Source organism: Poeciliopsis prolifica, unplaced genomic scaffold (genome assembly GCF_027474105.1).
Source record: "Poeciliopsis prolifica strain line A6 unplaced genomic scaffold, Auburn_PproV2 SCAFFOLD017, whole genome shotgun sequence".
Lineage (NCBI taxonomy): Eukaryota > Metazoa > Chordata > Actinopteri > Cyprinodontiformes > Poeciliidae > Poeciliopsis > Poeciliopsis prolifica.
In genome coordinates, this window is record NW_026562392.1 from 2,900,802 (window position 1) to 3,152,500 (window position 251,699).

General features: G+C 41.5%; 3 protein-coding genes across 4 annotated transcripts in view; 2 read left to right on the forward strand and 1 right to left on the reverse strand.

Moving 5' to 3' along the window:
* The first annotated feature begins 622 nt into the window (after positions 1-622).
* si:dkey-122a22.2 (uncharacterized) lies at positions 623-23,776 on the forward strand. Its single transcript, XM_055041892.1, has 11 exons — positions 623-741; positions 1,965-2,115; positions 2,411-2,482; positions 2,566-2,642; positions 3,138-3,238; positions 6,326-6,442; positions 8,653-8,727; positions 20,529-20,667; positions 22,670-22,752; positions 22,838-22,934; positions 23,002-23,776. The coding sequence occupies exons 1-11, from the start codon at positions 673-675 to the stop codon at positions 23,167-23,169; spliced, it is 1,149 nt and encodes a 382-aa protein (XP_054897867.1). The 5' UTR covers positions 623-672; the 3' UTR covers positions 23,170-23,776.
* On the reverse strand, positions 23,739-181,671 carry zfpm2a (zinc finger protein, FOG family member 2a). Of its 2 annotated transcripts, none has more exons than XM_055041891.1 (8): positions 181,194-181,671; positions 137,086-137,244; positions 127,182-127,283; positions 105,186-105,310; positions 80,618-80,726; positions 29,739-29,945; positions 28,940-29,167; positions 23,739-27,387 (listed from the first exon to the last, which is right to left on the reverse strand). In XM_055041891.1, exons 1-8 carry the CDS (start codon positions 181,231-181,233, stop codon positions 24,845-24,847), a joined length of 3,513 nt encoding a protein of 1,170 aa, XP_054897866.1. In that variant the 5' UTR covers positions 181,234-181,671; the 3' UTR covers positions 23,739-24,844. The 2 variants fall into 2 exon arrangements, with proteins under 2 accessions (XP_054897866.1, XP_054897865.1); XM_055041890.1 differs by having other exon boundaries at positions 80,618-80,729.
* Positions 181,672-248,218: 66,547 nt separating this feature from the next.
* The window catches only part of dpys (dihydropyrimidinase), a 12,050-nt gene continuing 8,569 nt past the window's right edge, over positions 248,219-251,699 (forward strand). The window contains exons 1-4 of the mRNA XM_055042204.1: positions 248,219-248,515; positions 249,331-249,489; positions 249,597-249,776; positions 251,258-251,447. Coding sequence (XP_054898179.1) covers positions 248,264-248,515; positions 249,331-249,489; positions 249,597-249,776; positions 251,258-251,447 — 781 coding nt within the window. The 5' untranslated portion in view covers positions 248,219-248,263. The remainder of the gene's footprint in view (positions 248,516-249,330; positions 249,490-249,596; positions 249,777-251,257; positions 251,448-251,699) is intronic.

Below are 251,699 nucleotides of genomic sequence, written 5' to 3' on the forward strand. Positions count from 1 at the left end.
GCTCTCAGAAGAGCAAACCCGACACATAGTAAACACGCTCTCTGTTTTAGACTAATATAAGCTATTTTGTTGTATGACGACATTGTATTTGCACATTTTATTTGCTTATTTTATCAACTTTCATTTTTTATTTTGGATTAAAAACTCTTTTGAAAAGGAGAGAACAAAACAATAGTGATTAATCCTTTTGCCTTTGATACTAGTGTGCGCGAGACACTGTAGTGGATTTGTGGGATACAATGACTCCTGCAGGCCAGAAAGAGTACTGCTGCTGCTGAATGGTAAAATGGAAGAAAATAAATGTTTTATTCAATGATTGATAATAATAGTAATGATAATAATAATAATAATAATAATAATAATAGATTTATTTATTATTATGAAAATAAATTATTATACTAATTTGTTATTATTATTATTATCCATAATAATAATAGTAACGTATTATTATTATTATTATTATTATTATTATTATTATTATTATTATTATTATTATTATTATTATTATTATTATTATTATTATTATTATTATTATTATGCGAGTGTTGCGAGTAAATGTAACTTGTTCAGCATAAAGATTGTCCCTCGTCGGCCTCCGTAGTTTCTTCAGGAAGTCATTGGGTTTCATTCATTCTTGATGTTGCGCGGACTTTTCCCGAGGTTCGTTTCAAAATGCGTCGGAAACCAGAGCTTCAGCCTCAGCAGGCAGCCAGCAGTGACCCCGTCACCGCGAACAAAAAGGTAACGCGGTGTTTGCGGCCACGCAGCGCGTGACAGTCCAGTCCACTGACTGCTGTTGCTTTCAGGAGCCAAAATGTGAAGTTGACACACTCAAACATTGTTGGAATATATCTACCCGGCGGAGTTTCTTGATATTTTTCTCGTTTATCCGTTTTGAAGGAGTGATAGTCAAAGCGAGTGTTTATTTTTATTTGTTGAGAGAGAGGAGAACAAATGTCAGGTGGTAAACATGACGACGTAGTTGTGCTACACAGACGGATGGAAAAGTGTGAATAAATCCTTTAGCTAACAAAACATTCTATTTCTAGAATCACCAGAGACGAAGTACAGCCTGTTTTATTATTTTTTTTAATAAAATTAAATAGAGATGAGGAACTGGGAAAGGATCTGATGATCCCAACTACAGCTTTATTATAATTACATGATGACTTGCGCATTTAGTATCCTGGTCTGCAACCTTTACTAGTACAACCAGCTACACTCAGTCCATTTAAATCACGCTTCCATGTTTTTTTTTTTTTTTAAAGACAACTTTAAGTCTACTACAGGTCATTTGTTGACATTTTAGAGAACTGTCATTTTGTTCCCATTGTTTAAAATAAAGTAAAACAAGGGTGGATACATTTTCTTCTATGCAATGTTGATATTTGTCGAAATTAAAATATAGCATTTTTTTTCCATTCTTAAGAAAAATTGTTGTAAAACTTCATTCTGTTCCCACAACGAGGTTCAATATTTTCCTGTGTTTGTTCTATGTTTTTTTTATTTTATCACTGTTCAGTGGTCTCTATTTAGACTTCTAACTTGTCCCAAAAAAAATGATACAAAAGGTTTTCAACAAACTGCTCTCTCGGTTAATAAAAATGATAAATTTGTAGCTTTAATGAATTACTCAACACACATTGTGGCTGTGACCTCAGGGCGAGCGCTTTAAATTTGACATGCCAGTCTTTAAGCAGTGTGAAGATGCCCCAACCTTTGACATTACAATGCTAAAATGAAAATATGTTTTTAAGTTTATTGTTTGCACTACTCACCCATTAGGTTAACAGGAAGGCAAGAGAAGTCTTTTGTTTTTGAGGAATCACTAAAAAGGAGCCTTTTCATGACCTTTTTGGCATCGGGACCACTGCAGATAGAGAAAAGTGAATTTTTCTTCTCCAGATTCTTAGAATCACATTTTGTCTTCTCCCCTTTTTCTGTCACACTGTGGTCGGGAACAGAAAGCGCAGCGGCCAGCTGACGCCTCAACCAGGCAGTCCTACAGCTCCATCCTCATCACCTTCGGAAAGTACTTACTGCTGATCGTGATCATTCCTCCGTTCCTCAACTACGCGTCTCTGCAAAGAGAAGGACAGATGCTCCTACCAAAAGGTATACAGAGTGAAAAATGCACCGATTCTGTTTCCGAATTCAGATTGATAGTGCAGGAGATAATAGAATATTTCTGCAGATTTTTTCACATTTCACAAGAACCTAATTTGCATTTAATTAAAAAGCGACTCAAAAATGAAAGATAGCAGCCAATTCTCAAAGTGTCCAACATGGCTCTCAAGGAGTCTCTGCTAGTGTTTCTCCAGCTATGCAGGTTTATTAAATTGCTGAGGAGATGAAGAGTTCAGCAAAGCCTAATAAAGTTTGATTGATTTATTTTGCTTTGTACTTCCAGACGGGCAGTTGGTTGATGTCGGCTTAGGTCAAAAGTTGCATCTTTTGTGCAAAGGACGAGGAAAACCAGCTGGTAATAAATTGTCTCATATATCATTCTCAGTGTTGATTGATTGCTTAGTTCAACTGAACACTAACTAGTCTTGTTTTTATTAGTTATACTGGATGCACCAACAGGAATGTCCTCAGACGTCTGGGTCCATGTGCAGGAGAAACTTTCCTTCCTGACAAAGGTGACAAATCGTTATGTTTGCGATGTATGAAAATACAAAAAAAATAAAAAAAGAAGTAAATTATACACAACACTCAGGAAAAAAAAAAAAGGATTCACAGGGTCGTAGCTAGTGCTGAGCTAAAGCGGTGATTTCTTTGTTCTCATGGCCATGTTGTTTGCTGCTGTCAGGGTCATGCAGATCAGTCCTCGCAGTCGCTCTGTCAGTTCCTTTTTGCTCAGCAACACTCAGCTCTGCAGCGCTCTGGCTGACAGCCTGCCCCATGTTGTTTGTCTGAAACTGTGACCCAAATTAGGTCACTGGCTTGTTGGAAGGAGTATAGTTACACAGAAACAACTAAAGTAGAACAGCAGTGAGACGCAGAGCAGCACTGGCCACTGTGTCAAGATCATTACAGAGCATCTTGGTTGTTAAGGAAACTGACTGTTGGGAGCGTGTTGTACATTAAAACCAAACCAAACTTTCAGGGCTGATCCTGTTTGTTTGTTCCATCAGGTTTGTACATATGACAGGATGGGACTGGGGTTCAGCAAGCGGCTCATGCAGAATGAAACGACCGGGACGGAGAAAGTCTGGGGGGCATCCACAACCGGACGGTGAGTACGTTACGTCCAGTAGCCAATGGTTCTCTAGGTGAAGTCGGAGTGTTCTCAGGAACATTACCATTTGGGTCAGATGGGACATAAATGGTTGTTCCTGTTGGATAAATAAATATTTCATAAAATCAAACTAATTTTAACGTCAAAAAGTCTCCCACACCGACCATTGGGCGAGAGATGAAAAGGTCACACACATGCATTAGTGGTGAATTTTCCCAGGAGAGGCTAGCATAACAACATTACTCCATAATGGCATTGACAACTCATCTAGAAAATCACAAAACAACAACTGAAGGACTGTAGGCAACACTGACATCACTTAAGGTCAGTGTTGATGATCAAGCGACACAGTTGGCATTAGTGGGAGAGGTCCAAAGCTAAAACCACTGGTTACCGAAAAAGAACTCAAAGCTCTGTCTTACATCTTCCAAAGACATCGTAATGATCCCCAAGACTTTAGGAAAAATATTCTGTTAACTGTCGAGGCCAAAGTGGACAAGTTGCAGTAATTTATGGGATCATGAATCCTTAAGCAGAATAAGCGAGACCCCGTCTGAATGGCTCAGAAAAACTGAAGGTTTTGTCAAACTCGGGTTTTAAGATTTGATTGAAATGCTGCAGCTTGGCCTTAAACAAACCTTTTGATGAGGCTGAATTAATATAATTTAGCAAAGAAGAATGGACCAGAAATCCCCTAGTGATCCAAACGAATCAGCTCCAGTTAAAACAAACACTGGATGTTGTTACTGTTAAGAGCTGACACAAGCAGGTAACTAGGGAGCCATTCATTTTTCTGTCTAAGCTCATATTTCAGTTTGTTTGAATGTTTTTCATTAATCTTGTTTATTAATGGGGGAAAAAAGATTTTTTTATTGACTGTTTATTTTTTGAAATTAATGTGGGACAAACACCTTGTCACATCTACATAAATAGATTTTAGATTGATATGTGAAGATGCAAAATAATTTCAAACTGCTTTCAATTTTTATTAATTTAATCCTTCCTCCTTGAAAAAAATCATTTTATGACATTTACTGCAAAAGCACAACATCTTACCAAGTATTTTTATTACAGTTTCTGGTGATCTTGAAATATGAGAAAACCAACTTTTCAGCAAGATACAGAATTGTTGAATATTAATCAAAAGTTCCACTGACAGATATCTTATTATGGAATACACTTCCTTTTTTAGTTTCTAACTTGTTTTGTGAATGTTATGTAGTGTTCAATTTCACTGGTTTGCAGTTGATAAAGTATAAAATATGTAATAATTTCTGCATGTTTTTTTGTTTTTAGAAACTTTTTGTTCAGTTTTTGTGCAAAACTGACTATTTGGAGGCTTCGTGTTGCTCACAGAACAGTTTAAAGTTGGACGTCATTTCATGTCAGCTTCCTTACCAGGAGGTCAACTTCACGTCTGAAAGATCAGAAAAAAACTTTCGGAGGGAATCGCGAGTTTCTTCAAGAGCAGAATAAACTTCAGTCGTAAAGTGGGAGACCTTCAGGAAGATGCACCCGGTTCCAGAGAGTTAATGTGTGGAGCAACAGCTCATGTCGAGTTGACAGAGGAAACTCTGACGCTTTGTTCCTCTGAGGCTCAAACCACGGCATGCCGCCGTTTTCAGTTTATGATCAAATATTAAACGCAGAGGGATTCTGCAGAGATCTTTGTCTTTCAGCTGCCAAAACCAAAGAACGTTTAGCATCGTAGGGTGAATAACTGTGATCAATCAGAGCTCCAAACTGCTGCTTGTTAGAATCCCTGTCAAGCAAAACAATCACATTAATAATTTAATTCCCAGTTCCTCTCGTCATCTCAGAGTGTTTTATTGTATTTACACTTGTTATGTGCTGGAAAGAATTAGAGTGTTGTGCAACAAAGAAGACAAAGCACACAGATTCAGTACGGTGCAAAAGTATTCATATCCACACACTTTCTCACATTGTAACCACAAATAGGACATGAAACAAACAGCATTAGCTTCTCACTGGAAAATCTACAAAATATTTACAGAAATATTAGCTTTCAGAAATTTTTTTTGCAGCAGTGTCTTCCACAGCAGGGCCTCACTAACTTGAGGATGAGGATGGCAATAACATTTCAATAAATTGTTTTAACTTAGATTTTGTAATAATGCTAGAAAAATAGATTAGATTGTTTTTTTTTAAAAGTTATTTAAAATTTATGGTTCAAAAATGTACTGGATTCAATTAGTTTATTTTGTAATTTTTTCCCCTCATCTTCAGTCCAGCTTTCTGAGGCCCTCAGGTGGCCCCACTGCTTTGAAAACCACAAAAGTTTAAATAAATCCTTGTCTGTAAAACCACTGACAAAGTAGAACATTATGAGACGTTCAACATTCTTCCTTTTGTCATTTTTCATGGAGGAGTTTTCATAAAATTAGTGTCATTCTGCTAATATTGCGACTTTATACTGGTAATATTATGACTTTAATATCGTACTATTTAGACTTTATTGTGGTTCCACTATATTCTCCTTTTACTATCTCTGCATTCTTGCAGTTTTGTGACTTTATTCTCGTAATTAAAAATGAATAAATGTTAGCCTGATACTTCGCCATTGAGTCCAAATAAGTAGAAGCTGTAAAACACGGTTATCAAACAAGATGGTGGTTGATGGTTCTTTAGCCCTTTGACACACATGAAACCTTTTCAACCCCAGGCAGCTTATTATAGCAAATTCAGGCTATTTTTATTCCTAGTAATGATGATGTCTTAAACCTACTTTGAAGTAGTAGTCCATCTTTCATTCTGGTAACCATCTTTCATTCTGGTAACCATCTTTCATTCTGAGTTACCAGAATGAAACTCAAGGTTTCATTCTGGTAACCTTGAGTTACCAGAATGAAAATGTACTGGATTCAATTAGTTTATTTTGTAATAAACTAATTGTAATAAACTGGTAAGTTACCAGTCAACAGAATGAAACTGGTAACTCAAGGTTACCAGTTTCATTCTGGTAACCTTGAGTTACCAGAATGAAAGATGGTATAAACCCTCCTGACCCAGTTTGCGGCTTGCCCTGATTTTCCCACACAGACTGATGAGCGTGTTGTATTGCAGGATGGTGGATGACCTGCACCGACTGCTGCAGGCTGCGGGGATAGCCACCCCCTTCGTGCTTGTCGGCTCAGAGCTCGGCGCGCTCAACAGCCGGTTCTACAGCCACATTCACGATGCGTAAGTCTTTCGACATGGAATCAAATGTTTTAGCTGAAGAAGTCAGATGGTTTTCTAGCAAAAAAGTGTATTCTGGGTTTAGTGGTTGGGAAGAGGGCAACTCACAGCCATGGGGAATGTTTCAGTGTGGGTAGAGGAAAGCTTTTGCATCAAACAAGGTTCTCTTTATATAACTCCCAAACAAATGAATTGTATTACATGCATTTAGCTTTCCCCAGTAAATTGTAAACCTTTCGTGTTACGAGAACAATCGGAAAGACTTTCAGTCGTTCTGCAACAAAAGCTGATGATTTCTGGTCACTTCCTAAACGTTTTGCAGTGACACCACTGTTGGGTTTTGCAGCCTTTGGAGCTCCAGTTTTTGTGGAGCTAACTTCAGATTTATTTATTTATTTATTTTTATGCACTGCGATTGAATGCATGCTAAGTCACAGCAAAAGGCCTTTATTGGCTTCAAAGGTAATTCATCACTAAGTTGTCTTTTGTATTTTTGCCCTTGTATAAAACGATAAACAAATGGTGAAGAATGTGTTATTAAAAAAATAAAAGTACTATTTGCTGTCTAATGTTATGTATCTCCTACGCTACTCTTAAACCTCTTCCAGACCAGTGGGGGGAAAAAAAAAAAAAAAAAAGAAAAACAGAAATGTGAGCTTAACGAAAAGTATATTTAATACCTGTTTAAAGGTTGTTATTTTCAAAAGGTACTTTTAATTTGACAAACAAGCCTAATCTAAATGATATAATACAATCACAGTGAAATTTAACCTGTTGATTTGAAAACAACCTTTTTTTGAGTTAGATTTTCTGATTTGCTACAACAGCGTGGTTCACAAAAGACTAACCTGACAAAATAATTCATGTTCACCAACTTTCCATCACCACAAACCAATTGATTGTTTGAGAAGTTCCCCTCTGTTCCTGTGTTCTTAATATAGATCTTCTGCCTTGCTTAAAACACTTTCAGCTTTGAACTCTATTGAGCCTTCCTGGGGTATAACTCTGTACGATCCCATATTGTCTGAACTCTAGTTTTGACTTCTCTGTTTGAGATATCTCCTGCACCATGTCAGAACTTTGTGCATTTCCACCGGTTGATAGCTGTCAGAGATATCACTATCGTAACAATTTTCCTGTCAAGGATGCACTTTCAGAAAAAAACTGTCAGTCAATAGAATTGTGAAGCTGTCAGATGTTCCAGGGCCAAATTGAAACCACTGAATCTGGATGTTGTTGCACTTTCACATATTTATATTTTGCTAGATTTAAGGTGCTTCTTCAAAATTGTAAAATCACTTGTATGTAAAACTTGCTAAAAAAACATTGTTTGTCACAATATATTAAATATTTGCAAAGGGTTGGTAAATTTCTGGAAATCTGTGATGGGAAGTTTGGCTTGTCAGTTTTGTCAAGTGGTGTATTTCTTTCTTTTTTTTTTAAAGCATGTGATGGAGCAATTGGACAGATATACTAAACCATAAGTACAACAACTGATTGTTTCAGTCAAGATTATGATAAATGTTGGGATTCCCCAAATCTCAAATCCTTTTTTGTGGACATCCTTTAATATTTCATATTCTGGGATTATTATTCCCATTGATTCCCTATTAAAAATTTGCAACTGTGCAAACTTTTGAAACTCTGCTTCTGAGGTTGAAAATGTCTAATATTTATCACTGAAGATTCCCCCAAATCCAGTTTGTTTAAAAAGAAAATGATTATTTTTTTTCTAAAACATGTCTGTTTGCTTTACCGACCTGGTCAAATTTAGATTTTGAGCTAAAGATGTTCCAACACCACCTCCTATAATCTGGCATAATTCAGTCAACTCACTGACAACTCTGTGATTAACACGTCAACTTCTCCGGACCAGGATGAAAGATTTAGAGCTTTATTTGGCACAGTGTGTCTGTCGTTCAGAGAGAGAGAGAGAGAGAAAACGCTATGGGGGTTTGTTGATGAAACCTTTCCAAATGAAAATATCACCTCAGAGTACATGGCTGCCATAAAATGACAAATCTGCAGCATCACAGCGGGGACGGCGCCATCTATTTCACACTCATTACAGCGTAAAGTGGTCGAGCCTAGTTAAAGTCTTACCTCATCTGAGTCCACTTGTGTGTGTGTGTGTGTGTGTGCGTGCGTGCGTGTGTGTGTGTGTGCGTGCGTGCGTGCGTGTGTGTGTGTGTGTGTGTCATTGTTGTCCTCAGGCAGGTGTCAGACCTGGTGCTGATAGATCCCATCCCAGAGGATGTTTTTCAAGAGGACCAATGGAAGGAGTACTGGTGAGTTCATTGCAGACTCTTTGTCTGCGAGAGGAGAAAGAGGTCGAGGGGAGGATAGATATTAGGAAGAAGAGAAGGAACTGCGGTGAAAAAGGCGCAGAGTCCAGGGGGTTACGGTTAAAAAGCAAGAGGTTTCAAATTAAAGGCAGCACACAAAAGTCAAGCTATGTTTCACATGTGCATGTGACTGTCATCGCTGGGTGAGGCTCATTAACGTGATTAATTGAAAGCCAAGGAAGCACATTAGCTGGCTGTAGTCTGCTGGCCTGAAACAGACGGATGGGGGGGAGGACAAAGTGTTGTCGGGACCGGGTTACGGAAAGTGTAATAACACCGCTTTAATGTGCGTGGCACGATTCATGTTAAGTGGTAGTCATTGTCGCAGCACATATTCCATTATTCTGTAATTATCATACATGAGAGTGCAGAGGAGGAACTGTTGATTGAAATGCCAGCTACGCAACACTTGGTGCCTTTCTGTTCGGGAACAAGCACAGCCTGTCCTTTGTGGTTGTTAAGCGGTACAACGCCACTCCAGATTTTTGCTCCGAGTGTATAATTTAGTGAACCGTCGAGAGCTTTTCGATTTCACTGACAGCCAAGCATCAATGGGGCGCCCGATAAACACGTTTAAGAAAACGCATTGTTGATGATTTTCTCTGTTGTCAGATGTTCAGCCTGAAAGCCCCTCAGCGGATGGTTATCTCACACAGGCAGGTTCCTGCATTTGAAAATGTTGAAGTGTCTTATCAGGTCAGCGTTGAAGAGCTTGCACATGCTTCGCTCTGTTAGCTCACGGCAAATGGGAAAAGGTTTGTACAGTAGCGTCATGTGTTTGACAATTTCTTTTGGTGATGTGCAGCCCTTTAAATGAATCCTAAACGAGTATTCACTGAGTTCTCTACATTCAATTTAACGTATAGCCTGATGGTTTGGCTCATCCACAAAACAGGACCAGTCCCAACTGAAACAAACCATCAGGACTGACCTTCCCTTCAACCAGGCTTATAAAAGTCAAAGGAATATGGACAGCTAACATCTCAGCAGACCCTACACATCCTGGACACAAACTCTTTTGACTTTGTGTGAAATTTCTTGTTTGTGCACATAATAATGATTCAGAAATTTGATTCTAAACGTAGGTAAACATGCACCTTCCCACTGGAGATATTGTTATTGATCAGGATATTTGATGAATTGGAGAAAAGTCGAGCAATTGCTACAAGAAAAAAGAAAACTCTGAAATTTTGAGGTTATTCTAAGAGATATTCTAGAAAGAACTTGGAAACGTCCTAGTTCCAAAAGTCAAATTTTCAACTTTTGGAACTCAGAAATTTTCATATTTTTTCTAGACAATTTCTGAAAGTAATCAGAAATTTCTTTTTTTTTCTAGCAAACTTTGATTTTTTCAGTCAGAGATTTCCAAGTTAATGTCTGAGATGTTAGAAATTTTCGAGAAAAAACAAAACAAGGAAAGTTGAAAAAAGTTGATCATTTGCCAGAGGAAAACTCTGAAACTTTGAGGTTTTTGGCAAAAATGTACTTCTTTCTTTTTTTCCAATCTACAAATGGCTCTTTGACATTCTTGTGTTTTTAATCTCATTTATTTAGCCAGCCACTCAACAATCTGGTTACACAAAAGCAAAGCAACTAAAAAAATATTCAAATTTTCAGATCCAACTGTGACTTATGAGAAAAAGTCAGTGTCACTTTCTTAAAAAAGGTTACACCCTCTTTTCGACTAAGCCAGGGGTGCTCAAGTCCAGTCCTCGAGAGCTACCGTCCTGCAACTTTTAGTTGCAGCCTTACTCCAGTAGACCAGGCTCAGCTATGAACAGGCCTGGTAACGAGTCATTCATTTGATTCAGGTGTGTTGGAGCAGGGATGCATCTGATAGTTGCAGGATGGTAGCTCTCGAGGGCTGAACTTGAGCACCCCTGGACTAAGGTACCTACAGCTCTTCTTCTGTCCTAATAATCAATTCCAAGTTCTCCTTCTTAAAACCCATCTCTGTGTTTTGCAAGTGTTGATGTCTTGCATTGTGCAATGTCAGCTAGAGTTTCTCACTTACATTTAAAATACGTGAAATCCAACAATAAAAAAAAAACCTGCAGTGAGGAAAGTGGTAAAGGCGTAATAATTGAGTTATGCCCATGAGGATGTTGCACGTCCAAAGACCACTATTAGCTTGTGGCTTATGTAAGCGCGAGTCAAGCCAGATAAGAAATGGATCCCTGAAAATGGCCTAATTTGTACGTGACTCAAAGTGGAGCAGCACCATTTATCAGGGGTATGTGTCCAATTATCCTCTGATTAATAGGCATTCATTTAAACGAGAACACGACTGCAGCTGCAATCCAATTACTCTGTGCAAAAGCAATGTAGAAATGAAATGAAGCAAAGACTTGCATTTAGTTTTTGGGTGGAGAGAAAAAAAACCTCTTCCTATTATCTCCGCTTTATTTCCATTCGGGGAGCAAAATGCGTTTCACAACAACTGTTTCTTTTCCTGCTGAAGGCGTGGAGTTCTCCATCTCAGCGTTTATTAGCTGTCAAAAGTCTGACAGCGTTTGGTACATTGGGTTGGAGGACGGCACCTGAGCTCTGCTCTGGGACAGGAGGATTTTCACATCAAAGACTGGCTCGTTAATGAAGACTCGCTGCTAAAGCCACTCCTGTTACAATCTGCAGAACGAAGCGCCATGTCTCCTGAGAAATGTGTGTGCAGGTATTTTCTGCTGTGCGCCGGTTTTTGTTAAGGGTCCACTTTGTTTTGGGGGTTTGAAGACATCACATCTGGTGTCTCAGCTCCTTTCGTGCGGAGATTATTGGGCCTGATGACGAATCCACGCCAGACATTTCAAACCCACTGACAAATCAGAACGTTTTCTTGCCTTCGTTAGCAATGAATGCAAATTTCTTTCAGGAATTTCTCTTTTTTGTAATTAATCAAACTTTCCATCACTTGTGACATATTTCCCCCTTCTTGGTGAAGAAATGCGTCCCCATATCACGATGCTGCCACCACCTTGTTTCACTGTGAGGACGGTATGTTGAGGACAAATTATTTTTGTCGTACAGAAAGCTACGTTTTGGTTTCATCAGACTGGAAGGACTCAATTTTGTTGCAGCTCATCCAATGGGAGTTTGGCTATTTTTCTGCTTATTTTACTTATAATTAAGTGTTAATACTTAAATGTACTATTGCTACTACTAATATTACATTTCTTTAAATTATTTCTGTGACTTAAAAGAGCTAGATCAGGCTGCCAAATCCCTCCCACTCTGCTTACCTTGCAAGTTTTCCTCTGCAAGCCCAAACAAAACAATAAAATAACACGTGTCTTCATTTTGTATATAACAGAAAGTAAATAACCACATTTAATCCACAGTCTGCGAGTGCAGAGAGTGTAAAACTAATGAGCGCCATGACAACAGTTCTTTGTTCAGAGAGCAGAAGCAGCAGGGAATACTCTTCTCTAATGGACCAGTCCTCACATTTAAATGATTGCTGATTGGCTGTTTTAATGGAACCTCACTGAGTTTAGAGCAGCTCAATTTTCACAAGAGCTCCACTTCAAGGTTTCCTAGTCAGCTCGTTGCTTTCAGTTTCAGCCGTTACGCTTCGATTGATTTGATTTTTTTTTTTTTTGGTTCATTTTGGACAATTTGAATTTCTCTGAAAAGTATTCACCCCCCTTGGATGTTTTTACTCTTTTTTCAGTCACAATCAGTAAAATGTGGCTCTTTTGACAGATGTTTTTTTCAATGTCCAAATGAAAATTGATTTCTGAAAAATAATAAAAATTGAATACAAATATTTAACATAAAATGCATTAATATTATTTTTATTTAAATCTATTGGTGTATAATAGTGTGCTGTACCGATGCAGAGTTGTAGTAATTCAGTAGATATCTGTCTGTGCTTAAAAAACAAAAATCCAATAAAATTCTGTCAATTCAGCACTGTTGTTCTGTATTCAATTGGTAAACTAAGCCTCAGATGTCCGCATCAGTATCAGAAGGGAATAAAGTGGATCGGTGCATCCCTAATTTTGTCTAAAATAAATAAGTGTTCAGTTGCCAAAATGAGTTTACTCATCGTTGAGTGGAGCTGTTTTTGCTCTTCAAAAAGTCAGCTTTCCTGTTGCAAAGCCTTGTGTGGGGAAAAAATGATCTGCTCGGTACTCAGCTGTAAAATTATTTACACCTGATTACGGCATGCAGCACATTCCACTTATACAATAAATTAACAATCAAAATGCTGTGTAAATGCCTGGGTAGTTTTACCACTATGAGCAGAGATAATCCTCAGCTGTACTTTTCTCTCAGACTGTCACTTATTTCTGGCTTATCAGTATCGGGTAATATAAATCTCAGCTATCGGTATCGGAATCAGACATATAAAAATGGATTGCTGCATCCTCTAGTAGAAACTCTGCTTTGGTCAGTTTTGAAAGTACAATCTGAAACAAATGAGTGGAATGGAATGAAATTAAGAACAGCACCCATTGAGATTGATATTAATTCTTATAACTAATATCCCTTCATAATATATTGTTACTTTATCTCTAGACATTAGAATTGAATGATTGAAAGGTTATTTTATTTATATGTATATTTATCTGTGTATTTAGCATCTTTCATTTTTTATAAATTTTTTACTTAATGTTTTTTAGCAGCATTTTATTTTATTTCATACCTGGCATGTTGATTGGGACTAGGAGGTGTTCAGTGTTGGTTTGAATGTATGTTTTGTATGTTTTATATGCAAAAACTCAATACGTTTTTAAACGAGTACATTGTTTAAAAAAAACCTGCTTTGACTTTGTCCATGAGATTGGAAGTGAAGTGATATAGAGACGCGTTAAATTCTCCGTGTGATCATTTGGTAGCTGTCCACACACACAAACACGCCCCCACACACACACACCCACACACACCCACAGGTGTGAATCAGATGTGAATCTTCTGATCAGCTTCCACCTCGTCCCGCCTCCCCGTCGTCCTGAGGCTCCCAGATGAGTCTGGGACCGCAGCTGATTGTAATGAGAAGCAGTGTAAGCATGGCTGTTGCTCTGAATTTTCGCTGATGAAGCGGGCCCGCTCCGGCCTCCGTGTTTACCCTTGTGTAATGTACAGTGCAGTGTTTCCCAACCCTGGTCCTCAAGGTACACTGCCCTGCGTGTTTTAGATCTGACCTTCGTTTAGTTTAGCTGATTTCAATTGACGACTGATTAACAGGCGTTTGGTCAACTGCAATCAGTTAAATCAGGCACATCACAGCAGGGAAACCTCTAAAACATGTAGGACAGTGTCCTTTGAGGACCAGGGTTGGGAAACACAGAGCTATAGCATTGATGCCGAGTGGAAGAGTTCAGAGGAGGGGACAGCGTCTGCTGCGGTGCAAGAGTGACACCTTGTGTTTGCTCTCAGCGTAGCAGTTTGAACTTTTGCAGGCCTGCTCCTGCAAAAAGGAGCCTGATTAGAATCGACTGGATTGTTTCTGAAGTGGCAGCTTTAGGTCTGACTGTGTGAATGTGGCGGAAGCTGAAGTCGTAGTGATTAGGAATCAGAAAGTGTAATAATTGGAACTGTTCTCTGCACTGGGGCAGCTGTGACTCGGATGACAATCAGAAGGTTGTGAGTTTGATTGCATCTTCCCACATTTTCTGCCGATTGGTGTCTGATTGTGAGACATGGAAGTGCAGCCAGGTGGAATTTGACTTATTGGGATCTGGAAAGAGCTAATTAAGTTCAATCCGTTTGGCAATTATTTTTTCACCAGAATAAACGATAAAGTAACTAAAACTGACAAGAACTGCAGGTTGACTACCTAGGTCCCAAATGTAAAAGAATAAACTGCAACAAAGAAGTGGCCGCTTTACGTCACACCACGTTTATGCTACTGTGAAACAGGAAGTCATGGGCTGCTAATTTAAAGGTTCGTCTGCTTAAGTATTAAGATATAACCTAGGAAGCAGCAGTTACATGTATCTAATGGTAATTGTTAGAGATGCCAGTAAGTGGGGCTCTGGTCATTCTGTTAGACACAGTTGCTTAGTAATAAATGCATGCATGTTTTCCAGTGTGAGATTATGCTTCTGCAGAAAAACATGAATTTATTCATGCCTCTTTACACGTTTCTACCAAGGTGCTGTGTATGTAAATAAAGGTGTTAGTTCTTACAGAACGCCATAGCTGCTTGCTTTCATTTCTTCTGCATCATTCCCCAGGATGGAATCAGATGCAGTTTCATAAAAACATAATCCCAACATGACTGTATAATTAAGTTCAGCGTTTTATAAACGTACAAACAACATCTACTTCTGATTTTATTTATGTATTAATGTAACAGTGTGTTTATTCAGTAGAGGAGCAGCAATTTTCCCCGTTTCCCCCCGTCTAGCGTGCGATGCTAAAAATAAATAATGAGGGACCTGGTTGTTGGAGAACAAATCAATGGAGATGAGGCTGGTTCACAAGGTGACAACATGGCTGCTCTGTTTTTCAGCTGCTGAGACAAGAAAATCAACTCTGGACTCATAATGGGTGTTCTAGTCCCGTTTTGAAGGATTAACAATATATCTGTATAGTTTATAACTGGTGTGTTTTTAAAGGACATCCATTTGTCATTTTTTTTCATTCCTTTTTTTTTTTTGCACTTTTCAGGCTTGCTGCTCATGTTTGTGTTCATTTCCATGTCTGAGCTCCTACGATATGTAAAATGTATGAAGGAAACAAAGGAAGAATAAAATCAGCACAAAATACTGTGAAAGATTATCAATCAGTAATTTTATATATATTAGAAAAGCCGCCATCATTGCTCCCACTATATCCATACAAGGGGAAAGTAGTAATAATAAGTCCCCAACTGGAATATGAGCTTATAATGTTAGTTGTCTGGAAAAGAGATTTCTTCCTGGAAAGAGCAGATTTTTGCTTTCTTCAAACTGTGTCACAGAGACAGTTGATTGACAAAGCCATGAGTCATTTTGGAAAAACTTAGCATTAGTGAACAAAAGCAGCTGAAAGTCTCACTTTTCAACACAAAATCCGTTTTGGCCCTGGCGCACCGTCCAAGCTCTACAGGTCTGCTGTATGGTTAATTGTCATGGCAGAAGAAAGGCTTGGAGAAAGCCGTTCATTTTAGATTTTATTTAAATACATAATATTTAGACACAGAGGGATGCTTTGTTCTAAAAGATGTTAAAGAAGAAGTTAGAACAGCACAGTGTCTTATCTGAGAACATTTTTGCACAAAAATGCTTGACTACGTTTATCATTTGTCACAAACAGCTGCGCTAAATATAAACAGCAGTGAATTTAAAAAGACATGCCACTATTTGGGAAATCACGATTAATCAGATTAATTGTGATGAATCAGTTGCTGAAGTGATCGTCAACTAATTTAGTAAACGATCAATTATCAGCTGGAGTACACATTCTTTAAAAATAGACAGTTTGCCTAAAAAACCCCAACATAGAGCAGTAACTAAGCTAAAACTCTACAAAAAATATCTGCAATAAATCCTTTGCTACAAATGATGAACTGTATCCTAGAGGAATGCTGCTTTAGTTTCTTTTCTTATGCAAAAAATAAATGTCATTATTTGTTTACATGCGTCTTTTAATGTATTCCTAAATATTGTTTAATAAAAAAGGCTTAATGTGCAGAATGTTCAATTTCTTTATCCAATTAAATGATTAATCGTCACAATAATTGAAAGAATATTTGATTGCTATTAGATTGAATTAGTTTCAGCCCTAATTCCGCTGGGTGCTTCTGTCTCTAAGTGAGAGATTTCAAATTTCGAGTGTTATATATTTATTGGCTTATTTATTGTTCACCTTTTGGTCTTAGAAGCACTTTGTGCTTTTGATCAACAAGTTTCCTTGTTGATCAAATTTTTCAGCCTCCATTGGTGGAATTTAGTTCAGTGTTAATTGTTGGCGTGTTATTTTTGTTTCTTTTAGTTTTTGTTGCTACTCCCTGTGAAATGAATCGCCGCTTAATTGTCATACTAATCGACGATTAATCGAGACTGAATCTGAATCATTTTATGCTCTTTGAAGCATCTAAACTTTGATCCGAGTCTCACGACATTGTTATGTTTGGTGAACATTAAGAAGGATCACACTGTGTGGGTCCAGTAAGAGGACACAAAAAAAAGTCAACATTTTGATGTAACAGAAGAGCGTGGTGTTTAAATGCTCCACGCTCCCTGTAATAGTCGGCAAACACGTGTGTAATGGTTGGTGTTTTGTGCGTGAGCACGCTCTCAGGTAACAGAGGCCCTGCATATGGAATAAAATGGTAATGAGGAGGAGGAAGAGGAGGAAGAAGGGAGGAAAAAGGGGGTGAGGAGGGCCTTATCGCTGCAGGGCCAAATTCCGACAGTGAATTGCGTAGTTGTAACAAAAGTAACAGAGCGTCCATTCAGCCTGCACTAATCCAGATGGGAAAGTCAAACAGCAGAAAGTCCACGGCACAAACTCATTTCATCACTTTATTAATTTAGATATTGCCTCCTCGCTCCTGTGGGGAGGAGAAAAAAAAAGAAAAGGGAAAAAAAAAAAGGGCCCCTCTGAAATGACCAACATCGGTGAGGCGTTTTGCTCTACATGGTTCCCCCACTTCGTCTCTTCCCGTTATCTGTTTAATTCATCCCACCAATCTTGGCTGTCTTTACCCACTAAATTTCCCTTTGACACGCATGCCTTGCTTCGCATAATCCTCACTCAGGGGCAGAATTAAAAACGGGAAAAAAAAAAAGAGGCAGGAATGGGACAGGTGGCTGGAGAATCCTTGAAATAATGTTTGAATGCCAGACCGGGGAATGATTTGACTAGATTGGAACTGGCTGGCTGATAGGGAGAGACTTTCCTCTGCCCGTTTTTTATCCCCCAACTCCATCTTTTTTACTTTAAAAAAAAAAAAACATATATAATTATTTCTGAAACCAAGTGGTGCGCAGACGGGTGACAGGTGGAAAATGTGCAGAGACTGAGATGTCTCTTCAGAGCCGGGTCGAAGAGTCGGCTCGAAATTGTGGTGCCAGAATGACTTCAGAGGAAAACTGTGGAAAGGAAGATGAAAATGTCAAAACGTCACTCTTCAAAAGTCTGATACACAAAGTTTTCTCTGTCTCACGAAGACGGGGAATTATTACATCCCACTTGTTTAAACCCCCTCCCACCTGTCCCCCCCTGCTGCCTGTCCAAAAAGGACTACTCTTTTTTTTTTTATTCTTTCTCTGAATATGGCAGACATGTTATCTCAGTGAGTAACAGTTGGATATGTTCTCTGCAGTGTGTTTGGGGCCTTATCTGACCAATCACAGGTGACACACTTTGTCAGAGCCATGCCTGATGCATCTAGCTGAGGTTTATGTAGAAATGTGTCGTATCAAGCACAGGTGGAATGGCTTATTTTACACATGAAAGGCGCATGATAGCAGCGGGATAAAGGCCGAATAAAGAAGTGCTGAAAAATGTTGTTGTGGTAAAAACCCAATGACTTTGGAGATTTTGGATCGATGTGGAGTAAAAAGAGCAACCCATCTGTCAAATATAAATACTTTATTGGTCCCAAAGGGAACTTAAATGTCGTATCTAATTTAATTAAAGTTATTGGAGACGGTGATGACTGTGGGCAGGAAAGATCTCCTGTAGCAGTGTGTATTACGACAAATTTGAAGAAACCTCTGACTGAAGACTTTGTTTTTTCCATGGCAGTTTTATACAGGGGATGTTCAGTTGTCCATCTTTTTCTTGCCTTTCTGATATGATATTAATATCGGACCTGATATATGGAAACCCAATAATTCTAGATCAGGTTTCCATAAGGGCAGATCTATCAAGTCTAATTCTATGCTTTGTGCTCCGAGTGATGTCACGTGTTATTATTTATTTTACATTATAGTTGGAATTCCTAATTGCACTTTCTGAACCCTTTGAAAAAAAATGTTTGTTGCAGTTTATTTTTGAACAAGTCGTCAGTCTGATGTTTTGGTTTGTAATCATTTCATGTACAAACTGAGACCTGTGGAGCCTGGGAGGGAAGTCTTTGATTTTTATTTTTTTGTCAGTTTCTCTGAGCATTGATTATTGGTTTTGGATGATATTTGGAAGTCCACTTGTTGGACTACTTAACAAGGAAAACATGGAGTACGCTAAGTTAGTTATATATATTTATATGTAACATATATTTTCTTTTTTTTAAAGCTTGACCTGCTGATCTGTTTTTGTGTTTGTGAGTGTGTGTGTGTGTGTGTGTGTGTGTGTGTGTGTGTGTGTGTGTGTGTGTGTGTGTGTGTGTGTGTGTGTGTGTGTGTGTGTGTGTGTGAAAAGTCACTAAATATAGCAGCAAACTCACTAAATTAGCAGCATTGAGGTGACTATTGTTGATCGCATGGCTGTGTGTGTCAGTCTCTCTCACAGTGACAGGAGTATCACTGATTTTCAAACCTTTGTGGATCATTTGATAAGATCAGTTTCTCATGAAAGTGTAGAGCATTTGCAGACCTACATAAAAGTCTCAAAAGTTTTCTACTGTGGCCCAATAAAGGACATTTCTAAGCTATTTTCTACTCTATTCTGTTCTAATCTATCCTAAACTTGAAGTCTAAAAATGTAAGAGTCAGTAGTTTCTTTTATTTTTCTTGTTTTTGGGCTTTACTAAAATAAAACCAGCCTGCCTGTCCTCATGCCTTCCAGGACTGGAGCCTCTGGATGGAGAAAGAGAGCAGAAAGTGATTCATCAGATGTTTAAACTGAGAGCATCTGAGATCCAGATAAGGCAGAATCAGGACGAGGCTCTTGGGACACGCGGGGTGACGATGCGCTCGGCGCCGGCACGCCGATGTCGGCAGCTGCCACGCGCCACGCTATTGATTGAGTTCCACAGGCTGAGACCAGCCAATTCAGAGCACCACTGAGCCGAAACCGATTGGGCCTCCTGAGTTACAAAATCCTGCAGCTCTTATTCTCTCATCTGCCAAAAAAGGGAGTTTTTTTTTTTTCATTCCCAGGCAAATGTTTCTGTTTTTAAGAACTTTGGGCAATTTGTTCAACTGAAAAGATATAAGAAAGGCAGTGTAGCAAGAATTTGACTTACTGAAGGGATATTTATCATATCGTTGATCATTTATCATTTATCGTGATGAAATTAGTATTATGATGAGAATTCTGATTTATTGTTGAATTCTAATTAATGCCGTTTAAATTCCGAACAAAACAGTTAGGAAGTTTAGTTTGACTACTTTCTCCGCTGTTTGTTTAATTCGCAATTTGAAAATGCGATTAAATCCAATCACTGTTTGCATCAGTGATACAAATCACATTTCTTTATGATTTTCAGGAGCAGTATATGTGTTTGTGGGGCTATGATTGTCACAGTCATAATTATGTAAAATGGAAGTGGTAAATGATTCTTATTTCAACTTCAATTATTATTGCAATAGTACCATACAATAACATGATAAAACTTTGAAGTGATGGGAGTTTATGTTAATGTTGTGATATTTATTTGGTTGATTTATTGGATTATTTAAGTCAATCAGACAATTTTGACACTTTTTCACGTTGAAAATAACAAATGTAAGTCAAATCTACTCTACGCTTTATTATTCGGTGCATTTCTCTCATTAATAAACAGATTTCTTTTGCCTCGACAGATCCCAGAGTGTCCTGAGTCAAACTTTTGCTTCTGATTCAGCTAAATCTCCTCACTGGACAAAATTGATGAACTGAAACCCGTCTCTACATTGTGTGTTTCTGCTGCTTTTCTTCCTCCTCAGGTATGGGAAGCTGCTGCCGTCCCTCCAAGCCCGGCAGTTCTCGGCCGCCACTGGGCTGAGCCGCCTGCTGATCATCCTGGGCGCCATTGAGCCGATGCTGAAAGAAGAAAATGTCTCCGAGGAAGTCATCCAGCGGCAGGTCAGGACAGCCCTTACAGCTGCAAACAACAAAAATTCTCACACTTTTTCATAATTGTTAACGTGAAAGAAACGTCTTCTAGGTGGTTTTTAGGGGCTTTGGTCTCCTGTGCACTGCAAAAGCACAAAATCTCACCAGAGAGTTTGAGTTTCTAGCACAAATATCTTAGTTTTATCATATTTCAAATGTGCTAACTTTCATGTCACTTTTCAGCAAGATATAGGAGCTTGTTTTAAGTCAATAATTCCTTAATATTGATGAAAAAGCAGTAGTTCTATAAGCAGATTATTGATCTTACAAGACATTTTTCCATGTTGCAAGTGAAATCATTTCCCAATGGAGCTAGTATTTTCTTCATCAATATTAAGGAATTGTTTACTTAAAACAAGCTCCTACATTTTGCTGAAAGTAACTCATTGTTCAGTACTCTTTAAACAAGACAAAACTAAGACATGTGCTCGAGAAACTAGACAAACAAATACCTGGTGATATTTTGTGTTTTTGCAGCGCACAGTGCAGAACGTTCCCGTTTCAGCCACAGGGTGGTGCTAATGCGGGAACAATCTCAGCCTCCCCCCTCTCCCCCGACAGCAGAGTGGGCGACTGTTGCAGGAGCATTTCTGTCTCCAAACCGAATCACTGCAGGAAGCCACATGTCTATTTTTTTTTTCTTTCTTTCCTTTTTTTTAAATAAATGAAAAGCGATGCCGGGTTGGTCTGGGACTGACACGGTGCTGCAGGCGCTCCCCGTCTGTCTGCTGCTTAGAAAGCTTTCTCACAGGTCAAACACAGTAATATGAGCTACAAGCTCTTTGCTGAGTGCTGGCATTTGATTTAAAAAAATACAAATAGACAAATAAAAACTTATTAGCCTGATATTTGCCCTTTTGATTCTGCATCTCTGCCATTTTCTGAAGAGAAGGATGTTAGCGGTTCGTTAAGACGCCTGCTGGCAGCCGCCCACCATTTGATGGCAGCAGCGATGGGGGAGGGGGGGGGGATTTCAGCTTTTCAAGTATTACAGTTGTTGCCAAGGAGATAAGGACATCATTGTGCTTGAATCCTCCAAGGACCTTGTCGTCAGGCCCTGGAAGGTTGTGATGTGCACACAGAGCCCAGCAGAGCCAGAGCAGATGTTTGCTACAATGTTAATAACTTCTAAGGCAGCCGGTCCAGTAACATCTGGATGATGAATGGAGGTAAAGGGAAATCGGCTCGGTTCCACGGAGTTCAGCTCGTCTCTGAAGTCTGTCAGTTCTGACCGACCCGGTCCGCAGTCACACCAGGATTTCTGGACAATAAGATCATTAGGAGTTTTTTTTTTTTCCGTTCATGTTCTGATCAGCCCTGAGGTATAAAGAGGTTTTTTTAGATGGAATTCAGAAAATGACAGAATATTGGAATTTGGTCAGAATAACTAATTTTACTGGACGATAAATTGTCCCAGAAGTTATCGCAATAAAAGAGAATATTGTTCTGAGACCATTTTGAAGTAATATTATGGTAATATCAGAGTAGTGCAAGAACAGTACAGAGCTCGAAGTCAAATCATCGTATGGTGTTCTGCTATTCAGCGACAGTTTTACTAGTTAGTTGAATTAAAAATAATGTTTATTATGTTTTGCCACGTGAGGCTGCAGCGACACAACCACACCCAGACGAACTTTCCCCACAAACACACAGAAACCTTATGCACATGTAAACCATTTGAGATCATTAAAAAATGTTTATCAGATGAGATCCTGTGTTTATTCATAGACGGTAGATGTTTGCTCAGTTTAAGGACAGAGGGATGCGCCTTGTTTTTTTTTTTTTTTTTTTTAAATACCTGAAAGTTGTACATTTTGGTGTTCTTTTAAAAGTAAAACTCTGGATCTTGTTGCTGGTTTTAAAGATGAATGCATCGCCTTTTCAAAAACAATCAAATCAGGATGCTCATCTGTTCATTTCTTGGCCTAATTTATTTTGGAGTCATGCTAAATTTTCTCTCACCTCCTGACAGAAGTACCTGCTCAGTAACCCCGCCCACCAGAGCAGCGCTGTGGACGAGCATTACTTCATGAACGAAAGTGTCGCTCAAGTCGGGTAAGACAAACACGTCTGACGTTTGACCTTTTTGGATGTTAAAACCAGAAGACTTATTTGTTATTGTTATTTTTGTGCTTTAAAGGGACATTACAAAGTTTAAGCCACTCTCCAGCCGGATATCAGTGAGCATGCTCACTGGGGATTCCTTTGATGAGCTAATGCCTCAACACCTGAACCAAGTGAGTTCCACTTCCTCCTGCTGTAAACCAACAACGCTCACGCTAAATCACATTCCTCCCGCACCAGATGGTCGCGGGACATCAAAAGAGGTTCCTGAAGGAGTCCTACCCATCGGCCAATCACGTCCACATAAAAGGAGCAGACCGGCGAATGATCTACAAGAAGCCATCTGCCATCAGCCAGCACCTGTGGAAGCTCGTCAGCCAGCGACAGGCCGGTCCGCAGAGCGAGTGACCCGCCAGAGAGGAAGCCGTCGCCGCGGATATGGGGGCCAAGCAACACTTGAATAGGTTTTCGATACTCACTAAAAAGTTCAGCGGGCTTATTTTGCCGCTCTTCACAGCCCTTTGTGGAGATTGTCTACAGGACGAGCTAAAGTTCATTAGAAAGTCAAATTCAGGGCATATTTCTGCTTCACTGGAAGCTTTTTTTTATGAAAAATGAAAATGATGAAGCATTTTCTGTCTTTGATTCATCAAATCTTCCCAACTTATTTCAGGCTCTTTGCAAGATTGGCCAGTGCCCAAAAAAAAAAATTCATACATGAATCTTATGGAGGGAAGAGGCCACACATGCACCAGGTCACCGTCCAACTCAACGTCGTCAATCTTCATTTTCTGTCACATTATGGCCACAAAGCAGCGGTAGCTTCAGTTCCTTTAGCTTCATATATCAAAATTGACATTCACATGCATTAAGCCTGGACTTTGAATATGTTCTTTTTAAATCCGAATCTTTTTAATCAGCTCTCGTAATCCAGATATGCTAAAAAAAAAAAAGAAAAAAAGAGCAAAGACCACTGGTTTATCCTGAGGATTTAAGTTTAATTATGACACCACATCAAAATAAAAATTTCCAACAGATCTGGAATTTAATTCCATCCATATACATGCATAGCAACAACGTTTTAAGAAACATTTTCTCCCATAATCAGGACATTGGAATGATCATTTTACATCAGTATTCCCCACTGACCTCCCACCCGGCTTGTTCATCAGCAATAAACTTAATTCTCGTACAGCGTCTTTTTTTTTTGTTTTTGTTTTTTTTGTCTTTTTAATTTTTTTTTATGGGGTAACAAATAATTATATGCACAGTCCCCATGTCATAATACTGCTTTCAGTAACGTTCCTTCATTTACAAAGTATTGCATTGAGAGCAAAAATTCAAAAAGGGAGACCAAAGTGTATCATCGAACAGAAATACGAGTACTATACAAGAATGTCGTCATCCTCATGAAAACATCCACATCCGAGTTGAACGAAAGAGACAAGGACAAACAGTCACATATGTATGCAAAGCCATGTATGTATGCCAAAATGTGAGATGCAGCGTTGAGCCTGGCACCCTCCTCCAAACGGTGGTTTGTAAGTCACTAGCAGTAATCTGCAGGAGACATTTTGAGCATACGGAAACTGGTACAGCAAATAAGAATACACAAGTGCCTCAGTAGCTATTTTTGAGTCTAAAATGCATCTCGTTTTTGTTTATTGTTTCGTCTGAGCCTACATTACAGTGTAAACAATATGTGTGCTACACAAGAATGACTATACAATAACATTACAAACAACTCTGATATAAATTTCATTTTGAATTTAAATTAAGATCACTACTCCTAATAATACTGATTGTAAAATAAATTAATGAACGTGGCACCAATATTATTCTCGATTCTCGTTTTCTTTTTTTTTTCTTTCTTTTTTTAAACCAATGGGTTTTGCATTTTTAAGTCTTAAAACAATGAAAGAAGAAGCTTCTCTTGATTGTCCACAAGCAGCGTTTTAGCACTGCGTGATGCACTATTCCAGACACAACAGTGTACCAAAAACAGAGGACAAGTCTGGTTTAAAGGTAGGGAGATTGGGGAGCGAAGGGGGATGGAAGAACAAGTCTTGGGTCTCTTTCCAACTTATTTTACATGCTCTGCAGCATGTGATGAACAGTAAAACTTCTTATGGGTAATAAAGTTTGATAGGTTGTTGAACTGGATGTCACACAGGCGGCAGTATTTGCCGCTCCCGGAGCCGTTCACGCCTTTGTTGGCTGCCGGCACCGCCGCCTCCTCGCCGGGGGACTTGGAGGACGGGGACATGTTCTCGTTGGAGTCGGCCTGGTTTTCCACGCCCCACGTGGGCGAGGGATTGGAAGGCTGGCTGTCTGACTGCGGCTGGTTCTCCTGCTGCTGCTGTGGCGCCGTGCCGGACCGGTCCTCCGGCTTGTGCCCCCCGTTGATGATGACCATGCCCCGGTTTTTGGGCAGGAGGGGAAGGGGTTCCTTGCCGGGGTGGGGGCAGCCGTTTGCTGTATGCTGTGGAGCCTGCTCTCTGGTTGTGACCGTCTCTCCTCCTCCGTTGACACTCTGTTCCTGTTCGGTCGCCTCTCCCTGCATCACCGGACCCCCTGCCACGTAATCTGTCGGCTTTATCCCAAAATACGGCGATATTTGCTCGGGACCTTTCACCTTCTTTATTGCTCCTGGATAAAGGCAGTGGGGCAGAAACATATTCTTGTTCTCGTCTTTTGATGGGATGAGCTGAGGCTCAGTGAAAGGCTTAAGTCCCGGCACAGGCGCCAGGTGAGGGGGGAACATGCCTCCATTCTGCACCACCACCTTCCCATTCCCGTTCTTCTCGCATTTGCCAGGGCTCTTATCGTACCCGTCATCTGGGCTGCTATTCCCTTCGCTCTTCACATCTGGGAACAGAGCAGACTCCAAGGCGCTGCTCTCATTGTGCTGCTGCTGCTGTTGTTGTTGAGCCGCGGCAGCAGCAGCCGTGGCAGCAGCTGTCGCAGGGCAAAAGTTCTGTTTGTGTGCCAGGTAGTTCTCCACTTTGTTGAAACTTATCTTGCACACTGCACATTCGTGATAGTCCAAGAGTCTTTTGGGAGAGCTACATGTCTTGTCGGGGACCGGTGAACACTTTTTGCTGAGATCAATGGGTGCGTCCAGCTCCTGCTGCTCCGCAGCGTTGCATTTGGGAGGCAGAATGGGCTTAGTGACAGTCAGAGAGGCCTCCAGGTGTTTGGGTACCATGCCGGGAAAGATGTCGCAGCGGGGGTGAAAGCGGTCGGCCAGACTCTCCACGGCCTCCTGAGATGTGCAAGGGTTCATCGGAGGAATGCTGAGGAAACCCGGCTGCCCCATAGGGATCCTCTGGGGGTCCTGATCCGGGAGACACATCTCGTACATCTTCCTGCGCTTGCGGGTTCTCATGGTCCTCTGCATAGAGGGCACCTTGTTAGCGGACATCCGTTTCATGGGGGGGTCGTGGCGCGTGGCACAGTAGTACTGCTTGTGGACCATATAAGTCTCATGACGGCTGAAGGTGATGTTGCAGGCTTCACAGGTGGTCTTGTTGGGATCATTGTCACTTTCCACCAACCCCGTGCTTGGGCTCTTCCCTTCCAGTTGCTTCCCGTTGAGCCGCTCCTCTGCCCCGGTCGGGGTCGACACCTTTTTCACCTGTCCCGCTAGATCCTTGTCGGGGGCTTTGCCCCCCGCGTTGATAATGTCCAACACGTTGGAGTTCATACATGCAGACTGCATGAGGTGGCTGTCGGCCTCCGTCGAGTGGCAGCCGGCCAGCAGGCTCACAGAACTGTGACCGCTGTTGGGGCTCACCGACTCTGGAACCTTCTCGGAGAGCGCCGAGAAATCCGGCGACTTGGTCATGTGCTGCCAGCGGCTGTTGCAGTAGTGCTTTTTGTGGACCAGGTAGTTGTCCAGGTTGCTGAAAGTGATGTTGCATTCGAAGCAGGTGGCCCCCTTGGGCATCAGTGGACTGTAGATGACAGGCGGGTAGCTGTTCCCGCCGTGACGCAGTCTCCGATGGACCAGCTCTGACATCTTCGCCAGAATCTCCGAAGCCTGTGGGACGACGGAAATGTCCTGGGAAAAGGCAAACTGAGACAAGAAGGGGCCCATGGGAAACGTAGGCATGTTATGTTGCACGGGGGAGGAGGCCAGTCGGGGGCTGGAGGGCTCTGACTTGATCCTGGTGTAAGAAAAACTGGCTTTGCTCCCCGGGTGGGCCTCTCCCTTCTGAGCAGACAGCATGGGCTTCTTCTCAGCCTTGTCAGCCTCTCCGTCTGTGGCCGTCTCCTTGCTGAGGGCCCCTTTGGGACTTCCTATCAGAGCGTCCTTCTTGTTGGCTAGCTCTGCCCGGCCCTGCTGCTGCTGCTGATGCTGGAGGCTGTCCTCCAGACCCCTGGGGGAATGCTCAGTGCCGTCGCCTTCCCTGTGAAGTTTGCTGCCGTGCCCATGTAAGTCCTGATGCTGTAAGAGTTCCCTGTGGCTCTGGAAGCTGATATGGCAGTGATTGCATCTGAAGGCCGCCTGTGACAGGTGAGACATGATGTGATGCTGGAATGTAATAAGAGAATCTGCCGTGTAGTTACAGATTGTGCATTTCAAGCTGGTGCCAGGAGGGAGGCTCTCTTCCATTTTGACACCTGTGAGGGAGATAAAAGAGGAGAATTGCTCAGAATCTCGTCTCCCACTTCTCCTTTAGAGTTAACTGCAGACGCCATCAAACGCTCGCGCCTTATGCCAAGCTTATTCACTAGATTTTTTTTTTTTTTTTACACAGTGATAAACCGTCAGCTGTTTTTCAGGACAGGCGGATATGTATATTCCTTAAAAGAAATGACACTTTTTTCAAATTTGAACACTTGTGTTCAAATTTGCTAAAGCACTTTCATTTCAAATTTAAAATACATACACAAACTGTATATGTTGTTGTGTTTTCTCTTTTGTCTCTCAAAATCCTCAAGTTTTTATTAAAAAAAAATTAAAAAAATGTTTTTAAATTGTTTTTAAAGAGATAAAAGCTGAACCAACCATCCCAGTGTGAAGTTTCTCCTTATAAATCCATTTTTGCGTCGTTATTTGCCTGAAGCATCACAGCAGCTCAGACCCGGGGCCAGACTACACAAACCGCTTACAGGGGCAGGAGCCCAGGGCCTCAATTGTTTCCTTTCTTATTCTTTTTTTTTTCAATGAATACATGCTTTTGCAAATCTGTTACATTTTAAAGTCATAGGCCCAAATTAGTTGAGATATTATTAATATTTTTCTGAACACAAGCAATATTCAAGTATTTCAAAATTATGACGTTATAGTAGATTTTTTGGGAGCAACATGGAGGTATTGAACCTATCATACATGAATTCATACCTACTGATGTATGAATTAATGTACTGTAATTTGCTTCGTCAAAAGGACACCAAAAGCGGCTCCAGCCCGAGGACCCACCACCTTGCAACTCCGGCCCTGTCCAGATCATCACACTGCCACCACCATGTTTGACTGTTGACTGGAATGTTGAGCCAGTTCAACATTGGCAGGTGCAACGAGTCACCTTCTGCACTGCAAAAACACAAAATCTCACCGGGTATTTTTGGTCTAGTTTCTAGAGCAAATATCTTATTATGCTGGAAATAACACAAAACTAACTAATTCATTAATATTGATGAAAAAGTACAAGTTGTAAGTGAAATCATCTGCCAGGGGAACAAGACATTTTTGCCATATTATAAGTTAAAATGTCTTGTTGGACTTATGCCTGTTGTAATAAGCAGTAAATCAGTCAATCACTTGCTAAATTCAAATGAGCTCAATAATTTCCATTTGCGTAATTCATTGTTTTTCTCTTGATCGACAGGTAACAAAAGTCTTCGCTCTGGTTCTTTGGTCTCAACCACCTTTTTTTTATGAAGGACAATTGTATTTACAGAGACTTTATGATCCATTTTAGTTGTTGTTTCTGGTGTTTTATTTGTTTTTGGACATTTAAAACGTCTTCCAGACTGAAAACACTTGGTAAGATTTTGAGTTCTGACGCTCCCACGTTTTTTCACATTTTGTTGCCTACTTCATGCTATCAAACAGGTCACTCTTCTGTAAATTTTGGATTTTCAAAGTTTCAAACTGAACAAATTAAAATGGGGAGAAAGTACTTTCCCCAGATCTGTATGGCTTTGGAGCCGTGCCGTTGCCGCTCACCGCTGTGCGAGGTGCTTAGATGGATCTCCAGGGCCCGGGCTCCAGAGAAGCTCTTGTTGCACTGAGGGAAGGGACAGACGCTGGGGGTCTGGTGGGGTCCGCCGTCACCGTCCTCCACTGCTGTCTCCGTCTCCCGCTGCCGCCCGCTGCAGTAGTACATCAGATGAGCCTGTAGGTTCCTCTCGCTCCGGAACCAGATTCCACACGCCTTGCAGGGGAAAATGTCTTCTAAAGAGAGAAGGGACAAACGAGGAGGACATGATATGAGGACACAAACATTGCTTTCAAGTTTGAGCACGAAGATATAAAAAAAAAAGAAAAAAAGCTTGAACATAAACACTCCTCATCTCCAGTTGTGACTCTCAAAGCCGGCATTAAAAGGCTTTTCCCACCAAATCCTGGGCTGCAGCCTATCGCCGCGCCGCTAGCACGAGGTCGCTCGCCCTTTCTCAAGGGCAAACAAGAACACTGGACCATCTGCTTCCAGCAGCCTCCCTGTCGGGCTGAACCCAGATAGCCCTCTGCTGAGTAAACAAACACACTATTTGCATGAGGCGAGCGTTCCGCAATTAACACGTTCGCTCCGGAGCCTCAGCGCGTGTTCACGCAAACCCCTCAAAAAACTTCAAGGTCGACAGTTCTTATCAGTGACGCAGCGACTCATCTGGGTTAATCGGCGACCCGCCGTAGACGCCGCCATAGACGCCGCCGCTCGTTGACAAAAAAAAAGCTGGTGACCGGGCGGGTGCAGAGTGGACCGGAGAAGGTGGAGGGAGTGGAAAAGCATTCGGGCGCTTACTGTTGACGATGGCGGTGGGCAGGATGGAGGCCATGGCGGCCTGCTGCGGCAGGAGCTGGATGCTGTCCAGCAGCCGGGCCGGGTACATGCCCTCGCTCAGAGACATGTGGTTGACGGCCTGCAGGCGCGAGTCGAAGTCCACGGCGAACGCCACCAGCTCCTCGCCCTCCATCATGTTCTTGGTGGTGGTGCACCACAGCTGACCACCTGGAGGAAACAGACAGGAGGTTTAGTGGGTGAAGATTGTTCAAGAGTCCAACAGCTGTTGGAAGGAAGAACCTCCTTTGTCACACAATGGGACGGTAGAAAAAATACATCAAATAGCATTTCTATGATTTGAAAAAAGATTGAATTTAACAGTACAGCAGATGGGGCAGTTACTTGTTCTCCTGAAAAGTCAGGTTGATGAGAGTTTTCATTTCCTTCTTGTTAGTAATTTATTATTTTCTGTTTCACTTTGGAATGAAAATGGCATCACACGCTTTTCTTTTCACTAGCTTTCTCCTGGATAAGAACTCGTGTGCATGGTGAACAGGAAGGTCAAACAATGGTATCTCATGGTCAGCAGGTTTTCATAACAACTATTAGACGCTGTCTACGTTCCAAGTGGTTGTTTCTGAGGCGTCCCAGGAAACATGGAGTTTGTCGAACTCTACCGGGATTTGAACTATTAACTTGAACTCTTCTTCCTCATAAATAATAGTTACACTAGTAACTGTGTTTTTGCACAGTAAACATGGAGACCTGACTGCAACTGTGATGAATTTACTTCATGTACAAGCTTTCTTTGGGTTCTGCGTTACACTGAATTAACACAATTGTTCCTGTACAAACAAACCGCCACCGCAGGCTTGAGGCTTTTGCAGCCCCAAAAGGGTTTTCTCTGAATTTAGCTGCATCCTTTTCCCATCAACCGACCAGTTCCCTAACTCTGCTAAGGCAGAGCTTTCTCCAAGCATGACGCTGCCACCACCACGTGCAATCATAGGCAAGAATTTTCAACACACAAAAAAGCGAAATTGTGGCAGTGTTCATACAACTGAACTGCAAAAACACAAAATCTCACCAAGTATTTTTGTGTACTTTTTAGTACAAATATGTTTGTACGCCTGGAATTAAAACTAACTTAACATTAACTGATATACCGTTAATGTCTGCGTCAATGATTTATGAATATTGATAAAAAGTACTAGCTTCACAGACAGACTTTTTTCACTTATCACATGGGAAAAATATAGAAGTGAAATAAATGTGCCAGTGGAACTCGTACTTCTTCAACAGTATTAAGCAATTATTGACTTGACGCAAGCTCCTATATCTTGCTGAAAATGAACTTGTAAGTTAGTTTTTGTCTTATTTCAAGTGCAATAAGATATTTGCTCTACAAACTAGACCAAACATCCTTGCTGGGATTTAGCGTTTTTACAGTGTGCCGCCCATATTCAGAGCAACGCCGACCTCAGCTGGGGAGACACTAATGCCCAGAGTTGTTGTCAGCTGCAGCACTGAGACAGGTCCTCCACATTATTAGATTGTTGTGTTTTGGGATTAAGCATTCCACTGAAATCTTCTGAACATATTCATTAAGGAAGAGACAGAGGAGGGTGTGTGCGTGGGTGTGGGGGAGCTTTGAGGGGGCGAAAGGAGAGAATGAAGGTTTTAGCTCTGATAAAAATTTATCTCAGCACATGACAGGCTTTTCAGCCGCACTTCATTTTCCCATTGAAGAGATTAAAGTTTTTAATATGACTATTTACAGAAATCTGGCTGCGGAGATAACAACAAACTATGATATGCTCCCGCTAAATGGCAGAATTAGGACATTGTTTCTGAGGGAGGATGGACAATTAATTAGAGCGCGCTGTTGGCTTTCAAAGATGTGCAAACATACCGATGGAGCGTCAGGCTGAGAGGGGACGCGGCGTGAGGTCTGGCTGCTGTGGAATAAAGAGAGTCCTGAGGAGAGGTGTTAAGGGGGCGGGGGTTGTAGAGGAGCCCCCACACGTCTGCAGCGCCGATAACTCACGTCTGCACATCAGTGAAGATGAACCAGCAGTGGCAACCCCAAAAGGGGGGCAGCTGGGGCTAACAGCCCATTGTGAAATATGTTGGCCACCCCACTGGCCCAACAAGAGAATTATATTCAGGTCATGGAAGGGCATAAATGTAAAACCCAATAAAAAAACAAGTTAATTCATTACATATAAAATAAAAATAAAATAGCAGCAGTACATAGATTTAATTTTTAAAAATATGTTTTTCAATATTTGTTAACATTATCTACAATATAAGACAGATAATCTGTGAAAAAAAATCAAGCTCCTCTGCCTTCTCCCAGTTCTTCTAGTACAAAGTGCAGAAATCCACCACTCAGTCAGAAATAGCCAATGAGAGCCAGGAGGAGGGTCTTAGTGCTGCTAATCACTCTCCTGCTCACCCGTTGTCCCTTGCTTTCTGACAAGCTATAGCTTGTTCACCACAAGAACATAGCAGATGTTTCCTGTCATCATTAGCACATTTAGTACCACATACACGAGGATGATTGACAGCATTAAGACTTGGGTCTGATTGGTTGTTTTTAACCAGGAGCGATGCATTTTTGCAGAGCACTGGTAGGAAGCAGAAGAACTTGATTTTTTTCACAGACAATGTGTCTCATGGAGTTTTAATAGATATGGAAAAAAAAAACATATTTTTTGTAAAAGTTGCATGCTGCAGCTTTAATATAGACATTAGAATAGTCTGCAGTAACCTCTTGATGCAGGAGATGAATCTAAAAATCTAGACGTGTTAACTGAATGACCTATTTGGACCTAGAAGCCTTTCTATTAGTTAGCCCAAAGCAGCTCCTTACACAGTGCCGGACTGGTCATGTTCACTTAAAAAAAAAACACACACACACACACACACACACACACACACACACACACCACACACACACACACAGTGATGGACTTTTGGATAAAACCAAAGCAGTAGGCCTATGTACTTATTGCAAAGATTAATTATCCCCCGACCAGCTTATAATTAGCATTTCCAAATTACATTTGAAACAAAATGACTTCTTTTCATTTTTTTCTTGAAATTATTAAAGGGCCAGTCTGGAGGCCTTGAACGGGTGGAAACAAATCCACATTTCTGTTTCCTGGTTAGAATTCACACAGATCGTGTTAAACCTCCGACGTGAACATTTCCTGTACACGAATTCAAACACAAAGCATCAGATTGAACGTCCCGTCATCCCGACGCAAACATTCCCGGGACTTCCTGCTTGCGACGCCCCGAGAATCAGAGCAGTTCGCGCAGACACGTCAGCGCGGCGACGACGCGCCATGAAAAGCACGCACGCTCTCCGTTTCGATCCCCGTCTGCGCGTGCGCGTCCGCCCAAACGCTGCGCGCGCGAGCCAGCGCCACTTTAAAGAGCAGCGCCGTTAGATAGATGGATATCTGTCGGCCAATCTGCTGCGACGACACGCGCACTTCAGGCCTCCCTCTGCCTCATCGTTTCTTGATTCTGTCACACCGCCTGGAGAGACCCTTTGAATTTTTATCTCCTAATTAAAATAACAAAACTCCTCTTCACTGTCTGCCCGCGTCGCCGTCAAGGTAGATACAAAAAAAGCGCCGCTGACAATGGCGGAGGGGAGGGGGGAATATCGCTGCCATGAAGAAGTTGGGGTTTCTCAAACGCTCTTAGTTTACAAAGAGAATCAGGAACGAGATCCAGACTCTGGGATACCGGCCGGGTTTGTTTGGATCAACCCAGAAGCTGAGATAGCGTCATCACGTGACGTCTGATGAAAAACGTTTGACTGCGTTTTAACAAAACTCCCAACTCCGGAAACGCTTCCCTCCGGCCAAGAAGACTGCTGCACACCCATCTGCTGAGTGTGTGTGTGTGTGTGTGTGTGCGTGTGTGTGTGTGTGTGTGTGTGTGTGTGTGTGTGTGTGTGTGTGTGTGTGTGTGTGTGTGTGTGTGAGAGCAGGCTGGTAGAATGTTTCTGGGCTCAGTGTCCCAGTTTCTCTCGTTGTTTCCTATAGAAACCTGCGAGCAAAACATCAAGGAGGCTGAAGCTGAAATCTGAGCTCTGCTTCACTCTTTGCAAATGAAACAACTACAAATTTCATTACATAATTGCGACATCAGTTTGGAATGTGATGTGGAAGATGCAATTTTCTTAACTCTTTATTTGTTTTTAAATAAAAAATCTGAAAGGTTTAGAGTTGTTGGGTTTTCTTCTAGTTATCTGGTATTTAGCATCAGATTTGCCATCGTCTCTCACCGACCTGCTGAAGAGAAGCCGCCACACATCATGATGCTGCCGCCGACACGCCTCACCCTCACACTGGTGTTTTCTGGGCGATTTTTGAAAATGGGTTTATTTTTTGACTTTTTTTTTTAAACATTGCTCCTGCCCTGCTTCGAACCTTTTCTCCCTCACCTGTCAAACCAATTCAGTTCAACTCTTCATTAATATCAGAGGGAGACATGATGATGAAACTTATATTACACAGTTGTTGTTCAAAGCTGTCGGCTGCGGACAGGAAAGAATCTCCTGTAGCAGTCAGTGTTCCAGCAAATCTGATGAGGGCCTCTGAATGAAAGCACACTGCAAAAGCACAAAACTGTACCACATATATTTCTAGTTTCTAGTTCAAATATGTTGGAACATTTGAAATAAGACAAACGTACAATGTTCTCTAAAAATCCTCTTTGACCTTCACAGAATGACTGGCTTTAAACTGAGATTAAAGTTAGCACACTGAGTAGCTGCATTTCCACTGACCGTATAATTGTGCAACTGAACATTTTAAAAGTAAATTTGCTTAGTGGTACTACAGCAATATCAAAGTAAGAAAAACAACTAGTTTTTGATGAAAAGATTTTGCACTAGGATCCGCTGGATATTTTTTTTTCTTTTAATTTATTTGGCAAAACTGCAATGTTCACATAAGTCGCAAAAACAACAACCAGATGTTGCCACAAACCACAAAGAAGAAGACGACAGGAAGTAGAAGGAAGATGATATTGTGTTTTTTTTTTTGTTTGTTTGTTTTTTTGTTTTACATCAGCAGTATACAGACAAAGTTTGGCAACACATTTGCAACTGGATCAAATAAACTTCTGAAGGCAATTTGTTGCGCTGAACTTTTATTCAAGGGCGTCAGGCACGTCACAAACGTCCAACTTTGATTTTCGAATCATTTTAAATTCCACCTCGCCACATAGAAGCGCCGCCGCAACACAAAGCAGCTCGTGGCTCAACGTGGAACTTCGATGAAATGTGAATACTTTTGCAAGGCGTTGCGTCAAGGAGCAGAGCGCTGAAATCCGCCTGAGCGGAGGCGTCGACCGGGCAACGGACAAAAACAAACGTTCCCCGAAAGGAGCTCTTTTGGGAAGATTTGTCACGGCTGTTTGCCTTTTCGTGACAGGTGATTCAAATCTGAGGAATCCAGGTGGGCCGCCAGAGGTCTGGGGCGTGGAGGGGGTCAAGAGTTAGAGCAAACAACCAAACGCATTAAGTTGAGCAACTGGGGAAAAGGCTGAAGGAAAGCGCTCCTGTTTTGCCTGCTAACTGTCTGCAGTGTGAGCTGCCTTTGTGCAGTGGCCAATGCAGTTGGAAAGAAGGCTATTGTCTAAATCCTCCTGCAGAGCACCTGATAAAAGAATAAAGAACTATGACATATTCTAAAAACAATGGAGGAATTAAGGGGGAGACAATAGGCCAGCTGCCTCATTAAAACAATCAAAAACGGCATCCTGTATGTAGTCCAGATAATTAAAAAGCGTCGCTTCCGACTGCCTCTCAACACACCACATCCACCGGCTCGCCGAGGCCCCGATACTGCCGGCTCCGCTGGCTAAATGCCCTCGTCCCTCTCTTCCTCTTTGATTAATGGTTTATTTGAACATGCGGCTGAAGATGAACATATGAAGGAATTCACTAAGCAAAATTATAATGCACACCCTTCTCTGCCCCCACGGCCCCCCCAGCGTAAGCACTCGTGAGCTAATCAAACGTCTCAGGATGAATCGGAGGGACCAGGGGCCGCGTGTGTCTCCTCCCCTTCGCCTAAAGCCCCGAGAGATTTCAAAGAGCAGGCATCACAGGGCACTCTTTTTTTTTTTTAATTTTCTCACATCAAATGACTTTATAAGAAAATGGATGTGTACAGTATCTGTGTTTGTATGGAGAAGGCAGGGAGAATGGAGTATGAGATACTTAAGCAAATTTTTATTTATTTATATATTTTTTTGTGCTTCCTGCAAACCCTCTACCAACACCATATCTTAATGAAGCTGCAAACAAATCTTTCAATGCCTCGTGCAAGAAAAAAAAAAAAAAAAAAAAGCTGAGAGACAACAAAGCAGCAGAAATAACAGAAGGGCCCGGATAATTAAACTGGCCTGAAGACAGGTATTCAAATGTTGGTGTGTAAACAGCACAACTCTTTAATAGTTTAGCTGTAAAATGCGTAGTTAAGCACATCAGCACTTGCCTCTCCCATCTGTCCAAACACATTACTGTGGCTGAGGCCATTATGGCTCTGGAGTACAGTCTCCCTGCACTGCAGCCACATATTATAGGAAGGGTTGAACGGGGCTTCTGGGAGCACTAAAAAGGGGCCCTGTTGGCATTATCTCATTGCATCATGGTCTATAAAAGAATGAATTCTGGAGGGTATTAAATATTAGTCATCAAAATTATAAAAAAAAAAAAAAAAAAAAAACGTAATAAATAAATTAATTAATCAAGCATTTAGTGAACTAGTGTAATTGTAGGAACACAAACATTTTGAGTAAATTTTAGTTTGGTGTTCAGCGGGGAACAGAGAGGCTGTTATGTTTATGTGGGCTGCATTACGAATGACTGCATTAGCTTTGTAAAGGCTAAGAATTGTCAGAAGAATTGTGGTTGAGAGAGTTCGCTAGCTTAGCAAGACAGCTAAAGCTAAAGCTTCAGCTTGTTTTAGCCGTTTAGCTGTCATTGTACGCCCCAGAAATGAAGGTGAGTTCATGAAGCCTTACACCCTGTTTCGATGTTGGAGACTCTTATTTTGAAGGAAGGAAGCAAACTGTGTGTCAGAACATCTGCCCTCCCCATTGGACGGTTCGATTCCCAAACGAGACGTTTCTGCTGCATATCTTCACTTGTTCCCTCTCTGCCCATTTCCTGTCTAGAAAGGCCACATGTACCAAAAAATAGAAGATAAAAAGAAAGGAAGTTGTTTTGTTGGTTGTGTGACAAAGTTTCAAAACCCACAAGTTGGATCAAGAGTTCTTACACAAGAGTACTGGAGCATTTAGAGTTTTCAGATTGTTTGTTTGGCCACTATTTTTACTTGCAGACGAGATAAAAACGTTTTTCAGCACAGTGAGAAAACAGCGACTGCTAACAATGCTAACGTCAGCGTCGGTAGGACTTTCAAGGCAGAGCTACGCTAAACAGAAAACAGATTAAAGATCAAAATACCCAAAATATGGAGACTTATCAAACCTGAGCCTGATTATTATGCACTCAACAGAGAAGCTTTAAAACACAGCTCTGGATTTGTGAAACACAACACGGGATGTTTTCAAAGCTATCTTTTCGTAGCATTGGAAGCACCATTCCACTGAAATAAAATCACAGTATATAAACTGGAAACAGACCAGGCAACCCAGATAATTATCACTGAGGCCCACTTTGGTCAAGCTGTTTTGGCCAGAGCAATCTCGGAGATTAGATTTTCAATCTCCGGTTTCCTGATGTTTCATGGTTAAATCAAGGTCCAATAAAACACACAAACAGATCCTATTGAACTAATGGTACTTGGTTATAACATACCTAATTTACCTGAGCTGTCAAACATTCAGAATTTGTACACAGCAATTAAAATCAACCCCTAAACCGTACTGCCACATCAGTTTTAGTGGCTCAATTTTACCATCACCACCTGAGGGAAAGGTGTGTGTTGGGTTTTCTCGTACAAAAGTGCTTCTGGCATTTTATTTTCCACTTTAAAACAGCGAAAGTTTTTAATATGCGATTCCAGATTCGGAGTGGAACTCAAATCTCCTTTGTGAAGTCGATTATTAATGCGGACCCTTCTCTCTATCTTTTTTTTTTTCCTCTTTTTTTTTTTTTTTTTTTCAGCGGCTACTTACATTTCTCATCTCCGTCTATTGGCTCTGCACTAACTGCTGGTCTTAATTGTGAAGTGAGGCCAGTGGTGCCTGAAGCCACAGAGAGGGTTGTAATTAAAGACCTCTACTCCTCTTGTCTTCAAATCAGCTCCAGCTCCTCCTGGTCAAATGGGAACAAGCCGCTCGCACCTCCGAATATCAAGTAGCTGCGCGGCAGAAACAGTCGCCTCCCTGTTCTTAAACAAAGCTGCAGCGCAGGAGGAATTCGCAAGCGTGACACAACCGTGGCTTCCCAACCGTGGTGGAAAATAATAAATAAATAAATAAATCAAGTCGCCGAACGAGGCTGGATAATGTCTGTATCTGCACCTGACAGCGGACCGGACAAACACTGAACAAATCCTGCTCATGGACACCAGTAAATATTTGGATTGTTTCTGGATCAGCAGAGATGAACACATTAGCATGACTCACAGCTCCACCAGTTCACACTGAGGAACCACTGCAAGCATCACATATAAGGTCAAATAAGCCAGGTATTATTAGTAGTATTTTTATTATTATTATTGCTATTATTAGTGATGGCACAGTAAACTAGATTTAGCTGACTCTTATCGATACAGCTCTGACAGATTGTGTCATTGTGTCCTCTCTGCCACTAGGAGGCACTCTTCTCATGCTGTAGCTGCAGGCCGGCTGGCTGACCTGCTGCCATGATGCAGAGACGCCTCAGACATAGCAGGCCAGCACAGACGCCTGTCTGCACATACATCTTCCGGAGCACGGTTCTGATTCTTTTAGTCTTGCGAGAAGCAGATTTTGGATCGAAAAGGAAAATTTTGTAATTTTAAAAATAAACCGCGCCTCCCCCATAAGAGCTTGGATGTTTAATTATGTTTTTTTCTCCCCACTTTTTTGAGACAGAATCTCACAAATATGGCAGGCTGTACTGTATTTCAGGGCAACAGAAATCATTCATCTTGCATTAAGCGACTTCTCCTCCCAGCATCCCAAATATCTCTCTTTTCACACTAAAGTGTCCAGACTAATTTTAGTATCAAGTGTTTTTTTGGGGGGGGTTGCAGATGCAATCAATTACCCAGAGATCGCGGCCTTGAGCGAATGGCACGTGGGTCAGAATGCACAAATTAAAGAGTCGTCCCAGGGGAGCCTGGCGCACTGCTCGCCGCTCTCTCTCTCGCTCTCTCTCTCTCTCTCTTTCTATACTGTATACATTCACAGCAGCTGCACAGAACAATGTCACCCAGCCTCTCAATTAGGAGCCGTTTGAGGACATTAGAACAAACAGTTTTGACCCAAACGGCACAGAGATGTGACTGAGTAAGCGTTTTTTTTTATTTCACACAAGGATAAAATGAAATGTTTTTGCTTTGAAACGGAAAGACGTTTCTCCGGCTGAGGGATGTTTGCCTGGTAATGCTGTTGTAATCATTTTATAAGAGGTGGTGAGGAGGAAGTGGGGGGGCAGAAAATGGGGAAACAAATGTGAATTAGCAGCTATTTCTGCTCTGGAACGCATCAAAATCGGAGTATTTCAATTAGAAATGTATTCGTTCAATATCTCTTTTAATAGGATGTTTTCAGTTCTGTAAAAACGTCCATTTTTCCCGCCCACCCCAAGAGAAATATGATGGTTTTCAGCATTTTCTAGTAAGTTTAGGCAGCGTTCAAAACACACAACACCGACATTCCTTCAGTGCACCAAAGCGCTGTCCCTCGTTAGACGTCGGCCTCTCCCCGTCCCGCAGCAAGGCGGAGTGGACTATTAAAGCGCAGCCCTGACTGGCTGCTCTCCGCTCGGCTTTTATTCTTTATTTGGACAGGTTTGTCCCACTGAGATCTCTATTAGCTCTCCCTCTCTGCGGGTAAGTGCTTGCCTGTGTCCTGGTTGTGGCCAGTCGACATGTGTTTACTGCGGCCCCCGCTGCGGCGGCAGGCTGGTCGGGGTGTGTGGGGGGTTGGGGGTCCGTCCTGACCAAGCCCTGCTAATGGGACCAGAAGACCCCTCGTGACAGGACTGCCTAGCTAACTCTCCCTCCCTCTCACCCCCCCTGCACCCCTGACACTTCTCCAGCTGTGGCCTCGTGGCCCGTGTCCCCCTCCCCACCCTCTTCCCATCATGCCTCTGTGGGAGCAGGTGAACGGCGTGGAGCCAATGGCGGCAAGCTTGTTTTTTGTTTTTTTTTCCTGGGAGAGAGGCGCTCCACCGCCGCTCGCCTCAGTGGTTCCTCCAACATGGCTCCGGCCCTACGCCACATGGGCTGGCTGGCCGGTCTGCATGTGTGTGGGTGTATGAGAGAGAGAGCGCATGTGTGTGTGTGTGTGTGTGTATGTGCGTGTGTGTGTGTATTTGAGGAAGAGGTTTGGGGTGGGGGGTGGATAGTGAATGCCAGCCCTAATGCAAATGCTTGCCTTTTAAAACATGGAAGGCTCTTTCCTCCTCTTCTTTGGAAAAAGTCTATTTTGGCCTTCTGGTGCTGGCACTTATTTCCTCTCCTCTCCAGAACGACGGAGAGCCAGAGAGATGCACCTGTCGTCCATTTTGGAATGCGGCGTTTATCGATTTGCTGAAGTCGTGTGTTCAAGTTCTGAATGCTCACCAAATTTCCACCGTAACATGTGGGTTCCTTCCTCCCAACTTGTTTGCGTGGATGCTGATTGAGTATTCACAGCACACGCACTGCAGTCGGTGGTACCCCACCTCGGCGTGCCCTCTGTCTCTGCACCCCTGTTACTCTACATATTGCTTAAAGTACGTGCTAATTAAATTTTCAGTGGCTTTGCGAGGGGAAATAAATAATCTGCGGCTAAAAGGCCTAATTGCGTTTGTCACATCGTGCCTCGGCGGCTGGTGCATCAGGGAGCGCAGCCGCTGCCCTCGCTCATTGCCATTCTGTCGTCCTGGCAAGCCCCCCACGCTGCCCCAGGTATCGCCACGCGGCCATCTGGAGCCGACATCTGTCTCTCTATTGATCACAAGGGTTTAGCACTTGATCAAACAGACTGCGACAGGAAATTGCTCTTTTCCCCACAGAAAAGGCCAATCGGCCTGCGTGAGGGTAATAGAGTGGAACTGAGACGCGGCGCCGGGGAGAGCGGGAGCCGGGCAGCCGGGGCGGGCAAAGGCTGCATGGACGTCTCTAACCCTCTCTGCTGACGCACCAGCAGGAAGTCTTCAACAACGTCTTCTGAAATCAGGTTTTACAATCCTGCACACGCAAAGGACAATGGTCCAACCCTCAACAGGGCTGGGAATTGATCTTATCACGGTAAATTTCATGTGATTTTAAGAATCCTCATTTATAGTTGTCTCCATAAATTCCAATTGATGACACTTCCAATTGATGACACTTAAAATTAACTTGTAAAACTGTCTGTATTGTCAGGCTTGTTCGTTTTACTATTTTCCCAAATTTGAAAATATGACTGAAAGCAGTTATTGTGTTTGGCTGAGTGATACAAATACTGATGTCCCACAGAAGTGTATTAAAAAATGTTTCTCATTATCTTGTCTGTGTGGTTATTTTTGCTGTGTCATGCAATCACCTAAAAAAATAAGTCATAATAAATAGCTCTTATGACCGCTATCACAATAGTGCTGCAAAATATCATGACAAAACTTTAAGTCCATATCGTCCACTCCTGAGAGAGGGATAATTATTGTATCGTTTGCGATAAATCATGTTAAGTATTTTAATTTATTGTTGACATAATACATTGCAGTTGATGAAATTTAAATCCCCCAAAGCTATTTGTGTTGTCAAAATTCTTAAGTTTTACTCAATGAAAGTGTCAATAAATAAATTTGAGAATGTGATTGAAAGCAGTTACTGCAAGCAGGTAGAGATATAAATCGTATTTCTTTACGTAACTGTGTCTGGAAGCGTATTAAAAATGTTTTTCAAGAGTAGTAAACGTCACAGTCATAGTCACTTAGAAACGTCATCATAAATAGTTCTCATCACTTTTATTGTTGTCACAATAACAATAAAATATCACAATATGCCACAAAATATCACGATAAAACTTTACGTCAGCATCGCCTCGAAAGCACCTACACTCCAATGAAAAAGTTTCTATTTTTCTCACCGTTGTAGAATTAATTATAAAAAGCCATTCAGGTAACTGTTTAAGTTCAACGTTTTAAAAAAAAAAAAAATCCAAATGAATGAGTGTGAATACGCCAGATGGTGAGAAATTAATGTCCATCCAAATAGAGAGAGCAAGAAGAAAAAAATAAAAATCTTTTTTAAAATAATTAACACTAAGCCTGTCAGTTTTCATAATAATTAAACTGTACAACCTGGTGGAAACTCCTAACAGTATGAAAGTCTTCTGATATTACGAGTGGCTGAATATGTAAGCGAGGTTTCATCGGTGGAGGAAATCCCTGACAAGCCTCGGAGTTGCTCGCTGTATCCCCAGTGGAGTTCGACACACTATTACAGCCCGAGGTGAGCAGCTCCTGAATGTGTGTCACAGCGCGTTAGCCGAGGCTGTGGTCCACTTTAAAAAAAAAAAAACACACACACACACCTCCCTTCGCCCCCCTTTTCCCTGCTCAGGCATGCTTTCGAGGCACTCGGTGCAACAACATGTTTAGCAAGTATGGACAATTTGATACTGAAGGTGACATTTATTCCCCATTGTGGCAAAACATTTAATTGTTCCTGCAGAGAGCAAGATATGTTTCCCCTTGCCTACAGTGCTGGGATCGTCCTTTTGGAAATATGATGCAAATTTGGGATGAAGCAACTAATTCTTTCCTTGGCCCACCCCTCCACCCCCCATTTCAATCCTCCGCCAGCCTCCATCTTCCCCCAGACACAAGGATTCTGATTAATCGTGTGACCGCCCCTCGTTTTCTTTTTTTTTTTTTTTTGCATTTTGCCACAATCTCATGGCGCCACGGTGAGATGTGTGAGGTGTTTCGCCACTTTTGGCAAGCTGAAAAGATGTAGCCCAAGGAAGAACAAGTCGAAAGTATGAACGGATGGGTGGCGGGGTCGGGGAGGGGGGGGGGGGGGGGGGAAGGTGGTGGGTGGTGGGGGCAAAGGGAAGAAAAAAAAAAAAATATGACCAGGGGACGTGATAAAAAATTATCAGCCAGTGTGTTTTCCTGTTTGGTTTTAATCTACATTTAATTAAATTCTTATCTGCTGTGTGCTTATGGCTGCATTTGAATGGCGAGGCTGCATTCATTATGAATGGTAAAATTGAACTCAGTACATTGTGTGTGGCCCAATAAAGAAACAAGACTCTTATTGGGAGTGCGTGCGCGAGCTCTCCGACAGACATGCGGAAAAAAATAAGTCAATTAAGATCGCTCTTTAAATTACCGCTGTATCAAAACAAGGGGCGGGAGCACCGCCATAATAGAATCCTGACAGGAAGAGAGAGAGAGAGAGAGAGAGAGAGAGAGAGAAAGACAGAGAGAGAGAGAGCACAGCTCACTGTTTTTAATATACGTCCCAATTGATACAGCCAATTGTATTAGCTTGTTTATAGAATGGCTGGCCCACACTAGATTTACTGCTCTGTCAGGATAGTTCATAACCGACATAGGTGTAAAAAAAAAAAAAAAGTTCTAGGAATCTAGAGGTCAAATGAAAAATGGCGCCAGCAGCATAATAAGAGCTCCTCATAAAGATTCTGCTTGTTATCTGAATATTAGAGGCCGGCAGCAAAGGTCAGCAGATACCGAAGAGTTTAAACCCCAGAACAGATTCAGCTTCCAAAATTCTAATTCTATTGACAAAAAAAAAAAAAAAAAAGACAGAGAAAGAGAGAGACAGAAAGAGAGAGAGAGAGAGAGAGATAGCTTATAACAAGCAGGCAGCACTTCATAAGCTAAGAACAACATCCCATCGGCAGCACCCAGAAAGCTCCCAAAAACACGCTGAGCTGATGCTACAAAGTTGGGAACCCGCGAAAATCCCTAAATCTTCCTCTTTTTTTTTTTTTTTTTTTGCTTATTCCAAGCGAGTGTGTGGTGGGAACGGAAAGCTCCCCCCCCGTGCTGCCTGCTCGTGTTTACAGAGCCGTCCCCGTCTCTAGGCCCCGCTCATCCACGGCGCTGACACGCGGTGTCGACATGATTAGGGGGGTCTGCCTTTGCATAAGGGGTGGTGGGGAGAGGAGGATCGGCAGATGAATGACTGGTGCATCGGAGAGAAAGAGAGAGAGGGAGAGAGAGGGGGGATCATGCAGATAATCGCGCCTTCCACTGCCGCGCTGCGAGCTCTTAGATCCCCGTCTTTAAAATAATGTTCGGAGTCAAGTCTCTCCAAAGCTTTTTCTTTCCCCCCCTTCTTCTCCCACAACACCCTTCTTTTTTTCTTTTTCCGTAGGTTATCTTCCTGCGTTTTTGTGTTTGCTGTTTAAATCTTAACAGGACACAAGCAGCGAGGGAGAGCAAATATGTCTGGAGTCGGAGGAAGCCGAGTGGAAATGTTATTGCGAGGGGGGTTAAGATTAGCTGTGGCAGTGGGTGAGGGGTGGGGGGTAGAGAGGAGGTGAATCCCCCCCCAACAACCAACTCTCTATTTGAGAACAGCTCGAGTAAAACTTGGAATGTTTGAATTTAACCTTGAGAGTCCGGATTCCGCCGGAAAAAATAAATCTGACCTCTTGTAAAAGAAAAAAAAAAAGAAGGGCAGCACCATTCTGAAAGCATTCACTCAAACAACGAGACCAAACGCCAAAATCTTCTTAAGTACATTGAAATACAGAGTACAGTCTGAATACAGTACAGCATAAATTCCAGTACCATAAATACTGCTATCACCTCCACAGAGCTGCCATAAAGTATGGCTGCTGTGTCTGGGACTATAAACCTCTGGCATTACACATCGGGAATAAACACACATGCACAATTTACTGCACTAGATCCCCCCCCCCCCCGGTTTGTTTATCTTTTAAATAAGCACACTTTATCACCCTCCCGCATGAGCAAATTGCATGCAATGTGTGTTGTTTTAACATGAGATACGCTGTCCGGAAGATTCATTTCTCCCGACCCAAATTCAATTGTCTCGGCAACATCCCCGCCGCCATAGGCATCGGGCCCCATCACCTGTTTGTTATCGGCCCCGGCCCCGTCCTGTTTGTGGAGCTCTTGGCACCGGCTCCCCGCCTAACAGCGGGGGCCTCTGAACTTCTCACGGTTTGACGGCAGGAAAATGACGCTAACAGCTAATTAACATCATAAAGAGCGTTTTTAAGCAGACGAACGACACCCGCGACCTTCATTTGCACGCGCTAAACGTGAAATTACCTCTGTTTTCACTTTTGCAGATAGCACTTGCAATGGTTTTTTTTGTTTGCTTGTTTGCTCAGCAGTTCCGGCTTCGGATTTAGCTCTTCCGCCGTGTGCAAAAGAAGAAGAAGAAAAATGGAGGCCAAAAATAATTACAGTCACAGCACAGCAGCCAGAATTACTGCAATGCCGCATTCCTTTTTCTAATTTCTATTTGAATACACAATTTTTTTTTCCAGCCTGCCACGACATGGACCTCCAGTTACTGGTCCGGATAACAAAGTGCCGCCTGTCAGTCTGAGACACTTTACTGGCTGGCTGAACTAAGCTGGTTTAGACTGACAAGTCTTCAGCTGTAGCAAGCCTGCCGTTAGCTGGCATTTCCTCTGAGTCCCTTCCCCTTCTCTGCCACTTCCAAAACTCCGCCATTGGCGTCGTACAGGCAACTCTATCCTCTCCCTCCGCCTTTAAAAAGAAGGGAGCAGATACCATCCTGGTGAAGTTAGCCGGTAATGCACTCGCACCTCATTACAGGCCCACATTACGGACTACAGCAGTAATACGGCTTTAATCTTCTCCAAATCGTTCTAAATGTCAAGCCGGGGCCAGGGACTTCCCACTCTGCTGCACCAATGGCTTAGCCCGCTGCTATCCCCCCCATTTTTTTTTTTTTTTTTAGCGTATTAGCCATAGCCAGAGTATTACACTCACTGCCAGATCCCCTGAAACTTTCAACTCTTTTGTTCCAACATTCAATGCAACATTAACATACCCTTTGAAATTGTGTCTTCCACCCCCCCACCCCTTACGCCCCCCCCCCCCCAAAAAAAATCCCAAACAGCGAAATATGAAAACAGTTAATACCTCCACCCCTTCTCATTTTATTTTTTTTTCCCTCCGCGTCTCCTAATGAGACGCAACATCCCCGTCTCTCCACTGAAGAATCCAGACTTTCCATGTGATCGAGGCTGCGGCTGTTTATTAATAATGAATTTGGGATGTTTTTTTTGTTTTTGTTTTTTTTTTTTTTTTCTCCCTGCGTGCCGAACGTTATCAGCGCGCGCGCACAATCCCGACCAATAGTTTTGCCCTGATGGGGTAGCTGGGTTCCTCATTAGCAGAACATATTTAATCCAGAAGTTTCTTATCAAATGTCACACCTGCATCTCCAAATGGCATTTTCACATTCATTCGCCTGTATTTGGAAGATGAGGCTCCAAGGTGCTTTGCAGAGATTAAGAAGGAGAGAGAGTGCAAGCTTATTTTATCATTTAGCGGGTCTGGAAGGAATCCAAGGAGTTTTTGTCTTGTTGTTGTAATTAGAAAGCCTTTTAAGTGATAACGCCTGCATAGGAATATGAATATGTAGCGATCAGGCCAGTAGTGAGACCCCCCCCTCCACCTCCCTCACAAACCCATCCACCCTCCTCATCTTTCTTTCTGTCTCTCTTCCCTTCTCTCTTACTTGGCTCTTTTTTTAATTGTTGAATGCTGAGTTTTTGTTCTAAGTACAGCAAGGATTAACTCGGAGGCTTCAGAAGTTTTAATGAAATACTTGAAAGTACACACTTTTTTCTTGTTTCTCACTGTGACAGTGTTTCCTTTTTCCTGTCTGAGAGCAGGAATTATTTTTTTATTTTTATACCTGAGGAAAAATGAAAAAACGAATATGGGACTTAAAAAAACGGTCAGAATACAAACTCTATTCCAAAATTAAATAGATGTGTTAATAGCATATATTAAACAGGGATGAGCTAAAGCCATATGAATTTCTCAAGTGAAGTTCCGTTAAAAGGTCATAAGTTGGTAATGCCCCACCTGCAGCAGATCGCTATTGGTATGAACCCAGATTAGTTGTTCCTGGAGGCTAAAGCTAACCACTAAAGCCGATCAAAGCCGACTTTCACCACCTTAAAGCAATTTCGGTGTCGAAAAACATCATAGCAGTTGATGCAAACTCTACTTTATGACCCTCTTAAACAGACATGATGTCACTGGGCAGCTAGTCAGAGAGAAGCCAATGTTTATTTACAGAGGACATGGAGCTAAGAGCGGGCGCACCACCAATAATCTTCCAGGCAGAAACGTTAACTGAGAACATGCAAAGCATTTCTAGTCAGAGTAACTGACAGGGAAGTAAGGTAGTGTAAAAGTCAATAGCATATGGTTAGCTTAGACTGCTATATTGTTTTTCTTTTTCTCAATCAACATAAGTTACATTTTGTGATAATGTCATAAAGGTTCCTTAAAGAGTGTTAGCATAAACACTTTTTGAGACGCCAACTGTTATAAGATATTAAACGTTTGGCATAAATTGCTCTTGGATTACCTATTGACTAATCTCAAGTTAGCTAGATTAGTTAGCTAAGTGAACATATGAAGTGGGTATCTCTGATTTCTGACTAGCTGAACCCAGAGGCTAAAGGTAACAGCTAGGTTGTGAAGGGGCAACACTCAGGTGACTTTTACTGCACTAAAATATCTTGTAGGAAATTTAACAACTGTTGACCCAGTAAATGGAGGCTGTGCACCACCAATAATCTACTTGTGTTAAACTTGTACAAAGAATAGAAGATTCTCTGAAGTGTAGCTGCCTCAAGATAGAAATCAATAAAATAGTACCAACTTAAAAGACTAACACTTTACTGTTTACACCACGTTATTTTATAGTAGACAGTGATACAGATTTTAATTTCACACAACTTTACTTCTCCAACAGCCAGTTACTCTTTATGGAAATGCTTGACACTCACATTGGTGGCTCATTCCTCTAATCTCAACTTTCAGAACCACTAATAGTCAAATACGTAAAAACATTCACAAAAAGCTAGTGTAGCAACAGTTTAAAGGTTCATGAAACAGTGCTAGCATAAGATGTTAAGGCATTCCTGAGAAATAAGTTGTAGATGTTAAACTATTGGCTTTCGCATCTGGGTCAAGCTAATCTGGATTCCTACAAAATGATGATGCCAAGTTAATTTATTGACCGGGTTGCCGACTCTTACACAGGAAAGTCTCACTCCAAACTGAGAAGGTACCTACCCTCATAGTAAACAATGTTTCTACTCTTGTTTTTGTTGTGGTTGGTCTCTAAACATAATGGCAATATTTCGGTATTACTTTCTTGGTAACAAAGCCAGAGCTGTTTTGCTCATAAAGTACTGTACTGTAGTCATATAAAGCTTAATAACCACTAGTTTGTGACTTATTTTCAATTTATCCAAGTTGACTCTTTACAAATACATGATCTAATCTGTCTACCTCACCTGGCTAGCCATAGCCTGAATGCTAATGTCCCCAGACGACTGCATATGAACAATTTTCCTGGACCGATCACCGCCATTAACACGTTTAGTGGTGCATACACAAAGTTGATTGACAGTGCTAAGACCCTCCTCCTGATTAACTGTTTCTGACAGCCAATTGGTGCCACCTTTGGTCAAAAATGAAGCATTTCTGCAGGTGACAGTAGGACCACAAGGAGGAGGTGGAAGAGTTTGATCTTTTCACAGAATATCTGTCTCATACTGTCAAGACATGGTGATAGATAGATATGCAACCCCCCACCCCATTTTTGTAAAAGTTACATACTGCAGCTTTAATAAGATGTTATCTGTTTATTAAACTCTTTCCACAGAGCTTCCATTCAAAAACTAAGAACACAGAAAAAAATAGCCAAAATATTTTTTTAATAGAATTTCTTGCTTGTAAGAAGAGGGGAAAAGAGAACATTAGACATTTATTATTTCCTGATCCAATGCTTCTCTCTCTCAGTAGAAAAATGAGGAGGTGGGTGGGTGAGGGTCTCTCAGTAGTGGCATTTAGTACATGTGTTTACCCAGAGAAGCTGCTGCTAACCATCAGCACAGAGATAAGTGCAAAACTGAGGCGTATTGATCCAGTAATAGTGGCTCACGCTTTGACTCTGACACCGTAACCCCGCAGACATAATGTCATAGCCTCTTATCCTTTCCTCTTAACACAACCTGCCTATCTCCCACTGGCTGTCACCTCTAGTAATACGCTTCTCAAAAGCTCCACTAAATCACCAAAATCATTGCACTTTCAGACATTATTTATTTCCCCTCCGCTTAAAAGTGAAGCATGATTTACAGGTTGGTAAAAGGTTGAACCACTTGTTTTTTTTCCCCTTCCGTTTCTTCGTCTTTCTCTCTCTCTTTCTCGCCCCGTCCGTTCCGCTCCTCCTTCTCGTGACCCACTGGACCCGCCAGTGCTTTCCCCCCGTCGAGATAATTCTATTTCCGCCATTGTGAGCTGCTACTTTTTGCAATTACAGTTAGGTCTGTGTAATTGTGTTGGCTTACAGCGCATGACAAATACAGTGGAGCTGGAAGCCTGCGCGCTGATCCCAGATGTATGCCGCTTTAGACATTTTCATTAATTGAAAGCGTCACCGTGTAACAGTGCAGTATTACACTCTGGCAGGTATGAATGAAGTCTAATACAGCTTAATTACTCTGCAGCTAAATATGTTTTGTAGGGATTCCTTATTATCTGTAACCAATCATAAGTTTGAGGCAGTGGAGGGTGAGAGGAATAATTAGCGGAGGGGGGCGCGGGGGCTTACTGGGATTCAAGACTCTTACGGAAAAAAACACCCGAATGAGCATCATTCTCACATTACGGAAGCCTGTAAACAAACGCTTTGCCCAAACTTTTATATATATATTTTTTGTTGTTGTTTTTGATCGATGTGTCTCAGAAGAGCGGCTTGGCCATCGTCAGAGGATGCCAGACGTCGACAATTATATGCAAATCGTGTTTATCATCTCGCAGGCAGCACAGATCCTGCCTTGTTTTAGGCCCTGCTGCAGCCCACAGCAACTCCCAGGCAAGGTTTATGCACCAGGGTTTCTAATTAGCTCTCAGAGGGCCCCGTTCAGAGCGCCACTCTCCACAATAGCCGCTAGGAAGTTTGAACGCTAACTTGGAGGGCTCCATATGTTGCCCAGGAGGCCTGAGAGACACACTGATCCTGTGTTCACATTAGGAGACGTCGTGTTCGCTCCTCAGAGAGGCTTTTCATTTCTTTTGTGGATGGAAGAGGGAGTTGTTGCCAAACCGATGAATGGGGCTCATCTCTTGTTCTGCTCTGTGTCTTTGGGCCGCCTTTGGTCAAAAATAAAGAATTCGATATATGAAGCCAGAGCCATGTAAGAAACCAACACAGTGGAGCAGGAAAAGTGGCATCTGAGAGTTTCATGGTAGAGACAATGCCTTCTTTGTGAGCAGAGCACCTACGGTTTGGGGAAATGTGCAGAGATGACAGCGGTTTACTTTCATGGTCGTAGACAAAAGTCAAGGAATACCTCAAGTTTCTGTGAAGATTAATTAAACAAAGCAGACAATATTTTGGAGAACATCTGCAATACGGTTTAAAGGGGCAGCATAATGTGTTTTCCAGGTCCATAGTGGCATCTTACAGCACAATCAAATAACTACGACACTTTCAGTTGCTGTAGAAATATGTATACGTCAAACATGACTTCAAGGAAATTTGACTTGGCAATTTAGCGCATTTAAATTGAGCTCCTGTCTCTTTAAGAAGCTCCTGGTCTTTCTGAAACTGCTTTCAGGAAGTCATCACAACTACCATTAAATCCTTAGCAACGTTTTTACCAGCCTTTTACTGAGCTCAGCAGATGCGCAGTTCCACCAGGTGTTTGCTAATTGCTGTTGGCTAGTCTGAAGGAGCTATGCGTGGGAGTCATGGTAAATGATTTTGATATGTATATTGCTGTTTTATCAGATCTAGTGGAAGGTCATGTCGTTGAAGTTGATCTGATAAATCTTTCCGTCTTTGCTGCCAAATGACAGATTGAACAATGATCTGATGTCGTATCAAGTAACGTTGCTTTAAACGCCATTTACAATGTTATTTCTGACCTATGTTGTGTTCTGTCCTCTTTGTGAAGCTGTTCATTCACTATCTGTAACAAACCTCTGATTCTATCACACATCAGCTCGATTTAGGCTAGGCTACACGCTGGGTGACGTCTGAAGGCAATTAGTTGCAGTGATTTTTATTAAGGAATTTCACAGTAAAGGAAATTTTTCCAGTTTTTATTTTGAAAAAAGTATTTCCCTTCCCCTTTACAACGATGCACTGCTTTGTCTATAAAAATGTAGCAATGTGTGGTTGCAACAAGATGAAACGTGTCGTGTCCAAAGGGTTCTGATGCCCCGGCAAAGCACTGTAAATGTATTAATCAAGATTAGTTTCCTGGAAACTGGTTTGGTAATTTTCCATCCAGGTTAGAACATTATTGCAGCTTTATGATTTCGGACAAAAAACATGACCTTTTCTCAAAACTTAACATGTTCTAAATTTATGACTTCAGTTACTTTGTGCTGAACGGTTAAAATGGTTGGGATTCAGTAAAGTCCTTGGCGTCCGTTTCCTGCTCTATCAGTTTCTTCTTCATAGGCTCTCAAGGCCCTTAGCCAGTCTTCAACTCCAGCTGATCTGCAAGCTTCCATTTCAAGGTTTGATCTCACATTTCATTCAAAAGCTCATTTAGAGCAAAGAAAACCACGGTTCAGCCTCCTTCACCCTCTCTTTTCTGAATTGCCATCTCAGTTTTTCCTCGCTTTGCTCTCAATCAGCGTTCCTTCTGCTTTTGACCCCGACGGCACAAAAAAAAAAAATAAAAAAAAAGAGAAAGGAAAAAGATGTGCCTCATTAACTGAGGCATCACGCTGGCTTTTTCAACTTATTGTCTTGCGCACCTTATCCACCGCTTCATCTTAAACTTGGAATAAATTAGGACGATAACGATCGCGCGCGTGCCATTAGTCGCAAATGAAGTGCTTAATGCAGAAAAGGGGGGAAGATAAGGCCGAGATCTGATGCCGAGTCATAAACGGGAGGGTGAGTTGGGGGTATGGGGAAGCAAAAAGATAGACTGCACAAATTGAGCCTCGACACACAATTAGATGTTTTTTCTTCTTCTTCTTTTTTTCTCCAACTTTCTGATCAAAGCCTCAAGGGAGAACGGTGAGAGGAAGGACACTTCTGTGTGGCAAACGTCATTCCTTTGAACAAACACTTCGGGAGACGCTGATGCTGCCTTCACCTCCGAAACGTGTTTGCTTTTAATTCATACATTCCATAATGTGACATTTAAAATTTTCCTCTATTGAGGCTCGATTTCAATTCCTCCATTGACAGGGACAGCCTAACGAGCTAAATGATGGTCTTGAACAAATGGAGAATGGAAGGGGATGGGTTGATAATAAAACATGCTGTTTGTTCAACTTGAGTCTTCTGCTGGCTTTTGTCTTTTGTTCTTCTTGGCTTGTATCCTATGTTTAGTCATGGCCTTACAGCTTAATACTTCTAATATGTGATAGTTTGTGTAATTTGTGCCAACACAGAATCTTCACAGAACACCGTTTTCAGTTCAACTTGAAAAGGAGTATGAGGAAGATAACCTAATTTACTGCAGAGGACAATTATGATGGAAAAAAGGAAGGCGAGTGACACATCATAGGCCGAGGTAGCACCGCAACTCTCTGAAGAAGACAAACTGATAGATTGAAGGTCTCTTGAATCCAGGCTGTCGCTGGGGGTAGGGGAGCTCTTGTAATTTGCAGAGCCGAATCCATGGAGCGGGCATAAGGGAATAAGTTGGAAGGCGAAGAAGACAGAGAACAAACCTGGCAGGCACGTTGAGGCCATGCCAGTCCTGCCTGCGCCACGCGGTGTGGCAGGCGGGCAGTGCCAGGAAATGTGGCAAGAGGAGGAAAGATCAAACAACAAGGGCTGCAGATCTCCACCAATCTGCTCTGTATTAATGTCAGAGCCAAGGAGCAGCTGAACCAGACGTGATCCACAATGTGTGACAGCGATGTATGTGTGCGAGAGCAAACTGGACCCGGTTCATAATGGCCTGGCGGAAGGAGGCACCGCTCAAAACGGACACTGGGTGCGAAACAATTCTTCCCCACAACTTGTCCTCAGAAATCTGAGCAAATCCTCGAGCTCAGATGGCGTTTGTCAAGCTCTTTGTTGTATATTTTTTAATCACAATCCAGCGAATGATGGAAGCTTTAATACGTAAGTATGTTATTTTGGATGTGCTTCTCGGCGAGAGACAAACAGTAGCTGTTGATGGAGTGCTGGGAGCCCGGTGCCTGAACGGACACGCCTCTCGGCGGCGCTGGGCGACGCAACCGGGCCCCTGCGTCCCGCTCCAAAAAACTTGTTCCGTATAGCCGCAATAAAGCAAGCAGACGGCAAATGAGCTCTGCGCTGCCATCACTCCCTCCCAGACAGATGGCAAAATTAGACAATATGCTTTCCAAAATTACTCTGAAATCACACGGCTGCGTGTCTTGTCTGCTCGATTGTCTGTCCGGCCACTTCTCCCACCTATCTGCCCGGTCCCACATGGCGTGGCGCGGCACCCGTCCCCCGCTTGGGTGTGGTGCCTGGGCACGGGGCAAGGCAGCGCCGGTCCGCCATGATGAGGGAAACCCGAGCCAGCCTCATTGCTGTTGATTGATATCGGAGCTGTGCAGTGGGATGTAGGGCCAACAGGAGCATCGGTTGGACTAGACAGAGGAGGGGGTCGTTGTATAAGGGGAGGGGGCTCGTTCTATGACAATGCATGATGAACAGCCTGCTATTTGGAGTGCCTGTGCAGGAGCCAGTTTGTAGCAATGAGTCCTTAGGGAGATGTGGGAGGAGAACAAATGTTTGAGGAGCAGACTCTGCAACTGCTGAAAATCCCAGAGTCCTGTGTCGTTTTGGGAGTGACACGGAGCCTCTTGTGACAATATTAGCCTCCGTAGCTCCTTGTCTTTTTGAATAGATTTTCGAACTGGCATCTGATAGCGGTATCTTCAATTTGTACTGGGAGTCTCCGCTCCTGGGACGGCTGGGTTTAGGTTAATCTCGGCGGAGATCCTATCTGAGGATGCAGTTTGGGATGGAAAATTCACAGGGTTGGCAGCTTGACTGTTTTGTCAGATACATAATTAGCATTGTAAAAGGAAGTAAAAAAAAGAAAAGCTTAACAGTGCTTTGTATTGTATATTTACTATTGCTTCTTGAAGTTTTCAGTATTTTCTCACACAAACTTCAATGTATTGGGATGAAAAACGATATTTAGTTTTCAAACCATTTTGGTGGTAAAAAAAAAACTTAAGTGAATTGAATCAATACAGTGAAATACAGAAAGGACTTGACTTAAATGTCTCCATTAGAACCCACAGGATGAAGAATGACTGATCTTTAATTGTTCATTAAACAGAACATGCTTGATGTAAACCACTCCATTGTAGCTCTGGCTGTGTGTTGCTGCCTGACCCGATGGAAGGTGAAACTCCACTCATTCAAGTCCTCTACAGCTTTTCTTCCAGGATTCCTGTTGGCTCTGAACAACTTTTCCTACATCTGCTCAGGAGCATAATGCTGCCTCCGCTTTGTTTCACTGTTCAGGGTGATGCACAGTGCTAGTTTTCACAAACCAATGTAATATGATTACTGATAAGGTGACTTCCAGAAAATATACTGAAGTTTGTTTTTGTTTTATCATTCTGAAAACTACGCACATTGGCTTACAATTTACAGTTCTGCGCTACTGTGTATGATTTTTGGTTGTGATGTGACAAAGCAGTGTGTTGTGGAATATTCAATAATGCAAAACTTAGAAACTTAAAAAAATTAATCACATGCAAAGAGAAAAAAAATCACAACATCTGAATATATAATACAACCAATAAACACAGAAAAAGCTACAGAAGCTCTGCTGTACCAATTAAAGTGTGGGATAAGAGTGGAAAAAAGGCCTCTCAATTGCTACATAAGCATAAAAACGGCCATTACGGCGGCATTTGGCAGTACGGTTGGACTCTGCGCCGGGCCATGAAAACGGCAGCCAGTCAGAGTGAGTAAACATCAGAAAGTTGTAAACCGCTTGAAAGAGTTTGGACTTTCTGAAGAGTCTAATGGTTTTTGTATATTCAGTCGAATGATCACAACCAGTCGCTCGCCCAGCTTTGATTGGTCTCCCTGCTCTGTCGCCGGGGGAGAAACCTCGGCCTCCCCTCGGCGATGGGCTGTGTCTCAGACTTTGTGCCCCGGTTCAAGCAATTATACCCGGCTACATGTTTTCAGATGGTGGAGGGGAAGGAGGTGGGCCGACGTGTGAAGAAGTCATTTTGGCGATGCATTGCTCAGTTCCGGTCATGCTCTGTACCGACGCAAATTAAAACCTCCCCCGGTATGGCCTATGTAAATATGCTGCCTGCTGCGCTGCGCTTTAATGAGCCATGATATGAAAGACATCTTAGACCAGTGGAAAATAACCGGCCACTTAAGGGTGGGGTGCATCTGACAGGTGACAGGTGGAGAGGGTGTGGGGGGTGGATGTTTGAGACAGTGTTGGGTGGGTGCTGATGGTGGAGGGCACTGGTAGTTGGTCTTGCGAAATGATGGGTGCAAGCGAGCTCTAGCAAATAATCTGGAGCTGGAAGCCAAGGGGGAGAGTAACCAGCTTTCTAGCCTCAGGCGTTTCGAAGAAATTTGGGCGGCAGTGCTGAAGTGGATGTGTGTGTAGTGCAGGGGGAAGGGGTGAGGAGAGGGGAAGGTGTTTTTGACGGGCTTGCTAGGGTACCTGATGTATGCTCATTTTTGGGGGGGTGGAGGTTGGATGTTGTTAGGGTGAGAGGTGAAGACAGACATTTACCGTGTCTCTCGCCTGGAGACGCAGCTCATTGTCACCAACTTTGAAAAAAAAAAAGTACATCATTTTCCTCCACACACACACACACACCTACACACACTCAGAGGGACACACTCAGTCCTCTAATAACCTGTCTTTAGAAACGAAAAAAAAAAACTTACAAGGATTACCTATCTGCAAATCTGCTTTGTATGCAGAATGGGATGGTGGAATGGAAATGAGAGTTCAAGATGGCGCCTGCCGAAAAAGAATGGGCGGTGGGGGGACACATCTGCACAAACTGATTAATCCAAAAAGATTCAGAGGAATCTCAAGTTGTTTACAATATCACAGAGTCCATAATCAAGATTCACCCCCACCGACCGGCTCGGAGTCAACGCCCAGTTCAATGAGGGCTGATGGGTTGTATAATTTCATGACAGATGCACGCATTCACAAGGGAGTGATGTGTCATTTTAACACAGAGGCAAAAAAGCCCCCCCATACTTCCACTAGAAAGGGAATAAACTACTGATTATTAACGCTATGAAAATATTGAGTGCACGAGAATTACAGTTGCGAACCCACAACGTTGTTATTTAGAAACATGGAAGTAAATATGCATCTCTAATTTGGTAAAATCCCTGTGTATGCACAGCACTAATTAGGATCATGTTGACTGTAAAGATTACAGGCTCAGTTGTTCTAACAGGTGATGCACTGAGAAGACACACCAGAGAAAAAACACTGTGGTCTTGCCGCCCTCTGCCCCCCTTATATTGGGAGGAGACCAATTTCATGTGAGGCAATGCATTTTAAATGTGAAAATGGACTAAACAGATATGTAGATTTGGAGCAGGGAGAAAAAAAAAAGAAAAATAAAAAGAAAATGTGTGTCGTGGGTTGGTGGTTTGAACCTCACCAAGCAATGCTAAATCCACTCTTTAAAGGAACGCAGCAAGCTACAAAGGTCGGAGCCGGTTGATAGGCTGGTGAGATCCATTGTTGTGGGGCCATCTGACAGTCGAACCCACGAGGAAGGCGGGAGGGGGGGAAACAGAGGAACGGGCCAGTGGGGTGCCTTATGAATTTAGAGTAAGTTGAGATTCGACATTTGGGCAGAAGAAAAAACACACACACACACACACACACTCTGTCAAGAAATGCAAACGAGAGCCGTAGAGAAGAGAGGAAGTGAGGCAACCGGCCCATCTTTGTAATCTGTCACGGGGGTTTGCTTGGACAACGTGTGGCTCCACTTTTAAAGTACTCAAAAACTGATTCACGTGACTGCTGAAAATCAACTTGTTACATGGTGATCATGCTCCTATCTGCAGGGCCGGAGATAGGCCAGGGGCTAACCAGGGCCATCACCAGGGGAGGGCCCCAAAAAACAATTCATTCGTTTTGTTTTGTAAATGGATGGAGATTAGGATATAAAAAAAATAAATAAAAACATCGAAAACAAACGTTTGAGGCCATAGCAATATTTTGGTGTTTGTTTGCATTTCTGATAACCCATTTTCATCTTCGGCTATATTTTATTTGTTGCTTTACGTTGGCACCGGCAATTCTGGCTGAGTAAACGACAGCACAATTGTATAATTGAGGTGTTTCTATTAAATAAAATGCACTTCAGATCACATGTGACAACGTTTGTTCACGTGATAAGTTCTGAAAAAAAAAAAACATTCTGCGTCATCATCCTCCAAATATGTTGTTTGCTCCTCTGTCTTTTCTGCCTGTAGTGACATCCGGTGGTTGATCAAGTGACTCGTGTGACGAGGAAAAAAAAGTGTTTCATTGCAAAGTAAACCAATAAATATTGATATGGTTTTATCAAAAGAGTTTTTTGTTTTTGTTTTTTTTTTCCGAAATTGGCGACATTTAGTTTTGAAATGTCAAATTGCTTAGCCGTACAGTCAACGGAGACACAGATGGTGAGAGTGGGTCTTGTTTATAGTGGTGTGGAAGGAAAGAAGACGACGTGCAGCAAACAGTCAAAGGTCGAGGACTAAACCAGCTTCTCACATGGTGCAGCGCCTCCACTACCAGAATGACACAGCTACTGTAACATTTTGGATAATTTTTTTGAAAAGAGGGAAAAAAAAAACAAAGCGTCCTCAAAAATTCTCAAAGTTCACACTATGAAATGAATAAACTCTGTGGCTCCTGTCTTGCCCCCTTCTTCCCTTCCTCAGGTTGAGCTCTGGCTTTACAAGGAGCCGTCCCTCGCCCCGGCCATTTTCTGTGACCTTGTGGGTCTTAATAATACTGTAAAACTGATTCAGCTGCAATAAAAAGGCATTATCAGCATTCTAATTATAATTAATACAAGCAGCAGCGGCAGGAACATTATTTATGATAGGGTAGGAGGGAGCGGGTTGGGGAGGGGTCATGGCAAACAAACGCAATAATAATCTGCTCCTATATTTATTGATATGTTGATGAATGGCTCTCTTTCACACAAAACACCAACGGAATGTCTCAGCAGCCGATCAAACAAGTGCTGTTGATTATTTCACCGCTGGTTTCCTTTTACCCCCCCTACCCCTGGACCCCACTCCCCTCTGCCTCACCTTACCTCCAGCCTCTCCTCTTCAGGCTTTCATTAGCCCTTTGTTTGCATCACCTTAAGTCCCTGACTCCAAACCTCATTACAGAGAGCGGGGTCACGGTGTGGGAGACGGCTAACCTCCGGGAGGTGAATCACTGTCAGAAATGTCCGACAGCAAGAGCGCACCGACGTCTGGCCGCGGCGCACAGAGATACCCGGCAGAAAGCTCAGAGCAAGCGCAGACATTTCAAAACTCGCTGAGCGCTAGGCGTTCCAGCAGAAGACAGAAATGTCACAGTTTGGCTCATTTATGCCAGAGCTGCGCTTCTCAAACTGTGGTACAAGTGCCGCTGACGGGACATGGCCTGCATCTGTCGGCACAGTGTTTTCCAAAGATGGGGCCACTGGTGCGGGATTCAGAAGGTTGGAGGGACGGTAAGAAGAAAGAAAGCAAAATAAAATAAAAGGGAATACATTTTTTAATCACAATTTTGTATCATAATGCTGAATCCATTTTCCAATTACTATGAAAAAATGTAAGTTGGAGTAACTTCTTGAAATGTTATTTGTCATGCTAATTTTTCTGATTGGCTGCCAGTCAAATATATTAAGCTGCTTTGCTCCTCAAGCTAGCACAGATAGCAAGCATGAAATGGAAACATTTCAGACAAGAAAAAGATAAAAGAAGCAGCCCATCGAAAATCAGGAGGGACAAATGGAACAATGACTGAATATTGAATAAAAGTCAGAAAAACTTTGTAAAAATAGGTGGTCTTTACATATTTTGCAGTGTTGTTTGAAAAGGTGCTTCCTCCCCAGAAGCTAAAGCTGTTTGGAAAAGTTTATGAACACCTGCTTTAGTGAATACAAGGAACATTTGCTGTGGCATGGAGTTTATTAGCCAAACGAATAGCTAATCCACAAACTAGTGGTGTCTGCTGGTTGTTGTATTCATCGACATTGGCAAAATTAAGCTAGTAGCAAAGCAGAGGTGGTTCATCTGTGACAGATTTTGAGGTTGATCCCATTCTAACTTCGAAGGACATTTCTGTTTATTTTTCCAATATTTTTTATGCTTGGGTAGAAATTCAAAAAGTGGTACTTAGTGTGACAAATACAGAAGTTTGGAAATCCAATATTTTTCCAGTAGTTGAATGCAGCATACCTCAGTGCTAACAACACTTTGTGTGGACGTTGTTACTGGCATGAACACACTGAATGATCAGTTGTTATTATTAAGATGAAGGCAGAGGAAATAAAAAATGATTCAGCCGTTTCATTTCTGCTGAGAGAGAGCAAGACCTTTAGTAAAGAACAGGAAGGCTGAACAGAGTGCAGCGACGGAGCTCCGTTTTATCCTTTGAGTTTTCAATCTTAGTGATGGAACGTTTGCTTTGGAAATGTTCTTTAATCAGAATCAGTGAAAAATACTCGTTAGATCGGCCCGCTAAATTCTAATCAATCATAGAAAGTCTGACAAATGGAGGTAGACCCATAAATAAAGCCAATCTTATTTATGTTAAATAACGTTAAGCTCATGGCTAACGCTAAGCATTTACTTTCTATTTGATTTGATTGCCTATTGGCTTTTGTCTGGTCTTCTGAAAACATTTATGCTACAAAAATGTTTTCAACGGTGAAAGAAGCCTTTCACTCAAGGTTAAAGGGCCTCCATTTTCTCAACAGATTCTATTCAAGTTACAGGAGATAGGCGGCCGACTTACAGTTAGCGAATAGCTCTTCATTAATCTGTTTCTGACTATTTTCCATCTGGTGAATATCTTGTCCTTCTGATTACAAAGAGCCCCTATGCTTTACAGTCTAAAGCGATAAAAACAAAAAGAAAGCAACCTTTACATCTAAATCATTCCTTCTAATCGGTGTCCATGTAGCTTATGCCGTTTCAACTGTTTAATTATTGCCGTCCATCCTTCCTAATTTTCCAGAGCATCTGAAACAAAACAAAAAAAAAGAAAAAAAAAGTCCTTATTTGTGTCTGTCTTTCTTATTAATTCTTCTCACAAATCCTTGATTATTTTCCAATCCTTTCCTCTGATATCTCTGGCTCTGTTTGTCTGTTGCGCTCACTCCTCCACCGAGCCGGCTGCCTTCCTTCTCAATCGCCTGTTTTGTTTCCCATTTTAATGAACAGTTGGATTCTTTTATTTCTCTACAAGTGCTGGATTTGCCTTATCAACCCCCCCTCAGCCCCCTCCCCGCGTCCCTTTGAGGGTTGCCAATTGGTTTTATCCACGGATGTATCATTTCTTAGGCTTCGTCTTTTTTTTTTTTTTTCCCCCCCACAAAGAGAAAGAACCACTCCGTCAACAAGCCTCTCCGGAGCCAGAGATTAAAAACCTCAACATCACCTACCTTCCAGCGCTACTCCCAACTGGTTTGTGTAAAACTCAATTAAACGCGTCCCCACTGAATTTCACATTACAGTACATTAAAAGGAAAATTCTTGAAGCGTGATGACAAAAGCTCAGACCCGGCTTCAGAGCCGCTATTTAGGAGCTTTCCTTAAACGTTCTGGTCTTTGGGGGTTTTAGCCTCATGGTTAGTGCAAACGCAAAAAAAAAAAAAAAAGACAAAGAGGAAAGAAAAAAAAAGGGACTCCTTTTGACTCAGGAGAATAAAAACAAACAAACAAACTTTATGATTTATTTATTTACAGACACGTTTAAAGTCCCAGCGTCTCCGCTTGATGCGGCGCACAGAAGCGAGGTCTCGGTCTATCAATTAGCTTCCGACTGAAGGTGAAAGGCAGCCTTTTGATGCTCCAAGATAAATACTTTCACAAGAACCCCGGGACACAATGGCGCTTGTCTTCTGGGCGACAATAGCCATCTTTGTAAAATAACGATGTTAATCTTGCTCGGTGAGCTTTCTGATCTCAATTTCAGAGCCTTTGTGAGTCAATTACACATTATTCCACCGGCGCAGTGCAATCTTTCGGGGTGAGGGAAGAAGAAGAAGAAGAAGAAAAAAAGAAGTGCAGTCGAGCGTTACACTGTTGTGCAGAAACATCGGGTCGATTTGTGTGGTGATGTCATCGAAGGGGCGATAATGCTCAGAAAAGGATTACGGCCAAACAAACAACAACAAAAAAAAGATTCTCACATTAAACTCAGAATTATGACTTTTTTTTCTAAGAATTTTAATGCTTTTCTCAGAGTTCTGTTGTTTTTCTAAAAATCTGAATTTTTCTCAAAATTCAGATTTTTTAAACTTTTTCCTCAGAATTCTGACTCTTTTCTTGCAATTCTGAATTTTGTTTCAGAATTTGTACTTTGTTCCTCAGAAATTTTGTCAAAACCCAAATAAATGGCTAAACATTCTTAGGTATATATGTCAATTGTGTCACAAGCATATGAGTCTGAGTCAGAATTTCTGCGAAGGTCATAATTTTGAAATTAAAGTCAGAATTCTGGAATCAAAGTCAAATTTAAAAGAAAAAAGTCAGAATTTCAGTTTTTCTCTCGGTGGCCTTAATCCTCTGCTGTAGCTGACGTGCTTTCAGCCTCACGATTGCAAACCTGCGATCTGAAAGGCAAGAAGAGGGCAGTTCTAAGAATGTCTCTTTGCGAGGAGCATCTTGCCTTTTGTAGTTTGTGCGAGAGAGCAAGTGCGGCGCACAACAGGAAGGAGGGAAGGGAAGCTTGGCTCTGCTTCAGCCGGGTCAGCTTTACAAGAGGGGGATCTGGAGACGGGCTCTTCTTCTCTTCCCTTCCACTCTTCATCATCTTCTCCACACGCACAAGACTTTAAGAGCAGCTTTGAACCCTCTTACTGTTCCCCCTCCATCCACCACTCAAAAGGTGTTCTCTTGCTGAGATCAGTGGATGAGGTGCAGCCTGTGTTTGGGGCCAAACATGGCCGTCCTCTGACATGGAGGGGCCAAGGGGGGGGGACTCCGACTCCGACCGGGCGACGGACCAAGATCGCTCCCTCTCGTCTCCTCTGCTTCCTGCTTCCCCCCGCCCCCGCCAACAACGCGACACGTGTCACCGCCACAGATCTGCACGGGTCGATACGAGCGGTTCAAGGTTTCAAGGTCAGGGCTCATCCGTGCGGCAGTGATGACGACGTGGCGGGAAAAGAAAGACAGAGAAGAAGAACACAAATCTGGTCGATTCCATTCTCACTCTCGTTTCTTCTTCTGGGAGATGTTTAAAAAGTTTTTCTTTTTTTTTTTTTGTCCTTTTTGTGAAACGCTGAGCATATTTCATGGTGCTGTAATGTGAAATCTCCATTAGCCAAATATGGGAGCAGCAGTAATGGCAGTGGATGTGTCAATTTTCTTGTTCTAGAAAAGAAATGTTTTTCAGTGATTTGAAGTCCATGTAATATTCATATTTTCTATTTCAGGGCACAATAGTCAGTGAGGAACTAAAGAGATTATCCATAGCCAGAGTCCAACTCTATTTCTATTAGACTTTAATAAATCAACTCTAAATCATCATATAAGACCACTTTTAAAACCAAATGTGTCTGACGGAATAAACAAATGAGACAACAGAGCGATACGAGTGCGCTTCCCCACTTTTAAGGAGTTCAACCGAAAACAGTAACGATTTTCAGAGTTAAGGTGAGCTCAATGCCAGCAAAGGTCAAACGGGGTCGTTTGTGTGAGTCTCTGGCTCTCACGCCGTCCCGCGAGCTTTAAATCTGTGAGGACGGCGAGCAGAAAATCTGTTTACAGCCGAGCCCGTTCGCTTTGCCGTGCTGGACGAAGCCGCTGAATAATTCATGGCGACCGCCACAGGCGTGTGCAGTGGGAAAGGGGTGGGGAGTGTCGGAGAGTATTGCAACAAAGATGGCACCTCTCTATTATGGATGTTGTGTCTTGAATCCCCTACAGAGCTCACATGATATAAGTGAATTAAAAAAAAAAAAAAGGAGTCAGAGACGGCATATTGAAAAGCTGGTGATATTCTTCGGAGTCTCTAAAACGTGCTAATTGACTCAAAAAAGCAGGCTACAGGAGAACAACCGCGCGGCTTATTGTCTTCAAATATTTATCTCCAACACCTCATTACTTTTTTTTTTTTTTTTGGTGCCGTTACAAGAAATAAGTGGAATAAATTTACTTTACTACAGCTTGTGTTCAAAAGGCATGACCTCTCCCAAATAGAACAAGGCAAAGGGGGAGAGGAGGAGATGAGTGGGGGGGGGCGTCATTACGCCGAATTGGTCCACCAGAGATGTTTTTGTTGTCGCTTCGCTTCTGCTGACAACTCGTCTCATCTGGATGTCGCCGAGTGAGGCGACGTGACGCGCGTTTTGCACTTCAAAACCGCCGAGCCTTTCATTCGGAGGGGCGTCGTCGTCACTGACAACGTTTTATTGACAAGCGGAGCCTTGGAGAATGGGCAGAGTCGTCTAATTAGAGGATTCCTCCGCTGCCGTGTTTCCACAATTGAAGACCCACGCCAAAAAAACAAACAAAACAACAACAAAAAAACCTCCAGAAAACAAAAGAACAGCAGTTCAACAATGTAAATATCAATGGTGTGTACCGGTGTTTGGACCAAACTATTAGTTGCCACAGTCAGTTGGAGAATGTTTAAGTCACACACGTATCCTGAAGAGGGTGTGAACAGTTTTTTTTTGTTGCTTGGCATTGTGGCACATCATCAAGCAAGAAGATGAAGGTAAGATGGACTCAGCACTGATTGATTTTTGTGTGGATCTTTTTGTAAAGCATATATATACATTTGAAGAAAATGCGTCATGGGAAGCTGAAATACCTCAATGCTACTTGACATGCGTTTGAAAAGCAGCCAATCCCGGATCATCACTGACTTTCCCTTACTGCTGATTGGCTGTACAACCGTAAGATTGGAAACAAGAAAGACTGCAGATGTTACCTTCTGTTGTTGTGGCAAGATGTTTTCTGATATGGGTTTTAATGCATTTCAAGCAATATTTGGTGTTTGAGTTATTAAAATAGGTAACTCCAAGCATTTTTACAGAGGATCTGAAGTATTCAGAAGAGGCTCTGGTCCCTAATCCATTGTCCTACCTAAAAGCACCCCACACCAAAGCAATGCAGGAATGGCTTAAAGGATAATAACGTTTTTGGACAGTTTCAGGACGTCCCTGCTTGTCTTTAATCAGCCGTGTGAAAGAGTTTCTGGTTTCTGGTTATTCAACACTGGAGAGTCGGCAGTGGGCATATGGGATGCAAAAAAAATCACAGTTTGAATCTTTTCGGCGTAGCATTTGTTAGTTGCTGTGTTTAATAAACCAACATGACACAAACACTCACACATGCAGGAGAAATGCCACCTGGCACTTTAAAAGTACCAGCTGGCATTCGAATACTGTCGCACCAGGTAAGTGATGGACTCTTAACATTATATTTAATTATGATTTTCACACTGGGGAAAATCATTCAGGTCTGTGTTGGCTTTTAGTTTGCCTGTGGTTAAAGTGCACACGGCCAGATGAACAGAAGCAAATGTTTTGTCGTTTGTATTTTGCCAAAAAGATACTTTGCTGTTAATCGTGGACGTAAAAACACAAGACACTTTTTAGGAATCCTTTCTGGTCTTATACTTTGAGGGGAATGATTTGTTGTTCTGCTCCTATTGAACTCGAAGCCCTGCTGAATCAATGTTGATGACAGAAAGGAAGTCGTTCTTGAGTTTCCCATTAGCTTTGACAGACTGGGTGACACTTAGCTAAATAAATATATATATAAAAAAACCACCTGGTTTTGAATAGTTTCGATACACATTAGAAAACTGAAGGAGACATGATGAGAACCATTTGCAAACACTGACAACCAGTGACTTTCTGTTAGCTGCTAAACCGGCTAATTTTAGCTTCTGCTTTGAATTTATGTGGAAACTAAAGGTTTTGTTTTACATGTTTTCTGCAATTTTAACCGCATCGGTGTCTCTGATTGAACAAAATTGGTTAATTCTACACTTTCAAATGGAGTTCTTCATTTGTGAAATATTTATTGTAATTGAGAGTTGAAAAGTTTAGTATTTGAATAATTTTTCTGGCATTAACCCACACATGAAAACATGAAAACTGCAATGTATAGACTAGTTTAGCCCAGAATCTTCTACACTGATTAGAGGTTTTATTAAAACAATGTGTGATTTATAAGATATCCACAGTTTTTGCTACATATCGAAACACAAAGATCAAAATAACTGGTTACTGATCAGACCTGATAAATACATGAACATTTTCTGCTGTCGTTCTGATTCAGACAGAACAAGCCTTATACATAAGTGGTCTTAAAGTGCATCTTTAATCTTCTCAGTCTAACCTAAACGCTGAACCCGTCAATAAAATGAGAATTCTTATACGACTACATGAAAACCCATCAGCTGTTCAGAAAATGAGTTCCAAAAATACATTTTTCACTGACATATGTGACCATAGGATGCATGCATTACACCTATACATGAGAACGCTTCCTGAGTGGAGTCTGAGCCTCGTTTCGCTACACAAGCCAATCCTAAAGAGAGGACTGGGGACGGTGATGGATGCGGCGGCTGTGCAGCTGTTGAAAGGAGTCGGTGGGCAGGCGGGCTTAATTCTTGACATGAAATATTACCAGCGGCACTCGACAGAGCAGACCTGCTTGGATGGCGAGAGAGATAGCATCCATCCCCTCAGTAAGAGAAACAAACAAACAAACAAAAGCTCCAGGACCCCCTGACCCCACGGAGGAAGTACAACTGATAAGTTCGCAGCATTTCCTCCCTCCTCTCCTTCTCCCGCTCACTTCTCTTTGAACAGCATTTCTCTGCCTTTGGCCCCGGTTTCACCTTGCTCCGCCTGTGCCCTTCTATTAGAGGTGGTAACGGTTGCCAACTTCCCTCAGGCCTTCTTTTTAATATTTGTCACTCATGAAAGGGAAAAGGGAAAAATGGGAGGGGTGGATGAGAAATCTTACTTTTGCCAGCTAAGGGCTTCTATCTCCAAAACAGAAGAAAATCCAGTCCAAAACACTTGCTGTGCACATTAGGAAGCAACGGGTTTAAGCCTTGTCCGCCACGATCAAACCAGGATTTATGAAGCGTCGTAACTCCCGACAACATCCAGCGGCTTATTAATTTTATATATTTCTGTCCGTTCCCTGATATTTGCAGCCTTGACAGTCACTCAAGATAAGCCAAAAGCGTTGTGACAGGATGGAGTGTGTGTGTATTTTTCACCGTTCTGCCCGCTTTTCACCCGCCCCCCTGCAGCTGCGCGTCTGCCGGTGGAACCTTGAAGGCGGCCGCGCCGTGATTTGTCTCTGGTTTTTGTCTTCGCTCGCAACCTTCCCATTTGTAAGGGCCCCCTTAAATCAGCCTTGCACTCTGCTGAGGCATGAGAACGGTACAGCTATACGGAGGCAGGGAGGGGAGGATTTCATGTGTGTGTGTGTGTGTGTGTGTTTGTGTGTGTGTGTGTTAATGTACATCTCACTGTATGTTCGCACACAGACCCAACTAGGAAAGGAGGCGTAGGAGGAGGAGGGCGATTGGCTCCACCAGAGGATCGCACATGTTTAAATTTAAATCAAAATGCTCACTAATCAGCGTTTACAGGCCGTCTGTATGAAAGGGCCCGCTCTCCGATATGAGGGGGGCAACATGCTGATAGGCCTTCATTTGACTATATAGACTGGATCGGGGGGTTCAGTTTAATGTGGCCCACAGGAGAAGCGAGCATGAGGAAAATTGCAGCGATCACATAAGTTTGCGTCAATAAAGAGGCAAAAACCCCACAAACAGAAACGGGACATGAAAGAGGAGGAGCGTTCACTTCCTGAACAAACCGTGGAATGACACCTGGTTTCAAGATCAGCCCTAACTTTTTGTAAAAAAGAAATCTGCAACAAATAGATGAATTGATTTGTTTTGTATTTCTCCATGTGACCTTTGAACTGTGGCCTTTCTGTCTTTGCTCTCCCTTCATCCCGGCAGGGCCTGGCAGATGGCTATCCTCCTGTTAAAAGGGAGTTTCATGTCTCCACTGTTGCCAAATTCCTGCTTAAAGGAAAATCACTGGGTTTCTTTCTTCAGCTCTCAAAGGTCTTAAGCATACCAGGTGAAGTTCCCCAAGAGCGGTGGCTGCAAACGTCTTAAGCTCATTTTCTATTAAAGAAAAACTGAATAGAAAGCGATAGGTTTTAAAGGTGGGTCCTGATCAGTAATATTGTCATTTCTTTTAGTAGGAATATGTCATCATGTCACAGTGAAATTGTGGAAAATGGAAGGAAACTACAAAGCGATGGAAAAATAACAGCTAGCTGATTTTAGCTAAAAGCAGTAAGCTACAGGTAAGATTTAGAATCAAACATGTTGGTAGAGCCACATTGTAGTGTTGGCCACATTTCATCATTTTTTTTTTTCTAAGTTAAATTTGGCCTGTAAGTCTGAGCCATATGTATGAGACATATACCAGATGTATGAAAGTAAGGAACTTGGATATATTAGCAAATATACTACTTTCACACCTTTGAGCTTGTTGTGTTTTTTAGCGTAACAAAATCCATGCAACTCCTCACAGCTCCGATAAGAGGCTTCAAGCTCTATCAAGTGGTTTCTAAACAGCTGAAGTCCTTTTGGATTATGCAATCTGAATGCATCGTTTACGGGGGCACGAAATTCATTAATCAAAAATGACGAGCGTTTTTACATGCATCAGGGTTTTATGCACAATAGAAGCAGAGACATGCAAATAGTTGGAAACTTTCCCTAAAAAAACGCAAGAGAAGAAGTCGTACTTCTGTTTAAGTTGAACATAGAAACAAACCACAGCACTGTTTCCATTTTTGATTTCTGTGTGGCCAGGTTCGAAAACTGGTTGAGACATTACTGCACTCTGTCGTTAAGCTACGGGCTAAATAACATAAAAAAATGTCCTTTAAAATTTGACCAATTTTCTGATTGAACTGTTTACATTACACATTTTTATTTCGATCGGCTGTTTATTCCAATTACTTGTGTCCACATAGACTGCCGAGAACTGGAGAAGCATTGGAATGCACCATAATCATTGCCATCGCACAAACAACTGCCTGTCAAAAATGTACTCCAAAATGTATGTTGAAAAATGTTGCTGCACATTGAGGAAATAGATTTCAGTCCATATTTATGAAACAAAACTTGTGACCTTAAAACTCATCGATTGTTCATGAACTCATCAAACGGTACGTAGGACGATTCGAAAATCTCAAATCGTTCTACGTACTGTTGCTTGATGTATTTAGTCATCAAATACAACCCAGTTCCCAGTTTTGATGCGTTTATTGAACAAGGAAACATTATTTAGATCACAGATAGTCAAGAAAAACGTTTCCCATTGATTCACAGACTGTGAAGATTTCTTGACTCTTCTGTAAACTCACCGTGATACGCCATCAGTCTACAACAAGTAAGGTAATTAATGCTTCAAAACATGCCATTCCTTTAGTTTTGAAGTGTAAAATTCCTGATTCGGTCAATCCAAACATAAGAACTAAACTTCTACAGTCCACTTTAAGTCTCCAAAAAGCCTCTGTTACTTCATAACCCCTTACCATCCTTCTCCCACTGCTCTTCAAACCCGCCCACTCTCTGGCTTGACCCTGACCGAGCTAACTAGCCACAGTGGCTATCACACCCAGCAGTGTCTGACTAAGACCCTAGCATGTGCCGGGCAGCTGCCGTCCGACTGACTGAAGCCTGCGGCTCTAAGGAGGCAAGCAGGATGTAATCTCCAGAAGCTGTTGATACAGGGAAACACACAGGGCTTGGGTCAAAAGGATTAAAATGGTGGAGGTGTTGATTCTGTGAAGGAGAGGGGATGGAAAATAGTGGCGGGAGCAGCGGGCATGCCACCCCACAACAGCGAGGAGTGGGGAGATTACAGGGGAAAATGGTGCAAAAGGGAGAGGGGGAGCGATGACTCCGAACAGCATTGGAACACAGCATTAGTGGCCGCTATTCAACGGTATGCAGGCTTAGCAAGATCAGGGCAGCTGAGGGGGGAGGGGGGTGGCGGCCATGTTGACGCTGGGGTTCGCGAACAGCAGGTGACAGGTGTGAGGAAGATGGGGATGTGAACAGGAATAAGAAAGCTGAGTTGAAACCCGTACAGCAGCGCCGGAAGTCTTTGTCTTGTCACTGCGACTGTCTAAATACCGCCGGTGCCGGAAAGAGAAATTTAAACAAAAGCAGTCCGACTCTTGCCGGGTGATACCGCACAAGGAGGCTTTAACTGAAGCCCTTCATGCCTATGCAAACCACACATTGCTTTGGATAGAGTCCTATCAACAAAACATGTCAATCACCTCTCTGTGGGGGAAGAAAAGGGGGCAAGATATGAGAGAAACCTATCTCGCGTCGACTCAAATACTGTACTCAGCCCTCATTTCACAGTGTGTGGGAGAGCAGGGTTCAAAAAAAAAAAAAAAATCTAACATCAAGGTTTTTTTTTTTTTCGATCCAGCTTTCCAACAGCTCAGATTTCAGTTACATTTCACATTGAATAGACTTGTGTTTCCAGCAGTCTAGCCCTCTTCCAGTGTGCTGGCTAGTGGAGCGATGACAGATTGGTTTCCACTCACTGCACAGGGGAGCACAATGGAGTGGCTTTGACAGAGTTAAGAGAAACAGTGCATCAGTACCCCCTCCCCTCCTCCACCTCCACAGCTCTCTCTCTTCCTCCTCATGCACACGCTACGTCTTTCCTCCACGCTCTCTCTCTCTCTTGCTCATCCTCTTTTCTCCCTCTCTCTCTTCCCTGGGGCTTTAGAGGATGGATGGCCCTGTCTGACCTGGACGACACCGATGTCTGCTCCGCCACGCTACTGTACCTACAGCACGGCTGTCTGCTCGTCTCTTCCTCTCGCACGCGCTCGCCGAGAACAGGAGGCACCCGTCTCTGTCAAGCGCCAGCGACAGGCGGAGGTCAGCAGAGCTCAGGCGGTAAAGCCTCCGGGTTCACCTCATAAGCAGAAAATTTCACGGTCAAGGCTTTAGGCGCGGCGTTGTTAAATATGTAAAGAAAAAAAAACAGGAAGAAAGAAAGGAAGAAGAAGAAAAACAGGGTGCTACAGTAAACAAAACCGACAGCGACCCAGCGCCTGTCAGAGCTTCGGCCACGTCCAGCTACTCTTCGACTCACATCTACATTCGACTTCCCTCTACATGAGGCGCCCACGGTGCGGCGTGTGAGTGATGATGCGTAGTGCGGCGGGTCGCGTAGGGCGCTGAAGATGGAATGCATCGGACTTGCATGTGGGAAAACCAGTGTTCGTGTCAACGGGGGGTGGGGGGGAGTTCAGTGACTGTTTTGAATGTTTTTGCTACTTGATAGCCACTGTCAGTCCCGGCACGCAGTTGTTCCAACACCTCCGGTCCAAATGGCGGAGGTCATCCTCGGGAGATTTTCATCTTGCTCAGAGAGGTCACATGTAGATCTGCGTGGCTACAGATGCTACGCTATCTTCGAAAGTCTTGTGATAGAAAGCAATCTGGGCTCCCACTTACCCAGCTCAGCGGAATGTTGCGATTCTGAACGAATAGAGTCGACTGATGGAGCTTAAATGCTGTAAGGGTCAGGAATACAAACCAGAAACTGAGAGAGTTTCAGCAAAAGTTGGTAAAAGAAGTTGGTTGCTTAAAGTGATGCACAGAAGCAGATCAATGGAGAATTGAGGGAAAGGAAAAAAGTGTGACCTGTTTAAAGAGGTGTGGACTCCAGTGCTTCAAAACAGCCTGGGCAAATACAGATAGAGGTTAAACTGACAGGCTTCTGTGAATGACGTCCACTTCAGATAATCAAACGCAACGCAATGTGCGAAATGGTACAAATTGAATTTGAAAGAATGTGACATAATGTCCGGCTATGAGGAATGTCCATCTGGTATGATACCAGTTTTCACCTGATGCATTATAAGACATGAGACAGAGAAAAAAGTCTTAGAAGTCAATTCACTAAAAAGTGGACAGACAGAAAGGTAGATAGAAAGGAAGAAAGGTAGATAGATGGATGGATATAAAAAGACAGAAAAAGACGGCAATAGACAGATAGAAAAATATATAGGCAGATAATTATAGCTGATGAACATTAATATTAAAATAGAACTTTTTCCTATTTTAGCTCCCAAGATTCATCCAGAAGTTTACTTTCCCACACATTCTCTTCCTGCAGAACCGCAGCTGAGCTATTTACGGTTCATCGTTGCCTCGAGGTCCACAGTAGTTAAGATCCCTGGACCAGATCACAAGATAAAGCGAGCGGCCGATACGCCGCGCGTGTTAGAGGTGGCTTTTTGCTTGTGCTGCTCTGTCTCGTGCAATAAGAAAGGGAAGAGGCGCGATGTGGCCCCCGATACCTCGGCCGCTGCGCTGTTTTTCACACAGCTGGGTACACAATCAATAAAATGGATTAGCTGCGAAGGCTTGTATGAAAGGTTATCGCCGAAGCTCTCCTCTATGAACACGGTGGCGACCCCCACAAAACAATTTAGTAACATCTCCAGCTATTTCTTCAAAGGAACATCTGATTAGGTTTACTTTATTTTTTTTTGTCACAGCTAAAAATTGATTTTCAGGCGTGTACATTATCAAAAGAAGAAGAAGAAAAAAACAACAAGAAAAAAACAGCTTCTTTTACATGTAGTGCTATGTAACTTGAGTAGATTTTTATTTCCGTCTGTATTCTCAACGCTAGCTGATCACATTTACAGCTAAAGTATTAGTATTACTAAAGCGATTTTTTGTGCGCTTCCCTTCTCCGTCTTTTCGTAGGACGTTGAAGCGTCACTTTCGGGTGTTCGCCCTCCCTCCAAACCCTTCGCCACAGTTCTGTCTCGGCCCTCACAGAGACTTTAACCATGTGGCTTTCCATCACGCTGACTGACGCTTTAAAAAACCCTCCACCTCAGCGATTCTCTCTATCTCTGTCCCTCCATCTCTCTCGTCCTCTGAGGGATGAAAACAGCCCCCCTCTACCCTTCTTTAAAAGACAACGAGAAGAAAAAAAGACATGGATGTGCAGAAAGGCCTCCTCTCTCTCTACTTTTGTCCCTGATTATTCCAATGGATCTTTTTTCTCTGTGTGCCTGTACGCATTTTGAGGGAGAGTGGGGGTCGACTCTGACCAATGGCGTCCAATGGCCGGAGCTTTATCCCAACGCACACTGACAATGCTTTTCACACCTACTTAAGCGCGGCAGAGACCAAGAGCTGCGGGCGGTTGGGGGGGGCTGGATGGTGCCCAGGCCCCAAAAAGCAGGCTGAGGGCCCTCTTTTAGGAGATACACAGGGAAGTCGGACTCTTTAATTACCGATCCCAGATCCCAGAGTAGATTAAAAAAGGGAAAGTCACAAGGGGCTTATTTTCATATCCGCTGAACTTTTTTCAATGAATATAAAACGGTCATTGATTATGCCGTTAAGGGAACGGACGTTAAGCAGGGAAATATAAAGTACATATAATCACATTAACTTGCAGTGATTAATGTAATGGAATGTGATCTTTTTTTTTTTTTTCTCCAGCAGTACTGAAAGCTTGCTGAGGAGACATGCACCAAATATTAAGAGGAAGCTTCTTAAAACCCACTTAGCCGGCTCTGTGAGGGAAAGACGTCCTGTAAAACCTGTGCAGACACATCGCCTCGCACAAGTCTTATTAGTTCATTAATAAGTTAAAAAGAATTGCTGGGTTTTTTTTGTTTGTTTGTTTTATTATTGATTAGATATTCATTGGCTGACTAGCAGACATTGGTGGCCACGCTTTCATGTCAAATCAAGAAGAAAGCCGCTGGTCAGCGTCGAGGGAAGAAACGCTCCCACTTCACTCCGGCTCCTTTCTTCTTGGCGTGGTGCTTAAAGCGAGCGCCGTGAAGTCCAGGTACTTCACTCAGATGATTATAATGCCACGAGGGTGCAATGCATCACTCTTATTAGCCACACTGGAGCACAATGGTATCATAATTAATGGTCGCTGCAGGATTGAACGCTGCCCTGACATGGAAAAGTGGGTCTACTTAAGCTCTACAAGGCATTTAAATATGCAGAGTGAATGGCACAACCCAAACCCTCCTGCTTCTGAGGACGGACAACGCTCATTAGCTCTGCACCCTCAGTGGCACACGCCACCGCAGGACCGACTGGATCGCTAACACGCTGCTAGGGCGTATTGCGTATCGGGCCGAGACGGTGAACAAAACACGGTAAACAGATATATGTGCAAACAAGAGTGTTGTCCCTCATCAGTGTCCATCATGCGGTTAACATGTGCCCCCCTGGATCCCCCTTTTGTGGTTTTTATCTGGGAGTTGGGGGCTTAGCGCAAAATGAATGCATATAGGGATATATGTGTCAGCAAACAATATGAAGCATTTCTGTGATGTTTGCTGTGTGAGCGTTTGCAGTGAATGTGGGAGGACACGACGCACACAGAAGGCTGACGGAGGGGAAGCGTCTGGGGTCTGTGTGTATGTAGCGAAGTGAGAAAGTGGTGTCCATTTACAGTCAACTTCTGTTTTCTTTCTTTCCCCCAGTTTTTCTTCTCATGTTGTTTTAAAAATGGCAGGACGACACAACTTTAGTAAATGCAGTGCGTTTCTGATTTCCCTCAATAAGGAAAAAAGCGACCAAACCAACCTGACCCAGTGTGAAACCATGACTGCCACCATAGAGGCACCGATTCAATATTAATATCTATATTGGTTCCAATGTTGAAAAAAAATTGTAGATCAGGAATCGGTGACAATGTGTCTGATCCATAAAGGCGGATCTATTCAGTCTAATTCTATGCTTTGTGCACTGAGCGACATAATGAAACCATGTGAAAGAAGAGGGTCAGTGGGGCCTAGATAGTGACAACACAACGTCGTGGAGTCTTTAAAAGAAATCAGTTTGACATGGCGTCAAAGTTGTATGAAGGAAATAAATACAATATTGGTGAATATTGGTTAACAGCAGTATTAAAATCAGATATCGATGTCAAATTTACAAATTGGTGGATTCCTACCATAATGAAGGCTGAAATATCTCAAAAAGCAACACTTAATGCCGTGATGTAAAGAAATTCAAACACAAAATAAAATATCGAACCTCTCTAAGTCTGGAAAGGGACATTTTGAGGCTTTGGATTTCTTGCGAGCTGTAGCCAGGCTGACAGAAGCGAGGCTGTAAATTTTGCGCCATTGGTCCTTCTGACCAACACCAGCAGCCAAGATAGGTAATGTGTCTTTCTATTTTGCATAACAAAATAGAAATAAATAAAATTTATTTCATGATCTGCAACATTTAAATGTGTCAAAAAAGAATAAAAAAAAACTCTGAGGGAGCAAATATCCTTTATGCTTATGACATTCAAAAAACAGACTTCTTTAGCGTTTCTCCTCATTTCAGGAAACTGTTTAAACTTCTTCTAAACTCCTGCTTTAGAAACCTCAGCTAAAAGACATTTCTCAGGCATTGAGTGCCAAAAAGCCTAAATCAGCAGCACCTCCCCCCTCACCCCCCTCACATCCCCTGCACCCCACAATCCCCGACTCACTCCAGCCTGACCGTACCAAGTTATCGCGTGGCTCACTGCAATCAATTATTGTTGCAGTGGAATCATTAATAATTTCCAAATGAAAATGATTCTGTTGATCTCTGTTGTCTTTTAATTAAACATAATTAGTCGGCTGCTTGGAGCTGTGGCGGAGGGGGGCTGACTGGTGTGCGGGGGGGGGAACTCCTTTAGGGTACAATTTTGTTTTAATACACTGATAATGAAATTTTGACATTGTGTCGGTTGTTTAGTTATTATTCCGTCACACTATTTCGCTATGTTCCCAGATAACAGATAATAACCTCGCGTACCTCCTCCTATTCTCCGCAGTCGTTCCGACAGAGCCGGGGTTCAACAGAACAATTAAATGCTGAACTGTAAGAGTCCCCCCGCCTCATCCTCTCACCGTTTGATGCAGTACGCATGTTGCATGGGAGCAGAGCAGAAAAGGATGAGAAAATATAGACATTTTCACAGCAGATGTGGCAGGGCTGGTTATTAACACCCAAAAAATGTCAGATGGATCCCACTAGTTCAACGAACGTCTGAGAGGGTCTGCGCAGCTAAAGGAGGGAACATTAGGGAACATTTGGAGAACACAATATTACACAGAGACAGAGTTAGCCAATTCTGCTCTGTCTGGATTTATGTGAAACGTTCGTCACATTGGTGAGTTTCAGCAGCAACAATAGGCCGAGTTGCTCTGGAGACGCATTGGACATGATGTGTCCAAATGCGGTCTGGTTTAAGAGGCTTACAGCTGAAAAGTTTGGGTGACCTCTGAATAACGCCGCAGTCAACAAGCATGTAGATTCACTGGATTCAGACGGCAGGTAACAACAGGCACAATGAAGGCTCAGTGAGTTGAGAAATGTTTTATTTTAGTACTAAATACTGCTGTCTGTGTGAACATAACCCTTGGTAAAAACTGTATTATCCACATATAGAGAGAAAAATGTTAAATAAAACTGTATAATATTAAGTAAAGCAGAAAAGCAAAAAAAATATATATATCCTTGCTAAAATAATCTAACAAGTTTTCAAATGTTATTTTTCAGCATTTTCTTTTTATATGTGTCTTCATTTTCATGCATACACTTCAGATAAAATGTGGAACTAAATTTAGTAATTTCCAAGTAAGCATGTTTATTGTATAGATTTTTTGTTGTTTTGCTCTTCATGGAATAAGAGAAGTATAACAACAAATGATTAGTGATATAAGACTTGTCAATTTAGCCCAAATTTAGTTGAGCTAAGTTCACGGGCAACTTGCTGCCGACAGTCTGGTTGCCCACCATAACTGGACTGCAGCTGGCCATGGCTTAACTCCGGTCTTGTTCATAGTTACATTTTAAAATAAAACCAGCTTTGTTGAAACAAAATCATGGTTTTGCTTAAGTAGGCTGAAAAACCCTCAAGTCATACAGATTCGCGGCATCTGAACTGCTAACGTACTCAACTAGCAGGAGTTAGATGATAAGAAAGAAAGAAATCAAAATGTGTCTGGATTTGTTTTCTCTGTTAAGTCTTCCCTCCTCTCCAGCTGCAGTGTTTATCATCCCTGTTGTTTATCTGTACAGAAAAATTCCCCAGCCGTTTCTCTCTGTCTTGCTGTCTGTCATCCTCTCTCTCTCTCTCTGTCTCTCTCTCTCTCCGTGGTCTCCGGTGTTACTGTAACATATAATTACTCTGCAGACTTGCCGCCTGTTCCTATAACTTCTGAGGTTCAAAGTGACTGTCGGAGTGTGGAGGAGAGAGCATTGTGGGAGTTCCAGGTGGATTTCTCGATAATGAGTTAGCGCAGTGGCGGAGTTGAGAGTTTTAGTAATGGCTGGCTGCTAAGGCTCTTCCTGGGAGTTTAATGTAAAACAAACAGGGCCATGCTGACAGCCTGGGAAAACCAGATATTGCTCCTTTCCTTATTTCCACTGCAGGGCTCTTGCTGCCCCTTGCTGGAAGAAAAGGAACAGTAAGAGTACAAATACCTAAAAAAATAAATAAATAAATCCCTATTTAGGGCATTCTTTAAATTGTTTTAATGCTTGCCTTTGCCTGTTCATCTGAAAGAAGCTTTTTCAGACTGTTGAAACTGCACAAAGCGGGACTTTCTGGTTGAAAATGCATGGAAACAGCTGCCGATTAGCTAACTTCAAGATAGATTGGGTTTGAAAGTGAAAACAATTTGGATTTCTAAATGTTTTGTGTGTCCACCAATTACACATTTTGTAGTTGGTGGTCTATTTATAGCTTTAAATCAGGGCTAGAGATTGATTTATTATAGACAATGTTGATGTATAAAAACACGCTAAAGCTCTGCACAATACAACAAGTTCTTGGAACAGAGACCGAGGAGAAATACGGAAATCCTAGGACAGAGCGGCCGCCACAAGGGCAGAGCCACTCCAACCAGTCGCCACTCTTTATTTAGATATTCTCTCCCCAAAGATTCACACGGGCAAACATCCAAAGTGAAGTGCTACTATCTTTGCAGGCAGCCTTAAAGAAAACCGCGGCCAGTGAAACGTGAGCCAGAACACATTCTGTAAGCAAACTGTGCATTGAGATATTCTCTGTTTTCCATAAATAACGCATCTCAGGGAGCAATGAAGCAGCCCACAGAGGGGAAACGGCACCAGAGTGAAGATATTAACAACCCGGGTATAAAGTTGGTTCCTGTCAGACTTCTGGGAAGGCGTTTTTTCCTCCTTGCTTCCTCAAGTCGAGGAGGGAGGGGAATTGGGTCTTTCACTCGATATGAAAAACCCAATTCCAGCTCAACTTCAAAACCGAAGTAAGAAATTCAAAGATTTGAGAGTTTCGGCACTCACTTTTCAATGTCACCTCCGGAGGGGCCGCGCAAGACATATAGATTGAAATATGTAAAAGAAGCCGATGGAGAAGAATGAGCGGCGTAAATTGAGCCATAGTCTGGATGCAAGAGTCAAATGCCTGGCCGGCATCAAACGCTTCAACACTTTCAGAACTTACTCCAAGACCTTGTAGGGGAGAAAGAAGACGGCCACGAGCAAAAAGGTGGACCAATCTTTGGGAGGAAAAAAAATAAATAAATGAAACGACGTCAAGTCAATTGATCTAACTCTTATTGGCAAAAATTACTACAAAGCTCCGTGAGTCAAGGAAAGAGTTACTTACAACTCTGAGAATATTTGATCTCAGATGGTATAAAAATGAATTTACAGCCTATTTTCTATTCACTATGATGTCGTAAACTTAAAAAAAGGTGCGCAGCATGGTTTAAGTACATACATTTACATTGACGATAAATAGCTGTCCGGAACATACTCCAAGACTACAAAAGCTTTCCAACCCCTATTCTGAGATTTAAATTAATTTTTCACGTTCAACGTTTTCTCCATGATCATTTAGCATTGTGAGTTGGCAAGCATGCTCTGATTCTCGCGGAGGATTTAGGGTAATGAACTTGTGCGGTACAACACAGAACGACTCTCTCCAGGGCTCGTCTGGAGATCTTATTGTGTTTAATTTAATAAGGTCAAGCTAAAAGTGACAAACAAAGGAACTGCCAGCAACACCCCACCGAGGTGATAATGCTCGCCGGCGTTGCAAGCGATCTTATCTCTGGAATACATGTACGAAGGCTGACAATTGTGAATTTGCTGCTGTTGGGGGAGAAGATGAAAAAAAAAGGGAAAAATCTTGTTATCGCCCTCTTTTTTTTTGTTTCATACAGTCAGCCTCTGTGCACCAAGATTAGAAGATTTTTAAAAGAAGTGCGTAATCTTCTTTAACAGCTTATCAAAACTTTAATGATTTGGTGATAAAGAGCACAAAGTTAAGTAGCCGGTTAAGAGGATAACTCCCCAGTGCAGTCTAGTGATTAGTAGATGAGAATTGGGAGACCGAAAATCCGGGTTGCAAATCCCACTCCTGCCACTTATTCACTTTGAGGGAGAAGAAGCTCCGTTTCAGCTTTGGGGGCATTGTCACGGGGTAATCATTTTTGAAAAGTGATAAATGGAGCTCCCTATTCTCCCTCGACCCCTTTGGGATCCGTTGCTCAACTTTATTTACGTATTTATTGTGCTGTGTTTCCCGTCACGACTCACTTTTATTATATCTGCTGAAGCCTCCTGCTTTCATGAGAAGTGAGGTTTAGAGGCTTCTATTATTTTTTTCCAGAAGACATCAGCACAATACGTTCAATGATAAGATTGAGTAAAAGTAACATGGTTTCACTTTATTACAGTATTAAAGCTGCAGTGTGTAATTTTTCAGAAACAAGTTTTTTTATTTTTTATTTTTTTACATATTTTCTACGACTGTCACAATGTTGTGACAGTATTGCATGACACACAATCTGTGAAAATGATCTAGCTCAACATTCCCAGCCAGAAACAACCAAACTGTCAATCAAGCTCATATACACGTTTCACATAGCCTCACTCTCTGCTAAGCTACAGCTAGCTCCCCACAAGAGGGCCCGCAGTTATCAAGTTAGCATGTCCACAGCTGACTGCAGATAAACAGCTTTCCTGTAATTATGAGTTCTTTCTCTACTATTAGCACCTTTAGCAGCACAAGCTCTAAGACCCTCCACCGGGCTATGATTGGTTGTTCCTGGAAACACAGAGTCAAAAAATTTTTATACCTTCACAATATGAAAATATGTAAAAAGTAATAATAATAATAATAATAATAATGATAATGATAATAATAAACATTGTTTATAAAAGCTACATACTGCAGCTTTAAGGGAAGAAGTTTACACTAGAAATGTCTGATGTGACAGATTTTTAAAAATATCTTGTAGTTTGCTAACTCTTGTATTTAAAGCAAAGCATTTAATCGGCGCCATCTAGCTAATGTTTTGCTTTGTTGGTTTTTATTTTTTATTTGCTACTCTTAAAAAAAAAAACTCAATTGGTCAGATATGAGAGAAACATGGAGGCTGGCTGCCTGAAGGTGCCCAGCAACAGGTAGGGGAGGGGTAGCACTGCATTACTCCATTCTTCATGGAGTTGTCACTTTCTCTTCCTTATAATTAGAGGGACTTTAAACCAGTATGATGGATCGTTTTGAAGCGGCATTGTTAAAACGAACCCACAGACCGGGAACCTTCTCCATCCTAATCTCTGCTGCACAGTTGTAAAGAGTTACATTTAAATGCTTTTGCATTTCATACATCCTATTTTTGTAAAAGAAATAGGTAAATTAAAATCAAAGATAGTTGCATTTCCTCAACACACTGATATAAGTCCTTCACTAGTATTGTCTTTTTAAGTCTCTGATTTATCTTAGATATACAGCTATACTGTGGGAGCAACTGAACCCTTCTCCTCTTAAGCTTTCCTCACTATCTACTCCATGATAGCGATTCACTTAGCGTAACCAAGGGGGAAAAAAAATAGGGGCATTAATTACTTTGTGAGATCTTAAAGACCATTAACTTTGTATGTCAAGTGATGTTTCTCAGTTCCTAATCAGAGTTTCAGTGATATTATAAATGACCTTTTGGATGAGGAAAGCAGATATGGCGGTAAAAGCGGCATGGCACGTGTGTTCTTGTGCTGATGCAATTATGTGTGAATGTTTGCGACTTTGAGGAGCGAGGAGAGAGAGGAAGGGAGGAGGGAAGAGGAGAGGGAGCAGAGGGGGAGTTTAGGATTGTGGCGTGGCGAGGTGAGGGGAGATAACGGGACGCCGGAGCTTGCTCGCTTACCTTTGCTGTACACCACACAGTTGTTTTTGTTGTCTTCTGCTCCCTGCCAAGTCACATCCAGAAGCCACCTGGGGCCGGCGCTCAGCACCACCGGGACCGTGCTCTTCGTCTTCTGGTCAAGGACAGATAACAGACACTAATCATTTGCTTATTTTGGTGATTAAACAAACATTAACAAGCACCGAGTTACGCTTTTGGCTTGCCTGAATGGCCATAAAGAGACAATTTCAGGAGCTAAAACAGCATGCAACTTCAGTCCAGTGAGGAGAATGTAAAAGTCACGGATGTTTATGTGCATGTCTGTATGTGTGAAAGGTGTGTCCCATTGGCAACATAAACCACAAATACACATAGGCGTGTGTGTGTGTGTGTGTGTGTGTGTGTGTGTGTGTGTGTGTGTGTGTGTGTGTGTGTGTGTGTGCCTCCAGACAAAAGCTGCAGAATGGGTCGGAATGATGACAAATCGCTGCAAAAGGAAGAGCAAAAAGGAGAAAGTGAACTTGGTGATCCAGCATCAGATGGTCCAGATTAGGATGAATACACCAGGTGTCCAGTAATCACAAAAAAAAAAGAAAAGAAAAAAAGAAAAAAACAGAAGAAAAATAAATAGGATGGTGACTTTCAGAGAGAAGGAAGTGAGTGTTTTGCGGTGAACTTTGGGCACATTGTGCTGCGCTATCACCAGGATCTCACTATTTCCTGAAACAAGCGCTGGAAGAATTTAAAGAATCAGTATCCATTTCAAAGGGCGATTGAGGTTAGGGTTTTTATAATATGCCGGAAAATTATTCTGAATGTGTAAGGTCGTTTTTCTTCTTGGTCAGAGGTCAAACGTAGACTTTTATTCTTCTAAAAGGAGAGCAAAGAGAAAAAAAAGAAATCAAACGGCGATAGAGATAGAGAACAAGGTCCACTGTAATACAGTCCCATGGTGCAGTGTCACCAGATCCTTTCTCTGTTCTGGCTCCCAACGCCTTGCATATATATTTGTGCCTTTTGAACTGCAGCATGTTGACACATTGTAATGAGAAAAATCTCTGTGTTTTATTGGTGTCAAAGTGACAGGAAAACAGAGTAGTGCAGAATTAAAGTGACACAAATCAAGACATGTTTCGACCATTTTTTTGTTCCAAATCAGCTCAAGCTCACGCATATTGGATGAAGAGAGTCTGGCAACATCTTGTTCACAAATGGATCCGGATCTGGACTTTGACAAGGCCGTTCTAAGCACCGATCTAAAGCAGATGAGTTTAACATGTCCTGTTCCAACACATCTGAATCAAACGTAGGGCCTCAGATATCCTTCATCTGTCGCTGAACCCAAACCCACATGACGTTTCTCTGTTTATTTCATTTGCAAAGCGGGTTGAATTGACAGCGACTTCGAAAGTGACTTAAAAAAAAGTCACTTTTAATTACAAAATTATTGTGCAAAGACGTAAAACAAACCCTGAGCATCATTTTCATCAGACTGAAAACAACAGAATATATTCAGTCAGAGGCTTCTTCAGAACCGGTGTAATGCAGACTGCTGCAGGAGATTCTTCCTGCTTTGAAAAAATTTGGATTATATGAGTCACAACTTTTAATTTCCATTTGGGATTAACAAAGTGAAGCTGAATTGAATTGATAACTATGTCCCAGGGGTATGAATACTTTAGCAAGGCACTGTAATTCACTACATCATCAGTATTCTGAGGCCACTACTTTCTGACCAGGCTACTTTCCCATCCCTCTGTTTATTAAGACGCTACAGAAATAGTTTAGCTGAGAAAAAAATAGGTTGGACACTTTGCAAGCTTGACACTTTGTTTCTTTCTCTTTTTTCCATCTGAGCGAGCCAGGGACAGGACACTGTCCATCTGACTAATGCAAGGGAAAAAAAAAAAACAGCCCTCTGCGGAGCTTTTCACTTACTTCTCCCCCGCAAAAGGCAACAACCTTCAAGGATAAATGCAAATGTCACTTGAGCATGTTAAAGGTCTGAATTGGCACAGATATGCACAAGAGATGAGCGCAGGGCCCCCACCACCCTCCTTCCTCCTCCTACTCCTCCACCCACCCGTGTCTCTTTCTATGAACTCTGTTGAGTCGGAGGCTGGAGGACAGATTTCTTTTTTTCTTTCCCTCTATTTGAAGAGCATCATTTACAAAAAAATAAATAAATAAAAAAAATAAAAAAGCAAAATAGCGCTTCTGGAGCTGATAGCAATCTGATCTGTGGGCAAAATTAAAAAGAACATATATATATATATATATATATATAGATCAGTGCGTTGGCAAGACACAGAGCCAAATTGATCAAACACAGACAGTAAATTGTGTCTGTTGATATTCTTAATACTTCTGGCATCTTCTCTCATCTGGCAGCAGATGAGAGAGAGAGAAAGAAGAGAGAGAGTGTGTGTGTGTGTGTGTGTGTGTGTGTGTGTGTGTGGTGTGTGTGTGTGTGTGTGTTGGGTGGAGGACATCTGTAATTTAAGTCATCCACAATTTCACATTTCAAATTAGCCTCACAATAAAGTCTTCTATCTCTGTAACCTGAAAATCTCACACCCCTGTCAAAGGAGCAGAGCAGACCGGCCGATTGTTGCCAGGACGACTATCTGAAATGGGAATCAGATTAACCCTTTCTCAGATCTCCAGGCTGGAGCCATCTCTTATTCAGGCAGTGAGAGGGGCCCCTTCTGCCATCTCTGCACGCCTCCGGGAATTCATAATATTCCAGCTGCTTGCACCAGCTATTACATTCATGGGAGATCTTCACACTTGTTATTGAGAGAAATTCTCCTTTTCTAAAACTTTTTTTTTTTTAATTCTCCAATTTAGGTATCAGTTTCTCTTATTTCCTTTGGCTACATTTTGTTGGAAATTTATCAGCAACAACCACCAACGCCCACCTCCCCTTTCTCCACCTCCACACCAAATGCAGATTTACATAAAAATCAATAGCTAAAGTATTTTGAAAAGGGCGATGCATGCACACACACGCGCGCACGCGCACACACACACACACACACACACACACACACACACACACACACACACACACACACACACACACACACAGCCATGCAGGTGCCGCCAAAACAAAAGAGACGAAGACATGCAAGATATTTGGGATTATGACGACATTGCGTCGGAGCGTCTGCGAATGCAAATGGAAACATTCGGGTGACTGAGGTGAGTTGGCCAAAGTGGCTCAAAACAGGAGAAACACAGATTGACAGCCAAAAAATTGCAATTTGCCCAGAGCGAGGGTAACACACGACGAACTGGCTTTGTGGGAACCGACTCCTCGTCTAGATGGGAGTCACACAAAAGAGGTGATGTGGCAAGTGGATGCCTCTTTTTTTTAAGTCCAAAACAGTGTTGTGAGGGGGAAAATATACTAACATTTGCTGACTAACTGAACAATTTACGTGCAAACATACAAGTGCTTTGTATGTTCAAAAGCTGCTAAATACAACCCAACATTATCATTGCAGTAATGATACGGTTATCTATATTTAATTATTAAACTGGTGGTATTAGGTATGAGTTCTTATGAAAATACTTTACATATCAAAAATAGCTAAAAAGAAACAGACTTTTCAACATGGCTTGTCTGACGCTTTGAAATTGGGTCACTGTTTCTTTAAGAACCTCCGACTATTTCCGACACGACTCCAACAGCATGTCATCAAAGCAATGCTTGTCCATGATTTGGTTTACAGTCGTTTTTTGTGGCTCTGCAGACCTGTTCCAACAGGTGCTTGCTAATTGCTTCCGGAGCTAGTCTGGAGGAGCTGCGTGGGGTGAGGCGGGAACTTGGATGGGAACTGCAGTTCCAATGCGGAACTTTGGGTAAATAGGAGCTGCATTGTATGAGCAAGCATTTAGGCATCCCTAAACATGCGTAAGTGAACCAAAGCACAATTTTTGATGACATCATAACATGATATAAAACTAAAAATAGTCAAATTTTAATTATGCCACTGTTTTAATTGTTCAATTTTAATACACAAACTGTAGCACACATGCTTAATTTTGTCGCTTACAAATGCTTATTCTGCTCTTTCTAAAGTAGCAGGAGTACAACAAGCTGGTTAACAGGTTCGGTTAACCATTTGATTAAGGTTACATAAAAAAAACATAATGTGTCTTTGTTATCAAACAATCCCACATTAACTAACGGTGGTTAATTTGAGTACATTACACACAGTAGACATAAATGTAGGTGCTTAATAGACACTTTAGCTAAATTTGGCCTAACCGGGCATACCTCCGTCCACCAGATGGCACCACCTTATGGGGCGAATATACAACATTAATCTACAACAGATTGGATAAAATCAAAACTAATTTAACTGCAGGTTTAAACACTGAGCTAACAAGAGTGGAAAATTGTACTTTTTTTATTCTTAGCATGACTGATTCATACTAAATTGAGTAAATGTTGCACTTATCATTCAGTATCAGTTTAACAAACTAACAGTTATCGCTGTGGGAGCCTCTGGGCTTCCCTCTCTGTGCACTCTGTTCTGGTTTATCCACCTTCCACCTTCACTCCAGTGGTTTCAATACTCTTCTTGTATTTTTTTTTCTCCCCACTGAGCTCCGTTACCGTCCACCCACCACCCCCCCTGTGTAAGAGATACAGTGACCCAAACAGTGTAGTCAGCGAGGAAGTGATTACAAACTGATGCTCCAAATTCGCTGTAAAATGAAAATCAATATTTCCACAAGTTGCTGCAACATAAAAGATAACCTTCATTGATTTTTCAAGACTTAGGTGCCTCTGTGATAACATCTAATATAAATTTTCAGCCACACGGATTTGGATCAGAGCGGAGCCGGGGCTGAACGATAAGTTTCCGCGCACATCTCTCAGACCTGGATTTTTTCTCTTTCTTTCCTTTTTATTTTCCCTTCCTCTTTTCCTTCTTCCAAGCCAGGACTGTGCTATTTATAATTGGCCCTGTGTGAGCAAAAAGCTTCTATCAGGAATCTGTTCTAATTTTTATTACTGAGGAGCTAAAGCCTGTTCCAGATAATTTGGAAATTTCAGGGGGAATTGTGATAGAGCTGATGGCACATCCAGTCTGACTCCAGAAAGGAGCTAACCTGTAATAGCCTCTGTGGCTGCGCTGATTAAATGTTGCCATAGATGAAAGACCTGCCATCACTGCAATAAATTAACCAATCACACAAATCCCAAGTCGCTACTAATCCCTCCTTGATACCATGATCCTCTGATCAGCTGAAGGAGGTGAAGAAGAAAGTGGCTTGTGACACTCAGCCTTCTCCTCCTCGCTCCCGGTTTCCCCGTGTAAACAACGAGCTAATGATATCACGGCTGACCATTTCACCACCACCGGCTACTCTTAAACCGCTTCACGGTCAGGGCAGGTGAAATCGATACGGACCTCGGTTGGGAATGATTATTTTCCTCATCACAAGCCCTCTCTCCCCTGATCCCCCTTTTCGCTCCCTTCCAACAAGGTCACCGCCTGGCACTGTATCCGTCTTGATCCCACAGCTGCAGGATTTAGACAACTGAGAGATCAAAACCACTCAGTCTGAATACATCAAGACATTCCCTGAATTCTTAGGGCTCCCACCTGGTGTGAACACAGCACTGTTCTAATAAAAAACAAGACCGGCTTAAATGAATTTAAACATGTCGTGAAATGTGTCCTGTGTTGACGTGGGAAATGCTAAGACTCGGAAAGAGGAGGGCAATATGATTCAATTTGACAGCGAAGCACTAAAATGTGTTATGTTGGGGAAAAAAATTGAGATCATAGCATCATCCATAAGGACACATTCTGTGTATTGTGGCTCTCTGCTCTTGATCAGACTCATCGGATTTATTTAGATACTTTTCCTTCAGAAGGTTGACTCAACAGCTCAAGATTTCTGCAGGTTTCACCAAATCACATTTAAGGCTTTTTAAGACCATTCCGAATTAAATTTAGGACATCTGTTGTGAGAAAAACGTACAAAAAAGCTACATATATTACAAAGTAGTGCTAAGATGTTTTTTTTAGCACGTAACATTGTACGGGTTGCCAACAAAAGTGGGCCGACCCACTTTCCAATGATAGATCAACTGCCTCAAATCAAAGACCATCATGAAGATGTTTGCACACGACTAAAACATTTGCTTGACCAAAAAGTCCTGCGAGAAAAATAAACTTCATAGAAAATATGAGACTGAATAGTCCTGCTGTGACAAAACTTAAGACTTGTGATTAACTTATTTAATAACAACTGACATTTCTTAGGTGAACTTGAGACATTTCAAGGTCCGAATTTTACAAATTTAAGACTGATACCCTGTTACTGGTTGCAAACATTACAGCGGAAAGAGTCAAACTCAGCGACTTATCAAGGTTTAGTAAGCCAAGACTTAATAAATGAATCAAAGATAAGAACACCCACTGTTGTCTGACAATAGACACATTGAACGAAACCATGAACTTTTATTTTCAGCTTGAAGAAAAACTCTTGGATTTAAAGCTAGCGCCTCATTTCAAGAACAGGCAGTAAATTGTCTATTTCACGTGTTGCAGTAAAAGAAAATAGCAAAAAGAAATATAGATGGATCTAACAGGTCAGAGTTGAACAGAAAAAAAAAACTGGTATCAGCCAGGGAAAGCCTGGTCAGAGGCTAACTCAATGCTAATACTAAAAACCCTTGAAAACATGGGACTGTTCTCAGGTGCGGGAGCCTTATGTCTCGCTTTTAAACATAAAAATGACTTTTGGAATTGCACAAGTGAGGTTTATTAAAGATAACTGGTTTTCCCTGTGACACAGGATCTCAGCCATTAAAGGCCTAGTGGCTAATGCTAAGTAAGCTAGCTGGATACGTACAGTCTTCAAAATGGTTTACTTTGTCGGTTTGACTTGTTCCCCCCCTGCTGACAGGCGTGTCGACACGTCATCAGTACGGAAAAAAAGCTATTGGCTGTTATTAAGTCCCCAAACGTTCTAAGCGACATCAACACCAAATTGAAAATTGGTCACAGTGTGTGTAGATGAAAATGCAGTAAAACCAGCATCCGTTGCAACACGTGCTGTTTTTACAGAAGAGTAAGAATGACAACGTCCTCACACATGGCTGCAAGATTTATCCCCCGTTGTTGATTTGAAAAAGTGTCATTTGATCTGAGAACTTCTTAAATCCAGAAGCAACCAAACATTGATTTTACATTGAGACACTCACCTTCCATCAGACCTTCACAATAAGAGCTTTAGGGAAACAAAGTGCTCTCTAAACAGAAAATGTTTCACGCCTAAGTTGTGCTGTTTACAATAACCTCTCTGCTCAGAAAAAGTAACACTTCAGACAATAAATATCTGCCGATATCTGTTATGAAATTATGAGAACCGCTTCTTACTGAAACTAATAACACTATTCTTAATAACATTTTGCTGCAGTTAAACTGATGACCTGAGACGAATTTGCGCTCGATGATCTTGACACAAAATGTTCGTGGTGTATATTACCTGCTCGGTGAATTACACTTTAGGTATGACGGTGCATTTAATTAATATGAACGGCTGTAAAAGACGTCAAAGGATGGCAATATTTTGCAAAAATGAAAAATGATGTATGTGATTTCACAGTGAAACCGAATAACGACGTTATTGTTGCCATGTTGCCTGTTTTAGAGATGAACAAGAACGCACACAAGCACCACTACACACACACACACACACACACACACACACACACACACACACACACACACACACACACACACAGAGCGATGTATGAGCAATGTCTAGTTTCTATGTTTTCTGTTTCTAACATGGGAGAGAGGATAAAGGATTTGCACCTGTTCTACCAGTCAGTTTACAGCAGACAGCACACTCACACCTTGATAACGTCCGTTGCAATTAGTTGTTCAGTGCGATGAAACAAATTGCATGTGGTCAACTGGAAATTTCATTAAGGGAGATTTTCCTCTAGCCCTTGTTATCGCTCTGCGTATTAATATTTTCTTTAGCCTCAAGGATGGATGAATTGCAGAGGTCCTTTTTTTTACTTAAATAAAAAAAAAGAAAGCTGGTCTGTGCTCTCCCACAATCCAAGTTGTGTGTAAATCCTAACTAGGTTTCTGAAATAACAGCATCCTAACTACAGTGGCAAAATGCCCGCCTCTGTTTTTCTCAAGTCTTCCTTTGAGTCACTTCCTCCTCTTTTCTTTTTGTTTTTTTTAAACGACAGTGGATACATCTGCCGAAATGAAAAGATAGCTACGCTCTGCCTTCGTCCCGTTTTTCTCCACTCCCCCTCTCCTCCCCCGCTTCCTCTCTCTAAGGCTAGAGCATCTGCTATTGGGGAGACTAAATAACAGAAATATGCAGGAATCGCACACTAATTCCCTTCAGAGATAGATCTTGGCTGGTGCCCTGTCATAAATCAGAGAATTTTCGATATGAAATGAGGCAAGCTGCTCTAATCATTTCTGCATTTCAAATTGGATCACTGGCTCAATCGCTTGGCTTTTTAAACTGCTTGCCTAAGAGCAAATGTGAGGTGGGAGATAATTCAGCTGAAATCTCTGCCTGCTCTGTGCGGCAGTTAGTTTACTGCTTGAGTGAAAGAGAATGTGTTTTTTCACCCCACTCCCCCCTCGCCACCCCTTTTCTTGCCCTCTTCCTCCATCTCTCTCTCTTTCTTTCTTCCCTCGGCCCCATCTTTCCCTTTTCAACTTTGTTAAATTGACTTTTCATTTTAAAATCGATTAAACTGAGAGAGAGTCACCGCTGTTCCCAGAATCTTTAAAGGGACACCCATCACATGTGCCTTTATTTGGCTGCTGCTATCATGGTGCCGCTATGAGCGGTAAATATTTTCTCATTTAAATCACCTTTTATCCTGCTGACTGGACTGTAAGCATCAAAGTTCATGTGCTGCATTCGCTATTGCTTATTTGCTCCATTGAAATGCACACAGTGCTTGTATTTGTGGCGACTACGGGTGGCGTGGCGCGTTTCCTGTATGTTGGGCCGGGTTTTTTATTTATTTATTTTTTTCCTTGCAGCGTATTGAAGCGGACTAATGACAGGCCGTTTGGGTTGTTGATTAAGACGCAGTGCTTAATTGTAAATAGCACAGCCCAACATTATGTTGTCTTGAATCAGGCGCCAACTGAACTGGAGACGTAACTTTAAACCCTAACAGCTGATTTAAAAGGTAATGAACCGCCTTCTTTCTTCACTCTCCTACATTTACTTTCTATTAAGTTGCACTATAGAAGTAATTATACAGAGTATAAAAACTCTATGAAAAATGAATATAAATTATGCATTAGTGAACTGCAAAACATCTGCTATGGAGGGAAAAGACAAAAAAAAAAGATGTAATCACCTGGTTGCATCATGTTGCACATTCTTCTTAGGAACACAGCAACCATCAATTACAGAGAAATTTGTTTAATCTGAATTATGGTCAAGTTGCCCTTGAAGGGCTTTATTTTCAATTTGTTCTTTCGCACACTCTAGCTGAAGCTGGTATTCACAGAGAAATTAGTAAAGGACAAACATCTTATTGTACAAATGTATCAGTCAGGAGAGAGGCTCGGAAAAAGATCCATTCTGGAAGTGAAGAGAGTCGTCAATAATTGGTCAAAATAAGAGAAGATAGCATCAAAAGGTTTCTCCATAACTGACAAAAAAAAACCAAGGCAGAAGCTGACCTGGGAGGATGCACTGCAAAAACACAAAATCTTACAAAGTGCTTTTCGTCCAGCTTTTAGTGTTGATGAAATAAGACAAACCTAAATTACAAAAAACAAATAAATGAATAATTCCTTTAATATGTATAAGTGAAATAATCTTCCAGTCGACCCAGAATCTGTCAAAATGAACTCTATGCCGAAAATATGTACTTTTGGAGAAACAATGGCTGACTCTTGAACTAAATAAAACCCGCTGAAGAGGTATGAGGAAAAGGAAATGGTGTCACAATCTCATAGATTTATAGAACTTAGCAAGGCAGAGCAGAAAAATGGGACCAGATCCAGATGCTTCTGAAGCCTGAAAACTGAAACTGAATGAAAAAGTTCCTTAATAAAGTTTCACAGTCTTTTGTAATATTTACCTCCAAACAGATTTGTTTTCTGTTGAATTGTGCAGAATATACATCGGACTAAACGGTGGAAACCTTTTGCCCCTCCTCTTCCTCTCTTCTGCCGCAAAAATCTGGCCTATAGCGGAGGTGTGCAAACTTTTTATGTTCACTGAATTTCATTTCCACCTTCCTAAGGCATTCAGTTCCAATATACCCACCTTCCTTTGTGAAAGCAAACTCTACAACCAAAGGCGTGTGTATTGCTGTAACTATCTGAAAGCGCCTATGTCCTGACGACTATTTGAAGTTGTAAACAAGTGAAAGCCATATTTGTAATGCATGTGCTCCAGGACTTAATCGTGTCTTGGAGGTAGAGCACACACACACACACACACACACACACACACACACACACACACACACACAGGAAGAGTGTGTTTGGCTTCGGTCAGGGGGACCAAACACAGCCCTGTCGCTTCACTACTCACTATTTGAATTACTCCAAATTTCCCATTTCAATTCCTTTTGGGAAGAACTTGTTTGATCTTCAGCGCACGAGTCGAGTCTGACTCCTGAGCGGCAGGAAGCTGCGTGTGGAGAACATAATAGAGAACCCCAAGTTGGTAATGTTCACCTGCATGGATATTACCATGGCCCCTGGGGGTCAAGGTGGCAGGTGGCATATTCTCTGGACAGATCGTGCCTCCCCCCCCCCTTTTTTTTTTCTTCTTTTTTTTCTTTCCTACTGCTTGGAATAAACACGCAGGCTTTGGGATTTCTTCAAAGAGGAAGAAATGGAAACTCAGGAGCCAATCAGTCAATGGGGTCACAACAAATCCCTGCTCTCATAACCACGCATGGAAGACTAGGATCAGTCAGAGGCAGTAAATAAAGACAAACAATAAAGTAGAAGGCATGATGCTTGAATAAAGCCTCCGACTTAAGATAAACCTTGGTGCCCCCCTTTAGGTATTGGATTTTAATATTCTTTTGAACTCCCTGCTCTTCACTTGCGGAGTTAGAAATTTCAGGATGCTTCAGAAAGGCATCTAGTGTGTGTGATTTTTATATCATGGAAGACTCACCCCCAGTTTATACATTTCGATGTGACAAAGAGTTCAGAATGGCACCGAGTTCAAAGTGCAACAGATTGACTGCAGATTAAGACAAAAGAGAGGAAATGTGAAAAGTTGGAACTGCGTTCTGAACCGGCGAGTAGCTGTTTGATATCTGCACCACCTAGACACCTTCTACAGTTTGATCCCTGCCTGCACTTCAGAGAAATGGGGTCTTATTAAATCCGCTGCATGAAAAAAGCCTCGCAATATTTACACCGAGTTAAGTAAATAAGATAAAGATGGTGAACTTGGCCCTCGCCGAATGAATTAGACTTGAACTTTCTTATCAGAGGCTCAGCACACGCACTGCTAAAAGATGGGTTTCTTGAGCTGGAAACGGTCTTTGTTACCCAATTAGTCTGCAGACAAACCCGTGGTGTAATATTCCTCCTTCGACAGCCTCGCACAAATCCATCTAATGAGGTGCTGTTGGACCACCAAGGAGAGGAAACAGACACTCTCCAGACCTTCATCTGGCTTTAGCAACGATCAGATTTCTTATCTGTGTCGTGGACCTCCTCTATTTGTTTTTTTGTTTTTGTCAGAAGACTGGATTTCTTCTGCTTGGTTGTTCATCCGTCTAGAGACATTTGGACTGGACCTTTGTCTTTGGTTGACCCCGAGCCAACCAGGCTGGAAAAAATCAAGGGCGTTAAGGCAGGGATAGGGGACAGGGAGGACTTATCAAGGTCTACCAGCAGGGGTTTACATCCCTGTAGGGTGCCCATCCTTTTTGGAAGAGGGAGCTAAGCCTCTGCTATTTTCCACTTTCCTCTTGGCCAGTGTGACCAGAAGGAGAAGGCCGAGTAAACCTCTTTAATTTCTAATAGTGACCTGCAGACACCGGCTGGATGTAAAGAAAAGAAAAAAAAAGACATCGAGTGCGATCCGTTTCCCACAAACAGCTACGTTAGAAGGTTGTTTTGTCAAGGTCTGCCGTCCTCGTCTTCCTTCAAACGCTTTTTTCAGTGTTCACTGTTGCGCTGGCACACACCAGGCGGCCATCAGGGACTTGCAAATGAAAACAAGGAGAATTATGTCCAGCTCTTTTCAAGAAACTTGTTTCAACATAGTATCCCAAATTACAGCCATGACAGTGACAGATGGCAAAGCAGCTGGCACCACTCAACTTTGTTTCTCTTTTCCTTTCTTTTAGCTCCTTCCCTCTTATTCCCTCCTCTTGCACCTTTGCTGCACTGGAGGGCCTGTTGTGTGCTGAAGTGGTGGATGATCGTTCATTTGGGAAGACATATTGCGTGGTTGTAAAACAAGGCGATATGCGTGAAGCCGGGGACTTCTCGGCTTCGCTATTGTGGCCTTAAAGGCATTCTGCAAAGACTGAGACGGAGCTCTGCTTACTCGCTGGCTGCGTTAAAGCTCAGCAGATCACAGTTAAAGAAGCATCTCAACCAAATCTTCCACAAAACAGTTGTCTGAATTCATAAAACTCCTGCAATAAACATGTGAGTCTAATGCCAACCCAAACAGATCTGTTGTTCTTGAGTGCTCATGTTTATATCGAGCTGTTGTTGGGTGGTTTAAACTTCAAGAAGCTTCAAGAAGCTTAGTTTAGACAGTAAATCCCTGAACTTGAGCTTTTACTTAACCCTGATGGACTAGAAACCATCGAGTCGGAAAGATCCAGTCTCTGACTGAGTCCACTAGTGCATTCATGGAAAAAAACACATGTACTTAAAATTTTTCTTTTTTTAATTCCATTTGTTTTTAAAGATTTGAGTAGAACCACATTGTCCCTCCCCCACCTGCTGCTACACGCTAATGCCCAGCAGGCTTAAAATAAGGCACTACACCTTTTCCTTCTCTTGCAGGAGGCATAAATTTGGCTGTTTGGGAACCACAGAAGCACCTACATTTCTTCTAAAAGTAACATTTAATCATATATATTTTTTTTTCTGCAACATTTTGCATAGTTGTAACTTTTCTGCTTGGAGTAATTACATCATATTCTGTATTTTTGTTCTGCAATTTCACATTATTACCATGATATTTTTTATCTGAAGTTATCAATCTCCTACAGTGTCATGTCTGATTTAATACTAAAAAAATAAATGTTTTTTGTTTTTGTTTTTTTTTTGTCCCCCCAACACATCATAGCTGTACAATAAGGAGAAAGGTCCAGATTCTGTGTAACATGGAAAATAACAAGGTGGAAGTGGAATGAATCTGCATATTCTATACCTAAAATTAATTACAGCTTAGACCATAAATACATCTATATTCAGTAAATGAGAATATGTGGTCTGATGAGGGCCATTTTTCAGATTAAGAGCAGTTTTATTTAATGCAACAACCTTGAAGCACGTCTTAAAAAGACTCCTCATTAAGCCCATATTTTCTGTTTAATTATTATTTTTCTTTTTTCATTTGTTTGATGTAACATCCTAATCTTAAGTGTCTGTGAGCTGGAAATCATCACATTAACAGAAATAAAGTTGTGAAAACATATCTGATTAATCTCTATAATGTGTTTCCAGTGAATTGAGTTATTAATAAAAAATAAACTTTTCGACAATATTCTAATTTAACAAATAGGATTGCATGTTATACATATACTAGGCAACAAAATGCCAACATTTTAGTTTCTTAAATCATAAGTGACTATGCATAACTAGCATTGTAACATCTACGGTGCAGCATGAGTTTGAACACTTCCAAGGGAAATATTGTTTTATTAGTAATAAAGTAGACTAAGACATATTTCAGAAAGGACGTTTGCCAAACCATCATCTTTTACATCAAGAAAAAATGATCACGTTAATTATTGGATTTTTTTAATAACTCTGAAAGATGTAATTTACTGCAAAAAATTATAATACAAGTCAAATCGTATCATCACTGCCAGCATTATCCAAACATCTTAGTTATCTTAGAGATACTAGTGAGTCATACTTCAACGAATTATGGGATTTCTGCTAACCACATTATGATTGGTTCAACTGTAGGAGCTCAATGATCCTTACATCAGCAGTCTAATAATTCCTATGACAACCACAGTAGACTTCAGCCATCATTTATGTGCTGAATCCGATGTTATCAAGCTTGATGACATCGGATTTAAATCTAAAAAAAAAGCGACAAACTATAAAGTGAAAAGACAAACGGTCGCCTCCTTTGTGTTTGTGACGTGATAAAAGTCACCGCACGCTGAGCTTCTTCAGGAAACCATGCAGCCATTACTGTACAGTGAGCACAAAGCAAATCAGTGGGTCCTGTTCTGCTTATCAGGGCACCTGCCATATCAGTTTGGGCAGTTGTGTTGTGATGTAAGGACAGCAAAATGTCAGGTTCACTTGTAGATCAAGTCAACCATGTTTTATCTGTCGAACAGTGAGGCTCAGCTGCAGCCGGAACAGGCTGGCTGACTGACTGTTTCACGGCTAATGTGCGGAGCAGTGGGCGGCTGCGACTTCCAGCTATGAACACAGAAACTATTAAAGGTGTGGGACTGGGGGGGAAAAAAAATGTCAAAAACGGCAACATTTTTTTTGGTGTTTTTTTTTTCTTCTCCCTTTTATAACTGACTCACACACTATTATTCATATTATTTATTCAAAACCCCAAAACATAAAGTCTGCTTCAGCAGAACGCACTTTGATATTCCCCTCTTTCTTTCACGCGGAGTCACGAAAGCCATCGACAGACCCAATCGATAAAAATCTCAGGGACACCACAGAGTGTGGGAACGCGGGCCAGATAATTACCATTTTACCCATCTGAAGAGACCCCGGCTCTGATATTGGTTTAAGCCCAAGAAATAATTGATGCATGCAATCACAAATTGGTTCTCCGCCTAAAATTTGGGCCCATTATTTCATTAGTCGGAGCCGCGTTCGGCTTGCCAAAATTATTTGTGTGTCCAACACAGAAAATTTAAATCCTGTTAGTTGTGATAATGTCGCGCGTTTTCAAACCATATCCAAGACGGTGTGACTTTCATGAGCAAAAGCAAAGGCCACATTTAAATGCAAATACAAAAGGAAATGCGTACACCTCAGCCTCTTTTTATATTTGAAGTTTATTTGTATGTTTGTTTGTATTTTCTGTATATTTGATGAATATATGTGAGTGTGTGTGCATAATTTAGCAGCTATGCTACAGAGAGGTCCTATCCTGGGGTGCCTTCTTGCATATGTAATTGGATGTTACTGTAAATAATTGCCTGGGCATGTGCCAGTGTGATGATGGTTTATGATTTGGGTGTGTGAGAGTGTGTGTGCAGTCTTTCTGTATGTTTGTCTGTCTATGTATGTACTCTGTGTGTGTGTGTGTGTGTGAGAGAGCACATCTGCCCCATCCGTACTCCACTCTCAAGTCCCACTGATTCTCCTTTCCAGCCATGTTGAATCCTCTTTTCCTTATCAGGCGAGCCCAGGCCTGCATCAGGCTCTCCTTGCTATGACAGAGGCTACAACAATAGGCCTGCGATACCGCTGCTTAGCGCTGCGTTTCGGAGGGGAAACCTGCCACGGGCGCAGATTAACTACAACACACACACGCGCCCGCGCGCACGCACACATACACAAAATAGATTGCAGCCTCCAAAACAAAACATTTTTCAGAATGCCTCCTCTTGATTAATGAAGCAATGACAAGAAGAAAAATATAATTTCTGAAACAGAAAAATCTGCCACCACTTGTTAAAGTTTAGGGGTAGCTAACAATAAACATAGCGGAGGGAGAGGGTGTGCACAAGGGGGCTGAGATAAATAGCGTGAGTGATGGGGCTGAATAATTTCTGAAGCGTTTTCCGGGCCCATATTCCTAGGATTGTACAGAATTACACAATAATCAAACCTCCGTTGGTTTGACAGCGCGCGCCTCTGTCTCTCTGTCCCAGGTGAAAATCGGGACAGTATCTTGACATTTTTGCTCTTCTGTAGTCTAAGAGCCGAAGCTCTCTGTTCGCAGCCAAGAGCATCAGACGCCGCTCCTTCCCTCCCACTCGCCACCGCTTTCACGAGCGTCTGAGACCGAAAACACGTGTAAAGATGTGAAAACACAGCTTGCGTGTGCGTGTGCGTGCATGTGCGCGGAAATTTTACCAGGCACAACTGGTTCTGATTCACATTGCAGCAGCATACCTGATCCTGCTTCAGTGTGAGACTGAAGCACAAAATGATGGCTCGTTTTTCTTCAGGTGCAGCAAATTCCTATGTGAAATAAATAGTTCAACAAATGTTTTGAGATCACATTAAAATTCACCCTACAAAATTTTGCTTGTGATACAACGTGTGAATCTAGGATACTACTGTCAAAATCTGTGAAGGGTTCATTCAGTGTGGGCCAAAACCAAACGTTCCAACAAGATATGGCGTAAAACTAGAAGAAAACAAAAATCCCTCAAATTCATTTTAGTAACATCAATGAACCTGCAAAGGGTTCATTGATTTCCCAGTTGCCTTTTCGTTAAAAATGTGAAGAAAACTTTATCTATATCTTCCGCTAATCTTGAAAACCCACAATATCACAATTGCGGCGTTTCCATTAAATATAAAAAAAGCTATTAAAATCACATGTGAATAGGTTTTTTCACAATGAGTCATAAGAAAACATAATCCTCTAACTACTTCCTGTTGTCTTCTTATTATTATTTTGTGCCAGTGGAAACATTTGGTTTGCTGATCAGCAGCGTTTGGGGGCGGGGAGAAAAATCTGACTTTCACTTCAATGTGGAAGTCATTGAAGTGAGTGTATGATGGTAGGGGTGTAACGATTGAAGCTTTCTGTCCGATCACCTTTAATAAGCCTGACCAGCTCATTTTAGACAGAGAGGTCGATAAATGTAGCAACAAAATGAAGAGGATCAGTGGATAAGATCATGTTGACATGTCAGTATCTCCCAAAATTAAGGAAATTGAGGCAGATTTATCAGTGGACCCCTAAAATAAAAGCACTTTCCACAACTAATGGAATCCATGCTGTACCTTGGTACCTGTTTTTTTTTTTTTACCCAAACCTAATCATCACCAACACATTAAAAGCTATTGGATTTAGTGGCTGTTCTATATTTATGCTTAAATCTCTAGATTACGATCATAACAATACATACATGACACAGTCACAACGCGTTGTATCGTTTTGCAAGATAAGAAATGAACGATGCTTTTCTATTGGAAATAGCATAAATTAGATGACATTATCTCAACTCCTTCATTATCTTCGTTACATCCATTTAACCTGCTCATTTTCAGATTGTTGCCCTTTTCTTCAAGGCTCTTGTACGATTAAATCTGTCATAACAGTAAGCCGAGCTAATTTAATAATATTAAGACAGAAGACAAGATAGGAAAAAAAAAAACCCACAACACCCTGATAGATCCTATCTTGAATTAAGCAAGCTTTATGCATTTCAATTACTGTGTAATTTGTACTAAAAGGCCCTCAAAACACATAACAACCAGATCGCTATTGAATCCAGACTCATTACAGTTGCACCTTGACTAAGCCCCCCGGTAATTAGCGTTGGTGAGGCATTGTATGAGAGGCAGCAACACCCTCATCAACACACATTTACAACACCGCTCTAAATCTGCTACTCATTAATAGCTTGCCTCCCAATCAATTATTAACACCTACAATGGGGGCCAGGCTCGCCGGGGCCAGGCCTGTTACTCCAGGCTAACCGCGGGGCCGGGCCCTTCCTCCTCCCGGTTCCGTCCAGCGTAGGTAATTACCGCTTTTAAAGACACCTGCTACTCAATAGCTTCGACCCAGACTGCTAATTTGGCCCCCGCCGATTGCAGACATTTATGTCGGCGTGTCACTATTAATTTGCGTTAATTTGGAGGGAGCGCGTCGGAGCCGGGCGGAGAGGCGCTCTGTCGGCGGCGGCGGCGGCCCTGGCTGAACGTGCTCGTCGCTCACCTGCGCCGGGGCTCGGCTTGTAATTGGAGTCTAATGGTCTGATTGATCAGTGAGTGAAGTGAGGGATGAGACGGCGCACTGGCAGCTCCATCAGTCAGCCGGAGAGGAGAGAGCGGAGGAGGAGGAAGAGGAACAGAGCAGGAAAGCTGCTAATAACAGCAGTATTTCACTTATGTGTGTTTTTTTAATTGTTTTTTTTTTGACTGCTGCTTGTTTGTGCTCAAACCTTCTCGACTTCCAAGAGCATTCCAACTCAAGCTTTTGACTCCATCTTTGATTTGTACCTGATCTGCTCTTAGTTTAGGCTAAGCTAAATTAAGCTAAGCTAACCATCCAAGGGCATTGCCCCATTGGAGCAATATTACGTAAAGTCAACTTTTTTGCGCATTATGATGTTATTCTCTCAACAAAAACATAACTGGAGTGTTAATTAGATTCTTTCATCCATGTTTGAAAAATCCTTTGCTCTCCATGGCAACCATTTAGCTGTGTAAAAACATCTGGGTGGACTGAGATCCGCCTTTGAGCTCCAGTTAATAAGCTTCCGAACTTTTACTCCTCTATGACTCCGTCATTCAGCTCCTTCAAACTAGCCAGCAGCAATTAGCAAACAAATGGATTAACTGAGCGTCTCCATTTTGATTTTCAGTTTTATCCAGAAAAGAAAGTACTTTTTGTATCTATTCAAGTCCATGTATGAATCAAAAATCCATGTCTGCAGAGCTTTACAAAACATCAGTTCAAATTGGACCCAAAATAACGATTCGGTGCTGCTCTATTGTGGATTTCTTTATCAAAACAAACATAAACCAGCTGTCCGTTTGCCTTCAGTCCTCAAGTTATACAAGAATTGATGAAGAGCTGCGCAGAAGAAGCCAGGCGTGCGCTGACAGTGCGATATGTTTGTGTTAACAGGTCTGCAGCAGCAATAACTCGAGCCCCGCTCCCTCACGCCAAGCCGAGCCCCCTGGGGTCTGCAGACCTGCCACGGCAACCCATCAGCTGTGAAATCTGCTTTCCTCTTTGATAAACGGTGGAGATGTGACCCTATCTCTGTCCTGCAGATGCCCAGATTTCCTGTCATGCTCTTTCCATTCTGTTTTTTTTCTTTGCTTTTTCTCTTTCCGGCGCTCTCTATCTCTTTTTTCCTCCAAGCTTCACACCTCTCTTTCAAGGCCTGCCTGGACAACCATATGAAACGCTCCACTCGCGTGCACCCCCCCCCCTCCCCCCCGCTTTCTTAGCATCATCCATCACTCCGCTCTGCCACCGATGCCCGTCGTCCACCTGGAGCCAAACCCCCAACGGGCCCACAGCGGACGCCAAACACCCCCAAATCCTCCCCCCCCCACACACACACACCTTCCCTCTGGGATGTGAAACACCTCCGCAGCACACAGCTCCCCAGACGCCAGCACTAACCCAGCACTAACCCAGCACATTCTCCTCCTGAATGCCTCCTCTGCTGTTCGCTTTACTGCAAATGCTGCTGAAATTCACAGTAATTTCATTATTTACCGTTAGCCACTTTCACAAGTCACCTCGCTTTAGTGTGTCCCGCATAGTGTCACGGCCCAGCTAAAATGCAATGAGCTCGACTTAAGAAAACATTTTCTCGAACTGAAATAACAACAACAACAAAAAAAACTGTAATTAAAGGGGAAAACTGGAACGAACTGGAACTGTGGCGTGCATTTCTGAAGTTAGCTAAAACATACTGGATTCATCGATAGAATATCCTTCACATTTGTGTGCATGAATCTATTTATTAGCCTTTTGAACTGATGTCAACACATTATGGCACTTCAATCTCCTCCTGGTGGCGCCAACGCTAGTCCGCAAAATGGCGGCGGCGAACATTGTTCAATGATAATTTAATATATTGTTTGAAAATTGTATCTTCTGTTTACGATTCATCACTCAGTCTGTGTACACAGAATCACAATACGATGCTTTGACCTTTTTCTTTTAATTAATCACCTAAAGGAATGAGAAAACTAAACCGCCTAATAAGAACATATAAAAACTGGCAAACACTAAAAACTACTCATAACTAACCGAATTAGACAAAAAGTCACAACAAAGTGAAACTAAATAATATTTAACTAATAATTTTTTTAAAAGCCAGCAAACATACTCTAAAAGCCAATCATAATTAACTGAATTAGAAATACAACTGAAAATGCAACTAATAAAAAACGTAAATCTATGGTAACCCCGGTCACGTCGGGGAATGGCTCGACAAAAACAACTCGACCTCTAAAAGAGTCCCGCCTTAAACGGCGGGTCTCTTGCACAGAGGAATAAAATATGTTTGATTCTAGAGAGAGGGCATATCAATATCTCACCGGCGGGTCGTGTGTTTGAGGTGTCGCTCCTGCCACCTACCTGACTGCCTCTGGGTAATTCATTCACCTTTACGGGTTTCAAATAGAAAGAAAAGAAAAAAAAAATCTAAGCGAGTAAAAAGGAGATTTAATAGTGAGCGGAGGTCACACTTCATAAGAATGACTGAGCGTGCCTCCTTGGTGAGGTAAAGGCCCGTGAAGCAATGAGGCTTTATTTCTAGCTCAAACCGCTTTCTGCCACCTCCTGACCCCGCTCTGCAGCGCCGATCGCCCTCACATGCATCAAATCTAGCCGGGCTTTCTCCATCCTCCTCCTCCAGCTCTTCCTCTTCCAGCTCTTCCTCTTCCTCCTTATGGTCGCATTCGTTAGCTCAACTTTTCCATCCTCCACGTGCGGCGTCCAGGTTTCTTCCCGTCTCCAGGATTCGAACGCCTTCCTCGCCTCCCACCGAAATAACTGAGATGATAAACGCTGCGATATATTAAAAGACGTTCCGGAAAGTATGCCGCGCCTATAACGAGAAAACAACTTTGCAAACAAAATAGAAAATGAAACTACCCTACTGTAAACATGAGGAATCCCTTGTGAAGTTTCTGACATATGCAGAAGCTCAAGAAACAAAGTAAAAAGTTACAGTGAACCCTAAGAAGGAAGGTCGCTTATACAAAAGACGCCAGCCGTGCTGACCTAGCCTTTAATAAGAGATGGTGAGAAGCTGCTAACAGCCTCTACCCCGTTTGAGAGATGAAACTTATGAGTGGAGGAGGGCGAGCAGCAAAGCATTGAAGACAGCCCCCGCGAGAATAGACACGCAGGAGATCCTCAAAGGCAGAGTCTCTTCCTCGGCTTTTTAATTGCGAGGGAGGTTAGGCATATTCTGTAACCCCTCCACAGCCTATTACAGGTGACGACCAGCACCTGCTCACTCCGTTTAAAAAAAATAAAAAATGAGGAAAAAGAAAAGTTGGGGAGGATGTGGGAAACAGTGATGGATTCTCCAGAGGGTAGTTAGTTTCAAATGTACAAGCTTTCCGCCAAGAGCGATAATAGTTTGCAAGCGTGGCGTTCAGCAGGCGGGCAGTTGAGTTTGTTTGTGTCTTTGGAAAATGTCCGCCGACTGAAACTGAGGAAGGTGAAAACCGCTAATGTGGTGAGTTTGAGGGGCTTCCAGACAACTGAAGTTTTGTTTGGGCACACAGGGGGATCAGGGGAGGATATAAACCAGAAAATGTCATTGCAAACATTTAGCCAACATTGCAAAGCCTATCCCAGAGATGAAATGAATAGATTTTCTAACACCTAAAGACACAATGAGTGTCTTTATGAGAGACCGAGTCTCTCATAAAAAAAGAGAGGGAATTTTAGCCAGGACTCTTTAAAGTTTGGATTTTAATGGACTGAATTTGAAGATGTTCAACTACAAAGTCCCAAGAGGGTTTTTTGTTGTTGTTGTTGTAGTTGTTTTAAAAGAAACAAAAAAAAAAAAAAAAAAAAAAAACAAGCTAAATGAACTGAAGCCACAGCAAAAAGTGACGGGGCAACAGAAGCATCACGTCACGTAGCGAAAGCAGGTAAATCCCACAGCATCACTAAAGTATGTGTGAATATTAAGTTTCCTCCGGTGTGTTATTAAGCCTGGCGGGTTTCCAGGCTTAACTTGCTCAGCTGAAGTTCAACAAAACAAACAAAAAATACATTTTCATTACATTTTTTTGTTTTTGCCTTCTTTTTTATTAAACTTTATTGCTGTTGCTTATTTACAAAATCGCTTAGTTATAATTTCAAATTTTTTGTCAACCTTTAACATTTTTTAACACAAAAAGACAGTGGGCTGAGCTAGCACCCCTATCACTGGACTTAGAACATTTTCTGGGGGAAAACCCTTAAATTGTTTATAGAAACAATAAAAAACACTTAAAATTTGGAACTGTATGTTATTTTCTTTCCACTTTAAAATCACTTTGTTGTGTGTTCACTGGTGTTCCCAATGAGAACCAGTGAATTTTGTGGATTTAATGTGACAAAATCTGAAAAAGTTGAAGAGGCGTGAATATTTGTAGACCGTAGATGGAGTGTATCAGTTGGGAAAGCAACTTGAGGTGCTGCTCTGTCAAATCGCTTTTCCACTCAAGGATAACCGGCTTTACTCTGAGAGAAGCCACATTTCATGGCTATAATACGACCAGAGTTATTTAAAGCCACTGATGACTTCAAAACCACGAGGGGAGCTTAAAAACAGCGAAAACTCCAAAAATGATTTAATAAAAGTTCTGCATTCAAGGAATCTTGGGAAGAAGAAGAAAAAAAATGAAAGGAACGGGCTCTGAGTCTGAAACCCGGGTGGACTTTTCCTTATGTGTTTTAACACGATGAATTGCGAGGCTTGCTGATGACTTTAATGGGAATTTCTTAATTAATCCAAATGTAGAATGAAGGATGAAACCCCCATGAAGGGCTCGTCACTCCAGCAGAGCAGCAGGTCAGCGCCAGCCTCAGCTGGGATCTTTGAAACGAGAGATATGAAGCTTCTGTGTGCAGGAGACTGTTAGAAAATAATGAATAGCTACTTCATTCAGCTGAAGCATGGCTCCGGCTTTAAATCGGCCAATTAAAATGTTTTGACGGGACATGTTCAAATTTAATCGTAAAAACTAATTCAAAACCTTATGTTTGATCCTAAAGGCGGCAACTCTGCAGGTCAGAATGTCATGGGTGATGGTGAGAATTTGCTCTTTGGATGTGTGCTTGTTATCGTTCATCTTCCGGGCGGTTATAAGTTGCTAAAAATATGTGAAATTTTACTTTAACGGAATGTAAAAGGACTAGGGATACCAAACCAAGACCTGTAGCAATATCCATTTGCTAACACAGCGTCACATCTGATGCTTTGTTAAGCCATTTAAAGTGCTTGGAAATTGTGAAGTTCAGGGACTAACTCCAGATGCAAATAGTGTTAGGGGTTTTGCAGGTTAGTCTCAATGCTGCTTTGGTTACCGTAACTGCTAAAGATTGTATAATCTGCCACTAACACTCAACCAACAGCATGCATAACTTTGTCCAGAGATGTTTCGGACTTTACATGCCTAGCAACAGTGCTTAAAGGGACAGTAATATGTATTTTCTAGGTATTTAGGGCCATTTCATAGCACAATCAAGTAGCTATGCCATCTTCAGTTGTTACAAAAATGCCTTGTATATCAAATATGACTATAAATACATTAGACTTTGTAACTTAATGCCTTGAAATTTGGCATCTGTCTCTTTTAAAACTCCTGCTTTTTCTGGAATTCCCCCTTGAAGAAGTCGTTGTAACATCAGTCCTCTATTAACCTCTTTTTACCAGCATTTCTTGCATACTGAGCTCAGCTGATGAACAATTTTAACCAGGTGTTTGCTAATTGCTCCTGGCTAGTCTGAAGGAGCTGAATGGGGGAGTCACATGGAGGGGGACACACCTTGTGAGATGGAAGTTCAGGCTGAGAAACGGCAGCCATGTCCACCCTAGTGGTTTTGCACGGCTCAGCAGCTGCCATGGGAGATTAAAGGATTTCTCAAACATGCATGAATGAATCAAATCAACACTCCAGGGATGTTTATGGTGAGGAAACAGTATTACAACGTGATGTAAAGATCAAAGAAATTTATTTTACATAATACGACCCCTTCAATAAACTAAAACAGCTCTGCAGTGGACAATGTTTACATTGTCAACCGTTGAGGGCGACGCTAATGTTATCCTGTTTGCTTTTGATATGCCTCTTTGATAGCTCTTTTCAGTGAGGTCCCGTTTAGTCGTTTTCAGAAAATAAAGTTACTGAAAGGTGTTTTCGATGAAATGACTCCTTTTTAGGCAGGATGTGGTGAACTCTGAACAATCTGCTTGCTTTTCTCTCTGCCTTGTCAGCATTCATGCTGAAAATTTTTAAATCACACATCTACACTCATACTCTGTTAAAACTGCTACTCCTCCAAACTTTACCAAATAGTTTCTAAGCCATGACAGAGTTTAGTGAACAAATCAACTCCTGCTCGATTACTTGAAGCCGATTCTCATCTAAAATGACAATTTTACCGCATTTTGATGTGAAACCCACCTTTCTTTCATCATTTTCTTTCTTGTGTTACATATTTAGTACACAGGACATACCAGTGCAGTGGAGTCAGTGCTCATCTCAATCTTTCCTTCAAACGGTCCCCATGTTGTCCCCACAGGAAGCTGCTGCCGGCTGTGGATCCGACGCTCGCCATCTTTGAGAAACGCGTCCAGCTCTCCTAGAAGCACGACAGCATAAACATTTTTTTAAAAATTATTCTTGTCAGAATTCTGCTTTTCAAATCACAATCACGTTCATCCTCAATCTGCTAAACTGACACATGGACTATTCTTATAGTATCAAATCCCGATATATATATATATGTATATATATAAAAAAACTGTGAAGGTTAAAGCCAGGCATTCTCAGCGTGGATTAGCAAATCAAGCGAGCATCCATCTGATGGTATTCCTCAGACGCAGGGAGCCCTAACCTTACTTGAAAGGTGTCTTGTGTGGAGATAATCTCTGTGAGACAGTGCAGGCTCGCTGGCTGCTGAGGGGAGCTGGTGGCAGGCCTATTTCTGTTGTTCCAGGAAAGCAAGATCCCTTGTTAGCGCTCCGCGAAGCCGCAGTTAATTAACAGTGAGACCGGATAGCACTGTTAGTACTACCGGTGCTCACCTCCCCGACGCCCCTGGCTATCTTATCACTTAGATTCAGTGTACTTTTTTTTTTCCAGGATGGTGATTAATCAAATAGTTATGATAAACCTCGTGGCGGGCCGTGACGTGGTTCGCAGAGGAGGATGTTTCCAGCGTGTGCTGCAGAGAGAAACTATGCAGCACTTTAGGAGTTCAAACCGGTTGCTCTGGCAACGCCGTAAAGCCGGGGGAAATCTGACCAAACGTACTGTTAGTAGTACTTGACAGTGTTCATGTGAGATTATTTGTGAAACCTGGTGGTAAGACAGAAGTTGAGTAGTTTTAACCTAACACTGGGTCTTGGTTGATATGTTTTGTGTTTTATTTTGAAACTGAAAAAAAACAACGGATTACATAGGTATGGGAAATGGATGGATGAATCAGTCAGTTCAACCAATCATTCCTCTGTTTGGTTAAATTTTCGCCTTCCTATATGATTCAGTTCGATTCTCATCTCCCTTCACTGCTTCGTCTGGGATTTCTTCCATTGAAGTAAATTTCTCAGGCAGAATTTCAACAGGACCAATCAGCAAACAGAAGAAGTTGTGGATGATGACGTCAATTTTCTGCATTGTTTTCCAATTGTAGCCTGTCTTTAGTTTTAGCATCGGCAGTGGAGGAAGTGAGCGAAGGCGTTCAGCCTGTTGGCCACGCCTCCAAATATTGAATTAACAGGGATGGCCGTTTCATTCAGCTTGCCACTTCTCTCTTTGTAGTGGAGGATGGTTGTTTACAGTTGCTTCATAACATCAAACTGCTGCATTACATATGTCACGGCCAAAAGTTAGCAACCCGATTCCAACCCTATTAAATCATCCATATTTGACCTCGACTGGTCAAATATGGTTGACCAACGCTGGGTGGTTTTCTTCCCCCACCCAGCATTTTTCAGAGTGTGTCTTAACAAACCAGACATGCATTGTTAACAGCGTTTGTTAACACGTGAGGCCACCAGGTTCGACTCGCGCTGAATGAGTCGCAGCGGTCGGTGAACTTTGTGACGCGTCCGCTTCATAGCGACCTATTCAGCGTCGGCCTACTCTGTAAATATCAGCCGTGTATCTCGTTGGCGCGCTATTGTTGCCAGTCTGTTGTGTTGGTATGGAAATGCGTTCCTATGCGCTGCTTTGCATGTACAGCCGCGATCCAGGCCGTGTCTAAAGACGCAGGCGGCTACAAACGACCCGATCGCATTCCTCATCAATGGCGGTCAATTCTAACAATAACAAGGTAAATGTCACGTATTATGAAAAATAATAAATAAATTAAAATTAAAAAGATGCTCCTTTCTGAACAGTCTGTGGATGGATGCAGATGCAAAGTTAATGAAGCATCAGCACATGAACTCTAGTTATTTATGCTTCGGAGAGATTACGTGGTTTCAGAATCTGCCTTAAAGTTAGATATTCTCGACAGCTTTATCTCATCCTTCCCCTCCCTTTGTATCCGCTGTACCCCCCCCACCCCACCCCGTGTCCCCCTCTGCTCCCCCCGCTCCTGCTGTTGCACGCTGCCTTCCTGGTGCTGCAGTGGAAGGTGGGTAAGCTCATTACACAGAAATAATTAAACACTGGTGCACAGCTGGCCGTCATCACTGAGAGCAACAGCCACCGCTTGATGCATTCTGTTTGTCCTCAGATAAGACCCACGGCCTTTAACCGCTTGGATGCAAGTTCCTGTTTAGCCCCGCTTGACACACACACACACACACATACACACACGCACAAGCCTTCCGCAGCCAACAACTCTGGCTCTTTCTCCTTCTTTTTACATCCAGGGTGGGGCTTTTTGTGACCAAACAAAAACAAACAACTCATAGAAGGTAAGGTGTAGGTGCAGAAAGAAGAGGATAATAAAGAAGGTATGATATAATTTGCGGTCCGCCATGTTTAGGTGCCAGTTGTGTGCATCTCACAACAAATGTTGCCTGAGGACCTTGGCTCGCAGATGGCTTGTCACATCTGTTGCAAATACAAGTGGAGGGTCTCCACAAAATAGCAGCCATGGCAAAAAAAAGCGCTTTCCTCCACTCTTCATAACATCGATCAGCTCGTTTTTATGAACTCCCCTACATACTGGACGTCTGGACTTGTGTTTTCATCTCTCTTCCAACTCTTTTTCAGAAAAGCCAACAACAAAAAATATGAGCTTGTTTAAAGCAAATAATTCCTTCATACTGATACTGGTACCAGGTCCTCTAGTATTTCAATTGTAGATGGTACTTTTTCATTAATATTCCTCTATTACTGACTTAAAACAAGCTCCTACATGTCACTGAAAGGTTACTTGTTAGTATTATCTTATTTCAAGTGTATACTTTAAGATTTTGTTGTTTTTGCAGCGTACAGCAGGCAGAACCAACCAAAAGCTGGCGATGGCCTGATAGGACACTGAGCTCACCACCCGATGCCTAAATACCACACTCTTGGCAGGACAGTACATGAGCTCATCATGTGGCTCAAGAGCTCCGCCTCTCCCTCATCTGAATCTCCACCCAAACTTCTTTACCACATTCACCCCCTACTCCTACTGCCTCCACGCCCCCCACCCTTCGATAAGATCATCATCTGTCGCTAGACTCCAGGGTCTGTCCCTGCACCCCACAGATACTTGGCAGACCAATGAATGTCCCTTTGTGGAGGGAGATCCTCCTCAGATAGCACCCAAGATGCTCCATGCTGGCATCTGTTTGTTTTTTTTTTTGTTTCTTCTGTAAGTGTGTCCTGTCTTTCTTTTCTGCTGCGGTGAGAAACACGGCGCTCCCCTCTCCTTCCGGTGTCGTACGACTGAGAGCTAATGAGTTCCTCGGCGGCGGGACGCCAGCCCGCTATGATCTAAAGAATAAGTGGGTGTGAGCCATTGACAGGCAGAGAGGTGAACTGCCACTTCCTACCTTTGAATGATGCCATTAGATATAATGAAGGGATTTTTAACAATCCTTCAGCTTGTAATCTTCCTCTTTTCATTTGGAGTCATTTATAACGAAGCATTTTTATTTCACTAAGTGCTCGCTGCATTCGCCTTTCACCCAACCTCAGAGACTAGAAGGGTTTGCGACAGTTGTGTCATTAAAGCCAAAAACAGTTTTTTTTTTTTGCTTTTTTTGCTTTTCATCCTTATGGCACAGTTAAAGGGGCGGTATTATGTTTTCCAGGCACATAGTGCCATTTCATAGCACAATCAAGTTGCCTTCAGTTGGTATGAAATGCTACAAAAACATAAAATGTTTGACTTTGTAGCTTAACACCTTGAAATTGGGTCTCTGTCTCTTTAAAAAACCGTGGTCTTTCTGAAACTCCCCGTTCAGGAAGTCATCACGTCACACCTCTATTATTTCATTTTTCATGTTGCTTTTCCATTTCACTCACTCAATAATAAATGTGAATGCATTATGTAACAACTAAAATAAATGAATGAAAAGGAGCAGAAAGAAGTGTAAACTTATACTATCTGATCCCATTCAATGAAACAAACACTGCCCCTTTAAAGACTGAAAAGTGTGGTGTGCATTTACTTTTAGCCTCCATGAGAAAATATTTTGCACATATACAAATGTTTTGAGTTTTTTTCTTGCCCTTTTTAGCAAAACAACTCAAACTCAATCAAACTGCTGTGTCTGTGAAGGTCAGTTTTCTAGTCTTTCCCACAGATCCTGGAAACTGGACTTTGACTGGGCCGTCTTATGGAATGAGCACCGCTCCACTGTAGCTCTGGCAGTGTATTTAGGGCCTTTGGTGACCTCTAGCCGGTTTCCTTCAGGTTGTTTTTAGCGCCATCTGCCAATCCATTCCTGCTGAAGAAAAGCATCCCTGCAGCATGTTACTGCCTCCGCAACATGTAGCATAATTTTTGAATGTAATAAACTGCAAATGTAAAATGCTAATGCTTCAACTCACATAAATGGAAGTAAAAAGAGAAAGCTATGAGGATTGTTGAAAATGCCTTCCTTTATATCTAATTCTATCCCAGATGACAAATTTAACGATGTTACTTTTGAGCAGCCATATATTAGACTGCATGTCATTGTTTCCTTTCAGTGCACATTAAGTACAGATATCTTTTTTTTTTTTTTTTAATTTGCAGACTGAAGTGGACGTGTTAATGGAGACCGATGACAAATTTCCTCTACAGCAGGCTCAAAGCAAACAGATCAGACCGAGGTGTGTTTAATGTCAATTTAACTTCCTTAACTAGTTAAAAGACGCCACTTGAACCAAAAGGAGCTGCCAGTGGCAGAAAAGAAGCAGCCTGATTAGCAGCCTTTGGTTGATTTCACCTCTTCCCCCGGTTATCGGCAGCGTATTAACAGTAAGGACGGATGCTGCAGGAAAACAAAGAATGAGTGAGAGCAAGTGGAGAGAGGCACGTCGCGCTCCGGCTTCACACACACACACACACACACACACACACACACACACACACACACACACACACACACACACACACACACACACACACACACACACACACACACACCACACCACACCGTCCTCCTTGATATCAAGCAGCGCCTTTGAATCAAAGCAAATAAATTACTGCTGTTCAAAGTTCAATAACCTGTGTGCGGCAATCCGCAGATGTCCCGCCGAATCCCAGTCATCTCCGCCGATAGGCTACGTTATGGAGCTGGCAAATGGGCTATAAATTAATATACCATGAGAGGGGAGCCGTATTGGAACGAAATGGAACGTGCTCTATCGGTTCAACAAAAGGTTTCACATCTTTAAAGCAGATATGTGATATGGAATTTCACAGCTGAAGGAGAAATGTCACCGAGCTTTGATAAGAGAGCGATGAACTTTCTTCCCCTTGTGCCCAAACTACTATTATCAGGTCTCGGTGAGCAAAATGCATCATTTATAACCCGCAGCCCGCACTATTATCTTTGAGAAGGACATTTGTTTTAATACATTGAGGGACCCACCTCACCTCCACCCTCTTCCCCAAACCTAAAAAATCTCCTACTTCACCCCTTTCCACCTGCCTCTAGTTCCAACACACTGACTTAGAGGTAGCTGCATTTTGAACCGGAAATCAACCCAATGGGTGTAGCATCTTGAAAGGGGGTTAGAGAGTTAATGTGGGGATCGAATATAAGTATCATAATTCATTCTTGTTATTTTGTTTCCTTTTGTTTTGTCTCATCTCTGTTTGGCATAGGGATTGATGATTCAAACTAAGGATGCACCGATGGCAGTTTTCTGACCGACCGTTTTGCCAATATTTATAAAGTCCGGCCGATTACGATTTTTGCCGATAACTATATTGTTGTCTGAAATGTTGCTAAATATAACAAGAAGGTTGCTGAGCTGGCAACAGTGGGCTGAACTAATGTTGACTGCAAACATGACCTGGTGGGTGAGTCTGTCAGTCACACCTCAAAGCAGAGCAACAGAGGACAGTGATTGATTTTTAGGCCTTTGCTGAGGTTGATGAGATGGATGGATAAGATCTGCTTCACATGGAAGTGTTGGCCATTCAAAATGAAGGAAATCAAAACAAATCCTTCTATGACTCTTGCTTCAAACTGATGGCTTGAATTGTTTGGGGTTTTTTTTAACCACAACTTGTGTCTGTTGAGCCTGATAAATCAAACTATAAGTGAACATTTATAAATAAAATAAAATAAAAAAAAGCCAACGGTATTATTGTATTTCAGTCGCGAGTCTCCACCTGCAGGCTAAGCAGGAGGTCAGGGCAGCTGTGCTTTACATAGAAGGTGATTATATTCTCGCCAACATGAAACATCATAGGTAGTGACCTTGGTCAGTAAATGACCTTGGAGGTATTTCTCAGTAAATTTCTGGTTGGTAAATTTAGTAAATCATCTTCTGTTCATTGCACTTCAAGTCGGTTGCACCACAGATTTGGGCCAACACTCTTCTCTAATATTAATTCAACAACAGATTGAGAAAAATAGTAAAACTTTTATTTTAAATCCACAGAAAAAAAAAAAATAATAATCAGCACACCTTGGACATGAAGGATACAGTAAACTGTTTACCGTTTGTTTTCTGCTTATAATAATTTGCTCTTGTATTTGTAAATACATATTACTGCCAGGTTGATAAACTAAAGATCGGGGTGCTGTTCTAGATCAGTCGGAAAGGTTCTCATCCTGCATTTGGGAAGATGTGGGTTCAATTCCCACATAGGTTCAGTCCAGTAATCATTTGCTAATAACTATCTAAATAGATTTCACAGTAATCAGGTGAAGATACAAGAATATTTTATATATAATTAAATATAGGGATGCACCGATAGTAGTACTGATCGCACATCTATAATTAAATTTTTTTTTTTAAATGACGACAAATTGATTTGATATTGAATTATAAACTTTCACTGAATGATCTTTTCGTAGCCTTGACCTTTAAAAGAAATGGAACTAACCAGGAAAATATCAAACGAGGACGTTTTACAGAACTGCTGCTGCGAATCTCCACACGGTCCTGCAGTACAACATCAACAGAACCACTATAGCTGGGCGTCATTGAACACCTGAGATATACCAGCTGTCAGACACTCGGTCTCATCAAAAAGCCTGGAGAAGTTAGCAGCAGGACGGCTGACAACAATCTCTGAGGCATCCATCTTTGAGCCAGGCACTGCAGTTCCTGCTGAAGGCATGTAAGAGGAGACAGCAAAACTTAAAGAATGACTGTCCTCACACACAGATATCGCAGACAACATCTAGAGGACACAAAGCGCTCCCGCGGCAATCTGATCTGTTTAAATGCCTTTCTTTCAAATTTCAAAACCATCAAAGGGACATTACTCTACCCGAGCGTGACAGGATGAGTGAGGGATGGTCTGTGTGTGTGCGTATGCATGTGGGGCTGCAGACTGCTTGGGTGACAACAGGATGAAAAAACTAAGAAGGGAAGTTGCTGTTTGAGTCTTGATGTGAAGTCATTTGTTTATATTTCTTTCAAAAAATATGGATGACACCAAAAACGGTCTGATCATCGGTGTCAAGGTTACAGTCTGTTAAAGCTACAACTGTCAACATACAGACTGGAGGCTCTGCTCATTACTATCTAATGCTGACTGGTTATACTATGTTACGTTTAAGCAAAATTGGTAAAGATTTTGAGCTAAATCTCAATAATTACCTGGAAAAACACTAAATATATATATATATATATATATATATATATATATATATATATATATATATATATATATATATATATATATAAATATATATATATATATTTAGATTTCTACTTTAGTCTACATACAGAAGTAAAAACGCCGTTTTCAGTGATGCCACGTTCCTTTTATTGGACTGAAGTGACATTCTAATTCATCAAGTGGAACATCATCAAAATGAACAGAAATCAATTAGTGACAAAGTTCCTTTTCAAAAACACCTTAATTTATCGAATGAGATATGAATGATTTGAGTCAGTCTGGTTTTCATAACTAGGTAATCTCAAACTGATCTTTAACATTGGTTTGAACTTGAGAAATACAAGTTTATTTATTACCAAAGAAGAAAGTGACCAGTCAACAGTGCCTTCTTGCTTGTTCAACATTCTGCAGTTAATTCAGAAAGTGACTTTTTTTTTTAAAGCATCTGCTCTCGCTTCTTTTCCCAAGTCAATTACCAGGCTGTAACTTCCCCTGAGTAACAGGGAATTCTGTTTATTTCTTTCCTGGGTGACCTACTTGTCTTTTGTGAGTAGGTTTTAGCGCGAGCAGTTTGACAGTCACCAGATAAGATGGATTAAGCTCCTTTTCATCCAGTTTTGATGCGAGCAGCGTAAAAAAGCGGGTTAAATCATTGAGTTTCAGGAGTATTTTTAAAATGCTCTGAGATGGCGCGATACCGGAGCTAAACCCAAGGCTCCGAGGCGCGGCGAGGCCAAGGTCGCGGGTTTCAGGCCCGCAACCTCCACCCCGGAAGGAGTGAAACAAAACCCGGCGAGGGGTTTGGGAGCGGCACAGCCTCTTTGCCTCGCGTGGGAGACGGAGGGCGTCTCCGGGGGAGCGTGTGTGTCGCCCGCGAAGGCGTGTGTGTGTGTGTGTGTGTGTTGAACACTGTAAAGTCTAATTCTGCAATTAAACGAGACCTAAAAATACAACCGCAAATAATCTGCTGATGTCAGGCAGAAAACAGAGGCAGGAAATACAAAATTAAACAACCCAGTTTACTGAGCAATAAAATAAAAAATAAAAAACCCAACCAAAAACTATATTGAGGATATAATTTAACAACTCCCCTCCCCATTCCTCCTCCCATAGTCCAACTGTTCTTGACAGCCGTACAGTCATGTGATGCGGGGCGGCCAATCCCCAGAGTGCTTTGGGGTTTTTTTGTGTGTGATGAAGCCACTTGAGCAAAAAGAAAAAGGTGAAGGGGGCGTCCAAAACGAGACATGGAGCGGCTGAGACGTACGCCGGCCGGCTAGCGTTAGCTTATCATGGCATCTGAACCCCCCACCCCACACACACACACACACACACACACACACACACACACACACACACACACACACACACACACACACACCTCCCCAGCGCTGAGAGGTCCTGGGTCCGGAACGGTTTCTGAGGTGGGGGGGTTCATATTTAGACACGTTTTTCTGTGGACGTCTATTCCCCCACCGCTCCTCATGTCGGTGACAGGGGAGAGTAATCCTATACACAGCCTGCTATTGTGAAATGAGAAACTAGCCTCCTTCACAGCCAGAGACCAGATGCACCTCTCTCTCTCTCTCTCTCTCTCTCTCTCTCTCTGTCCTAATCTGTAAACGACTTAAAGGAGCCTTATCTCCGGGCTCTTCTGCTTCATTTCATGCTTGATTTACTTTAATTTGTCTGATAGGGCACAAGGATTTGGAAATGGCCCATCTTTCGGTGGAAAATGTTCTGATTTTTCTCCGGCATTGTTATGTGAAGGTTTTTGACTTTTCTCTCCCCCCTTTCTCACTCCTCCGCCTCTTTTCTCCATCTCCATCTCTCTTCCTCTTTCTCTCCCCATCATATTTCCGTTTTTCTTCTTCTTCTTTTGAGGGATGGTGCTGGTGGAGGTGGGGGATCTTGCTCCGGTGCAACAGTCTGTTTGAGTGCATTTAGATTTGAGCTAGCGCAGCACAAACAAGTTCTCTATGAGGTGTGATTTTCTGATGGCAGACGGCGACACTGGACTCGTGTTTGCCTTTCAGCTCCACACTGGGAGCAGAGCAGCCGAGTGCTTCAAACCACAAAGATCTTATGTTTAAGTTAAGAGGCGACTGGCCCTCCAGTTTAGCAAGTGGGTGAGCGGCTGGCGCTGATAAAGTTGCTCCACAATGAGGGACGGGGGACAAGCGGCACGTCTGGAGATGCCTTGAATTCTCCTTTTTTATCCCGCCCCATTCCTCTGCAGGCACTTGCTCAGCCTGACTGGCTTCTCCCGTCACCAAGACATTTTCCCTACTTCTATTTAGCGACTGAATGACAGCAGAGCTTTGATTAGAAAGAAGTCCGTATCTTCCCAGATCCCCAGTAATCTCCGTCCCCTGCCAGCAATGAGCAAGGCACACAGGGGAAAACGTCAGAGGAAAAACGTCAAACCGGTTCTGGATGTCTTCAGGCTCCTGCGTATTTCATCCTCAGTGCAGAAATCGGCTCTTGTTGGATTCGTTTTCATTACAAATGTGCACAAAGCTTTGTCAATATTCCACTAATGTCGAAAGAAGACAATTTCGCATAAAGAAGTGTTTCCTTTAAATAAGAAATGCAAATAATATCACGCATGCATAATCTTGTTCATGCAAAAAGTCAATAACACGCAGCGCCATCATCCTCCTACCACTTCTTCCTTGTCTTTCCTGCCAGTAGTAACATCCGGCTGTTGATCACAAGACTCAAAAAAAGTGTTTAATTGCAGTTTTAGGAAATGTGCCAATTTAGATACAGTCAAAAAAATGACATCATCCTAGGGCAAAAAACTTTTAATGGGAAAACGAGTTGTTTTTCTAAATTAGTGCAAACTGATATCCGTGGTTCCAATTTGCGCACTTTTAAGGCCGAAGGAAATGCACTGACTTCTGAAGATGCATGATGAAAATTGTATCATTTTGTTCACAGAGAGCAATCCAACTTCCACAGAGCTGTTTGCGAAGTGTTGCGCGATTGGTCAGATGTTTGTTGCTGTGTTTTATACAGATATGTGATTGAACACCACTGTGGATATTTCTCTTCAACATCGCTTCCATTAATCGTTTTTCGAATCCACAGGAGACATTAGTACTAAAATATTTATCCAGCGCAGTAAGTTTATACAGTTCTTCACTACTACTATAAAAGTCAGACTGTCAAAAAGCAAAATAGACAGCTACTAATTGGACAAACTTAGTGCTAGTTTCTTGCAAAGTAATATGAAAATCTTCATGTTATATGGTTGAATGATGCTGAGGAATATAATCCCTCTACATCTCCAGCTTTCCAGCATGCATGCACATGGTCAGGTGATGTGGTGGGGATCATAATTAGCCATGTGTTTCCTTCAAACTTTCATCTCATTGGCTGAAACCTACAACAAAAGGGGGTGAATATTCGATGAAGCCTGGTATGTTAATCGGCTGTGAGTTTCTCCTGCCTGCCCCCAAAAAGCTCAGATTCACTCTGTAAGCAAGCTGAGTTCAAATACAAGGTTCAGTTTGCTTGGAATGGCTTCTTCATGACTTCAACAAGTATATTTTGCCCACAAAAAAAACAAACAAAACCGAAACCATTGAAAGTCACCACTTTCTTAGAAATGGGTGTTTTCATTTTTTTTTCTCTGTCTCTGCTCCAGTGACTTGTTTCTAATTTTTCTGTGACGCATCAACAAGGAGAACAAAGTTGATTAAACAATACTCGATGGACTCGTCCTTTATGTAAATCAAATAATGTTGGATTTTTTAATACCCTTTTCCTGACTGATACGTTTGTCCTATGAAGTCATTTTAATTTTTTTTATAGTCCGGCTTGTTATGTTGGCTTTAGCCAATGACTAAATGCCCAAATATTGATTTTTTTCCCTTCATTTCTGTTGTTTTCAGTTGAATTGTACAAGAAGAATGATGGAAACCAGGGTGTGTACACTTTGAGAGCCACTACATATTTAAAGTTATGGAAGTCATAACAAACACCTAAACGGTTCACCTGTAGCAGACCCAGTCAGAGACAATTTTCATTCAAATGTGACAGGAAAAATTGTCAGAGAGGAAAAAAAGCTCAATAACAAAAATATTTAGCAGTTGCACTATTTTCTGTAAAACATCCCAAATTCCACACATGTGACAAGATGTGCATAAATACCAGGTTACCTATACAGCCAAGCACAAACACACTGAGCGAAGGAACAGGGAGACCATTGAAATTCATCTCACAGCCTGAATTTACTTAACTGCGGGTGTGTGCGCGGCGATAAACGGAGTGATGATCCGGCAACACGTCTTTATCCATGCTTTGCTTTAATTAACGGTGGCTTGTTTGTTGAAAAGATGATTAATATGCCAATGAAAATTGCATAATTGAATACCACAACATTCGCACGATCAGTGGGGAAACATGCCATTTTTGATTAACTTTCCAGAATCATGATTGTTGCTATTATTGGGGGGGACTTTAATTCCCCTGACGAACAGGCCCTGCCCACACGCCCACCTCCAAAGAGGCAGCAGGGTTGGCGTGACAATAGTCAATAGAAGGCTGTCAACCAATCACTGTGAAGGCAGTACTCTGGTACAATGCTGTAATACCAAGAAGGTATTTTTCAATCAAAAGAAACCCCCCTTACTCTAATGAATAATTTTTTTTTTAAATTTTTATTCAGAGGTCACAGTTAGGAAATAAAATTTCCTTTTATGCAGTGCAATCTCAATATAAAACTTTTTCTTTGAAGGCCCCAGATGAATCCGCACAGAAACGAGGACAACACGCAAACTCCAAGCAGAAAGAGCCCAAGCTGGGATCCGAACCCAGAACCCTCTGCTGCAAGGCAGCAATGCTCTCTGTGCAGTATCAAAACAGAAAGACTAAGAACAGAATTTATTACAGATGCAGGCAAGGAGGAGGTCATGACCTCCCCAAAGGGTCACAAGATTGGATAATTAAATGTAGTTAAATAATGAAATAAATAAATGTACCAAAATAAAAAGTCCATTAAATTACTAAGTATGACTTTTAAATGATGAAATGTAACATAATTTAAATAAAGAGTGAAATATATATTTCATAAGGAGTTATCAAGGTAACTAATTGTCACTCGCTGGTCTTATTTCTTTAAGAAAATTACAGGCCAAAATGTTTGGGAACTGCTGCTTCGTTTGATAGTCTACACCCAAAACTCTTTGCTATGGAGGAAAATGAACAATGCAACAGCACCCTTAACGTGCCGCTGCAGTGGCAGCATCACTCTGTTGGGATGCTAGGAAAGCAGGTAGAGATGCTGTGAAGCATTGTGGAAAATATTGAGAAAACCAGGAATAAAACCTGTTAGAGGCTCCAAAAAACAAGTCAGACCTTCACCAAAATGATTTCGATGAAGGCACAATCAGGCTAAAAAGGACCATTCAAAGTACAGACCTGAACCCAGTTAAGACTCTATTGAAAGATTGAAAAATGGCTTATTACCCATTCTGTCCGAGTTTGAGTTTTCAGAGTCATTAATAGTTTCAGAATAGTGTTGAGGATTTGGGAGTATTGAGTTGGGACCAACTGGAAACTTGCTGACAGTAAAACTCAACACATACATAAGAATTTATGCACAATTTGAGGGCTTGGATTGAAAAAAAAGGGAACTTTAATCATTTTACCCAAATTCACTCAACTAGAATTTTTATTGAACACACGGAGGCAAGAAATGAAAGCGTTCCACATGCGAGTTTCAACAGAGCAATCCCAGAGTTTACCCAGCGCAATATCCTCCAGCGCCGATTGCATGGGGAGTCTCCATGCTAATGCTAAACACACACATCACATATTCACCCAATTACAACGATACCTCTTCAAAAAAAAAAAAAAAAACCTGAGCAGCCACAGCGCCTCGGAGGGCAACCGCTGCAGAACAAACATGTTCTAAAGAAAGATGCAACGGGTGTCACGTCCCCCCCAAGGCGGAACCATCACCACCAGCTGCGCTTTAACACGGCCGTGCTTAGCAGCGGCTATATTCCCCCCATCCCCCCCTTCTTCTTTCTGCGTGAATCATCTGAAAATCATAATTACAGTCAAAAGACTCCATTGTGAATGGACAGAAATGCGGACAAAATGGCTGGAAGTCAATGATCTTATTACGGCGTTCTCGGCTTCCGCGCATCATCCCACAGATGCGTGAAGAAAAAGGAGAAGAAAGAGGAAAAAACTGGAGCAGAATATAGTGACATCTTCCTCAGATGATAAGAACGGTGATTGCATTTTGCCCTATTTTAGATTATATAACTAACAACCATAAAGTTCCCTCATAAAGCCTCTTATACAGCGGATCAGTGGCTAAATTTGCATCGAGGCGAAGCGGGACAGGAGTACAGTGATTTGTCTAATCTCTTTGTTGCATATTTCATCATTCATCACTGTGTGTGCGGTTCGGGGAGGGCGGGGGTGTTTTCCCCACACCCAGGTGACGCGGGCGACGCGAGGCCTTCGTCGGCAATCTCTTAAGAAACAAAGCGTATTTAGAGAGGCGGCAAAGTCGGTGTTTACATTCAGGCACTTTGATTGCAATTTAATTTTACATCACCCAGAGCCCAGAACTCGCCGAGGAGCCGGCTGATGGACTTTCATCATCTGTATCAGCAATCGCAGTGTCAGTCATGTTTTGTGAGACTTGTCAGAAGACTTTGAATAAACCTCTGGAGGAGTGAGATAAAAACCTTCCCTTTTCTGTGGAGGAATTGCAATGATGCACGTCCAAATTTCTTGATTACATGACGAAGGGGAGACAGTGTGTGTCTATGTGTGTGTGTGTGTGTGTGGGGTGGGGGGTCGTGAAGTGCTGAGCGGGGTTGGGGGGTGATAAATTAAAAAATAAATCAAACCTTGAACGAAAAGCCTGCGCCGAAAGTTTTTGGTTTGCTGATATAACAGTCAAGTGTGTCTATAAGTCTACTTAAAACGCTTAGGTATCAGCAGAGACAGCTGCGACACCCTCTTCTTATGATTCTGTCGAGACAGTACACTATCAAACCTTTCATAGCGCTCCCAAGCTACATTTCCGGTGACAAAAGCTTTGCGAAAAGCCTCCTGAAGGATTCATCTATATCCTAATATTTCCAATCCAATTTAAGTGGAGCAGCCGGAGTGGTCTGAGCACGAGTTTACCAATCTTTGCTTTCCAAGACTCTGCGTGCTGAAGGCTTGAGGGGTTCAATCAATGGTGCTTTGATCTCGGCTGGAACCATAATTATTTAACATTGTTACAAGGATTTCTCTAATCCATCCTACCATTAAATCCCTTTTACACCCTCATCTTCTGCAGCCTAATCTGCATCTGGGTGCGCCGTTTGTCTCTCTGCTTCGTTTCGGCTCGCCCCTCCCTCCTTGACGACACTCTGACTTTATAATGGACTCGGGTGACGAGTTGGAAAATTTCTCGTTCCCCGAGAGCAACTTGACTGTTGAAATGTGTTCGCGGTAAAGTCTCGCCGCAAAAGTGTCTGGAGTTAGTCACGCTGAGAACCAGCAAAGGATGGAAGTCCAGATTCAGACCAAGATCCAGGCTGAAGAGCAACGTGAATCTGAACCACTGCTCATCCTTGGAGCAAGGTGTGTAAAGACTCTCCAAAATACCAGGCATTGACAATGACAGAATTTAGACAAAATATTGATCAATGTTCCAGTTATTGGGAATCACAGGCAACTGTAATCAGGTGGGGTTTTAGCTTTGATTTAAAGGACCTCAGTGTTTCGACTGCTTTGCAGCTTTTTGGGAAGTTTGTTCCAGATGAGTGCGGCACGAAAACTGAATGCTGCTCCTGTATGTTTGGTTCTTGTTCTGAGGTTGCAGAACTAGAACCAGAACCAGAAGACCTGAGTCAGAAAGTCCTTCAAAAATAAGTAACAGTGTGTCCAAGTGGACATGTTTGAGCATTTCTAAACCCAGATAATCTGTGTTGGAGCGTCAAAGATGCCTTAAAAAAAACAAACAAAGCAATTTAGATATAAATATATTTTTATTTCAAAAAGGATTCTTTTTTATATATATATTTCAAATGAAAAAAAATTAAATGGAGAATTTAAAACCTCCTAATAAATGAAGGTTATTTTTGGCCCACTATTTTTACTTGATTTTTTTTAACTACTTTTAGCTACAAAGAATAAAGGAATTAGAAAAATCCCAAACTGACTTTCAGATGTTTTAGGTTTAGACAATTCACTGAAAGCAGACATTTTTCCAGGAGCATCATGAGTATTTTGTCTCTGGGTATCTGAGAGTTTTACCTCTGTTGGGATGCTACAGTGTCTGGTTACACTTTAGCTCCAGTTTATTTTCTTCATTATCGCACGTAGAGGAGGACATGAAAAGCAATGAAGTCAAAATCACTAATAAAATGAGATTACTCATTAAACTTTATTGTCAAAATTAATTAAGCTTGCCATCAGTTTGCTCATCTCTAGATGTTCCTTTGACCTTTCCTCTGATTTGTACTTTGAACACAAAGTTTCAGAACTCCTCCTCTAATCCTCTTGATGAACCCTGGGTTAGAAATTATGGGTCACAAAGAAAACATTTTAGAATAACACTCTTTGATTTCCAGTTTTTTTTTCTTTAGTTTTACATTAAGTTATTGAAAATCACAATAACTGCTCATTTGTGTCCAGAACGTTTGATCCCATCTGTTTGTATTGATGATCATTTTGACCTCTCAACATAAAGGGCTCCTCTGTCCTGTTGCAAATATTTGCCTGTCTGTGTTTCGGCTCGATATAAATAGCAACACGGGTGACCGCAAACATTTGTCGAGGCACCTGCCACAATATCACGGCCATCTGGTCCTTGGTTTTCTCCTAGCATGACATATGTGCATTAAACCTGAAACGGCCATTGTTTTATTTCTCTCTCTCTTTTTTTCATGTTTTTGTTCTTTGGAGTGTGGCAGAAGATGGATTGGCCACAAATCCCCCTTCTGGGTTGGCTGGATTCAAAAAAACGAGACTTTTTTTTTTAATATGTGAGTGAAGCTGTGCTTTCAGCATGTGCATGTTTGATGTCTTGAAAGGGAAAGAAGGGAGGGGGGGTAAAATAAATGTCTTGGATGTTTTGTTTTTTTTTCTTTTTAATTTTTATTGATGTTTAAATATTTCAGTGTGTGTGTGAGTGTGTGTGATCTTTGGGTGAATCAGAATGCCACTCCTTCGGATGACCCCTGCCTCACCCTGGCAGGCGCCCAGCTGGCTGCAGAGACCCGGCCATCAGTCCACCGATAGAAGAGATTTGAGTAAAAAGGTAATCATATTTCTTCTGTTGTCACTCTGGCCACACTTATTTCCTCCATCTGCCCCTCCTTCTGTGATGGGTCACTCATTTGTGATTCAAATGTAAAAAAAACAAACAAAAAAAAGTACTTATTACGATAATGAAACAACACCATTTTCTTCTAAAGCTCTCCCTCTGCTGTGATAGCGAGTTTTTCAACCTGTAAGCTGTTTTGCATCCTTCCTGGTACAAAAGCTGTACTGTCAACCAAATATGTTGTTTTCTTAAAAGAGGGAAGAAACTGCTGGTTAAAATCAAAGCATCTAAAAGGACGTGATCCTGACTTAATGTCAGGTCAGATCAGGTCAGTTTCTTCGTTGGACGTCGGAGTCCAAACCATCGGTGTCTCTTCCTGCATCCTCTCTGCCTTGTAAATGCCCGAGCCTTTCAAACTCCACGGCCTCAGCTTGGCACTGCGAGCTTTTAATGAAAATGTGCCTCCAGTAACCCGGACAGCATCAACAGGGTTGTATTTTCTTCTGACTTTAGAGTTATTTTCCTCGGCCAAAGAGCAGGTTTTACTTCAGGTTGGGTAATGCTCTGCGGGTCTTGATGTTTCCATGTGGGTTGGCTGCGCCGGCTACCGTCACACAGAAGGTCTTGACGCCCTTTGATGAAATGAAATGCGACCGCAGTCAGATTTGTGTTTGAACGGTTTACGATCCAAAAGTGGCCCGAAGAAGAAGAACATAGATGTCTCACGGCTGTGTACACAAGTAATAATGGATCATTTTATGATATGAAATAATTGAAAAGTTCATTCAGCAATGGGAGCTCAATGCATATATATACAAATGGCTAACTTAGAACCAGTCATCCATATTTGGGTATTACAAAATACTCAGATAAAACTCACATATGCTCCAAAGTAAATATAATAATTGCTCTCAGACAGGCCTCAGGACCTGGTCAGTGCAAAACCAAAAACCAAAAAACTTCTTAGCATTCTGCACAAAACTTCAATGGTGAAATTCATGAAAACCTCCTGGATCCCAAACAAACCCTGGGAGTTTCTTAATTTTCAGAAGAGGGTGTGGTTTACACGAGAAACCATTTAGATAAGACAGAGAACAAGTTCATTAGCACAGTTAGCTAACTAACGCACACCATCCACAATTAGCCTCGAGGAGAGCAAGTGGGAGAAACCGAGTCAGATCCCTATCGGCGCCCGTCTCTGAAAGCGAGCACAATGGCTCGGCGCCCTATCTGGGGAATCAGCGTCTGATTGGGAAACATCCGTGACGAGGAGCGAACACAAGACAGAAGATCAGTGTGGAGACTCGCTTAAGGACATACTTGTAGAGAAAATGAGAGGGAAAGAGAGAAAGCCAGAGAGAGAGAGAGAGAGGGAACTCGCTGGGTGTTCCACATCAGAGACCCGGCTCTCTGAACAACACAGAGAGGAGCCGGCTATCAGATTAATAGTGACTCATTCAGCTTGCTCCTCCACCGTTCCACACAGAAAAGACAATCAGAGAACGCGAGGCAATCGTGGACAGCACTTGACATGACTTACTAAAGTAGAGATGAAATGCAGCGAACACACACACACACACACACACACACAAAGAGCGTTCAATTACAGGATGTAGATCGTAAAAGGCTTTTGTTGTTACTCAGCAAAAGGGAAAACGGGCATGGAGGTGCTTCAATAGAGTCACCAAAGCAGGTGGGCTTGTTCCGAGTCAGCCCACCTCATTAAAAGGCTCCGTGCGCTTTTAATGTGGCGGACATTAACACGGCCCATTCAGATGCACGCACGCGCACTGTGATTAAAAATTATCTGTTGGTGATCCTAATCACAGCTGCTTAAACTTAAGCCAAAGAATAACAAAGAACTTCTGAATGCCGAAACTATCGGAACATTTACAAAGAGATTAAAGGGGAGACAGTCTCCAACTAAATAAATTTGCTTTTAATCACTTTGAACAGGAAGTCATGTCATTTCAAATGTCCCTATCTGATTGTCTGATTCTCCTCCCTTTATTCAAATTAAAACATGCCCATCTGACTTTTCCTGGCACAATGGGAAAAATTAAAAAGGGAAATGACCTTTCGTGGCAGCAGTGATGAGCGAGTGAATGGCATTATCATGCGCCAAGATTAATTTCGGCCCACTTTACGCCGGCCCATTGAGAAAACGCAGCGGGGGCGCGGATGCCTCGGTGTACGTCGCTCATTAATCGGCCGGTACATAATACAAATGTCAAGCAAACAAGTGGGAGATGTTGAACCGATAACCTAGCCACAAAAGTATTCACATTTTGTTGCGTTACGCGAACGCCGGTGCATTTAATCTTATGCGACAGACCAACAAAAAGTAGTGCATTTTGGTATAACAGGAGGAAAATGAGTCATGATTTTCCTGAACTGAAATAGCTGAAACATCAACTATAAGAGATGGACTTAAAGTTTGATCACAGCGTTTTGTCGCAGTACGACAGTACATGCTTTTGATCAGATTTTCAACGTTATTGATATTTACTGATGCTCTCATTGAACAAAAAAGTGTAGAAAACTGTCAAATTCCGACAATATGGACAGTTTTTGGACTTTTTTTTTAAACATCATAAATGGAAATTTTTGTGAAAACAACAAATTAAAACTCTTATCACAATAAGTAATTTATCACAAAAAATGACAAATAATATGACAAATACCCAACCCTACAATTAGTTAGCTCTGCTTGCAGTTAGAAACAAACCCTGAGGGAAACACGGCAGCATGGAAGGAGGTACCCTTTTCAAATGAGACCAAAATCAAACTAAACATCCTCCTTTCAGCATCCAATGAGACGCCGCATATCAGCCTGAACATACCCTCCATGTAGTGAAATACGGTGGTGGCTGCATCATGCTGTCAGGGTGTCTTTCCTTAGCGTGAACGGGGAATCTCTTTGGATTTGCGGCTGGGACATATCTGAATAGCAAAGGCAGTTCAGGAGTAGCGTTGACTCAGAGGGGCTAAAGACACACACCTTTATAAAAACAATGCAGCGTTTCCCTCCTGGTTCACAATTGTGAGCGATTTTGAGTCGGTCTAGCTTGTTGGTAAGTCGATCTTATCTTCCTCAGTCCTCTGTCCTATTTCGCTCTGCTGAGAGAGGTTTGACCAATCGACTGCAAGGTCATGTCTGAACGTTTCCAGCTGACAAAAGACATCCTATTGTTGCAACTCAGAGGTTTTCTTGCTATATTTAGCACACAAAGAAAAAAAGAACCCCAAAACCCCAGTATCAGCCGATACTGATATTGTATCGGCTGATACTGGGGTTTTGGGTCAGTATCAGCCGATACTGATATTGTATCGGCTGATACAGTATAAATACTGTATTAGCCAGTATCCTAAGGATCTTTAAAAATCCTCAAGATATTTGAAGATCCATAATCAGCAATGAGTCCGAACACTGACATCGGTGCGCCCCTAGAACGAATGAGCCATGCAGCCACTTCTAATTGTTTTTCTTCACAGATTAGGACAGAACATAGGATGTTTTTGACAACTTGGATCCAGACATGTTATGCTTCTGTGAAACATGAAATATGCATCAACTCTCATATCGCTACCTCCAGAGTTTAACTTCCTTCACTAAAAAAAGAGACTTTTTCCATGAAATCCCAACTTTCCTCTCTCTCTCTCTCTCTCTCTCTCTCTCTCTCTCTCTCTCTCTCTCTCTCTCTCTCTCTCTCACTGCCAGCTGCCTGTCCAGCCTCGTGGCTCTGAGCCCCTAATTCTCATTCTAATGGCTAAGTGAACGAGGAAGCATAATTACAGCCAGTCATACATCCAGTCATGCTACATCCATCCTTCTCTTTCACAGCAGTATTTTTAAGCTCAGCGTTTTCTCGCCCCAAAAGCACTTTTTTTTTTTTTTTTTTCCTTTTTTCCCTCTTCCTGCCGCTTGTGATGCCTTCTTTTTGTCACGGCCCCCATAGTTCTGAGCTGACCCCCTCAGCCCTGTCTCCTGACTGATCACAGTGATGGTTTATTACTGTCGTCCCAGCGCTCTTATCTTTAGCCAGCAATGCTCATTTCCTTCCCCAGATTTAAATGCAAATGTGAAATTTAATGATAAATGCATTATCTGATAGGTGCGATAACACTGATTCACTGTCAGTATAAAATACACACCCCAGGGGGCTTTGAGCTAGCGAGCGAAACTTGCCCAAATCCACTCTTTTCTTTTTTTTTTTTTTTAACAGCTCTCGCTTTTTCATCTCCCTCTTTCTCTCACTCTCTCTCTCATTTTTTTTTTTTTTTTTACAAACTCATGTACCTGGAATAAATTCTGGAGGTCATTTTATGCAGTAAAAGGAGTCATATTTTGTCTGTTCAGCAGTGTGTGTGCAGGCTTTGGCTGGACAGCGATTGCCGTGCAGCAATCCAGCTCCCTCTATTAACAGTCTCACCCGCAAACATTTTGGAGAGAGTGCATCTAGGTTGGATGAAATGACTCTTTTAAGTTGAGCAATGTGTTTAAACCACCTAATATAACTGAATAGTGTTGACTTCCAACTTATCTCATTATTATTAATTTTAGCAGTAGTTGGTTTAAAGAGTTCTTTTGATATTAAAACATGAAATTATTTCACATCAAAGCGTTTGTCAATAAATCTTTTTTAAGAATGTCTGATTGTTATCTTGGCTATAAATCTAGCAGAGCCACAGTCGGATCATCACAAGAATAAACTGCGATAAACGTCATCAAACAAGCTACTTCATGACAACAGCTGCACTGTACTGCAAAGCAGCAGAAAATCATTTCATTCAGCGATATTTTAAACATTATCAGCCAACAATCGCTCTAACATGAGTGGTAACAACGTGGATTTGCGGCATTACCGATTAAGAGTTTATTGTTACTCTGTGAGGGAATGTGAGATTTTTGTTTAACCAACATATTTTCATATTAAACCACGCAGGAAAATAAAGTGACAGAGCTGCTGTTCTTACTTGGACCATCCCATTCTTCAGGCCCTGCAGCAGCGCTCCTGCTCTTCTCGCCTTGGTCCTCCATCTCCACGTCTCCTGCTTCTCGGTTGCCGTCCTCTTCTCCTGCAAACGGTTAAAAAAAAAGTACATAAGTCCCACAAAGCACACGAGAGTGAACGTCTCCACCAATTTAATGTTCAGAGACCTAATTTAATTAAGTGCTTGCATTATGGACTGCTCTGCCCTTCCAGAGGGCACACTCTTATGGACTTTGGATCGTGTCCCGGCAAGAATCACTTGATTTTATAACTCTTTCCTGCAACATTCGGGCCATTGTGTGTTTGTCGCATATGTAGAGCTTTGTACATGTGCGCTTGCGATGAGCTCACCGGGTCCAGCTGTGTACTTCTGTGCGAAAGGCCTTCCCATGAGGACTTGCGGGAACAGGAGGAAGCGCCATGGAACAGGAAGGAAAGCAATGTGTGGGAGAGAGGTGGCTATTTATTACCCTTTGATCTATTGTGGAGCGAGCTAGAATGTGTGTTATAGGATGTAGGGGGCTGATTTACAGTCTCGGGGCTCACACACACACACACACACGAACACGCACACACGCCCTGCTAAAGGATATTTGGGTATCTCTCTGCAGGATGTAAGTACCTAAAAGGCCGAGTTAAACACAGTCTGCGGCGGTAGTGCTGAACGGGAGGGCTTGTTGAGCGCTCACTGATACACTTACTGTAAAAATAAAATCTATTTTTGCATGTCTACAGTAAGCACTGTTTGCGCTCAAAGTTTATGGGAACATAAATCAGCGCTTAGAAGGTGCCTCCAGTGCAGCGCTCTGAATAAATCCAATGTGGCCGACACAGCGGCTGCACAGTGTGTCTCCAAACTGCGGAACCTGCTCGGGGCGTGCGGCGGCGCCTGATGGCCTGTAGTGGAACATCTCCCTTCACTTTTGTCACCAGATCTATTCCGCTCCTTTGATGTCTTAAACCCAATAATGAACGGCCAAGGACAGGCAGGCCAGGATTAAAACGATGGATTACTTTATGCATTCTCCACAAAAAAAGGATGCGGACAGTGCCATTTATTGGAACCCTTGATAAAGATGTCGAAAGCCTTGAAATACAGTAATCTATTCGCAGTAGTGTAACGTCCACTTAGTTTTGTCCGATATGTTTTTCATAAGATGGAAACGTACAGAGGAATCAATCTTTGAACATTGGTTTTTGGACGATCACAGCAGAACGTCTACAGTCCTGGTTAGGAAGAATGTTTACTGAATGTCTGGTGAACTATTTCTGTGTTGATTTGACATTACGATTGGAATTATTATCCTCAAGAAGGTTGTGGTGTTGTCTGGTAAACCTAAGGTCACTGGATTTACATTCACAGCCCTTTAGCTGTCAGGAGAACACCGACCCATCGACTTGCATGCAAGATGCAAGTGCTTTTGGGTAACAGTGAAGGGTTAAATCCTCCTTGTAATTTGGAGTTTGGACCTCATAATGCCATGAATACTCACAAAGTATTCAGACAAAACAAAGCTGCGGTGTTTCACAGCCTCTATTGTTTTTGACAGTGGGCATAAAGTGTTTTCCACACGTCAATCCTATTTTACACCAAACCCTCCACAGCTGGTTGTCAAAAAAGATCAATATGAATCTCATCTGAGCAGAAAACACAGCTTCAGTTAAAGTCTCAGCAAACTGAAAGGAAATTCAACATGTTTTCATTTATCATGGTTGAACAGAAAAAGCTTTCTCCTTCTGTGCCTCCCTAAAAAGTGACTAGTGACCTGAGACACCAGAGGCTGAGAGAAACAAGCCCCTTGTCATGTGGTCATTTTTATACCATAGGGAACAGAATGTAATTTATCACTAATTATAAGCTCATAGGAAGCTGATCAAATTACAAAGAACAAATTAAGAAAATATCTCAGCTCCATGTAGCAGCAGACTGCTGTCTACATGCAGTTAGGATTAAGAAAGATTGTGGATATTAGCTTCTGCAGTAGAACTACCATGATTTCTACTGTACATATTAAGCACATTAAGTTATGTTTAATGTTTGGATTATTAAAATCTGCAGTTCTAGGTATTTTCGGTTTTCATGAGCGGTTTTAGTCCCGAAACCCTGCGGATACACATTGCTACTGTATTTTGAAGGTATTTTTTCAGGAGGACCAATCATTGTGCAAATGGTGATTTTGGTTAAGACAATTATTTTCACGTGTGGGAATTTCTTTCCAGTGAAGAATAGTACTGAAATATATAACTGCCAATATGTCACTTCAATAAAACATAAATCTGTTTGAATGCTGTTTACACATCTTCACCAGTGGTGTCCATAAACATGGCCAGATTGATGAAGACATATACTCTTTTCAACCTGAGAACCGGCTCAATATGCTGCAACCGTTGCTGTATAAAACGCTTATCGCTGGTTGTTTACTTAATGTTTGCGATTTCCAGCTTTGTGCTGTCACACTTCCTGTGCCACAGCCCACAGGACACTGTCCATCCTCAGTTTGGTTCATCTCCAGATCAAGCACTCACACTGTGCTTGTTTAGCTTTTTTCTTTCTTTCTTTTTTTTTTTTTCCCTGACATGGCTCACTTCAAAGAGGGCAGCAAATGTTGCCAAAAGGATGTCAGCTTTCTGCCTCGCACTAAAATAGGAGATGCACGGGCAAAAAAAAAAAAGAAAAAAAAAAAAAGAAAGAAAAAGTGATACTGAAGAGAAGTCTTCAGAAATGTCCTACTTACAGTCCATGAGGTCATTATGACCCAGTTTTGCTTATACAAGTGTTTGCCTGGGCTGGCAATTCTCCCTCCGCTCCTCCTTCCTCCCAGTGCATTAACGAGGAGCCCACTCAACTCAATTCCCCCACTATTTATTGTTGGGCCCGGAGAACCTCTTTAGCATACCAGGCTCGTATTATGATGAGCATAACAAAGGCGTGTATCAACAGTTCCTTCCAATGGAGCGGAGTTTGTGGGGAAAAAAAAAAAAAAAAGGAGCTGGCGAGATAACATTAAAGGCACTACCTTGATCTCAGGCGAACATGCTAAGCCCTGTAACGAAACGTATTGGAAGTGTTTAATTACAGCCCGGGAAATGAAGCTACAAGATGATTCCTTAATTAAGCAGTGATTAAGGATTTTCTGCCTTCTATCTAATGCAGTTTGCAGTGCATTTTAAACACAATCGCCCCGGCAACCTCACAGGGAACAATGTCACGAGGCTTTGATGAAGTTTTCCGGGCACAAGTGTCTGTAGGAGGGGAAAAAAAGCAGAGAGGTGGAAGAAACGCTGCTGCAGCATTCCACTGTTTCGCAGCTGCAGTTTAACATTTTTAAAGATCCATCTGATATGAGCCGACTGATTGAGGTGCTCCGTTTCATTTCTGCTCTAAGTAATCGAGACTCAGCCTTGTTTCATAATTCGAAATGAAACCCTCTGCGGTGTTATCAAAGGAGACAGATTGTCAATGATCTTCCTGGACATTATCGACTGTAATTTACGTCCGGCTCGAGCCCCCTTTCACAATTCGGATCCAATGGTCGCATTTAAGGATGAGTGGAGGAAGACTAAGGAGGGCAGGAGGGACAGGGGGAGGGGCTGCAGGGAGGAGGCGAGGCGAGTTAGAGCGGCCCGCTGCGTTCTGGGTTGGCGGGCATGGAAGAGGAGCCAGTGAGCTGTTAAAATCAGCCCTATCGCTGCTCCATCAAAGGACGGCTCTCCAGCCAAATCACAGCCGCACGTAGCGGGCCACGCATTCGGGTCAATAAGCTTATAGGCGATTTACACAAACAATTCCTCGAGCAAGGTAGCAACAAAGTCATATTGGCTTTTCCTCTCCCTTTTAGCTTTGTCTCTGCTCAGAAAAGCCCTTGAAAAATGTCAATCTGTCGTGTGTGACTTTAAGGAGCTCAGAGCTCTCTAATCCCGACCACAGATTTACATTGACGGCCGCAGCGTCAGTGTATCACAATAAATTATTTTGGAAGCTCATGTCGTAGTGCGAGTTGTTGCTTCTTAGAGAAAGATGTCATATTGCGGCAGGTTTGTAGAAAACTGAAGAGATTCCCGAAACTATTCAAGAGGCTAACGGTTAATCAGATGAGGTCTCTGATGTTTAGCATCTGCTATTGCTGCCACACATTTAGAATGTGAAAGTGGCTAATATAAGACTTTGATTAGCTTCTAAGAGTTTTGATCTCATCAATTCAGCGGCACAAATACTGCTTTAAAACATATTTATGAATATATTTGTGTTTTAATCTCAGTTAATGACATTTGGAACAGAACTGTATTCTTGGCTTGTTTTGCTATTAACAGTTAGCTCCACAACAATTAGCTCCCAGCTCATTTCCCAGATGCAAGCCGCATCTTTTGGGACAAATCGAACAAAGCACAAGCCCGTCAAACGTGGATCAACCTTTGGATTTTTGTACAGGCACTCTGACACAGCCTCCATCAATGCATTGTTATTCAGGCTGCAATATTTGGCTGAGAAAACAGCAACACGCATTGGACAAATTTTCCAACGGGTTGGATGTTATTTCACCCAATAGGAACACAGGAAACTGCAAGTAGTGCCAAGAACCAAGAAACGCGTTTCTACTGTTCACATGACAAACGTTATGCTAGGCTGACTTCCACAAACTGAGAAAACCAACTTTGACTTTTGTAACTTTCAGGATGAAGGGATGATGGCTTGCTGTGGTTGGAAAGAGCATGACGGACATTGAACGGATTGGGTTTATATTATACATACATGATTTCCAATTTTCAGTCATTCATGCTGCTTTCAGTTGATCGCTTCATGCTGAGCGCCCCACGGCGCTCAGCAGGTTCATATGTGACAAACCTTTAGCTGTGTTCCTTGTTCAACACACCCGAGTTAAGCAATGAGGTCATTAGTAGGACTCTGGACAACTTGACAGAGGAGGGAATTCGTCCTACTGATTCAGGTGTGTTGGACCAGGAACACATCTAATAGTTTCAGAACCTGAATACCTTCGGGTTCCCATGAATATAAGCAGTTTTAGAGTTGTTTGAAATATCTATAATCAACTGATACTAGCTAACATTTCGACATATGTCATTTTTCTATCAATTAGATGGGATTATCTCACTCTATCAATGAAATCGGGGACGATTTATACATTTTCAGAGATGGGAGATCGGCCGGATCTTGATTTTGAAGCCGATCATATCCACCAATCTCATAGCCACATTTCAAAATCTGAATTTGTTGGTCAGGCTTTTTAAAGCTAGGTAATTAATAAAACTGCAACATGACATTTGATTGGAGGACAGCTGTTCCCCCCTCCTTCCACCTCTGATACGGGATGCTGCCATGTTGATGCAGATAATGCCCCAACAGATGAAGTCAAGTCAATTCCAGTCAGCAGCCTTTTTTCACTAAAGTCAAGTATAGCTGTAAGACTTCTCTGCTATCTGACAAAAAAGCAGGAAAAAAAAAAGTGGGGGTTTTGAATTGCATGCAATTTGTGGCGGGCGCAGCACTCCAATGGAGGGAGGCTATTAGAGAAATGCTTCGGCACTGTCTCTTTAAATGCCAATAAATTCCCATCATTACAGAATCTGGCAGTTTTCCTCCCCGTCTGCAGCCCGGGCCTTTATCTCGTTCTGCCTCAGTCTTTGAGCATGTAGATCTGGCCCAGTTAGATTGTCATACTTAACAAACATTAATGATTAATTTCCTCCACTGAGTCAAATGGGGCTAAAGGGATGACTCGATTCATCTTATCGCGCCGCAAATTAGCATTTCCCCATATTCTCCAGCATCAACTGTGCATTAAAAATTCCACATTTACCATTCCGGGCACTGGCAGCTGTGAAAGGCGATCTTTCCTCCTGTGTTGCTGGAGATTCTGATTACTTCTGCGTTACACAAAGACTAATTAATTCTGGGACTCTCTCCCTGCCCCGCTCCATGCCTCCGACTGAAGCGAGCGAATTTCCTCACAGAGAGGATATTGAGGGGTCAAGGTGGGTTTTTCATCCGCTGCGCCAGAAGTCTTGCAGCCCTTGCTTTCACCTACCACTTCTGCTCTGATAAAACGTTTCCACCCCATTGGAATTCCTGTCGTTTGTGGAGGACGGCGCACGGGAGCGCAAGCGTCCACGTTTAGTTGTTTTTAATATATCCTGACACACAGGGAGCGACAATAAAAAATCAGGCAGTCTGAGGGGAAAAAAATAAAAAAATCATGGAATATGACTTCCCAAAAAGGTTTTGTTTTTTTCTTTCCTTGCACAGAGGAAATGAGACAGATGAAGTGACATGTAAATTTACTGTCACAGCCGAGATGGGAAGTCATTTGTCATCAGACAAGACTTGGACCGCTCAAAGGGAACAGCTTGTGGCAACATCCTGTGCTGAACTCCACGTATAGCCAGCAATAAAACAGGGGGCAAACCAGCAAGGTGAAATTTCACAGTTTCAGTAAAAGAAGAAAAGAAGAAGAAAAAAAAATATGCCACTGAAAAGGAATCTTTTTCACAATTCCAGAGCCTGGCGCTTTCAGCAGGGAATAAATCTTAGCTGTGAAGTTGTGTGTGTGTGTGTGTGCGTGTGTGTGTGTGTGTGTGTGTGTGTGTGTGTGTGTGTGTGTGTGTGTGTGTGTGTGTGTGTGTGTGTGCGTGTGTGTTGATCTGCACGCGTTTTCACAAACAGAAAAAGCTCCCATAAATGTGAAATTGAGGGGAACTTGTTTCGGGTAAGATTCTTGTTTAATCACCTGAGAGAAGAAAGGTTATTTCTTTATATGTTAGTCCATTTGTCTTCGCGACTTTGAGAGGCGGACAGGCTTTCTTTAAAATGCCATGTACGTTCAAACTCGTTTGCTCTCCACGGGGTGCTGATCCGTTTTCCCCCCAGTTGTTTTGAGCAGAGTGTTTTAAAGCACAGACACCTTTAGAGGCGACAAAGACTTTCACTGCAAAAACTTCTCCAGGTTGGACTTCAATAAACGCGAGTTTGTGTCGCAATTAACGCAATCAATTGCCTTGGTTTTTTCACTTTGATACATTCGACGATATCCGAGGTTCAGCATCGGCCGATACCAATCCGATGCAGAAAAACAGTGCCAAATTGACTTAAACTGTTTCTTTTTTTGAAAACAAAGGCAAAAATGTATTGAGTTGCAAACTTCTTTGATAACTCTGCACCAGTGCAGCACATTGAAATACAACAACAGTTTCACAAGCTTAGTCAAACATGTAAAAAAAAACAACGCAACTTTAAGCAACGTTCAGAAAACGGAGACAATAGTTCGACTACCTGGTTTACGTGTAAAAAACATAAACTGCAACGAACCTTCTTTGAAATAGTTCAGAAAATTCAATTACGAATTCTAAATATGATGTAAAATCAGTAATAAGACATTACGTCTCTCAGGGCACAAAGCATTGAAATTAACTGAACGGTGCCTGATCCGTCACCCTGGATGTTTTTTTCAATATCGTTTCCGATACAGATATTCATATCAATGAGTGCATCTCTATTCAGAAGGCAATCAGATACATTGATGTTTGTGTTTGTAACGTGAGAAAACGTGAAAAATTAATGCTCAAGAAGCGTGGATGCTTTTGCAAGCCAGTGTACAACGGTTAAAAGGGAAAAACAAAGCTCTCATATGTAGATGTATTGGAGCCTAAGCAACCGGTGATGAGGTGAAGAGATTCACAGAAAACCAGGATGCAACTTCTGGAAGTGACTTTGGGAAGAAATGAGCGCTGATATGTGAGTCGCCCCCAAAATCTCATGAGAGCCCATGGCACAATGAAGGACTCAACCATGAAGAGACTTCAAGGTTCCCCGGCCTCAGACCAAAAACGGGACGTCAAGGTGCTCCGCACACTTATCTGGGGGAGTCCTCTTTTTCTGCCAGGGTAAGGCAAAATGGCTGAGTCTTTGGTGGCATTCAACTTCCTGACCTTTGCGCCTTTAAGCGGCTTTGCTTCTTCACCGCTCTCTGATCAAAGTTAATAAGTGCTTCATATGTTAATGAAAATTGGTACTCCTCTTTGTGTTCCTACAGCTTTTTAATACCTATTATGGACTGAAACTTTTAATGGAGGTTTTAGGTCCCCCTGACAAGCCCATTTCAGAGAGTGACTACACAGATACAAGGCTAAGCTAAGACCAGAGAGCCGCTGCTCAGTGGAGGAACCTCACACGGGAGACCTTATTCTCGGGGAAGCAGCCGGAGATAAAGGCCATGGGATGAGTGGCTGCCTTAAAACCCACGTTCAAGTCCGCTCAGGGCTAATTACAGCACGCCATCGCATTTGAGAGGGTTTAGTTAATCAAGGGCTCTCTCCCTCTCTCTCTCTCTCTTCTCTTTTTCCTTCCTATAGTCGAGGAATAACACACTTAAACCATTTAATGCCGCCAGGATTGCATCCTGTTTAATTCGCAGCAATTTCACATAAGTGGGGTAAATTTAAGCCACTATGACATTAGTTTTATACAGATCTAATTGAGGAAGGGATCATAAGGGAGGGAGGGCGTGGCTACACCTGAAGATAGCGCCGAGTTTGGCACGCGGAGAACCGAGCAGTGGATAGTACATCGCTTAGGTCTTAGGAGGCAATGGGGGGACTTAGCTACTGTAAGCTCAGATAGGGAAGTAATACAAAAAAAATCTGACTGCTAAGGCTTGTGTGTGACAAGAAACAGATTACCAATGCCCACGGAAAGAAGTATTTGACATTTGGGATTGCTGTGTAGTGTTAAGTTTTTTTTTTTTTTTTAAATTAAAAATGTAAAAATACGGAAAGAAGATTTGGGTCCTAGTTTCTGGAGGTTTTATCCAAAACAAAGGGAGCATCAAGCGGCTCCTTCAAGGTTCTTTGAAGATTTCTGGAACTTTTCGAGTTTTTTTTCGTCCCCTCAGCCGCTGTAGCCGCCATTGTATACGGCACCCATCTATTTCATGGCTATTGGGTATGTTAGGGGCTCAGTGTGTTGTACTTTGAAGTTTAAGGAAGGGCACAATACGAGAAACACAAAGAAACGGGGCGAAACAACCGAGACGTCGCCGGTAATTGCAATTTCTAAACAATTGCAACTTTTTCGCCCTCCCCCGAGAACAAAAGAAAAACGGTATTGATACGATTGCTGGGGCGAAGCCTACCCGAAACATGAAAGATTTGTTTTGTCCCGACTAATGTAATCCCACGAGGCACATCAGTTTAGAAGTGTGGAAGGAATAGCTCTAAACAAAATGTTTCCTTTGAAAAACGAACGAAGGGGCAGACATTCAAAGCGCCGGTTCTTCATTAAAAAGTCAAATTTGAGGGTTTCGTGCGCCAACGAGAGCGGGGGTGGCAGGGGCCCACCTGGGGCCAGCAAGTGCCACACAACCCGAGGGTACGAAGAGGACGGTTCGGCTGGGATACGGGGCGGGAAGGTAGCGGGGGGAGCCTGTCATCTTCACACTGTAACCTGAAGCAGACTGCAAATTAGCTCCTGTGATGGCAAGGTGTGACTGAAATGAAACAAACACACAAAGAGGCAATCTAATTGAATTGCAGTTCAAAGAGGACCGGAGCGCGCTTGGCGACGTCGCTGCTCTTTAAAGTGCTGGACCTCGGAGCAGCGGCAGGTGCTGGCGAGCGTGCGCAAGGCCTCTCGTTGGCCCGCCGCTTGCCACAGCCGAGCCCCACGGCGCTATCATTGTCAAAACGAATTTTTCAAACTCATTTTTAAAAAGGGGCGGAGCCATCTTCCTCTCAGATCAAACTCTCGGAATCACATATCAGGATTCAAGGAATGACTCAAACGCCTCCGAGCTGCGCCAGGAATATTTGAGTAAGTTTTAAATGAACTTTTAGGGTTTTTGCAGTCAGCGTTATGCTTAACATCCACCCCCTCTCACCTTTGTTGCAGAAGTACTCCATATCTTCGCAGTTCATGTTCTCGCTCTCAAACTCGGCCGTGAAGTTCTCCTCCACCGAGAACTCGTCTTTGGCCAGGAGCTCGTTCTCCTCCGAGACGCACTCCTCCTCTTCTTCCTCGAGGCCATCTTCCAGAGGACCTGAGGGAACGCACACACGCGCGCGCACACACACACGCAAGCACACGCAAACACACACACATCAGGGGGGAGATGTTCAGCAGTTTCATCACATCCTTCAGGCTTTCAAGAATAAATAAAGAACTTCTGCTTCTCTGTGTTGCTCTTCTTGCAATCCGACCCATTCACACGCAACTCCTAACAGTCTACGCTCTCCATCTACGTTCAGGCGTTTAGTTCAGGTGCAGACAATAAAAATAAAAAAAATATGTGGTGCTTTTTCTTTCTTTTTTTTTTGTTTTTTTTGCTGCAATATTTCACAAAGTCTTTCCACTATGGCTGCAGCTGAAGCCCTTTGTGACAGCGTGAGAGAAGCGAGTTGACACGCAGCCAAGGTGAGCCTGATGTTAATCCTTTTACCTGCAAAACAAAACCTCAGACAGATGGAGAAAAAAGATCCTTTCTAGACTTTTCATACAGGCATCAGCATGGGAGGGAGAAAGAAAATACTTTTATTAATTTGTTAGCCTTATCACAGGGTACAATGTTGATTTTCCATTTACATTCCATGCCTCCGGGTAATACACCAGTGCAATCTTAAAGGAGACACTTTTCCGTGTGATTAATTTTTTCTTTCCCCCCCCTCTCTCTCTCTCTGTGCAATATTATTTCTTTAAATCTAAATGATTTCAGAGTTTTGCTCGTAGCTGTACATCTCTTTTTGGTATTTGCATATTACAATTTTTGGCTTCAATCAATTGCTGTTGATGGAATTACTGTACTGCTACCTGAATTGTATTAGTTCTTAGAGGGAAAGAAAAAAAAAACATCTCACCCAGCTTCTGAATGTTATTAAGATAATGGTGCATCTTGCACACATTCCTGTGTGTCTTGAAAACATGTCCGCGGTGTGTTTTTCTTTTCTTTTCTTTTTTCCTCTGGGAATTACCATAAGAAAGAGAAATGATGAAACATGGTGAGTTTTAGTTTGTTTCTAAAAGAAAGACAGAATTAGCTCTTTATTATATTTATAAAGGAGAAGCCGTATCAGAAATGGAGATTTTAGTGGTAGTAGAGCAGTTTTTATATACCTGAAGAAAAGTCATTTCAACACAGTTTCTACACATTTTATATATATAAAAAAATCTCCATACTTTTCCAGACCTCAGTTTCGAGAGTTCTCTTTCCTGCCACAAATTGTAAGATATCAACTTCCTGTGAATCTTTACGTTACATGCAGGTTTCATGTTTGAGCTAACTAAACTAAATGAATGATAAATGAATGAATGAATGAATGAATGAATGAATGAATGAATGAATGAATGAATGAATGAATGAATGAAGGGAGGGAGGAAGGAAAAAGGAGGGGAGGGAGAGAGAAGTAAAGGAAGGAATGAATGAATAAATTAATGAAGGAACTGAGAAAAAAGACAACAAATGCAAGAAAGGGAGGAAATAAACAAGGAAGGAAGAAATAAATATTGAAGAAATGAAGTAAGGAAGGAAGAACAATGGGTAAGACAAATACAAGTAAAGGAAGAAGCAGTGAGGAAAGAAGGGAAGAAGAGGAATGACACAAGGAAGAAAGGAAAGAAAGAAGAAATGAAGGAAGTAAAATTGGAAAGAGTCACAGGGAAGGGAGAAAGGAAGGACAGAAAAGGGTAAGAAGGAAAGATGCAACAAAGAAGTGAATGTGGAAGTAAACAATAGTAGAAAGAAAAGGAAACAATGACAGAAAGAAAGGCAGGGCACTAGACTGAAATGGAGACAAAAGGAAGAAAATAAGTAAAAAAGGACGTGGAACTGATATAAATACACAAGGACACAAAGGAGGAAGGAAGGACACAGTGAAGCAAAGGGAGGAAGGAAACCACTTTTAGACAATGGTTCAAGGGATTTGGTCTAGAAATGAAATTTTACTATAATAGACTTTTTTTTTTCCATACTTAAATCTAAATAAAATCTCAAACCTAATTCCAGAGTTTCTAGAAAGCTTTTTTTTTATTTGCTAAACTTCTAGCAAATAAAAGAAGCAGCAGTAAAGTCATCCAGTGATGCATTTCATGTCCCACTTGTCACCCGAGTCCTGTGTCTTCATCACTCCAACAGGGCGTACTCATCTCCTCTACAAGCCTCTCGGTGTTTGTTCTTGTTACAGGAGGGCGGCTGGACCCTTCAGCTTTAATAAAGCAATAATTTCAGCTAAGAAAATCACGGGGCCGGCGGGCCTCTTCCCGTTTCCCTTTCTTCCCTCATAAAAAAAAAAAAAGAGTGGGGACCCCCCCTGATGTCCACAAACCGCTTGCTCTTTTCATTAGTCTTATAAATTACTCCTTTGTAGAATCCGGCGTCGGCAGGAGCCCCGGACATGAAAAAGAATTAGCGGCCGGCTCTCTAATAGACGCTGCGGAGGGCCGAGTGGCGCTTTTTTAAATGAGGATACAGTTTTATGATCTTATCTGATGCCTTCTGCTGATTCGCAGAGGAGTGAAGTGAGGCGTGAAGTGACTCGATGAGTCCACCATCGCTGAGGATGATACCGGGAGATAAATATCACGGTATCAAGGCGAGGTGGGGGGTGGGGGGCTCGTATGACTGCCGTTAAAAGCTTCTGCTGAGGCAAATGAAGACAGCAGGACAGAAAGCAAAGGAATGGGGGAGGGGGGGATGGCAAATACATTTCTATACTGCGCGGTCTGTACACATTCCATTACACAGCTGAATGAGAACCGTGTGTACAACTAAATGATTCTTCCTCTGTTGCTCGCAAAAAATACAGCAGCGCCGGAAAATAGACCTACAGTGTTGCGAGATAATAAGAGTAAAGGGAGATTACAGATAAACTTCATGGTCAATAAGACACAGAGATTAGGTAGATAAGATGAGATAGAATTGAGGTTTAATAGACTCAGAATAAGGGCATCTCACTTCCCCACTCTGGCAGATAGTAACTAAATGGAGCATTTTCAGACTGATAGAGATACTGGTGGGCCTTCCTGAATATGGAGAGGAATGAAATATTCCAGACATTATAAAGGGGGAGAGGGTGGGGTAAAAGGGTGGGGGTACTTCTCGAGAGCCACGTAGATTGAGAAAAAGTTTGCCCCCGCATTCTCACATGTTTAGCTTATTATACAGTATTCATTGCATGGAGAGACCTGAAATTATTTCAGAGACAGCAATGATAAGAATAATGACTTTCTAAACGACCAGCACCACACTCCTAACTCATTTTCTGATAGTGGCGTCCCTGCTATATTTAGTTGTGTACTGTTTAAAATCCTGTCACATTCTCCGTGTGACCCGCGCTCGTCGGTGCATTTCTATAGGGGGGCTTGGGGGGGCTCAAGGGTTGGTGGGGACGTGTGGTCGATGACGAACTGGGCCAGAGGAATGCGCTTGCTGCCTCAGCCTCTCTTATCGAGCCTCCTCCGGAGTTCAGATGGCCAACGACACCGCGGAGAGGACGCCTGCATCTCGCTGCACCGCCCAAAACAACAGACTGTGGGTTTGCTTGTCGCTTGTGATGTAAACTGAGACAAGAAATATATATAATGGCCATTCATTATTTGGAAAAAAAAAAAAAAAAAAAAAAAAAAAGAAAGTTCAGCTCGGTACAACTGATTCCTTTTAATAGCTTTTCAAAAGTTTTTTTTTTATATTAGAGTAACCGGATTAAAGTATGGGTAATCGTAAGTAGCTTGTTTCTTTTTGTTTGTTTGTTTTTTGTTGTTTTTTTTTTACATGGTCTGCAACATGTTGGGCATTATGGCTCGGCCATAAATCAATTTTATTGATTGATTTTCTTAAAATGTTCTAAATTTTGGAAGATTTCATTTGTGGAAAATCTGGAATATCTTTGTTCAGCAGTGTTCCTCCCATCCTATCCAAGAACTACCAACTTGTTTCTTTATTGTTTTCCAACTTTGTATTCAGGTCAATTCACAGAAGAAGTGACTGAAAGACACAAGAGAGAGAGATGGTGGGATGAGTGGCTTCTTGTAGTTCTGTTTGTCTTTTTATTTTTCTTTAAAATAGAATGGACTGTCTAGTATACTAATTGAAGATTTTTGTTCATTATGAAGTTGAAAAGCACCTTGTTGCTGAAATGTGCTGTATACATAAACTTGACTTAATGATAGAACGTTCTTAAAAAAATATATGAAGGTTGTACTGCAACTTTTACATCCGTCTCTGGTTCAACACACCACAGTCAAACCTTGAGGTCATTGGTGGGTCTCTGGTGAACTTGACTCATATTGAGAAGGTAACTCAGACGTTTTATTCATGTTGTTGGACCAGGGGAACATCATCTGTGAAGCCTGGATTTGAGGAACCCCGAAGTTCACACTAAGTCACATATTCTTATGTCCTTTTGTAAATATTGCTGGCTAACGACGACTGACAGGCCGAGCAAAGAAATGCTTCATTACAATAGTATTAAAGGATCCCTTCATAATTTTTATTCCAAATAAAAAAAGAGACTCGGCTGCTTGGTAGAAGAGAGAGACAGCGACAAAATGCTAGCAATTTAGCTAATGCTGTGAGAACATTGGTCACTGGCTAACTGTTAGCTTCAAGTGACACTCACTGTTAGCTTCAAATGGTGCTAAAATCTAGTTTTAACTTTCATTCACTCTGGGTGATCTTACAGGCATGTGAAACTTTTATTCTATTAGGACACTTCAGAAAAAGACTTTGTTGCTGCAGGATGCAACTTTAATAAATATTTTATATTTATATATGTTGAAACTACATATGTCATGACATTATACTATGGCAGAGGTCAGCTCAGTAGAAAAAAAGTAAAAAATAAAAATCTAGCTCCTTGTTGCAGTGCTCCCAGTGCTGACTAGAAACAACCAATCAGCACTAGAAGGGGGATCTTAGTGTCGTCAATCACAATACAGTTTCACCCCTTCAGAAGATCCTGATGTGAATGCAAAGGCCAGTTAGCGTGGCCACCAGCGGAAAAATGGTTTTCATGGAAGGATAAGTTGTTTCTCCACCAATGGCACATTTAGCAACGCATGCACAAGGATCACTAAGCGCTAAAACCCTCCTCTTGGCTCGGATTGGTTGTTTTTGACCGGGAGCCGTAGATTTATTCAGACTGCAATAGCATCACAGGGAGGAAGTTGAGGAGCTCAATGTTTTCACAGATTATCCATCTCATATTACTGTCATGACATGGTGACACTGAACAAATATGTAAAAAAAAAAGTTTTAATTTTTTTTTCTAAAAGTTACATACTGCAGCTTTGAGGTCTTTCTGGCATTGTGAGCCGTCTTAGAACGAGACATGGTGAAAGTAGCACTCTATTGGAAAATAAAGAACAAGAAAGTGGAAATGGCAAAATTACAACTAAAATCTCGTCTAATCGTTCTCATTTTGGGCATGGATGTTATAGAGCAACTGTTCAGGTGTCCCAGCAGCCGTTCCTCCATCAGCCACAGGGAGAAATCACTCAAACGCTCCTGCAGCAGGAGCAGCCTGTGCTAATAGAGATGTCTCTAAACCCAATGCTGGCTTGATCACAGAGGCTCTTTTGTTCGTGCCATGGCCTCTGTCTGATAGGGATCGGCCATGCGGAGTGGAGCTCCAGAGAGGGATATGGTAATGCCCCCGCTGGGCCTATAAAATGGGGTGATACTCTGAGACTATATGATGGACAGAGGATTAAAGAGTCACAGAGAGGAAGAGGAGCAGAGAGGAAGAGGAGCACGGCACAGGTGGAGTAATAAGCATATCTGTAAGGTAAACACTCTGCACTATAGTCTGTGACTTAGTGGATAAAAACAGATAATGGGGACAAAAAAACGTGTCAACCTTTCACCCACAGCTCTCTCTCTCGCTTTGTCTCTCTCTCTCTCACACACACACACACACACACACACACACACACACACACACACACACATGCACAAAAAGGAAGAGCTCTAAAGAAATATGTGGGTTTGTGCAAAACTGTAGATGCGGCTGCTAATTTCATGGAATGCTTTTCCCAACCGTCCGCAATGTGGGGAGAGCTTGTGGCCGGGCTGTGATAGCGATACCGCGCATTATCAGCAGGCTCCACAGTGTGACGTGAGGATCAGAAACCCAGCCTCCTGTATAGCTCCCTAATTAGAGGTGAGGTAATTGAATCTGACAGAACAAAGCAGCAGATCTCTATAAGCATGAAAATCTTTTTTTTCTTTTTTTTTTGCACCCACCTATACAGTTTTATGTTTGTTTTTTTTTTTTTTTTTTTTTTCCATCCAAAAATGAAATCCATTGAAAATGTGTCCAAGCTGGCCCGGGGGGGATAAAACGTGAGCACCTGAGACTAAACGCCAATGCATAATGCAGAACCTGAAAATCCAGCAAAGGGCCACACAGCAGCTCAACCTCTCTGCCAACTCTGGCCTTTTTCCATGCCAACGCTGATGCCGGCCTTTTTCTGTGTTTCCGGGTGAAACTTTTGCAAAGGAGGACAGCAGGTTTTCGACTTGAAGGATGAGTTAAATAAATATGATTTTAAAAAAAAAGACCTAATGACCTTTGGGAAGCAGAGGGCTCCCTTGGCCTTAGAGGCGACTTACAGGGTTCACGCTTCTAATTTAATCCTTGATCGCCGTAATGAAAGAGATACCATTTATGCAACTGTTAATAGCCTAATATGCTACAGGAAACCTCAAAGGAATATTCCATTTCAAACATTTTCCTGAACAAAATGAAGGAAAATGTCCCCCACCCCGAGTTCCACAGTCTGTGATCAAGCTAAATGTGGAGCAAATGGCGTAACACAAGTCAAAAGTAAATTAACCACTTGTATATTGTCTGTGAATGGTTGCTTTTGTGTGTGTATGCGTGTGTGTGTGTGTGTGTTCTGGGAGGAGCGCAGAGCAGCTTCAGTGGAGACTGATGCGTTCTGCGAGCCGCCGTCTGTTGAGCAAGAATAAGCAATGGTATTGTTTAACTTGATTTTCCGGTTGCTAAGCAATGTAATTCTCGTGATTAGAAATGGCTGCCTTCCTAAATTCAGGCACTTACAATCAGCAGTCAACAAACTGCTTGAAAACTCAGCGGCGACACTCATCTGGAAAGTGTGGCGAAAAGAGACAGAGAGAGAGACAGAGAGAGAGAGAGAGAAGGAGGGAGGCATTATAAATATATTCCTGCTCATTAAATAGACAGTGTTCTGCGGGGCTACAGATGACACGGCATCGAAACGTAACGTTAGGAGTTTCCATGTGCAGCAGGACTAAAACACACCCACTGGCTCCTCATGAAAGCTTGGTTTGTTCAACCCACGTGCAGAAGAAAAAAAATACATAAAAATGTACTTCTTCTTGACATTAATTTATTTCGCTCACATTTCACAAACGGAGCTCAACTGAGTTCTGGTCGAGTGTATTATTCCAATCAGACGCCGCGTTGGATCCCAGCGTGTTTCCCAGAGTTGCTAAGTTTCTGTGTTGTCGCGCCCAGTTGTCGCTTCTGTCTGGGCCGCTGAAGGAGAATACCATGCTCTCACTTCTTTATCCAATGAATTTGAATTGGAATAGCATGAAAACATGCTGGCATTTGACTACGCCATTAAAATGCTGGAGGCTCCTCTGAGCGTGCCCGAGGGCTTCAGCAGACGCCAGCCACTTTCTCTGTGGAGTTCGCCAGGTCCTTGCTTCACTCTGCTGACTTTCCCTCTCCCCGGCCCGGAGTTTGCAGGAGGAGACTCGGACCTCCGAGTGCAGGACTCATATGATGACGGGTCCAATGAAGTCGCAAGATGTGCTACAATTAATAAGGGCTTCACTGACACCTCTATTGTACCCAGCAGTCAGTTTGAAACTGAATTGTGGATAGAACTACTTTAAATTAGCAATATTTTAGTATTCTACTTTATAAATTCAAAAGTTGCTAAATTTTACTGACATAAAATACTTTGTATGGGTAGCACACAATGATACATGAACATATAAATAAACCTGAGCCGATATGAACCACCATCTGTTGCCTTCTGTTTCTGGTCGTTTTACTCTTCCAAACAAGTTGAAACGGCTGTGATGTATAGATAATATCGGTATAAAATTGGTTATCAGCCAGAGCGATATGTGCCAATATTGGCACATATCAGTGAATCCCTAGTAGCATAAGCATAAGCACCCAGGTATTTCATTCGTTGTTGGTCATTTCAGGGCTTATGCAGGTGTTTGCAAGTTCAAAAAGACTTTTCAAAAACTATCATTGATTATTATCGACAAATTTTAGCCGCATATTGACATTCCAACATTTCAGTCTAAACCATGTTAAATTTTTTATGGTAAAAATATGGTAGCTAAAAACAATGTTTTGATTTGGCCAGTTTTTGGTACGACCTTTTTTTTTGCCAGTATTTGAGGAAATCTGAGTCTTTCTTGGATCTCCCTTCTGACCAGGACGTTCAGAACGAAACACCAACGTTTTAAGACCCCACACATGTTAAAACCAGAAGCGTGCAGAATGCACATTTAAATCTAGCCGAAGTCACGTCTTGCCTGACGTTGTGCAATTGTTTGTCATCATAAAAATGCAGCAATGTAACAAAACCTCAGTTGATAAGGACCTAACATTATAATGTTGCCAATAGTTGTATTAGAAAAAAATCAATCTTTGAACCTGTGACTGAGAAAATGTCTTTTAGTTTTGACATTAAGTCGCAAGCACAAACCAGTAGCTTTTATAACGTGAAAGGAAAAATCAGCTGAACAACGTAATTGTCAGAATGATTTAAGAATTCATCTCATTTAACTGAGCCAGTGGATTTTAACAAACTAATGTGCCGAAGCATCTTAAAAATACTGATTAATATCAGCCCAAGTTAGATATACAAACACACTATTTGTATATCTAATTCAATGTAACTGAATTAGACATATCAGATTCAACTGGATCTGAATTGGATTCAGATCCAATTGGACTGCTCAGTCTCTATATTTCAGGATATTACTAAGATTGTTCTTGCCTTGCAAAGAGGCTACAGATTAGACTTGTGAACCTGCACTACGTCACTAAATGAACCGTTTGTTTTATGCGTGTAGACACAATAATGGACTTAAAATGCAGTCGGATCAAACAAAGTCTTGTTCCTCGCCGCTTCTCTTCTCACGGAGATATTTATGAGTCGGCCGGTTACTTGTAAGGAAATGTGAGTTAACCATGTGACAGTGACAGCGGAAACAAAGCAGGTAAAATATGTGTGCTCTTAATTACTGGTTTATAAGCGAGCTTTTCACGACAACGTTCACTTTTAATGAAGCCATTGAGTGAGGCTCCTCCAGGGAGCTATCATGGTTAAGTGGGGGCATCCATCTTCAGCCACTGGCTCGTTTGCAGATGAGTGGAGGCTCTGTCTGCAGCACGCTCACCTCATATTGGCTCACTTTATCTCCACTAAGTAAAGTCTGTTTGGAAGGTGCTAACAGTGGACAGGAAGGACTTTTCTCCCGCAGCTCTGATGAGGCAGAGGGGACTTTTCATTCTGTTGAGCCACAGGGCTCGACAGACTGTACTGTGACTTAAACACTTATTAGGACGCAGCTGTTTAACCTAAAAAGAGAGAAGAAGAAAGAAGGAAAAAGAAAAACGTGGATAATTCATCATGTTCAGTGGCCGGTGAGCCTGCAGGGGTCGGGGGGCTCAAATGGCAATATCAGAAAAAACAGTGCCTCTGCAACAATTAGCTTTTAGTCCAGAATCAATCCAAAGAAATTAAAGTGCTTTCTTAGTAACAAGGAAGTTGATTACTGTATCAAAAAATGTCGATAAAAACACCATTTCTCCATCAAGGAATTTCTATGAAACGGATATATCTAAGATGTCAATTTCATCCCAGTATTATAAAGGATACGCGGGTTCGGGACGGGGGGGTTCTTTTTGCAATAAATTCTTCATTAATTCAATTCTAATTTGCCTCTGGTTCCTATTTCTGCTATTGATAGTTCTACTTCTTAATACCCCCGGATAAGAGGGAGAAAATCGCTGCAATAACTCAGTGGAGAGACTGCGAGCAGCAGATAGGATCTAAATATTACCAATGCCAAAAGAAGTGTGAAGTCTGATGAACATTTCAAAAGAACAATTCTTTATGGATCAGCTAAATCTTTTTTTTTTTCCCCACTTTTTAATTAAAAGTAAAGAAAATAGAAGTTAATTATCCTGTAAAGATTAGCTGCTGGGCATCTTTCTGTAAATTAGTTCTAATTAAAAGGAAATTGTCAAATGACATTCAAAGCACTGTCCTTTAAAACACAGACCGAGAAGGATCTTTTTTTCTCTCTCTCTCTCCCTCTTCCCTCCGTCATCTGCCTTCTTCATGATTCTTGACGTGGCCGTGCGAAAGCCTCACGCCGGACCATTAGGATTCTGCCAGCGCTTCAGAGAAAACCAGGCCCCCTAACACACACGGACACACACTGCCTGGTCCCTGGATAGCCGGGCCTCGAATACATGCTGAAATGCTGCTGCATCAATGGACAGCTCGTGGCTGCCGGAGATAAATACTCCCCTGCTGACAAATGATTGTTGCGATTAGCATGAAATCCCACCTATTGCTGCACTGTGCATGGAAGCTTGTCGGCTGCGTCGGTGTGCCTGATGAAACAACGGATGAAGGATGATGACGTTTTAAAGGTTTTCCTGCATCTGTTGGCAGCTGGGCCCTATTTCTCATCTCTGGAAACTTTTGCTGCTGTAGGTGACAAAAGTAGTTGACACGCAGCAATCCACGCCTCTGCCGGCCCGTGCCAATTTTAAATCTTTGACGTCTCGCCTCCCAATTCCCATGTTGGAAAACTCCCATTTTCCTTTCAAGAGCTATGAAATCTCTTTGTTTCTGTTTGGATTTATTTTTTTTTTGATGGTCTCATCCTGGAATGAGACGGAAAATGAAGGAATTCCAAGATTACACCGCCATGGAAAGCATTTGTACCAAACCTGATTCTAACTTTGATCAAAGTGCAATGAAGATGCCGCTTGGTGGAGCATTTATGGCAAGAAATAAATGGGATCATTCTATTTTTAAATATTTTATGAACAAGAAAAAGGATGTGATTTCCATTTATTTGACTATTTTGCCCAATTTATACTTTTACCAGCTCTCCAACCGACCTTCTCCAATACAAAGTGGACCCGTCAGCCATGGGGCATCCGTCAAACTTGTTTCAGTCTGCCAGGAAAATATACCATACTTCCTTTGACACCTAATGCTTTAAAGTAACTGCAACATGCTGAGACTCCAGAGTGACAAATAATAGTTATGCAACAACAATAAACAATAGAAAAGGTTTGCTCAGTTATTTTGGTTTGACCAGGAGTTCATCAGAACCAAATAAATAGAAAGCTGCAGCAAAACAACATTTTTGCGAAATAATATACAATATAGACCTGATATTTTGTGGTATTATCTCCACAATTCATGAAAATACTGAATTACAACAAAAAATAAATAAACTGATCCACAATGGTTTAGGCACCTGGCTACAAAATGATTTGTTTATAGGTATGAAATGCAATCAAAGAGTCAAACTGCTGAAATGTGGGTATTAATCAACAAATGGGCAAAATGACCCAAAGCCCAAGAAACTCAGACATAATATTTAAGCCCTGGGTGCATCTAGATATGAATGAAATATAGCTAGAAATTACAATATGTTAAAGCATGTTATTATGAACATCAATGGAATTAGAGTTGACCTTTTTATACCCAATAATTGTCGTTAAAAAAAAAAAGAAGAAATAAAGAATCCATTGCCTTGAAGACCTTGTGAGTTTTGGGCATAAAACTGATGAAATGACCAAACACTCAAACACAAAAGATCAATTTACATTATTATAACACAAAAACATATAACAAATTACTTTAACAAAATTTTTAACTAAACTTTCTTATAGTTGTAATATTTTTTTGTTATATTATCACAGTCATCACCATGTTGATTCTTCTCTGCCTACAAAATAAAATAAAATAACAAACCAGCTGATCTGTGCTTAACTAAACCTCTCAAATCACAACTACACAAACAAATGATGAATCAGTTTCCTGGTGTGTGTGTGTGCGTGTGAGCGTGTGTGTGTGTGTGTGTGTGTGCATGTGTGTGTGTTTCAACTGATTTCATGTCCATTTCATCACTAGCTGTGTGCTGCTGCTCCATCCACTCGCATTGTGCCAGACCAGATTCCAGCAGAAACAGTCTGACAGCAGCAGAGCTGGTACAGCAGAAACAACGCAGCGCTGAAGCCCCTCCATCTGCTGTGGCTAATGATGATGATGCTCTCCCTGGCCCCGAGCGCAACTGTGAGAGGGAGATTTACACCCATAATACCCCTGGGGTGTGTGGGTGTGGTGTGTGGGGGTGGGGGCTCTGGAGCTAGCAGAAACACCGTCACTCTATCACTTTCTATATGATATCTGGCAAAGCAGGTAACAATGGCCGGGCAACAATGTCTTTTTTGTGTTACTGACAAGTGTCTTATTTGGTTGACACAACCCGCCTGTGCATGCGAGGGGTGGCACCGAGCACACATAGGGAACGGATGACAGCTACACCATTGAGACGTCGCATTTTAGCAAAAATCACAGCACATTACGTTAAAAAAAAGCAGCGTGTGCGCGTGTGTGTGTGCATGTGTGTGTGTATGCGTCTGAGTGATAGGAGGTAGGCAAGGACTGACTCTGATACACTAATTGGAATGGTGGCAGAAATGGAAAACAGGCATCATATTGAGCTTTTTTTTTCTTCTAGTTACTCCATAGCAAACACAGAGTCTGTAATTGCCCCCGCAGTTTAGGAGCCTTAAACTCGCTGTATAGCTGTACGAGGGGAGCAGCTCTGACATCTATCTTCTAAAACAAGCGAGTTAAGAAGCAAGAGGCACAAAGAATGGTGTGTGTGAGAGAGAGAGAGAAAGAGAGAGAGTGTGTGGCAGGGCGGGAGATGTAGAGAGCTCCTCGGGGATTGAGTGTTCATGCACAGTAAATGGAAGTGGCACAGCTCTGACCTTTGAGCCTCGGCGTACGAGTAAAGTGAAGGCGCTGTCAAAATATTGCTTCAGAAATGACAATCCACCTCGCCGGTCCCAAGCCTTGACACGGGAGGCAAGTGGAGAGCCGTAACCCGCTGATCCCGACATTACAAATGAGGGGATTATCATGACAACAAACCGCAGCTCGACACGCCTCATACCCTAAAGATATTCTGGCACTGCCCCCTCATTATCGGTGCCGTCCGCCCGACCCTCTGCAGATAGCCGACAACGTCACCGGAAATCGAGAGGAACGGGAGCCGTCGTGTGTCAAGATCTCCCAAATAAAATTTCAAATCAGGCTTTTTTTTTGTACTGGAAGTTCCTCCACATAACAACATTCCTGTCATCATGTTACATTTGGCATTTATCGTATCTTTAATTGTGATACGTCTCTTATCATGATAAGAACATTTATTGTTGTCACAATAAATCCCAATTATTTATGTTTAACACCCCCCAAATGACTGCGTTATTGGAATAACGCACTGTGGATTCAATTAAAAGCAATATGAGTTTCTGTGTCCAGTTTAAAGATACAAATCACACTTCTTTATGTGACCCATGTCACAAAGAAAGGTATTATAAATGATTCTGTTTTTCAAGAAATAATTATTTGTGTTTGTGGGACTATAAATGCTGTGACACACAGTCTTCCAGTTACCTAAAATAGTAGTAATAAAACATTTTTATTGTCACTGTTTATGATTAACAAAACAGTACCGCAAATTCTCATGATAAAACTTTAGGTCTGTAGTGCTTACCCTTAGATATCAGTAACAGTGATGATAAGAACTATTAATTACTTATTTGTTGGGTAACTTTACAACTGTGACTGCATGACAGCAATTATATTGTCACTTCTGTCGTTATCTCAGGGTTTATGATCTGGACTCAAAGTTATATCACAATAACTTGTAGTATTATTGTGATAATGATAAAAGTCACGATAAGAACTTTTTATGACTGTTTTTTTTTTAGGTAACTGTGACTGTGTGTGTCACACCCTTTATGACCCCACAAACTCAAATTCTGCTCTCCAAGAATATTCCTACCCTGCACTACCCGTCTCTAGAACTTGGATTTGTATCACTAAGCTGCACACAGTAACTAATTTCAAATTTATTGGTATTTGTTGATGCTTTCACTGAACAAACAGTTGAGAAAATAGTAAAACGATCAATCCTGGCAAAAACTACAGTTTTTTTTTTTGGGAGGGGGTTAAAACACCATTAATTGAAATCCATCTAAAGTCTTATCACGGTAAGAAATTTATCACAATAAATGATAAAACGACACGATAAACGCCCGCCTCCACAGTTACCGCAATGCTGCTCCAAAATATCGTGACAAAACCTCCAGCCCTGCTTGCACAATTGCTGAACTTTGGGGATTTGGCAGCGGAGGAGCTCATTCGCAACTTCATTTTCACCCGTGTAATGATCCAAGTCCACAGAGAGCAGCTCCCTTGTAAAAGAATACCAAAATATCACAAATAATTACTGGCGTTCTGAGAGCAAACTCGGGAACAAAGACAGGCAGCCGTAATTATATCCTGCCGTGTATGGCATGTCAATGGGCCACCTTCGTTTCGACGACGGGGCAATCCCCAGGGCAGTCAAAATGATGTCCAAATTATTTTTTTTGTGTGTTGGGGTCTAAGGGGGGCTCTGTTGCAGAGTGGCCCAATTATCATATTTACAGGTAGCCGCACTATGACAACACTGATGTTTACACCTGTCTCCGTGAGACGGCGAGGTTTACACTCTGTAATTTAGCAAATGTACAGTATGCATATGAGCTCGTTTGGCAGGGATTTAAATTAGGTCAAAAACGGAATACATCAATAGCAACCCATATGTGCATCTTTCTGTTTCTTTTTCCTCCCCTCCCCATGTCTTCTTTGCTCAGAAAGCTTGGCGATGAAGCAGCTTGACGACTGCACGAGTGTGATATGTGCAAATCACATTTGCAGATGAGCTTGAAACTCCCTTTTAATATTCAGATATCAGACATCCTCCGCGCCGAGAAAGCCCGCTAAGACGCGATTCCGGCAGAGAGAGAGAGGGAAAGGCAAGATCCGCGTCATTAAGGGAGTCGTTAGAGGCTCGGTTTAGATTTTTACATATTTCACTCCCCGAAAAAAATGTACAACCAAGTAAAAACATCACCAGCTATCTGAGATAACAATGCAATTTTTTTTTTTTTTGTCAGAAGATTCTGTCAAAATCCAAAAGTCGCTCAGGTCTTTCTTTTCTTCTCCCCCTACTCCACTATTCTCTGGCTTAACATTCCCTGATTATTGGTGCTTTGATTTCTTTTGGTTTTTCTTCCCCCTCCTGAGGAGAAGTCGCATGCAGGCTCGGTGGAGTCAGAGATGGTGAAAGGTGCGTCTGCCACGAGAAACGGGGAACACGTGTCCCCGGAGTCTGACGTGTCCCCGGAGTCTGCCAAGAGCTCATCAAACACACTGGACTGGTGGATGGACGCCGGCCCGGCTGGCATTCAGAAAGCGCCTGAAGAGGCATAGGATCCGTCGCCGACTCGGGTTTGCTTCTTTCAGTAGGAACCACAAAGAACAACCCAACCCTGTTCGCTGACTGTGTCCCACCTCACTATGACGACAAGGTGGCATTATTTCCCCCCTTCCTGCGCATGCTAGGTACACAGACATTGTTAACTTTGATTTAAGGGCTCAACTTAATTTCTCTGAATGCAGCCCCAGCGGTTCACCCCCCCAGCCTTCCACCCCACCTCTTTCGTTTCTTAGCTCTGCACCAAAATTTGTCCCTGTGCCATTTTAATTACAGCCAAGGCAATCTTTATGGTGGTATTCCGTGAGAACACCAATCTGCAAAAAAGGTGATAAGTAAAACCGCCACCCAGCTTTTGGTATCAGTAATAAACAGACACTTAATTGAATAATTTGACCTAAGAGGCTGATCCTGAGAAATAGCATGCTGGAAAAAAAATTATATATATATTATTTTGAACCTTGAAGACTGTTGGGTGTTTTGCATGACGCCTGCAGTGGGGGAACTACACAGTGGGTTTGGCTGGTTGCCCGCCAACTCACCAATGTGGGCCATGGTGAGTCTTTACGGAGCAGATAAGTGAGCCTTTGGTATCCTGGAAGCCTTCGGATGTGTGTGTGTGTGTGTGAGTGTTGGGAAAGGGAGTTGACACATGTATGTGTGAGTGTGTGTGCGTGGGTGCGTATGTCCGTCCGATGCGGGCGTGAAGTGTGCTCGCTCGAGAGTCCGTCTCCGGCTAGATGTGTGTCTCTCTAAAGACACACACATGGCGGCGTTCCGCAGAGTCTCAGAGACAATGACTTGAGGCACCTTCCCCGTTTCAGGATTGCTGTTGGGGAGTGTGTGTTGTGTGTGTGTAGGGGGTGGGGGGTGATGGCTCAGATTCAACACTGCAGCAGGTTTGCACGGAGCTCCCCGATAAAACGAGAAAACAAAAACGCAAAAGCCTCCACTCTCTCTTCCCTCTCTCTCTCTCCCTCCATCATTCTCCCTCTCCCTCCACAGTTCAGCACGGATTTGACTGCTAGCATAATTTTGCAGAGGAGACTATTTGCAGATGCAGCGGAGTTATCAATCCGAACAGACACACAATCCGGGTCCAATGTCACTTCTCCTCATTATGTTAATGGTTAATACATGCAAATGAAAACATTCCGGCAATTTGATTTCTTTGAAGATAGTTTGCATATTGTCTTAGCCATAATGATGGTACACTTTCTCCCACAGCTTGGATTTATGCAAGGCTAGTTAGTTCATTTTTATCAGCTCTGAGTTCATTTCTAGGGCTACTGGAATGTGATTTCCCCTTCCCCTCACTATTTAGCTAATTAGGATTCAGGTACCATAAGCAGATTTTTCACGCTATTGGTGTTTTTCTTAATTAAGAAACAAATGAATTCTCCCCAGCAAAATAGATGGAACAACGGGATAGGGTGCCAGGGGCCAGATGCGGTGCTTCTTAATTAGAAGTCACTCCATTGTCTGAGGTTTTTTAATGAAGCCCCAATCTAAATGGATATCAAAAAAGCTTCTAGAGAAGAAGAAGAAAAAACACTCACACATGCACACACCGGCCATTTAAAATAATAAGGAAATAAAGATAATGAAAGACAAAAGATATGTACCGGCAGCCCCAGCTCACACCTCTGGTTTAGTGCGTTCGGCACTCTCGTCGACTCTGGGTGAGCCCTATTAAAACGGTTCAATCCCTGGTCGGAACCCACCCCTCCCCGCCCCGCGGCCATGTCTGCCGTTCTGCCAAGCCAACAGTGGAATGCACTCCTTTCAACATCTCATCAAAGATGGAAGTTTCTTTGCCCCCGAACCTCTCGGTGGATTATCGACCATTTCTGAAAACTTCCTCCAGCTGTCAGCTTCCTGACTTGCAGAATGTGCGCTCATCACATCGAGGGTTAAAAAGGGAACTGGTCTGCAACTGGTGTGGACGGGATGAATAATAAAAGAGTCAAAGTTTTTGTTTTGGAAAGCCGTCTCGGCCGGTTTGCCGCTGTAGCAACTAAAGATGATAACATCGGGTTCCGCGTTCAACAGAAGTAAAAAAAAAAAACTTTAAAAAAAATTGCAACATTGCCCACATGTGCTGCCAACCTCATCAGTTCTTCTTCAGACAGCATGGCTTAGGAGCTCCCGGAGGATGGGCCCATGCCCACTGATACGGGGCCCAGCAACCGCCTTGTCCAGGGCCAAGCATCCCTACACCCAGAGGCTGTGCCATCAATGCCATGACTTGTGCCAGACTGGATCGCACCCAGCAATCCATTTCAAAGGTTTTTTTTTTATTTTTATGGATCAGGTATGCAGTGTGATTTTCCTTTCCCTTTGTAATACACCGTGTCAAAGGCGAGCTAGGCTGACTTTAAAGACACGCTTTTTTGCCTTTCATTTGAAGAGAAGACATAATTGATTTCTGACTTAGCAAATGTCAAGTGAGAGAAGATTAAATAAAAGGCCAAAACCCGAAGAATCAATTGGCATTGTGGGAACGTTGATCGGCACGGTGTTTTGTTGATTGTGTTAGTAGCAGTTTCTGAACCTATGTCTGCATTGCTAGGCATTTGCTGATATTACATGTTCACAGTACTGCAAACTTGAAGGGACAGTATCATGTGGTATTTTACAGCACAATCAGGAAACTATGTCACCTTCAGTTATAAAAATATAGCAAATGTCACTTAAAGGAAATTTTGACTTCATAATTACATAGCAGGAGTTTACTTATTTATTTACTATAATAAGTTTTTCTTCTTTTCATAACACAAGTATGTAGGTAGAATTGGAAGCTAGATTGCAGTATGCAAATATGCAGTATTCAGAAACATGCTTCCCATAATTTACTCATTGTTACCAACTTAGTAACACTGTTATGTCTTTAAACTATTCAGACCTCCACATGAAAGTCTGTAGAAAAATGCACTTTGCTGCGACATAAGCTACAAAAAGTTACTAATATTCATGTTTTACTGGTTTTGCTTGCAGGCCTCCAATTGAACTGGGGGGTTAAAACCAAACCAAAACTTTTTAACTATAAAGAGTCCATCTTTATAGTCAGAATCACCAGGAAATCCTAGAAAAGGGGGTTGAAATTACTAAAAAGAAAGAAAGTTTGGTACAGCCAGAAGCTACATTTCTTACTATGAGTTGGCAACAGGAAACTTATCACCACTAAATGTTTTTTCATTTAGTTAAAAAAAACAAAAAACTAAAAAACATTAACTTAATACGAGTAGTGGGGTTGATATCACAACAGGAGATTTTTCCAAACATTAAATTAGCTTTTTTCTGTCAATGTACAGCAACAGGTGGGGAGGGGGTATAGTTACTATATGTTCCACAGAGCTGGAGAAAACTCAGACTGGCTCTTTTTCAGGCATCCAATTAAAAATAACATTCATTTTGAAACCTTTGTATGCCATATAACCAGTAAGCACCTCATGATTATATATCCAAACCTGCCTTTAAAAAGTCATATTTAGATAAAGTCAGATGCCACTTCATCCATTATTGAGTCAGTTCATTCGTACACTATCTGCTGTCTCCGGGTTCATGGAGTCGGAACCCATTTTTAAAAACAACAATTTTACTTCCCCCATTTTTAAACACTCCTATTTATCCAGAAAATTACCATAATCCCCCCGGATGTTCACTCGTGTGCTCTCGTGTCATTTAGAGCACTGCTTGTTTATTTATATCTGTGAATGAGATTAGGGGGGAAGATTACTTAGTGCAGACATATGAATAGCGATCAAAAGACTGCAGGATAGGGTAAGTCTTTCTGTGATTGCTCAGCTTTTTTTCCCCTTTTCTCTCTTTTTTTTTTTTTCCCTCCAAATCTACTGCTTGGTGTATTAGAACAATGCGAGTGGCTGTGCTCCATACAGTGGGACAACAATAATACAAAATCCTCAGGGACTGAACCGCATGTAAACACTCCAGATCAGCACACTGGCACAAAGTGTCCTCTAATGCAGCAAAAATTAGCTTTGATCCTGACGGTGGGATGGAGGGGGGTTAAAGGAAAGTGGTAAACGGCTCAGGGAAGTGACATCACTTGTTGGACAAACATGCAGTTTAAAACGCAGTAGGTTCTGCTGTCTGTGCAAAGCAAAGTCTTGAGTAAACAAGCCCCCATTACAATAATTACTATTCGAAGCAAAAAAAAAAAAAAAAATTGGACACAAAAGTGACACTCCAGATGATTTATGAGCATCTTCAAAACCTTTTTTTTTTCCGTGTCCATCTATGTGGCGCAGGGTGGAAGGAGGCGCCGGTCCAGTCAATTATCAGTGGGAGGACAGAGAAACGTGTCACTCGTGTACACAATGACACACAAACAAAAAATAAAAAATAAAAAAAAGACAGGTGGACACAGCAAAAATACTAGCAGCTGAAGTCTAAGAAATAAAAGAAAAGTCAAAAAATGCAAATGAGCCCGCATACAGATGCAACTACAGGCATCGACTCGCAGTTTTGACAAAGCAAAACTTTGCGAGGAGGCTTTATTTGAAGCGGCGAACGAAAAGGAGGGGACGGATCTCGGAACCAGTTGGCTAATTATTTATCCTGCTGGTTTTATGGCTCTCATTAATTTCCCTCCCCTCTCTCTTTACCTTCCATTGAAACTCTGAAGTCAACGTGCATCTGGCGCTGATAACGCCGGGGTCTCAGCCTGCTTCGCAGCCTCCTTTCCAACCCACCCACACACAAACACACGCGCTCACACACCTCCACGAGGGAAAAAGGAGCAGCTCTGGCGCACTCCCTCTTGAATAATGCCATTAAAAATAGCAGCCAAAGCAGCAAAACATGCACTCGTGCTGGATGGTATTTTGGGAGAAGGTATAACGTCACCTCCTTAAATCATGCGGCATTACACTGAAAGGGGTGGCGGTCCAGAGAGGTGCAGCAATTTCTGCATCATTAAATTAATTTAGTATACATTATAAGTAAATACGCACCAATGAGAGTTTGGTGCTCAGTTCAAATTTTTGACCTGTCAATGCAGATGCCAGGTACAATTTCTCTGTGATTAACAATGTTCAAATGTTTTTGTCAAGCCTTCCAGCTTTGAGCAGCCAATGACGATTTACACTGGGAGCAGAGATGATGTCACACTGTATGTGTGAGAAAGTGACTGTAAAAACAAAAAGGGTTTCCCTGTTTCAGCAGGAACACAACAGAACCAACTTCAATAGCATTGCCAGCTACAAACAGTTGTACAAATCGCAAACTCTAACCATGACTGAGATTTGTCATTTTCTGCCAAAAGTTTCAAAAGTGGCCTGGTCCGGGACAGACGCAGTTCTGTCTGTCTGTCTGAGATCAACTTTGCTGCCTTCCTGTTAGCTGCTTGAGCCAACGCAGATTTAAGTTGCCAGGCTGACAAAACGGCCCCAAAGCGGGAACAAATTACTTCTGGGTGGTTTGTTATTCCTTCAAAAGTTGGTTCTAAAACGACCCTTTAAAAGTGCAAAATAGGGAAGTAACAAAATACCCAACATATCCTGAAGCCTAGCTCTCCATTTTACAAAAACTTGATTTCCTTGAGTTTTACATCATGTTATAACGTCATTTCCTTATCCAACACACACCTGAAAGTTGCTTTAAATAATTCATTGGGGGTGCCTAAGCGTCTGCTCATACAACAAGGTGTCCATGAATCCAAAGCTTTAGTCCACAGCCGAGCTCCCATCCCACTGAGCGTCCCTGCCCTACAATTCCTCCACTCAGCTCCTTCAGACTAGCGGCAGCAGCAATTAACACCTAGTGGAAATTCACGCCTGCTGAGCTCGTAAGAGCACCTGTGAACATCATGGAGGAGCATTGTTCTGATGATGTGCTCAGGGTTATGGTGGGGCGATGTCAGAGGTTCTTAAAGAAAACAGAGGCCAATTTCAAGGTGAAATTATAGCTATAACACAATTTATATCCACAATTTGTGTTCTTGCCTAATAGTTCAAGAACACAGCTAAGATGCAAAATCAAATTTCTTCTATGTTTTTTTTTTAATGTATTCATTTAATCAATTCAATCATGTGATAAATTAGTTTGATAATTTCCATTTGCATGATTATTTGATTCTCTCTTACGTGTCTCTATTTACCAAAATCTGGTGATAAAAGTCTTCAGTCTGGTAGATTGGTCTCAACTAACAATTTTTTGAGGAGAAAATGTTCAGTGTCCATTGTATTTGTTGTTTCCGCTGCTTTGCTGATTCATGTTGGATATTTATAATGTCTTCCAGTTCCAGAGTTAGATGTTTATTACAAATTTAAGTTAATTGAACTTTGTGAGAATCTACTTGCGTTATTATGCCACTACCATTATGTTACTTGAAAATCATCTCAGAACAACAATATTATTGCTTATTGCGATAACTTCAGTGACAATTTACCGTTCAGTAAAATGCAGCATTTTCATAACAGCTGAAGCTGACAGTTACTTATGTGGCTGGAAAACGTAACACCGCCCCTTTAAACATCATCTCACATGTATTTGACTCATGATATTGGAAAAAAAAAAAGCTGTGTCTTCCTCCACTGGTAATTACGTCAACACTGAAGAGTGTTGTTAGCATGACCAGGTAGTGTACATCGATGGTTTGCTCCTTCATCAGAAAAAAAGAAATGTTTTTCTTATTGTCCTTATAAGTCAGCCAAATTGATGTTTCAGTCCACCTCTAATTAGAAAAGATAAAAGATTTAAAAAAAAACTTGTACCTTTCCCTCCCTTTTCTTTGTCTTTGACAAACGCTCTGCCTAATCTCCCTCTCTGTCACCTTCTGTCACTTGCTTTTCAGGGAAGGGTGCCTAAGATTGGCCAAGCCTTACTTCTCTGGTGAGATCGCACCCCAGCAGGTCTGAACCGGGGCCCGCCACTCCCTAACGTACCCCGCCTAGCTTCTCTCACTCTCCAACACTCCCTGTTCCCCTCCACCCAGAGCCGTCCATCACCCATCACCCTGTCACAACAAATGAACCAAAACCCCTCGTACAGAAAAGGCCTGACTGAACCAAGCAGCTAATTTGAGCCATTTCTTTCTTAGAGGGTGAACCGATAGAGGCTGCGAAACGAGTCACATTTTCAAAAAGAGACACGGAGTGGGCGAGGATTGCTGAAAAGCAAATATTGCCGACTTGTGCTGACTTCAAACAGCAGTCATATGCCAGAGACTACCTGAGCGGTAGAGAGGGGCGACACCGGAGAAAGGGCTAAAAGAAGTCTCGGTGCTTCCTTTCATGCCCATCTGTACAGGAAACCGAGAGCATTTTATTTCTCCTCTGGCATGCAGAGAAAAGTAAACACACTCATGGTTCATGGAAACTGGAAATTTCAGAGCGTAATCAGGGCTTCTGTGTTTCAGAATTAGATGTAAAAACCTCCGCCGAACCTTTTGCCATCCCATATGTCTGAAAAACACGCTTCAAACATATAAAAATGCCTTTCTGAGTCAGGTCCTGCTTACGGTTAACTCTGTTTGAAGGTTTCACACCCGAACCGTTTTGCGCAGAAACACACGTCCGGGTCAGCTTGACTCACACGCCGGCACAAACTTAAAACGGAAGAGAAAACTTAACCCGGTTAGGTTCTGTCTGACTCTCCACAATGCCCCGGTAACGCTTTGTGGCAGTCGCGTCGGACTATCAGTGCTCAGGGGTCGCGGGCCTGGCCGGTCAAGATAAAAGAAACCCTGATGAAATGAAGCATGTGGGAGCAAAAGAGGGGCTGCTCTGCACTGATGGAAGTCACTCTGAAAGGTGAGACTGTTAGCGGTGCGGTACTGACCCGAGCGACCCGACTCACCGCTGGAGCTCCAGCAACTCTGCAACAATCCTGTCTGGGAAGAAGGGAGGTGGCACAGATACGAATCACTTCCCACTAAAGCTGCGGTTAAAAGTCCGACAATAGCCATTGTGGATTCTGCACACTTTTATTGACGTCTGTTCTTGATACATTGGCGCAATTTTGATCTCAACATGAAACAAAACGAATGGATTATTTATAGGGACTCTTTCAACATTAGCCAAATGCTAATGCATTAGCTTGCCTCGAGAAGTAAGAGAAGCTTTGGAAGCATCAGAATTTGTTTCTCCTCAGTGGAACTGAGCGTAACTCTCAACTGTTTTTTATTTTATGAAAGACCTTATTAAGTCAGATATTTTAAACACATAAGAATGTTACAGATAACACACCAGAGTGGATTAGGGCCCAGTCACAGTTCAGTACTTTTTGACTTTTCAATGGAACATAACTCTGGACAATTGGGGAAAATTTTGCCAATTCATTGATTTTTTTTTTTTTTTTTTTTTTTTTTTGGGATCTATTTAAGTTATTAAAGAGAAAGTTTAAGCTTTGGAAGCTGAAATACTCAGTTTAAGAATAGTTCAGCTTTCTGGCGTGACCTGAGGTCATTTGTGGTCCCTGGAATGATTTTCTAACCAAACAGAAGTCAGGCACAACACAAAACATTCATTTTTAATAACCAGATTTTGAATTGTCCTTAAGTTCATAGTAAATCTGACTACATTTATCCAAAGACTTTTACTCTAAAGAGAATTTAATGCACCCAAATCTGCATTTAATTAATTTAAATAATCTGAACAAATGCAGCTGCTGTTTTCATAGAGAGAGTCACCCAGTTCCCTTTCTTGTGCTGAAAATAGAGAAAAAGTTTTTGTTTTTCTTTTTCCTTTTTTCCAAAATAAGTCCCAAAGAATTAGCAAACTGAATCCTCTTCTTTTAATGAGGCAGATGTGCAAAACAGCTTTTCAGGTTTTGGTCTAAAGATTGATTTTCTACAAACAAATTGCGTTGTCGGGCCGGTAAAGAAAATTGGCAATGTTTTGTGGAGTTAGCTCTTGAGAAACCTACTTTTAACTTGATGATTTTGACCCATTTTGACCCATGTGACAAAAAGTTTGGACTCCCCTGGCTACTTGACATGTTTTATGTGGGGGTGGTTTATGGCATTTGCAAATGACTGGTGAATGACTTCATAGCTAAAGTATGTCTCTAATCAAAGGCTTCAATATTCAATATTTATTATCAAATAGTAAAATAGACTACTTTCGTGCTGTGCATCTATGCACACCAGTTTCCATCTGGATTTATATGTAGTTTAAAGTCTGTTTTTGGCTTTCAACTGGGTTTCCTCCAGGATTTTCCTTTAGCTTCTACGAGCCAGCCATTAACTCTGACCCTGTCACTGCCCAGAATGATTCCGCCGCCACCGTGCTTCACTGCACAGATGGTGTTTCCAGGTGTAAAACTTCACACTGTGTGATCTATGAGTCAGTTAAGTAGAACTGACTCATAGACTCTTAACGCTATGACTCTTAACGCTACAAAGTCACAATTTTGACCTGTCCAGTGTTTCCTGTGCTCTTTGTGATTCTGTTCACTCGGTAATCTTGTCCAACAAACATCTGAGAACTTCATTCAACAGCTCTGTTTATGCTGGGATTAAATTAGTCACTTCTTATTATTTAAGCAACTTCTGAAGGAAATTGGTTCCACTGGATTTAATGTGGAGAGATCGAAGCAGCGAGGGATGAATATAAATGTACACCAGTGTTTCCAGACTTTAATTAAAATAGGGAAACCCTCCACTTTACCACTTTGTCACTCTTAGGCCTGAGATGACAACAAATTTCCCTGGATGATAAATTTTTACAAAAGTTATTGATATGAACAAAAGTCTTGCATGAGGCGATTTTCAAGTGATCTAATAGTAATGGCATAATAGTGCAAGAACACATTCCCAAAGATAAATGAACGTTAAATTTTAACAAACATTAAACACTGGGAGTGTAACACATTTTAAATATCCAAAATAAATTAACAAAATAATAGAAATAAAATTCATTATAAAAGTCTCCAAACAAAATTGTCCTTCAAAAAAATGGGCTAGTTGAGCCTGAATGACTGAACTGATTAGTTCAGTCATTCAGTTTTTGGTAGAAAGAGAGAGATACATGAAGATAAAGCATGAAATTGGAAATTATTGAGCTATCTATTATGCAATTAATTGATTAATTGCTTATTACGACAGGCCTAGTCACTCTGTCACATTTTAATACATAAAATGGTTATAAAACACGCCGAAGTTTGTGGTTGCAGTTTTCTATGCTGCTGTATCTTCCCTTTCCCCGAGTCGTGACCCATTTAAATATTCCCACATCTTACGATAAAGTTGGAAGCTGACAACAATGAGGACGGAATTCCATAATCCTCAGCACCTGATTGAGCCGCTGACACAAATCGTTATTTACTACTTGCGCACGGTAGTGGTGCGCCGCGTCGCTATCACTGAGCTGGTCAATATACATCACCATGGCCTCCTCCACGGGATTACGCCTCTTATCTGAAATGATATTGAATAAAGCACACCTGCTGAAAACACAGAGTGGAGTGTTCTTGCTTGGCTTACGCTTTGAGAAAAAAAAATTATATATATATAAATATATAACTCTTTATTGGAATTAAGATCCAAGTCAAGATTAGCCCCAGAAACAGCAGTTAGATTCCTGTTCCAGCGCCACGTCTTACACTTTATTCTCCGCTGCCTGAGGACCAGACCACAGTGTGCTGTTACCTACGAGCCACAGGGGTGTAATAGAATGCCTTTATGAAATATATAGCAACACCCCAATACCTTCTGCAGATCATAGCATGAAGGTAGGACATTCAGTGAGTTTCTGTGTGTGCGCGTTCACAAGGCAAAGAAACAGAAATAAGGTCCCGGGGGCTGACTTATGAAGGCGTTCTGAAACGACCTGAAATGAGATGTTCTCTGATGTTCCATCCCAAAGTATTTGCACCCTTACACATTTCTTTTGTTGCTGTTTTTTTTTGTTGGTCACACTTTAATGTTATTGATAATCCAACAAGTTGTAGCATCCTGACTCTGTCCTGTGCAAAAATACTTCAATAAGATACTTTTAGCAAGTAGTAGTGAAGCTATAACCCAAAAATGGCTGCGCATTGACAAGTAGTGGGCATGAAATTGAGAGTTTGACAAGGAAAGTCTAAACTTAAGAGTTTTTTGGGGGGGTTTCAGCTATCCAGAGACAGAACTGCTAGCGTGCTTTGGAAGATTCTTCTTTTGCATGAAATAGTTTGTGAATGGTAAACTGAAAACCAGACATTCTCATTCCAGGTTTCATAAAGCAATCAAGTAAAATACATTGCTCGATTGCTTTATGCGTTCTTGGTCCTTTTGTGACCTCCTGGATGAATCTTTGTTGTTTTCTTGAATTAATTTCAAGAACAAATGTCCTGAGAAGCTTCACCACTGTTCCACGTTTTCTCCAAGTGAAGTGTTTAAGAAAACATGGTCAGCTGAGGACCTAAAACCTGAGAGATTCTTGAATTTCTTTGGATCAGGATGCAACTGAGCTTTAAGCCTTCTTCTACTGAGCTTTTAGTCTTTTTCTACTGAGCTTTTAGTCTTCTTCATCAAGTGATTTTTGTTCCCGTTCTACAGTTTAGCTAAAGCAAAAACAGAAGGAATCTGTTTGGTGGCATTATGTCTTTATCCGTGTCATTTATCCATTTTCCTTTCAGTCGTAGTGTTTTACTTCTCCCTGACATCAGTTCCCATCCCACGCACCCCAGCCATCACATCCGCGCCCCGCCACTGAGCTGTTTTTCTTTTGAATCGAGTAAAGCCTTTTGGTGAGAGTGGTTAGTGCACTTGGGCTGAGGATCTGATGAGAAGTGTGGGGTCTGTCACATACACATGCTCTAAGTACGTTCTAATTAGTTGATGTATGCAGGACCTCGTCCACGTTGGAGGGGAATCAAAAAGCAATCAACGCCCCATCCCTGATGAGCTCAGAGAGACGCACAGATCCACATTGTCTGCGGAAAGATGATGCGTGGCTGGACCTCAAACCCCTGGCTTTCCAAAACCACCATAATGCCGCGCAATCACCAGACATTATGCACGGATCTGAACCCCCAAAGCCACAGGCTAGAAGGAGAAAAAAAAAGAAAGAAAGAAAGAAAGAAAGAAGAGGGAATGTTGAGTTCATAATTCAAAAGCCTGATTACCACGGACGCTCTTTTGAAAAGCTGTTGCGGAGAGCCAGAAGTGGGAGAATTGGCCTGTGAGTGCCACAAAATATGCTTTTAAATGCAGAGGGGAGGCATGTTTAAAAAACTGTCATGATTAAGAGCAATAGAGGGGAGATGGTAGAGAAATCAGCCGAGTTAAGATGACAACTAGTTGCCATGGAAAATGGGAGTGAGTAGCGGGTGTAAAATGAAGAGTTGATTCTTCTCAGTGGAGGGAAATCGAATGGAAATACAGAACCAGCCAAAGCACAACTCAACGTTATCAGCATGAAAATGGTGGAAAAAACCCCGAATATCCTAAACATATGATCTAGAATTTTGTCACCCATTCATAATCTAATTTGACCAGAGGCCATGAAGCCGATTCGTTTCAGTAAAGACCATAGGTGTTTCGGCTGCAGGCTCCGGCGGAGACAGGCATGTGTGTCGCACAAAGACGGTCGGTTCGCTTCGTACCGAAAGGGAGTCTGTATCACCATCTTATCTTCAAAGGACTGGGCAGGGGCTCAGGGGGAGCTGTGCCACCGCCTCGCCTCCGCACAGACACACACACACACACACACAGGGGGGATTTGGACCTGCAAGCAGGAACCAGAGATCTCTCGGCCGGCACCCAGGCCTGGACCCTCCTCCAACTCGCCCGCGGAGAATAGGCAGGGTTCCTGCACACGCGGCACGACATCAGTGAGCTGATCCCCCACCATCACCGCCGCCGCCACCACCACCCTCCTCCGCCTCATCATCTCTCTCCTTCCTTTCCTCCTCCTCCCCTGCAAAGCCCCTCTGCCGACTGCCTGCCCATTTGCTTGCTGGCCTCAGCTTGACGGAGGGGATGGGATCTGAACTCAACTTAGACACAGAGTTTCCACATTTCACAGATGGCTGGGAGAGGCTTTGCATGAGGTGAGGAGACAGAGAGATGGAAAGGAAAAGGGAGAGAGATAGAGAAAGAGAGAGAGAAAGGCAGCCTGATCGGCGGCGCCGAAGCAGGGCCGATTTCACACCGCGGTTGAGAGCGCTAAAGCGGGCCGCCGTTAATCCACTCACTGAAGGGAAGGCCTGGAGCTATTCCGCCGCCCAACCGCCATCTCTCTCCCACAAAGCCATAAACGGTGCATTATACAACTGGGCTTCAGAGACACTGCTGATAGGCTGATAGGTAGCAGACAAAGACCAAAAGCGTCCACAGGAGCGAAGCCACATGCAAGGGACCAAGGGGCCTTAGCGCAGAAGCAGAACGGTGACACATTTATTCAGCCAAGATCTCCCAAACGCTGTACCTGGTGAGGTGAGGATGGTAAAAGGGGGCTATATCTGTCCCTCAGACGGAGTTAGTTCAGCCTTTTAGATTAACGCCTCAAGTCACAGATGGACACGTGCTAAAACTCCTCCTTCGTCTGCTCTCCAACAAAATGGCTCCGCTCGTCCCCCTCCCAACTCGTATCTATGGAGTTACCAAAAGTCTCCGAGATGAGTCTTTTGAACTTACAGAAAAAGGCAATCATTGTGAATGAAAGGAGACAGAAAATATATAAACATGGGGGAATTTAAATAAATTGCCACAAAGAAAATCACGTTGAGGGCAGCGAATTATGTAACGATAAGGACCGCCACAAGCCTAAGCCACAAAATGAGATGTTTTACATGAAACGAACAGCGGCCGAGATTAGGGGCAGCCGTCCTGTTTAGACATGAAGCCAATTGGGTTGATATCACATGTGGAGAAAATGTGAAAGATAAGTGGGAACTATGAGAATTGTTATAATCCAGCTGTAACAAAAAGCTCAAGTACATTGGCTTTTTTTCCCCCCAGAAGTGCAGCGCGATAAACATCTCTGATGAAAGAAGTTCATTACTTGTGCTCTGTGTAATGTAACATGCCGTATTATGAGTGTACGCCAACCTACAGTGAAGCGGCCTGTGATGAAGTCCCGGGCATTTTAATGGACATCATTAGGTGAAAATATATAAGAGATAATTACAGTAATTACAAATCCCTTTTATTCGCCCCGAGTCTTTGACAAGGAGGTTGTCATATCAACCACTTCAAACAAACAAAGAGTTGTTGTCTCTTCCCCTAAATGATGTCCGGTTCTATTTGGATGGGAATTGTCTCCGGATTATCCTTTTTTTTTATTGTTTGGTTAGAGGCTGTGAATGGAGGCTGCATTTCTTCTTTTTTTTTTCTTGTGAAAACTTGATTAAAACAAGCGATCCACAGTAGTTTGAATTTCACTTGCATTTGCATTTCCACTTCATTACAAGTAAGACCTTGATCTTTAAAGCAGCTCCCAGACAAAGCTAATGGACATGTCTGTTATGAACAGGCTCTCTTAGGAAAACCTATTTAACATCAGACATCAGTGAGGACACCTTGTTGTTTATTCTATAATGTTTTTTTTGTATCCAGCTCAATTCCATAAAATCTTTTGATATCAAAACAGAGTGACATGTCTCATTAAAGTTCTGTCTGTCCAGTTTGTGACTTTGTCTCTTTTCAAGCTGACAGTGCAGTAAATGTGCTTGAGACTCTTATTTTGAAGTAAACAAGGAAAGAGCTCCTAAGTTGGTCTGCTGTTATATTTCCAACATATGCTAATATTTCATCCATAAAAAAAATATATGCAGGTACAAAAACACTGAAGAAGCTTCGAGTTCTTTTACATAATTTATGTGGCACCATTTTGTGTTCTTGGTAGAAAACAAATACTTTCAGAGTTCAACAGAGAAGATATAGCAGTATAAAGACGAGCAGCTAACCATTCGCCATCAGTAATAAACTGAAAGAATAATTCACAGTCATTTTTATAACACGAAAGGATGTATCAGGCTAGTTCTCAAAGACCAATATAGATATATAGAGAGGATTTAGAAATTTTGTTGGAAAGCTATGGGTATTATATTTTTTAGACTTTTAATTGAGATTCCAGGGAAAATGCTAGACGTGCATAAAGTAGTAAAATGTCACTAAAATAGGTGCTGCAAAGCAGAAAAAAAAGTTGTTTGGAAATGGCTAAACGTATGAACCACAGCCACTTATGAATAGTTCCATATATACTTGAGACCCTTTCTAAAAAGGCATATAGCAAAATGTTTTAATAGTTAAAACAAAGAATATACTTTTACATGAAATAATACTAACAATGGAAACCATCTCAGCAGAGGTGGTTTCCATTGGCTCTTCCTTAACGGTAGAGCCAATCAGTGCCAAGGAAAAGGTTACAAAAGCTGATTTTTTTTTGTTGAGTATTTTAGCTCCAAGATAAATGAGTGGAAAGGCAAAATTGACACAACATTCCACAGAAAAATCTGCTATTAGGTAAATCCGAGATCACTGAACTTTCAATAAGAGGGGAACCACTGTAAACGTATCAGGTGTTTATTCCATATTATGGATTTAGTTGATTTTCAAATCATTAAATTGGGTCACGGGGAGATAGTGCCAGCGGTCATTGTGCCATAGAAAGTGTACATCATGGACAAGTTGCCAGTCCTTCACAGGGCAACACATAAATGTGCATGTTTGGACAACCAAACATGCACATACACAAACTAAGAAAAATTTGGAGAGCAGTTAACCTGACAGTCTTGTTTTAGGACTGTGGGTAGAAGTCAGAGTGCCCGAGAGAACCCACATATGCACAAGAAAACATGCTGCTATTTGAGCCCCGGACCTTCTTGCTGCAAGGCAGCAGTGCTAGCCATTGAGCTATGTATGATTATTTTCCCTGAATTTAGTTCCACAGCCAAAATGTTGAAAGGTTATCAACATAAAACTCATGAAACTTTTATTTTGTTGTGAAATCACAAGAATACCACAATTTTGTCTTGTGAGCTGGACGTATCATCACTACTCCTACCCCTAAAGCCCTGTGTTACTGAATATAAACACTGGTTAAAGGAACAAAATGGCAAGCAGTGGAAATATTACAGCTTGTTCTGCTCAAGGAGAGGGAAAATAAGCATCTTTCAAGAGTTTACTTTGGTTTAATTTTACCCTGGCAACACTGTTATTTAGCCAGAGAGGGTCAACTCCAGAGCAGCACCAATAACAGCTGAAATCTAGCATGGAACATCTTTCTCAAGACACCACGAGCGAGCCGCAAAAGACTTGGGTGTTTATTTACAATATGCCTCCAATCACTCTTTGTCACAGTTCCACGTTCCCCCAAACCGCACTCGCTAGAGATTCCACTTTTGCCCCTCTTTGCTACACAAACTCGTAATGTGGCAACGTCTTATCAGATCCTGCTTACAATAACAGATTCCCTTTGAGTCGATGCTGTTGTTTAACTTACTCGGTCCCGAGGGGGAAAAACACGGCTCAAACAAGTCGGCAGACATGTGCCAGTCCACAGCAGCTGATGATGTCAACGGGTCCCTGCGAGCACCCGGTTCTTCCAGCACTTTCAATCATTGCCTTGTGAGATTACCCCTATAGGATATTACAGTACAAACTATGACCATGTGTCCCGCCGCCACAAAGCTTAGCAACATATTAGAGTTTGTCAAAGCAAGCTATTGCGCGGGAGAGATAGATACGGAGAGGAGGAGGGAAGCCATTGACCTTTGTGTCCTTCATATTTGCCTAGCTCCCCCTCAACCCCAATCTTAAGAGCAAAATCATCCGATCCCAAACTAACTGTCAGCTGGCTTGTGATGGTGGCAAATCCAGCAGACATCAATCAATCAGATTTTCTCTTCGTCTATCACAGGAGTTTTTTTTCACCCCGCACCCCCCCTCCCCCGTCCGTTTTTGCCCGGGCTTATCATCTGACCCAGTTGTTATCCTGTTTCTGAGGCTTAAAAAGAACTTGATTATGGTCAAACATAAGATTCACAGACACATCCTAATACTCAACCAGAAAGGAAAATATGAATATTATATATATATATATTATATATATATATATATATATATATATATATATATATATATATATATATATATATATATATATAGGGACGGAGAGAGAGAGAGAGAGAGAGTGAGAGAGAGAGAGAGATTATGTGTGTTTTAGAAAAAATATGAGCAGCAGATGTAATGACTCCCCCACCCCCTTTTTTTCTTTTAAACGAGCCTCTTAATTCTACACTCATGCTAGAAATAAGGAGTTTGAGGCGGTTATCTTTGCTTTTCAGGGATGCACGATTGCATGAACCTCAGATAAAAATCCAATCTGATATCATAAGACAAAAAGGCATTTTAGTTGGCTACAGCACTTGCTCAGTGTCAACAGTTTTTAGTAATTACCAGATAAGCATTCTCTGAAATACAAACACACACACACACGCCGACTCCCACAGACAAAGAAAATGGGCTGAATGTGAAATAATAGCGGCTGCATTTCTCTCCTGGTGTTTACTGTGTCACTTCACAAAGCCCGCTTTAAGACAATAAAAAGAAGAAGACGTGCTCCGCACGACACATCCCGGCCTTTTGTGGCTCGCCCAGTGGTGCGCTCACTCAACCTAAATCTAATCAGCGATTTGTGCAATTTGCAATACATATAATCAATCCTCATCAACCTGTTTCCACTTGAGCATCGTCTCGGTTTGTATACATGTGCGTCGCCGTTCGCGCTCTCGCTAATCACACGCAGGCAGATGCGGCCTCTGATCGCATCACGGGGGTAAGCTGTGCTGTCAACAGCTTTGCCGGCTTTGCACTGGTGCAAATCTAAACACAGCCTCTTTAAAGCATTAGCGTGTTTCCCGAGTTGCTTTATAATTTCCCCAACGCATTTGACAGAAATTGTTTATCTGTGTACAAAGCTCTGTCATTAGTGATTTTCCGGCGAACCTTTAAGACGGTGTGCGTTTTGTGGCGTTTGTCTGGCAGGAAAATGCTGATGAACAAATCGAAGTGAAAGGCTTGTTGCTTAATCCTCGGGCTGCCAACTATCCCTGAACCGCAACGCCGGGCGCGTCTCAACCCCGCCGCAAAAGTTCCGCGTCTCGCCGCGCCCCCAGAGATACAGCCTCGGTAATTCCTGCCAAGCCGGAGATTTCGACTGAACAGCTATTAGGCCATCACTCTCTGGAAGTGCCAAGCTACTCTCCAGCTCGGAAAGCCCCCGTCCTAACCCCGGCCTTTTATTTATTTTTTTATTTCTCCAGAAAATATGATCAAATTCACCTTTCTTGTTGAGTCAAACATCAGCCGATATTTATATTGCACAATGCCGAGAACGCAACGTGACAACGCCTGCTGCAAGCTGTGAGTCATCTTTCCCCAATGCGGTCCTTCTCATCCAAGATTCAGTCAAAACCCTAATATCAGCTTTGACAGATTCCATGAAAATGTTTTGATCATCTGTAGCTAATTCGATTGAAAGAAACAAAAAACGGGTCTGAATAGACACACACACAAGTTATTTATAACCCTGTAGAGGGAGACTGACACATTTCTACCCCTGGACTTTATTCGGGCGAACATGAAGGCGAGTTTCCTGTTGCTGGGCGCCGAGCTGCTTCTCTTCTGGGCCGCCGAGGATGTCAAAGCGCCACGCGGATGCGGTGAACTCAATATCCATATCCATGATACATCAGAACCTTGGCGTGGCACAAAAATAACTGCAATACCTCAGGAGCCACCTCAGAAATCCCCCTTAATTGAGCAATATCTTCATTCCTGATCCGTGCGCATCACCAAGGTGAAAAGGGACTGTGCAAGTTAAATGAAAGAAGAATTCATGATGTGTGGCGGCCTCTCTCTCTCTCACCCTGGCTATTTCCCCTCTTGGCAGAGGCCAAATAGAGAATGTTAAATGAGGCAATTGTGTCCCGGAGGCAAAAAAAGAAGAGGAAAGAAAAAAAAATGCACACACATAGGCAGTACCCGTGCTCTCTGCTCCAGCCCGGAGGAACATTCGGTAGTACGGCGAGGTAGATCCCAACCACTGCACCTGGGTAGTTCACACCAGGCCTACTTTCCCATGAGAGCTGGACACTCTGCTCTGTAATTTATAGGGCCTGGCTGGAGGAAATTTATAATCAACTTTCTGTGTCTCCTGCACACAAAAAAAAGGAGGTCAGCACAGGACTTACTTGCATTTCCAATAGGCAAAAAAAGCGACGAAAAACGAACTTCCAAACCCGCATGGAAGATAGCAAAGGATTCTTACTCTATTGTTGCAACTTTTGCAAATTTTCTCTTTTGGCATTTTTAAACACTTCTATGTGTTTAAAAAAAGAGAAGGAAACAAGTCAGCTGAGATTCTAACAACCACCTGCTAATTTGCAGGATGTATTGAAGATGAAACTTGAGTGAAGTCTGTTGACCTTCAAATCAAACCAAATTTGTGTCAAACATGTGTGCAGCCAAAAAAGTTCATGTATCTTTTTAAAGATATCAATAAACATTTCCAGAGGTCAGCGAAGGTCAATCAGCCCAGTGAACAAGCACATGCAGGATGAAGCTGGACGATAAAATGTCCCAGAAGAAATGATAAATCATGCACACGAAAATTATTGAATTTGTTTTAATTTATCATGTGATTAAATGATTTATTGCTTCCAGTGACAGCAATTTAGAACCACCAGTTTCATTTCATCTTTCTGAATCGAATGAGGTGGCAGGTGATGACCTGGAAAAAACCTTTTTTTTTTCCATCTCAAAAAGGTAAAAGCAAAACATTTTGCAGCACAAACGTTGCTCAAAAATGTGACACTCAGGTCTTCCACAATGCTTGCGTTGCACTTTTGTTATGTTACACCCTTGCACCCTGACCCCATTAAGAGTTTTTGTTTTGTTACTATTCATTTGCAAAATGACTGAAGTTACATTGTGTTTTGATATTCTCATACATAAAATAAATAAAATAAAGCATCAAAACTGGCAGAACCCCATGTCACACAAATCAATTACTGAAAGTGTCCGGATGTTTCTAAGCACGATTCCATCATCGGAGCGAACATGCAGAGAGGCCTGTAGAAATGCCAGGATGTGCAGAGCGCTGCGTTAACAGGAAACTGACGCCCCCCCTCCTCCTCCAGCAGTCCCACTCTGTGGGCTATACAGACGTACTCAACGGTGACACCTCTGATAATCAGAGCTTTGTCTGGGTCTTAAAAGGACGTACTTGAACAACAGCGAGACCAGAGGCCCTCTTTGCTGTGATGGCCTTCAGACATCAATATTTAAATCTCACATCTCAGTTGCGATTAAAACGCCGCCTTCTTTTCTCTTTTTTGTTGTTGTTTTTGCCCCCATCCCTTTCCCTACTAACACAACAAGCTGGGGTTGAGAGAGGCAGAAAAAAAAAGCTTAAATCAATGATCTTTGAGTCCAAACTAGATTCCTGAGCAGTTTGCCACTCTCAGCGGCGAGATAAGATAAACTCTCTTTGACCTGAGAGATGAAGTTGCCATGACGATCAGGGGAGTCCACTTTCTCTATTGATATTTTGCTGATGTAACAACAAATGGAACTAGATCCCGCGCCTGATAATGCTGATTAATTAATACCAATATTGATCGGAACGAGGAGGAGACAAGGCTATTAACTTAAAGCGGACTGAAAGTCAATTGTTTCCCGGGGCTCGGTGGGCATCGGCGATCTGAAATCTGAACAAACACAAGGAGGAACGCGCTCCACGAACAAACTGTGGCAAAATTGAAAAGGCAGATCTATGTGAGATTTGATAACATTGGATGAATATGCTACGAGATAGGAAGCGAGACGGAAATGCTTCCAGAAAAAGGAGCCGCGTTTGCGGGCCAGCTGATCGGCGGTGTGCAGCAACAGGTTGGGAGGGGCACACCCTGCATTTCTACACTCTCTCTGGGATGCTAGCAAAATGGGACTTTAAGACTGCTTAAAAAGTGAATTTGATCATATTGCATAAACATGCCGTGATTTTAGGTGCCTTCATAGACACACATTGTCAGTTTTGATATATCTCTTTGGATGGTTGATTGATTTTTAATTGCTTATGACAAAGTCAACTGACTATGTAGAGAAAGGGAAGATGTTTTCTTTTCACTACTTTTTATATTCAAAACTTTGCTTATGTCAACATGTGGCATGTTCATATCAAACTGTAAATTAATAAAGCAAACTAATAAATGCATAAGTAAAACACAAGGATATGATATAAGGTGGAAAAAAATGGAGTGGCATTCATTAGCCAGCTGATTGGTGGTGTGCAGCAACAGGTTGGGAGGGGCACACCCTGCCTTTCTGCACTCTCTTCAGGAGGCCATTAAAAGCTGACTTTAAACCATCAGAATATGTTTTTTCTTTTCAACTCCATATAAGTAACAAGCCTAATCCCGGCTGCACTGAAAGGCCTTTCCGGGGCTTCAGTTTTGTCTCGGACACGTTTCAAAAATTTACATTTTTATCCAGAGCGGTGACAGATCCAGCCCCACGAATGAAATGAAAACACAATGGCAGCGGCTTGAACCAGCGGTTATTGGAATAATAGCAGAGGAATTCAGGAAAAAGGAAGATAAAGAGGAAGCCTGGGAGAGGAAGTGACCTCCACCTTTGTGGCAACCCCTGCCCACGTCTCCCGCCGCTGCCCAGGGCACCGCAGGCTGAGGGGACGGGGATCGGGGAGGGAGGCAGCGCATCGGCCCCCAGCTCATCGAAGGCACCGCCGTCTCAAACAGAAAGGAAGCAGCAGCTGCCGCGCAATCCTCCCCCTATAGCTTTGGAGTCTGGAATAGAGGAACCAATCACAGACAGGGAGGCACAAAGACCATATACAAAACAAAAATAAAATACTGCTCTGTTTTAGACACAAAATAAAGACGCAAAAAAAAAAAAAACACACACACAATGAAAGGAGATGACATTCATCTGTATTGTTGTTTTGTGTCAAAAGTGAGGAGGCAATTGGGGATCCTTCAGCTAAGACGAGGCAACGGCACAAGCTGTTATTGGCAAGGAACAGATGTTTGAGGGAAAGTTGGCATTCAACGACCATTCTTCTGCTGACAGAAATCGACGACAGAAACACGAGAGACGCGCCGTGATTGTCACCCAAATGAAAGGAGGACCCTTAAATATACAGGGAAGCTGGCACGCGAAGGTTTTCTTTTTTTTTCCATCTTTTTTTTTTTTTTTTGATTCCTACACCCCCGAAACATCTGACTGCTTTGGGCTGCCAGCGTTCGGCGGGCCAAGGGTGAAACGCGGCGCGTACGCAGCTTCTCGGCATACGAAGCAAAGCTGAGCTAAGTTGGAGGAAAAAGGGAAAAAAAAAAAAGCGGATGAGAAGTCAAAGCGAGAAAAAACACACACGTAAAGCACATCAAGCTAACAGCTCCGACGGCTCTGCTAAAACCCGTAAGCACATGCTCGTCGCGCACGCACCAATGTATACTCGAGCACACACAACACACACACACACTCACATTCAGATACAGGATGTTGGCAGTCAATTCTGTAAACACTCCCCTTATCCCTTACTAGTGTAATCTGCCTCTGATAAATGCCCCTCCAAGATAGAAATGTCACCTGATATGATAAACAGTATGCTGACGTTACATAAAGTGGCCGTATGCTAAGGAGTTGGAGAGATTAACTGTGGAGCAGAGATGGAAAAAATGGTTGGTGTGATAAAAAGCAGACATTAAGCTGGAGCCGAGCGCCCTGCTCAGCTGTGGTTCAGGTTCACAATGACTGGATGAAGGAAGAAAAGACATCTGTTGTCTTTTTTTTTTTTTTTTTTCAAGGATACACACATGAAGTGTTGGCTGAAAGGTCAACACGTACAAAGGAAGTTAGCAGTAGTTGGAAAACAGAACATGAAATTGAGTGTTGCTTTTTCTCCTGAGAGCTTTTCCTGGACATGACATGAGCCAGATATCTGATCATCTATTTAATTTGCCTCTGCAAAAATTTTCACAATTTGCCTGACTGAAATTCTGATTTTTTTTTTTTTGTTGTTGTCCTTTTTCTTTTCTATCAAATTCTGGAAATTTGAGACTCAGAAACAAGCACAGTAGCCTTCACTGTCTGCATATTCTACAGCTGATTAAATAAAACAATGTGTTTTAAAGGGCTATTTTACAGCTTTTTTTAACCGGCATCTGATCTCAGATCAGCACCTCTTCAACATCTGCAGAGCCGTTCCAAACAAGTAGAATATTACTGAAAAGTTTACTTCAACAAGTGACGCACATTATATATGTAAATTAGACAAACTCACCAAAAGGCCAGAAGTTTAGGAATATGTGAAACTTAAACAATAACTTTGATGTTATTATTGACTATACGCAGGCCTGTCACTATAACAGATTTTGCTGGGCGTATGTCTCAAAAAATTATTGCGATAAACAATAATATTGTTTGAAGACCTTTATGCACTGATTTATTACGTAATAATACATGCAGTTTCCTGCCAAAGATAGATATACTTTACTTTCAAAAGAACATTTAACACTGGGACTGATACACAAAATAAATAAAACAACCAAAACCAAAAATAAAATAGATTCTCATTCTCCATTAACAATAAATGTACATGAATAAAAACTAAACATAAAGCCAAAGTGGAAATAAATACTGCATTCAACCAAAAGAGTTGAATGCAGTATATTGCCCTTCAGTAATTAGATTTAAATAGAGAAGAATCCGACTGCCTGATGCAATAGTTCAAACTACAGGATTTTTTTCCCCCGAACGACAATCTGAGAACGTTATTCGTTCTCAGATTGTCACTTGTGTGTTACAGTAGATCGTTGTGGCCGCTCTGATCTAAATCAAGGATTTGCCCAGACTTAATGCAGCCTGTTGAATGTGACCAGTAGCCAATCAGAAAGCGCGGATTCCCCTCCTGCTTTCTGAGGGGAAACATGGAGGAAATCCCGAACAGCTGACACGGTGCTACCCGAAGTCCAGCAGACATCGGAAACAACATGAATGTTTATTCAACAGTTCGTGCAAATAAAATATAAATAACGAGGGGAGGAGGTGGAGCGAAATTTCTACCAGAAAACCCGGCAACTTTTCAGCTGTTCTTCATTAACGTGACATAAATAGGTTATATTGATTTCATTCAGTCAGGACTGACACTAGCCACATGCATTGCAGGTAGATTGTAGTAAGAAATAGATTAATGCCTGGCTTCAAAATTAGTGAACTGGACTTAATATTTTGTGTCCATTGTTGGACACAACATGGTTCGATCAAACCGTTATAACTAGGCTTTCTGTCGGCTAATGTGTCTCAGGATTTGATAATGAGTCGACAATCTGCGACATAAGATTGTGCAGCGCGCGCTGGGCATTACACTAAGGAAATAAGGAAGGGAGGGTCAGTGGAGAGCACCGGAGTTGAGCCTTTTTTCATTCAGTGTCATCAACAGTAAGAAATGACACGATATAGCCGATAATTAAAATGAGGTCGATAGTTTTAACTTATCATACGATTAATTGACTTATCGTTTATCGACAGGCCTAACTATACGGACCCTTTGTTTATTTTATATCCAATTATTACCAAAATATCTCATATCTCACAGTTCTACTAATCAGCTGGTTGAACGAAAGCAAGCACATTTCTCCCTCAATTAGAAAACAGAAAAAATGTGAAACAAAACATAAAGCCATTGTGTGAAAACTTAAGGAGTGCCATGCATCATTTATTAAGATGTTCTCTTCAGTTTTTGGGGGGTTTTTTCATAAATTTTTGACAGCTAGCAGCGGTCTGTCAACTAAGTAGCTCACTGCAGATTCAGCCTGAGCACATAGCCTGACTAACCAGTCAGCTAATATCAGCTGGTATTTAAAATTTATTAAAGAGGGAGCAGAAAACTACTACTGAGTTTAGCACATTTCACCCCAACATTTTCCTTTATGTATGAAAAAATTAAAAATGGTGACTGGCAATTTTTCAAACATAAGAACCATTTTGAATCAGGATGACACGTTCTTGTTGTACACAGCGGTGTGTACAGCTGTAAGACTTGACATTTTGACAATATGACCGAATGGTGAGCTGTGGGAACCTGTGCACCCGGCCGCCCAGGCCCAGTACAAACTTACAGTAATCACCACAGTCTGGTGTTTGATTTTCCACAATGGCGGGTAAAAGAGCCGCAGGATGCAACATGAATTCTCAGATGGTCTATAAAGCGGAGACAACAGTAAACGGGGGAGAGCACTAAGTCAGTTTAATAAGCACATTTGACATCGGATGTCGGCGCCCAGCCTCCGAGGGGGGTGCTTCAATGTGTCGCCATAAACACTGGCCAAGGCTCGCTCCCCCTACATCATCTATATACCACCCGCTGCCCCACACACCCCTCTTTACACGACGCAAAACTTTGGGGGGCAATTTTACAGAAAAATTACTCCGAGGGGTCCCGGTTTCAATTCGGCCCGCCCGTATCTTTCTTTCCTATTAAGCATCAAAATGTTCCTTCTCTCACTGCGAGTGGAGGTATGGCCTCCACCAGAAGCCGAGGCGAGGCGGGCGGGGGCGGCTGAGGGGAGGAGCGAGGGGAGTGAAGAGGGGATGGAGGGGAGCTTGGTGGAATTCGCCCATCATATTACATCAGCTAATCGCACTCTGCTGAGCATCAGCGATATTTTCATCATTCCTGTCAATTTCTCCTGAATCCCTCCAGCCCTCACATTTGAAATGACGAACAATCTGGGCAATTTATTGGCATATTGGCACAGGGTGATAAGGCTAAAAACAACAGCAGCCAGCAGCTGGCCCAGGGAGATGAGTTGATAACATTGATATGTGCTCCCACACAAAAACACCTCCACCGCTATCTCCTCTTTCTATCAAACTCTTATTACAATAAAAGTGAATGGGTTCTTTCTTTCTGCGAGAAACCCCCCCGCCCCAAAAAAAACAAACAACAAGGATGGCACCCAGAAAGGGGGGGATTTATATTTATAAATAAATATATATAAAAATCAGATGAAGCATTTCAGAAGGGGGAAAAGAAAGAAAAAAAACAAGGAGGAAAATACATAATTTATCACTGTATTATCGGGATATCCAGGCAGCCTAATCAAGGAGCACTGAGTGACTATTTTTTGCCTTATCATCCAAAGTGGTGGAAACGGAGAAGGAATTATCAGCCAGCTGCAGATTGCTGGGCTGGAATTTTAATGGTAATAATCGGGTTTCTGATGGTATATCTCCTCTGCTTATCTTTCCCATTATCTGGCCTTATCTCCTCAGTCATCGGAGCAAATTAATGGCGCTCTTTCAGCATCGCCTTTTTATCGCCGCTCAGAGAGCACCCAAGGGGAAAGAATAAGCAAAATATTAAAATACTGCATAAATCACAATTTTAGATAACGGTCCAATGTATGCAGGATGGTGGGAGGAAAAAGAGAAGGGTGGAGGTGATGTGGGGGGGGGGCTGCGCCCAACAACCTTTTTGTCCTTTAGAATGACTGTCTGTGCCTGACTTTCTGTGTATTGCCTCCTCTGCCTTTATTTTCTTTTCTCTGTGCTTTTTTTAAATTTTTTTATTTTGTCCTCCGGAGTTCCCGGAGCGGGAACGAGGATCTAGGCTCCTGGTGACCTTTCTTCTTCCAAGTGCTGCTCGGTTATCCAACCACACACCACCAGGCGACATACAAAAACAAGATCTTACATGCGACATGCTAATGCAGGCCGGGTCAAAGTGACGAAAGCAAAACTCCAGAGTTGGGTTCGCTTTCGCGACCACGACGACGACGCATCTGGAGGCACCGACGGGATTGGTCTAAACACCAGAGGGCCCGCTGTCACGTCACACATTGTTTTGGCTTTAAGGTGAATGCTGACGGAAACATGAACACTGAGCAGAAATCCTGAATCAAGTCTTTTTTTTGTTTTTTTTTCCTCTCCAGTTAGTTTTTGAAGTGTACTGGGCATGAAGCTATTTAAAAGGCCTAGGAGAAAAAGTAAAAAAAAAAAAAAAAAAAAGAAGAAAAAAGCTTAATTTTTCTAAAATATATATATATGTCAAACAATTGCAACAATAGATTGAACTAAAAGAAAGATAATTTAAACAAACTGTCTTTAATTTTCTAGAATCTCTAAAATTCTAGAAAATTTTACAAATGAAATTAAAACAAGCTGCACGAAATTGTCATTGGTCACCAAAATAAGTAAAGAAAACCACTCTTGTGCACCAACAGGCACATTAATTTATTTATGCAAACACACACACACACACACAAACACACTTACATACGTGCCACGAAACATTTCGCTCAATAAAACGTTTTAAGCTCAACAGATCATCAAAACGCTCTTCCACATCACAAACGCAACAAACAATCCGCCCTTTCTAACCTCCTTCAGAACCAACATACAGCTGTCACACCGAACACACACACACACACAGCACATGCACACGCCCACACACACACTTGAGATGACAGCTAAAACAGTTGCGTTTACGACACCATGTATTTCTGCCTCATCTGCAGGCGGCAGAAAATCATCCTGATTCTCTTAAGTTGTTTCAAAGCTATAAATTAAAAAAAAATTAAAAGAAAGAAAAGAAAAGAAACTAACCTGAACATGACCATGCAGGTCATAACCCTATGCTCTAATTCCTTTCAAACTGCATGGAAAAAATTACAAATAGAAGATGCATCCATTTTTAAAACAATTTCAGGAAAGTGTGTGATCTACAACTGGGTGCAACAATTGTGTACAGTGTATTTTAAATACATTTAAAATCAACTACAAACGCCACATGTACTTGAGCTGCACACACACACACACACACCCACACACACACCTGACAGGCGGTGTGTGCATCAGAAGGGGGGGAAGAAGGTGAAAAACACCACGGCGTGCAGCTTCTGTGTAAGAGTGTGTGTTGCAAACACACACTTGATGTCGACGTGGGAAAACGATGACTTTTTCAAGTTAGTCTCACTGTTTCAGGCCTACAGTTTCAATTGCTTTATTACAGGACTGAAAGTGGCGCACTTCAGAATTAACGCAACTATAAATTAAGTAAATAAGTCCGCTTTTCTTTTCTTTTTTTAATGTTTTTTTTAACCCCCTCTGCAACTTTGCAGGAAGTTCTCAGTCAAACAATCAGATTCAGCTGTGGTCGTTTAAAAAAATATTAATTATTATTATTATTAATAATAATAATAGTGGTAAAAGACAACAATCGCAGCGCGGAGGTCGAGCGACAGGAAGCCCCTCGATAGGCGAGCGGAACACGGCGGCGGTCCGGGCGCGCGCTCCTGGCGTCAGAATCAATTTTTAATTTTTTAAATTTTTTTATTTATTTTTTCTTGGTTGTTGCCCCGCCGTTCGGCTAAAAACATCCCGTTTAATAAAGAGGCAAAGAGAGGAAACTTACGTTTGATCTGCCGCGGGTTGCTCTGCTTCCTTCGGGACATGCCTGCTGCGGCTGCTCACTGAATCCAGGTGTAGGACTGACAGACCGATAGGTTTTGCTTCATCCAAGCGGTCGGTTCTTTGGAGGGGTCGGTGGTAGTGAGGGGCTGTTTTTGTTTTTTTTAAGGAGGGGGGGGGTTGTTGTTTGTTGTTGTCTGCTGGAAACTATAAAGGCAGAAGAAGAAGTAGAAGAAGGAGAAGGAGAAGGGGGACCCGGCACTTTTTTTTTTTTCAAAACGCGCAAGTCTATCGTTCCGTCTGTCTTTTCCTTTATCTTTCTCGTCTCTCTGGCTCCGGCTCTGACTTTCTCTCCCTCGCGCACACACAGTAACACGCAAACACGCACGCGCGTCCTCTCTCTCCCTCTCTCGCTCGCTCTAACACACAAACGCGCGTCCACACGCCCTCCCTCCCTCCTTCCCTTCCCTACTCCTGCACTCTTCCTCTTTTTCTCCTCCTCCTCCTCCCCCCCTCCACCTCTCTCTCTCTCTCTCCTGCGCTTCGCCGCGATCCGCACGGACTGACTGGGGAGGTGAAAACGTTTCGCGCTTTTGTTTGAAGATAAGGTTTGTTCCTCCCCGGGCACCGTAGCCGCGCGGCGTCGTGAACTTCATGTGATCCTCAATCACTTTCGCTCCCCTCTTATTAATTAGTGGGCGCCTCCGCTAATTAGTCCCTTTATTTATTTGTTTTTTGTTTTTTTTTTCTTTCCTGTTTTTTTTCTCTTTTTTTGGTGGAAATACTTTTATTTTTTCATAACTTTGATACCGAGATAAAAAAAACAAAACAATTTTTTTTACTTTATTGTAATGCTGAACAAAGCAGGCGTTTTATTTCAGGTCGACCCTTTTTACTGCAGCACTATAGTTAAAACAGGGCTCCGTTTACATCGCTGACCAGTTCTCACACACACACACCCACACCCACACACACACACACACACAGGAGGACAGCAGCAATAATGGCAATTGCTGCTGCAGACAGCCAAACAAGTGCTTTGACTATTTCTCTGAACTTTGACCCCATATCACTCTGAAGATGCACTGTCAATTGTTTACAAAATTTTGAGTGATTCCGGTAGCTTCTGAATTTAGCTCTACTAAATCCAGAGTAGAGCTAAATCTACTCTGGATCAGTCAGAACCGATGTTTTACTGATGTCAAACATCATCAACAACTAAACTAAATATAGTATAACTTAAAATACATAACTGCTGTAATTCATTCAGATCCATTTATGGAACAGGATGCAGAAAGCAGTGTCTGCAACCCGACGAAAACAGATGATACTGCACAGAACTGAGAACACAGCAAACACAGTGAAATCCAAAGCAATACACTGTACACTTTTCACACTGAACTGTTGCAAAGACAACAAACTGTGTTTACAGTGTGGGGTTCACTTTGGCTGCAAAATATTCAGAACGTCTGCAGGACATTTTATTTCATTTCATCTCCTTGTTTTGCAAAAGTGGGAGTTTGTTTCCTATTCTAACCTTATATGATAAACAATGAAAACATTCACCTTTTTCTTTTATTATAGTTGGGAGTGTAATTCAGAAGAGAAATGAGAGTACAAAGACATTATGACTGCTACACTGTAAAAAAAAAATGAAAGAAGAATTTTGGAGGCTTATGCATATTAGTCATTGAGATTTTACAAAAGTGAAATGAGAAACGCTGACTAAAAGGCTCATTTTAAGAACACGAACTTTTAGTTTTTGGTACCAAATGTTATGCAAACATTGAGCCTGGAATTTCAGTGAAGGTGTTGACTCATCATTCATCTAGTGAAGAATCCAGCAGAGCCACAAGGCCGACATCCTCACATGGGCTGTTTTATGAAGTCATATGACGTAGCTCAGAATTTCATATGACTTGTGATTGAGAAAGGTTTCCAGTTTGGAGGAAGGGTCCAGAACAAAAACAACCTTTTACATTTTTTGCACGTAAAAATGACAAACCAGATGACCTCATGAAAGAAACTGTCACGGTTCTGTTGCCAAGGAGAACGCAGCAGATTACATTTATGGATCCTCTGTGTCCATAAATTCACTGTAACACTAATGAGACTGGATCATTAATAATTAGCTTCATTTGCCATTGATGGACGTGAGCCTGTGGCGTTTTAAACGCATATTTAAAAAGATGACTCTGGATATTTGCTGTATCCTGTTTAGAAAGTATTAGTTTTGTTTTTCTCAATGACTAACATGCATGATTCCAGATGTTTCCTGTTATGTTTAGTGCTGAAGTGAAAACACACCAAATCTAATTTATTAGAATTTATTTGATTTGAAAAAAAAATAAAGAAAAAAAGAGTTAGAATGGGACTCAGTTTTGTCAGTGAGAAAGTGTCATTGATCGATTTAAATCATGATCAATTAGCTAAATTCTGTCCATCGGCGCGTTTTGCTTGCAAACTAAATGGCGATTTTCAGCTGGAGGAACGGGTTGCTTTGCTGCATTTGGTTTTATTTGACAAACCATCAGTCAAAACTGAGTGCTTTTAATTAGTCTCTACTGTGCAAGATGAAAACATTTAAAATATTTGGTTAAATGGGGGAAAGAAAAAAGAAAAAAAAAGTGACTGAGAAAAGAAGAGTCTTTGAATGGTTCAGATTTTGACGGCCATGTTCTGAATAGCTGCCCAAACTGGAAATCACTCTCTTCAATTAGCCAGTTGGACTGCCAAGGAAGACAAGCAAGTGGCCTGTGAAATTATCTCGTAACCCAATTCCACAACTTTGGGATGGAGTCTGAAACTGCGGAATAATTTATGTGGCACAAGGGGTCAGCGCCGGTTCACCTTGACATGTCGGGGTGGGCTGGCTTTTCCTGCTGCTCTCCGCTGAAGTTCGAAGCATATACATTTCTTTTTTGCTCACCTCTTTTTTTTCCTGCCTTTTCCTTCTCCTCCCTCGTCTGCAGCTTTTGGTCCTGCTCCAATCACGCTGATGTCGTGGCACCGAGTCAGAAACAAAGAATTGTTGCAGTCGCCAATCTCGGCAGTCGCAAATTCAAAGTCAGACTGGTGGAAATGTTGTGACATTTACACGTGTTTCCACCTTAAATAACACGCGTGCACGAGAAAAAACTCAAGTAGGAATTCAGTGAAACCTAAGTAGGACTCAGTAAAAACAGCCATGTTAACCAGACATAAATAGCCCATCTTGGGGTATATTAAGGCGCCCTGCGCCAAAATCAATAATGATTTGTGGTGAGAGCGACAACACAGTGAGGGAGTGGAGTCAAATTGCCAGCTCCAGATTAATTTAACGCCACTCCTAAATCCTCTGAGACCGGAGCGTGCTTCTCCTGTGCTGTTCCTGAGCCCTGGTGGCTCGTTTGAAGCCGACTTTTGATTGGCAGCTACAAATCTGCAAGAGGAACAGAAATTTCTCTCTCTCTCTCCCTCTTTTTTTTCTTTTCTTTTTTTTTTTTCTTCACTGCTCAGACCAGATGGTTGTGATAATTAACATGATACTGATTCCATCGCAGGGGAAATCACTGACACAAGGTTGGTCACATTAATAGGTTGAGGTATACTGTATGCCGCGAGATGCGGCGCAGCGCTCTCATATAATCTGATTCTGGGGGGGGGGAGGTGTACCGAGGGGGCTAAAGGTTGATTTAATGTGCTAAATCACTTGATTAGAAGTGCCAAGTCACATTTGGAGTGGCGGCATTCAGTTGTGTTCATTCTTAAAAACAATGTTTTGGGCTGTTTTGATGCTCCAGTCAATGTTGAATGTCATCCTGTCTCCTGCTTGCATCTGACTGGAACTTAATGACCGATCATTAAAAATGTACCAACACTCAGGAAAAAAAAAAAGTTTTATGGATGTATCCAGTTATTATTATCATGACTTTTTTTTTTTTAGAGCGAGCACAGAGACAGGAGATGCTATGACTTCATAAAAAAATGTGTTACAGATGCAAACGGTTCTGCAATGCAGAAAAAAAAAAAAAGACTGTGGAAATACTGATCATTGATATATTTAGTCTGCGGTGCGTTAGGGATTGCTTTTTGTCACACAAAACAGCAGCTGAAAGGTGGGTCAATGTTAATAATACTATAATAATACACAATACATATAATAATATGCATAATGTAATAACACCGAGCAATGTAGAATCAATTGAACTAAAAAATAACATAACAGTACACATGAAAAAATGAATATATAGTTCCTTACTATATAAATAAATCTATATATTATCTTTTTATAAATCTAAAAACGCTAACATGTGTACACCTATATATATATATATATATATAATATATATATATATATATATATATATACAGAGATATATATATATATATATATATCTGTATATAATATATATATATATATATATATATATATATATCTGTATATATATATATACAGATATATATATATATATATATATATATATATATATATATATATATATATCTGTATATATATATACATATATATATATATATATATATATATATATATATATATATATATATATATATATATATATATATATATATAAAATGATTCATTTGCTGAAATGTACTGGATTGCCGTTTTCTTATTTTTTAGATGTAGATATTTTGAGGTTCCTGTTTCCTGGAATGCGCAGAGATTAGGAGATAAATAATAACATAATAATATGCAAGTTAAGTTCAATAAAGCACAGAATTCAAAGGTTTTTTTTTATATGTTTGAATGTAAATTTAGAAAAACAAAACTACCCCCAGTGGATTCTTTCTATCCAAATTCATTTCCATCCACTTCCCTAAACAGCATTCCCTTACAACACGTGATCACAGCATGGCATCAGTTCCACCTAAGATGACCTTTGCCAAAAAAAACAAAAAAAAACAAAGACACACACACACACACACCCCTTCCCTGCACTGGGCTACATTTAGCCTGTATGTTTCTCCTGTAGCAGCAGCTGCAGACTTCCTCTTTATTACGTTTGGGTTGAGCTGCTGCGCTGACTGAGTAATATCACAGAAGTGGGCTTCTGCTGTGACAAATTACAAGGTTGATTTCTTTTACGGGATCACAACATGTCCGGTGGCTCTTGGAAGTGACACAGCCACGGTGCGGACAGCGGCTGCCTCCTTAAAGAGCCGCCTCAGCAGCAGCAGCAGCCCGACTGGGACAGCGGCGGTGGAAGTCCGCCTGCTGCCATGTCACCCTCTGGCTGTTGGGGATTGGTTTGTGAGGAAGTAAAGTGGGAGTGTGTGTGCGTATGCGTGTGTGTGTGTGGAGTGTAAGAGGGTGGGAGTGCATGGGGAAGGTGGCAGGAGGGAGAACGGCTCGGGGTGGCACCTACCCTATAAAACTATTTTTTTTTTCTGAATTTATAATGGGGTGTTATAAAAGATAGCATTTATAATTTGAGAAAATCAGATTTGCTAAAAAAAAAAAAAAAAGAAAAAGAAAAAAGGCAGAACTAAACAAATGTATGTCTGTTTATGGAACAAGCCTGTCTAAAGAAACCAAAGACAGTACAAGAAATTTGAAGAAAGCCATAAAATATCAGGAGTGCACCAATTGCAGCCTTTTGGCCGATCTCTAGAAAGCCTGACCTGCCGATTAAATATTTTTTATTTATTTCGTGAGTTATTTCGACTACTAACCTCTCATCTGGCAGAGCAAAAAAAAAAGTCGATGGTTTTTTGACCTACCAGCTGAACACCGATCTCTCAAAATTAAGGACATTTTCTAGTAAGATATATTATTCTATCAAGTATATTAATTCAGTGGAGTGCTATATTATTACGCAGATAACATGTTCTGTCTTCATTATCTTCATATATATGCACTGTCTATCATGTATCTTATGAATGGTTGATTGATGTTTAGTTGTTTGCTGTTCAGTGATGTGACTTTTGAGAGAGGGGGGTAGATGCAGAAGACTTTTTTAAAACCTCAAGCTCCACATTTTCACTCAAAACTTTTGCGTATGTCAACACGTGACGTGTTCGTTTCAAACTGCAAACAAATGAAAAAAAAAATACAAGCAGAAGATATCTAGTCACAGACTCCCACCATTGTTCTTTTAAAGGACAATCATTTGAAGGATGTGACAAAGCGTTTCGTTTTCTTAAAACTGGTGACCTCTGACAACGAGAATGAAAAAATACGAGTTTTTAGCATGCGGCTGAAGAAAGTTGCTACCTCTTCAGCAACTCTCCCCACCCCCCACCCTAAACCTCTAGCCAACCAGGCATCGTCTCCAGCAGCAGTGAGCAAACAGATGTCTGAGAAAGTGCCCACTCCGCTGGCCGAGCTGCCAGCACCACCCGCAGCCCCGGAGGCCTCGGCGCCAGCCTTGTGTGTGTGTGTGTGTGTGTGTGTGTGTGTGCCACTTTCCTTCTTCCATTTACCAGGGAGCTAAACAAGACAACTATACATAAAAAACACAGCTATCAATAAAAGCCACACAAACCCACAAGCATCTTAAGATTCCACCAAAAAAAAAAAAAAACCCAAAAAAACAACAAAGTCCAAGGGGAGGTGATAAAGATGCTAAAACGAGGGGCGGGATGAACAAACTACGCCCCTCCCAATGGGAGTGAGCAAATCTGTAAATAAAAACTCTTTTTTGAGAGAGAGAGAGAGAGAGGAGGAAGAGGAAGGAGGAAGCACAGGGGCAGATCACTCTTACAGCTAATCTCAGCTTTTTGTATTTTTTTCCCCGTGTGGTCAAAAGAGAAGACTGTGACGCGTCCAGAGGATGAACCGGCGAGCTCTCTGTGGATTAAAATCACAAATATGCCTCGGAGTTTCAAGGAGGCTCATTTTTGAGGAATGAACCTCCTTGAAACGAGGCTGAAGAAACGAAGGATGTGGAATAAACTAACAAACGAATGAATGAACGAATGGTTTTGTTTGACTCCATTGAACAAAGTATAATAAGAGAATAAACAAAGTTAAATACGAGCAAAATAAATTTCAAAGCAAAGCAAACAAAAGAAGAAGAGTAGTAAGGTATTTTAAAACAGTCAAAAAAGTGGGTAGAAATACAAACTTATTTTTAATCCCGCCCTTTTTGCACCTGCAAGAGGGGCAGGTGCATAAATTACTCTTCAGTTTTCTTGGTTTAGTTATGGTCTTATTATTTTCTATATCCATAACTAGTGAAGTGCATTCTGAACTGTCCCCAATTCCTTGACGTGAACTCCAACATGTTTTAATTTGAAGGTTATAGTCATTGCTCATTCTTTTTTTTTTTTTTTACCAGACCCAAGTTTTTCATCTTCTCCTTCTGCCAGACCAAACAATTAAAACTCTTCTGTGTTTCCTGTGCAACTAAACATTAATAACAGAATAACCACGTAGAATGCGATTCGACTTTCGGCCGAGTTCCAAACACACTTCCCGTTCCGATCATGTCCTCGATTCGATGTGTTGCGAAGCAAAGTGTCCAAATAGCCTTTAAACTGCTCTGCACACACAAACACTCTCAGTGTTTTGACATCTTGTGATTTTATGAGGTCAAGTAAATTATTTTTGATGCATGTATTGGTTCCCCCCCCCCCGGCCCCACCCTCTCCTATGAGCACTGTATGAGCACGAGTGACTGAGGAGCCACATCTGAATGCGGTATTATAATACAGTCTGTTGATGTATTTTATAAGTGTGTCTGCTGGTTTATTACATATGCAGAGGCATCAGTGCACAGCAAAATGGAAAAACGCTTCAATATATTCACAGAAAGGCAGGCCGTGGACAGCTCAGAAAAAAATAAAAAAATCTACATCTGCCAGGCTCCGTGCAAGCAGCAGAGCCATCCTTAATGGTGAAACCATCGATGAGAGCAGATAAAAATATTAAATATTCAGGCATTCCTTTCAGGCAGTATCAAAAGCGTCCAGATGTGGGGAGCCGAAGTTGTTATCACGAAGCCAACGACAGGCATTGAAAGAAAATTCCTCTGAATTTTCAACCATATAAAAGTATTTTATGGCATGCAAATAAATGGTAATTTCTCACTATGAAGAGAGGGGGGGGGGGAAAGAACGAAAAAAAAAAACATGCCAATAAGCCCCTATCATTTGGGGACTAAAACTCCACAAACAGGAGACACTTTCAATTTGCTTTGCCTGTCTCCCCGCGTTAGATGCCTGCGATTGCCGCGAAATTAATCCATTTAACAATCTGTGGCTTAAATTTGAGGATTTCCAGGGTTTTTTTTTTTTTCCTCTCTCTCTCGTTTTTGGGAATATCAATAAGTTCCAATTGAAGAGAGGATTCTTTTGCAATTCAGGCATGTGCCCGCGATAACGGCAGAGTTGGCATGAAGAGAGGCAAAGATGGATTAATTATGCAGAGAACATGGAAATTCTGCTTATCATCGCTTCGCAAAGGAGCCCAGCTCACATAATCAGAAAAACGAGGATGAAAAAAAAAAAAGGAAAACTGAAAAAAAAAAAATAATAACAATGCAGTGGTACCTTCCAGCCCCATCGTCTTACAAGTTAGATTTTTTTTTTCCCCTGTAATTAAAAAGCAACATACAATTATATTCATATCTCACACGCAGGCTGTGAGTGGGTGTACAGTACATTAAATAATTGCGCCGGTGATGTGAGAGCGAAAATAAAGAAATGTGGACGGAAAAATAAGTTTGTTTATTTTTTTCCCCCTTCATGGTCTTCCGCTCCCCTGGGTTCGAATTAAACCACTTAGGAGAACTCAAATCTGTGGAGAGTGAGAAAAAAAAACAAAAACAAAGGCTAAACGGAGCAGACACCGGATTCCACGTATTTACACGCGACGTGCTCTCGGTGCATTATGGGAACATAAACGGCGGTTCTGGCAAATCTGGCCTGTGAAAGCGAGACGCAGGAAGGCATTTGCTGCGTTTGTTTTCCCTCGCTTCATGTTGCCTTCGGATTTCACCATTTATTTTGTGCGTTTCCCGAAAAATGTGGAGGAGCTGCGCGCGCCGTCCCTGCCAGCTTTGTGACGAGCAGCTAATATGTTCGGGGGCTTAGGCTTGCATTTCTCTTATTCCTTAAAGGGAAGCAGATTAAACCGTTAATGTTGCACGGCGGCTGCGAACAGACAAGCGGGTTTAAAGCCTCCCTTCTTCCTGGGCGCGCTCTGTTTGCGGGTCGGAGGTTAATGCTGGATCTTCTGCTGCGGATGAATCATCTTCATTATCGCCGTCATCATTTACAGGCTGGTGATATGAGGACGCCGCGTTCGGGGGCGGGGAGGGGGAGCGGGATGATGCAGTAACAGTTCTTGTTGTGTTTAAGGTCTGTTTAATGGAGAGGTGCTTGGTATTTGTGTTGCCGTCTTTGAATCTTCAGCGAAAGATTGTGTAAAATTGACTTTTGTTTGAGCTTTACTTCAAGTTATGATGTCACAAACATACAGTGTTGCTTGAGAAATCCTTTAATCTCCCACGGCAACCATTCAGATGAACATAAATGTCCTGGTGGACCCGTTGTAGCCCTGACTCAGCTCCTTCAGACTAGCCAGCAGCAATTAGCAAACATCTGGTGGACCTGTGCATCAGCTGAGCTCATTATCAAAGCTGCTTTTCAGTGAAACTCTGGTAGAAACGTTGCTAAAGGGTTAACAGAGGAGTCATGTTGTGAAGACTTCCTGAAGGCAGAGTCTCAGAAAGAGCAGGAGCTTCTTAAAGAGACAGGCACGATTTCAAGGCGTTTAGTTATGAAGTCAAATTCCTTTCAAGTCATATTTGACATCTGCAGCATTTTGAACGTGCTATAAAATGACACCATGTGCCAGGAAGATACATAACATTACCCCTTTAAAACTGAGTATGAAAGAAATGGTGCACATGGGTTACTTGCCCATTTATTCTGTCCATCTTACATGTTCATCTAACATACTGCACAATTTACTAAATGCAGTATAATAGAAACGTTGCACATTCTAAACATGCATAAATAAACACAAGACTCATCATTTCGTCTACTAATAACGTTGCCATTGCTGACCCACGTTTTGTCAGTGAAATTCAACAGCTTTTCATGAATCCTGCAAGTTGGCCAGGTTTCCACTGGCCTTCACCTTCCAGGGCTAACGCTGTCAAGGCCCAAATGAAAGAAGCAACCTTGATGCTTATGAGTTCAGACCGACTTCTAGGCTCGTTTGAACGGTCGTTACATCCTAGAAAAATACCAGCCTCCATTTAGATCGGCTCATAATACAGAAAGTGAATGATCTCAGATGTAATATTAATCAGAATAAAGTGTTGGCATCACAAGACCTTAGTACCGACTTTGACCTGCTCCCCAGGCTGAGGCCGGCTCAAATGTCTGGAATTTCTTGACTTTGAACTGTTCAGCGTATATGTAAATTCAATTAAACTCTTAATAAATGTGACGAAAAAAACGTTTATTAAAATGTTATTTAATGACGTGTGTTCCACAAGACTCTGTTTTAGGCCCCACACTTTTTAATCCTCTATGGTGCTGTTACATATATTTTGTCTGAGACCATCTAAAAATGTCTTCATTCAGTCTGGCTTATAGGAATTTTGATTTTATTGATTTCATTAGTTTAAACAAATATGTTAAAATAATAAGTGACAAGCTTTACTTATAACCCAAGTGTTTTACAAAATGACACAAAAAAACGCAATAAAATGAAATCAGTGCGTGTTAAGAATACAACCACGATAAAAAAAGCTAAAACGAATATATGAATATACTAGAAGTCCTTTTTAAAAAGGATAAGAGGCCTTCCATTACTAATTTCTGTTATTTTATATCGTCTATGTAGGTAACGTCTAGACAAGAACTGTGATATTTTTCATCTTCTTCTAACATCGTGTTCCTGCATTTAAAAAACTTTTTTTTTTAAAGATATAGATCTCTTCTCTAATCTACAGTTGAATTTCCAAAGTCATCCCAAAATTGACTGAATAATGTAATTAACTATTTCTCAATATTGTTATCAAAACTTTGTTGGTCAAAGTGTTGAAACGCATTTAAATTTTACATTTATTTGGCACCAAAGAGTGAAACGTGGTGGCGGCAGCATCATACTCTTTCAAAAAGGTCAAAGTATTGTATTGTGATTACGTGTGCATTGATTGGATAATGAATACCCCACAAAATACACAATTTAATGAAACATATTCAATTAATGTGGAACAAGCAAATAACTGGTGTTTTCTCCCAACTTTTGCTGTCACTATTTTGCAGAAGAGCAGAAAATTTTCCCACAGGTGACAACAAGTGGAACAGACTCATCAAACACAAGTACTCTCAGTATATGTGTAATGTCAATGTGTTCACCACAGAATAGAACTAAAGTATAATGGAAAAACTCAAAACTATGAGAACCCTGAATTGGACTGAATGAAACAAAAAATATAGTAATAAAAAGCCAGATTCTGACGATTCTGTATTTCTTCCATGTAACTCTAAAACTCCACCTGTTTTCAGGAAACCTACGCCGTCACCTTACCTCGCCTCACTCACCCTTGAGCGGATCTCAACAAGCAAATTCCTTATAACTTCTCTTAGCGCCCTCACGGCCCCCCTTTTCCTCTCTCTCCTTAAATCCGAGATAGCTTTCCAGTTCGCTCGCAGATTACGGCCTCCTTTCAGGCAGCGCGTACCTGTTGCTCCAGCCTTGATTTTGCTTTTTGATCAGGCGGGGGCTTCCTGACAATAGAGGGGAAGAAGAAGAAGGCGAAGGAGAGCGGCAAAGGCAAGAGAAAAGATCCTTATCGAATGCTCTCCGCCGGACAATGAATCCCCCCCACAACCATTCAAATGTATCTGCCGAATGCTTGAGTGATTCATTACAGCAGATTCTGGAGTGTGACAATGGACCTCAGAAATGAGTGATGGTATCTTTCCGCTGATTTCATTTCCCTGATCCTCCTTATCCTCCTGGCCTGTGTACCTCTATTAATTAGAAAGTAGGGATTTCCACTCATCAAGTGATGGGTTTCATGCTCCGCTCCGTCACAAATCTCCTGCCCACGCTATCTGCCGGCGCCCGACCGAAGGCCCGCTCTGGAACTGAATGTACCACACCGCGGCTTCAATCTCCAGAAGCAAGCCAAGGTGGCTTTGGCGAGTCATAAATATTTATAAACCGATTAAGAGGGAATAATAAAGTAATAAGACAGTGACGGAGTTACCCTTGAACAGCACCGTGAATGACTTCCTGTAACAGGTAAGCGTGATCAAATGCACTGGAGCTAAAGTGTTTCCGCCTCTTGAACTTTGTCACCTTTCGTCGTTTTCACTCCCCATCAGCTCGAGTGTGTTTTAGTTTGGTTGTTTTATTGGATAAAATGACAAAAAGCATAGATGTGGAATGGAAGCAAAAGGATAAATGGTTTTCAGACTCCCCATCACCCCCACTGAAAACCAAACAATTGTGGCGTTTTATTTGTTTTCGATCCCTCTGATTGTTATAACCCTGAATTAAATCCGGTTCAACCAACTAGACCTGAGGAGAAGCATCGACAGGCGCGTAGAGAAGACATTTAAAACTACTTTTAGAATAAACACACATACTGTACATATGTATATAAAGCTCTGCAAAAGAAAAAAAATTGAGAGGCCACTGCACTGAACCGTTTTGAAAACCTGGTTATTCCACCAAATATTAATTTCGGAACTCTTCCCGAGTTACAACATTAGTACTGCTTATAACATTAATACTAAATATAAACTTGTTTTCTCTGCATTGTTTGACATCTGAAAACTGGTCACTTTAAATGGTCTTTTAATTTTTTCCAGGGTTGTATACATAGTTAAAAACAAAATAAAAAGACACATACTCAACTGTCTGTAGTTAAATCAGACCAAATTTCTCTTTCTTTCCGACGTTCTTTCTTCTTGCTGGCTTAGAATTGCCATCTTGTGCAATTGTGCTCAATAAAATCTCACTTGCAGGAAAGTTTGGACTTTCTCCCCTTGAGTGGGAGTCTCTCCATTAAAATGTCCCGAGGGAGAAGTTGTGAACGATGACGCCGATTTCCTGCGCCGCTTTAGTGTAGCTGCAGTTTTAGCGAAGGCAGTGGAGGACGTGAACGAAGCCGTTCAGTCCGTGTCGGTCGGTCATGCTTCCAGGTATCCAATTCAAATTAGCAGCTGCCTCGTGCGGACCGGCATTTCTCTCTTCACGGTGGAGAATTGCTGTTTACAGCGTTGGAAATTTCCGGTAAGCTTCATAGGTCAAACTGCTCCGTTACATACGGCGCAGAAAAACCGTTGGCGATTGGATGAAATGTAATTGGATGAAATGTAAAGTCTTGACAAAGTTCACGCCTCCAGGAAGCAGTTGTTTCTCAACAGGTGAGATCTCAGAATGAACAAAGCACAGCTCAGTACAAAGCGGCTGGTTTTTAGCAGGCTATTTGCTAAACACCAGTAAAAATGGCAAGAACAAGTTTTTTAGAGCTTTAAATTAAATTTTCTTCAAACGTGGAAGTTTACTTTGATTTGGTCAGTGTCAGGAATAATTGCCTATGACATGGGTCAAACCTTTTGAACTTCCTAACACAAGGATCTCAAAATAGTTTGTTGCCAAATGTATAGAAACTTATAAATTTGAAAAAAGTTACGCTATAACTAACATTAAAAATAAAGTTTGATTTAACTTAAGATTATGAGAAAAAACGTTGCTTTTTTTGGGTGTATGTAAATATGTGGCTTAAATAGTTATTTTGAAAATCACCTTGTAACAGGCACTGAACAAACTTTTCATTAAAACTTTGAACTTCTGTGCTTTGATAAATATAAACAAAATGAGCAAAAAGCTACTTTATTACACAAATGAGCAATAATTATTTTTGCTTAGGACAAAGTAAAGGTAACACTGAGAATCTCTAAAAAGAACCACTTTTGGATGCTTTATCCAGAACCAAATAAAACTGAAATTACATTTGCAATGTTAGTCAAAATTACAGGTTGTAATAAGCCGTATAAGTTTAAGTGGAAAAAATAATATACAAAAAAAAGAAAAAAAGGAGCTAAAATAAAGACATTTTCTTGTGCCTCAGAGAGGAGCCGGAGGGCCTAAACCCTCCCAGCTTCGCTAATTAGTTTCAAATTTGAAATTAATCTCAAATAAATTTGAATGTGTATTAAATCTTATTACTAAGCAACTGCTGAATGGAACAATGTAACAACCATTACATCTTTTTTTATTAAGTCATCCTCTCAACTAAAAATATCCCTTAAAAAAAGAAGTGAAAAGCAGGACATGACATTTAAAAGTCTCTGCACTCTAAAGGAACATATATGTTCGTTCTGTGCCGCCACGCTCTGAAGCGGGTCACGCCAGGTCTGCTGAAGTTTTTGGAGACAGTTCGACTCGCAAAAAGTGCCGTTAAATATTAACGATTTCCAGCCCGGCTGGAATGGCCAATTTTCCTGTTGTCTCCATGACTGGAAGGGTGCTGGAGGGCAAAGGCCTGCAATTAACTCTTATACGTGTGTGGCCGTTCTAGACAGCATCAACTCTTGTTAGCAGCGTGACTGCAAAAGAAACGGAGTACGAACCCCTAGACTAATTATCTTTCTGCTCTCCTTTAAATAATAAGACATTAAAGTTGATTAGCCCTTCTAATTAGGTTATGCTTTTGATACCAATTCTGTTTTTAGCTTCTGGCTTTTACGACAATCTCTTTTTCTTTTTTTTCTCTTTTCTCCCCCACACACTTTCTTGAGCTGTGTAACGGCGAAGACATCATCTGGGAAAACTTCTCCATTCAGTCAGTTAAATGTCAGTTTTCTTGTCAAATATATATAACATTTATATATATATATATATATATATATATATATATATATATATATATATATATTTTTTTTTTTTTTTTTTTTTTTTAAAGTTAATGCACAAAATCCTGGTATGTTTCTTTGGAAGATCAGGAGGACTCCCAACACGGATCGAGTTCGCGGCGAAATGAAAAACCACAAGAGCGCCACTTAACCCGAGACACTGCTTTTCAAATGACAGTCGAATCTGATACGCCGAGCCCCTCTCCCACCTTCACATCAGCACACAAGGACATGACTGGGCAGAAAAAGGAGAGTGCTCATCTGTAAGATTAGGTTTGGCAACTCTACTCCTCTCCTCTGGATGTCAGATCAGCAGAGTAAATTATATTGAGATCCTCTCAGAGATGACAGATGAAATCTGTCTCTTTGGGCCTGACGTGGAGCTGCAGGTGATACATGATATGCGATAAGGCGGTGGTGATGTCACGGCCGCAGGTGGCTCCCCCCTTTATCCTCCCCGCACCCCACCCCTCGCTCTTCTTCCTCATGCCTCCTCCTCCTCTTCATGATCCCTTCTCCTTCTGTGTAAAATGGCAGCACTGTGAGTGGCTCACAGAGAACTTTTATCTCTCCCCATCTGTGTGGTCTCAGGCGCGATGATCTTGGACTCCAGCCATCTCAACCTTCATGCCATTTAAGAAAAAACACAGAGATGGAGTGGAGAGGAGGGGGGAGACGGGGGACAGGATGGGCAGAACAGGGAGGGAGGGGTGAGGAACGCTCCCCGATTTGGCTTTTGAGCTTCAGTGAAGAAGCAGCTGTTCTGTCTTATGTTATGTTGCATGTGGGGTACACAGCATAGAGAAAATCTACTTAAAAAAAAGTCTTATATATATATGAATATGACAGAAATTATATATATATATATATATATATATATATATATATATATATATATATATATATATACACATTTCAGATTTTGAAGCTTGTGCACCTTGCATCAATAGCTGTTTCCCTTAACCCTAAAATTGTGCAAATTGGAATTATGAAAACTAATTCACTTAACGGGAGGAAAGAAACCTCAAGATTTTTGCAAAAAAGTTTATGCGCCAGTTACATCACAATAGATGTATTTTGCAAATCTGCAATGGAAGCACTTTACTCGCGCAGCAAGAGTGACGTGATCAACGGGCGCATGTCGCGACTGCGACAGGAAGTGACAAGAGGATGATGGTTTGCCTTTTTTTGTGGACAATGTGCAGCATTGCACAGTTCATGAAATGTTGTGAGCCAGTCGAATGTGTTGAATCCATGACTCCTGTAAAATTGCAGACTTCAGTTTCCCCAAAACGCAGCGTACGTATCAGCAGGGGCGCCGCCAGGAATCTCAGGCCCCGTGACAAAAAAAATCAATTTGGGCCCCCACCCAAGCAGCTGCTGTTACAATATTTTTAATATTTATTGATCATGAATTTTACATGCATACTGTAAAATTCATATGCAAGTAGGTTGCTTAATTTTTTTCTATTTGTTTTAGATTACTGACCTGTTGCTCATCTATATGCATCTATATGCAAAATATAGATGAATCAATCCAGACTTCCCAAAAAATGCTATGTTGTTGCATTTTATTCAAGCTGCAGCATGTAACTTTTATAAAAAAAATATTTTCTCCATGTTTGCTAAAGCTGGCACCATGTCGTGACAGTTTGTTGCAAGACAGATAATCTGTGAAAAGATCAAATTCCTCCACCTCGTCCCTGAACTACTATTGTTAGCTAAAGTAATGCAACGTTCTGACCAAAACAATCAATTAAAACAAAAAGCAAAACCTGGAGGTTTTTGTTGCCTTTTCTTTCTTCAAAATGCTAATTCACAATCCAATTTAGGAATCTCTTACAACCCAAACAGACTAATATGTGGACATGTATTTTTCCCCAGAGTTTCCCTTGTAGTGAAACTGAGTTGAGAAACAGTATGTTAAAAAAAAAGGTTGGCTGCACGTTTAACTGTAACTGCTCCTGTAGCCCAAAGCCTCAGGGTACGAGTTCTCATGAATCACCGCTTTAGAGAGCCAGGCCTTTTAAAACTACTGAAACAAGGATAATGAAATGTACATGTAAGTTTGAAGCCTGAACCCCTGTGTGTGTTTCCTTCCCTTCTAGTGAAGGAAGATATGAAGCACAAAAGGACCAATCAAAAAATTTTATGTGTGTGGAGAAAAAAAAAAAAAAAAGGAAAGAAGAAAAGTTAAGTTAGTTAATGGCTTCACCCGGAGCTGCAGCAGAGGGTCCGCTGTTTTCTTGCCAAGTCTTCCTGAATAAACAGGTATGCCTGTTGTTTTTTGATAGGGACATCTTCACACTGCAGACACTGAGTGGAGCTTCAAGGGCTTATCACTTTCAAATGAGGAAAAGTAAATATATGTTGCTTGTCAATAATTAGGAATGCTTCATCTTTTGTTTCTATGCAGCAACTATGTATGTTGTTGTCAGTGTGCCATTTTGGACTCGGCTGCACTTCAGAGATACAGAGGCTGAGCATGTTGTCATCCCCGGCATTGTGATACCGCAGCTGGGCCCGGTCCGTTTTCTGTCACGGCATAAACACCGGCTAGCCCGGTGTTAGCTCCACTGGATGCGAGCACCTTTCAGTGGAAACTGTAGCATCAAAGATTGTTGAAAGGGGTTTGCTGCCTGGTGTGTGGAATGGAGTTGAATTAATTTCTACTATTGTTTAAGCAAAAACAGAACAGGAGGGCAGCGCCGAGAGGTTCGGCTAAGTCGCTCTGAACTGCAGATAGTTCCTATTAATTAAGCTGGATTCCAAGTTGTTTAATCAGTTTCAGAGAGCCAAACGGTGACAATCACCCCGCCTGCCAGCGTGCGGATGGGCGTGGCGCGCACGCGCGGTCGAAAGCAGACGAGAACCCGAAAGCCGGGCTTTTCCCCCCCACCCGTCTGTTTGCAATGCTACCAGTGGCGCTGCAGTGTAAGGTCTCGCTAATTAACCTCCACGTTGATAATGTGCTTAATTACTTCATATTGTGATTTGCTTCCTTCATGGAGGTTATTCTCCCTTTCAGATTGGGAGAAATAATCTTACATGCCTCAGAGGTGTTGAGCAGAGAATGCGGCGCCCCTGTGAAATGCCGGCGCGCGCACGCTGGCATCTGTGGATAGACTTTGTGATTATCACCACATTGACATCAATAGAAAGTGTTTGACACCTGGCCAAGAGAGAGGGCAGCATCAGGCGGCAAGAACTTTGATTAAATGAGAAGAGAGAATAAAAGCAGGCAAGTGTAGAGTAGAAGGAAGGGGGAGGAGGGGCGCGTCATGTAATTTTGTCTGATCACCACACTGGCCTTGTGTCCTATCAGGCAGAAGACCTCTCATCACCTTTGAATTTCTCTGGGCTCACGAAGAGAACAGGCATGGGTTTGATAAAAAGGAAAAAAAAGAAAAGTATGGCAACACAAAATGGGGTGAAATGAGACTCTGATCCTCTCTGCCTTTTGAAATCTGGTGCAGTCACTGTGCAACACTTTACTTACGAGTAAAACCTCAGGAGCTTTCGGTCTGGTTTCAGAACGACTCAAAACAGCAGGCGAGTTGAGGAAGTGCACAATAAAGACAATGCTCAACATGAAAATATGTTTGTGGCATGAACAACTCTTACTAGAATAATAAACAATCCTTTAAAAAAAAAGGTTCTCAGTAAAAATATAAATATTTACAAAGTTTTGTTTGCACATCTGAAAAGTATTTAGTAAGTAGAACTCAAAAACCTTTTTATAATGAGGACTTGGACCTCTTTTCCTGCTTGGCCACACCCAGCAAAGTGGAGCTACCATGTTTAATTTGCAACTTCAAAATAATGTGTGAAACTACGGAGCCCCTCTGGCAACATGGGAGAAAAGAATATCTCTTGGAAATGATTTATTTATCCCACGGGAATGACTTAACAATAACCAGTCATGGCCAGAAGTTTCCTTTGTAAGTAGCTTCCACAAATTAAACAACAAATTCCTACGAGTTGTTAATGCGTGGCCGCCGTTTCTAATTTCTTTTTCCTTGTCAGACGGTTTCTTTAAACTACCATTCATATCGAACAAAGTTCAGGGACATACTGAGAATAAAACCCAGAAAAAGCAAGTCATTCATGCTAAGCAGTTAATTGACGCCAGCTAGTTCATTTGTTTAGCTTCTGTCCCGTTAGGTAATTTGTTGAATTTTTTTATTGATAGTTGTAATATTGATGGAATCCAATTTTAAGTGGTTTTTGACGACAAATGTTTTACTTTGATGAAACAAAATAGTGGATGAATGTCGGTCATTTAAGACAAAATGTTCTCAGAATGACACTTTTTTGTTCAAGTTTAATGATTTTATAACAAATTATTTCACATGAATCTTTTTTCTTTCAATTCGCGATTCAAATATTTTAAAATTTGATCTCTGTTTTATATGTATGATCCTCAGAGACAAATTCTTATTTAGATTTATTAGGTTGATTCATTAAATGTTTAAAGACAAAAAGAACTGCCCTTTCACTTTTTATGATACATACCAAAAAGTATGTATCATATCAAAACCTTCTCATATTATATCTTTGTTCAGAAAGATATAATGTACCCTAGTTCGCTACCTCCTCGGGTACAGAAAACCACTCATAAAATAAATTTTAACAATTTTGCTGGGCAACTCTAGAGATGGGATACTGCCAGATGTTTCTCACTATGGATGTATTCAGACCTGCCGCTTTTGGTCTGATTTAAACGAACCAGAGTTCACTTGTTGAGGTGGTCTCAGTCAAAAAAACATCTTGAAGACTAACATTAAGGCTACCAAAATGAGGACTAAAAAGAAGAACACTTTACCTTGTTTTCTAAACAAGTAACATTTGTGTTAAAGTAATGCTATCAAACAAAGTATTTTCTATCCCCATTTTGTCATTGCAGGATCATGGAAGGACACGAGCCTATCTCTAATGGTCAAGAGGAGAAACCAAACAAATTTAGTGCAAATAACCATGAGGAACAAACTCACAACCTGGAGCTATTCAGACTTACAGGCTTACCGAAGAGGAAACCAGAAAACAGAAAAAAGCAAAAGCCTGGAGATTAATTAGCTTGTTGTAGCCCAACAAGCTAGCACCTCGTTGGGCTACAACGCTAACAAAAATAACACCATCCATCCAAAAACAACAATCTAAAGGCATCTAATTTTTGTTTTTATGCTCAATATATAACACAGGACAAAATACTGCATGATTATGTTGACTTAATGGTTAAAGTATGATTGTTGATCATGAACATCACTGGCTTGTGTTAACTAGCTTGTAAATGGCTAACGCTGCTTTCAATGATCAAAGTTTTTATGTAGTCAACTAAAGTGATTACCTCACCCTTCTGACATTAAAGCTGAAGTATATGATGTATTTCATATTACTGTCATGACATGGTAACCGTTTTAGCACGTATGTAAAAAACTAAATCAAGAAAAGCTGCGTACCGCAGATTTGACATCATAACTTCTGTGTGAGAGGTTCAGTGAGGTCCGATCAGGTCTTTTGTGTCGTTCTGAAAGTCTGCGAAGAACCAGAAGACTCCTTGTCTCTTCACTAACTCCACACCGTGGGTCGCAGGTTGTTTTTTTTGTTCACCCGATGTTTGGTTAAAACTTCCCAACTTCTGTTAAAACAGCAGCTAAGAAATAACCCACCTGCCTTTTTCCCTGCACTCATAAAAAACAACAAGATATTAGAAATTATAAGACTGAAACTGAAGTAAATCAGCTAAATACACCTTCACTGGGTAATGACATGGGATTGCTGAGATAACAGCACACACCTGCATCTCTCTTCGTGAGACACACACACACACGCACTCTCCTCCTCCCTATCTGTTTGTTTTGTTTTGGGCCGTGAGGATAACACCTGCCTCTTCCCAGTTAATGGTCTTTTTAATTCCTGGCTCAAACCCATTTAAAGGTAAACCCTTTCACAATTTGCTTAATTTCTGATGTCATTTCCACCCTATAATTACTATTCTCTGCCTCATATTTATCAGGCAGCGTACCTGCAATGAAAATATAAGACCTTGACACCACTTTTGCGAAATCAAAATAGTATTTAATTTGATGTCTTTGGCCGTCAAACAACATTGTTCGAGGGACGTAATTAGGACAAATTTATCTCCTTCTCTCCTTTTTTTTTTCTTGTATTTTGGGGATATTGCCAAGACATGTGGGACCTTTATGATAAGAAAGGAGGAAGAAAGCGTTTGAACGCTGCTGCCCAGTATCTCATAGTTATTGTGAACGGCTTTCTGTAAAATTAATGGCTTATGGGGGAGATGGCTGGGTGGTAAAACAGGATGCAGATGTGGTTTGCGGGGGCATCCAGGTAAAGGAAGCAGTCGTTTCCTAAAAGCAGAGCGGGCCGACGCGGACACACAGGCGCGCCGGAGAGGTAAGAATCCGAATAGGAATTTGGTGTGTTCCCAGCTGTCCTCCTGTGTTATTTTTGGCATTTTGATTCTCCCCGCCCGCCCCCTTCTTTTATTTTTTTAACACTTTAATCAATGAGAGCAAAGCTGGCGTGATCCCACATTGAAAAAAACAACAAAACACAAAAACAGGTGATCCAACTTTTTAAAAAATGAGTTTGATTGAATTAAGTTTGCCAAACTTAATGCATTTACTTGAATAAACTTCATTTGACTTCATTTAAGCTAATCCATCAATTAGCTTACATTGATGGATCTTTTTTTTTTTTTTTCGTCCAAAGCTCAGAAATGAAAACGGCAACATGAGACGTTCCCTAAAATTACCCTGCAACACCCACGCTGCAACTATTACCCATAAATACAAAAATGGATGTTGGATCTATAAAGTATTAATGCATTCCCCCCCGCTCCTTCTCCCCATGGTGCACTTGTACACTTTACTACCACTTCAACAGTCCTGCACTGATCTACATGCACATGAGGAGGAATATGTGTGAGACAACTGCTCCCAGCAGAGTGAAAAATTACTCTCGGGAAACAAACAGATTTTTGTGAGGTTGTTCTGCTTCTGTGTACAGCCAGATTTTCTGTACACAACCTGCTATATGTTATGTTGTCAAGACTGATTTTTTTTTCTCTCTCTCTCTTTTATTTTTTTTTTCTCCTCTGCTGCGAGGGAAAATTAATTGCGAAAGAGGGCTGAGAATTTGTTTTCATATTGGCTCGGTGAAGAACGGGTGCCAGAACGGAGGAGGACAGCTGTGGGGGAAGGCTGGCCGACCCGCTGCCTTCTGCCGCTCCCATGCCTTGCTGCACAGAGTCTGTGACAAAACAAGCCTCCAGGAATACTGGGCAAACACCATGAGCCCCTCACTGGGATCCACACTATTTCCTGACTGCACCACAGCCAAAACGCATCACTCTCCCAATACTGTCTCTTCCTTCCTTTTATCCAAATTACACACTCGCTTCCATGTTGAGTCGGAAGAATATATCGTCACCTTCCTCTTTTTTTATTTTTATTTTGCCAAAAGTGATTTTTTTCTTCATTAGCCTAAGACACCTTTTGAGAAGAAAGGTGTTTTTTTTGTTTGTTTGTTTGTTTTGGCAAAATCACTTTTGTCAAAAAAAAGGTTATTTTAGGAATGTGACCATATGAAAAATTTCTGACGAGAGTTAGGAAATTTGAACACATTGGTGGGGGGTGAGAGGGAACCGCAAACAAACACGATTTTTTGTTTGTTTTTGACACGCTTTAACAACTTACAACAAGAAATAAGGTCAAGCACGCCGCAAGTGATTCCACCTCGTCTCAATCAGCCGGGCTGTGGAAGCTCAGCACAGCAGAGATGAGTCAGATAGCAGGGGCTCAGGTAGGAACCGTTTTCACACCCGCCACAATTACAGCAGCCGTCATTACATTGCTCACTCGTTCTCAAATACAGAAAGAACGAGGGAGCCCACACCCGCCTCCCTCGTTTTCTCCCCCATACCTTCCCACCCAAAAAAAGAAAAAAAAATTATGCGCAGGCTAGGAGGAGAAAGTGGCTCACTTCTGTTTGCTAAATTAATCGCTTCCTAAATGGCTCCAGGCCAGGCAAAGTTAACATTTGCAGTTTCAAAGGTTTTCAGCGCTTGCAATGAGCCATGAAATTACTGCATGCCGTCGAAAATGGCAGCTGATGAAAAGCCCAAGGAGCAGGTCCCACAGGCAGAGACAGCTTGGAAGTGAAATCTTAAACACAAAGTCTCATTTCTGATTTGGATCGCGGTGAAATTCCGAACCCCAAACCCAGAGAAAGGAAGAGCCCCGCTGTCCCAAAAAAAAAGGAAAAGAAATGAATACAAGTCGGGCTTGTGACAAGATGTGTGACGAGCAGCTGTTTGGCCCGGTTTGGCCGGCTCGCCCGGGGAGTCCTGGGAGGCGAAGTGAGAGCAGAGGTTGGGGTTCAGCAGGATGATGATGTCGAGGTGCTTCGGTGCAGCCAAAACCGACTGACCCCGATTAGGTTTGATTTAATCACCGGGGTCGCGGCGAAAGTCTGCAGACATCAATAAAACTAAAGAGGCTGTGGAGGAACGAATTAGCTCAAGCCAACGTGAGCTAATATTGTGAAGTCAGAACAAGTCCAGCAATGGAATGCTGCTCTCCATCCCGAAAACGGGTTAAATTACTTCTGAGTGCAGCTTCTGTTCTGCATTTTGCATCCTGAAAGCTTTGCTCGCATTCCAAAGAGAAATAATATTCCAGCGGGATCATTTTAACACACCATCCTAAGGGAGGAATTAAAAATAGTATTTATTTTTTTTATTCCAAAAATGAGATTTCGGTTCCACAGCATCGCTCATCAGAATAAAACAATTAATTCTGCCAATTTCTTGATGTGTATTTTCCACATCCCTCTGAAGTTTGGTAGAAACACACACTTTAGCACCCGCTGTGCCTGGAGTCTCCAGAGTTTCACTTGCCAGGGGTAAAAGAGGTGGAAAAAAAAAATCTACCCCATACATCAATCTGAAATCACAGAGCCTAGCAGACACTTTGGATTGGAAAAAAAAAAATTGACCTATTTTTCAATGTTGGAGTGACCAACCAATTTGGAAACCAATGTGAGGTTTTTTTTAAGCCAGCATGTGTGACATGAAATTTGATGCTCAGGTTGTTCGTATTTGGGCTGGAAGGTGGTCATTTGATGGTATGTGTGCTTTACAGTCTGCTGAACTACTGCCTTTCATTTTGCCTTGTTAGAGTTTAAGAAAGACCTCATTTGCAAAATCATGCACCTGTATATTTATCTTGTTGTGTATGAATTGATGTAAAGATCATGAATGTAGAGATTTGAAATTCTGGGTTAATATTGATGACAAATGTTAAAACTGCTGTCATGGCTGACAACTGATACTTACCAACATCATGTATTTCCCTACACTTCTGACACAGCGGAACAACAAGATGGAAATAAACGTTGATTGTCAATATTAGCTCAGTTTTACTTATTGTACCCATATCAACATTTCAAAAAGTGATCAACGTTGTTTGATACAAATGTTGATGCCTGTGTATCTTGCTCCCCTAACAGAGATGCTTATTTCAAGGATCCCACTTTAAGAAATGGAAAAGCCGTTTTTGACAAAGTTTTTGTAAAGACCAAAAAGTAGAATTTGTACCAAAACATATTACTTAATGTGCTGTATTGCAGAAAGTTTAAATAATCTACAAGGAGTGAATCTGATCATAACCTCAGGTAGTTTGTCTCGATGAACGCTCCTCACTGAAGGCACTTATTTCAAATAACTGAAGACACTAAAAGTTATCAAAATTCATAGCTGCATTTCATAAATTGCATGTGACATTTATTTCTCATTGTCTGGTTTAGAAGGTATTTGGTGTTTTCTCATAATGCTGTGTGAGAAATTCTGCCTCAGCTTGCCATATGAAATGTTTGCCGTCCTGCTCCTCCTTGCTTCCTCCCCTGACTCTTCCTGGGTATTTTTCCACCGCGTTTCATTTGACATCAATATTTCTCCACAAGTAAATGAAATTACTGCCTTCAGCCCTTATTGTGCACCTTGTATAAGTTTCTCCTGACATATTCCAACCACGAAGAACAGTTTTTCTTATCTCATGTGCCTATTCTGGTTTTTACTTCTGTTCGCTAGTTAAAACTGCAATCCTACTTTTCTGAACGTGTCATATTGTTATGAGGTGTATCCTAGCAAGAGACAAAGTTTTGAAGCGTAAGAATATCATTTACAGTGGTTACAATTAAAAGAGAGGTTGTACTGTTTCCTGTTTGTGTCATGTGACCTGCTTTCCCCACACATGAACCGCTGGTTTCCAGTGTTGAGAGTTTTTCGTCTGAAACAGAAGTCATTACATTCTGCAGTGTTTAAAACTGCAGAATGAAATATACACCTTTCCTGAAGGTCTTCTCACAACCCATCAAATAGAAGTGGAGTAAAAATATGTAAAGTAACTCCAAATTATTATTGGACCATGTGCCTGATCTCAGAGACAGACAGGACAAACACACTCACACCTCGGGGGAATTGAGAGAGTCATGTTTTTGAGGAAGCCAGAGTACCCAGAGAAAACCCACTATGTACAGGGAGAACATGCAAAGTCCACACAGAAAGACCCCAGGCTGGGAATCAAACCCCAGACCTTCTTGCTGCAAGGCAAGACAAAAGTTCTACCAACTGCACCACTGTGCAGCCCGTCCATCAAGAGCTTTGAGCATGAGAAGCTCAGATCCAAAGGCACAATGCAACTTGACACGTCATTGGCTGGCATTTACAAGGCAGCCAACCCATATGTAGATATATTTGCTATTTGCACTATTAGAATAAGCAGTGATGAGCGTTTTTAGAGTATTTACAGATTTCAGGTACCTGCGGGCGGCTGAAAGATCAAGAACCTTGGAAGTTGTCTTGGAACCAAGACAACTTCTTGGTTTGAGTCCATTCAGGTACAAGAATCAGATTGAGATTGAGAAATCACAGACTGTAATATAAGAACTCAATTTGGAGAAAAAAAAATTAGCTGTTGTTGATTACGAAGACATGTATGAATATATGCATGGTAATTATTTTAATAATGTATCTGGCTGCAAACAACCCAATCTACATTTCTATAAAATAAATAAATAAATCCTCATCAGGACATCGGCACATTTACTAAGTAAATATGTTAAAGCACCACTAGAAAACCTTAAATACTTCCATGTAAGCTCAAGTAAGAGGAGCGAGAGAAGTCGGGTTGAGGGTGTTTATGAACGAGACTTAATTAATTAAAGAATGCTTTACATTATAATGCTGAATTATAATGTGTGGCTACAGCCTCATTAATATGTGGCCCCTTGGGGATTTTACTGCCATTGTTTCACCAGCAACCTGCTGGCTGCAGGTCCTGTGGCTATTTCATGGTGTTTGAGATTGATGGTTGACAAAGCAATTAATCACAGTGTGGACAAATCATCCCTTTTGTGGAAGGGGAGAAGGGGGAGTGGTTTGAATTTTTAACTGATGATGAGGTGAAACTGGATTTTATTTACTAGAAAGGGGGTCAAAAGAAAGACTTAATGTCAGTTCTGCAAGCTTCTGAGAGATCTGGGTTTTTATTATGCATTAGAATGTGCAGGTAATTCCTAAAATAATGTTTACAGCTTTTCATTTGGTCCAAATAATGTTTCCAAGTTTTATCATTTTGTTCTGAGATAAAACAGGTTAGATTTAAATTTCTGAAGCTGTTCAGGCAAGAATCTCCGACCAAAAATATTTCTTCTGTGTAGTATTTAGTTGCTCTTTACCAGATGACATAGCGCCACATAAAGCTACTGAGCTCCACATCCTGAAGCTATGTTTTCAGGCTCTTATTTTGAAGCACAAAGGAAGTAGCTCTTGAAGTGCTTTGTTCTTTTGATTGAGATAGCTGGCATGTTGATGACCAGCTAACCATTAGCTAATTACAAGACTTAAAACAGCAATAGCTTTGAGTTTTAAATTAAGCTAAATGTACTTGTTCAACGTCTTAATGGCAATGTTTATAGCAGCCCGTAACAGAAACATAGCATGCCCCAACCACCTTTAAACTATTTTTATGTTGCGGTATTTTTTTGGCATTTAACAGAAAAAGGAAGCCATGACAAAGTGACAGAGAAGTACAACTGAGCTAAGCTGTTGTGTTCTCTGAGAGAATATGACAACCAGCTAACCGTTAGCTGCTAACACCGAACTTAGCATTCTTCACTTCTTGTGTTTGAACTGCATTTGATATGTTTCAGTTCAAAACTTGTATTTACCAAACCTGAACAATTTCATAGGGATTCCTTTCCCAAAATCTTTACTGTTTTTATGAAAACACCCTGAAAGCTTTTCTGCAAGGTTATTAAGGGACACGAATACAGATTTTAGGAATGTTTTCAGTGTTTGTGGTACACAGGCTCAGACTTCCCAGAAATAAAGCTTAAAATTCCTTTGAGTATTGAAGCACAGGATTTTGCATTTACTTAACGGAAATACTGTAAATGCTAAATCGTGGATGCTTTTCACATTAGCGTAATATTGACAGTTTGAAACTATGCCCCTTATTAAAGTCAATCTCTGTACTAAAACATTTGAAACTTGTTGAAGCTAAAGTCACTTTAAAAAACAAATAAAAAAACTCTTATTTAGTTGGTTTATTATTATTTAATGCCAAGGTGACGTATTTTACATCGTGGCAAAGACGGGATACCATAGAACGCAAAACTTTCAGATGCAGTTGCTGAACACACGCAGTGTGTTTCTACGTTTGCGAATGCTCGAAAATGAAATCCCAGCTTCTCCGTTCCACGGACAGCCCTTCCACCAGAGCAGAGATCCTGCGGCGAGAACATCACAGCATGCGCAAACATGTTAACACGAACCCAACAATGCCACATTGACTGGCCAAAAGGCCTACAACTCCCCGCGCCGCTCGGAAGGCGTTGTTTAAAGCCCGTCCCTGAACCCGGTCGCTCTGAAGCCGCCATTTTCTCTCCTTTCACTCCTAATTACCATAGCCTCTCAAGAAAGTCCTCTGTTGCTCCATCTGTCCCCCCCTCAGCCGCTGACAGAGACGCTCTAATCACCTCGCGTCGCGAGGCTCACATGGGAGACGGCTACACCAGCCACAATGCCGCCTCAGATATAGAGCCGCTTACTGGATGCCAATACCTCACAGGGGGTAAGCTACAAACACTGGCCACAGCCTTGTATGGGATATGTTCAGTGATGTGCACTGAAACGGAGCCATTTTATGTCACGGGATCTTCCACACAGCCCCGACAAGAGCGATGCCAAACGGGGGGTTTTGTATGAAGTATATGCAACATATGCCGAGTATGCCGACAGTCCATCAGTACCTCGCATCAAAATGACACTCATGGGAGCGTGGTGGGGGTGAAACTGTGTTTTTGGAGGGGACGTGGCGTTGTGTGTGCATTATGGAGCGCTTACGTATGCATGCATAACATATCACAGCGGGAGGGCTTGGAACAGAAAGCGTGCCTCCGCATTAGAGTAGATCAGTAATATAGATCGAGTTGAACGGGGAAAAGAGAGAGCGAGGGGCGGCTTGTAATTGGAAGCTAACTTTATTTCAAGCCCTGTGTGTGTTCGACAGCCATGCCTGCCCACATCCATGCATTATTTAATCTTATTCTGTATGCCCTGCAGCTTGGTATCTCGCCCTCCGTGTATTTGATTCTGTTATATTCACCCAGGTTGACATCCTCTGACTTCTCATTTTTGCTGTACCCACCCCCTCCTCTCCCCATCCTCTTCCTGATGACTTTCATGTGTTCTTTTTGTCCGGCACTGCAAGTTTCCTCCAGAAGTTTCTCCTGAAGCAAAAAAGGAAAAAAAAAAAAAAAAAGAAGAAGAAGAAAAAAAATGGAGGAAACTTTCTGCCAGAAAAAAGCCTTCTCATCTTGGCAGAGGAGAAGCTGAGTGAACTTTCAGATGATGACAGCCATCGTGAAAGGGCAGATAAGCCCGTGTGGCGCTGCCTCTGATTGTATGTTCATCTCATTCTGATCCGGCCGCGATTCTAAGCCCCTGTCTTCCCAGTCCTCACTCTCCCAACAGTTGATCTTCTGCATGTCATTGAAATCGTCTTATAGCTGATCCAGGAGACAGGGGGAAAGAGGGTGTTTGTCACCCGACTTCAGTTTTGGCAAGGAAGTTCTGCTCTGATACTTCTTCTTTTCTTGTTAATGCGACTGCCGGCCAGTTGGCCGTACTTTTTTGTTTTTTAGAATGTGAGTTTTTTTGTTCCTTTGTGACGAGTCTTGCATCGACGAAACATGATTTTACTGATGAGAAAGGCACGTTGTGGGATATTTTCAATTGGGCATGTTGCAGTACTGTCCCCATTTTATCAGTGCGAACCATTGAAACATTACATTGGCATTTACCAAGATGTGGATAATCTCAAATTTGTTGGTAAATTCAGGATTAAACTGGCTGAAGATAATCCAAGCTTCTGGAACTTGATTGAAGTTTGCTGGAAACTCTTATGTAAAAACTATGTATGTCTTAAGGTTTATTATTATTATTATTATTATTATTGTACATCCAAATTCCATTGCAAACTTGAACGTGAAGAAGCCAAATCCAATTGTAATATGCCATAACTAGAAAGAAGCTACTCTCTCGTTAATCTCTATGCTTAGAGTTTAGAGGCATTATTGAATGACTTCATTATGAAGTTCAGTGAGGAAAGAGACTGACACAAAAGACAGCGGCAGGTCTAATGCAGAGCTCATCAAAAGTTGAGTTTATGATATGAATATGAATATATCTCGCTTTACTGTTTACATCTGTTGCAGCCATTTTTGATGAGGCACAAGCTGTTTCACATGCGTTTCAATTGCATTTCTCATTCACTGAAAATTTGTCTGTTTTTTTTTTCAACATTTGAAGGATATCAAAAAACCTTTGCGCACGTTTGTAATGGAAACCTCCACGTTGAAATCAGGTCTATCGCTCTGTAGTAGCTGTACTATCCCTTTAAGTATGTAAATGTATGAAAATATGAACAGCTGCTTCCTCCAGCAGCAGAAAGTAGGCGCCGGGATGAAATCTTAATTAATAAGTTGGCGCTCTGCGAACGCGGTGAGCAGCCGCCGAGATGGGATGAGTAAAACAAACTGATGAGATCTAACAAAGGAGGCGTCCGAGGACTGAATTATCTCGACGTGAATTGGAGCAAACACGACTCTCAGAGTCGACCCGGAGCTCCCCGAGTTGGTGAAAAGTGATACGGTGTAAAGAAAGCTGAAAGCTTTTTCCACTTCAGAGGGCACTGCTCCTCCACCATGGTTATCAAAGCTTAATATTTGATTTTAGCTGACCATTTTCCATTAAAAACATGATAGCCACTGTGAGAGTGACAGACTCGGGCAGAGGGAGCACGAGCTCACACGTTACCCCCCCCCTGCACCCCACAACCCTCCTCATGCACACAGGGAGGTACGTAGCCTGCTCAGCAGAGTGTGCAGGCCGAACTGTTTCCTTCACTTAACTTGACATTTCCTGCTGCACTGTCTGAGGCTGGTCCTGTGTGTGTCACATCCGTAACCCCGACAGTATGCACTGCTGAATGCTGGGCTTCCTAAATGAGATCCCAATGGGAAAACAGAGTGGGGTGGGGGGGGGTTGAGGGGGTGGGTGGGTGGGTGGGTGTAGGGGGCGGAAGGGGAGAGGGGCATTATCTTAACCACTAATGAACAATTGTATAATTTCTATCAAAAGCAGTCATAAGGCCCGCGCTTTCTACTGCCATATCTCCTCTAAATACTGTCACGATAAAGTGACTGTTAAAAGAAGAGCGAGGAGGACGGCGGCGGCGGCGGCGGTGGGGGGAGGAGGGGCTTCGGAGCTGTCAAGAGGGGCCAGTGTGGTCAGGAGGAGTGCTGGAAAGGAAAGTCTGCCTGCCTTTATCTGCCATTTCCTGCTCCCTTCCTGACTATATTAATAATCTGTAAGAGCAGAGAATCACGCACGGCCAAGAGAGATAAAACACGAGCGACAAAATATCAACTTCCTGCTACAAAACTCAAAGCCATTATTAGAATATCAGGCTCAGGCAGTAATTAATTTCAACTTTAATTACTTCCACTGTTCCTGCAGATTAGATCACAGGTTTGAGATGGGTTATTAAAACAACTAGGGAAATCTGCGCTATTAAAAAAAAATGTTAATTTCTTCAACCCCATCTCTTAACCTGCTTGTTGAGTGATGCAATTACATTTTTTTTTTTTTTTTTGTGGTGCAGACAAGTGTTGATATCATGTAGATGAAGGAGACACCCGATCACTTTGGGTGGGATTGGGAAGGCAGCCGGAATACCGAGCTGTAAACAATAGATGAAGTTACGGGGAACTCATTGTTTTGACCTGGACAGAGAATGAAAACCCGGGTTTCATTTTGTAGACATAAACCTCGTGAACCTGACTGTTCACATTCATCTTGGTGCAAAAATATTTATGCTTGCGTTCTGCAGATGTAGCTTTATGAAAGGAAGTTTCATGTTCATTTCTGTAAGCTGCCATTAAAGTACTAAACTAATAAAAATAAAGCAGCTCTATATATTTTTGGAATGAAGTGGTAATTTTGAAAAAGCAGTAACAATGAACAGGTAGTGATGGAGAAAGAGGGATTAACTCAAGTGGACCCGCGATGGTGTTGATGATGTTTCCAGGGTTGAGGTGCAAAATGATGGTTTTAGTGTAGATCACAGATGAGTACAAAGTCCAGGCAGCACAGGTGAGCAACGAGACACTGGTAGCACTAGGAAGGCAGAGACACATGATACTTTAGACTAGGACTCTACAGTCAAACGAAGACATTGAATACATAGAGGGCAATCAAATCAAGGGGAAGATGCAACAACACAGGAACTAAATAAACACACAGAAAACCAAATCCTCACGATACGTGGATAAAAAGTTAGAAGTAGATATAAGACAGGTGTTGTATATCCTAGAAGCTTGTTCTGTTGGGTCAACTATAAATCGGTTCAGGAACATTGAATCTCATCCAACTAATGAAAACCAGCCAGTATTTATACTGCTGTGATCATGACGCACTGATTCTGCTGCCGATGGAATAGCCACCATCAGCAACTATACAGTGGAAATAGGGAATAAAGGGCACAGCAAATGATTTATTTAAAATTAATCATCTAGGTGTTTTTGTTGTTGTTGTTGCTTTTATTAGCCTAATTAGTTTATTTCCATCATAAACAAACATTTACTCCCTTCCCTGCACATCACACAGGCCGTGCCTGGCTTCTCGAATCAGGCCTTCATGACAGCAGTTTTTAGAGAATGTGCAGCCGCCGCTAATCTTCAGAGCCTCGGCCTCAAAATAAACAGAGTGACAGAAAGGAGGGATGTCTGAGATGAGTCTGCAGCAACGAAACCGGATACCAAAAGGAGAGGACAGTATGTAATGAAGAGAGAGCAGAGGGTGGTGGTGAGTTGGGGTGGAGGGGACGGGGGGGTGTTTAAAATAAGTTCAAGAGCAAAGATAAAGCCCAAGGATGATGGTATCTGCAGGATTGAAGAAAGCCTTTCAGTACCAGAATGGTCCCAATCACTTAATCAGCCTGACTCCACCCAGCGGCGTCCTTGTCTTCCATCATATGCTATTTCCCCAGCGCCAAACAGTCAATTTCACTCCGTGTGTGTGGGCGACATCTGAGTAAAAGGGTTACAGAGAGCACTGATGGCTCTGTCATAGTGGAGGCTGGCCTTGCATTACCAAAGCATAGCACTTCTGACTGTCCGCCTGCCGCGTCTCGCTGAAAAGATGACCGATGTGAAACGGGAGACAGTGCGCTTCGAGACGAAACCTTCTCTCTGCGGAGACGGAGAAAAAGACGCGCACTCGTCTGTTAATTCACAGTTAAGAGTTTGAAGCATCGGTTCAGCTCACAAAAGCACGGCCAGTAGAGAGCGCTGCTCCGGCGTTTGTCTCATCGTGAGCACGGATTTTATCTACCTTCTTGGACATGACACTTTTAAACTATTTCTTTGCTCAGGCTTGACTTTATTTGTTTTCTCAAGTTCCAAAATAGTCACTCATACAATCGTATCCCATAAACAAGAATATGCACTCCAGTTAAGCAAGGTTGCTCATTTTATGAAAAAGGCATTAACCGTCAAGCACACGTTTCTGTTTTAAAAAGTCTTTATTTTGTTCTGATGTGATATTCTATTTTTAAATATGTTGTTTTCATGAGCTGTAAGCAGAAAATTGTCACAATTAAGGAAATAAACGCTTGAAAATATCAGTCTGTGTTTCTTCTATAACTTATTAAAATAAATCTGCACATTTTTAAATGATAAAGAACAATCTTGTGTATCTCTTGTATTGACAAGACAAGTAATATAGCAAGACTTTATTTTGTAGGCACTAGCAAGCTTCTGGAATAATTTTGTCCACATTTTTTATCAAAAATAAAACTCATTTTAATTCTTTCACTTCCTAGTTTGCTGTCAAGCATAATCTATAAACTTCCAATAGGAAAGTTTCAAGTCTAACCCTGAAAACCGGAATTCCTTTAAAAATAATGAAAAGATTTGACAAAATTTTTTGTGTTTTTGTTGTCAAATTATTTGAGATTATTCATTTGAATTCGGCAAATTTTAAATAATCTTCCACTTTGAATGCTGACGCGTTTCAACCCATATATTTTCTGCAGAAACATTCCGACAATTGTACAGGAACGCTTCGGAGTCATAAATCTGCTGAGTCTGACCCCGATCCAAGGTTTCATACAACATCAACGGAACGACCACGCAACGGCGTAATATACGATCCTGACCTTATTGAGGTGTCGGGCGTACAGTAACTAATGCAGAGAAAGCCGCCGCATTTATTCTCAATTCTGTGTCAAAGGCGACCCCATAACTTCCCTGCTATTTATTGTTATTCAACTGTTGTACCATGTGGTATCATCTTTCTAACAAGCTTATTTAAAAAAAAATAAAAATTGAAGCACAGCTCAAATTGTTTGGTCCCAGCTGGTGTCAGATGCTAAGCTGGTAGTCAGTTCAACTCGGTCTGCCGCAGCTTTTTATGTGGCCCTCTCAGTTCTAGACTAAACACTAAATGTGCTTAAATATTATTTCATCAATCAACTCAATGCAGCTTTTCTGTTTTCTGCCAAATTATGTCTGCCAGTCTCTCTAGTTTCTTGTAAATTGTCATGAAAATTCATGCAAAAAATAATAAACAAATCCTCTCACTTTTTTGCGTCAATTGGAGTTGATTGCAGATTTTTCTCCAAACCAAACAGCTACCTCAGCCTGAGTTAATGTCAAATTGTAGACCATGAGCTTTACAGACGGTAATAAAAAGTCGCCTTCACCCACATGAATGAGCGCAAATATCGCAATTATTTCCAAATTAGAAACACTTTGATTTTTATTGCAAAACATAAAAACTAAACCACTGATGATGACCAAAATGCTGAAGGTCACATATGAGAAGGAAAGAACAACGTGGGCAGATATGGCAACGACATCGCCATTGCGATATATACTTCACAACAGCTCTCGAATACAAACTAAAAAAAAAACGTTGAAAACTCCTGTAGTTTTTCATACTGCACTGTATATCGCAGAGTGAGGAAAACAAACTACTTTTCTCACGTCATGCAGCCGCAAATCCAGATAGTTCTTGATAAAAAATGAACATTTTGAGGAAAAGAGCAGCTGCTGGTCGTATGAATGTGTCGTTTTTGGTTTTTTTTTCTCCTGATAGGCCTTGTGGAATGTCTTCCCTCCTCTGTCTAAACAAAGCCTGAGATAAGCTTTAAGGAGAATCCTTTAGGTGATCCAGCTGCTCCCAGATGCAGGCGGCGTCGCGCCATAACGAAGGCTGGACCAGAACCGTTTCCTCTGTTATTATTGCTTCTGACATTTCCGTGCAGAAGTAGCAGAAATTTTAATTTTTTTTGTTTATTTTGACTATCTTTTTTTTTTTTTTCTTTGTCACATTCCTTCCTCGAAGCACATTTTAATGATTGGTCCGTCTTTGAATTTTCCCAATTATTCCTCTCACTGCCTTTCCCATTCTTCCTCACTGTTGGCAGGAAAACGAACCGTTAGCTGCACACAAAACCTCACCTGCCCAATTACATTAAAAATAAACATAAATAAATAAATAAAAAGAGAGAGACAGAGAGAGAAGCCAATCGTGCACTGACATGATTACATTACATCAAAAGAATATTTAGCTTTTTGTGTGATCAAGGTGTAAATAACGGGAAAAAAGTGGGGGAGGATTTTTGAAAGGACAACATTTTCCGTTTTTAAGGAAAATTACATTAAGCAGTTACACAGCTCTGTACTGTATGTGGCTGTGAAATATTCCAGTGGGAGGGAGCGAGGCAGCGCGGGTGAGACAGGGAGGAAATAATTAGCAGAGAGAAACGATTGCGCTAATGAGAGGAGAATTTGACTAGGATACTTTACTTGACCCCCAGTGTTCCCCGGCTGTCCAAAGGAGGGGAGAGGGAAAAAAAAAAAGGCTGATTTATAATTATACTCTGCAATTCGCCGTGAAATTGTTATTGTGGGATACCATTTTGAAAATGTTATCAAACAATTACTTTAAGTTTTTTTTTTTTTTTTCTCCTTCCTTCCCCCACCGGAAACTGTTGCACATGTCTCACTTAAAAAATGAAAAATAAAAATGAGATGGCGTTTCGGAGCCTCCCGCCTGTCATCCGCTGCTGTTCATGCAGATGAGCTTTTTTCTTTATTTATTTTTTCTTCTTCTCCTCCTCCTCCTCTTCTCTCGCTCTTCTTCTCCTTCTCCCCCAGAGCCTCTGTTCCGAAGGGATGCTGTGGCAAATAAAATAATACTCTGATAAAACTGAAATATTTTATGACAGAAATGATAATCATTGCAAGCATACGTGCCACTGATACGGGGCCCCGTTTCGGTTGGGGGAGGAGAGGAAATAATCCTTTTTGTGGGCTTTAAAAAAAAAGAAGAAGAAAAAAAAAAGAATCTCAGCTGAATCACATCAGAAGAAGGGAGAGAAAGAAGAAAAAAGAAAAAAAAACTCAAAAGACAGTTCCAAGATGAGCCAACTCCAGGAGAAAATGACCTCCTCGTTTTGGTGATAAAGTTCTAGCCAAAATATGATATCAGCCTGCGACGTGACTCATTAGAAATGTGTGTACGGCGTGGAGGCAGCCCTCCCTATCTGCCAGTGCCTGGCTTGCCGGCTGATAAGAGGCAAATGCAAATGTCCTGATAAGAACTGAATGCAAATATTTATGATATGATATTCCCTGGGAATCATGTGTGGATAAAACAAAGTGTATTATTTCCCCCGTAATTCTTTCAGGTTTTCCAAATTGTCTCTCCCTTTTTTTTTTTTTTCACTTTCAGAATTTGCATTTCTTCAAATTGATTGGGTCTGCGTATTATGTTAAGCTATTTGTTTGCTGAGGACGGTAATTAGTTACTGTAATTACAGCGATGACAGTTGCTAAATTGTTTTTAAGCATTACAGTGTGTCTGTGCCAGAAGATTGCAGTACTTATTTTTAGGATTTAAGCATTTGCTGGAAACCCTCCCACTCGAAGGCCAAAATGGGAATTTTTCTTTTGAACTACAAAGCAGCCATTTTCAGAGCAAAGACTTTTTTCTCTCTCTCTCTTTTTTTTTTTTTTTTTTTTTTGAAAATGTTGGCTAATTTGCACTAATTGCTGGTTGGACTGCGTTGCACGGTTTCTTCTCCGATCAGGGGAACTTGTCACTGATAGCATGTCTTGAGGGATCAAAATGCGCTCGAATAGTGGAAATACATGTGTTTGTTAGCTTTTGTAGCCTCGTTTCAAGTCGGACTTTTAATGTTCTCAGTCACCCAAGAAACAAATTGCCGTTGAAGGCGCATTTGTAATTACGGTTCCCAGTGTAGCCTATACTGGCTTTCAAGTTTAGTAAACATTAATTAGCGCAGACACAGACAGTTGGGTGCTTCAGAGGGCGTTTTCATGTGCGACACGGGCGGCGAATGTTGAAATCACGTGGATCTGGACTAAAAATGCTACGACACAAAAAAGAAAGAAAGAAAGAAAGAAAACAGCAGGAAAAGAACAAGTGCTGCAAAGCAAGGGAACAATTATTACCTATCTAAGTTAAAAAAAAAAAAAAACTATCTGCTAAAGAATACCTCAGAGGTCAAATACTCCTTTGGTGCGATAACAGATTAATCTACAGGGCTGCACATTCAGATTATTTCCTATAAGAGTTCAACATGTCCCCCTAACACAATAATTTCAAATCAGTGTGGAGTATTATAATATATATATATATATATATATATATATTATATAATATATATATATATATATATATATATATATATATATATATAGACAACCATCCAACTCCGATTTGGCACAGTCGACATGAATTAAATACTGACTGAAATTGAAAAAAATGCCTTTTTATAAGCACATTGAATTATTATTATTAGAGTCAAATTCTTAACAGTTAGGCCTGTCGCAATAAATCAATTATTCCCAAATAAATTGAAAACAAATCCAACAGTTTCTATTTGAATAATGTTTTTGTCTTGTTTCTCTTTCTTCTAAAAATTACGGGTCACTTTCTAGTCTGGTACCTTGGTCTCAAGTAGCCACTTTTCTGAAGCAGAATTTTGCTTCACGATGCACTTTATTTTTTATGTTCATTTATTTGGGGTATTTTGAAAGGTCTTCTGGTTTTTCGTGTCAAACGTTCAATAAAACTTAAAGTTCATTGATTGTCAACTGGTAGTGGATTATTATGCCACTGCCACTCTATCAGTTGACAGTGGTTTCAAAACAATATTATCGCTTATCATAATAACTTCAGGGTAAATTTATCGTTCAGCAAAATCTGTTATCGTGTCAGGCCTATTTGTTTCAACCATAACCTTAATTACAATTGACCAACTTCATTGTGTAACCAAAGAGGCCAGAAGAAATTGTCTTTCTACCAGTAGTTCATCTAAATTAGTGCGAATGTTTTATTGTGAAACTCTAGATCCAATTACTTTCACTTTTAAGGTTTGATTAAAAATTAAATGGCACCAAGGTGCTTTATTCTATTAGACATTTGTGTTTTAGCATGAAGTTTCATCAACCTTACTGATCCAGGTTAAGAATTTCAATAAAAGAACAACACAAACCTGTCATTATTGTAGCTGGTAATACAAAATGCTGGCTGTGAAACACATAGGAGGATGTTGTTACTGCGTGTTACATTCGTACACCAACTAACTTCCTGCCTGCCACTCCAGATGACATCCAGAACTGAGCGATAACCACCAGACACCGCTACTGGAGTGACGCCACAAAAGTTGTTTGACATAAAAGTGTCTTGTAGCTGCTGCAAACTGTGGCAATCAGAGAGCGAGATAAGATAAAACATTCCAGCATGTTGCAGCCACCATTGCTAGTTTGGATTGAGGAGACAAAAGACTATCACGATAAAAACGAGCTGGTTTTTAAAACGGTTTGTGTTTCAGCCACTGACCTTTTGACCTCACACTCTTCAGAAAGTGGTCCACCCCGGCATGACGGATGTCAAAACAACCCAAGTGGGATCCAGTGGCTTGTCAAAAAACAGACAGTTGGAAGACTAATATCCCTATTTTTTTAGTTGATTTCACTGTAAAAATGGTCATAGGTTGCTTAGCGGACAGCTTCACGAACAGACAAGTATCCAAACCAAACTTGTCATTTTAACATAAACCTTTTGATGCGGAAAGTTGACAGCCATGGATAGCACTGATGGTAAGGACCGTCCGTAATCAGTATATGCAGCGAACACCTTTTACAAGGTAAGAAGATATGTATATATATACACTATGTATGAGTACGCTTAGTAAGACGCAATCAAATATTGTGTAAGGGAGAAGGTAAGCGTCAAATCATTCGTCAACACAGAGAGAATGCTCCACCACCATGTAGCTAGCATAACATGTATGAAAAAAATGGCTAATGTCGTGACTTTTATACATTTTTAATTTTATGACAGTGGTATAACAGACAAGATGAGATAGAGGAAGTACGGGTCACTTTCTAAGCTAGTTACTTCCAGCTAGTGATTTTTTAAGCTAGCTATTTCCAGCTAGCCATTTTCTAAGCTACCTTTTGCCAGCTAATGATTTTCTAAGCTAGCTACTTCCAATAGAATTTACAAAAGTAAGTAAGCAACCACTAGGTGTGCTACATCAGTTTCTTTATGTAATGCTTCCATCTCTCATTTCCAATGTCCGTCATTATGAATGGTCAGTATTTTAAACTTTGCTCACGGATCTCATGAGTGACTTATAAAGAGTGTGCATGTAAAGTAAAGTGAATATTGGGTGAACCATTCCGTTTTGCTTTATTATTACACGATGTTGGTCATTATTTCACTGATATCAGTGACGCAACAGTTCATTTGTTTGTGTGTCAGAAGTGTCCTGAACATTAAAATGAGAGAAAAATCCTTTAAAATTCCACTGTTTTTAAAATAAAGAAAACCTGCTTCCACCTCTCTGGGACCAAATGGGCAACAAGCCCAGTTTATTTCTCCAGCACCACGGTGTGAGTGCATAATTGGATTTACTATTAACATAATCGGACATCGTGAATGTTGCCTGGGATATTCCCTCGTGAGCTGCACTGCTCCTCTAAACCGTACAGAAGATCCCCTGAGCTGCTCTTTGTCTCTCATTTGAACTAAACTGTTGTAGTCGGCCGCAATCATGGGTGGAAAGGGAGGGAGAAACATTTTTTCTGAGAAGTGCATCAATGAGGAATTTCAACAATAGGAAGTTTGAAAGTCAGACTTTTTTCAGCCATGTTTAAAAACAGAAGAAAATGGCATTTTCTTCTGTTTTTGAAGAGTGATGCTCTTGTGATTTTTCATCCGTGACACTTAGTGGACCGCAAGGCCCTAAAGTGTTCAGAGATTCAGTGACAGTGATTTTTAATGAGACCAAGGATGGAAACCGTTTATTATAAGCTGCGTCTCCATTGCAAATATGCGCAAATCTTTGTTGATATTCTGTTAAACTACAAAAAAAAAAACAACACAATTTTGCAATTGCTGTGTTTCCATTAAATAATAAATAAAATTAAAATTGTATGTGAATGATGTTGAAGTCTCTAAAAATCATGGCAGTGACAGATATAAGCAGTTACATGACATATATATTAAAAAGTCATGCATCTTATTCAGACGTTGGAGCAACAAGCCCCTTATACTTGGGAGCGGCGTTTTGGGGAAATTGCACTGACAAGTTATGAATTCAACACAATGGAATAACACAGCATTTTATAAACTGTGCTCACATTTTTATTTTATTTTACCGCACAGCATGTCCCGAACTGCGCTCACTTTGTACAAAAAATGCCCAAAACCAGACCATCATCTTCCCACCACTTCCTGTCGTCTTCTTCGTCATTTTTGCAGGTCGTAACATTCCGGATGTTGATCACATTACTCATGTGACGCCAAGAAAGCATTTCCGTCGCACTAATTTTGAGTTGGCCGACAAACCACATCATACTAGCACAAAAACCTTGTTTTTGTCTTTTTTTTGCTCGCAATTTGCGCTACTTTACGGTCAATGGAAACGCAGATAATGATGCAGCTTTGCTCAGTAAAGCAACGCCACATCATTGTGAGCAAACACGGCTGTGACGGTAAAATAGCTCAATCTTGGAAGAAATGTGGCCTTTGCGTGCTGAATTCGTATGTTCTGTTTGTGTTCCATAAACACCCTGCCTGAACCCATGCCTGCACACACACACACACACACAGAGAGAGAGAGAGAGAGCATCCATATTAGATGCACCCCCTAGTTACTTCTTAATTAACACCTACTGCAGCCATAATGAATCGTTTTCCCCCCTTCCTCAAATCCCTTTGAAATTACGCAGGATTAAGGAAAGTTGGTAGCTAAATTGGTGTGTGCATCTGTAATTTAATTGCATCTGAGGCTATTAATTAATAAGGTTCCTCCTTTAATAGTTAATGTATAATTGCTATTAATTAACTACCAGTTCCTGATAAAGTGTCACCAAAATCAAACAAAAACAATTAGTTTTTTTTTTTTTTTTTTTGAGGTAAGTGTCTTTTAAAAGCCTCATTATTAGCACTAGAGGTAATATACTGTAGTTAAAATGATAAAGACGGCAGTGTAGATTTTAATTTGGATGAGGGGCGAGAGGAAAAACACAGCTGACATCCATAAGGGAATTACCATGCGGTAATTATGGGATAAGCTCATTGTAACATGATAAATAATGCTGTGAATCTGTCCCCTCCAGTTAGCTTGATTCGTCTCTATATTAGGCTGGACTTTAATTCCGACAGTTTTGTGCTGCGGCGAGTGAAAATAGTTGCCCCACAATTCCGCGATTAACACCGTGTGGGAACACTCTGCTGCCGACCGAGGCCTTCGTTGCAAATATCCGCTTTTGGCGCAGATTAGTTTCATGATGTTTATCGACAGAAAATAGTCCCGTGGAGTCTTTTTGTTTGGGTCTTTTTGTTGTAGGTGCCAATCAGCGGGTGAAAAACAAGTAATAAGACAAAAGAGTTATGGCGCTTTGCTAAAATATCCACACCTCTTGGTTATTTCTACACAAAGAGTCCATTCTGAAACATGAATGCTTTGGTCTGGACTTTCTATCGAAGATGAAAGATGAACCTCTGCTCTAGTCCCCAAGACTTTCAGTGGTTGCTGTCCAGAGGTAGAGTACCCTAAAAAAGTACCCAAGAGTAGAATTATGTTTATTTTTTACTCCAGAAGAAACAAAATGAAAGTAGTTAACCAAAAAAGTTACCCGAGTACTCACTGTAACATCTGAGTCATTACTTCATTGGAAATGTTGGTGACAGATTGAAGAAATGAAAACGATCAAAGTTCCAGATCATTAGGAAGCGAACACAAGCTTTTACTGCTTCAGAGAAAGGAAGATGTCATTGATTTAAGTGTTTTTCCTTCCCAACATGCCTGGTCTCACTTTCACTCTTCTCACAGAATAAACAGTCGGTTTGCTTTGTATCGAATTTCCAGAAGAAATATTCATAATCCCCATCTACTGGTAACTTTAATAATCTCTCGTTTTCTATAGTGTGTTTTGTTGATGGGAATCAACTCCCATGTATGAAAACTGCAAAAACATTTTTGTCGAACGAGACATCAGCTACGGAAACCCCCCCCAAAAAAACACAATCCTAAAATACAACACAGTATTGGAAGTCATTTTCACCTAAGTTCACTCTGGCAAGACGCTCCAAACCAGCCGCTGAACAATTACAGCTTATTAGCTTCATGTCAGTCAGACCTTTTGGTGGCGATACGTCTTCATTTCTTTCCTCTCCGTGTTCACCCGCCTGCTCAGCTCTGCCTTCCCCAGACAGGCAGCGATGTGCTGCGAGTCCACAGGGACCTGTGGAATATTTCATTCCGCCAGTGAGGCACCCGGTGGGAATACGGGTTGAGACTGTGCGAGTATGTATCTCATTAGTTCAGTTATGTAATTTGGAGCACTGATAATCCCCCCAACACCGCTAAGTTGCGCACCTCAGAAACAAGAGTCGGAGTTGTCAACATGCAGCCAAGTACAGCCTAAGCTGCTAATTGCTGGTTGTAGTAATGTGACTGGTGATATAAGCTACAGCCCTCCATGGTATTAGCACTGAGCACTTCAGCACAAATTGTGAAAGGCACATATTAATAGCTATCCGATCAGGTATTTATGGCAATAAAATCAATGATGGCTTAACGTGTGCAATTCATCTGTTTATTCCTAATACAACAGAAAATGCATGCAGGGTTACTGGTTTTAGAAAAAAATTAGCAATTTTGTCTCACAAGAAAGTTGTGTTGCGTTTAAGTGTGTATTCACAACAGCCCTGCTTAGTTAACTTTAATCAACCTACAGGCCTGTTTGCCTAGAAAGCCTGGTTTGTTTGTGGAGGTGTGAATGTGCAATCTAACTCTGATGCGGTTCTAAAAAGCAAACTGGGTCTCAGTTTGATTAAAGTGAAATCGAGTGTGGTTCGAATACATGTGTGGATGCAAGCAGACCAGAGAATGCTCTAAAAGCAGGAAACAGACCATGGTGCAGGACATTCTGGGTAAATACAACCCAAACAAATGTACTACAAGGAGAAATGACATGTGGTCTGTCCCCAAAGATAGAAAAATAAATCCTACAACCTCTAAAATCTGACATCATTCCATTTTTGCTTCCATTTTGTGAAGAAGGGAGTTGTGTTCTGTCGTCTTCGGATGTTACGTCGTTTCCTTGGTGCAGTTCTATTGTCTCTTATGCCAGGATTAAGTAAGTAGTATCATCTAACAATCCAAATTGGAAACTGTTACTCCTTTCTTCAAGACTGGATCATTGTAACACATTACTCACCGTCCAAGCAAAGCATCATCGGGCCATCTGGAGGTCGCTCAGTCCACCAAAAATTGCGTTCACTTCATCCATCTCTACTGCCTACTTGTTACTTGTAGGGATTTAAGTCATGAAGGCAGCAGCATGTATGACTGGGAAAACTTAATTCAGTGTGTGATCTTCTGTTATTAAAAATTACAGACTTCCTCATTAGTCAAAGAAAAATAAATAAATCACCGTCCAAATATTTCTGCTCCATGGTGCTCACTTTCATTATTAGTTTCTTTACCACAGCATTTTCTTTTTCACAGCTTCTCAGCAAAATGAATAGAAAACTGTTTGACTTCTCTTCCTGGCACACACAAAGAAGACAGTGAAGAGGTACAAGTGAACACAGTGAACCACGGTAATATACGAGAAATCCTGTTTTTTCTTCCACTTGTTAACAACCGAGCTCATTAAATACATTTAAAACTTGCACGAGTAAGAGGCCAGTCAGAGTTCCTCGTCACACCACCTGTTCAACAAAGCTGAAACGTGTCTCAAGGCAATATTTCTTTTCCAACAGCTACCTTCCACTGCCAGAATAAATTACTCATCCTACAGCACTCTTCTTCAGGTAATATGAATTGCAGAGATAAATTCTACAAATCTTTGGCTTGTTTTACAGCCTCACTAGATGTGCTGTTCGACCTGGGGATTGCTGCGTGCCTCTGCTTTTGCCATCAAGAATCTGGATAAAGTTGTAAGGATTATTACCATAAAAGCGATGACAGATAATCTATCCCGTTAACAGACTGACGACGGTGGTGGTTAATAAAACATCTGAGTCGTGCTTTGGTCGAAATTCCACCGGGATTAAGTACAGCAGGGCCTTCTCCTCAACCTGCTGCCATCAGTCTTGTTCAGACAGACAGATTTGGGAGATGGAACTACAAGTCGCAAAGTATTGCTGAAAACATCCAGCAAGTTTTTAAAAATGTATCTACTTTGACAGATTCATTTAATTTTTGTTTGACATACATTTCACTCACCAAAAATGTTTTCTCCAGTGCCATCGCGTATCATCACCTTCCTAAAACAATGGACCAAGATTTATTTATTTTTTTTCCAAAGGTGATTTTGGCAAAAATAATAATAATAATAATAAAAACATCCATCTCTTTCTTCCCGAAAGATGCCTTACGGAAAAATATAACACTTGGGAAAAAAACTCAGGTAATTAATAAAATATCACCATATTTTAGGATGGTGATATGTGATGTATGTACATTTGTTCATTTTTGAGAAAGTAATCCAGCAGTGGTTGAGTGAACCTAACAGAACATTGCTCTTTTATTCCTGTTTAAATTCAGGTACAATTTTTGAAAACCAACATTAAATCTGCGCACTGTCGGGAATTATCTCACATAAAGGAATGATGGGTTTTTATGAAACCACCAGTGACTTTCTGGTACCATTACCAGCAATGCATTGGACAGCTCATCCAGAGCCCAATGTGTCGTGCTCTCTTGTTTTCAAATTGTCTCGCAGGTTGTGTTTAGGACACCCTTCTAGAAATAAAACCATTCATAGGTGACCAATTTTATTGTTTAAAGGCTTCAAAGGTTAATTGTCAGATGTTTTATTAGTACATCAAATAAATCTAAATGTATCTCATCCACACACACACACATTTAAACCAGGCAAATGGATTTGTTTATTCAGGAAGGTTCAGTTGACTGTCGAGATGAAGACTTTGGCACACAGACCTTTATTTCAGGATCAGTGTGAGGCCTTCAACCTTACCTTGGCTGTGGTAAAAAAGCAAGGGCAGAAAAAAGGTGTCAGTATCATGGATTGTGACACGCCATGTCCAATAACAAGCAACAACATAACATCATTTAACCTCTACAACGCACGTATTGATCCATCTTGTTGTTATCACGGCGCGATCGCAGCTGAGGGCTCGGCTCAGCTTAGCTTCGGGGGCTGCTTGAATCCATCCCACTTTATTAGAGAGACAAAAAGAGGCCGGCCCAGCTGTTTTTGAGCCTTGTCCTTGGGTCATCCTTCTTCCAAGACCGCTGCTGTGTGAGCAACACTTGGAAGATATGTGGCCGTCTGTTTCCTTGAGATGTGTAAATGTACAATAGTAGGCATGTGATATCATCTTTGCGCTCTGGCGTAGATGGTGCACACAACCCCCTTGATGATTTACCAAAGACACAACATCTATCGCAGTGCTGAACACCAAGGAATACACTGTTTTCTTTGGAATCACTAGCTATGTTTGCATTACAAACATGCGCAAAACTTTGTCAACATTCTGCTAATTGTTTAAAGACGCAATTGAAATCACATGTTTGTTCGTATGATAAGTCATTAAAAAAATGCTGCGCCATCATCCGCCAAGTACTTCCTGTCTTATTGGTTTGCGCCAGTGGCAACATCCTGTTGTTGATCATGTGACTTGTCTGATGAGGAAAAAGGTTTTCATCGTGGTTTTGTGAAATAAATACATTTCGACATGGCCAGAAAAAGACCTCAACCGAGCACCAAAACTTTTTATCACAGATCAAGCGTGAGAAAGATGGAATGCAAAAATGCTATTCAAAGTGCTCAACAAAATGAAACATAAAAAAATAATAATTTGTAATAGCATAAGATGTAAAGTTAGAATACTTACTATTGAAGATGCTGCAGTTGACGGTATCATCTGCATAATTATGGTTATTCATCTTGTCACGACCAGAGCTGGTGGAATTCTTTACCCATTAAATAGGAGGGATCCCAACATGAAGCCTTGGGGAACCCCGCATGCGATTTTTGTCAATTCTGATGAAAAGTTACCAATTGACTCAATGATGGCCCTGATCTGTAAGTAAGTTATTTACATTAGTTGACTAAGTGACCTTAAATATACCCTTTAAATAGGAGTAGGTGTGACACCACGTGTCAAACAGGTGTGAATGAAACTAGAATAATCCTTTGTCCGTCGTGTGAAAGTTTAACTTAAAAGTCAGCATTTAATGCCAAAACGGCAGACACTTGAGCAAAGTCTGAGTCAGTTGCTGCCGTTTCAGAACTATACTACCTACATAACTAGAAAAATTTGCTGAAATGCTGCATTCATAAGAGTTTATTGTTAACTTTGTGTGTGCCGCACAACGACAAGTTGCTCGGCAGGGCCATGATTTTGTGAAGCCAGCGTGAGAGAGATCAGGCACTGCAGCTTCTGAGGTTGAGGCTAATGACCGTGGCTGTGATATTCTTACGCCATCAACACAGTTTTAATAGCACAAATAAATATTAAAGCAAGCTGTTCACATACTTGGGGGAAAATATGCCTGAGTAGCACCTTGTAGTCCATTGTCAAATATATTCTAATTAGCGGGGAGAAAGAGAGCAAGGAGCACAAAACGAGCACAATGACAGAGCCGGAGCCAAAGTTATCAAATTTGCTGAGAACACTGATAATAGATATGTATGCTAAGGAAAATGGTGCTTTAATAGAGTTTTTAACTGTAGATCTAGGATGGAAAATTGGACATGCATTCTAATTGAATACCTGGTTGAAAATGCACCTAGCACATGGTTATAAATCATCTGGAATCAGTTTTCTCGAACTCCTCTCCCTCTCAGCCACTTTACAAACACAGAGCAAGGCTTTTTCAGCCCCTGATAAGTGTTAATAAATTACCTGAATTTGAAAATTAATGGCTAGCCGCCTGCTTGGGGGAGATATCATTGTGTTTCATGAATATTTTGATTCTGTGATTAGATCAAAATGCTGTGAATTCCTAAACAGGCTCCATGCCCAAGCTCCACTGATCATTAACTCTTCCCTTCTTTAAAAAAAAAAAAAATCTATTCCATGCAAATGTGCTGATATGGAATAATTAGAACGAGTATTGCCAGCATTTTCCCGCTGTAGCATTTGCATGACTTTAGATCTCTTCCAACTGATCCGCTCCAAACTGAGAGAAAATGTATGTTTTTTTTCTCTCTCTCTCTCTCATTTTGTGCGGCGGCTCCTCCAAAAAATTTACCTTGCCAGGAGAGATAATGGCTCACATTGTGATGTTAAAGAGGCTTGTATTTACAAAAAGAAACAAAGGCGACGTGGTTGCCAGCCCTGCAGGACATTGATTAGGCTCTTCCTGTCATTTTCTATTCACACACTCTATCTGCCATGTTCCAGCTCATTTGCTTTTTGCGAGTGATATGGATCAGATGGATCTCGTCACATTGTCGCAAGCATCTACAGGTACGGAGCGTCACCAGGGGGAAAACAGCGAACTGTCAAACTTTGACCTGACGTATTCTGGTTGCCATTTGCGCCACACGGATGTGTAGGGTTCGTTTGTTTACCTGGGTTTTGCTTACCTCATCGTCCACACAATTTACTACCGCAGTGAGACGCAAAAACACACCGGAAGGCGGCAGTGTGTTGTGCCTGTGTATTCACACCTATTGAACTTTTTTTTGACACGTGACATTCTTAATCTTCCAACGTAGTTTATGGGAATTTGTGTGAAAGATCAATGCAGAATTTAGTTTCCCTTTGGGATCTGTAAAGTATTGTTGAGTTTGCATGCATGTTTTTATTTATTTTTGCAAATAGAAAACCCAAAAGAATGTTGTTGCTTTTTTTTTCCAACTTGAAGCTGCACGTCTTTTGATCTAGTTATCCACCAGTTCTGAAAAATGGGTACTTGTTCCTTTGAAACTTGTTCCTAGTTCAATCAGATTACCTGGAGAAAGTCTAAAATAGTTTGAGTGTGAGACATTTTCAGTTGGATTCAGGTCTGCACTTTGACTGGGCCACTGTAACCCAGGCTGGCTAAGAGCAGGTTTGATTTCAACAATAATCTTATTTTCATTGCTGGGAATAGACTACAAGATTTTCTAGACAAAATAAAACAAACAAAAAAAGCAGAAAAAGTTTTTTCCAAAAAGTTAGTAAACTATACTACACCTTTTATTAAGACAGAAACATTCACTTTCATAATAAAATTCCTCACATTCAAGTTGTTTGTGAGTAGTTAAAAAAACCCTCAAAACTGGAGTATTTTCAACACTTTGGGATTTTGAGCCAATTTGAAAAACGTTTGGACAACACTGGTTTAGGCGAAAGATCAACTTGCGATGTAAAATGAATAGAAGTCAATGGAAAGTCTCTACAGAGAAGATAAAGAAACGACTTATGTAAGTGTACTTGTATATGCTATATAACGAAGACCACTGGTCGAAGTTGTGGAAAATGCAGTTACTAAAATGGATGGAAGCTACTCTCGTGGAAGTACAATGGTGCATGTGTGTGTGTCACCTTCTAAGGGCCATTTTTTCTATAAAATGAGAAAAAGCCTGAACTCCATCAGAAGAAAGGACTAAACTGTGAAGTTTTAGGTTAGGTTCAGGTTTGGAATGGACTGGGCAGGGTTCGATTTAGGGTCAAGGTCAGGGTTAGGCTATGAAAACCAACAAAAAAACGAATGGCGGTCAAAGGAAAAGTCCTTGTGAAGATAGAAAAGAGTAAGTGTGAGTTTGTGTTTGGGATGATTGGGTGGAGGGAAGGGAAACGCGCGTGCACAAGAGAGTGTGTGCGTGTGTGCCCAGCAGCTGCACAGGGCCCGAGGGACAACCCTGTGTAGATTGAGTCTCCTCAACCCACAGCTCATTAGTGGAGAGTGAAAGGAATCCACACAGATGGCTGTCAACGTTCAAAAAAAGTCGGCTGCCTGAGACATGTCAATTGAGGTTTAAGTTCCTTCTGCTCATCTCGGTGACACTGCAGTATTCCACCATTATCTGTTTATTCTACCCCAGAAAAAAAAAGAAAAAAAAAAAGGAGCAACAAAGGAGCCCGGCGACATCTGAAAATGTGTTTTCTAATGAGCGCTCAGTCTGCTGAACAGGAGCCCGCACTTGTCATTCATCACCGCAAATTACTCGTCCTAACTTGACATGTTTTCAGCGCCACAGATGACGGGCTTGTCTGTTCAGCAAACGCCGAGGATGGTCACCGCTTCCGCTGGAGACGCGACGCCGAACGGTCCGGCGAGACGGCCTGCGGAAAAAAGGGTGGGGAGGGGGGAAGAAATCAATTAGATTGTTTACCTGTCAAAGTTGGAATGCAGGACGTGCCACTCATCATTTTTACTCCAACACTGTCACCTGCTCTCCTACTGTTATTCAATTAATGCAGCTGAACACGCCGGTGGGATGCCGCACAGATTTTTGTTTTTCTTTTTGCATTGACCGTATTAGTGCTTGGTATTCATGGATTCACTTTGAACCTCAAAGAAACTGGCAAAATAAAAAATAAAACTTTCAGGACGCAGGTCCATCCACCAGCAGGAAACGGAAAACAAATGCAACTTAAAAAAAATAATATTAAAAAAAGTACAATGTGGCTGAAAATGCATTCAGCACAGTTGCGTATGGCTATACTTTTAGCATATTGAAACATCGGAAGCAGGAAGGAAGCAGAAGGTCGGACGTCAGAAAGCTGTAACACATTGCTGTGATGCATGTTCAGTCTAAGAGGTTTAAAGAAAGAAATTATTGGATCAAAGTCTAAAAAAGCCGCCTCCATCGGGAGGGAAAAGCTGCGGCAACTGTACAAATTTCCACCAGCTGTTTTCTGACGACGTTCAAATCAGGTACGCCAACAGAACCGACAAGTAGAACAAACTGTTTGTGGATTAGAGAAGATTTTAAAAAATTTAAAAAAAAAATGAAGAAGAAGTCAGTAAGGAAAGAAGCTGACTTGCTGATTCACTGGGGAGTAGATTAAAAAAGTTGCCCCGGACCAGAGATGCTACTTTTCAGTAATTGTACATAACCTCGATGTGAACGCCACTTGAGCTGACCTACTTGTGAGGCTCAGAAAACTTTTTATCCTGCAGCCAAGTCTAAAAATAACCCCGTGGCCAGTTTTAGATTCATCTCAATGGTAACCCTGACAGTTCAGCAGAGTGCCAGTGACAGAGTCCTGCTAAGCGGCGTTAGCAGCAGCAGCAGGATGCGGCTTAGACGCTCATCACGTCAGTGGTCAACAAATCTGTTTCCCAGTTGAAAAAAAAAGAAGCAAAATTAAAAGGGCATTGCTCTATTTTATGCTGAACATGCAGTCGTTATCCACACATTAAGGAACGCAATTTTATTTATTTTTTTTTCTTTTATTGCTTATTTCATATAGGGACTGATAAAAGGAGATCTAATGCCGGTATCACACTGCTTAGCCACACGTTGCATGCAGATGTTCACATCTGGACATTTGGGGCGTGCTCACAACACTGGAGGGCAAAAACACGAATCTACTTGGCATCCAGCGGTAGAACAAGTCTGTTAAGAAAAGGAAGCCCGTAGTTGTAGTTGTGATTAATTAGGGCAGCATGCCACAGCAAAGGGTAAAATAACGCAGAAAAACCGTTGAACAACTCAAAAGCGCTCGTATTCTTTTCTTCTCGCTTTCCGTGTCGACTAAGCCACGCAGACCCGTTGCCTGAGCAACTGACTGATGACAACAATAACACTAATGTACCAAGATTTAACATAGAAAAGCATGCAAACGTTTCCCACACAAAGAACTGAACCTTCATTCCATGTTTTCAGGCTTCATGTTTGTAACAGAAGATTAGCTGATTTAAACAGCTGCTCTCAAGAGGATCCGTCAGAGTTGGTGTGTGGGTTAGCCGAACTGAAGCACACCGAATTCTGCAGCACCTCTAGGTGTTAAGGTTGTCAAAGTCAAGCTAGCATAACTGACCTACTTCCCTTTTCCCTCACTAATTTTTAATTTTTTGGTTAAATGTAAATGTTATCCAATTGTAGCAACGCACTGCATTTCTTTCTTTTTTATACATCGCACATATACTTAAATTATATTGACAACATGACAGCTAAAGCCAACGGTATATATATATATATATATATATATATATATATATATATATAACAATGTATTTCAAACTGAATCAAAACAGTTACAATATTTTAAAATAAAAACAATTCAGGTTCATTTTAAGCCTTGGTCTTAAAATCAGACGGTGTTCCAGATATTTTGGCGGTCGGTCCAAAGCCTGTCCTGCAAAATGGTATTTCATAATGATGACTCATGGTGCTTTTTATCCTGCAGCCAAGTCTAAAAATAACCCCGTTATTTTTTGTGGTTGCTGTCATACAACCACAAAACTCCTCATCCATGATCATGACTTGGCTGTCGTTAATGTGTGTGAATCTATTATTCTCTTTTGATTTACTTCAGTTGCTTGTTCAGGGATCAATAATGAGTAGAGCCCCTTTAATCACTCTCTGTGAAAGGCAGCAAAAATGATCATGTGAACAAAAAAATAAGAATGACATTGAGTTTTTTCCTTTTGTCTTTCCTCTTCTTGTCTTATGTTGTGCACACGCGTCGTTGTGAAAGGCATCCTCGTTTTGCCGTGCTCCTTTAAGACGATTCCGAATTAGAAGCTTTTCATACGTATTGTGCAGCTTGGTGGGACTCCATTAGCCTGAATCAAAGAGGACGACGGCGACGTGGCAGCCTGCGTTTCAGAAAAATAAATACCAAAATTGCTGCTTACAGTAGCGGACAATGCAAACAGACTAATTAAAAGATAAAAGGGAAATTTCTTCCTTGTAGTTGGATGTGTTTTTGCATAATGGTAATGCTGCACTGTTGGCCAAAGTCACTATGATTCTAATAAGGACAGTGCCTTGTAAAAGCGTGCATTTAAAGGTTTTTTGGGGGGGTATTTTTGTTGTTGTTTTGCATTTTGCCCTTTGTAGAATAGTGGCAAGATGAATGTCATAAGGAATTCAGCCTGCTGTTCACCAAAAGCCACACTCTGGACAAATGAGAAGGCAAGGAAGGAAAAAAATATTTTGGACCAAATTATTCTTAGATAAATAGATTTTAGTCTGCTCAAATCTGTCTAGTTTGAGTTCCTTTTGAAATGATCTGTTTGAGGGGCTCCTGTCACTTTAAATATAAATAATCTGCTCCTGACCGCGACACTCCTCCCCTGAGACTCAAAGTTTACACAAAAACGTGAAGATGGCTGCAGACAAATGCGCAATTATACAACCGAACATTTATGAAAAGCAGATGTGGACCCTCCTGTACAGCCAACAATGCAGCAAGTGGGTTTGCATGGCACATCAACAACAAAACACTCGTCTTTTCCAGCAGCCATTGTACAGCACATGCAACAGTGAAACCAGCTCAGGTTAGGTTGCTGGGTAAAATTCTGGAGGTTTTAGAAACGCGTCATTTCCAGGCAACAAAAGAGATCAACTTACCAAAAAATAGTTTTTTAAATCCTGGCACTGTTTCCAGAAGCTTGCATCTTATGCCCTTTAAAAGTTAGTCCATGCCTTCAGCAAACAATTGCTTCTCAAAGACTGTGAACTCATATTCATATTATATATGACCCAATTAAAGTTCAGGTCTAAATTTTAATATGTGACAGGACTTACCGATGTCTATAGAGCCCCACCTCAAAATGTTTAGAACTGTATCTGCAGTAAAAGCTGGAGCAACAAGATACTGACTCAAAAGGGCTCAAGTTAAATTCACACCCCACTTTTTAGATTTAAGATTTATATAACAAACACATTGGGAACCGTGTTTTTTTTTTCCTTTTCTTTTCCTTGTATCATATAACACAGTAGCACATTAACCATAAAAGTGTGAAAATTGAAATAACAAAAATAAATTTGCCTTACAGAAACGCGGCGATTTGGAAAACAACTCACTTTTCAGGAAATGTTTTTGCCCCACGATGAGGATGATTTTTCAGTTCTATCCAAATAGAAATATTTCACAGAATAGCAACAGAAACACTTTTTTGACAGTATGCAAGTCACATGATCAACAGCCGAATGTTACCGCTGTCAAAAACAACAATGAAGACAGCAGAAAATAGTAGGACAATGATGGTTTTCTTTTTCCCCATCCAGAACTTTCTGAGCTTCAGCTTTGCAGCTGTTGGTGACGTTGGTCCAATTAAAGACTTGCCGTTGACCCCTGACCCCTGAACCCACACAGGAAAACCGAACCGGGTTGGTTCCCGTTAAATCCACGGCCTTCTGTCCTCCCCCCTTTTCCACCAGAGTTCCTCCTTTCCTCTTGGAGCATCTTGGGAACGCTGAGCTCAGACAGCAGGATTAGTCAAGGATCCATCTTGAGACTCAGATAATGTTTACGCACGCAGGATGCCTCCCGCCCCCAAACCCCAGACCTCTCCCGTGCTTTGCGGTTGCTTCTGCTGTACCGATTAGAACTCCGTCAGAAATGGCTATTTGCTCTTACTGCTGCGGTTCTTTTTCTTCCCCCACCGCCACTTCCTTTGTGGAACTGTTTTTTTTTTCTTTCTTTTTTTTTGTCAGCCACCCTTCTAATTCGGTGCAATAACGAGTTACAAGTAGGTCAGCACCAGCCTGCAGCCAGCAGTGCCTCTGTCTCAGAGACTGACAGCAACATGGAAAAGCCACAGGGCTGTTTAAATATGCCCCGCGGTCGTTCCCTCTCACTCCGTCTAAATAGCTGAAAGTGGGTGGCACTACGGATCCACCACTGGTTTTTCCCTCCTCTAATCAGTCCAGTTTATATTTTTAGTTTTTCATTTGTTTTCAGAGTACGAAAAACTACCCCCGACCCACACTTTTTCTCCCTTCGCACGTCTCTCAGTTCGAGTTCAGAGCGCAGTTCTCGTTTTTTGGAGTTGGAGCTACACACACCTCAACAACCGTGCTCTTGTAGTTGATGTAAGGGAATGTGTGAGTGTGCGCTCGCTGCCTCACCTGCCTGTCATCGTGAATGACAGGGAACTTTTCCTGTGTGTGTGTGCAGGTGTGTGTGTGTGTGTGTGTGTGTTCAGGGACCCAGCAGCTGGCGTCACACCTGCACAGTCGCACGTTCACTTCCACCGGGGGACCGTTTCCTCCTTTTTGTTAGCAAGCGGTGACACTTTACAAATAATTTATTTGCGCGTTCGTGTCTTCTCGCGGTTTCCTTCCGGCGGTTTGTTGTTGACATATTATTCTTTTCTCCACTTGCCGGATAGAAATCTACCGAGGAGACAACTAACAAAGTCTCGGCTCAACTTGTCAAAGTGAAACAAAAATAAATTACAAATTTATAAAAAAGAACGGTAAAGTCAAAGCATACAAGACGATTAGGTAAAAGGCAGGTTTTTGACCCCCTGTGACCCTTCTTCTTAGTCTCCACTTAAACGCTCACAATTATTTAAATCAGGCAAGCTGACATTTAAATATTAATAGTCCTCACTTACACACGGGAAACAATTACATGTTTTGTGTGATTGTCAAGAGGGTGAAAAAGAGCCTCGATTCCTACTGTTACACACACACACACACACACACACGTGCACGGTGCAAGAGGCTGGGCCGGGGTAAATTTAATTTAGAGACATTCTCTTCTTCCCTCCACATCCTGGGCTTGTAAGACACTGAAGTGACTGTTCTTTGCCCGTGTAAAAGAACCCATTATCAAAGCATTAAGATATGATTAAACTGACATTTTCTTAAGAAAAACCAAAAGAGTTGGGAATAAAAGGGAAAGAGAGAACTACATACTCCAGATCGTATCAGGAAAGAAAGGGGGTTGGAGGTGGGGGGGTTGGGGTGTACATACTGATCTCTGAAGGAGCTTATTACAAGAAGACAAGCGCAGCGGTGTGCTGATCAGAAGTATGCAAGCCGAATGCACCTGCTGGATTCGGCTATCGCTCACAGAGCGTCAGTCAGCGCCCGGCCCGTCCAGCCTGGCCCGTCCAGCCCGGCCCGCCAGAAAGGAAAATTACGCGGTCTGGATCGACGCGGAGGCTGGCAGATCATCTGACAGCAATAAACTTTTTTTAAAAAGTAACGAGAGCAATAAAAACAAGTTAAGCCGTTTCAGAAATTGCGGGTTTTCGCCACGTGAACTGATACGGGTCTGGGATCCGAAGGGGTCGCTGGCTGGTTTTTGAGTGCAGTGCCAAAGTCTCAAGGCTTTTCCTCGATTCTTGAAGTTTTTGTTCCCCCAGTGAGACTCTGGGATGGGAGAGAAGCTCAGTCAGCCCTCACTGGTGATCACCGAGTCAGAAATGAAATTCAAAAATTCAATCCTTTCAGACCACTGAATGCGCCGTGAATAAATAGTGCCAGATTGTGGTGACAAGGTCGCTCAACTTTGGAGTGAAAAGCGAGGAACAAATGTAGCTACATTCAGCATCATCGAGATAAAAGCACATGAACTGGGAATGCACTTCTGAAGAGGGGTCTGTAGGCAATTAGAAAACTAGATTTTGTCAGTTCTGGCATTTAAAAATGTGGTCAGTATAGAACTACCTGGAGATTTAGTTTGATTTAGTCAATAAAACCACCTATTCAGAGAATAAAGCCATTTGAAAATGATCAGTGTTCAGAAATCTGATTAGATTGTGAGTTCATCTCTGAGGGTTGCATGTCTCATGCTCTTAATATGTATTTGGGGCAAGTTTATATTTTACAATGATTCTGAAATTGACCTCGAGTTTGTTTTAGAGGAGTCTTGAAGTTGAGCTACAGACGCTTTTACCATTGAAAACAGACAAGTCTTTGGTTTGGGCCACCTTCCTTTTGGCAAAACAACACCGTCGGTGCTATCAGTATTTAAATGTGAACTGTTTCACCATTTTGTACGCTTCAATTAAACAGGTAAAAAAAAATATTTTTTAAATCTCTACAGAAACGAGAATAAAATTACTCATCTAATTTCCAAACTCATCTACGTAATTAAATGGTCTGCAAAATAACGCATGTGATACAAGACAACTCAAAATGTTGCTTCAAAGAAAAACAAACAAAAGAAAAGCCTCTTATTGGTAGAACCCAGCAAGGTCGTCAATGACATCATCCAGTCATTTAAGCAGGAAATACTGGGCCGGCCCCATCCATACTCCTGCCCTGCTGCAGATCTACGGGAGACAAACAATGGAAAAAAAATACCGTAAATATACTTTGACACAAAATAAACAAATTCAACCAATAGTCCGGACGTAGCAGCTTTGACCTAAACATAAAAATGGATGGAAACTCCAACAAAATGTCAACACAAACAAACCCGGGACAGTAAGAGAAGCAACGTTGCAAAGTAATGTTTACATTTAAGCTTTATAACCAACTAAAGTACGTGAATCAGAAATAGGAGTAAGGGACAAGTGGTGAACAGAAACTTGCTGCTAAATGTGTTAGTGGCACAGAAAGGAACTGCCGACAGAAGAATTTCAACTAACTTAAAACAAGTAGCTATTTTAACTCGATCACACGAGTGAAATAACACAGGAATGTGTTCTTGTTCAACTGGCAGAGGGCAGTTTATATGTATGTTTTTGAAATATTTATTTTATTTTTAAATATTTATCATTTACAAATAGAATCTGAAGGACCTTGTGGCGTCTCATTCACTAGTATATATAATGAATGGATATGTAGCTCGTCTTGCAGCCTGTGACTTCATGCTTGTAGGAATGCTTTTCCTAAATCGAGACGCTAAATAGCTCATTAAGAAGATTTTTACAGTTTTGACCAGGGAGAGTAAACAGCTTCCCTTCTATTTGTCTTTCGTCTCCTCAGACAAATAAAGCCTACTGTAGATTCAGGGAGGATGAGGCGAGCAGAGGTGCAGGGGGGTTTACAGATTGGGCGAATGAATGTCAGGATTCCCCCCCCCCTTTTTTTTTTCTGCAGGCTCCCAACTGCCGCCGAGGTATGCTCAGCGTTTGATGTGAAATCTGTGTAATTTTCTGAAAGGCATCGCATTATCACGAGGAGTCAAAAGCTTTCTGGCAGTAATTGCTGCATGGCCGCAGACAGACGTGCAAGCGCACTTTGCAATCTTTTCCCTGCAGAGATTTCTAACAAACGAATGCAGAAAACATGAGCCGCGTGTTGTGGGGCTTTTAGAGCAGCTTCTATTTTGGGTTTAATGGATTCAACGTAGAAGAAGAAGAAGAAGAAAATGTTTTAATGTTCGTATGTTGGCCAGAAAATGTATTGTTATAGATGTAAAATGCAGAAAATGTTAGGTTTTTTTTTTGTTTGTTTGTTTGTTTTGTTTGCGGTTTTTTTTTGCATTGATTTGGTACAAAAGTCACTGTAAAAAAAATTAAAAATAGAAAGTCATCCTCTCCAGCTCTCCCCACCCCAAACATCAGGGTCACAAACTCTAATCAATCCACAAACAAGAAAAGCACAAAAAAAAAACTTGTCTCCCTTCCCAGAATGCCTCTTGTTTCACAGTTTGGTCGAAGCAGGGAGAGATATATAAAAAAAAAGAAGAAGAAAAACGCACATTGACACATTGAGTGGCAGAGGGCGTAACATTGTTGCTGATTTTCACAGTTTCACTCCATGCTCTCTCCTGCTGAGTTAATAAATCTGACCTCTGCTTAATTAAAATAACAGGCCATCCTCCACCGAGGACACAAAAAAAAAGCAGTTAGAGAATTATTTTTAACTAATCGTTAATTAAGATTCTGCAAAAAAAAAAAAAAAAACACAACAAGAAACCAGCCAGTAAAGATGGATCTAATTTTAGATCCACGTTATAGAGCAGCTGGACGTAGAAGAGGCCACACGTTTCTTCTTGGAGTGTGTTGAGGCAAACCCCCCCCCCAAAAAAATAGAAAAGCAGCAACCCAACATAGAGACTGCTTATTTATGGATGTTATGGTTATGGTAATGCTGAGCTTCTTTTTTTTTTCCTTTTTTTTTTTTTTTCTGAAAGAGTCAGTGTTGCTGCGTTAATTGCTAATTTTGTAGCGCTGACCTTTTGACCGCAGAAGGTGAAAGAGGCCAGAAACACAGTCGCAACATAATGACGGCGCTGTAATAACCGCGCCTCCTCTGTGGTCCCACGTTTTACCCCCATCACACACACACACGCACACACACACGCACGCACACACACACACACACACACACACCCACACACACACACACACACACACACACACACACACACACACACACACACACACACACACACACACACACACACACACCAACCCCGCTTTGCTGCTGTAATTCTGCTAGCAAGGACTGTTAAGAGGATATCATTATCATGTGTTTTCCCCGAGTAAGCTGCAGATTTGGTTAAATATAGAGGAGCCGTGTTTTTTTTGTGTTTTTTTTGTCCTTTTCTTCTTGTTGCCATCTCCCTCATATTTTTTTTCCTTCCCCTAGTTTTGCGTTAAAGCTGGGTCAATCTGACCCCCCTCTCCCGAGGCGATCCTTCTGCCAAAGAGAAGCCACAGATGCAGCCAGTGTCGATGCCATGCTCAAGAAAAAAAAAAAAAAAAAAAAAAACTGATTGAAAAGAGACTTACATGTTTTCAAAGCATGCTGGGAACTTGGGGCCAGGCGAAAACCCAAAGTATTAAAGCTGAGATAGTCACCAGTGCGCTATAAAAAGGCAGCATATGTTGCTCAAGTCCAGCAGTGCAGCAGTGATCCAAGTTCTAAAAATGTGTTTTTCTTTTCACATTTAAAACGATTTTTTAAAAAATCATAATATGTTTCTTTTAATTAAAGTCACAAATTATTTCATCTATAATTTTAAGATGCTGAGAGCTTACGTTTGCAATATGATGAAGAAAAAGAAACAAAATCTTGATATTGAGAGCTTAAAAATTGTTTTTATGACACAGTGCGGGGGGAAAAAAAACGATACAAAATGTTGATATTGAAAGGAAAGACATTGAAATACAACCATGAATATTCTCCTCTGAATGAGAGCTTTACACTCTAATAATCTGGTTTTATGGCGTATGTCATTTCCCATCCATCCTGTAAAAAGCTCTCAGGTAATTAAGTGAAAACATTTGTGATGCGATCGCTTCATCCCGACTTCAAACGGAGGAGATTCTGAAGGACACAGTAGAGCTGGTAGAAAGAGTTAAAAAAAAAAAAAAAGGTAGTGACACCACCAACTGAAGTTAATTAAAGATGATTTCATGAATCCCATTTTTATTCTGTGATATTCAAAGATCTCCTCGGAAAGTATCAATGGCAGATTTAGTGAAAAGACATTTTTAATTAGCGAACGAGTGAAGAGTGTGTTGAGTTTTTCTTCTTCTTCTTCTTCTTCGTCGGCTGATATCTGTGTTTTATCAGCGAGATGGTAAAGAAGAAAAGGAATCATTCATCCGACTCCCCAGAGGAGTCCTATTGTTATCGCGATGCACTGTTCCTCCTTAAATCGGGGAGCAGAATGGAAATTCGGAGCTGGAGTGTGCGGAAGCCGCAGCTCTGCGTTTGCATATTTATTCAGCTGTCATATCTATCTGAGCAGATCATCAGAGGAGATAAACTAAAGAGATGAGGGAATAATGGCTCCTTCTCTCTCTCTCTCTCTGCTGGATGATGGGAGTGTATTCCTGAAAAACACCAGGAACTGGGTAAACAAAACGTTCCTCCCTCAACCCCCCCATATGCACAGCCAGGAGTTTTTAAAAAGAGCCAGTTACTGATGGCACTGATGATTACGATGGAGATGCTGTAAGAACATTTTGAGATCTTGATGTCACGCAGGCGTTTGCTTTTAGGCAACTGAGAAAAAAGTTTGCTGCTTTCGCACCGAGGAGGAAGCAACACTCAGAGAGGGATCCTCATTTTGACTTTAAAATGGAAAACCAAGAGTGTCACATTATTGTTCCTACAATTATTGCTGTTATTGCCTCTTATTTTACCAACTCGTGTTCATTAATAACCTGCCAGACACAAACTGAGCGACTTTGGCAGAATTCCCCCTAAAAACAAAACAACAAAAACATCACAAACATATCAGCTTAAAAAAAAACAAACAAAAAAATAAATACATATGTGCTCAATAAATTTTTAATCAAATTCATTGATTTCAAATGGAGATGTTTTTTTTTTTTCCCCAACTCTCTGTCTGTTTGATGAACTTGTGAGCTGTTGACCTTTCACCTCTCTCTTTCATACTGATACTCCTATAAGGAGTTCCAGGCATATCGCTATAAATGTCCAAGCAATTAGCATTTAAAATCGACTAGAGGCTCAAGTATAACACGACAGAAAGGCTGATCTACATGAGCTGTTAGGACTGGATACATCAACCTGGTAGAAGCAAAAAACTGTCATAAAACTTTGTTACTGAGAAACGTTTGCTGTGATGAGGACGTCAGACTCAGTTGCACTGTAAAGTGGATTCTGGCGTGTAGTAAATATTACCTTTAGAAAAGATTTCACTTGAGCAAGTCTGTCGTTATCAACGGTTCGGTTGAAAACACGTGTTGCTTCACTTCCATATTGAATCTCACCCAGAGATTATGATCACTTAACAGAGGTTGCTTGTTTTAGATGTGTTGCATCGAGTTATTGTCCAGGGAATTAGTCGGCGACCGTCACAAAACCTTTAGTCGTCAGAGTTTCTGTGCAGAAGCAGGATCTCAGCTCATTTCTTTTGAGAGGACAGCAGTGATGCTAATGATGCTCTCTGAGGCAACGTTAGCTGTGGATGGCAAGTCAGAATGATTTCACTCTTTGTTCTCGACTGATATTTTTGGTGAAGCCATCTTCCCCTTCTGCCGCTTCTTTTAACAGCTGATGACTTCGTGAAGGAGCTGATAGTCGTGTTACCAAGGAGGATGCAGCTGTTTGTGACAGACAGGATGCGGAGCCATCAGCGCTAGCTTTAGCTGGCACAATGAAACACTGCGAAACCTGATTAGTTAAGTGTTTCTGCTGCTGAGCAAGCTGAGCTTTGAAACGTGTTTGCAGGATGATGAGTCTGCACTGAGCAACATGAAACACATGGCCATCCTTCAGTTTCTAAACTTATTTAGTGCAGTTTCTAAACTTATTTAGTGGATGCTTTTTCAGATTGTTACAATACAGTCAAGTGAAGCATAGCTTATTTATGTAGGACATTGCAACCACAAGGCAATTCAAAGAACTTCGTGTCATGAAAACACGATAAACATCTTAATATAGTTACTAATTGTGAAACAAGCCATGATTTTGTCAAATATCAGGCAATTACACATCAAATATGTTGATCGGTGTTCTAGCTATTACTTATCAGATTGAACTCTGAACAGGTGGGCTTTTAGTCTCGTTTCAGCCGTTTTGCAGTTTTCTGGCAGTTTATTCCAGAGTTGTGGAGCAAATAAGTTAAACAATATAAACTAACAATAACCCCTTAACTCTAAATGTTAAATGGCATAGATAAAAGCAAACTGATAAATTTGTGTGAAATAAGAGTGGATGATATGGACTTAAAGTTTTATCATGATAATTTGTGATACCTTTGCAATAACAATAAAAGTGACGATAAGAAATACTTATTGCTACTTTTATAAATATCTGTATGACTGTGATTGATTGCCGCAGCACTCATAGACCCACAAAAACAAATAATGCTCTTGAAAAAACATTTGTATTATGCTTCACCAGCCACATAAAAAAGAGCATTTTATATCATTAACTGCTCACAGTAACTGCATTTAAGCATCTTTTCAAATTTATCAATACTCCAACAGCTGAAAAAAAACTAACAATCCAGACAACATGGAGAGTTTTTAGGCGTCTTAAACGCGATTAATTGGAATTTATTGTGACAGTGATAAATGAAGATTCTTGTATCACGATAAGTGATAAGCGATATGATAAATGCCCTTCCTTAGTGCGAAATTATCTTTAAAAGTGTTTAAAACTGCATTTGGTGAACTAATAAATTAAATAAAGTATGAAACTGAATTATTCATTTGACCATCTTTTAGCTTTTACAGTTACAGGATTTTTAACTCAGGAAAATTGTTCTAAATCTACACCCCTCCTGCACCACTTTTATTGCTTAAACTAACAAGTCGCTTTATGACTGTAGACGTCCATGCGTGACTGAGGGTATCATCATTTATTCCTCAATGTATATGTGGACATGCTCTCTGCTAGAGTAATGATAATATAGAGCAGCTAATTCACCAACTCCCAGAGAAGCCGCGAGAAGGCGCTGAAACTTTGCTCAATGGTGCCATCTAGTGGCCGCTGCAGGAAACCCCGGGACTTTCACGCCACAAACAAGAGCTCTTCCCCAAAGCCTCTGACTGAGGGGGGGTGGAGGGAGTTTGGATAACAATTATCAGTTGCATTTGCATTAATGTGATTGCTTTGTCTGCAGACTCATCTGACTGCAATTATAAAGAGTAGCATTAAAAACGCTAATTAATTAACTCAATTGTGGTTAGATTGATTAATTCGACACAAACATGAGATCGCAGGCAAGCAAATGAGCTTGTGGAGTGCCGATGCATCTGGGAGAGCCGCTGCAGAAAGACATTTTGATTATCTGCAGACACATGTAGTTGCAAATCTTTTTTTGTTGTTCTTTTTTTTTTTTTTTAATTAACACTAACAGACAGAGGGAGTGCGAGTCTGTCGCGAGTCTGTGGCTCGTAATCATAGTTTTAGTCAATATTTTTTTTAAGGGTTGTTGGTTTTGAGACAGTGATGAAAAGGGAGCTAATTATTGTAAAAGTTTTGTTTTGTGCGTGTGTGTGTGCGCGCGCGCGCGCGCGTGTGTGTGTGCGTGTGCGTGTGTGTGTGCGTGTGCGTGTGTGTGTGTGTGTGTGTGTGTGTGTGTGTGTGTGTGTGTGTGTGTGTGTGTGAGGAGCTCGTCCACGTGGGAGAGTGTATATATGTAAATAAATAAATCTTGTCATGCGATGTCATTCTGCAACAAACAAAAAGAAAAAGTGGATGAAATCCTGATCAAAAAGCAAGCAGATGGCAACATAAATCATCCATGCGCAGCAGAACAATGACTCAGAGGAGGAAGGAAAACATAAATCTTGTGTTATTTTATCCAAACACATATGATCGCTCTTATGAAATATCTAATGCTGCTTAAATGATGGATTTTTTTTACATATATCTTTATGGGGGGGATCAATCAGGAAGTTCTTCCAGATCGATGAATTCTGCTTCCTTTTCAGCTCAAATGCACGACTACACCTGCATTACCTATGAAAAAAATAATAAAAAATTATATTTAGCCTATTTATAAAGTCGTGGACCCCTGTGCCAAATTTAAGAGGGAGCGGGTTAGTCAAAGCCCGCTTCTTCTCAGTGTGTATCTGCACACGCAGGAAAGCCTCATCAAAGAGATACCAGTAAAGTGCATGTAATACTTTAGAGATTTAATGCAGTTTTTAATTGGATAGAGGCCCATTATTTTTCAACACAGAAGGGGCACTGAGGCACATAAAGCTCTTGAATATTTTTTTGCAAATCATGTTCGACAGCATAATGATTAACCGCGGCACTAAATTTGCCTCCCAAAATGAAAAGCAAACTTCATGCAAGGCGTAATTTAATTGTTTCCCTTCACATTTTCTGCCTCCTATTGTTGGAAGCTTAACATTTTTTTTTTTTTTTTTTTTTGCAGAGTCTGCTCTGCAGCCGCCCTCGTGACGCCTTCACCTCCGCAATGTGACTGACGGATGCTGCAGATTCCCGTCCGGACTGGAGTCGGGGATTCCTGCCCCGCTTCACGTTTAATGCCCTATTATGCAGATAGTTTTTATTTCAACGCCGCAAATTAGCGCCGAATACCCTAAAGTAGTTTGGTGTCATTACTGACACTTGATTTTTTTTTTTTTTGTACAGCAATACATCCTTTTTCCTTTTTTTTCTCACTCATGTCTTCCTTCCATTGAAAAATACATCTCAGAGTGACTAATGCGTTTTCTATTCATCGTTTTAATGATGCATTACAAATGTTCCCTTCAATCATGCAAAGTTCTTTGCCATAGTTTGGAATTGCTTTGTGTTTTCATGTTTTTTTTGTTGTTGTTTTGTTTGTTTGTTTTTACACATTGCAGCAGTCGGTGCAGCAGGTCCCAGCTCATCCTGAAGAGAACACTGCCCTCTGGTGTGTGATTGGTGGTAATGCAGCCCTGCTCTATTTTTTTTTTCTTTCTTCTCTCTCTTCTGAAAACCCACGATGAGTCAGGTCAAGTCTCACTGGTCAACACTGAACTAAGGCTGCAACTAGTCATCCTTGCTGCGATCGATTACTCTGTTGATTTTTTTCCCCTCACGATTAATCAGTTAATCGGATAGAAAGAATCGGCACATTCTGCAGATTTTTCATTTCACCACTTAAGCCTTTTTTAAACAATATTAGAAATTCCTGAAATAATTAAAATAAACATATTCCATTCATTAAAAAAAAATAAGAGGAACATTTGTTTGTGGAGAGCTTCTCTGGTTACGGCAGATGAATCCATGTCCAGTGGACATTTTCACATTCTGAGCATAAAACACAAACTTCAGAGATTTTTGGGGGTCGATAGGAGTTCATCCTTCAACCACTGGGTTGCCAGTTTGGAAATGATCCTCCCCCAGGCATTAAATGTTTTGCAGCAGGTTTTCCTCCAGGACTGTCTTGTATAAAGCATCCACCCATATTCAGAACTCTTCCCCACATCATGACGCTGCCACCACCATGCCTCTAAGTGCTACATTCCATTCAGTTGGTCTGAAATATGACCTCTAACAAATGTTTTGACCTTTAGGAATTAATTTGTAAAACATGGACTACATGTCTGCTTCACAGACATGTAGTCCATCGTTTTCGTCCGTTATGATAAATTTCTTGTGGTTCTAATGAGTCAAAGGTATAGATGAATACTTTCCTACATGAATGCCATGAACTTGATATATATATATATATATATATATATATATATATATATATATATATATATATATATATATATATATATATATTATATATATCTGGATACGGATATATATATATATATATACGGATATATATATCCGTATCCAGACATATATATATATATATATATATATATATATATATATATATATATATATATATATATATATATATATATATACGGATATATATATCCGTATCCAGACATATATATATATATATATATATATATATATATATATATATATATATATATATATATATATATATATATATATATATATATATATATATATATATATATATATATATATATATATATATATATATATATCTGCAGTGAATGCAGAAGACGCTGTGAATCTGAGCCCAAACCCAGTGAAAGTTCCTCTTCTGGCTGCCTGAGCAGAAAAGCTCTGATAATCTGCTGCAGGATGATCTCATGTCACTTTTCGCTGCACGCCTCGCCTTTCCGACGCCTCAGTTTTCCACGCTCGCCAAAAATTCACTTTGCGGCAAAAAAAAAAAAAAAATGTGAAAAAGAAAAAAAATCAAATCAAATGAAAAAAAAAAGAAGTGACATCTATGTTAGCGTGTGGCAGAAATAAAAGCGATAACAGAGGCTTTCCTCCAAATCCAGCACAAACACAACTTTCCCTCAGTCAGCAATGCCGGGACTTTTCAGGAGATGCCATTGCTGCCTCGTTGGTTTTTCTCCCCCCTACCCCCCAGTTCCCTCTGATTACTCCTCTCATCTTATGTAAATCCTCTTAAGTCACATGTTATTGTTTATTGCGACTGTGAAGGTTAGGTGTTCCTAAGCCCGGTGCGCGCGCTTATCTCGCCGCCGCATGCGTCTTTGTCTCCCTCCAATGTTCCTTGTTTTGGTAATGCGCTAATGGATGAGCGGAAGTTGCCTGGACTGATGCGCCGCAGACAACAAATCTACTGCAGTTCAAATATTAATCTCTCCCAGTGGCGAGCAGGGCTTCATGACAGAGAGGCGCCTGCGCAGCGTCACGAGAGCCTCGCTGGTTCTCTTCAGATATCAACGGCAAAACAGTCAAACAAGCAAGCAGACGGAATATCATTTATTGGAATATGAAGGAATATTTGTGCAGCAGGAATTGAGTTAGAATGAGATGCTGATTGATTTTCATATCAGGGTTAATTGTGGACAGTCACAGGAAGGATTTTTAAATGCGAAAACGTTCTAAAGCTGTCCCGTAGATTGTTCTTTCTTTTTGCTGCTAGATGCAACAGCAGTGTTGACAACGGCTGCTTGAGGTCACACACACACACACACACACACACACACACACACACACACACACACACACACACACACACACACACACACACACACATTCAACCTCCAGAGGGGCTGAATTGGGAAAGTTAATTATTAGACCCATTGTACTTTCTACTTTTTGTCATTCCCCAGACGTCTTGACACCAACCAGGTCATGATTGTTTTATTGTTCGCTGAGGAACAACGTGAAATAATAAAGTTCAATTTTTTTTTTCTGGTTTAGATATGATATTAAATGAGCAAGCATCGCTAACAGTAGATGTGCCTAGTCTAGTTGTTTTCACTATTTCACATTGATTGTTGATGAATTGCATAAAACCAAAAGTTAAACATGGCCTGATGAGCGTTGGATAATATTTTCGAGTAAAATATCTGCTTCAGAGATTAATGCTTAGATAAAGTGATATGGACACATTTGAAAAACTACAAGTCAAGAAGCATTTTAAAAATTCAGAAAGATAATGAACTGCATTATATATAGATATATATCATACATATTTGGTTAAAATACATTGGCCTTTGGAAAGATTAACGGATCGAAGGACGTTAAAGAAAATATATCACTTTTGTTGCATTAGATGAAACTGCAGTTCCAATTTTTAACACGCCTCCCTTTGCAAGCACCTCTGAACACGCATCCTGCAGAGTGTGGAGCTGCTAGGTGAACTTTCACCTTACGCACACAAGCAGAACAGAGCAGAGTTCAGTTTGCACAAACTCTGTCCCTGCTGCTCATTGCAAACACGCAGCAGCAGCAACAGCAGCAGCAGCAGCAGGAATGGCAGAATCTGGCAGGATCCTGATCAAAGGGGGGAAAGTTGTAAACGAGGACTGTTCCACCATCAGCGACGTTTACATCGAAAATGGGAAAATAGTGGAAGTTGGGCCGAACCTCCAGGTCCCAGCCGGAGTGCGAGTGATTAACGCCACAGGCAAGCTGGTGATCCCGGGCGGGATAGATACACACACACACATGGAGCTGGCGTTCATGGGGACCAAGGCTGTGGACGATTTCCACATTGGGACCAAGGTGCAGTATCGGTTCAATATCACACACAAAAAGTAAAATCAGAGAAATAAAGTTGGGCATGCAAAAACTCAGTTCCTCTTTAAAACTACAATATGTAAAAAATCTTATGGAATTAGTTGGGGTTTTTTGTTTGTTTTGTTATTTACATATGTGTTAAAACTATCACTATGTTGTGATAGTATAATATGAAACAAGTAATCAGAAAAAAAACAAAATCAAGCATATAAAAGTCTGATGTTAACTGGTTTTGGAGGCTGCGTGATGTCGGGGCATTTTTCTCCACCATTGATGAGATGCGTGCCTTTTCCATGATGCAACATTTGATTGGATCTCACCAGGCTCACTTATGAAATATATGAATGTGAATCTTCTCAGCCCGTAAAAAGTGTTTGCATCAAACCAGCAGAGTCTAATGTCTGCCACTCTTTCTGATGGCTGCTATCCATTACAGTCTTCTGTAATGTTTGCGTTGGAATTAGTTTAGTTTCCATCCTCGTCTGTGCAGCTGACCACGGAAACGCCATGCGACCATTTTTACAGTGACATCAACTAAATAAAAGTGATAATAGGCTAGCAACTGTTGGTTTGTTGACTGTCTTTACAGACGTTAACAGGCTTGTTTTGACGTCTCTGATGGTGGAGTGGGCCGTGCTCTCAGGAATGTGACGTGACACACAAAGGATCAAATAGTTTCTTTTCCGGTATCAGGAGCCCAGCAAAACAAAGTGGAGGGATCAGATGTTTTGTGATCAATTCATCTCTTGAGTGTAGCTATTCTTGCTTCCTCCTCTGTGGTAACGTTTGCCTCTCCTCAGGCCGCTCTGGCCGGAGGGACCACAATGATCTTGGACTTCGTCATCCCCCAAAAGGGGAAGTCTCTGCTCGAGGCCTATGACGCTTGGCGTAGGACAGCCGATGCCAAGGTTTGCTGTGACTACTCTCTGCATGTCGCTGTCACGTGGTGGAGCGATGAGGTGAAGGCGCAGTCTTCTGCTGTTGCATTACTTTTGTCAAAAGAGGCGAAACTCCAAACGTCCTGCTGTCTCCTCTGAGCTGTTGCTTTTCTTTAAATAAAATGCAGGTCAAGAAAGAGATGGAAACTCTTGCCAAAGAAAAGGGAGTGAACTCCTTCAAGATGTTCATGGCCTATAAGGATGTGTTTATGCTTCAGGACGCTGAGCTATACGCCGCCTTCGCCCAGTGTAAAGAGATTGGAGCTGTAGCTCAAGTTCATGCTGAAAATGGAGATTTGATCGCAGAGGTTTGTATCATTTTTTTTTTAATTGCCATTTGTTCCAAGAAGTTTTAGTGTTTTGCTGTTCCAATTATTTTCATGGGGGATTTTTGTCCAATTTTAAAAGGCAGTTACTCGTAAAATAAAAACATCGACTGTTTCCACTCTTAATTCCACTGTGTTAGACTCCATAATAAAATCTTTCCCATAACAATATGAACTGATTTCACATCAGACGTTTGCTTGACTTCTGAAAGTGATTCCAGTGCAACGACATCAATACAGCGGCGGGTTAGGGTTGTTGTAGATACAAAAAAACAAAAAGGAGTAAACTTCTGCCAAAAAGAAATCTGTGAAATTTTCAAGGAAATTTTTTTTTTAAATTCTGAGTTAGAAAAGTCAAAGGTTTGACCAGTTTTTGACTTTTCAAGCTCAAAAAATTCTTTGTGTATTTTAGGACATTTCTAAGATTGATATAAATATTTCTGCGTTTACGCCTCTTTTTCTTTTCTCTCCATCTACAACGGCCCTAATACGTCCAACGTCATACATGCCTGGCCAGATGTAGCTGTGAGTTAATGTTTGACCGTAGTGGCAGCTCGGTTTCAACTACAGAGAAAACAACAAGGGTAGAAACTATAGTGGAAAATTCAGCTAAATTCACAAAAGTCTGATTCCAGCACAGCGTTGAATCTTCTATGTGAAAGGATGCACATACACAATAAAAGCACTCAGGAAAACAGCTACATAAAAATTCTCCAAATTATTTTTTTGTGGGTCAGTAAAAGACATTTCAACTGCCTTCATTCTAACTTCAATGCTGTGAGAGAAAACTGATTTGCATCAGAACCAGAACCTGCTGCTTCTTATTGCAGAGATCTGCACAGGGTCATTTAGATCTTGTTTTTCTATCAATTCACCACCAGGGGGAAGCAAATGCTAGAGAAGCTGTCTGCATCACGGTGAAGAGGAAATAAAAAGCTGAGCAGAAATTTGATTAGCTATTGATGATCAACAGTTTTTAGGAATTTGAATTTTAAATTCAAAATTTTTATTCATGCTATACTGTTTTGCAATGTGGGAAATAAAAGGCCTTCAAAGGGCCAGTCATTTCCCTGCATCAGACTTCAATGTGTTTCATTATAATTTAATAAATCTGCCAGATAAACACAAAGTTGTTGTGAATCAGAAGGAAAATGGCTGAAGTTTTATTTCGACTTCAAATTAACGTGGGTCCAATCACTGATTTAGTGACGTTTGGTTGCATTGGGTTTGTATATTAGGGATATCAGCGTAACAGAGCAAAATGTAAAATAATGCATCATTTTATTCCACTTCACAATTATGCTCTACATTGTGTTGATCCATCACAAAAAATCCTAACAAAAGAACATGAAGGTTTGTGTTTGGACAAAGTTCATGGGGTATAAACACTTTTAGAAGGCCCTGCTTTTCTTTTGCTCTTCATTCTGCCTGTGTTGCGTCTGTTCTATGCTGGGACCCCGCAGGGGGCCAAGAAGATGCTGTCCATGGGAATCAGGGGGCCTGAAGGTCATGAACTCTGTCGGCCAGAGGAGGTGGAGGCCGAGGCCACGCAGCGAGCGATCACCATCGCCCACGCTGTCAACTGCCCGCTCTACGTGGTCCATGTCATGAGCAAATCTGCTGCCAAGGTGGTGGCTGATGCACGCAGGGACGGTGAGCAGGGGGGGGGGGCACCGCCACCAGGGCCGTGTCTAGACTAGGCAGGGGCCGCAAGCCATCGACATGTTGCATGTTATTGTTCGCATTCAGAAACTTTGCACAACAATGCTTTCTGTCTCGGCTACGCTACACGCAGACTTGCTGCCATAGCAACCGACTGACAACAGCATCAAAATTCATCACTAAAATCATGCAGACGTTTCACACTTAGAAGACAACATTCACTCCTTTACAGTATCAGGGTTT

Excerpts from the sequence above, each read along its gene's own strand:
- zfpm2a (XM_055041890.1), bottom strand. The coding sequence starts at position 181,233 with ATGTCCCGAAGGAAGCAGAGCAACCCGCGGCAGATCAAAC. Across the intron at positions 29,168-29,738 it reads GCCCACCGCCATCGTCAACA|AAGACATTTTCCCCTGCAAG; the intron begins GTAAGCGCCCGA and ends TTCTCTCTTTAG. Across the intron at positions 27,388-28,939 it reads TCTAAGCACCTCGCACAGCG|GTGTCAAAATGGAAGAGAGC; the intron begins GTGAGCGGCAAC and ends TCTCCCTCACAG.
- si:dkey-122a22.2 (XM_055041892.1), top strand. The coding sequence starts at position 673 with ATGCGTCGGAAACCAGAGCTTCAGCCTCAGCAGGCAGCCAGCAGTGAC. Across the intron at positions 6,443-8,652 it reads TACAGCCACATTCACGATGC|GCAGGTGTCAGACCTGGTGC; the intron begins GTAAGTCTTTCG and ends TGTTGTCCTCAG. Across the intron at positions 22,753-22,837 it reads GAAAGTGTCGCTCAAGTCGG|GGACATTACAAAGTTTAAGC; the intron begins GTAAGACAAACA and ends TGTGCTTTAAAG.